Source organism: Chaetodon auriga, chromosome 14 (genome assembly GCF_051107435.1).
Source record: "Chaetodon auriga isolate fChaAug3 chromosome 14, fChaAug3.hap1, whole genome shotgun sequence".
In the NCBI taxonomy this organism is placed as follows: domain Eukaryota; kingdom Metazoa; phylum Chordata; class Actinopteri; order Chaetodontiformes; family Chaetodontidae; genus Chaetodon; species Chaetodon auriga.
In genome coordinates, this window is record NC_135087.1 from 20,481,521 (window position 1) to 20,690,441 (window position 208,921).

Below are 208,921 nucleotides of genomic sequence, written 5' to 3' on the forward strand. Positions count from 1 at the left end.
GGAATGATGACAATCTGGCAAATACTGAGGGAAAAACACAGGCTTAAATACACAGCAGAGCCAACTCTAACAAGGAACAGGTGACAACAATCAGACAATCACACAGGCACTGAAACACAGGAAGTAAAGCAGAAGATGGCACATCAGGTAAAGGTGTTAGGTAAAGTTAGAGAGAGCTCTCTTTATAAGGACTGTGGGCAATTAGTGTCTATTTGTCTGAGGCCTGGCAGGTGTGTGATCTGCATTGTGTGGGCTTCTTTTGGGAAAGATTGGTTGCATTGTTTTATCTGAAATGTAAGTATGTTCTGTAGCTCCATGCTGAAGAGGTAGGTAGACAAATCTGCCTGTTGTTTAACTGTAGCTATATCAGAAGACATATGTTACATTTCCCCTCAAAACAAAATTTAATGGCGGTCGCTGGTAGGGGAAGCTAACAACAAACAAACTGCACTCAACACAAAATGGGTCCCTTGGGGTCTAAAAGGTGATGGGGAATAACTTATCCACAAACACCCACTAATTCTATCAAAATGATAGAACAAAAGAAATGAGCCCAAGAACAAAAAATTGGGAGTCACTAAAAAGGAGGGAGCGAAGTTCTAGAAAAGAAAGAACCCTACAGTTTAAGAACATTCACACACTCATTCACAATGCCACACACACAAAACCAGGAAGAGCCAACTGAAGGTGTTAACCCTCCGGTGTCACACAGCCAACTAAAGCAGAGCCACAAGCCTCCTTTTATAGAGCAGCCTGGCTAACTAGTTCCAGCTGCGCTAATGAGTGCAGGTGCCGTCAATAGGTGCCCATCATTGAAGGGGTGGAGCTTACTGCCTACCTTCCACCGTAACACACATCCCTGTACCGGCTCACATTAGACATGTCTAGTCTCCAGTCTTAAAATGTAGCTGTTGGCTGTATCGTTGTGCTTGTTGTAGCACCGTTTGATTTTCATTGTGGCCTGCAACTGTAAATCTGGTGATTTACACCTGCAGACTACTGAAAACCACCTCACCTCTGGATTTGTGACAGGTTTATTTGCAACCTGAAGTGCCAATCCCTGCACTTACTAACCATATGCTAAAGTGCTAGCATGCATATGAACTAAGCTATGTGAGCTTAGAGAGAGCCAGAAAGGATTTTACTGCCAATCCGCTTGTCCCATTTATTTGCAGTTATAAATCTGCAGATGACCTATAGATTTAGCATTAGTACACGGTTTATTTTCATAATTTAGATAATGCTAATCTCATGTGATTATTTGCTGTAGGCCTGCACTGAGGCGTTACCATGTTTTCAGAAAAATACACACCATTCAATAGCCTCACAGTATGCTTTTTCCCAGGCCCTCGCCATTTCAGCTACTTCTAACAAATATTTTCTATATCAGCAGATTAAAAGAAAAGTCATGAAAAGTTAAGTCTGCCTCCAAGGCAGACAGTGATGCAAAAACTTGACTTCAGCACAGAATTTCACTGTGAAATTCTACGAATGAAACCAGGGAGGTAGGGGCTGTGGGTTGTTGTCTTTTGTTCAAATGATAGCTTGAAATACCAAAGACAGATTTGGAGCCGGTGTGTGTTGTGTCTTTGTTATTGATGGATGCCAGTGAAGGAAGCTGAAGCTACAGCAGACTGACTTTCATGCCAAGTTTTGCTGCTCCTGCACCTCCGTGTATCACAGCTCCCTCACTGAAGTCGGAGCAAAAAGGAACAGGATGGAAGCATGAGCTCCTGGGACAGACTCTTGAGAACAGTGTGGACTTGGTGAAAATGCTGTAGCACGTAGGACTGGTGCTTTAAATGCATGTCACACTCCTAAAAAAAAAAAAAAATGACATGGAGGGGGGTTCAGGCCAGGTGAGTGGCTTCAGCAGAACACGCACCTCTGTGAGCAGTTTAGTAAAGCAAATTTCAGTGCAGCTTGCTAGTTGCTAAATGATGCAGCAACACAGCTTTAGGGAGGAGAAATAAGTCTGCTGAATGCATTTTAATCCTGTTGCCCTTATTCAGCATCTTTTCTACATTTGTAAAACAGAATCAAGCCTGCAGCTTGATGATGGCTCGAGGATGGCCCTCTCTCCCTCTGAAACACACCATTGCAGTTCAGATGTCAGGAATCAGCTTGATGCCATTTGGAAACTAATGATACTGTTTACCTTGAAGATAAGGGAAAGATAAAGATGCTGCCGGCACAGTATATAGCACGTTCGTCAGGGTGCTCACTTTTAAAGTAAAGTGACGAAATTGAACTGAACTCAACTGTGAAAGCAGACTGAGAATGAAAGCTGCCTTTTCTGGGAGGTATAAATATGCAGATTAGTGCCACTGGAGATTGTAATTCACATGCATACATTTATATCAAAGATTCAATCCAAACATTCTGGAGAGTGCACTGGCACTCTAACCAGGTTTAACCACTACAGCGGACAGCTATTCAATAGCCTTTTTCTTGTTCATGCATGGGTTTAGATGATACATTTGCACAGCAGCCACCACAGCGTCATCATCCCATCCTGACCAGTCATTGTAAGCAGAGTTGCCAAGCTTGTTCAAAATATGCAACTTTGGGGTTGTTATCTTTCCTGAAGTCGCTTGAAAAAATCATGGGTTGCAGTTTTTAGGACTTGTTTTTTTTTGTTTTTTTTTTTAAATATGGCTACTTATTAGGAAAATCTGACGAATGTGATCCAGTGCAGCCTAGCCGATCTGGTTTTCGGAGTTGTGCTGCTCGCACCAGTTTGTTGCAACAAGCCAGCGTCCTCTTGATTTCCACAAGCAATACTGCCAACAAAGTGGTCCAAGTGTGCAAAAAATACAGGAAAGATTGGTGGAAAAAAACGACTCATTTCACTGTATTTCATCACTGTGTGAGAACCAGTTCTGGATGCTATCACAGTTTAGGCCCTGTTCTGCTCTATTGGATTCCACTCACAGAAATCCCAGCCAAAACTGGTCACCAAGATAGAGTTGCATTTGCCAAACTTTTAGCATTAAAGTAACATTTTTCCTTATCACACTTACATACTGTTAGGACCAAATATTTCTGCACAGCAGTACAAGAGCAATCGTTTCTTTATTTGCATGTCTTCTGCATGGATCATCAGATGATGATGATGCTGAATTCTTGCCAGGGACATGCAGCTTTCAGCCACAACCTTTTACCACCATTTCACTTATGTAGCAATCAACTGCATGTTTCAGACCCCTTTAAAGGCTTCTCATTTTTAAACGACTCATCTTGAAACTTTAAAAAAAATCAGACATGGCATTTTCAGCTAAAATCTGCTGGCAACAGTTGTCATTTCCAACAAAATCCAACTGTCCAACAGTTTCCGACAGTCCTCTGCTTGAAATGAGAAGCCTGCTTTTGTCTTTGTCTGAAATGATTCAAGAATTAAATGAAAGAATTTTGAGTGGCAACTTGCTCTTGTTATCACTGTAAACTGTGTGAGAACGGAAACCTTGACAGTGTAGAGTAACTAAGAGCAGCAAAGCTTAGCAAACAGTTGAAGTTATAATATTTTAGGGACTTTATTGGAAATGGCTTGAATCACCTCACCTTGCTTGCCTTGTTTTCCCACCAGCTTTCTCATATTTTCATTGCTCCTGCCTCTGCAGTTTGCTCAGGTAACTCTCCCCTGGGTATTTAATGTGATACAGTCCTCTCTTCTCGTCCACCTTATGTGTGTGTTTTTCTGTCTCCTCCATCCACCATCCAGCGCATGATTCGGCACAGGGACCAGCATTTATTTTGGCTCCCAGTTCTTTTCTTCCCCACTTGTGCATCCAAAGCACATTCCTTTCTCTTAAAGAGAGCAAGCAGAGGAGGAAGTGAAGGGGAGCGATGGTGCCCTGTAGGAGGGAGGAAGGTTGGCTGATGATCCATCCCAGCTACACAGTTGGTTGTCAGTGTATAAATGGCCTCAGCCTCACAGCCATTCAATCTAAACTACAGCAAGCAGGCAGGAGCTCAGTCCAATTCTAAATGCCATGCGGTTGCACACGTCTGGACAGATGTGACAGATGACGACACAAAGCGTGACGCACGTTTCCCACCACCTCCACTGGCTGATATTGAACCTATATTACATTCCCTATTCTCTGGTCAGACATGAATATTGTTTTGATCATCCAGCATTACCCATAATGCAGCAGGTAACTACCTACTGCTTTGTAAAAATGTCCTCTTGGCGTCCTTTGAAGGCCCTGTTTTTTGTTTGTTTTTTTCACATTCACATAATGTGGGACATCACTTGACTCGGATAACCATCAATAAATCAAGGCTCGTGCAGCTGATGTTTTGTTTCCTTTTGAAGGAAAATGCAGAGACGCCAACATAAAAGTGTCCCATTTGCATCCATGTCTCCCACTGCAGCGGGATTTCTGACGTTCAGCTACATTGGCAGCCAGCACCAGTGACATCGCCACTGTGCATGCTTCATCTATTGATGTTGAATCCTGATAGGCTTAGTGCTTGTCTATGGATAAGCAGGTTTGAAAGACAGTTTGGTGACAGAAGAGAAACCATGGGGGGAGGCTATTAGAGAAGAATGAAATGAGAGAGAAAACAAAAGAGGGGACAGTAATAAAGTGGGGGTGCGTGGGGTTCATTGTAACCGCAGAAATTGTCTTAAAAAATGGATGCACATGACAGCTAGAGAGTGCATCTACCTGTACGTGAGTGATATCTCTGAAGTGCAAAGTGTCATATATAAAACATACTTTTGCATCAATCTCTGCTGATGTTTCCTCTACTTTTCTCCCCATTATGGACTTTTTTGACAGCCAGAAAGGAAGCATACAGTATAGATGCCATCAGGTCACGACACCCACTCTGGAGTACCCGCAGTGACTAGTGTCATGTCTGTCACTTCCCAAGTCTTGCCAGATCAGACTCTCCTGCATCGGCGGCATGCAGTAGGGGGGGTTGCCATAGCAACAGCTCATCCACCCCCCACCCCCCCACCCCCAGTCTGTGCAATCTGATCTTGTTTATCAAGTTCTTCCTCTCGTCAGAGCAGCTGCATGGAAACAGCTCTTGATGTCTTGCGGACAAAGAAATTGATCACAAAAGGAATAAAAATGTGGCTTCTTAAGGCTCCCTGATAAAGTCCAGCTGTAGTGTTAATCAGCCATTCATTCTGTCCACTCAGGCTGTGGGGCCCCATGCCTTCTTTGGGGCCACACAGACATTCTCATGCAATTCTTAGTGGTTAAAGTAGATAAGTGCTTTTTTCTGTCTTTTAGTGCAGACAGGGTAATTATTTTGCTAAGCACCATTAACCCACCTGGCTGTAGCCACCTCATCTCCCTTTACCTCAGGCCACGCACTCTGAACACTCTGAACACTGTGTCCACACTTCTAAGATCAATTATAATAATATAATAAGTGCAATTACAGGATTCATGTCATGTCAGGCACCTTTAAGTAATGTATGAAAAGCTTTAATACATATGATCACATGCATTTGGATATTCGAATATTACACCCACGTGTGGTCATTCCAAGGTCGTGTGCATTTCTATGCTGCGCTGCAACAGCCTCCACTTTTCTAGGAAGGCATTACACAAGATTTAGGAAGTCGGCTGCAGGGATTTGCTGCCGTTCAGTCACAAGTGAGGTCAAGCACTGATGTTGGATGATCAGACAGCGTCCCATTCACCCCGAAGGTGTTTGATGGGGTTGAGATGGGCCTCTGTGCAGGCTGGGAAACTAGGAAAAACCTAAAGGAGAACAGAGGAGGAGCTTCCCCAAACTTAAAGTTTGAAGCACGTTATTATCTTAAAAAGTGGGTCCGAATCTTTTTTTGTCCAATGCACCCCTACAGCACTACAGTCATCAACTTCATAGATGGAGTTATTCAGTTGTGTTCCACTGCAGAGAAAGCATAGCTGCTGTGGTGGATCCATAGCTTCACATGTGAATCCGCACAAAATGTGTCAGATTCTTTATTTTAGGTTTGGTCAAGTTTGCATTTGTTTATTGTTTATTTATTTTTAGCTTTCTCTTTTTATTTCATTCTGCTTGCTTGTTAGATTGTGATAGTACTCTAAATTGAAATGCAGTTAAAACTGAGACATGCGTTCTACAGTCAGCCTATTGTACATGAGCACCCCGCTCCTACAAATCATGCTCATATATATGTAACCAAGTGGCAGTGTTCTGATGAAAACATGGTGCAAACTGGATTAGGTTTTCTATTAACATGATGAGGACATGTTGTTCATTGAAATATCTGGCAAAAGAAGGTGGCATATGGCATATTTAATTTGTTTCTGCCAAAATATCTAATCTTGCAATATACAGTAATATCTGCTCAAAGCAACTATTAAACTGCAGTATTAAACTTTTTCATGGTTATGTTTAGGCACTGATGGCAAGATCATGGTCATGATCAACATTTACGCTTAGCATTCATTTGTTGCAGCACTTTGCGTCCAGCACTTTGTCCGCCTGTCCGCCTCCCACCACCTCCCTACGACTCCCGGTGCAGCCGGCCGTGCTTCATTCCCTCAAGTTTACCCGTGAACATAATCTTGTCAACAAAACATAATTGGAAAAACGGTTTAATAATATATGAACATGATTTCTAGGACACAGGGTTGAGCTGGTAGGTTACTGGGTTATTGTGACAATAATACCACAAATAATGGTATGCTAAAGATCAGCTTCACAAGAAGCTAAATACATGTTTTTGGTTACATGCATGACATTCTGACTTGGTGTAAGTTTATACGAAAGTCATGTTTTCTATTTGTTGGCTCAGTGACCTCACAGACTTTCCCCTGTGAATGCTGTCCATGTTCTAAAATATCATTGATGGTGCTGCATTAAGATTTATCTTCATTGGAAATAAGAGACAAAGTCTGACCCTCAATAAAAGGATGTGGACAGGGGTGACTTTTGACCCTTGACTCTCACCCAGTGCATGCTGGGATAGGCTGAGCCCCTCATAACACTGCATGGGAAAAGCTCCAGAAAATAAAGGGATGGATGGCGTCATGTGATCCAGAATCAGTTCTATCTCAACATCTTTGCTGAAACGGATCTATTTTAATAAGTCACCCATTCACCCTTAGCATCCATCTAAATGCATTGAAGCTTGTTTATCCTTCTTTTGAAGAAAAAAGCCTTTCAATCCGTCAGTAATTGCCATGTCATTGATTCACATGACTGGTGTAAAAAACCTCTATTTTACTCTTTGGATATTTTAATAGGCCTTTATGGCATTCATTGCAGCACTGTCACCAGGTCTCTCATTTGAGTGTTCACCTGAACACAAACAAAAATTAGTTTGTGCAAATCCTGGGACTCTTCCCATGTAGAAGGACTGAATTTCATTATGAGAAAGATAGCATTTTAATAGAAAATCATAATACAAGTGTCGAGGGCATAGGGAGTTAGCCGAGGTTAATTTCATTCTCTCCTCCCTCTCTGGCAGCAAACCGCTATCTCCGCTGGCACATTTAAAAGGAGGAGTAATTGAATCATTTGTGTAGCAAAGGCATTTGAAGGCCACAAATTTTAAAACCAAAGAGCATAAAGTAGGAACTTCTCAGTAGCACGGGGTTTCAATAAGCTGCATTTTAAGGGGACGACAGAAGTTAATTGAGCTCAAGAAAATCTGATTAGGCTTTTGTAGAAATTAAATGCAGGGTTGCATGCAGCAAACAACACGTCTATGTAATCAACTTAGCCATGACAAGGTAGCTGTAGATCGCAGAATCATAGTATTGTGGAGCTCATTCGTCTAGACTGGACCTGACTACATTACTGTGATTACACAAAGAATATTCAGGGGTTAAGCAGATGCTCAGACAGTGAAACAGCACATCTAAGATAGCCTCAGATAATAAAAAGTCTCTCTGCCCAAACTACAGGTTCAAAGAGGCTCATTCTAACCTTGCTGCTGGTTATCATTTTCGACACTCTCAACTCGATATGCTTTTTTTAAATCTGCCATGTGTTTCTTCTGCAATCACATTTAAGGTGGCCCACTTAAAACAAAAGACTAGAAACTGCTCTTGAAGTGGTTTCAAATGTGCACTTTTATTTATTTATTTATTTATTTTCAGCAGGGTTCAAAGAGTACTTTGATATTCCTTGGAAAATACACTCATTCACCATTGGATGAGAAGATCAGCAGCTCTCTGATGGTAAATATGAAGGGGCAGCCAGAAGCTAAGCTTAGCGCGCCTGGAAACAGGGCGAAACAGCTCGGCTGGCTCTGTCAGAACAAACGCCTACCAGTGCATCTAAAGCTCAATTAATACTTTAATACTGTATATTGTGGTTGTTTAAACTCCACAAAAAGTGAAATACATAGAACTTTATCGGAATTTGCCCAGCACCATTCATATGCAACACAAATACATAAGAATGGGATCGATCTTCTCTTGTAACTCTTTGCAAGAAATCCAATAAGTGTATTTCCCAAAATGTCTAACTACTTCTTAAACTACGTACATCAGCCAGAGCACATTGCCCCAGTGGGAAATATGTTCTTTCAGAGGAGTTTCTCAGAATGCCAAAGAGCTGCTGCAGTGTGCTTCCTGAAAGCACTTGTCATAGCCAATGAAGTTTGTCACAACTCCAGCAATATGAGGCAACAGTGGAACTGCTGAAGTGTGATTCATCTGTGAAAGGAGAGAAGAGACAACAAGGTTAACCAGAACTACAGACCTTTCGTTGCACATTATTTCTGTCAAGAAACAGTGCACGACAAATCAGCGAGATCAGAGAAAAGACTCGAGTTCAGGAAGTGAAAACAAAGAGGGCACCGCATGCAGTAATGATGTGAAATAAAGAGCTCAGCTTCAACTTAACAACAAAATACAACAGACGCCTATGAAGTGTTACCACATACAGAACTTCATTACACCTGACAAACTGAAGTGAAACAACGCCAAGGTCTCAGCATGAGCTTGCTTAATTCCTCCATTTGTGTGTTGATTCCTCGGTTCGTGTGCGTGACAATAATTAACAGGGAAAGAAAACATCTCGAAAAGCAGGAAGAGAAGTGCAGAGGGGAAAAAAAAAAAAAACACATGTTCCGCAGAGTCTGTGAAGTTGGACTGGAATTTATGGCTTTGAATATGAAAAGTAATTTGATGACTAAGTTTGAGTGGGAGATGAATAATAAGTAGATGGAGCATGAGGAGGGAGAGTGTCACTTCGCAGTGTACTGTTAACTCGGCATATTAACCATACTGCATTTTCAAAAGACAGTATATGCAGAATGTGGATTGTGGTGGCTTTTTGCCCTTTTGATTGGAAATAAACCTGATTGCTTACTCTGAACAGCACTCTCAGGGGATTTTACAGAAAGATGAGGTCACCGTTTCATCCATATCGTCTCAGCCAAGTAAACAAACCCCCTGTCTGCCAGGTATTCCTCTGCACATCTAAATTCAGCAGTTTTGGAGGGAGTACCAACAAATAACCATCATGATTGAATGGTGTCACAGATCTCAAAAAAAAGTCAGCGCTTCCCTTCCGTGCTTCAGAATCGTCCTGTCAGCCGTTGCTGTTTGTATGCAGTTTTGCATGACCTCGAAAGTGCTGACAGTTTTGGAGAATGTGCCAACAAATAGCAGGCGGGGATGGGATGGTGTCATATACCCGGTATCAACAAGCTGACACTGAGGACTCATCAAAGTGTCACAGCTTCACACTTGTGGTGTGACAAGCCGATGTGGGCTCATGTCAGTGTGTCAGACTTAACACAGCCAAGAATGTGCCACGAGGCAGAAGGTGGAATGACCAAAAGATCCTGTTTTTCGAGGACAATTCCTGGACAAATGTGGATTTAGGATACGGTGGTCCATAAGAAAGACCCTACTGCAGCATTCCAGCATGTCAGACTGACACTTGTGTTAGCAAAGACAAATGCTATTTTACTGCACATGTTTGCATATGTCTTGTGCAGTTGCTAATTTCATAAAACTGGGAGGCACCTCTCCCAAGGAAGGGAGGGGGGGAGTAGCAGGGAGGGGCACAAGAAGGACAGACGTGAGGCATACTGAGTGAGGTGAAAGGGACGGGTGCATGCAGGTGTTCTGATTTGGCCCACTTATCAACACAGTCAGCAGTTGCAGCAGCAGCAGCAGTGCGTGTGACAGACAGCTCATGGAGGCAATTTAGGTACTTTAAAACCATTAGCGCCCAATTGCTGCAATCTGCGTCAAAAATTGTATTCCTTCTCAGAGTCATAACACAGTCAAAGTCAAGTCACTTTGAGAAACACGGTCTGGAGGATCTGAAAAAAAGAACAAAAACTATTTTGCCGCTTTTGTATGAAGATGAATGCAAAAGCACACAGTGGCCTTTTTAGCCCCGTTAGCCGTTCAAAGGCAGTTTCAGGCACATTTAAACATGAGCCAGTTTAATGAATGTGAACATGAAGAGCTCGTATTGTACAGAAGGTTCTGCAAGGAGGGATTGAAGGACATTTTATAATACCAATACCATCATCATCAAGTGCTCTGAGTGCCGGATGTAAATATGTTACCAGCAGCCACATCAACTGTGGCGGAATGGAATGAGAAAATGGTTTTGCTATTTTTGTTTTCACTGCCAGCTATGTGCAGGCACAAACCCCCTAATTGGTTGTCCTGGTGCTGCAAAGGCAGATGTGAGAAAGCACCTAGCTCAACAACTGGCTGCCACGACTGACAAGCAATTAAGCCTTGAAAACTCATTTTTAGGGGCACTGTTCAGTTAGAATGAAATGCACATTAAGATCAAAACCATTCCAGGGGGTGCATTCCTGAAAAGGGACAGGTCTGCAGAAATGTCTTTTATCTTGATGAGGCACATATCCAACACATGCTCATTTGTTTGGTATGACATAACAGGTTTGGTTTCATGGATACATGCAAATCATAGCATTCAGGGACATGTGGAAGCATGTTGTGGGAACAGTAAGCTAATTATTGGCATGTGTTGAGGAAATGTATACCTATGGTAGCGTCTCACTACTCTGCAGCATTCTGATGCCAGAAAACTATTGTTCACTCTGAAGGCTTGGGAGTGTCCAGGTCTCTGTCTGTGGTAACTGGGAGAATGCTAAATCCTTTATTTGAGGAGGCTGCCATCAAGCTCAAGTTTGTGTGTGGCACAATACTGCCCTCCAATGGAAAGTCGATGAACTGCCACTAAATTGTGCCACAAAAATGTGTCATTTCAGAAGACCAGTATTGTTTCCAGTAAACAGATTGGTGTAGAGTGGCTCCATTGTCAGAGTTCTTTATGCTATAAAGATGAAAGCTTTAAGCAAACTGCGGAGGGCTACATGCAAATGAATTATTTTGCTGTGGATGGTCCACACAGACTGTTTCTGCCTCATCAGTGAGCTGGACCAATAAAATGCTTTGGGGTATACATGGCTGAGGTTGAGGGTCACATTCTGCAAATCTCTGGCACTTCAGGGCCAGTCTGAAAAGTTTAGCTTGGGGCAAAGAAGGCTCATGGATAGACCGGTCTGCATATCAAAATACTTAGAGTTGCTTTCAGTGAGGTTTTGCAGGATCTTAGAAAAAAAAAAAATGCTCACATATAGTTAAGTAAGTCAAATGCTCACATATAGTAAATACAGTACTTTTGCTCTGCTTTGCTTTCAGTTCATCAAGTACCGACCATGAATTCATTGTTGTACTACACAGTGATGGAAGAAGTGCTCAGATCTGCACACTTAAGTAAAAGTACCATGATTGTGATTCAGCTTTTTTTTTTTTTTTTTTTTTTTTTTCAGATAAAGTGAAGCTAAAGCTAGCTATGTACATTAGCCCTATCCCCTACAGAATATTTGTTGCTCAGAATAAACAGTCTGCAGAAGCAGTTCTTACTTGCTTCTAACAGTCTGTTACATTTCCCCTCAAAACAAAACTTAATGGCAGTCGCTGGTAGGGGAAACTAACAAAAAACAACCTGCACTCAACACAAAATGGGTCCCTTGGGGTCTAAAAGGTGATGGGAAATAACTTATCCACAAACACCCACTAATTCTATCAAAATGATAGAAGAACAAAAGAAATGAGCCCAAAAACAAAAAATTGGGAGTCACTAAAAAGGAGGGAGTGAAGTTCTGGAAAAGAAAGAACACTACAGTTTAAGAACATTCACACACTCATTCACAACACTACACACAAAACCCGGAAGAGCCAACTGAAGGTGTTAACCCTCCGGTGTCACACAGCCAAATAAAGCAGAGCCACAAGCCTCCTTTTAGAGAGCAGCCCGGCTGATTAGTTCCAGCTGCGCTAATGAGTGCAGGTGCCATCAATAGGTGCCCATCATTGAAGGGGTGGAGCTTACTGCCTACCTTCCACCGTAATAAGTCATCACCATAACATTACTCAATTCAAGAGATAACAATAACAGAAAAATCCTAACCCATGGCTTTGTGAGACTCCTCCAGAAAGACTTTTCATTTCGGCTGATAGTCTTCAGGTTGTGGTACCAGTTAATGGCACAGCCAAATTTCCGTGTCACTTGGAGCTGTGATTATTGTCTTTGTGTTGTTGTTTTATAGACGCACAACTTTAATTACTTTTCTCTCCCTCGTTTTGCTCTTCTTAGCCCAAAAATGTATCACTGCAACCAGTGTGCCTATGAGAGTAAACATGATTTGGTTTTACTCATTATGAAACTTCACAGTAATGCACCAAACAGCCGTTTTACCTGTGGTGAACCTGATTGTTCTTTTCAAGCTAGTTCAGCTTTAATCAGGTGTGCTGGAGCAAGCACTGGAATTCATTCAATCCTAACTTTGTGCTAGAGGTAGCATTCTGGTGCATCATTATTTTGTTAAGTTTGCCATCATGAGTAACAGATAAGGTTCTATGTTGACCTGCTGGGGACATGCTGGGGGCGATGATGATAATGGAAAATAATTAACAGCCCAACTTTTCATGTTTTGCAGTTTTTCAAATCGGAAGTTCAAATAGTTTCTCGTCTCGTCTCCAGCCTGATGGACTGTGCTCTTTCCTGTAGAGCAGCTGTGAGTGCAGTTTCAGTTTCTCCTCATGTGTCATTGGATTCAAACCAGCCAGTGGCACTGAGACAGCAAATCTGGTCAGCCAAAGAAGTGGGAAGGGGCATGAGAAGAGGAACAGCACAGTAAATCCTCACATCTCTACTCGGGCTCATAATGGACTTTGAATGGCTTTGAGAGTAAGTCACATTCACTATGGGAATGGAAATTGTTCCTTTGTTTATACCATTTGCTTGTATTTTAAGATTTAGGAACACCCTGGAAAAGGCCATCTTTTAAACAGTTATTGGAATCAGTGAAGTCTAGTTGAGGATGTTTTTTTGGACTGATGAGTCAAAAAATGTGGAAAGAAAATGCATTTTATTGGGTGAATCTGTGGCCCAGCTTGCTATAAATTCCTCACACAGATCTCTATCTGAGACTTGGATTTTAGGAGTTGCTGAACATAATGCAGCGACGATGAACTTTGGATTAATAGCAAGCCTGGTCTCATTGAAAATACTCTCAATATGCATAGGCTGCAAAAGCTGCTAATGTAAACTCTAAAAACATTCTACAACATATTGTATTGAGATGTATTAACAGCTGTAATTTGAATAGAATGCAAGATAATGGAAACTAGATTACAATGAACTGTTGTTTTACTGTAAAATTCATAAAAACAATGAATTGCTGTAATTAGCAGTAGCTGCAACTGTCAAATGGAAGAGAGTAAAAAATTACCTCTGAAATGAAGTAGAATTATAGAGTACCATAAAATACAAATCCTCAAATACAGTACTTGAGTGCAGTACCTGAGAAATATTCTTATCATTTCCACCAGTGTTGCACATTTCCTGCACCCGTGACGCGACACAGAGCCTCGTTTTCAGTCAGCTGCAGTACGTTCTGTTGTTGACTCACTCTTGAACGCTTCTAGGTTTAATTTGTAACTCCTAATTATACTCGTGGCTGTTCTCCAAACAAAAAATTAACAGGACGATGGATGGATTCCAGGTTAATGAGGCTGCATTAATTCTTGCTTCGTTTCGCATTTTTTAGTCAAATCACCCAAGAGAAAATATCCATTGATAGATTCAGACTGAGACTGTGACGCCGTGCAATCAGTTCTGTCATCTCTGGGGTTCAGTCACGTGGCCGTAACAGTGGAGTGTACAGAATGGGACCCTTCGTACCTGTCACATCCCATATGTCTGGCAATTCATCTTTGCGTTGATACTATCATCTCGTCTCATAATTCATTATTTGTCTCCACTGCAGATTTACAGTATCTCCTGCGTGATCAGAACAAATAGAATTTGGAGAAGTCCTGTGATGACACCGCTCTCGACGGAGAGTCTCCTTTCCACTTTACACGTGATTTGTTCCAAAACAGACAAACGAGCGCCCCGGAGGACCATCCGAGCTCATTGTGTCAAAATGAAACGTATTCTTCATTCTGCTCGCAAACTCAAAACTCATCCGGAGAGATTAAATTCCATGCTAAATTAACGACTTTGGATGCAAGAAGGTAATTAATCATTTGCCGGGTCCCTTTCTCTGCCTCTCAGTGCGCTCTGGCCTTCTCAGAGACCCCTGCTCAAAAACATCTTGACATTTTTGTAATTACACCTTTTCTCCCCACTGCACAGCAACTCAGCAGCTGTTGACAAACTGAGGGGTCACATTGCCCCAGCACAAATATAATAAGGCTGCGTTCATTAATCCGACCGGTCACAGTAGTGACCATTAAAAACGCTTTTCAGGCTCGACAGTTTACAACTTCTAGTCATAATACATGGTCAACTTAAAGCGATTTGAGCATACATGACCAGAGCTGCTGACCACAGAAGGTAAGATGTTTTATAGTCCAGCTGTGAAAGGGTCAGCTATTATTATCATGAATAATAAATGTCCCTTGTGGCATGGAAAGAGTTTGTCAGCAGTGGTGTTACTCGGGTACAGTAATAAAATGCAATTTTGAGGTACTTGCACTTTGAGTTTTTCCATATTATGCAACTTTATGCTTCTGCAGAGTCCAGAGCAACATAGTGCTTTTTATTTGATAGCTTTGATCACCAGATGAGAAAATAATCTCAGTCGAACACTTGAAATCTTTTGGTTTTAAGGTTAAGTGTGAGTATTTTTGTTTCCTCAAAGGCGCAGTATTGTGCATCCACCGCTGCCATCTGACAGAGGACTTAGTTTTATGCGGTGAGTTCAGACTCGATTAGATCCAGGTGACATTTCCTCCTGTTACAAGCATCGACAAGGGCAGCCTTTCCAGTCAGAAGTCAGGAATACTGATTTTGTTTTTCAGCTGCTCCAACTCTGGGTCACACAGCATGCTCTCACTTATTTCGAGGTGTGGCACAAAAACCAGAAGTCTACAATCAATGCAGATAACTGGATATCAATACATATCAGCACGATGACCTGCCTCACGGTGAAAATGAAAGAGGCCTACACAAAAGCAAATCACATGTATTGGAACAGGCCTGCTCATTCGGCATGCAAAATTATGCGCACCATAATTAATTTTCCATTAAGGTTGGATTGATGTCGTCTTCATGATGAAGACAACCAAGCCATAATTGCCTCTGGTGTTGCATTCACAGCTTTGCCTCATTACTGAAACAGATGCTAATTTAGCAGAGCTGCTTCAGGTTGACAGGTGTGTGTGAAGTGCACGTGTGCATGTGTGTGTGTGTGTGTGTGTCTCCATGAGGATTGTGCTGCTGTATTGGCCTACATGTTAAGTGTACTGCAGAAGGGAAACGAGGAGTTGAAAATACATCATAATAAGCAACGGCATGTTCATGAAGAGGAAAAAAATCCTTTTTGGTGGAGCATCTTTTAATTGTAACGAATGGCACAGGCAGTAATTGGTACGTGAGGAGAAAGAGACTTAATAGCTTCGGAAAACAAACCATTCTGGTGAATTATTAAGCTCTTCAGCTAAATTATTTGCTTTTGGTCTAGTTAGTTTCTCCTGTTCTTCAGTTCATTAGGGCAATTAGAACTTTCTATATTTCCTGAGAAACAAAGAAAACTAACAAAACAACAAAACTGCTACTTCAAAAGCTGTTTTATGTCTTACAATACAACCCATTAATATCCATTTAATGGCAATATCTTCAGCTAAAGTGAGAGAAGCTATGCCCATACAAACAAAATACTACAAAATATATTTTTTTCCTCATCGGTTCAGTTCATTCCTGTCATTAATGCCTCAGTCAGTCTGTGCAGCGGCCACGATCTCAACAGCTGGTCTGGTTCAGTTCAGAGTGCTCTAATACGGCCTCACATCTTCTTCGCCCGTTTCTTCGGTCTTTGGTTAAAGACAGGCGAGGTTCCCATCAAGGAGTCGGGTGAATGCGATGCGTAGCTGCCATCGGACACCCCGCCTCCAGGCGAGGGCGCCATGGCTCCTCCTGACTCGCTCATGGTGGACATGGGCCCCCCCTCCTCGAACACATCTCCACCCAGGACACTGTGGTGATGGTGGTGGTGGTGGTGGTGATGGCCAGCACCCTGGCCCTCCTCGCCATCCTGCGGCTCCATTTTTACCTGCGGCCACAGTGGCGAGTTGTTGGCCCCGCCCGCGCCTTATAAGATAGGAGAGCAAGTTCAGTTAAGAGGATTTTCATTAAAACAGGGAGCTAAATTTAAAGAAAGCAGCTTCTCCCAGTGTGACAGGAGCCTGTATGAATGGTGCTACAACACTACAAGCAGCACTGCTGTCAGTGCACACGAAGTTTTGCTTAAAATACACTTCATTCCTGTCTGCAGAAATCAATGCAGAGCACACATTTGAACAGGAAAGCTCGTCTCACCTGAGGTGTGAGGAGAATGGTCACCATCCAGGCCTGAAGCCAGCCTCTCGCCGTGGGCCCCGAGGACCCCCATGGGCAGAGCTTGATCCCCAGACGCCAGGTCGGCCTCAGGCTCCTCGCTAACAGGGAAGGAGATGTCACTCATGGGCTCCTCCTTGATCCTCGGGGGTTTGGAGTCCTCCAGAGCCTTCTCTGGGTTCACCAGTCGCTCGTATTCCTCCGACAGATCCTTACTCACCTGGAAGAGGAGAATCATTTATTGGTCCCTTTTTACTGTTGAAGGCTCAGACTGAACATGAAAGAGCTGAGCTGGGTGATTCAGAATTTCAATTGATGATCATGTTATTATATAATATACATAATATGAAATACCCATGATCCAACACATTGAGAAAACAACGGTCTGTGACTTGCCAGGCACAAACACAAGGACCAGCTCATCACTTCTATATCTTCAGAAGTCATGTTGGCACTGACGACAGTGAATCTCTCAGTTTGGATTCTGTCTCACTTCCAAGCAGCTTGCACACAAGTTGCCATACGGTCCATTGTTCTCATTTGTACACAGTTCTTTATGCTTTCTGAGATGATTCAGCGTTGTTGTAGTGAAGCCATGACAGCTTCCACTGAAAAAATATTTTACAAATGTTTTCTCAGCAATGTGCCAAATGGAACCAAATGAAAAAAAAATCTTGGATGGTTCACAGTAAATAGAGTGAAGTAGCACAACCCTATGAACAGTTATGACCCACTTTGACCTCACCTGCAGCATGTAGCTGTGATAGTCTTTGATTCGCACTTGCCAGAAGCGCTGCAGGGCCAGCACGCTGCCGATGCCCACCTCATGGAAAACTTGTTCCACCACGTCTGGGAAGGGACTGGCTCCGAGCCGAGCCTCCCGGTCCACCGCCACCCGCAGCAGGCGGGTGACCCGCAAGTAATGCTCATGAACCAGGTCCGTCAGGGTCTCTAGCACGCTCTCCTGAGCCGATTCAAAGCCAGCATGGGCCAAGACAGTGGCCACTGACTGATAGAGGAGCTGCCTGCAGGAGGGCCAACTCAGTTCAGTGACAGGCTCACCTTTACCCCTTATGATGGCAGAACAAGAGGAGATGAAAGGAGATTAATGATGATTGGTTGCTACATAGATTATATCTGTGCTGGATAATATGTAAAAAACATAACTACAACATCTAAAGTCTGAGTGGCTGATAAGCCTCTAATTTAGATGCTTTACTGGATACGGAAAGTATTTAATCACAAGGAAATCAATGCAGCATCTTGGCTCAGCTCCAAAGTCAGATAAACTTACTTATAGAAGTCACTTTCAGGGTCACTGTGGCGGAGCTGGAAGGGCTGCCGTGGGGCTTTGCTGTCGACAGGTAGCAGGTCATCTGGCATGACAGGTGGGGTGGGAGGACGCAAGGGCAGGTTGGTATCAGCCTCCTCCAGCCTGCTGCAACCCTCAGAGGATGCTGAGCTGGGACCCTGAGCCTGGGCTTGGGCCGCTGCCAAGAGACCACGGAGGCGGCGGACGTGCTGACACAGCTGCACTGTGTGGATGGTGAGGCTGCAGGGCTCTGAAGGGATGTCCAGCATTGTGGTGGGCCGCGGACGATGAGCTGAGGGCTGGTGCAGGGGAGGGTCCTGCATCTCCACTGAGCGAAACTCACGCTGGAGCAAGTCAAAGGAGCTGCGACTGGGAGGAGCCCCTGCAGGTCCAGGGATCTCGCCCCAGTAACGCATCATGATGGGTGATCAAGGACACAAGCTGGATTCAAACTCCCACTGAGTCTGAAAATTGGAAGTTGAACTGACCGTCACAATCACGGATGACGTGAGTACAAACAATATCTGATTTTTAAAAGACATTCAGAATTGCCTTGACTCCTTGATTTTTAGACAACACCTTCAATTAACTTCAGTTTACAACTCTCTTTGGCTTTTCAACTGTTTTTTAAAGCCGAAGCTTAAAAGGTGACCTAAACCTTGTGTGCTGAAGCACGCCAAATGTTAATCAAAAGCTGCTGAATTGATTACTAACTGCATGGTGGCAAACGTGCACAACTCAGACAATGCTTTAAGAGGCGTTACAACCAACAGTATCTTTTAAAGAAAATATTGTCAATTATAATTGCATTGCACTGCATTTATAGATATATACCACACTTACCTGTGTTTGTGGAACTTCATATGACTGTAAATAACAAGTAATACCGTTTTCATGGTTAAAAACAATATTAGAAACGCAAATAGGTGTAGTTGATGTTTGCCGAATTGAGAGATAAATTGTTTCGATTCACGTAATCTCCGACGTCAAGGTTTAACAGGTATGTCTGTTTGCCGAATAGCGAGACAACACAGAATGACAGATGTCTGACTGGAGTTTGGTACTGCAGCAGCATACAAACGAACGAATAAGCAAACTCTCATTCGTGAAGGTACAACGACGACGCTATTGGTAAGCTAGCTAAGTGCGTAGCATGCACGTTTCACTAGAAAAGTTATTTATAACTTAAAAATTCAACTGTGACTCACCTTACACTGATGGATGAAACATAAGTTAATAAATGGAACCAACAGCCCCTCTACCCTTGGAGGAAGTTGCCCAGGAACTAAGCTTTCTCGTCCTTGTTGCAAAAAAGTCGGGGTGAACAGCTAAACAAGAGAGTTCCGCAACAAACCATCTTATTTCGACCGGGATAAAATTATGAATTCTGTTAACATGCAGTGTAGTCGTGTTTCAAATACTTTTTCGAAGGCTTTTTTTCTGGGTCATATTCTTTATTAGCTGTTTTTCTGAGTTTTATAGAGGCTGAGAAAACCCGGGCTAAATTCACAGTTACACCAAATAAACATGGCCGCCTCCCCGCCGTCAGACGTGCGTGCGAAAAATACGGATGAAGAAATGAGTTCTGCAACAGAAACAGACGGGTGCCCAGCGACTGAGAATGGAGGGGAACCTGAAAACAAAAACGTAGACAAAACTGAACCAGAAACGGAAGACATTTTCAAGAAACCGGTTCTTTTCGCAGCACCTTCCCTCCCCAGCAAACGCAGCAGTGTGGCTGCTCCGTCCAAACCAGCAGCAGGCGAAACAAAAACTCTGACAGAAAATGACAAAGCCGAAGTTGTGGCTGCTACAAAAGAAGATTCTTCGGGTCCTGTAAATGAAAACACGGAAATGGGCCAAGAAAATGACAAAAAATACGCTAAAGAGAAGAATGTAGCTCCTGTCAGAACCAAGCCAGAAGCTAAACCCAGGGTCCATACTGCTAAAGGGCCTCCGCCCGGTAAATTCCCCCCTATCCCATATACAGAGCCCCACTGGGGGGGCAAGTCTCCAGATGTTCCCTATGCTTTGGAAATCCTTAAAAACGGCTCCATAGTGGACACGGTACCCCTCACACAGAGAAGTTACTTCGTGGTTGGACGCTTACCTGTATGTGACGTCTCTTTGGAACATCCCTCCATCTCCAGGTATCACGCAGTGATTCAGTACCGCAGCCAGGCTGGAGAGGGAGAGTCTGTCGGAGAGGAGGCCGGCTTTTACATCCACGACCTGGGCAGCACACACGGCACTGTGGTGAACAAGAACAAGATTCCCCCGAAGACCTACATCAGACTACGCGTGGGGCATGTCTTAAAGTTTGGTGGGAGCACGAGGCTTTTTATCCTTCAGGTAAATGATGTGACCCCTTTTATACCAGCAGAAAATATACTGACACGAATGTATATATAACAGGACAGCTGTCATCAGAGTGGGGATGGGTCATTCTGCGCTTTACTGCAGTCAAGCACCAGTATCAACTAGGTTTTTAGATGTTTTTTTAAGCCTCAGCTCCATATAATAACATCCACTAAATATATGTCTGTGTCTATAGTTTGTGTTTAAATTTTACTACTTACGCAAACAGAAAACTATGCAAGAACTAAATAAATATGCAAAAAAAGGTGTGAATATCCTCTGGTTCACCCAGACCATTCTCATCGTTTCTGATCAGACATGACATTAATCCTCAGCTTCATTTTGCAATCCTCCCACTCTGACATAGATTTTGTCAGAGTACAGGAAGCTCATAGTCAAGTCAGGTGGCGGCATACTGTGTATTTTACAGCCATCGTCTCTGCATCCGAGTCAGAAGTGGTGATAAAAGTAATTTATCAAAGAGCAAAAGTTCCAGCTCCTTGAATATGACGGTTTGCTTTTTTCATTGAATTTTAAATCGAATATCATTGACATTTGGGACTTGTGATTGTACAAGACAAGGAATTTGAAGACATCACCTCAGCCTCTGGGAAATCGTGATTGGCATTTTTCACTATTTTCTGATGTTTTACTGCCCAGACGCACAACATTGTGCTAAAACTGTTAATGAAATCTGATGAAAATCACAGTTTATTATAATCAGTAGAAAACAGCCCATCTGACTGCACTATTGGATTGCTCATTTTGAAGACCTGGTGTTGGAGAATACTACTACATGAGTTAAAAACGCTGTATAAAGCCCTTTGTGGCTCCAGAGGTTGAGATATATTGTGGGTAATGTAGGCAGCAGGTTTGGACAAGGAAGTAGAATGCATGAAATGATTTTATCCGTTCTGCTATCAATCATGAGACCGACAGTTTTTGGAATATGACAATGAATAAGTGGAGTACTGCTCCAAAAACAAACAGTTAGTGGATGTTTAGGTCTAAAGTGTCCAGTGTTTATCACCTTTCCACCTTCCCTCCTTCCACAGGGTCCAGAGTTTGATGAAGAAGCAGAGTCAGACCTGACGGTGACTGAGCTGAGGGAGCGGGCCCGAAAACAGAAGGCAGAGCTGGAGAGGAGGATGATGGGAGAGGGTTCCGATGATGAGGACGAGAAGGAGGAAGGCCAAGAAGGCGACAGCAACAAGGGCCTCAGCAAGCTGTCAAATGAAGACTCGGGGTGTTCGTGGGGAATGGGTGAGCTGCCGGTCGTGGGATTATGCCACAGCACGTTCGCTGTCGTCTGTGCTGACATATTGCTGCGTTGTCATCCTGTGTTGGTGTCAAGTAACTAAAGAAGCACGTTAATCCTTTTGTTCTCTTCTTTCCTTGCATTCCATCTGTCTCCATAAATCCACCCTGCAGCCGAGGAGGCTGTCCAAGAGGAAGACGAGAACGAGGAAAACCCCTTTTCGACGGAGTTCCACGAGGACCAGGAAGCTGCCTACCTGAAAGACCCAAAGAAGGCTTTGCAGGGCTTCTACGACAGGGAAGGTAAGAAGACGCATACTTAAAACACAGATGTCCTCTGTTTGTGCGGTTCTTGTGTTCCTGACTTTGTTCTTTATTTTAGGAGAGGAGCTGGAGTTTGAGTATGAAGACAAAAGCCACGGCAGCTGGCTCTGCAGAATAAAGTAAGAGAAACAAAACCCCTGATTTGTGATGGTGAAGTCTACATAGTGTCTCCCCTCGTCTTATGAGTCACACAGTTCATGTTGACGCTCCTGCCAGGCTTCCTGTGGACGATGCCCTGGGCCGGCAGCTGGTTGCTGAGGTGACCCACACAGGGAAGAAGAAAGAAGCAGCCATCCAGTGCTGCCTGGAGGCTTGTCGAATGCTGGAAGCCAGAGGGCTGCTGCGGCAGGAAGCAGGTGTGAGCTCAGCTCCGGTGGGACTGTCTGCGAGTAGAATCATGAGCCTCCATCTGGAGAGCTCGTCGTTACGAGGATTGCGATAATAGATTTTCTTGTTTTACGGCCCATTTCTAGTGTCCCGTAAGCGCAAGAAGAAGAACTGGGAGGATGAGGACTACTACGACAGCGATGACGACACCTTCCTGGATCGAACCGGCACGGTGGAGAAGAAGAGGCAGGAGAGAATGAAGAAGGCGGGAAAGATTGAGGAGCGGCCTGAGACCTATGAATCACTGGTAAAAACCTGCTACTGTTTACACAGACTGTGAACGATCACTCTGTTCTGATTCACTAGATCTTTAAGTTTTTGAGGGGACAAAGGTCAAATGCTACCTTATAATACAGATTTAGATATGCACTGAAAATGATACAGGAATCAGTTTCACTTGGCTCTGGAAAAAACTTTTCCTTTAAGGTGTATTTACGTAAACCGCACTATAATGTCAAGCACGCTGTATGTTTCTGTGGTAGCATTCATGTGTTTGATTTTCATGTAGGTGGCCAAACTGTCAGAGGTGGAGAAGGAGCTGGCAGAGACTCAGAAGAAGCTCAGTGCTGATAGAGGAGGTGAGTCACGATGGCCTGGGCGTTCACTGTTCTGTGGACAGATGCCACGCTCCCCATGCATGCATGTTCTCCTCGTGTTATTCTCTGCCTCATCCCTCCTCTCAGGCTCCTCCAGCTCCTCCGCTGAGGACCCGCTGGACGCCTTCATGACGGCAGTGCGAAGCGAGGCAGCGATGGACGCAGTGGCGCGCAGGAAACTCCACGTGCACGTAGCCGACTTACGCAAAGAGGCTCAGAGGCTTCGCAGGCTGGTGGAACTCACGCGGCCCGCCCAGATGCCTTCACTGCTGCCGAGGTTAGACACGGCACTGCATTCAGGGTGTCACACTGGTTGAACAGATACCCGACATCCTGAAGTTCCAGCACATTCTCCAGATAGTCTAAACTAAGGACAAGCACAGGAATGTGTTCGGCAGCTTCGTTTAAACATTCGCTGGAGTTATCTGTTGGGACATTTTTGAATATATTAGCCTGCATTTAAACACTTACAAGATATTTTGATGTCTGTCGGTGTGATAGTGACTCAGAGCCGGAGAAGCCTAAGAAGAGGTTACCGCTGTTTGGAGCCATGAAGGGAGGAAGCAGATTCAAGCTGAAGACTGGCACCATTGGGGTAGGTGATGCTTTCAGAACTCAAATAATGGTCCTCTTTCATTCCTCTCCTGCCTTCCTTTCTACTGCTGATGTCGTCTTCTCCTTGGCAGAGGTTGCCTCCTAAGCGGCCCAACTTGCCCGCAGAGCTCTTCAACATGAAAGCGCTTTCACCTGCTGTAGAAGAGGAGGAAGAGGAGGAAGAAGAGGAGGAGGAGAAGGAGAAGAAGGAGGAGGAGGATAATGATGCTGAAGAGTGTGCGACTGTGACGGAGACTAATGCTGACGCTGAAGAGCTCAGTGCGTCTGCGTCTCAAGAGAGCACTTCCTCAGGACGACGAAGGCGGCAACCAGCGCAGTCCCAAGAGCCAAAAGGTGAAAAGGCGGGGGCCGCTGAGGAAGCGGAGGAAGGTTTTTCAAGGAGACAGTCAGGAAAAAAACATATGAATGTCTTATGCCACTGGGTGGCAGTAGATCTGTAGTATATACAAAAAGCATACCGTTGTCTATGGAACGTCCACATGTAGGTATGGAAAGAAAACAATCATAATCACATTGATCTGATAAATTCTGTTACTTGAAATGTGTTTCTTATTGATAAAGTCAGTGAACATCTATCCCTGGGACTCACATCTGCAGTGCAAACATGTTGGACTGAATCAGAAATGGAATCTTGTTTTGCTTTTAACTTGTTGATCAGTGTATATCTTTTTTGTTTGTGTGACTTCATATAGAGCCAAGCCTCGAGCAGAGGAGAGGCGAGCAGCCTGCTGAAGCAGTGGATCAGCCTCCTCAGCGCAGCAGCAGCAAGGCTGTACGCCCATCCAGTCCAGGTGGGTCCTGGTTTCACTGTTTCCATATTAGCCTGTGCTCTCTCATTGGTTATTGTGTGTCAGTTGTGCTCCATCTCTGATGTACTGTGCTGCACCTGGACTCCACAGAGTCCAAAGCTGAAGGCAGCAGAGAGGCAGCAGCAGAGCTCGGCCCCAGAAAGAATGTAAAGAAGAAAGCGATGGGCCCCAGCAAGGTAGGTCCCCCACCACCACCACCCTCACACACAGAGAGAACAAATCTTTAATTCCATCATACAGACAGACAAGTGTGGCTACACTGAATTACCTCGTGGTTTGTCTCCACAGCCTCCTGTGCAGCTGTCAGGACAGTATCCAGAGGACGACCCTGATTATTGTGTCTGGATGCCTCCAGCAGGTAAACTCCCTGACCCGTCTGACGACTGGCACCGCACTCCACAATGCATTGATCCTATCTTTAGGTCACAGTCAGTCTCACCCAGCAAGTAGTGTAACCTTAACCTTAAGGAAGTAAAGCGACATTTCCATTGTTCACTCAGGAATGCAGATCAGAGTCACCCACAATGAGAAGATAAGCTTGAATAAAAATCAGATTTCAAACAACTTCCACACTGAGCTTGGATTCAGAGTCAGAACTCATTGCATTACATCATTTCAGGATTGTTATTGGTTCAAGTCAGCAGTTACAGAGCTGAACTTTACTCTTTCAGCTGAGTGAATTTGTTCTTGTGGGACATTTCAAGCATTTTATTTCTCTTCTTCACTCACAGGTCAGACTGGAGATGGCCGCACAAGCCTTAACGACAAGTACGGCTACTGAGTTCTTGTGTCTCCACTCCAGCAGCTTTTATACTGCAGATAATACCTTCAGCACAAAGCCTCCAAGCCTCCTTAGCCCTGACCATTAACCCCCTCCGCCAGTCCCAGTTCCCTGTGTGAGGTCCAGCATGGAGGAGCCTGTAGCAGACCAAGGCAAAGATAATACTGCTGCACCTTTGATTTATCTTTCAGGGATCTTTGCGTTCTCAGACGGCCGTAAACAAAAAGCACAGCATTCCAGTTAAACTGGCATGCTCGGGAAGGTGCCCCCCTCAGAGCAGACACTGGGCAGTCAGCCTGCTGGCACTTTTCACCCAGGACAATAATAGAGATGGGTAGCACTTGAATTTTGTCCTTTCATTTGAATTCTATATCATCTAAGCAGGAAAAAAAAGAAAGGGAGCAGAGCGGGAGCGGCAACTGATCTGAATTCAGTTTTCTGCTCTTTGGCTGCTCCTCTTGCAGTTATATCCACCTGACATCCAATCTGTATCCCTTCCCTATTTGGCTTCGGTTGATCGCTGGCATAACCTTTTTTTTTTTTTTCTAAAGGAGAGTGTGTAGCAAGGAGGGAGAAAGAGGGAGAGCATTGAAGCAGCTTTTCTGACCATCTGGACACTTGGATGGCTTACTGGATGAAACGCAAGCTGATAATGACTCAAGCTAAGTGGTGTGTCTGTGTCTACGCTGACACACACACACACACACACAGCCCAACCTTCTCAAAGTTCTCTTTTTAACAAGATTGTCTTCATGAGCGAGTCCGCCATTGGTGTGTGTTTGCCTCGAGCAGGATTCCTCGCTCTGTGAAATCCCACTCAGTGCTGTTCTGCTGGTTTACTGCCATGCTTTCCACCCTCTTTCCTGTTGTCTTCTCTCAAAACACAAAGTAAAGAAGAAGAAACGTAAACTGTATTTTGTTATATAAATGTGTAATAAAGTTGTCTGTACATAACGTGGGAGTCGTCGCACACTTTGCATTCACCCTCTCGCTGTGTTTTCGCTCTCCCCTGAAATGTTCCACCTGTCCGTCCTCTCTGGCGCGCACTTGTGGGCCTCCTTCACACACAGCCCCGTCCTGACGTCAGAGTTTCTTTCCCTCTCTTTCATGCTTTCTCACAAACACAAAAGGGTTTCTCAGGGTATGATCTGGCACAAAGAGGCTTGTGGTCTTGGCTGTAGATCTTTGCTGTGATGTTCTGTGCTGTGACCTACTAATCAGTGATAGAAAGCATTCTTCCCTGCCCCGAACACATGAGAGGAGTCCTCTGTCCTTCCACCTGGCACATCCTTCTCATACATACTGAACATGAGGGTCCAATTATGAAACACAAGCCTGTGCACTTTGTCACTCAGATGAAGTGCAGGGGTTCTATTGATTAGCGCAGCTTCAAAGATGCGGCATGGGAAGAGGGATTTTCAGACACAGTCGGTAAAAACAGAGCTTCAAGGAGAGGAAAATGCTTTAAAGTATGTGAAGTATCTTGTGACATACAGATGTGTGAAAACTGAAAGGACAACCCAACAGAAACTGTCTTATAAGTGCAACCATGAGTCACAATACATATGTTTAGATACTGACCCAAATAAAAATCAGCTCCTAAACAAGAGGCCACAGGGCATTTATTGATTCATTTTGTGCAACAGTGGACGAAAACATGTCACAATGTTACATTCACTTCGGCAAAATCTTAGTTACAGTGGTGACGTGTTTAATCGATTGATCGGCTCCATTTGGGAGCCGAGGACTACCTCAAGTTTCATTCGATACAACAGGAATGTGATTTCAAGGCATTAAGAGATCTTTAGAAAACACTGGGACGTCTCAGATATACCAGTGGTCCTCTTCTACCTAGAAAGTAATGAGGTACAATATTGGGAAAGAAAATGGCACACTACAAGTAGGCTATGCGGAACATAGCACCAATTACACTTGCCAAATGTGCAGCGAACTATTCTCACACTTCCTTATGTCCACACACCTCTCTTTCTGCAACAAAGCGGAATTCATGCAAGGAAAGAGGATACAAGTACTTAACTTTGACCTGGACTAAAAGTGACAAATTCATTAAGAAACGTACATCATCAAAAGGTCGACTACTCCACTACACACATGCCGTACATGTTTGCTGTAGCTCGCCATGACCTGCATATTCAATGACACATCCAAAGAAGTAGTTTTTCAGACGGACGAATGTGACCACTGTCTATGTTCATCTTAACAATAACAAGACATCAGATGACTCACCTCGCCATGTGTAGTATATAAAGTTACCAAGAACCTTACACGATGCCCAGTAATGACATCAAAGGAAGAAACATTGGAACCATTCGATTGTCTTACATGCATTATTTCCCTTGAATATTGATCCCAACCAGAACTAAATCCTGGCTTTAAAATGGTTGGCCTTGTCCCTTTGAACCACCTCTGGTCCACGGTCCATGTTTGTTTCTTGATCAGTCCTCCTCCAATCACAGGAGCTTTTCAGAGACAGCTATACATAAGCGAAACCTGAAGAATCCTTAGAAGTGTTGTGTTGAGGCCATTTGAGTCTCCAAAGTGTTCCTGTTGATTTCATGTGGAGTACAATGATCAAAGTGACAGCGTTACAAGGTGGAATTACCTGAGTGTGCAATTGTTCGACCATCAAACAAAACGTCTTTCTGGCGGTCAGTTTCAGAACAGTCACTCTGTGGTCTCGGTGCAGGAGCCACAAAAAAAAAAAGAAAAAAAAAAGAAGCAGCCGCCTGGGAATGAAGAGAGGGGGGAGAGGATTATCTGGCGGTGGGTGAATTTTCTTATGAGCAGGGAGGATCCTCGGACGGGGTCAGGGGGCAGGAGGGGGGCACTGTGCTCAAGGAGCGGAAGGCGAAGATGGAGGGATCGTAGGTGTACCTGGGCGGAGGACGATTGCCAGTCAGATTCTGAGGGGACAAAGAGACAGGTGGTCATGGTAAAGGTTACCTGCTGTCCATGAGTTATGTTGTGTGTATGTATGTGTTCAGCTACATTACGTCAGTCCACACTAACAGTGGCTGTAGTTTAGCTTTGTGCAGCATAAATGTATGGCTGGGAGAAAAGTGACTGAAAGCCTCGTTAGAACATTTTCACACTGATTCACACCGCAGGCTGGGTGACATAAATGCTTTTCCACTCACAGAGACCCCCCCCTTCCCCGAGCAGAACCTCGCTTGTTGTGGCTCTACAAACCCTCTGGTCTAAAATTAGCCCTGGTCATTTTCCTCCCTACAGGAAACGACAGGAAATGACTTTGTTGGATTTGGCAGTGAGGCAGCACTTTCTCCAGAGCCTGCTGAGGGGGAGTGAAGTTTGTGAGAAGGTGGACTGAGAAACATTAGGACCCTGAGACAGATTCGCTGTAATGAGGAGCTGATCCCATGGAAAAACCTGAGTGTGTGTTTATATGGAGAGCTTTACAGTATATTCTCAATGTCAACCATCACCAAACACCTCTCAGAGACCTGAGGTAGATGCATCCCTGGAACTATCTGAGTCCACTGAGATGCTGAGAAAGTGCCCACTGCTACTGTAAAAGCACCCAGTGACATCAGTGCATATGAAATCAGGCCCCATTAACGGTGCATGTGAGGATACAGTTGTTGCTATGACTTCAGCCAACATCTTAAGGGATTCAGTACTGACAAATGAGCCACAGTAACAAGGCAACAATTCCCAGTACCACTCAGAGCTGTTTTATCTACCAATGTTTATACAAACGGGCAAAAAGTGAGAGGTGGAAAAACAGTTCGCAGACCAAGAACAAGTTACAGTAAACTTGACAGATGTTCAGTGTTAAGATCTTCTCCATATGGCAGCTGCAAGTCAGGCCGACTGTGGGGGAGAATCATACATCAGGACGGCTCCACACAGTTGTACTGTGGTCACATCTGCAGTATGACGGACATTTAGGGCCCAGTGGGGTCAAACAAAGGACAAGTCCCAAAAGTATGAGGCTCTCTGTTTGTGCAGACATGAAAAGCAGCGGATGGAAAGCTGAGTTAAAACACCGGTAATGTGTCACATGTCCTGGAGCTGCACTAGTTTGACCAAAGTGTCTGTCCTGTTGATCATTCATTTCGGCACCCGTCTGCACATTTGAAACCTTTCAGCACGGTGTTCCCAGCCCTCTGTTTAAAGAAGAGGAAATTATGTGGATGGAGTACTGCATGGACCACATTCTGCACTGAACCAGGGGCCCAGAGGGGTCACAGGGGCCCTGAAGTAAAGCCTCCCTATGAGGTGACTGTATAAACATGTCTCGTTAATAAAAACCTAAGGGGTATGCAGCATATTTTCCCTCAATTTAGTTTTCCCCTCCGCTCTCCATATCTGCACCACTCCCCTCTCTTCAATCAATCTTCATCTTCCTCTCCGCCCGTTCTTTACAGTGGCTGAAACCAGACGCCATCACTCTTGCCTGCTGCAGCCTGGGAAGCTCTCATCACCCCACACTCCTATTCACCTCCAACCCCTAGAGGGGAAGGCCTCAGCAGCAGTGGCCAAAGCTGTGTTTTCCTACTGCTTCCACATGACCCCACCCCCATTAAAACACACACACACACACCACCGCCATCGACCTCCTCAACTTCTGTAACAACTCCCATGTTTGAATCCAGTCTCAAAGCCGGGGCCCCATCCAGATCCAGTGTCTCTTCTGGATCCTGGCCAGGAAGCCAAGGGTTGACAGACAAAAAGCTGGAAAGAGGGATGTGGAGAGAGAGGTAGCAGCAAAAAAAGAGAGAGAGAGATGGGATGGATCATGGGATGGATCATGCTATGTAGCGGCACAAAGGGTAGATAGAGTCAACACAAGCCTCCAAATGGCTCATCAATCCAAAGACTCACTGTGTACTCACTTCAAGAAGAATCTATGAACTGGAACATACCCAGTGCCCACAGACGTCACTGACAGGGACAACAACACTACCAACTACGCCAGCGAGAACGGTGGATAATGAGCAATATCTCTATGTATCAGTGGAGCTAAACAGATAGCAGCCGGCCAGGCTATAAATGGAAAGTGACTTCATCCCTGGAAATACACCACAAGGGAACCGCACAACACTCCACCTCCTCTTCCTCCTCCTCAGCTCCATCGCTCATCGCCACTCACTTGTTCTTCCTAAGCCACTCTCAAAGATCATCCTCTGTTATTTATTTATTTTTTAAGATTTGCACTGATGATACATACCTATATGGAGGATTGGAGCGACCTAGATGCTGTTACAGTTGGTATAAGTGTGTGCGTGTACATAAACAAGTGTGTGACAAGGTTCCATTGACACTATCCCACACAACGTGATAATAACGTCACTTTTCTCACCACACTGTGCATCCTTCTGGAGTACCCTGCTCCTTGCCAAGATGCTCAGGCTTGTTCCAGTCCGCTGCCCAACATGCTTCCCTTACTCACTACAAACAAAATCAACCCATACACAGTTGCAGTGCTGAGTTGGTGGATGATTATTGGAGGCTGTACTTGGAAAACCACTTTATATGAAGATCAGTGGGGACAATCTTGGGAAAATGCCTTTGTCCTAACTTATGAGCTATTTAATGGAGGAAATGTGCACATCTAAGACCATTAATGGGTCAAGTGGAAAGCTCAACTATTACAGGTTGTTAAGTGAGATCAAACAAACGTGAAAAAGAAATGAGCACATTTTTCTTTGCGTTTCTTTGCCCTAATCACTGCATTAAACTGTGTTGAGCTTGGTGCTGTTTGAAAAGGAATCTGACAGTGCGATCAGATTTTCAGACGTCTCATGGCTCCGTTGCTAGCAGGGCATGGGAACAAACGCTGTTGCCAGATGCTGTCCCAGTATGCAGTTGGATGGACATCAAGGTGCAGGCGACAAGACAGGCCGGGCTGTTCACGGGGGCCGGGCAACCTTGCAACCTTATCACGGCTGTAATGGACACCCTGATCTGGACTGTCTATTATGGATCTACTTTAAAGGAAAGGCTGTGGCTGGAAATGTATATGAGTGTGTATTCAGGTCAATAGCACCTGTATGAACAACTTACCTTTATGACAACCATAAATGACAGGGTTTTTAACAGACCATAAAGGGGTTTTGTTTATTTACTGTGGGAAACTAAGTTGAGTAAAAATGAACTCACCCGGATCTTTATAGTCCGCGCTTTCCCTCCACAGTTCTTTTTCAGCAGCATTTTCTGTGGAGAACAAGAATTCACAATGACAGCTATGCAAGAAAAAAACGTCTGCAGCAGCTTTTATGTACGTCCACGACAATCCAAAAACTGTGCAGAGGCTGTCTGCTTGTGCAATCTGGACATGTTGTTTCCCACGATTCCATGAGCTGCATCCAAAAAAGCAACCACTGTCTGGATAAAGTCATGCTTCGTTTATGTGCATGTGAATGTTGATTCTGATTGAGCATTAGAACAGCAATCGTTATATTAAAACAGCAAGGTCTGACGTGACAAGAAGTGTGAATCAGCAGTCAATTAACAGTGAATCAGGAAGATCAAGGAAGTGAGGCAAATCCAGCTGTCTCACTAAACTAAACAGTCAGTCAATGAAGCTTATGCAATATCCTGTCTCCCACTCCCCTCCATGTCCACCCAGCTCAACTATTCTCAAAAAAACAGTGGGGGTGGAGGGACCACACAATCATCGAATTGTCTCGAGTCGGGGAGGTAGCTTCTAAGGGGGAAGGGAGCACAGGAAAGAATGGAAACACAAGACTCCTGCTGCTGTGATGTGGGAGAGAGCTGGTGTGCACTTGCCCTCATGCTCACCTCCTGCCAGCCCTTATCTTTTGTTATCAATGACACTGCAGTCCATGTGGGTGCATGCAGCTTGAACAAGAACTGCAAATTTTAGTCAGCTTCTCAAAAAAAGTTAACAAAGAGAAAATATTTTGAGTGCAGAGACGTGTGATGAAGTGACTCAGTTTCGTTCAATGATCAGAATTTGATCACTTTTAAAAGGACCATAAACTTGCACTTCCATAAACTACATGTTTTAGCCAATCTACTACAGACCTTCAATGAGCCTGCATGATATAAAAACTATGAAGATGCAGAATTTTGTCCTTCTGTCTTTTCACCCCAGACATCCATCCATGTGGCTGCAACAGAATCATTCTATCCACCACCAATAGCCCACACCCACCTGCTCTTAGACTACACACACGTCCAACAGGTCATGACTTGCCACCTAGCGAACTGCTTTGTCTGATTGCTGTTGTCAGGGTTGATTTTAAATATTCTGTCTGTGTGTGTGATGGTTGAACATGTATCATTTATTCTGTTTTTTGAAAGACTTCTGTAAAGAAGAAAAATGTCACGTTTAACCACTATTCATGTCTATTATATATCATGATATATTATTATATAATACATACATTACTGATTAACTGCATTGTCATTTTGAAAAAATGAAGTGCCAACAATAAAACTGAGCAGTGTGACAGATGACTTATCTCAAGAGAGTTTTAAATCTCAGCTAGTTAATTTTCAAACTACAATGACATGAACAGAAACCAGTGGCTGTTTAGTAGGTGGGAAACTTTTAAGAACAAAGTCATCCCTAGAAGGTGGCTAGAAGTGAACTTGCAAATTAGCTACAGCATTTAAAATACTGCTACGGTACTTTGAGCAACCAGTGTGAATTTTTCATTATATTTAGTGGAGGTAGGTCGTTTGTGTGCAGTGGTCTGACATACTTCTCAAATGACCAGCATCTGCCACTCAAACTGTTCTTTCATGATAATCACTGGGCACTGCTCCGTCTGACCAAGAGGACATGGACAAGCCAGTGATCTTTCAACCCTGCCTTTAAGAAAATGATGAGATAAATAAACGTATGATGAAGGCATGCTGGTTACAATGAGGAACAGTAGCCTTGTTTGTTCACTGGCCCTAGATAGTCCTGGATCAGCAGTGTCCAAAGAGGAGTTTGGGAACAACAACTGGACTTTGACATTGTTTCAACATTTTCCCAACAAAATAGGGAATAGTTTAACCTGAAAAGTATTTCTCTCTCCTTCTCATATGAGCTTCTAACAGGAAATAATTCAACTAATGGCAGTCTGTGGTCTAAAACAATTTGTATAGGAGCATGGCATGGAAAACATTTGACAATCCATCCTGGGTAGCAGTTATGAACTGCTTGTCCACCTTCCACACGAGTAACACAGAATCCAATTGGTTTTGACATCTTTATACTTACATGTTATTATATATGTGAAAGACATGACGTGAGGAGGGTGTAGGGGTGGAGGCAGACGATGTGAATGGAAATTGTCCATCTAAAGGGTTAATGGGAGACTGGCGCTGCGTCTGCTGGCTACCTCTGTAGGCCCCCTATTGTATTTCCTGCAGCACCTCCCATTCCACTTGACTGAGTGTGCACACTCTCTCACACATACAAACACACTCACACTGTGGCAACGCACACACACACACACTGGTACAGCAACAAACTCACAGACAGGAAGATGTACACATGCAGACACAAAAAGACAGGCAGGATGATAGACGCGTACCCCAGCACCCCAATCCATCCCCCCACCCCCCACCCCCTCCCCTCACACACACACATATGCACATGCATGCACGCACGAGCACACACACGCACACAAACACATTCACTCTTCCTCTTTTTTTTTTGTCTTCACCCCTCTCATTGCTGCCCGCTGTCTCTCATCATCTGTTCTTTCCCTCTAAAAACCCCATGGACATATGGACCCCTGAAACCTGCAGTTTCTCTCCCTGCAAACACACACACACACACACACACACACACACACACACACACACACACTCTCTTTCCCATCCATGGTGTGGGCCAACAAGTCTATTGGATTTTAATGATTAGTGGACCAGCTTCTCCATGACTCATTAGTGGCTGTCGTTTTTCTGTTGTTTATTTAATCCTCTCCTTCTGCCTCCACCCCTCCATCATTTCCCCTCGCTTGCCAGCCTTTGTGAGAATCGAGGGCGGACATCTGCCGTCCGTGCCTCCCTCTCCTTCATCCCTCTCCAGCCAGACCACCGTGGTGGCGAGCGTCCGGCTATGGAAAGGGAAGACTTTGTTTGCTTGTGTGAGCGTGCACATTTGTGTGGCCATGTGTGTGTAGAGTGGCCTGTTAGACTGCAGGGACGTTATTGTATTTTTGGACCAAATCCTCAGCCCGACATAACAGAGTTGTTCGGGGGTGGGGGGTGGGGGGGGGCTGGGGGGTGTAAGGCTCATCTGCTGTTTGGTACTTTTAATTTATTTCAGTGGAATACCAGAATTGCTACAATGGCAAGCTAAATATGAAATCAAAGCAAATAGTTGTATTGATATTGCTAAGAAATATACCTCAACAAATAGTGAAATAGGTTTTAGATAAAAAAAAGGGAACCTGTGAGTGCTGTCACGTATCAATCAAGTAATAATTAATTAAATAAATAAGCAGTTGCATCATCCAACAGTAAATAATTATGGTGATAATAATTCATTGGTTACTTATTGCCCTGATAACTTATCTGCATGGTCATTTTGCAGTGGTGGAAGGGAACTATGCATTTACTAAAGTACTGTACCAAAGTACAGTTTTGAGGTACTTGTACTTGAATATTTCACTTTTATGCAATGTTATACTTCTACTCAATTACAAATGAGAAATACTTGACTTCTCCATGTAGGATTGGTACTTGTAACAGAGTATTTTTACAGTGTGGTACTACAACATTTACTTTATCAAAGCACCTGAATATTTCCTCCTCCTGTCATGTTGTTAATATGTTACTAATGTTATGTAATAATATGTTAACAATAAAAAAGGCTAAATGTCTTAAGCCAAACTAGCAGTTGCTACACACTGCAGTGTTCATTACACCTCTTGTCTGAAGTGTTGGATGGAACGAACGAAATTTTGCTATTTCTAGACCCTTCGCAGTAGTGGGGACCATAATAGCTTTAATGCACTAAGCAAAGGTCGTGGAAATCTGACAGTTACTCTATTAAATATCTTGCAAAGCTGACACTTCAGCCAGATGTTGGTGCTAGTAAAAAACATGAGGTGTTAAAACTCTAGCTTGGACTACTAACCTGTTGCATTTTCTCTAGGTCCAGACTGGGCCTCCCCGGCTCCCCACCGAAACTGTGCCGATACTTTCTGTAAGGTGCTGACTGGTCAAAGTGGGTCAGAATGATGGGCCGTGCCACTGGCTGCACCACCTGTAGCTGAAAGCGCATGGGGGGTGGCTTGAGGCTACGTGGTGGACTGGAGCTGAAGAGTACAGGGCTGGGGGAGGCAGTCAAGCAAGCGCCCGGTTCAACCAGTGGCCTGGCAGAGGCAGCCGGTGACCCGCAGCCACAGAGGTCCCGCACCTCCTCATCACTGGAGGCGCTGCTGTGGTGATCACTGTGGCGCTGGGGAAGCGCAGACACCCACTTCCTGTTGTCGCCGCAGCTGATGCGTTCGAGTTCTTCCTCTGAAGAGTGGCGATCCAGATTGGCATCTAAAAGGAGGCGGAGGCGTCGTAACCGGGCTGGAGAAAGCGGACCCTGGTTGTGCTGCTGGCTGGTGGCCAAGGGGGTGAGGGCACAATTTCTCCGTCTCTCTGGAGGAGTTGATGAACAAGAAATCAATTCAAAGGAGATGGTGTAGGCACAGTTGTAAAAGAGTGCAAATACTCCTGTTTACAAGCATATTATCTGTTGACTTGGAACATCTAATTACGATGTTTGAGGATCAATAAGTGATGGGAACGATCATCATCTATTTGCAAGAAAAACTATTTGATTTGCAGAGGGCACTTACCTCTGTCAATCTGTGCAAGCTCCTGGTTCTCCCCCTCTGAGTCATCGCTCTCCCCTCCCTCTCCATTGCCATGGTAAGAAATCTGGAAAAGGGATTGAATTCATACTGTAAGTCAAATAGACCATGTGGTAACACCTCAAACAATCAACACTCACACTGATCAAAGTTTGTATAGAACATTCCAAAAATATCAGTGTTTCTTTTTTTGAAGTCAAAATTTGCCCAAGGATCAATCATCATCATTATTATTATTATTTCAATTTTCAGTAGCAATTACAAGCAAAGTCCAAATAATCCAAAAGCAAATCCTTATAACAATTTATGTGATTTAATCCAGAACAGGGTGAACCAATTCCTAATCGGGAGCCCAGCATTATTTTGCAATTTCCTTAGATGGTCACAAAAACAGAACACTAACCAACAACACAGACATCACCTCGAACAGGCTTCTAATGGAAACATTTGTCTAAAACTAATTGTGGTGTGGTGATTTTGACGAACAGACAGCAGCAGCAGTTGAGTCACAGCTGTGTCTAAGTTCAGGCTACTTTCTTCTCCCACAGCCTGAGCCAGTCTGTCTCTTTAAAATCAATCCCTCGTCTACGCCAGTAGCAACAATACAGATACCCTGCAGACTGCAACGCTAAGAGTTAAGTAATGCGCTTCACACTCAGTAATTACCACTCTGAGGCCTCGCTGAGCAGCTGCCATCTGTGCTTGTGCAAGAGTGTGTGTATGCTTACAACATACATCCACACAAATATACACAGTGTCCTCCCTTCCACTCTCTAATACACACACACGCACACGTACACATGCACACACGCATGCTCACACACACACACTCACACCTCCTCTTCTTTCTGAAGCTCTTCAAAAAGAGGGAAAAGGGAGAAAGGAGCCAGGGCCTCTGAGCCCAATAAGGGCCAACGGTATTCAATTCATGTTAAGTGTGAATTCCAAAGTATAATTTCACACACTGTTCACTGTGTATTTTGGTGAAATACAAATCAAAAGACTGTATCACATAACTGCATCTCGCTTTTTTTTTTACATTTCCTGTCACAACAACTTCCACTGTAGCTCAGATACTGTTTGTAGTTTCCAAAAAATGACCTCACAATTACCAGAGATTTTCAAAGGATCCTTTGTAAGTAGTCTAAGTAGATATTCAATATAGTATGTAGATTGTAAGATTTTTGACTACAAAAAAATGGAATACTTTGGCATGAGCTCTCACATCAGAACAGATATACCACAAGAAGCTAAACAAAACATTGGAAATTGCTTTCCCATACGGTTTTGTGGCCCAGTGTAGTACTAAATACTACATTTCAAGGTATTAAATAGCACAGTAAAGGAAATCTGTGTAGCCTAATTCTTCAGGGTAAGATCACAGTACTGACACTGTTGTTGAAGACACACTGGGATAAGGCCTGAGTGCAGCCTTGTTGCTTTTCAGTACTGTGGGACACAAAGGCCCAGAGCCAGTATACAAGACAAAAAAAAAAAACCCTTGGCTCTCGAGGAGTCTCAAGTTAAACAGCATAACTTCATGAACTCCATAGGAAAATGACTCTGAGGAATAACTGTGGGAAGGAAATGTATTTTGGCAAGTGGCTGGCTCAGGGCTTCAGCTACACTGTACACTCCAGTGAATTATTGTTGGGTAGCATCCACGAAACAGCTGAAATCCTATTAAAAGTTACTGCTGCAGGACAGTAAGAATGAAGTGATGCTGGTGGTTCATAAACTTACTGTCTTCATTGTACTCACAAGAGACATGACTTTAGTCTGAGACATTTAAAACTGTATTCACGCTCAGTGAGATCATCAGGATGATTAATCATTTTCCAGAGATATTTTACCCTTTAACGCTACAGTCAGCAGCTTCAACTTATGTGCTTTCTTCACCTCAAAGTCTGAAGTTTCTCCACAGAGCAATCATTGTCTGTGCAACAGGAGGCAAACATAAACTGACAGCAAGGAATCGGCCTTTCCTTCCCCTTAGGAAATCGCCTCTGAGGTTGTTGTTGATGATCAACAGAATTGAACAATGTCTTGAACCATGACACACAACTTCTGTGTGTTTTGCTGGCTGACATAACAGCCTCCCACTTTCACCGGCTTCCTTAATTTACCGGCACACTGTTATCACTGTAACACTAACACTCGCAAACTATCTTAGAAATAACTATGCAAAGCAGGTATATTTCAACAGACCGTAACTAATTCAACCATGCAAATCTCACCTGAGAGTGTGCATGTGCAAGTATTTGAATAAGTTTCATTCCCAGTTCTGTTTTAGACCCTCAGCCAAGCATGGAGGTTATCAAGACAGTGGAAACTTGTTATCTGATATCGGAATGAAAGGAACTGTTCTTACAAATGCTGTGTGTATTTCATGCGTTGTGACTGTGTGTGAGACAGAGCAAGAAAAGTTTGCATGTGATTTAGAGCTACATCTGATATAGTCATTGCTTCAGCACAGCTAGCTACAACACATACCACACTCTGCCTAACTGATGTTCAGTTTATGGTTAGACAGGATTAAAAGGGTTTCCCAAAAGAAAAGCACGAGCAGGGTTTCGCCATCATACTCTACTAAAGCACCATCAGTCCAGCTCCAAAATATAGTAAAAGGCCATTTTTGTGCAATTTCACCTCATAATACACAAAAAATACTTCATTGAAAAGTAAATCAAATCAGCCAGCAGCTACACTGATGCACATGTAGTCTGCATTTTATCATCACAAGTTAAACAAGAGTTTAGCAGCTGGATGTAGAAGTGTTTGATGTATTTGATGACATTGTATTATACAGTTTTACAGGACAAGCATTTCCTCTTGTCACTTCCAGTTGTTCATTCTTTTTTTTTTCTCCTGTATAATACTCTGGCTAAGCCTGGATTGCAGTTTGCACCACTCCAACCTGGACAGGCTGCCTTGTACTATAATCCTTGCAGCTAAGCATCGATACTGCCTTTCCAGAAGTTCTTCCAGAACATTCACTGCTGTAAACTGGCACCTCACAACACAAACCGCATTTCTGCAAATGCACAACCCAATGCAACAGACCCATGTGAACTGAAGCACGTACAAGCAACATATTTAAGCGACAACATAAGGAACGACATGCAAAGGAGGAATCCCATAATCTATACAACAAACACATCCACACAAGACATGTTCAATCAGGACCACCCACAGTCACACCCTTCCCCACACGTTTATTAGTCATTAGCATTGCATTCACAGTGAAAACAAACCGTGGTGAAGGAGACGTGTTAAGCTGAAAACAAGTGTGAAAATGACATTTAAAAGGCTAAATGGCCTTCTAGTGCTGCTACAACATTAGTGTACAACGAGTATCTCCAGTATAGCTTTGAAAAATACTAACTTCTGCAACTGCATCCTTCAAATATTATCATCAAATCAATCACTGATGGTGTTCTTCATCGTCTCATCCAACCACTAAATTTGGCTCCACAGCTATTTTGCATGACAAATATTCAAATTATGTTTGAGGTGAGGATTTGGACTGCTACCAGCCAAGAGAGCAACATGGGCATGCAGTACACCTGAGAAAAACTGCACCACACTGACTAAGAGGCTCTTTCCAGCTTTTTCCTCACAATTGTGATTTGTCCAGAGTTGTCCAACTGTCCTAGTTTTGCAGTACTGAACAAGTCCATTTAGAGGTCAGAGATGTGACCCAAGAACTGAACAGTATGTTTATGTAAAATAATGCAATTATGGTTCAATCTGTAACACATTCGCACATTTCTCCACGTATTTCAGAATATCAACTATGATATGATTTGCTGTGAGCAACTTTCTAGAGACAATTCTCTGGAAAACGTGTAAAAAGTGACAGGCAGACAAAATGACAAGGCAGTTCTCATGATTTGGCAGGTTTATATGAATTGGCAGATTTTCTCCAATGTGCAACAAGACTGCAAAGATGCAGAAATTTTCTTTACTGAGAAAAATGTACAGCCTTATAATTTACAGACTGCAAAGTCAGACTTTGCTTAACATTTTTAATCCATGTTTCAGTCATATTATAATTATTTCAGTAATTGCAGACCTCTTGCAGAGAGCTGAGACAGATAAGCAAGGTGAAAGTGAGAGTGCATGAACGAAGCACAGAAAAGTTCTTTTGTGCATGCACGCAAAGACAGACAAAGAGTTGTGTGTTTGTGTGTCAAGAACAGTAGAATGAAATCCTTGTCAGGCCCTTGCATCACTGAGCAGCTTGCTAATCTGGATCAATGGCAATGTCACAGCGTACACACACCACCCAGTTCACACACATATCAGCTTTGCTCTGTCCCTCCACATTGACATGGACACTGTCACACTCCATCCCCCCTCTCATGAAAACACACAAGACAGGGTCAGAGATGGTTTGTCTCTTTCCTTCACCAGTGGATCTTTCGCATAGTGCATATTAAGCAGTCTTGACTAGTGTAAGATCCTGGGATAGGTACCGAAACAGGGCCTTAGAGACATTAGCCTCTTTTCAACTATCCTGAAATGGCTATTCAGCCCTCGATCCAGTGAGCACTGCTGCAGACTTCAAACTCAAATATTATCTGAGTAACTTGTGAAAAAGATAAGATAAGCCTTTATTGATCGCCAGACGGGAAATTCATGTGACAGTATAGAAAATAGCTCTGGTGCAACAAACCCTTCTGCTTGTGCTTTATTGAAATAATGAATGTCAGTATTTAGCCATAATGACAACATGAACACCTGGGCACCAATGGCAGACTATTTCCTGTGGGTAGACACTTAGAATAGTATGCAAACCACCCTTGATGTGCTGACATTCACAAGAACAGAACACCTGCAAATACATACATATGAAAAACAACACCTATATTACTTACTAATTTGAGCCTTTTGATCAGATAACACTGGCAGTTAATTTCAATGGGATACAGCAACGATTCAACACATGAAGATGTGTTTACTCATCATGAGGACAAGGCTTATTACTCAGCCTGTAAAAACAGTTGCAAAATGTTTTTTGTGGATTCGAAAATAACCCTGATGATGTCATATATGACAAAAGGCCTGCATTACAAGCTGGAGGTGTGAAGTTTGAAAGACATGGGCATACATGATGTGGGCAGGGTCTAACAAAACTCTATTGAGTTAATGGATTATGGGAAATGTGGGATCCAGCATGGTTGGTGCTGCACCCGTATTGGAGACTTACAGTCTGATCAACTCAGTGTGTGCTGCATCAGTCTGAACCATTCCTGTTTTAGGGCGTCTCTCACAAGATCCCCAACTTTATGGAAGTGCACTGCTGAATCCCCAGTGTACCCCTTCAAAGAAGGGTTGGGCAATCTTTTCCATTACCATATATTCAACTGTGGATACTCAAGATTGCTGGTCAGTGATCTGATTGGCAGAGGCAGCAAGAGTAGGAGGGAGTGGGGAAAGTTGCATCCCAGCACACAGCATGGACGACATAGGGTCAAGAAATGTGACAGCCTCCACACTATAAACCAGTACAAAAATGACAATTACCAACATAAACCACCACGGTCCAAACAGGAATCCGGAGAACATGTCCGACTCAGTGTAATGGGCTCATTCTAAGTCAACGAAAACACATCGATTCCTACTTTCAGGTGGTTAAACACAAATCAAAACATACATACGACTATTATATTCCATTTCCCCCATATTCTGCCCAGAGATCCCCCGCAATCTTTAAGTCCTTCAAGTAATTGCGGTGATTTGGGAATGCCACGACGGAGCAAAGAATTAGATGTGGGAAGAAACATGAGCAGTCAGGCGGCTGTAAACAAACCCACAGCTTAGCCAAATGTATTTGGCAGAAAGAACAAAGGCGTGTGTCATGAGTTTATATTTTGATTTAAAAATCAGTGTTGTTTCCAACGGGAATTCCTTCTTAACAGTCTGAGTATCGTGTTCAGAAATACAAGGCTTCGCTTGGAGAAATCTCGAGTGTCAGGCTAGGACATAAGCAACAGGTCTAGTCACTACTCGCAACTGGCTTTTCCCATCACACGAACCAGCGGAGAGAACCCCACCACCGAGCAGAGCGGCAAACACAAACAAAAGTAACAGGGACGGCACACTTTCCTCTGTATCCCCAGCCAGGCCTTTGAACAGGGGGCACAAAATGGCTGCCAGGCGACTATACAGTTGGGTGACGCACAATATTGTTGTGGATGGAGTGAGTTAGTGACCCATGCAGGATACAATTCACCCCTCTACTCACCAAAAGGAGGCATTATGCAAACTGAGCAGGCAGCAACAATTGAGGAGCACTTACATGGACTCTGTTGTGGAAAATTGGAAAAGGGTAAAGATGTAGATGTCGGGACAATAATAGCTCGCCACAGTAAGGTTTTCACTGATGTGGGTTTTTTCCTAGTCTAATCTACTCATGCAGCTATTTCCACCTATTTCCTACAGATTTATTCTCTGCGGATGCCAAACCTGGACATGCTTCACAGGCCTGAATGTGACTCTCAAACAGATCACCCTCTCTGTCACACAATAACTCTGGACAATCAGTGTGGACACACTACTCTCTTGATTCACCTTCTCATATGACAAACGGCTGAACTACAAGTTCATGAGTCACTGAGTGTCCATCTGTGAGTGGGAGAGTTTGTTGACATGCCACATGTTTGCTGATGTGTTTGTGTAGCAGTGTGGATCTCCAGTTTCTTCTTGTAAACATCTGGCTCCTTCCTGTAAGCCAGGAAGAGTAAATTCCTTCTAACATGGTAATGAATGGGCTGAGGTGCTTAGAAAGCAGAAAATACGTCCAAACAACACAGACACACACACAGGCTGGTAACTTCCACTGAGAAGCTGCGCAGTATGTTGTGCCATGGTGTGTAACTGCGTGTATGAGTGTGTGTGAAAGAGAAAGAGAAAGAGGGAGAGTGTTAATGAAGTCACTATAACCCAAATCAGGCAGGGCTCCAGGCTGTGAGTCCTCAGTGTTTAAGCTGCGCAGTTAACTGGCCTCCAAGAGAACAAGTCATGAGACAAAAGTAAAGCCACGCTGTTCGCACACATTTCTTCTTCTGCGCTAAATATTTTAGTGCATTACAACTACAACCTGTCTTTAAAGAGTGCATGATATATTGTAGTATCCTTATAGGAAGTAACACAAACTTACCTTCAGGTGGAAAGGATGTATCTCATTGAGTGAATGTCTCCTTAGCTTCTTCGTCAGCGTCTTTAGCATTTTTTTTTTCTGCGTAGCTTATGGCTTATCCCCTACAATTACGTTTTCTATGACTGTGTCTTATGTGACGTTCACGGCAACTTCATTAGCTAACATGAGCGACTTCACACAGAGGAAGGCACACTGGACTGCGAACAGCCGACCACTAGAAATAAAAAAAACAACAACAACAACAGCGTGAGCAGCCGTAGTGTTACTCTCGAGCTTCAAGTTAGCTGCTGGTGTCAAAGGACGGACACACCGAAACTGGTGAAACTGCGTAGATGTGGCTTGTTGTCAGAGGCTGTACGCAGCAAACTTGTTATTTTCGACTTCATTAGAGTCTCCGTTGTTGTGGAAAAGTCTGTTTCTTTTCGTCGGGCGGCTCTGAAAGACTGCTCACTCGCCGCGGCCCCGGCTCACTTCCACAGCTTCATTCAAAAATGTTCGGAAAATTAAAAACAATATCAACTTGTTCGCACTCAGACACGCACACACGCACACTCACACACATACACACAACCAAATGCACGCCAGCTCCACGAACACACAGAGGGCTCCTCCGGCTTGAGCGTACTGCCCGCTGATTGGCCGTGCTGATGAGTGATGTCATATTTTTCTCGCGTGGAGGAGGGAGTTAAAGCCACATTATCTTGTCTGTTTACTTCCTCTTTTCATATCAGGATAATAATTTATGTGCGCTAAAAATAAATAAATGTCAATTTTCTAATAAGGTAATAAAATCCTTACTTATGCTGCAGTTAATGTAGGTCTAATTAACGACAGAAATGACGGCTGTGTGTCACTCAGGTGCATTGCCTTACTGAAACACCTTACTTGCACAGTGAAATGGAACAGAGCCATTGTTAATTAACTGATAAGTTATATTTGTGCTTTTCCTTCTATTGCAGGTCAGAATGTGTGCCATGTGAAAAGACATAGTCTATTAGTACCATATTAGTCTTTAGAAGTAAATACATATCAGGCCATTCTTATGACAAGGTGACACTAGCTCCATGTTATTCAATCTATGTACATTCTCTTGGGATAAAAGCATCAGTGGTGGGAAAGTCTTCAGATTCACATGATTTTACATGAACATGTAAAAGTATGTAAATGCTATTAATGAAATGTACTAAAAGTATAAAAGTAAAAAGTACTTAATGAAGGAAAATGGCCTGTAGTGCTATGCTATCTTACATCTATCATCATAGCTATATTTTGTACATAAATCCTAATTTCTTAAGTAACATCACTGTCGCTGTCAACTAAATAATATGAAGTCAAAACTGTAATATTCCCCATTAACTGTCGTAGAAATATCAAGTCACATGGATACAGTACATGTACCTTATATTTGCACTTAAATACATGATCTTCGTTACTTTCCACTGCTGAAATTTACCACTTATTAAGGAGCATTCAGGTGGTCAAGTATGAGACGCTGTTGTTAGCAATGGAGATTTAAACGAAGTATTCATAATAAAAACAAGCTTTCACATCTTTCACATTTTGTGATGATCTTGCGACATAAACTGAACATTGATTTTCCAAAATAACCTACCTGATTTGCCTGTCAGAGGGACATTTCTTGTGTTCATTTGCACCATTTACTTGCAGATATTTTCATCAAAGGCACATTTTCCTTTTCTGTAACACCAAGCGAGTTCTTGTTCTCCTACAAAAGACAACATAAATTTTAGCTATGTGCTTGTTTTGGGTAAAATTTGACTTTATTAACCAGTGTTATGTAGGATATTACAATTATACAGCTGACCAAAGGGACCTTATTTTTAACTGAAGTATGTAAACACAGTGAATGCCTGAAACAGCTGCAGGTGCTGCAGTTTCAAGGCCAGTCTTTCCACATCTGAATTAGAACTAACATTTACATTTGTGATGCTTTCCATCATGTGTCCTTCTTTTGACGGTGGTTAACCTTTGTTTTATTCCAGTGGCCAACAACAAGCAGACCTTCTCATGAAACTAGAGAGACAGACGGAGAGAGACAGAGGGAGCTGTGAAGAAAGACAGTATGTCAGGTATAATTGGCGTAAGTGGGGCATCCTGTTACAGTGATGTCATTCTGTGCAAACACTGTCTACTCTAAGATGTTGTTGTATGTGTCCATACGTTGCATGCATGTCCTGCACTGCAGCTGCATTTGCTCTTGAGATTTAGAAAGAGAAATATGCTCCAAAAACTAAATTCGGCATTACATTAAACTCATAAACAACACCCCACGACAAAATAAACAAGTCTTAACATTAATCATGTGACATAATCCAGATATGTGGAACTTTACAGATGACAGTATTCATCATTTATTTCTTGAATGACTCTCTGCAGATGCATCTTTTCTCTGCCTGTTCATCTGTGGTGGCTATCACTGCTCATGCAACCATACCGAGCACTTATCGTACACCTGCTGTTGTAAATGTAAAATCAATGCATTAGATTCATTATAGCAACTTTAGTTTTGGCCAGTTTTTTATTCCAGTGCTCATCTCAAACAGCCTGCTATGCCTTTAAAGGTTTCTGGCTCACTCGTTTTGTGTGTGTGTGTGTGTGTGTGTGAGAGAGAGAGAGAGAGAGAGAGGCTTTCTCACTTAACACCTCCGGTCAATGACCTGGTAAACTTTCCAAGGAACCTGTGGCTTGGCTCCAGCTCCAGCTCAATGCAAATCCAATTTGCTGCTGAATATAGCCAGGAAGCCAACAATACCCAAGGCTTGTGTAGCCTGCATTACACAGTGTTACACAGTGTTTATTTATTAAATATAAACTTTACAAAATCACAACAAAAGTAATACTACATCATAGTCATGATGATGTGTAGTCCTTGTCAAGCCATTAAGAGGACTGCTGGACCTCTTTTGTGGTTTCTTGCCTTGACATTTTTGGCCACATGAGGGCAGCACTTGTCCTCTTTAAGAGGCGAGGAATAAATGGATTACATGAAGATCCTAGATTGGAGGCAGAGTCACAAATCCTTTGAACAGTGCTGCATGTGTGCGGTGGAGGTGGGTGGTCCAGTTGAAGTGACTGTGACTAACATGACCTCTGACCTTTAAATGAGGGTCATCCTCAAGTAAGCACTGTGAAGCTTTATGGTTTATTCTTTAGAAGATTATTTAAAGAATCTGAAAGGAGAAAATAATATAAATCCCACATGAAAGGCAGATAATGTGTTTTTCTACTAATATTCTGCCCTTTTCTGCCAAATTCCTCTTTAGCTCACCTTCACCCAAAGTGCAACAGTTTAATCAGTTTATGTCAGGGCCACATTAGCCCACATAGGGCGAATATGAGCCGTGAGCCCTCCATGGCAGCCCCAAACACTGGCCAGTGTTCCTCCTCATGAATAACCAGCCTCTGGTTTGCTCATCATCAGTTTTATGGTTATTTAACTAAACCCTCATTTATTTAGAAATATACAGCATGTGAGAATAATATCACCTGACACACTTAAAGTAGCAAAGCTGGAGTTCGACATAGAGCCTCATGTTTAGCCAGGGGTCACCTTAAGACCCTTTACATTCCAGTTTATATTGTGCTTTAATGCTTCCTCCATCCAACACATCACTGCAAATAGCAATGACGTATTGGAGGAGCTGGACTTTGTTCGTAATCATAATCATAAGTGTAACTGGTTCACTTTATCCAGTGATTGTTCTGTTCTTTCCAGTGGATGTTGCATCATGTGTCCTGTGTCTGCTACAGCACACAGAGCCACAGCGGAAGCAGCAGTCTTGTTTGCTCTCTGCTGGCGGCTCACTGATACTGCACAGATGACTGGAGTGTAGGTTGAGCAGGTTCTACGTGTTTCAGAGGTGTTTGTAGAGAGCAGGGTTGTAAAAGGTCCTTGTTTATTCTTCTGTGACACTTTAAGGCAAAAGTACAGATGTTACAATAAGGGTTCATCGCAAAGTTCATCACTGACTCATCAGAGGTTTTGGTCATTTATTCACGTGGTTTGAGTGGACACTGTACCATGATTCAGAGGGGAAAGATCCACATTCACACATCAGACAGAAGAGAAGAGAACAGATCCTGGGTGATCCGCTCTGACCAGAGGCACGACCAGCGTCCACCTAAAGGTGATGCTGTGACACAAGTTTTCAGCCACTAATACCCAGGATACCCTGGTGACCAAATATGGCACAATCTTAAATCCAGGAAACAGCGTTTGATTCCTCTGCCTTGATGGTTGCACAATCGGAAGAATGTGGGGGCCAGAGGTGATGCGAGCACGCACCAGTGATGTCAACATTTTCCCTCTCCCTCATCAGTTGTTTAACATTGCTGAAATAGCTGATGACAAATCAGCCGGCTGACCTCTGAGCGTCATCATGTCTGTTTTTAGCAGTGTATCCTGCAAACCTCGGCCCACTTGGCCTTGGAAGTCCTTGTCTTTCTCTTTCCTGCTGCCCGCATCGCCCACACTCTCCCCTGGATAGCGGCGTACGGCCACAGCCTCTCCTCTCGCCTCCACTCCCCTCCACTCTTCCCTCACCCACTGACCCACTGGCGGAAAGCGTGGGGACCATCTGTGCTGGAGAGGTTACTTTTAGTCTCCCAAGCTGCTATTTTCTGTTCTCCCTTTCTCTTTTTTTTTTTAAACACAAAGCACAAAGCATGGGCTGGCTTACGCAATACTTGTCTCACTCTCTGGTTCTCTCTCCCATTGCTTCACAGGTCTTGTTTACACAACAGTGTACTTGGCCCGTGGCAACACACCCTTACAGGAAGAATGCCTGTCGAATTTAGACATGAGGTGATTTTTTTTTTCTCAGCTAAATGAAGGAATAAGTGGTTTAAAATTGCACTTTCTCCCCTGAGGATCCAAATGTGTTCGGCCTCAAACAACACTCCAAAAACTAGTGAACGTCATGATATTCAGACTTCAGATGGAAGTCAAATATTAATGACATCATTTAGTCTGAGTCTTTATGATTGTCACTAAACCTATTTTAGTTAGGCTCAGGGTTGAGTTCGTGTTAAGCTTAGTTCAAATTAGCTGACTTCCACTTTCCAGATAGTTTTTTGACAGAAGGACCTTGATCAATTAATTGCCAAAGACTCAAATTTGGAGAATATTGCTTGGTTTGACAGGACATATTTTCCAAACAAAACTACTGTAAGAGCTATGAAAGAGCTTTAAACTAAACAGAGTTTAAAAATGTAGGTCATACAAACACCCTAAACATATTTGAAAAGGACTCTGGGGTTGTAGTTGACCCAAATGCTAACATTAGCATTCCAACATGCTCACAATGACAATGCTAACATCCACATCTTTAGCTGGACACTATGGATATTTGTAGCAGCTTTCTTAGAAATCCATCCAACAATTCTGGAGACTTAAAACACAAAAATGTCAACCTAGTATCAATACGGAAAATCACCAAAACCGAAGGGATTCATCTTCTGGGGACCATAAATGCTTGTACCAAATTTTAGACCAGTCCATCTCATATTCCTGGATCCCCAGAGACCAGCTTTCCATGAGACACACCGCTGGCATGGCCAAAGGCCTGTAACAATACTGATTATACCTGCATTTAACTTATATTTGGATAGTTTAGTGCAGGATTTTCCATCAAATATACATGATACAGCATACTACAGACTGTGTGACACACAGTGCAACTGAACAGTCAGCACTTGCACACAAATGGCCTGAGGAAGTGAAAGATAGAGCCACAGTGACATTTCAAACAAGAAATGCATAGCTAAAAGGTTAACCTACTCTGTATGTATGTATGTGAAGTGCTGTACTCTAAAGCGAGGCCTTTTAATGGGTTGCTTCATAGTGTGTAGCACATAGGCAGAACAATGTCTTTTTCCCTTTGCATGGACTCTTCATTTTGAAACTAATTGAGAAATTTTAAAGGAATGTTCCAACATTCATTCCAATTAGAGTTTGCAGTGAAATGTTTAAACTGTATCTACCTCATTACAAAATCATGTAATTATTAGAAATATAATTATCCCTTTACACTATAACACAATGGGTTGCAGGAATAACAAACAAGTATGAAGGTGTCATATGATTGAAGATATGAAATAAGGATTTTGGACACTGAATGACTGGAGACTTTTGATGACTACAGCGGAAAAAGGAGAAATGATCTAAGAGGCAGGTTAAACAGCTGATGCTGACACTGTTGCTAAAGATAACGTCTTTGACCACAAACTGGTCTTGTGCCCTACTCCATGTTATCTTTAACACATGACGTCACTGAGGAACAAAGGTTTAATACAGCAAAGCTAAAGGCGTCTGAACAATACAGTTTTGATTTACAGTCCTTTATGTTTTAACTCAAGAAATGAATGTCCACTCCAGCAGTGGGAACTCACACATAAATAATAAGGATATACATGTGCAACCTTTTCCATGAGATGTTAGCCACAGCACGGTGGCCTTTAAAGGCACATTTTCCTCTGCAGCTGTTCCTCTGTGGTTCTATTTGAGTGTTATTCCAGTCACGGTCATTCTTGTGGAACAAAATGTGGTGAAACTCTGAGTGGAAAATACAGCATCTCTCTCAGGGACCTTGATGTATGTCCTGCTGACAGATTACAAAAAAATTCAGATTCCACTGTCATTTCAGAGGCCAATATTGTACCTTTTACTCCGCTGCATTTAACTGACAGCTGGGTGTGAAGTTATATAAATCAGTTCCCTCTTAACGGCTACAATAGCTTTTATACTCTATAGGTCCACAATAATTGCATAATTACCTTAACTTTTAGTACTGTAAGTACATTTTGCTGATCATACTTGAGTACGAAATTAAATTAAGTACATTTTTGAATGCAGGACTTTTTACTTATGTAGAGTACATTTATAGGGTGCTACTGCGACTTTCACTTGAGAATACTTTTTTCATCACTACTGACAGTCTTAGTATATATTCTGTTTCTGCTTGTTCCAGCTCATTGACGCTTCATGCTGTGATATATTGAAACCCAAGACTGCTGCACCGTTCCATCCAACGGAAAAATCCTTTTCTTATCCCCTTAAATTCAACCATATTCAGAAATATGTGTTATCTTTGGAAACTTTGGGATGTCAGAACATCAGGAAATGTTCTGTGGGTTTGTACAAAGTTTGGCCGCACTGTGTGAGATTGTAATGATTGGACAACTAGTAGGTCACTGCAGACCTCTTAGTCCCCCATGAGCCTTAAGCTCCTCAGGCAAAGGTCTTTATTTTCAGAGTCCCAGCTTACAAAGAGGGAGCAGAGCTTCTGCAGTTAGGATATAAGGCCAGTGGAGTCAGTACCAGCAATTGCATTTTTAAGCCCACGTGATTTTACTTAAATGTAAAAAGAAAAATCTTAAATTACTGGAATTTATTTTCCTCATTTAATGTCCTTTTCCCTTTAATGTCTTTTGCCACCTTTCCATTTCGTTGTTGCTGCCTTGCGTGAAGCACGTTGTGGCCTTGGTTTTGAAAGCTGCTCTGAAAGCAAACATTATTACTTTCAGAAAAATAATTTCTCGCCTTTTTTAGCTGAACAGTGCAGTTATCCATCACTAAACTGGAGAGAACAACAGAGGGCAGCAGAGTGCTTTGGTGAAGGCAGAGCGTTCCACATCCTGACCAGACGACTGCCTCTCCATAACACAGCACAGAGAGCTGATTTAATGAGAGCAGTAGGAAACACAGCATGCTTCAGCGGCCCTCGTCACTGCCTTGGTATGGAAGCACTACGTTTAGATGAAGGATGAAGCCTGACCGGCCATGGCCAAGATTAACAGAGGCAGGGGGCCTCGGGGTGCTACTTCCTCTCTTCCCTCTCTTGGCAGTGGCATAATTGCTGAGGTTGCCTAGCGACCGGAAGCATGGAAACAGAAGGTGTCACTTGTTACCTCAGAGCTGGATTTAGCCAAATTGTAAAATAGCCACTGATGGATCATTAGGGGATCAGAAAATAGACAGAGGTCACTGCGAGGGCTTTTGGACTATGACTGTATGTTATTGGACTGGAGATGTTTGAATTAGTGGCTGCAGATTGGAGAATAATCTGACTAAAACAGACATGTAAAATGATCTGATTTTATAGCAATATTTCACATAATGAGAGGAATAAGAGATATTTTATGGTACCTTGCAACAAAATGACAAAGCTGTGTGTAGGCTAAAAGGATTTTGGGTTATGACATATTGGAAATGGTATCCTGCTTACATTTATGTGTCTTCACCTGGCTTTCATGACTAATTTCTCACCCTGTGCACTGTTTGGGAACAATCCGCCTGCGTGTGGCGCTACATGACCAAGTGACCTCTGTCCCAAGACACTTTCTGAAGTTACAAAATCAAAGGACAAAGATGTTTTATGAGTAGTGTTTTGCATCATTTTAGCTCTTCACCAGACTTTTTGTATTCCTCCCTGCTGGGATCAGCTGCAGGTCACTGCAGAGGTGGGAGCGGGGTGCTATAGTTACAGTATGTAGGAGGACTTCTATCAGTGTTGATGTAATTTGTAGCACTTGATCTCAATAAAGGCCAATTCATTACTGAGTTTAAGTAATTTCTCTCAGTGAAAAGCTCTGATAAACCTACTGTACATCAGCTGCCCAGCACCTGACACCTAGCTAAGCTCTAGATAACTGAAACAGAGAGAGGGCAGCAACTGGAATCTAAATGAATATTAATGTTGTCTGTGACTGCTTTATGTCTAAATCACAATTAACAATGTGTTTGCTAGTGTGTCAGCTGTGTTAACTTCATAAAGTGATATGTCAGTGTTGTGTTCACAGCTTTTTGAATTGAATTAAGGTTTAATTACATGAAGGGATTTTGTTTAAGTGAACTGTACTGTCTTCTTTGAGAGCAGCTGATTTGTTCCATGTTTCCACTGCATGGTACAGCTCATCTAAAGATGTGGATAATGCCAAGTACCTGGTAGTTTTTTTTGGTATCACCTCAGTCGAGGTTTCGAATGAGCTGAGCCAATACTAAAAGGTGGAGTGAAAACAGTGCAGGCCACTGATTGGTCAGAGGAAAACTGTCACTTGTGCGACACAGAGCAACCTGAGTCGTCTCGTCATCTGTGCTCTGATGTTGGATTTCCCAAAATCTCCTGTTTCTTTTTTTTTTCTCAGCAGTCCTTTGTCTCACTGCTTTCAGCCTTTACTGAAACTAAATTAGTCTCCTGGCTGTGACAAACATGCATCCATTCGATATTGTGCATATCAATATCCTTGTTTCTGCGTTTGTGTTGGTCATGGCAGTTTCACGCAGCGTCAGAGCCTCTATCCCATGAGGGATGAGACAGTAGGACAGTTACAGTAAGAGAATGACAATATTAAGACAGATAAGTACAGAGTATAATGGAAATATCAAGTGTAGGGCCAAATCTAAAACTGTCTAAATAACTGGATGAGAGGGAAGACTCGAAGGTTTTAATTCAACTAATCAAGTAAATGTCTCAATTACACTGTTTTGACCACTACAACATCAGCATTATGTTATGATGTAACTGTGACTGATCCTATAGACCGGGCGCCCCAACCAGTGGCCCCAATTTGATTCCTGATCAGCTGATTTGAAAAGCATGTGTTCCAAGAATAATTTCCCGACAAGACGCCATTCAAGGCCTGTCATCCTAATTCCTGAGATTTGTCTTTTCACCCAGTCGTTTCCTCGTTTGTCTACGTCTTCCGCCTGCTTCCGCTCCTCTATGCTTATCTCCCCATTATTAGCGTCTCATCCCCCTCATCTCCTACTTCCCACCCTTTATTTTTTCCCTCTGCTTTTTCTCATTCAGCCATGTCTCCCTCCCTCCAATAAACCCATCCTACAATCTGTACTGTCACTCACTCTCTCCTTTCCTGTTCCCCATTCATCCCCATTATTTACTTCCCCGTATCAATCACAGTCTCCTTCTTTCAGGCTTCTACCCACTGTTGTTCATATGTCTCCCCCCCTCTCCCCTCCCTCTCCTCTACCATATACCTCCATCTCTGCCTCCATCTCTGGTGCGCACACAGCGGATGGCGGCGGCCCACTCAGTCCTCTCAGGGAGCAGAAGGTTTGTCCACTCCCACTCAGGCTTTGCGTCATGGAACACAGAGAAATAGAGACAGAGGAGAGAGAACAGATGGGAGGAGGACACACTGGCTGCCTGTTTTATAACATTACTCCTAACAACGCTGTGGTCATCAGTATGACTATGTAAAGTAGCAGCCTATTGTGGATTCATCAAGCTGGCCTATATATAGGCCTGAGCTGAATATAGAGGAGCAGGAAGTGACACTTTTGGTGTGAAAAGGAAATTGTGTCCCCCACTTTGGGAAAGGTTAAAAGGTTTATACAGTATTCTGAAAAGCTACACTCAAGGTGATGCGGTGCTTTAATTAGAATTCTAACCTTTTCGGAGAAAACATTTGAGCTTATTTCACACACGAGCAACAGTCAGGAAGTTTTTAATTTTATTATGTACTGACTGGATCCAACTTTTCAGGCCATAAACTCACCCTCACGGACCTGTTGCCTACGTGGAAATCCAATCTGAGGGCCTCGCTATCACAAGATTGGTGTAACCATAGCGACCTGATCCACATCAGTGCATGACATCATATCTGACACAATCATTGCCATTTATGCAAGTGGAAAGACAATTCAGACCATCCTGCTATTATTGTTTTTGCCTCCACCAGCTCCTACCTATGACTTTAAACAAGCATTGCATAAGATTCTGGTTGCAAGTGATGATACCAACAAAAAAAAAAAAAACGTTTTATAAATGGCACAGAAAATACTGGTAACACAGCATGTTCAAATGCAAATGCTGTTTAGTGGATTTACACAAGAACAAAACAAAAATTAGATTTGTACCGTCATGTAAACAAGAGATTAGATTTTATCATTGCAAGCAGAACATGAACAGTCAAATCTGGGTCACGCTGTAAGCAAAAATCCACCCTGGGAGACAATTCCCAGTGATCTTGGACAGCTGGATTAAGATATACAGACAACAAGTTGCCTCAAAAGCTCCAGAGAGAGCGGAGACCGGTATGTGATGTGATCAAGCAGCATTTTCCGGAACAGCCTCAGTGATAATGAATTAGAGACAGAATGTGAGGACATGCTGACAGTACCCAGGGTGGTTTTATGGGTAAGCAAGAATGTCTTTTGGTTCAGTGCTGCAGTGCAAGCACAGATGTGGGTGTGAAAGCATAATGAAACAGTCTAAAAGTCCATAAAATCAACCAACTACAAGTTGTGAGGAGGGTCGCTCCGTGGTGTAGATGATTTTAGGATAATGAGAGCTGCTTGATTCATTAATTAAGATCTTGAAGATTAAATTTGTTTCTGCCCTCCAACAAAAATAAAACTGGACTTTCTGGAACAGAAGATAAAAAACAATCAGTACATGGAGGTATATAATCTTGAAAATGAACAACACCAGCTCGTACAAAAAGTTTTTGCCTCATTTGGGGTCAGAATTTTAAGAAATACACTTTTCTGCTTTTTTGCCAAGAGTTCAATGAGGGTTTATATTTACAGTGCATGAGAGTGGCATCAATCTTTTCATCCAACTCTTGGCAAGACAGCAAATAAGCCTATTTCCCAAAATGTCCAAAAACTCCTTCAAGGCAATCATTTGATTGGCGCGCTAGTCAAAAGTACAATATCATGGAAACTATGGGCCAGGTTGCCATGACATAGAAAATATTTTGGAGGTTGAATTCAGACTATTTTGGTGATCCCATGAAAATCCCTCTTTGGTGCCAAGATTACGGTATCTCAAAAACCCCTGGCTACTATAAATGATGAACTGTAGATTAGATCATGATCATTCGTGGTTCAAAGCAAATCCATGGGACCACCCTGCAGCCTGAGCAGAGGAGCAGATTTCCGCAGACAGATCACCAGTTCTTCCCCCGTGATTTTATCTTTTAGCCACATCAAGTTAATGTGACTTTATCTGTCTGGAGGCTTGTGAGTCACAGCGAGGCTGTCCTGAACTAAAAGCTTTAATCAATAGCAACATTCTGCACAAAGATGTGTCACCACAGGTGTCCAGGGTGCTGATCCTGGCATTACCAGGGACGTAGAAGCTGTCTGGGTAAAACATTACACATCTGCTGACAGGCAAGATTCCTGCTCCTAACAAATAATGGGATATGAATTCACCGATTGCAGTTATTAAGATATATTTCATTTTAAGGCGCCGTGGCAGTAAACTCTACTGTCTTTTCTTCATCGTGCCATTTCTGATATTGTCTTTTCATCATCCAAGTTTTCTCTTGAGCAACAATTAAAAGGCAGAGCTTTCAGCTCATTGTTGTTTTGCAGCGCAGTGGTTTTGTGCTATTCACCTGAAGGAGTTTTGCACGTGCTCAAACAAATCCTCTCCTCTGGTAATGTCATGCATGGCTTGCAAACAGACAGCAAGCTCCCTCTGATCAAACTGCGCAGTGATCCCGTGCACAATAATGGCTAGCTGGCTGGTATTTGTCAGTTAACTTTTTCTGATGCAGCTCAGCAGCAGCAACAAGGCTCTCCTTCACAAATTCTCCTTCTGTATGAGGTTTTTGCTTCTTAGCTATTAGCTCGCTCACCGTCACACTTGCCTGCATAACATGGTCTCTGTCAGAATGTGGTCTTGTGAAAGCTGCTTGTTGGGCTCCCAAACTCTGCTGAAGAGTGTTAACTTTTATCCAGGTGTTCCTCCAGTTTAGGATGTTTTGAGCTGTAATGATGCTTGAGATTTGCTTTCTTCATTAGAGTCTACCAACAAATCATTGATTGTCCATTTCTCCTGGAAAACACAACATTCTACATCTGTTCTTCCCTTCTTGACAGTCGTCATGATGTATGTCACCAATGACATGTAACCGCTCTGTGCATTCATCCTGACCTTCACCCGCACAGGCATACAGCCAGAAGGGACCTTCTGGAAGGATATGTTAGTCTTGTATTTTATGTTATTCTCTTCTATCGCAGAAAAAAAAATGCTGTATACAGATTTTTTGGGTGTTTCTGAGTTGCTTTTTTTTGTACTTTTGAGTTGCTTCATGGGCCGGATCAGACTGTCTCACTGGCAGCATTTAGCCTGGAGACCGTACAACCCCCAACTCCTGCTCTATCTCTAAACACTAGAGGAAGAAAAAACTAATTTCATCCGACAAACAGCATACTCAGAATGCAGATGTTGATATTGAGCTTTCATTTTTTTTTTGCCTACCTCAGATGTCTACCTTCTGTGCATCCATTGTATATACACTAATGATAAAGTCTGAACACCACTGCAACTATATGACGAATGATTATTCCTGTGATGTTGAACTGTTGGCAGGGTATTCTTATCCATCTTTAAAGGTCATCCATTCCCTGCACCACATAGTCTGAGAAGAGATAAACCACAGATCATTTGCTGTGAATGGTGAAGATTCGGACGTGGTGAGGTGAAGAGATAAAAACACTCTATGAAATCACCTTTGTTATGTATTCCTTCCTTTTATATAATAGCTAATAGGGCATAGTGCTGACGCAAGCTGGGGAGTTGTGAACCAGTGTGTGGTGTTTGGTGCCTCTGACTCTGTGTGTGTGTGTGTGTGTGTGTGTGTGAGTCATCGTGTCAGCTACTGCGATCGGGTTGGTAGGTCAAAAGAACAGCAAACCGTTGTTGTGACAGCTAATAATATGTGAGCTGAGGCTTGTTTGAAGGAGGTGGTCCGTGTGTTCGTGCGTGTATGTGCAGGTGTGCTGTAGAGCTGCGCACATGCTGCCTGAAATATTCATGATAATCAGATTGTGGATTCAGTCAATATCAGGAAACAGCAGCAAGTGCTTTGGTTGTCAAAATCATTAAATCATTAAACTTCATTTAATTTGGAAACTATATCATTGAGCATGTCAGATGTAAATTTAAAGTGAACAGTGTTTAGATTTTGCCATTTTCTTCTTGTAGTTACAGTAAGTATTGATTATCTTAAAGCCGCACTACTCAGTAGTTTTGTATTAACAATGGATGAAATGACTATGTGCAATGTGAACTATGGAGGTTTCTACAATCTGTCAGCTCATTGTTTTGGTTTTACGGTGCACAGCATTACTGTTTCAGTTCACTCTGACCACTGTCATCAACCTTGCTTCCAGCTCCAGTACTCAGGAGTTGGTGGAGACCAAGACAGAGCTAGAAGAGAAGCTATAGTGCCCATTAGCCAAGTCATCATGACTCTGAATGGATGCTAACGTTGCTCTAAATGTTAAGGCCATAAAATATAATGGATTAATTAGATATTGTCTTTTTTTTTTTGTCTCATCATAGACAAGAAGTTGTAGCCAACACTATTTCAACTTGTCATTTACCAATCGTAGGTTGTTTTCTTCTGCTTCATTTGATTATTGAGAGAGATGGAGAGATAAACAAATTGATTGTTTTCATTGGTTTTTTCTTCAGGCAAACGGTAAATAGGGCAGTATGACAGTCTGTCAAAGTATAGAAATGTATGACTGACCAAGTAAATATACGAGTGAGCAGGGGAGACAGACTGAGTAAGTGAGTATGTGGATAAGTGAGTAAGTGTTTGAGGCAGTGAGTAAGCAAGTGAGTGGCTGGCTGAACAAGCAAAACTGTGAGGGTTAAACTGGGAGTGCAGAACTTTTACATATAAATGAAGATCTGTTATTTCAAGCCCTTGCCAAACAAGCTCACACAATACTGATTACTGCCAGGTGAATTGCTCTGGATGTCGCAGCACATTGGAGTTTTTCATTCCGGCGCTGATGCACCAGATTGGTTTGCCAGAACTGAAGCAGGGAACGACCACAGTGATGGATTAGGTGTCACTGTCTGATCTGAGTAGCAGGGTGAGGATAACCCATCGGCCAGGTGTTAAAACCACATGTGCTCCACAGATCAGGTGGTGACTGTGGGCTATAGCAACTAGGAGCCTATGGCGTCATAAGCACGTCGGCAGTTTAATAACTCTCACTGCCAAAAGGGGAGACAAACATTCTGCACTGCGGGTTTGAAATGGAAACGTAATAAGGCCAAAACTACTGAGAACAGACAATACTGATTCGACATTTAAAGAATAAGGATGACAGTGTCAACAAATCCCTTGAAAGGTCCCAAACCAACCTCTTTTTCTGTCAGCTCTTTCCCTACTCTGTCTGCAGCTCTCAGCCACAAGCCCAATGGTCCTGCTAAAGACTTAAATCTTCTCAAAGGTGTAAATACTGCATTTGTAAAGCCATGGATTAATACTTACAGTACTTAATGTGCTGGTGGGCATTTACAGCTCCAGGTCAGTGTATGTGGGACTGATACTTGGCAATGTTATTTGATTAACAAGTGACATGTCCTATCACTGCATGCGCCTATTTTTTTATTTTTTTTTTTACATTTAAAGGCAAAATGTAGAAACATGTGAAGTAAGCGTGGCTTATTTTGGCATTTGGCTTACAGGATGATCTTTCAAACATCTATAAACTGCCAAATCCCCAAAAGTCACAAGACACTGAACCATATCTGTTCACTGACTGTACGCTGAGCTCAAATGTCTAAAATAGAAATCAGTGCCTAAGTGATGCAGAAGCTGAGAAATAATAAATCATAAATCAAAAGAAAGAGCATGTGAGATGGAGTGAAGAGTATAAGTGCGATAAAGTGGGAGAAGGAAAGAGTAGCTAACGTCCGCAGTGGCTGTGGTGAGTGCTGAGTGGGTGGGGTGGTGGAGGAGGAGGAGGAAGAGTAGAGCTGATGCTGGAGCTAGTGGTCTCAGCCTCATTCTCAGAATTATCCCTTAGTGACGCAATCTCCTCCACTCACATCCTGACAGCTGCTCCCTGCCTGGTTACAGCGCTCCTCGGCCTGTCCAATAACATTCATGCTCATTTCCGCTTTAGTGCACGGCTTTCCCCTTCTGGGTTTACTGCTACAGCTCCATTTAAGCTCATTAGTACATGTTCATTTACTACTTTTTGTTTTCATCTAATCTATGCACTGTTGGGACAGCGTCACATACACACTGGATCTGCTTTTTTTCCCTTTTTTTTCCTGGATGATGAAAAGAAGCTCTGAAGGAAAATAAGCCATTATTCTTCCTCCACCAGTCTCAGGCATTGTTCTTCCTGTGTGACGACATACAGACCAAAATACACTGAATACTTGAGAGATAGTTGAAGGGTCCTCAGTGATTTCACAGACATGCCACCCTCTGTTTTATAATGGTTTCAGTGAAATTGGGTCTTGAAATCATAATAAACTTTAATAAGAGACTTCATTTGTATAGCACCGTTCATACAAGAAATGCAGCTCAAAGTGCTTTCTAACAAAGAAATCGCATGCACCAAGTGCTTCACATAAAAAAACAGATAGAAAATTAATGTAAAATAAGATGGAGAATAAACCCACTTGATGATAATAATAGTAAAAAATAAGGTTAAAAGTAGAGTACATAGAATGCATAAAATCAAGTAAACTACAGCAATATAAAAGAGGTACTGCAGTGTGTAAGCGTGAGGACAAACAAAAAAGTGTAAGACTTGTATCAGGAAGTCATGGCTAGTTAAAGGCTGAAGTGAAGAGATCAGTTTTTAGCTTTCTTTTAAAAATATTCAGTGAGCTGCTTTCCTGATATCTGTCGTGTGTTCCAGAGCTCTGGGGCATAATGGACAAAGGCCGCATCCCTGATTTTCTTTCTAAGAAAACTCCAATAAACCAGCAGCAGATGATTGCAGTGTTCTTGAAGGCAAATATTGAACAAGGGATTGAGCAATCTATCTTGGTCGTAGTCCATTAAGGTCTTTGTATACAAGGAGGAGGACCTTAAAATCAATTCTGAATGTTACAGGAAGCCAGTGAAGAGCAGCAAAAACTGGATTAATTTGCTCTCTCCTCTTGGTTCTGGTTAATAGCAGAGTTGCAGAGTTTTTTGAGTCAGCTTGAAATAAAGGCATGAAGTTTTTCAGCATCTTCTTGATTTAGAAATGAGCGTACTTTAGCCATGTTTTTATGGTGAAAAAATGAAGTTTTCATCTAGAATAAGGCTAAAAGCTCAGATTTAATCCAGGGAGTTCATTTCCCCAGATTACTAAACAGCATTTCTCCTTTAGTTTTAGGCCCATCTAACAGAATTTCTGTTTTGTCCTCATTTAACTTCAATAAATTATTGCTCATCCATTTATTTAATAACAAAAGACAGTTAGTAATGGAGTCTATAGCTACAGCATCCTTTGGTTCAGCACAGATGTACAGTTGTGTGTCATCTGCATAACTATGAAAACATACATTGTGCTCTTTAATGATGTCCCCCAGTGGCAGCATGTGTAGAGAGAAGAGTAATGGACCGAGACAGCTTCCTTGTGCAACCGTAAAACAGATGTCATGTTTTGACATCTGTTCACGATCTCCAAGACTGATGTAAAAGGGGGAAAACCTTTGATGTATGTTTCAAACCAGTTTAACACACAGTCAGAAAGACCAACCAGCTGTTCAAGATGATTGATTTAGATACCATGGTCAGTCATATCAAACCCTGCACTTAGGTCCAAGAGGACAAGAACTGTGACCTTACTTTCATCAGGATTTAGTCTGAGGTCGCTGATTATTTTGGTCAAAGCCTGACTGAAATTCCTCCAGAATGCTATTTTCTGTAAGAAATTAGTTAATTTTGGTAATTTTGGTTGGACATCGGCCTGTAGTTGTGAGTGCATTACTATCTAGGTTGGGCTATTCTAGTAATGGTTTTGCAACAGCTGTGTTGATTTGAAGGCATATGGGAAGATGCCTTTTATAATCTTCAGGACATGACTTGAAACACTGTCAAACACCAGCTTTCATAATACTGTAGGTTCAGGGTCAACACAGGAGGTGGACGAGTTAATGTAATGCAGGTGAGTTTTCCCTTTTTTTTTTTTTGTTTGTTTGTTTGTTGAGGTCATCTGTGTACACATCAGCAAAATGATAATACTGATCAACCGAGGGTTACATTCTGTGATTGCACACATTTTCTGAAAGCAGATTCATATTGTATAATTTTTAGACAAGACTATGAGTCTACATTCATGCTAGAGTACTTCAGGATGTTAACGTGATCATAAATGCATTGCCAACACAATGACATGCTGATGTTTAGCAGGTAGATGGAGTCACCATCTTACTGTCACACTCATCAGCTCCTTATCTGCTGCCACTCTCACTCTCACCTGTCCAGCCAGTGCTCTTTTACCAATCAGTCATGTCCACAGGCTCATTCACCTGTCACACACCTGGGACTCATCTCCAATCAAGTGCAGTACTTAGGCAGCTCTCACTCACCCTCTCATTGCCAGATTGTTCTTTGCCCTTGTGCAAGACTCTCCAGCATTACTTTTGTGGATTGCTCCCCCGTTTTTGACCTCGTCTGTTCTCAGCACCCTTGGTAACCACCCACACCTTCTGTCTCTGACCACGTCTCTAGCCTTCCCCCTGTCGAACCCAAGAACTGCTAATTGTTTGGTTCACCAAACATCTCCTGAGTCTGTTGTTCACTCCTCACTGAGCGCCCAGTGTGCTACGGTACAGCCACCCAGAGAATCCCGGATTCAGTTTGCGCTGCTCTTGGGTTCTAAACTGGGGTGCTACACAGCATGCTAACATTTTCTTATTAGAAAAGTAGTAGAAAAGGCTTTGGAGACAACATTTACACCATCATGACATACCCTTTTTTGTTACTAATATAGCATTAAAGTGTATGACTGCCTACACTGTACACAGAGAGGTAAAACGTCACAAGACTGAAACCAGTGGTCAGTAACGTAACTCTTGTCTATTTTCTGACCATGCCTGTTTGTGATTCTCTGCCACTGTACAAAAAGCTATTAAGTTACTACTTTATGACGAGTTCAGGGGACTTCCTTGGTGATATTATTGGGATCTAACCCATTCATCTGCCTGAGAAAAAAGACTTTCACTAAGGTTTTGGGACATTCCAGAGAATCTTTTTCCTTACAACTCATTCATGAAATATGAGTTGCTTCCCTGAGACCAGAGACATGCTGACCAGCAACAAGGAGAAACATTGTGACAGGGCAGCTTTAATTATTTTGTTTACCCATTGGAGTAAATCTAAATGAAGTGAGTGCATGAAAAACAAAGATAGCTTCAGCACATGGAGAAAGACATGTGCATCGTTTTACAAGAAAACAAGGGTTGTGGAATGACTTAGGTTGGAATTGACAAAGCCCGCTTTGAGGCAGTCTGTTAGATATCAAAAGGAAAATTATTACATGACCACATCCACTGCAACTGAATTTGACAGTCCCATTTTGGTCAGAAATTCTTAACAGATGCTTGTTTGCTCTCACAGCAGCCACTGTGTTTTACTGCACAATACCAAGAAACACGAACAGGAAGAAATCAGTCCCCCTTTACCCAGTGGACACAGATTAGGATGGTTTCACACCATGTGCAAAAAATAAATAACAGACTATTCAACAGCTGAGTATGATGTCCTCTTGAGTGATTTTTTTTCAATATTTCTTTGCAAAAACAGCAAACTTCTTAGTCAGACCTGAGAATATCTGAATTTCCTGTACAAAAAGTGATGAATGTGTTCTGTTGAGACTGGCTTGTTTGGCGCAGCAGGTGAAGAACACCTATGGCTTACCTGGTTCCTGATCACCTGTCTTCACCCAACATGCTATTGCATATTAAAATTACTGGTTAAAACCGTCCCAGTGTTTTTATTAGAAGATGGGAAAAACAGATGACATCCAGAACCACTGCTCACAAACATCTCATCATTATCCATCATATTTTGTTTAAGCCCATACTCTACAGTCTGATTATGCTGTGTGTTCAACTCTGTCCATATGCATTGTATAGTGTCTGATATTTGTCTCCTTCTGGTTTGGCCCCTAAATCATTAATTCATTTTGTTTTGCTCTATTGTTGTATTTTTGTCTTAACTTGTTGACAGCTATCTAGCAAAAGCTGTCTTGTGACAGTATCATATTCTTAATAATGTATGGACAATATACAATATTCCTCCAATAATTTTGGAATTATAATATGAGTTGGTCACTGTATCACTCGTCTTAAAAGTTTAAGATTTAACGTTACAGGTTTGGATGACACAGCTCAGCTGAACTATCCCTTTAAGGAGACCCGGAAGTGCTTGTGAAACCGGACGTACAGACTTCTCAATGTGACTTACCTTAGCTAACGTTGTTATGTTTTAATACTGTCTTTGGGCTGTGGTTTGAAGTCTACAAAATGTTTCTTACCACCGCCAACTGTGAGTATTTTAATCACTGTATGTAGTTCTTTAAAGAGTGGTGTACATGCGTAGGGCTGTGTCAAACGTTCGTTAGCTTTAATTTAGCACGGTTAGCTGCTAACGTCCCGGCGTCAGTCCACGCTATCTAACACGACATTGACATTCTGCTTCTACTTATTGTTTTTTGTATTTTTTTTTAAACTATAAACAGTTTTCATAGTTTCAACTTAAATTTTTGTGAATTCCACATGTTGTCACGTTTAGCGTTTATTGATGTGTATTTAGCGGCTAACTTTAGCTCATAGCCAAAGTTAAACTATTAGCCTGTTTACTTTCTTAGTAAATACATTCATCTGCCATTTGGCTATTTTGAGAAGTAGTAATCGTGTTAATCTGCCTGATTCTAATACACATCCTCCGCTGTTTTTCATTTCTCAGTGGCCAAGGCAAAATCAAAGTAAGTAGACGCCAGTGGAATGATTCAAATGAAAGCTGTAGCTCTGTCATAACAGTACAAGTAGCGTCCAGGTGGACATGCGGTCACTGATGTTGTCTTCCATCAGGGCCGTCCTGGTGCAGATGTTGAGCGCTGCAGGGACAGGCTACTTCTTCGTCACGAAGAGGAGCCGTCTGAAAGACAAAATGGTGCTGCGCAAACATGATCCGTTTGGTAAGCTATGAGCAGCCATTCATGCACTATGAAGCATCAATCTGTACTGGGATAGAAAACCAAGGTCAAGTCCATGTTTACGGTCACTGTATGAGGCTTTCAAAGATGTATGTCTGTACCTGTATTGTAGCAGGAGGCTGTTTAAGTCCAGATCATTTAAAATGCCTCAATCATTTGGACAAAAACCTGCATGTTTAGCGACCCTGAAGGCAGGATTGTTTCTGGTTTTAAACTGGAACCCAGTGGATAATCTGAATGGTAGAATTAGGACAGAGCATTGGAAATGACTGCATCCAGACGAGTACGCCCAAACTGCTGCATGTCTGTTCACTGGTTATACGTTGTAGTGTAGCTTTTGGGCAGGAAACCACTGAAGTAGATGTCATCATCTTTGTGATGATGAAGAACTTTAAATTCATCACACATTTCAGAAGTTGCTCCCATGGACCATGAATCCGGTAAAACCGGGTTATCGTAGTATTTTAATATGTATATTACAGTACAGAAGTGTCTACATGTGTATTTATTCAAATTGTTCAAATATCATGGTGCAGTTTAATGTTAAGATAGTTTCTAACAACATCTTCTCAGAAATGCTTATTTGGGGCTTTGTGTGCATAAATATATTATATATTAATCCCAGTGCTTAATATACTACCTGCCAGGTGATGAACACTGGGAGTTACTTGTTAGAAGTAAATGACTATCTCACAAAAAGGGACCATTCACTGACTAAATCTTATCAGCTGCAAGCTCCCATAATACTACCCATTCTCCATTCTTTTCATTGTTTATATGTGAAAGTTTTTTGTCTATTACATTTTATCTATACATTCTGTCTTTGCAGTGAACAAGCACGTCTTATTCTTCGAGAAGAAGAAGATCAAATCGGTGTAACAGCGCACCAAAACATATGGACAACATAAACCTACGAGGTTCAAACAGACTGTCTGTATTGGCGTGGATCATACGAGGTGTTCCCACAGTCCGTGTTTGTTTGGCTGGTGGACTCGTTTTCCAGGATTTCTTCTTGAATCCGTCTAAAGGTTTCTACTCTGTCCACTGCATCAGCTCAGCGTGACGCCGACCCAGCCTCAACAAAGTCTTGTTTAACACCATTTCATACAAACTTCTACTCATGTATAAAAATGATGTTATTTATTTGGGCCGCAGTAGCTGATCTAAAGCTGTTAAATCAAAGAATGACACATTGAGGTGGTATTTAACAGTTCTAGTATCAATGATGATGATTCAGTGATTCAAGTGTTGTACAACTTTGTATTTAAACCCGGCACCTGTAATTAAAGTGTTTGTGAAATATGATCTATTCGGGGTTATTAAATCAATTAAGTAAATTATCTACCATACAAGCCAAATGCTAGATGCTTTTCAAACAGTTTGTACCTCCCGAGTGGCTGAGGCTCAGGAGGGAGAGCAGATCCTCCACTGATCAGAAGGTGGGAGCTCATCTGCGGCTCCTCCAGTCTGCTCACGGAAGTGTCCTTGGGCAGGATACTGAACACTGAATTTGTGTGTGTGTGTGTGTGTGAGTGAGTGAGTGAGTGAGAGAATGGGTGAATGTGAGCGCTTTATTAACGCAGTCCAGTTACCATTTAAAACCATTGAGATTAAAAAAAGTTGAAAAATGAATATTGGTCTTGTCAGTTGACTTGTCATCACATTGGCTCTTCACATAACTCTTCATCAACTCTTCAATATTATTCATATCATATAACCATTAGTCAAAGTAGTGTCAGTTACATCATTACCAATCATCGGTAGTTTCATAACATTGTTCATTCTCAGATTTCTCAAAAGCAACTCATTTCATAAGACCCCTGTCAGACGTGGTGCGTCTGAACATTCCTCGTGCTGGTTTGCTGCTCTCAGAACAGTTCAGCTGGCAGGTCCTTTCTGAAGGGGTAAGACGTCTGTGTGCCGACCGCCTGCACGCTCACTCCTGCCACCTGATTGGCTCTGTGGACCATCTCCTCCAGAGGCATTGTGGGATAATGAGCCATGTAAAATGCCAGCGCGCCAATAAAGCTGTCTCCAGCACCCTGGGAAGAAACAATATTACAGCGGTGCGTTATTAAATTTCACCTGTGGTTCAACAGTGCCCCACTCAACAGAATGAGAAGGTCGAGCATGTGAGGAGCAGAGAGACAAACAATGAATCCATGGAAAAACTCTATGACTTATTCGCTTTACTGTTTAAACATTTTCACACTACATTTTGAAGAGTAATAGAAAGAAGGGCTGGTTAATTCAGCCAGCTGTAAACAGTAGGGGGTGCTATGGCATTTGTCAGCTGTTTTTCCAAGTCTTGTGTTGCACCCTGACGTCTTAACTACTTTGAAAGAAGTTACTGAAAATGTGACCTTGTGTGAAAGTGTCTCAGTCAGCGCTTTCAGACAAACATCTGTATTATGGCCTTAAATCCTACTCATGCTGACCTCCTCCTCCGAATGCCAGCATGATGATAAATTAGATGTAATAAGCTCATGAAACGCCTTAAATACAGAATGATCACTCCATGGCATCCTTTAATATTTAGAGAAGCCAAGTCTTATTCACTGACCTTCAAGGAGAGACAACATGTGCATAATTAAGTGCATCATTATCTGTTCAAGAGACTGATGGATTTGAAAAATGACATTATCCTGCATAACCCCCCCAAACTGTTGATAATGGACAAATGAACTGTTATTTCTATTTGATACTTCTGAAACAACTTTCTAATCAAAAAGCTGGAAAACAAACAAACAAACAAAAAAAAAACCCCACTGAGTTTACTAATTGCTTTTCAAAGTCAGCTGAACAGCACATGCCTGCTGTAATCACTCATCAGCGGCTTCACCGTAACTGCCAGCAGCTCTGGATTTGGTTATCTTTGAACAGAAAAATCACCCATTTTCTCGCCTCATCTATTGATAGAGATGGAATGTGCTGTCTACGCCCTGGAGGGGGTTGGTTGGAACGGGATGCCGGGGGAGGTGTGGGGGGGGGGGGGGAGGGGGGGGCTCACTGATGGGAAAAGGCACAATGGTATGTGGCGACACGCTCATGTTTAACCACAAATGGCCCCCTGACGCTGGTTCTCACAAGCCCGCTCCATTACTCATCACTGTGGCTCTCAATAGAGTTCATTGCACTCTCTCTTCTGAGCACCTCTGTAAACCCCCTCCCCTCCCAACACCAGCCACCCTCCAACCTCAAAGTCAGCCTTTTGTCAGGGGGAAGGCTGTCGGTGGTGCTGGGATGATTCAGTGACATGGGGCAAAAAACAAAAACCCTAACCCTGATCCCAACCGGGCAGCGGGCCGTGACCTGTGATGGACAGGGCGCTCGGAACAGAGAGGGCCAAACAGGGTCTGCGGCAGGCGGGGCAGCTGGAGGGCACAGCCCAGACAACATGGATTTTGTCACAAGCACCTAAAGCCTTCTTTGATGAACCAGATAATAAATACGAGCAAAAAAAAAAAGAAAAAAAGTGATCTGATTTGACATTTGAAAGGTCACTATTGCACCCCACCCCCACCGCGGTGCATGCCACTGGTGTGACTCCTGGAGAGATGCTGGAAAGAGTGAGATCAGAGCTCAGACATTTCACAGGCCTGGTGGATTTCCATGTTTAAAGCCATGGTGTGTTTATGTCTCCTGTCTGGTAGCTGGGCTGGGCTACAATACAGCCAGCGTTTGGAATTAAGGCTTTGGTGAAGCAGTCCCACTGGTTTGGCTCTGGCCCATCTCCCAGTTCACACATCTCAGTTGAAACAATGACAGCATGCTCGAGTCGGGGTTGATGCTTGGGAGCAGTGGAGCACAGAACAGTGAGGGGGTCAGTTTCAACTCCATTAGGTCATGGAAAATAAAACATTACGGCCTTTACAGCCGTGAGGATACATCATTGTTTTTGAACATGCCTCTTCATTTTTCACCAGTCAACTAATCTATGATTAAATCTCTGCCAGGACAACCACCTTAGTCAAGTCAGACGAACACAGGGTGAGGCCGAAACACGTTTCTGAAAGCTAACACTGGTATTAAAGGCTAAACTTGTGATGACAGTTAAAATCTGACTAATAGCATCGTGAAAATACAATGAAATATTAATTATTATTTGTTCAGGGTGGGGAAAAAACCCATAGATGATATTTGCATTTCGACAATATTTTAATTATATACAAATGAAATGAGAGTGAGGAGGTATTTAAATGAGCTGACTTGAGTCTGGAGGAGGTCAGTGTCTGTACTACACAAGAGAGAGAGGGAGAAACTAAACACTTAATGCTGAAATAAGTGAATTTGTAGCACTGAGACATTTTATTTTGGAAAACACTGTTTTGGACTGGATGTGTCTGAATTCCCTCAATTGGCCATTTGTTGGATCCAATAATTCAAGTCAAGAGAAAAAAGCGAAGCACTTAAACTGGACTGTGAACAAACACTGAAAATGTGAGCGACCCAGGATAATTGATTTAACCTGAATGGAACTGATCAGACTGTTTACTGTTACTACTAAGTCACACTTGTAATTTTTATCTGGATTTACGGCCTGAAAAAAAGGTTTTGATGTTGTACAAAGTAAAATTCTCTGTTTAATTTTAAAGAGGGGAATTCAATGAACATAAATTCAGATGGTTTTCAAACTAAAATGCTGTAAATTCAGTAATATTTCAAGTTCAACATCAAGTATTCAATAGTTAAATATAAATTCTACATAATTAGGAATTAGTTATATCTAATTAAATAACATTAATAAAATTCTAATTATCATGACCTGTCTTTCCTTCTGTACTGTAATGCAGTATATTTCTGTCCTGCTGAATATGTATTTATGTTTTTATTCCGTCTTCATTTCCTTGTAAAACACGCTGTGAAAAGAGGCAACAATGTGCAGCTGTGTGAGGAGCAGCATGTGCACGTGCTTTGTTTTAGTGGACCGTATTAAACCTGCAATGCCTGATTTCTTTTCAATACTGACATATGATCATCTTCAAAGTTCATGTGGTGTACTTTTTAGCAAGGTTGCCTATATATGCATCCAGAAGATACCAAACAACATCAGCGACATCACCTCTCGTGAACTCTGTTTTGGTCTCCACTAACTCCTGAAGGACATTTCTGGCTTTTTAGCCAATAGTCGCTAACTGAGTTGTCAGCAGCTTTTCCCCTGAAAACAGCTGCCTGCTGCATCTGGAAACCAAAGTTATGAGAGCAGTGAGACTGAACCTAAACAGTTAACCAAAACAACAAGTTAAAAGATGCTAAAACGTGTTTCAATCTGAACTTGAGGAGCCACCATCCAACCTTTCTACTGCCTGATTAACAACGTCTCCTTCCCTGAGACTGGCATGCGTCGCTACCGGATCCAGTGAATGAGACTCAACGAGGCTGACAAGCGCTACCCCCTTCAGCCCCGCCACCGCTGCCCTCGACACAATTTGGTGAAGGTTAGATCTGGAGGCCTGTCAATCAAGTGACACAAGTGCTTGCCGCGGATGAGCCTTGATGCTCTTACTAGTCGTCTCCGTCCGCTGTGTCTTGATCTCCGAGCCGTTTCTCTGCCTGTTCCCCTCTGGTGCTCAGACTGAAGTTTGGAATTAGGATGGCAGGTGTGTCTGCGAGAAGCTTACCAAATGAACAAAGTATGGTTTCGGATGTCCTCTTCAGTCTGGTGTGTTTTGTGTGACGCTGCAATAAAAGCTTGCGATCAGAGAGCCGGTGGACATTTTTGCTTTGTGTGAACGCTACATGATACAAGCACTTCCAAACATCTCCCTGAGAACTTCGGTTCAGTTTAATTCATTCTATCAAAAGCATTTTCCTTTCATTTAGGACAGATTAAAATATTATTACATTAGAGTGAGTCATCTCCAGTCGATTTAACACAACAGTGACAAACCTATAGCCATTGAAAGCTTTCCATTTGCTGTTACCAACACTTTTGTACCTGATAGGCTTTCGCTGACAAACTGCAGGGAAGTGACCTTTTTTTAATGCCTCTGACAACAGCATGAGTGGTGTGTTTGGAATAAATAGAAGAAACACTGAATAGTTAACACAAGCAGCAATAGCTGCCATGGCTGTACAGACAAACAAAGGAGCGCATACAGAAACTCAGAAGTCCATCAACAGAAAATCCAAGGACAAAGACAACAGTAGTGCCCACACGCTTTGATTGACAAGTGATCTTTGTAAAGTACAGTGCAGAGACACCGCAGCAATGAAAACGAAGCACCAAACACATACAAAAAACCCCATAGAACACGCGGATCCATAAAGGGCTCCACACTGCACATCTTTCATGTTCAGAGTCTGCAGCGCACACTGAACCATTTGAGCCTCCAGAACCTGTGACTGTGTTTCTCACCCCGAGGCCTCCTGTGATCTTGACTCCCACCCTGATATGACAGATGGAGCTATGTGCCGTTAACTCCTGAAGCCTCCAGCCTTTGTCAATGAAAGGCACCCCGGGGAGAGCAAAGACCAACTGAGGGGCAGCGATGACTCACAGTGGCTTCCACGTCCGGAAGCTTCCAGTAAGACTCGCAAACAGCCGCGGACTACTCGTCTGAAGCATAGAGGGAGGAAGATGCAGACATCAAAAAGCACATTTAATTGGACCAATTAGAGCTCTCGCATCTTTGATCCATCCGCACTGCTTTGTCTTAATCCTCTTTCACTCTTTTGTGCATAATGCTGAGCGGCATGACTGCACCGGCAGAGGACTGGCCCAACATCTGGGTTACTGAACAGCTGCTGCTGTGGCATGTGCAGTCCATTAGAAGGTGGTGATGTGGCAGTTTTCTCATTGTGTCATGCTGACCCGCAGTCTGCAGGGTTGAGGGAAAGCACCGCTCAGGAGGTATTCCCTTACCTTCTGCTTCCAGGAAGGAATCGTGCAGTTGGTCCTTACGTGTCTCCACTCACAGGAGAAGACTGGGAGTAATTTGATTGTCCAGACCCACCGTTCAGCTGTAATGTCTGGTTTAGACAGCGCTGTCTACCTTTCGCCCTACACAGTGGACCTCCCGCAGCAGTGGAAACCAAGGCCACCCAAGTCCTGCTGAGGCTGGAAGGCACTGTGTGTTTGTGTGTGTGTGCACTATAGACTCATCTAACTGTCCACACACAACAGTCAAGGCTCTGATCTCAGCAAGGGAAGCCTGTACTCAATTTAAGACAAAAGAGAGGCGACTGGATGAAGCAGGAGGGATGGGGGAGACCCAGAGATGAGTGGATTTGCTTTGTCATCCAGACTCCCGACCCTGACTCAGCCCATAATTGCTTGTGCCGTGAAAATGTGTTATTCAGACAGCTGCAGGAGGAGCAGATGATGAAACAGTTATAGCTAGGAGAAAGCGAAGCGATTTAGCAGCCATATCATTAACGGAGCCAGATCAATCAAAGAGAAACACTCCTGGGACAAGTCGGAACAAAGTGACGAAACGCAAAATGAAAACAATGAAAGGTGATTTTGTGTTTGCTCTTATTAGCAGTGGGTTGAGGGCCCCCGTGGCGCCCAACTGAACAGTAGCCTAGCTAAAATAGTGAGAAACCGCAAGTGACTCACTGTGTTGATACTGAAGAATCGCAGCCTAGAATACGGCCTCGATTCACAGTCCGATACCAGCAAAACTGAAGCGTCACAGCAAGAAAAATCCTGGTGCCGACAAGTTGAGAGCACAATCTCTCAAAAGCATTTCTGTCACTACTGCTACGGAGAAAGCACATACACACACACACACACACACACACACGCACGCACATGCACATGCGCAATCAAAGCTGTAATAACACAAGAAGTAATCATAACTAAAGAGGCCTGTGTTACCAGAACAGGCTCAGAGAAGTGAATAATGATCTTGATAACAACCTGTTGTTTTTCCTCTCTCCAGTAAAAAAAAAAAAGCCTTACTGGAAGAGGGATTATGATGTCCAAAAGAGTTTAACACTCCAGAATTTATGGGCCCATCAAAGAACAGGGGGGGAGGTGAGGGGGGGGCAGCAGGGTGAGAGAGAGAGTGTGTGTGTCTGTGTGTGTGTGTGTGTGTGGGGGGGGGGGCATGCAGGCCCGACCACAGCTTTCTGCTGACTGATGCAGGCCCAAGAGGTGAGTCATGGGGGGGGGGGGGGGGTAAGTTCTCCTGGGGGCTACTGGGAAACGAGGAGAAGACTGATGCTGGTGAATAAGGTAAGTTATTTGTGTCTGCTTGGAAATGTGGGGTCATGGAGGAGGTCATACAGCGTTTAAGGAAGCCAGACCTTTGTTCTTGAAAGGCCAAAGCGACCGGGAACAGCTCCTTTGGAGGGTCTTTTCCCTCAATTTCACACTATCTCATGTGGGTTTCCTGTAAAATGCGTACTTACGGTGATCAGCATTTGGAAATTATAGCACAGTAAAAGTACCTCAGGGAACTATGCAGTAGAAGAATCCATTACACAAACAATTAAAAGGCTTTAATAAAACCTCGTGTGCACAAAGAGGTGAGTAACACCTCTGTGCAATGACGTATTTGCTCGGCAGAGCACATGCCCCACGAACAGCTCACAGACAGGAAGCGCAAACATCTAGCTGAGGCTCCTGTGACGTCAGCAAGCCACGACCGGTGTGAAATGAGTCAAGCGACGCTGGTCTCTTCAAAAAGATTAGAATCAGGGAGAGGAAACACTGGTCACCACATCCCCAAAGATCTTAAACCGTTCCACTTGAGCAACAGACAGATCTGAAGCCCCACAAGAGCTCAGAGTGCCAGGAGTTCACTCAACGGTGATGAATGGGCAGACCAAGAGTTACGTAGGACAATGCTTTGTTATGGAACAGAGGATTTCCTGTCAAAGAATCTGTTCCTCTGTTATTGCTGTGAAGGACGCGTTTAAAAGAAATACCTCCAAGTTTCTCTACTGTGGAATTTTCCCGATACTAATCTTGTGCACAGCTTCAAAACCCCCCCCCCCAAAATTATTGATTTACTATTATAAAAGTCAGAAAAAACAGCAAATGCTCAAAATTGAGGAGCTAAATTTTAATGGTAGATTTGCTTGAAAAATGACTTTAACAATGAATAGATGATCAAAACAGCTGCTGATTCATTTTCTGTCGATCGACTGATCAACTCTTTGTTTCAGCTTGATACCAAAGTACTGGACAACTTTTAAAAAAAATGACCTTATGATGGCCCTAGATGAAAAGTTAATGGATTACCAAAGCAACTGCAATTTATCAAGAAAAATTAAAAATTCACAATTCACTAAAAAAGACATGATAAACTCATGGTTGGCGCTTGAGGAAAAAGTCATTGGATCATCAAAGTCAGTAGGATTTATCCTCTGGGAAACATGAATTTTCTGTTGCTGTTCAGATATTACAGTCTGGACTGACCAATCAGCATCGCTGTCTCTAGAGCTGTTGCTTGTAGCATGGCTAACCGTGCTAAACATTCTCTGGTTCGAGCCAAGTTCACGGTGGATTGAGTATGTTTGGGCTTTGGGACGTTGGGGGGACCTTGGGCTGTGGGGGACTGTGATGGGTTTTTTCCACTATCTTTTCATGTTTCATGGCCCAAAATGATAAAATGAACAACTAAAAAAAAACAATGACCAGATTACACAATCACACATACAATACACACATGCACACGCTTACCGTAGTGTCCGTGGCTGTGACCGCAGTGGTTGGAACGTGTTTTGAGATGGACTCCTGTGCCTTGAGCACCACACAGCCTTGGGGTCCCAGAGTAATGATGACTGACCCGCAGCCTCGCTTCTGCAGCTCCTGAGCAGCCCGACGTGCCTCCTCCACATTAGTTACTGAGGAAGCGGTGAGCAGCTCGGCCTGTGCGGAGACACGGCAGAGGAGCGGAGCTATGACACCGCAGACACACAGCGCTGTGCAATCCCAGAACACACTCCTCACTTAAGCATTCAGCTCATTTAGCACAAGATGATGATGATGATGATGATGATGATGATGATGATGATGATGATGACGGGACACTGCTTCTTCTCGACCAGTCTTTTTTTTTTTTTTTTTTTTCTTTTCTAGGTCAGTTAATTGGAGGTTAGGAATTAAAATTAAAGATAGGGCAAAACCAGCACCAGTGTGGGATACAGGGAGGATAAATAAAGAACTGCATTATGGAAAATCCCCAAGAGGAAAACCCAGTATCAAGGACCGCATAGAACATGCAAGGTATGACCACTTTCTGCCTTTAAGATAAATCTAAAAGGTTTCTCTGTCTACTGAACACACTCAAGTTCATCACAACAACTTATTATGGCCCTAATTAGTAGTGTTTTACAAGACTTTTACTTACTTGCTATAGTTTACTGTTTTGTATTAACAATTTGGGGATGACTCAGCTCTTAATTAAACACTGACCGTGGTCAGACAGACTCATAAAACACATTCAGTCTGTTAAGGATTTGCTAGATCCGTCAGCAGTCTGCGGGCCAAGCGTTTTCAAAGAGTAGATCCTCTTGAGTGCGCTGCTTCATCTGGCTCCAAAATGACTAAACAGTGACAAAGCAAGACTCTGCAGCTGATGCTTGAGGAACTTCAAGGAAAGTCAGAACCGCAGCAGTGCTCTCCAGAGTAAGTGGCACCTTTGATACGGATGAGCCACAGCGTTGTTCTCCGGCGTTTAAAGGCAACTGCACGGCAAGATCATCTGAGGCATAGCTGAGGCTTGAGAGAGCATGCTGAGGAATTCATGAGACATCGAGTTTATGGGACACCAGCCCTTCAAAGATTAAATGCTATCACACACCGTGTTGGTAATTCGAGTTGTTTTCATTTGAAATATTTTGACCGGCTAAAATTGCTTGCTCAGACCTTCTTGGCATGCAATCTATCCTCAGCCTTAAAAAAAAGGGCTTTGGCTCAGTTTTCCAGAGCTTAAATTAATTAAAATCACTAAATTTAAACAATTCTGTCCTTACATACATGGTGCACATGCCCATAATACACAATACAGACACCTCCTTTTAGCACAAGTTTCCGTGCTGATCACTATGAAACGTGTCTGCAAGCATCTGTCTTTATTTTCCCTTGTGAGCAGCATGACAACATACATAACTGCCGATGACTTTACTGCCACCGCCATGCATTTCAAATTGTGAGGAAAAAAGATTGCTTTCCTTTTGATGACTGTCAAAATGCCACCATGTGCTGTCGGTTACAATACTATAAACTGTAATTTAACGTTATTTTTCTTTTCAGCATCACTGTAAGCAAACTTACATTTAAGTTGCTGTTAATAAGTTACAGTTTGACATCATTATGTGCTAATGAATGTTATTTGAAATGAATCTCAGTGCTAACCGCACACTGTGTTGCGATGCACTGCTAAACTCCCCGTCAGGTATTGCCCAGATTGATTCAGGTGGGTTTTTTTTTTTTTTTTGGTGGGTTATGTGAGACTTGGAGTGCAAAAATAGCAGCATATCTTTTTGCAGAGTGAATTAATGTGCTGATCGTTTGCTTTTTCTCCCTCGCTCTCTCTCCCCTCTCAGCCCTTACACACCTCCACACACAGACTGATAGACGCGGACCTACACATGCACTCAGTATATGGTAGAACATCTATTTATACTCCTGGTAATGTACTAAATTTTGTTTTGCGTTTGCTTTTTTTGGTCTCCAATGGTTCATTGCAAACTTGCATGGGCGTTGACTTTACACCCATGTTTTCTTGTTAGTCACTTGCTGTCTCTGTGTAGCATAACAAATACTTTATCACTGGACTGCAATAATAATAATAAAAAAAAATCACACTTGCAAAGAAGCAAGAAATTGCTGGTTTAAATCGAATTAGAAATGAAGCATAAGTTATAACTTATTAGTTATGGCTCAACTTTTATCCTATTTTAACCAAGAGAAAACAATCTGTTCATACCTTTAAAGGATCACTTTTTTGTTCACAAAACCACGTGGAAAAATCCAAGTGTTAGAAAAACAAATCGTGTTCCTCGTGAACTCAATGAAGTGTCTTATGGTGGACTTCCCCTTTAATTTGCTGCAGCAATTAGAGGTCTGTAATCACGTTGCTCTAAAAGCAGTAGCAGTATGGAAGACATACGCACATTAAAGAACATTCCCAGCGACTTTGTGCTGCTCTCATGCTTCTATGTGCGAGATCCCTTTCGGATCTGCAGATGATAGAAACGTGAATCCGTTTTGGCACGTGAGGTCCTCAGGTGGACATCAAAGATAATTCCCCTCACTGTAAAGCACTTCAGCGTAGTATGTGGGCTGAGGATCAAAGAGGGCCTGCACTTTGTCTTCCTTAAGCCCCCCACCCCCCCCACCCCCCAGCCGGAGCATGGTACAGTGAGACCACACACAAACACACACACACAGGACAGCATGTGTGCCAGCCATAACCCCACACAGGAGGGTCAAGGCGCGGCTCATGCTCGCGCTGAATGGTGGTCCGCGGATCCGATCCCCTCTGCTTTTGTGATCTGTCAAAGTGAACAATGACCTTGGACAGTTCAAAAATAAACCGCAGCGTGTATCTGTGCTTTCAGAGCCCGCAGCCACCCCGGTGCTGTCGGATGCCAAGAGAGAAAAAGAGCTGTTTTGTTAGTCATCAGCTTCACACCAGGGCAGGGAATCAATCTACCTCCCTCTGTGTACAAGAATATGAGAAAGCTGAATTATGTCTCTCTTGCTGTCTGTGTGTATATGTGTGTATGTGATAAGCATACACACACACACACAGAAATCTTTCCATCACTTTTGGGGACTTTCCATAGACTTACATTCATTTCCTGGACATGTACCCTCACCCTCACCCCTTAACCTCATCTTAACCTTCCTTAAACCAAGTCTCCACCCTTGACTTTAATGATTTACGTCCCCATAAAGAGGACGAGTCCCCAGTATGTGACTATGAAAACAGATTTATGTCCCCACAACACATCCACAAACACACACACACACGCACAGTGCGCACCTACTTTTTCAAAGCAAACGCAGTATAAAGCTGTTGACATGGTGGGTGTATTTGCAAGAATGTATATGTTTAGGCATATCGCCAAAGGGCGGAAATAATGTGCTGTCATTACAGTCATTTTGTGTGTTTACGTTTTTGATGGGGAGTGTTTCACTTCTGCTTTACAGAGTTTAGATTTGCAATTCAAGTGTTTGGTTTTTATTTTCTCACCTCAGTATCTCTTCTTACTGACGGGATGTTTAACCCTTGTTCCTGTAAATGAGTAACTTTCTCTTATATTGGTTCATTTAGAGGATCGGTATGTCTCGACAAAATCGTTTTTTACACTGCTGTACTTTCTTTGCATACATTTATCGATTCTGCTGTAAATGATGTCTTTATGACCCCAGTCCCAAACAAGTTGGGACACTATGTAAAACCTAAATAGGAACAGAATGCAATCATCAAACTCAGCTGTTATTACTCAAGTAGTTAAAACATTAAATATACTGTCTTTGCATATGTTGTCAAAAAGATATCACACTCTGTTTTATTTGTGTTTCACACAGCGTCCCAACTTTTTGGGAGTCGGGGTCGTCTTAGCATCGCGTCATAAAGCACTGAAGGAGGAGAGTGTGCAGGGTCATTTTTCTCATGTTTTGTCATGACCTGCAGTTCAAAAATGCGTAACCCTTAAATGACAGGACACGCTTCTGTATAAACAATGTAGAATTAAACATGAGTAGATTTAAAAAGAAAATTTCAAATATGATTATATATACAGCAAGTAAAAGAAAAACCAATATCAAACACAGCTCCTCACTTATAAGAACAAGATTTAGACCAACTGTGAGCAGTTTTGAGGCAAAACTGAAGAATTACATTCATTTTAAATCTAAACTATGAATAAAGCAAAGTTCAGACTCTTCCTCTTAAAATCTAATAACATTCAGCGATTTCAGCTTACTGCAATGACTGTGAATAAGCTTTATGTTTTTTGGGATGGATCCAACTCTTCCTCTCGTATATTGAGTATTTTGCCTTTGGGCTGCATTACTGACAGATTCCCCTTTGTTTCCAATTGCTCTTTTAAAAGTCTGTTTACATAAAGCTACTCAAGTACAGCAGCAATAGTTACTGTAAGCAGCAATTTACGGAGTTTAAGAACTTTAAATAATAGAATGACAAATGCTTCTGTAAACTGTTTCACATTCCTAAATTTGCCATGTCAACACGTTGTTCCCTTTTCCTTTTGCATTAAATCTCAAAATGCTTGTTGACTCAGTGCCTTTTTACTTTGAATATAATCAGCTTATTCTAGGTCACCACGAACATATCCCACCCAGAGACATGTTAGTGTTATTTCCACCCCTGCATACTGCATAATATATAACATGACTGTACCTTCATGACCTGACAAAAAAAAAAAAGAAAAAAAGAGAAGACATGTTGCGCTTTCGTCAACTCTCCCTTTCATGTCCCCACACCTGGCTTCAGCTTCTCTCCGCCCTGCATCACCACATCAAATAGAGGCTCCCAGGCAAACTCGCATTCACTTTATCCCCAAGGGGGCGGCTGACTCAGCCAAAGTGCACATCTGCTTTGTTGTTTTTACTACGATTCCCATCTATCCCCGGCCCCCGTCGCTCATCTGTCATCACCTGACAGTCAAAACATGAGGTGCCATGACACGAGTTTTTACCGTAAAAAGGTGGTGAGATACTTGCTTCCCTCTTCATGCCAGAGGGTTTACATGTATCGCTGAAGGCTACAGTGAGGTTATTGATGCGCTGGCGGGGGTCATGACCCAGGAGGTACGGTTGAATCACTTTGAAAAGGTATGTGTATGTGTGGGTGCTCATAACATCTCAAACCTCTGATCTCTCCCGTTCACAGAGAAGCTGAGAATAAATATTTCTACCTGTACGTGACTCTGCTGCACAACGAGTCTCCCGGTGTTGACTGGACACATTTAAACTGCAGCTTGAACTGATTCGAACAATCATGATTTGTTTGCCGATTCAGCTAGAAGAAGTTGGTGCGGCCAGTCTAAAACCAGAAACATATGAGGTGTAAGGAATGGATCAAACAGCGTGTTTGTGTGCTCCATCGTAAGCTGCAAATATTAGCATGCCTGGCTAACTAGCTTCCTATCTACAGCAGGAGCCATGCGTTACTTTCAAGGCGTGGGAGCTCATCATTAACTAACTGCATTAGTTTGTGGGGTTACAGATGATACATACATGTATATACAGCCATCAAATATATCTTTAAAACCCCAATTAAAAAGTCAGCTGGAGACAAAACTTTGAAGCTATCATTTGCTTAATTAGCTATATTGCTAATGCTGACAAAATCCACTAGCAGCACTTCATTTCAGACAGCAGTCGCTGCCTAAAAACACTATGCCTGCCCTTGTGTACCACTGTATGAAATTGAAAAATTACCAAGAATTTGAATGCTAAATCTGCCCCCAACCTCACAAAGTGCATATGTGCTGTGTGAGAGCAGAAAGCTGGTCAACCCACAATGTTGCTGTGCAGGACTGGTTTCGTTCTGCTTCATTGTTATTGTGAGTATATGAATGTGTGAGAAAACCACAGTTATTGTGTGAGGAAGCAATCAATGCTGCTGTGATAAATACTTTTTTGGAAACTGAGGACATTTAGGCCAGTCCTCTTGTTTGGACAGACCTTCAAAGGGCTGTTTGAGGGCTCAGACTTGGTTTTAAGTGTTAGGTTAGGGTTAGATTTGGGTTTAGGTTTAGGATAGGGTTAGGCATTTAGTTGTGGTAGTTAAGGTAAGGGTAAGGGACTAGGGATTATCAATTGAAGGATTGAGGTACAAATGTGTATGTGTGTGTGTGTGTGTGTGTGTGTGTGTGTGATCAATCACCTCAGACTCATTACAGCAAAACACATCAGAGGCTCTGTAGAAACCTGTATCCAAGTCAGGAATGGCCGGTGCTGGGTTGAATATTGTCTTTACTGTAACAAGAAACCAGGCAGCGATCCATTTTATTGACCACAGTGAATAACATAATTTACAGGTCGCTCAAGATAACATGCAATCATTGACAAGGTTTCAAAAAAAAGAAATCATTGTTCTCAATAATACGCCCAGCTACGGCTGTCAGCCTGTCTTTAAAAGAATACATTTTTTTGACAATGTCCCTCAGTGACACATTTTACAATTGTGTAATGTTTCTTTTCCATTTGCTAAGCTTCACTGTCAAGGTCTGGCATTACCTTAATTAAACTTTCAATGGGAACAAAGGCTAGCGGGCTACCACTGGGGATTGCTCTCGCAGGCAAAGCTCAAGTGGATAAGCTTCTATAAAAAGACACATTTTAAACGATTAAATTAGCATTCCCCGAGAAAAGAACACTGGAGAGAGAGAGAGAGAGAGAGTGAGAGGGAGAGAAGAGCTGGTGGAAACAGCCTCACATCCTGTAGCTGTTTGCGGCGCGCTGTAACCTCTGCAGATTCAGGATTGTGAGTGTGGAAAAGATTCAACATGAGGTATATAACCCTATACAGGCTATGTGTGTCAGTGTGTGGGTGAGATGAGTTGTGACCCTTTCTGTGTATGTTGAGGAGCACAAGAGAGGGAGAGCGCGAGAGAGAGCAAGAGTGTTTGTCAGAAGTAATCCTCTGTACGTGTTGCACATCACTGTCTTATGCATATTCATGAGCAGAGAGCATTAATGCATCTAATACCATGATTTCTGTGTATGTGTGAGGATAAGCCCAGCTTGACGAAGCGATTAATTCTGATATCTCTGTGTATGAAATAAAGCCTCATGCGAGTGTGCGCGCCTGTGTGTTTGTGAGGGAAATATATGTTCAGCGTTGGTGACATCAAAGTCTGTTGCGCAAAAGTGTGTGCCTAGTTGCTGTGTGTGTGTGTGTGTGTGTGTGCGCTCGTGTTTGCGTGGGCACATAAGAGAGCAGCTGCGTGGGTTTGTGCAGGGCTTTGGCCACCTGGCGCTTTGAGGTGGATGCTGGGCTGCTCGCGAGTAAAAGTGGAAATCATGTCTCTCTCTTTCAACACGCACACACACACACTCACGCTGTATGGAGACCCGCATGAGCCACAGCCATGTCATAAAAAAGTGACACTGGCCTCTCTCTCTCTGTCTGTCAGCCCAACTGCACCTCAGCCGCCATCCCTGAGATGTCTGAAATCAGCCCTGTGTTCCTCATCTCCTCCTTCACACCGGTTTAAACTCTTGCACGTCTTATCTTTACCACTTAAAGGACGATGAAACAACAAAGTGAGACGCTTGTTCCTGCACTGCTCATTAGCAACACAACAATACTTCATGCCAGCTTAAAGGTTTCACTGGCACTGAGACTGCAAACACTCACACCTGTATGAGCTGCTGACCGACCCCCCCCGCCGGCTCCTACTAGAGAAGGAAATCTTTAAAAATGGGTCATAAATACAAAAACTTTATGTTCAGTATGCAAGCAATGTATAACTCGGTCACAGAGATGCTCAGAATCAAAACTGGTTTAAACATTTACAGCTTCGTAGTGACTGGGAAGACTCATTTACTCTGACACAGAGGTGGTGAATTGTGCACTGAGGGAAACCTCTCGGATTTTCAAATTTGATGCTTTTATATATCTGTGTCTACATGAGGAAACAGATTATTACCCCTTTTTAGAAACATGGCCAGACTGCATTTTACTGCCTGCAATGATCTGTATGGCTATTATTTCACTCCCTTGATTACACTCATATTTTGATATTGGTGCTCTATAGCTTGTTTTCTTCCTCCATTTTTACGATCTCACTTTATTTGAGAGTAATCATTTCGATTTTAGAGCAAAAACAGAGTGTGCTCTTTATTCCGTGAAATGTGCCGTGCATCTGACACCAAATCATCTCAAGAAAGGCTGACCTGAAGGACAGACACACTGAAGGACGGAGGAGGGTTGCTTTTTGATCGGACTTTAATATGACTGCTTCCTGTCACATCTGTGAGAGAGAGAGCTGCTGTTCTCCAGGAATAAAAGGTACAAGGGAGAGGAGAGGGATGGATAAACTGCTTGGCTTATGTAGCTAGAATTCATTTGAAAGTTGGGTTTCAACAAGCTTAGTTTAGACCCCTTTTCTCCTTGTCTGTCACCTCTTCATTCCCAGTATAATCAATGCATTTCGCTCCCAATCCCCTTCACAAACACTCAGGAGTCAGGGCTTTTTCTGCCTCTACCTCGTCGCATTTTCCCAATGTTCTTCAGATGCTCACATGCATGTTAAACATGTGATGCAAATTAGGTACAACAATGGGACGCATGTTTACTCGGTGCTGATTACGTAAGCTTGATTACGCTGTTAATTGGAGTAATTGTCATAAAACATGTGGAGTGCTTCAGTGGTATTAACAGACACCCATCACTGAGTTTAACAACATGCCGCATGCCATGTAAACGGGATAAATAGAAAAAGTATCACAGAGGCATGTATTCACGCTGTACTATTATTATGTGTAGCCTTGGACAGAACTGGTAGGAAGGGCTATGTTGTCTTCCACTATCTGCCTCCTCATTCGCTATCTGTGGCATGACCGCGGTGTTTGCGTCAAGCGTGTCGCTTCTGTGCTAATGTCAAATGCATAGACCCGGTTCTCATGCAGTATACATGCAATAAGACTGCGGAGGATGGAAGGTTATCAATATGCACACAAGAGCAGCTTGTGTGAAATCCCTAATGCAATCATGCATGAAGGAATCTGCCTCTCTGATGCAAGGAGCCGCTAGTGTGGACGTAACATTAACCGGTGTGTCGGTCTCAGGTTGCTTTGTTTTGCTCTCCAGGTGTTACTGAAACCGCACAAATACACTCCAGCGCACACACAAATGCACACACGCTCACAGCTGCTGGGACAGATGTGGTAAGACTGGGATGTGTGCATACTGAGTCACGTCTGGCAGGAGAGTGTGTGTGCGTGTGTGTCATGACTCTGGGTTTTTTTTTTTTTTTTTTCTTGCACAGAGGTTCAAAGTCTGGTTGCACATGTGCTGGATGAGCAGCCAGAATATTTGAGAAAGCACAAAAATACAGCAGTTTGTTGCTGTGGTCGATTTAGGAGGAAAGGTGGATGGAAAACAAGGGCAGAGGGAAAACAGCAGAAGACAGAGAGCACGCACACACACTCTTACATGCACGCACACGCACACACACACACGCGCACACACAAACACACTCACACTCACACTCACACACATACACACACACACACAAAAGAAATGAGTCATCAGTGAGTATGTGAAAGGGCTTTAAGAGGCTCTAATTGCATCTGATGAGAAATATAAAAGCGGCTTCTTGCTCAGACAAGGAAGAGGGGGAGGAAGACGGGTGAAGACGGAAGAAGAAAGAAAGAGTGAAACTACACAACTCCTACCATTTCCTCACTTCGTATAATTAATTTAATTCCATTAACTTCTCAATATTAAATGGTAGATGGCAATGAATTACGTACATACATATGTTTTCCTCTCCAATAATTACACGCAAGGAGAAATAACTCTTTGATAGGTTATCTTGACAAGTGTTTCTGAGAGCTGGCATCTACAGTACGTGTGGCTTGATGGTGACATTTGCGTAATTTGAGCGGCGCTTCACCCCCGCGTCATTAAATCCTCACCACCAAACCCATTAACACCCATTCTCTCTAGAGAACTTCATTTACGCAATGCTCTGGTGCGGCGGCGGCGAGGTGGCATCCTTGCCAAGCGTCTTTGCTCGCATTGCCTCTCTCCTGGCGCCGCATGCCGAGCCTAATCCCGTGGTGCGGTCGACACGGTGAGGAGGGGGGCTTGGGGAAAGAGGGTGGCGCTCGGCTAGGCCATCTGGGTATCCCATCTGCAACATGGTTACGGCTGCGACTCTTTCATTCTGGCAGCCGGCGACAAGCGATTACCGACGACAGGCCCTGATGACAGGGGCGAGAGGCTCCCCAGACGTCTCGAATGACGCGAAGGCCTGCTAATAATAGGACGGCGTTAAAGATGATGCGCTCAGTAACCTGGTTATCACCAAAAAGGTGGAGGGAGGAAGGGATGGCGGGAGGGCAGTGATGTAAAATTGATAACGCAGGACTACAAGCATCCCGTTGGCTTTTAGTAATGTGTGTGAAGACATGAGCGGGGACACAGCAAACACTTGTGAAAATATTACATTTGTCCACTTCTAACACTTTACTTGATAAAGTGATATGAGTCAGTGGGAAGCCTCTCTCTAAAGAGTGGAGGGACGTGTCAGTGTGGAATACAAACAGAACAGTCACGTGACATTCATTTAGATATGTCTCCTCATCCTCCTGTTTTTCTAGCCTAAAAAATGGCACTGTCAAGAAGACAAGACCAATGACCTTGAGGGATGTTCAGGTTTCATAAACCCACACTTATAGTGAGGATATCCTTCAAATGTGCTAGTTTCAACTACGTCTGCAGGCAAAAAGTGTTCTGCAGACAGAGGGAAAACCTGTTGTCAAAGGCAGTGTTGCAAGTCAGTTATACTGCATTATCTACAGCTAACATTAGCCACCAAAAGCTAATAATCATAACCAGACCACTTAAGGATGTAGCAGCAAAACCTCTGAGTGTACTGAATTGAGCAAGGATGTGTTTTTTGTGTAAGACGCTTTTGCTGCCTGGAACCGTGTCTACAGTGGGATATTTTTTGACAATGAACTTTCCAGTTTGCTTCTTCACCCAAAATGTAGACTTTGATGTTTTTGGATTCACAGCAGCTAAAATAGATCACAATAGCTTGGCAATATTCACATGAATTCCAGTTCTCCTAAGATCCACTGCTTCCATCTAAATCCTCTTGCTCTCCGCTGATAAGCTTGTGAGTTGTTGCATGTATTGGCTTACACCCGTCAGAGCGCCAGCCTTACACTCTAGCACTGGTCAGAACCGCATTATCTAAACCTGTTGATTGGCTAGCCTGGCAAACTTCCGTCTTCCCATTTGTTGTCTGAATTCTAACAGTGCTTAGCTCAGGCAGAGCAGCTCACCTTGCCAAAGAGAAGCGGGTTCAACAACCAGGGTCGTACATGAGGATTAAGAGAGAAGCAGTTTGTATAGTCATAGTTTGGCAAAAATCTGAGGGTTTGCAACATACTGAGGACACAGATGGCCAGCAGACAAGTGGATTATGTTGCAGAAGTGGTTTGAGAAGTTTCTGTGGACATTTTGATACTTTTTTGGCCACATATTCTTCTCACGTCACTACTGGGATCCACTGAATGGACCATGGATCCACACTGACCACAGCCCTCGTTCTCACAACAACTTTTGCTGAAGACAACATGGGAAAGGTTGACGTATGGCTTAAAGGTAGAATGTGATCCAAATGAAAAAAATATATGATAATCTGCAAACAATCCCAAGTTGTTTGACAGATCTGTCAAAAGGCAAACTGACATGAAACATGTTATGTTGTTGAAGGTTTGGTTAACAAATGAGGAAGAGGCAGTCACTGAAAATACCCCTAACGGCCTTTTATCTAAGAGTTTAACTCTTCTACTATATATGTGAATAAATACCTGTCACTTCTATGGTCAAACAAAGGACTGACTGAACCTTGAAAGACCAAAGCAACCACAGCTGGTGACAATAAACACAGTTAACAGAACACAAATGTAACCAGCTCTTTTATATTATGTAAGAATGGTACTGGAAAATGTCTTTTCTCCTCCACTTTAAGAATGGATCATTTTCTCTCTGACTGGAGAAGAACCTGCACATGTGCCACAGACACACCATCACATACAGTTCGCTGACACTCACTGACCTTTATTCTCCTGAGCCATGCGAAGTGCCTGCAAGGATGTCTGCGGGCTGATCTCCAGCTGGCACACCAGCACTTTTGCTTGACTGATGGCTGGAAGAGCTTTTTGCAGCTCCTCACCACCCAGCAGCATGTTGGCACCAGCCACGATCACAATGGCATTCTCACCTGCCAGCAGACACCAAAAGAGACGTGTGAACAGCCACTGTATGACGGCCTCGAGAATCCACGGGAACCCTCTAGTCCATAAATAGGGCTAAACTGGTGATGTGTGATGTGAGAAACTGTGGTGACTTACTGTACATTTTATTTTTACACTATGTTAGAAGGGTAATATATCAACGTCATTGGGCAAGACAATGGAAAATATGAAACAGAAGTTTTCATCAAAAGTTTAGTGCAAACTGTAACCGAATTTCGAGAAGAAATGCACAAGCAATGAATGCAATGTTTCATCCACTAGTGTTATGTAAATATTAGAAGCTGGACACATCAAGAATTTCCCAGTTGGGCGCCATTAAACCATTGCAGTAGAAGATGGAGACAAAGTACTTACATGTTCTGATTTATTTGTTAAGTCTCTACAGCACTTTGACGCATTTTACATTTATCTTTACGTCAAGTTTTCCATCTTGTGTGTAAACTATTAAGCAATATTTTTACATTTCCTCTCTTTGGTTTGTTTTTCTTCGTGAAAAGCACTAAACACATTTGAATTAATCTACCTTTTCATACTAATGCAAAATGTTATGTGCATGTTGTTTTATGGGTAATTATTTCTTAATTGCAATCTTTCATTAACCACTTTCTTCTTTGAATTTAAACAAATGTATTAAATGTGCTTTCCTGGCTGTGTTAAAAGCTGGAAAAGGGTTGCATATCGAAGAAGGAATCCACATATCATGGGAGTCTGACATCACCTGACTGCATGTGCTACATGACAGAAATTGCTCTCCATGAGGAAAGTCTTGGATTATACAAGATTGGAACCAATGGATACTCATCATTGTTTGGTGCACTTAAGTTTTTGTATATGTGAGTGTGTGTGTGTGTGTGTGTATATCCGGTGATTACAGCCACTTGTGCTGTGAGTCAATGGCAGTACTGAATGCATGGGTGTACAATGCGTGTGTGTGTTATAAGGAAGAGTGTGCCGACAACACAGGTGCATTCAGTTGTGTGTGCGGCAAGATCATTTCTAGAACTCATAGAGCTTCTGGGATCTTGGTGGCATAAGCATTTACCTGCATCATTGACAATGATGGAGGCAGCTCCTGTGGCAGCAACAGAGGTCTGCTCTACGAAGTCTGAGACAGAGAGAAAAGATGACAGGTGCAAAACAGAGTTTGAAAAGCATCCATTCTGTGTCTGTCCTGCAAAAACAAATGTGCTGCTTTGCTTTCTTGACAGCATAGCCCAAAAATTTAGACCAACTTTCAAGCACCTTTGAAAAACTGTCATAATAACCACTAGGAATTGTTTGACATGCATTTGGCTTGGGTTATTGCTTTTTGGCTATGAAGAGACAGGCCACAAACACCTTGAGTGTGATACAGAATGTGCACTGAGCAAAACCTTTGAAAAACAACTTCATTCTTAAGAAATCCAACTGGTTTAACAATCATCGCTCATAACAAAAGAGAAGACGTATATCCAAAAGCCTTGAGTAACTAAAAAGACAAAATACACACACACACACAAAAATGTTCTGAATGTGAACTTTTTGCCATGCAACATGGAAATGGCAACCAATTTGGCATATCATGCAAAACCCACTCTATCTTACCTGTGTGTACACCATTGTCCTTGAAATTCTGGATGTAATTGTCTCCAAAGAAGTCTTTACCAACCTAAAAAAGATTGAAGGCAAAACGATAACAACAAAGAGAGTCAAGCAGGGTCAGACTTGGTTAGCGGCAACTTTTGAAAAGTGGTATACTCAAACCTCAGTTGGGTTGGATTTTCGTGTGCCCTGCCAGCATACTGGCATGGTGCCGCCGCCGAAAATGTGCAAAAACGAACACACAAAGTCAACAAACGCACACACGTGCAAACACACGACCAGCTGCGCCAAGCCTTCAAGACACGATAACCCCACCTTCACGCCTCTTCATGCCCACCTCGCTTTCGTTTTCTTTCCCTCTTCCCCTGATCCGCACAGGGATGTCCACATCTGTAGCTACTTTGGGTTGTGGAAGGGGTCCCCACCTTGCCCCGAGGCACCTACTTCGAACCCACGCTTTCCAAAAAACGTGCCAAAACGCGGGCACTTCTAGCTGGCTGTGATAGTGGGTTGGGCTGGTATTGGCTGCTTGGCCCCATTCTCTTTGAAGAGCGGCCTTCCGTCTTGGATGTTTTTGACAAGCCCGGGTGTCTATTTTTGGGTTCTCCCCATGCCCGGAGAGCTCCTCCCGCACTGGGTTGTTATCGATTGGGCCTCTTTGTTCTGACAGAGGTGGGGCTTCAGTGCTTTAGTGCTCAGGTTGAAAGGCCACACTGAGCTTACTGATTGGAGACTCGGGGTTGCATGGTATGGGAATAGGCTTGTTTGAAGGCGTGCAAGCGTGGGTGGGCGTATGCATGCGGCACGGTATTGATCAAGACAAAATGAGGCATGGAGAGTTGATGTGGTAAAATGACTGAAGTGTGAACGAAGCTATAAGGTTTTTGGGAGCTGTTAACTAGTTGTTTGGACTACGATAGCTCATGGCTGATGATTTGTACTTGAGTAAGACGGTGATGAGCCAAACACTGGACAAGCAAAAGAACTTTTTACCGACATGCACACATTCATGCTAGGATCCAAATGAAAACACACTGTGACACAATCTCTACAGCACAGCAGCGGTGTACGCCTGCAAACAAAGTTTCACACCTTGCTGACCATGGCAGTTCTGGCGCCCAGTCTTGCAGCCTGTATGCACTGGTTAGCTCCTTTCCCTCCAAAGCCAATGAAGAACTTGTGACCATGGATGGTTTCCCCAGCTTTGGGCAACCTTGGTGCCTGGCTGAGGGGAAAAAAAAAGATAATGAGCAAAATTTTAAGGAGTACACATTCATATTCAAAAGAACCGTGCTGGATTTGGGAGACGAAAAACCAAGATTCCCCTCCTTAAAGGAATGCTTTGCCTGGATTATGAATTTGTGTTCTCTTTTTTTTTTTTGTCTCTTCATACTGCAGATTAAAGTTTGAAAATTTTCCATCACACTCTGAAAATGTCTCATTTGGCACTGTGTACTACACTGAAACCTAGAAGTAAAGGGAGATGTCAAAATGTGAAGATAACCCTTCAGGGCCAAATCTGTCCATGGTTAAGATATTTATTTTATCATTCTATCACCACGTGCAAAAACACACAAACAAGAGGTTTCTGAGTCTGCTAAGGATTATATCATTTGGTCTTGTGAAGGTCTCTCACACAAAAGGCCAACAACAAACTTGCCAGAATGAATGGGTGCATAGGAAACTTTTTTCTTTCAGTCTTTTTCCCCATTTTCTCTTTTCCATGTAACAGCAATAATAAAAACACACACAGAACATGGAGTTTACAGTTGCTTCATCACTCTAAAACGCACTCCAGATATTTAACCTAGACATTCAGTCGGATGTGCCCACGCAAGTCTCTCCAAATCTGCAAATGATGCAAGCAGCAAAACCCATAGATGTCTCAACTTGACATTGGCCGCACCAGTAATGCCTGACTCATCAGGGTTGGGTAAAGTTCCACCCCTCCCCTCAAGGTTAACATGCCACAGGTGGGTGCCCTCAGGAGAAGCTGTCTGTTGGTTGGTTCGTCCAATCACAGTGCCGGAACGGGTGGTGAGTAACATGGGGGAGAGACAACAGACAGCTTCATACTGTACATCAGGACACTGTGGTCTGGCTGTGGGCCAGTGCTGGCCAGTGCCAAAGAGTTTGCGGATGGTGAAATGTTGTCATAAACTTGTTTTTCATGCATGCTGTTGTTGCTCTTTTTTTACACTGTGTGTGTGTGTGAGTGTGTGTGTGTGTGCGCGTGTGTGTGTGTTTGTGGCAGGTGTGCTATTACAGTAAGTTCACTCAATCCCAGGATTTCCAGTAAGTGGGACGCTGGTGGCAAACACTGGAGGTTGTCATAAATGCTGCTGTTTTTGCACCGGCGTGTGAAAACACTGAAATTCCCAAAGCTATAACAGGATGTAGGGTCAGTGAGGCTGAAATGCGGTGAGAAGCAAACGGAACAAAGTACGAACACATGTAAATACACACGCACACACACCTCCCCCCGACACACATTACCTATTCTGCTTGGTACAGCTGTCTTAGTAAATATTTCCCACCTGGGTCACTGCTGTGTGAAAAGAAGTAGAGCTCGTACACTGACTCCAGTCTACACATTTATTTAATATTAATAGTGTCTATTTTGTTCTTTTCTGTAAGAACAATAACATAATAATCTTAATGCGTAGAGCACTTTTCAAAATCCACATCACAAAGTGCTTCACAAAGGCATAAAAACCTCATGTTTTACAAGCCTGCTTCCAAAAGAGTCGGGTTACTGTGTAAACAAAATAAAAACAGAATGCAATCATCTGCAAATGAAATGTGTTTACTGACAATGGTTTTATGAAGCGTTCCCGAGCCCATGAGGAAAATCTTTTATATAATCAAGTGTTTCGCAAAGTGAGCCGTTGGAGGTTACCCCTTTCATACGCAATCGTGATGCCATCACCTGTTACCAACGAACAGGTAAATGAAAAGTTTGGCGGCTGAGTTCTGTACAGTCTGGAGCAGATTAATGGATTTTAAAGAAAAGGTTTTTCTTTTTTTTCTTTTTTGAAAATTTTGAAGATTTCTATGATAAAAACATGATTGCACAATCTTTGAGGTGTGTTGCCCAAAAGTTAATTTACTGGCAAACCACATGCCAGGATTCTTCGCAACAGGCTTCATATGTCCTGTAGCATGCAGATGACATAATTTGATTTGCCATGTGATGGGATCAATGACTGTTTGTTTGAGTTCAGCCGAAGAAAATGTTTTGACATCCAATTTTCAATCACAAAGGCAGACATTAACCGCACTGAACTCAGCAATCCTGGTTTCTGGTGTATCGTCAGCATAAAAATGAGGAAGCATGTATAAAGAAAACAAAAATGGTCCCAAAACTAGCCTCTGTGGCACACCATACTTAACAGAAGACAATTAAGAGACGTATGATATTCACTACTTCCATATACAGTATATATCAAAAAGCTGATAGACCAGAGCAGGTGGGCTAAAAACCTGTTAAAACCCTGAGGGCAAAAAAGGACAACAATAATACACGTATCTGAAAACAGAATATCAAATATCAGAAAATAGAGCAAAAATATTACAAAAACACTTCCCTCACAAGCTGTCTACTATGATAGACTAGACTACACCCGCAGTAGCTAGTTAGCTTAGCATAGCATAAAGACTGGAGCCAGGGTGAAACAGCTAGCCTGGCTCCAGCATGCAGCAACACCAGCATGTTACAAGCTCACTGCTAACATGTTTGTTTAATCTGTCACTGTGGGGTTGTCAGGCTCACGGTCAAACATCCAGGAAGACCAGAAACCAGAAAATAACCACCTATAGAACGACAACACTTCATTAAAACACCTAGGTTTTTGTACAGATTAAAAAATTAGATTTATCACATTAGTTAGTGCCTTTTAGAGGTGCCTATAGGCAGACTTTGTCAGCTAGGCTAGCTCTTTCCTTGTGTCTTTGTGTTAAGTTAAGGTAATTGGCTGCTGCTAGTGGTTCCTAATTGAGTGTATGGATATGAGAAAGCTATTGATCTTCTCATCAAGGTCCTACCTTTATGTTCTGAACCATTTGTTTAGTTGGTGTTAGGTCTCCCTGAAATGGACCATCACTGGGCCATTACAGACGCATCTATGTCTTCTGTCTTACAAGTAGGGACTCCTAGTGGCTCAGAGGTTAAATATGCCAGTGTGGCTTGGAAGGGAAGAGGACACTTTGGGAATACGCTTATTCACTTTCCAGCCTCAAGTTAGATGAAAATATGTCTAACTGAAAGGCTTTTTGTCAAGTGCGGAGACTGTGTAAGAATCACTGATCTGTGTCTTCATACACCTGTCACTAATCAATGTTCTGGCTTCCTATTTCATAAAAATGCCCAGGCAACTGATTTCTCATGTCTCATATTTGATCTTAACATTTAAGTGTTCATGGCATTTATTGAGATGTTCCTAAAATTGTGATAAATAATTGCTACAACCTTTGTAGCACTGTCAACATAACATTTGGCCAGCAGCCACCTGAAGACAGATAACTGACAGGTAATATAAACAGATTTCCAAATTCTTAAATAAACCCACCCACGCCTCCTCATGCCCGGAGAGACACTTGGCTATTGTTGTCTGTGGTGAGTGCACCAAACAAACAGGGCACTTATGTGCTAAAGTGCAACCTCAGTGCGTTTTCTCCCATGGAACTAAAAAGGCCAAAAGCAGGTGTTCAGTGACGTGAAGTGTTTGCTTTGAGGCTGGCTCTCATTTCCCTCTCCTCCGTCTCTATTAAAGTCATTCCTCAGCTGTTGGTGAGCAACAGGGGGAAGTAGACTTGGACAAAAACAAATTGAAATGCTGTTTTCCAAAGTTTGAACTAGAGCTTGTCTTTCCAGTTCCACACACAACCTCCTAAGAGAACTTATGCAAAATAAGACACAGAGGGAGCTCAAGCCTCAAGCTTTCACTTCTACAAATCAAAATTTTACAGACCGACTGAACGTGGGTATGAAGAAGTATGGGTACTAAACGGTTGTACTAAACACAGAGGCCATTTTAACTACAGCGTGATAACCTTCGCGCATATTGTGCCTCAGACAAGACGATTTCCAGCCCATGCATCACTGACGAGACATTATTGTTCTTATAATATCATGTTTTATCATTTTTCCTTGTCCACGAAGGTCCCTTTAGCTGAGGCTCCAGTAAATCAGGACAAGGTGAAGGGACTTAACAAAGACCAGACTGAGCAAAGACAGCATCCCTCACATGGACACTGTGAGCTGCTTTTCTAACAAGAGGTGCAGTGTCGGAGTAGAGTGTGGGCGTTTATTTTTGTGTGGTCAGACCATTTGTTGGAGCCACGTGCATGTTGCTATTATTCACTCAGTGGTCAGAAACGGCCTATATCAGTGGATATAATAAGCCACTTATCACCCTATTCAGTGTCTGAATTGGTCGGCGCTTATAGAAACAGCACAGCTTTGCTTCATGTTTTTTTTACCTTCACATAAAAGGTTGCTAAACAGATCTGTGACACGGCCAATGGTATAGAAACACGTAAAACAATGGTGAATAATCTAAAAGTAATGAGTTGTGAAGAAATTCAGAAGAAAACACAGCACATCAATGAAGTGAAAATGAGAACCAGAGAGGTTGGAGAGACTGTTTGCTCCACAAAATATTGTCATTTTGTTGGTTCTTTTCTCTAATCTTTGCTGCCGAACAGCTTTACCTTTTCAGGCCTCTAAAGATATCCAATTGAAACAACCTAAGTAGGGAAAATCGTCAGAAATGCTCAAACATCATGGACATGCAGTGTGTGATGTGATGAGAGAATTTCAGATAGCCATTCCTTCATTAAAACCGGTCATAGGGCAAACAGGTCGCTGTATTAACACATTGTGTCAAAGCTATAAAATCTCAGGAGAGTATCAAGTGTCCAGAGCCCATGGTGATGTGTTCAAGTGTCTTTGCTTTGTCTGCTCACAGTCCAGAATTCAAAGATGGAGAGTTCACTATCAGGCAAGAGTAAGAAAACCAAAAAATATTGACATCTGAGAAGCTGGAACCAGTAAATGTTTGCATTTTCTTGCTTAAAAAATGCTTAAACTTTGATTGGGGTCAAAATTGTTGCAGATTCATTCAGATTTATTCACTGAGTGTTTAATAGCACACTTACAGCTGGGGCTGAAATTTCTGGGCTTGAGATTCACCCTCATAAAAACATTAGATAAAGGTCTGTTTACCGTGCTTTGATAGAAAGAATCCTGTGGTACATCTCGGTCCCGCTCTGTAATTTGGGACACACGGGTTTCAGTGAGCAGACGGAAAGAGTCTCCTCTCAGTGAGCTGTGGCAGTAGGGGGCACTGTATGGCTTTGACAACGGGTTAAAAGCCTGACAGGCTCGGCTCCTCCTCTTTGTGCACTGCATATATAGACAATTAAACATAACCTTCTCCTAAGAGGAGCATAGTATGCTCTACAGCCCAACTGATACATTTAGAACAGAACAGATCTGTGTATGGCAGTACAGAAGCGGAGAGAGTCAAGCTTGAGTGTATATGAGTGCGTGTGTGTGTGTGTGTGTGTGTGTGTGTGGCTCCGCTGTCTGTCAGTTAATTGTACTGCCACCCAAACACTGGCTGTTCAAGACAACTGGATTTCTAACTTCAAAGCCATGCATATCACTTTGAAGGGTTGCGAATGTATTCCAACTACCCTCCCCTATCCACATTCTGACCTCCATCCAAAAAGCCCCAACCCCACACACACACACACACACTCTCGCCAAAAACAGGCCATTTCCCGTTAGCTTATTAGGGTTTTAATTGACAACTCCTGCCCTTCAAAGTACAAAGTCACTGGTTGAATTGCTAATGAGCAACAAAATAAATACTTGCCCAAAAAAAAAAAACCCCCAGTAGGAGAAGGCATATGTTTTTGATAAGTGGAGACTTGTGGGTGACAACTCAAATGTGACAACTTGAACTGGAGTGTGCACTGAATGCCATGAAACTTTTCTCCCACTAGCACAGATTGTGGCTGTTTATTCAGCTCTCCATTCGCTGGCAGCCAGGTGACAGTTATTCTTCCCAGGGTTTCACATAAAAATATAATACAAGCTGTACGACAAGACTGCTGCACAAGCTCACACAACATGCTTCTTCGCGCTGACAGGAAGTCACTTAGTTGGCTGGAAACCATGAAGACATTTTACTGCGTTCGCTTTATGCATCTTTTGAGATTGTGTCATTCCTCACAAAGGTTATGGTAAATGAGGGTGACAAATTGTTTTCAACTAACCCATTGTGCTGGAGTTGATGACTAACGATTTGTGGGAATGGATCCTACTTGGCTCAACAAATCTCACCACGTATGAGGATGATGCAACACTGACATTTTAGCAAGCAGTAATTATACCAGATCATCTGCACACTTGGAGTCTTTGAAACCTGAGTTGGATTTAGCATGGCATGGTCACACCTGCATCGTCTGTCAACCTGCTGGAGCGGTGAATCAATGATATCTAAGAACAGCAGCTGAAGAACGATCTGTTCTTCCGGCAGGAAATGTTAGAAACCTTGATGGTAGAAAGATGGACAGATGTCTCTCTATTTAACCGGAAGTCTGCTCACTGTTGTTGCCTAATGGCCTGAAAGCTGCTGGACCAAACACTCTTAGACCAGGGATGTTCTCTACAACATTTTGGGCTTTTAGCACAAGCACTGAAAAGGCAGAGGCATTATCTAAGTTTAGACCACTTCCCCTATTCTTGTGTAGACAGGACTGTGCAGTCCATTTCAAGTCATGATGGAAAACACCCATCAGCCCTTATGCCATATTTTCCACAAGCTCGCATGTCAAAATAAAATCCCTGAAGGAAAACGGTGGTTGTGGCGGTTAATAATAATAAAGGGAAACATGTTTTAAACAGAGACAATTGACCGTTTCCTCAGCTACACCCCATAAGTTATTGTCAATATGCCTGACGAGCTTTCCACTCTAATGCAAGACATAATGCAGTTTACAATGATGACGGTGGCAGATTCTGAGGAATTTCTGAAACAATGGGTCCTTAATTTCTGACAGAGGTACACCCAAGTAGGATTATCATTTCTAGCCACACCTGACAATTTTGCCATGCATAAGTAAGTACGTAACACTCAGCTACTGTAAGTAATACGTGAGCTGGACATGCTAATGACTACAGCTTATGCTAGAGCAGATGAATACATTGTTCCATTCCAAGTAAAAATAACCTTGTGTAAAACAGACATATTGTATTTTTTTAAAGCCTTAAATAATTTGGAGACCCTTTGGGGGTCTTGAAACCCAGGTTGGAGAACCACTGGGTAAAAAGGTCCAGAGAAGTAGGTGGCGTCTCTGGATTTTGTTGATAAATCTTTTTTGCTTTGCGGGATAGAATCTTAACCTGATGCAGTGACGAACAGTTTTCTGAAGTGTTACTGAGCCCATGTAGTGATCATGTCAGTTTGGAATGCAGTGCTGCTGCTGATCGAAGGTCACAGGCGATCAATGCTGGTTTTCAGCCTTGTCCCTTAAGTGCAGAGATCCCTAAATTCCTTGTAACTTTGCATTGAGAAACGTTGTTCTTAAACTGTTGGACTATTTGCCAATGTAGCCTGAGCCTTTCCGGGATGTCCCTTTCAGACCCAATCATGATACCACCACCTGTTACCAATGAACCTGTTTACCTGTGGAATGTTCCAAACAGGTGTTTTTGGAGCATTCCACAACTTTCCCAGTCTTTAATTGTTTCTGTCCCAACTTGTTTGAAACATGTTGCTGCATTAAATCCAAAAGAAGCATATATTTAGAAAAATCACTGAAGCTGATGAGGTCAAACATTAAATATATTGATTTTGTACAGTTTTCAATTGAGTCTGTGTCAGTATATATAAAAAATTGTCTTAGAAACAGCATCTAAATGGATTCTGACCCACAGATTTAGAAACTCTACATTTTTTAAAATACATGCCCTAAAATGGTCATGAATATTTCCCAATGTGCTGCTTCCTGCTGGGCCCACCTGAGGAAGCAGAGGAGTTTCCTGTGCCCAGATTTAGCAAGAGACTTTGCACTCGGCCTTCTCAGAACATGTAAGGTTGATAGATGGTCATTTCAGGAAGCACGCGGAGAGTGCTGACACAACCATTTCGCAGACAAACTTAAGCAAGTGCAAAATTTACTCACCTCACTAGGTCAGTCATGCAGGAGCCAACCACCATCACATCAAAACCCTCTTCAGCCATGATCTGATTGAGACATACATTTGTGTTATTTTTAAAGCAACAACACTCGTTTGTGGACATGAAATGTCTTTGCGATTATTCATTTAAATTACATTTTAATGACTGGGGAGATTTCTGGATTTCTTTACAACCGTCCAGCCGCTCCAGTAAAACCTATTCATGAACGAGGACAAAACAGGAAGCCTAGCGGGCTCCTTGGGGGCATATCAGGCAACATATGTAAACTAGTTCCCTGACAGCCTCCAAACAAAAAATCACTAGATATTATTTATCTCCCCACATTAGCATGAGCTTGACTGAAACAAGGAGAGAATGCAAAAATAGAGCATTCATCGCTGGCTGAGTTGGACAGGTTCCAATCTTATTGCGGGTGGAGTAGGGGGGTGGAGGTATTTCAATACAACACCACGTGAATGCACCACAGCCCAGTAAAAGTCTATAATTAATTCAATCCTCGGCTTGTATCAGAGCTAATGCTAGTGTGTTAATCTCTTCAAATCTCTGCCTAGGCAGAGGAAGACTTGGAAAGCCTGGCCACTGGCTGCAGGATGGCTCAGTTCTCTCTCCCCCATCTCACAGTATATTGTCTTTCCTCAGCAGGCATGAAAAGCTAGCCTAGAACCGTCCACCTCTCTCCGCTGCAGGAAAATCTTAGATCTGCATTGTCCGACCACTTGAAACAGCAAGACAGCCTCTTAAACTTCTCCCTCTCTGGATAAATTTGAGGGTGAATTATCACATAATAGCTGACCAACCTGAAGAAGTGTTTGCAGACACATCTCAACAGAAAAGGTGTTCAACCATTACTCATAATGTAGCTTAACAAAAGGTTCCACTAAAGCCCAAGAAAAACAATATGTGCATAATGAGTGAATGACGAGGTGATTTAGAGATGATTAGAGTTGACACGCACGTTTTTGGGACTTTGAACAAAGCACACTCTCAACAGACAGCAGCCGTATGTTTAAACAATTTGGTCTAAATGCAAACACACAGTGGGTTTAACAATTTAGACTGAGCCATAAGCAAAGTCCAAAAGAAAACGTTGTTGGATCCATTTAAAAAAAAAAGACTTGTAAGATTACATATTCTGCCTATGTGTGGTTAGGTACTCAAGACTTAACAGGATAATGATTGTTATTACAATGATACAACCATTTATGTTTAAAAATGCATTTCAGGAGCTTTATAAGACTATAATCACCAAAATACTTCTTTTATTCTCACCCCTTGCCTTTTTTTTTTTTACCAGTAATTCAAGACTACTCGGAAGATTAGCTCAATGGTGAACTAATAAGACAACGCCTCATGTCACGGAATGAATCACACCAGTGATAGTTAGACGATAACCAACTAAACATGTTTTACTGTTGCTGTTTCAAGGTTCACGGTTTTTCATTTGACACAATAGAGTGACTTAACAAGTAAATACATTTGTTTTCTAATGAGTATTAATTGTTCTTAGTTATTGTGAATTACACTCTTAAGGTGGAATTTCCCAGTTGTGAATCAGAACTACTGCTCTCTTGTAGAAATTCCACTGGACTGGCTGCATATACTGATATAATTGCCACACCTCTGTCCCCATTCCTCATTTCAATTTCCCAAGTTAGATTTGATCTATTTGTACAAGACAAACACATTTCAGGTGTCATTTCCCATCACACCTTGCCTGTTTTTCTGGCTGTGAGGTGCTTTTTTCGATTGGCTATGATCAATCCAGGAGAATAAAGGCCAAACAGCCACCCAAACAGCTCAAATCAGCCATATGTTTTGTCATTTTGAAGGAGGGTTAAAGGAAAAAGTTATTGAGTTCAGCAGAGTTTACATATGTTGGACTTTTATGAATATAAGAGTATGTCGTTGTATATATGTATATTGGTATAACTATATACCTACATAAGTAATTGAAGTACATAAGATAGTACTTCCTCATTTATGTACTTAAGTGGGTCGTTAAGTAATGTTACCACCCAACGTATAATAAATAAAACAAATATTCAGTATGTATAATGATGAGTGTTAAATTGCTGATGTATTTATCTATATGACATATTCCAGTGTTACGTTAATAGCTGGTCTTACTACTGCATAAAGGAATGGAGTGTAAATTTAAGCGTGACATCATGAGATATTGGTTTACTGGACATTATGTTCTATATATGAATGATTATTGTACAAACACTTAATGTAACTAATGTTACAGCTGTCAAATAAACGTCACAATGTAACAAAATGGAAATATTAAGCTAACTTTAAAGCAGTTGCTTGTGTAGTCAAACATGCCAACTCAATGTCAAAACTCAAACCCAAAAGAAATATGAGCCAGCTTAAGTGGGCGAACACTGAAGTCCAAAAAGTGTGTTCAAACAAAATGTTGATGAGAAGTGCAACACAATAATTACCTTGCAATCAAGTATGCTGAGTGTACAACTTGTCACTACCCGATCAGTACCGGAAATCCGGTTTGTTCTACGCATGCGCAAAAATGCGGCCCTCCAACGTTATTGGTTGAGGAACGGTTATAACTTCTAGGTTGACCAAGGTCTGTCTGCAGCTTCGCAAACTACACAACACACCCGCTTTACTGAATTACACACCTACTTCACTACAAGGCACACCCCTTGAGATCTTTTCCTAAATCTAACCAAGCAGATTTAGTGTCGGAACCTAACCGTTTCGCACGGCGTAATGTGTAGTAGGCGTGTCCCGTAGCTACGGTGAGTCTGCAAACAGATCATGCGCAGCACCGATAGCAATTGCCAGAACCACTGTTGTCATTAAATCAGTACATACGCACTCAATGTCGCTTCAAATCGTCTAAGATTAGTCATGTCAAACAAAACATGTCTGATGCGTAATATATCACTGAGAAGTATGGCTCTCGGAGTGAAAACATTCGTTGTCTCAACAGGCATTGTTACAGACAGCTAAGTGCCGGGCTAGTTACAGGACCCAAACAACATGTACCGGAAATTTTGAGAGAAAGAAGTAAACATTGGCTTTAATGCTTAAATTATCGGACTTTCAGCTCTTTCAGGTACTCTTACTCACACCGCAAGTTGTATTTAAATCGACAATAATGAACAGCTTATTTTCGTGTCAGCTAATCATTCGAAATGTAAAAATTTGACGCTCCATTCTGTGGTAAGCTAACAATGGCTAACGGTACCAAGTTTACGCGTATTTACAGCAAGTTACATCCTGACACAAATTAGGCCGTACAAACTTACTCCCTCCAAACCACTGAATGTAACAGTTGATACTAACCAAAGTGTAGGACATCGGCTTAGTAGGGCAATGTGTTTCCCATGCATTGTGGCCAGTCTACATTCGCAGATTGCAATGAGAGACGGGGGACAAGCAGTGTTACAGATGCATTATGTCCCCATGACACCTGTTGGCCTTGCATGGTTTTATCATCATGTAACTTCCAGGAATAATGAGGTGTATAAAATATACTTTATCATGCTACCTATTCTTCTCATTGAAACGTGTTTCTCCGAAAGCCTTGTGCCACAAAGCTAAAATCTTATCTTAAGAAACTGATTCTAACGTGGATACCAAAAATTCCACGACACCAGGAAGTGACAGCTAAAAATGATCGTGCCACCTACGTAATGTTAGTTCCTTTGAAACTTCAGTGCAAGTCCACGTTTTTCTTTCTGCAAACTACAGTTTTGATAAATTGCGTGAAAGCGTTTCCTTAAAGTGTCGCCGTGTCTCCATAGAGTGCTTAAAATGAACAAGATGTCCCCTGAGGTCGCATTGCACCGGATCTCACCTGAGTTGCGGCCCTTGCTGTGCAGCGTTGTGCGGAACGGCCGTGTGGGATTGGACTCCACTAACTGTCTCCGTGTCACAGACCTCAAAACTGGGTGAGGAGTGGACAGGACCACAAGTTGTTTATGGATGGACACACTGTCCATTCAGTCTCTCTTGCGCTGCCGTGATGCTGCATTCAAATGATATCAAGATTTCTGGAATGTAGGGCAAACAGAGCTATATATTCACATACATGCATACATTCATATCTACACGTTCATCATGAGTCATAATTAGAATGGGACCAGTCAGAACTATAGTAGAGTTGTGAAGTGGGATTAGTGGCTGGTTGAAGGTATTTTCTGCCATTGCAAGTTAGCATTTGAGAATTTCCGTGACTGAAAACCTTACTGATCCTCAATGTATCAGCATGGATGATAGTTTCGGTTAATGACATGGCCTTTGGTCATAGACTCCAATTGTGTTTTTGTTGTTTTCCCGTTTGTTATGGTTGCAGCAAATTCAAAACGCTTAATCACTGCCAATACTATGGCATCGTTGCTGAATTCATGTAAGAATATACGAAAGTGAAATATTTAAACAGCCAAATGTGTTATTAGACTTATCCAAAGTCATTTTAGTTCAAGCTTGACGCCAGCAATGCAACAGAATTTCAAGAAAGGTGATCAGAGATATTTTCTAATGTATATTTCTCCAACGTCATAGATATTGTCATTTGATCCATCACACACACACACACACACACACACAGCACAGTGGGAGACGAGTAACGAGTTGAAGGAGATTAACACTAGTCTGTTGTCAAACTGATTTCCCTGTTTGTCCTCATTAAACCATGTAAAGTTGATTGAATTATGTACAGATTACAGATTATTTCTGATGCTCACTGTTTGATGTGCTCAGGCTCACAGATGTCTTCTTGTCTGTTGTTCAGATGTACATCTCTGACCCCTGGTCCCTGCTGTGATCGCTTCAAGCTTCACATCCCCTATGCTGGAGAAACCCTGAAATGTAAGTAAATGAGTCCTTCTCAAATGAATCACACCAGTCTGAAAGCAGCCTCTGATATTTATCGAGTCTTGCGTTGATGATTTGTTGTTATTGTTGGCTTTTGAGAAAAATGTGGGTGAGAAACTATTGGCAAGCATCGCTTTGCCTTAATAAGTCCCAAAGTAGTAGTAGTCATGGATCTAGAACTCGAGGTCAGCGAAGGCTCTTCACAGTCTTAAAATCAGACTTGGCTGTTAGTCTGCATGTATCAATATATTCTTAAATTAATCAACACCAAGCACAAATTAAGGAGCAGTGAGAAGTGAAGCCAGGCTGATTGAGCAATTTAATCAATTTTGATTCCATTTTTTTTTTTTCATCCTTTTGTTTTGTTCTATGTCCTCTGACAGCGTTTGACTTTGCAGGTTACCCACTGTGCTCGGGTTAATTGATTCATTGTCTGGAGCAATGGGTCCGCACGTCGAAAAAAGACATGCATCAGTGCTGAATTAAGTTTATTTTTCGGTCCACTCTTGATTAGAGATCCACTTATGTCTCACAGTAGGCTGATTTTGTAAATGACAGGTGGTTTCAGGTCAACGGCAAGTCACCAACTCCAGTGGAAATGTGAAATCAACATGTTATTTAACACACATGTTCAGCGCACCTTTTTAGAAATGGAACCAGATCTCTGCAAATAGCCTAAATGAAATATTCTGACAAGGACTTCAGCTGACTACAAAGAGGGCTGTCAGTGAAAATACCATATAAATGTTACCATAGGAATGTTTTGTCATTGCAGTTACTAAGCGAGCAGTAAGACCAAAAGCACCCACAGGAAAGTACAAAAACAAGATGAATATTTTTCGTACTATGGTCATGCGCAATCATTGAAACAATACCAGTAAACATGTTGCAGTTGGAGCCACTGAACCTTTCCTGGAAGGGTCTCTCACTTCTGATTCAAGTCCCCACATCAGAGGCTCTCCCTGATGAGCGGGCCTCCTAAAACGTCCAGTGGGTAACATCACTAAATGTTGTTAAGTGGTTGGAATCGTGGTTTAGAATGATTTCAGCTAAGTGTTACTGGAATGATGGCGATAGGCCTGTGTGTGCACGCACGTCCTGAAAAGATACCATCAGTTGCTATTTCTCAATTCAGGTTTTTGTGGCTGATGAGTTGCAGACTCAAAAAGTCCTTTGAGCTGATGTTTACTCGTTTCAGAGGGTTTACAAAAGAAGAAAGTAGCCTGTCAATGTGCAGGCCTAAATAATAATAAGTATTTGCAGCCTGAAGTTTGGGATCGATATGACATGCTGAATTTATTTGTATGGAGTTTTGTTCAGCTGTCATTGGGGTTTGGTGCCATGCGGCCCTGCTTGGGGGAAGAAACCACCTATGACTAGTTTGAGGAAGTCGGATTTGCTCATTTTGCAAAATTAGCTAAAACTCTGTCTAGGCAGAAATGGTTGTGACCTTTGTTAGGATGTAGCTAGACTCGAGGAATGTTTAGATGTGAGGTTTAAGAGTCTGCAACACGGTTGGGGAGTTACATGGCAACATGTGAAAGGGGTCGAGACTATCTGGACGATGGGCTGGAGGAGATTTCAGTCCTGTAGTTTCAGCCGGGAGACGTGTGCAAGCTCTCTTAGCTTTTTTAAGGCTAATTATTGAAGTAAACTCACAAAATGTAAATATTCTTAGAACAAATTCCTTATGAAACCAAAAAAACAACCACACACCTTCTCAATTTGTCTTTCCAAATTTCAGCAATCACCAGCTCTGCTTTGGTTGAAACAGATTTTTAAACACCCCCCTCCAATGAAAGTTTTTATCCTTATTTACGTCGCCGTATTATTTCCTACAAGATGTATCACGAGTGCAACAAGCAGCCAATGCCATGGCTGTGTGCTTCCTCCCTGAACTTCTGTGGACCAATGACAGTCCAGAAGCATGGATCCAGACAGCCAGGTCTCTACTCAAAGCAGCTTGTCAGAGAGCTGAGCTGCTCGCTTAGATGATGGCTTCATCCATTACGAGAAATCAGACAGAACACATGAATTTCAGCTTGAAAGCATGAAGGTCATCCTCATGAGCTGCTACCGTTAGCAAGATGAGCTTGGGTTATTCAAGTGCATATGTGTGGCATGTGGGAGAGGTTTTCCTTCGGGGCTCTCTGCCAGAAAGGTTTGTTTGTGTGTTTGACGAGCAGAGGCGAAGGTGAGCCAGTTTGCGCCGTGCAAACTTAATGAAGGCAAAGGTGTTACATGTAAGCCATTTTAAGGCATTTGTTCATGGAAAAGAACTTCTATATATGTTGTTTTGATGAACAGGGGAAAATTTCTAGGGGTTTAATCAATGGCAGGAGAGGAACTTTAATTCACGGAGTCAGAAAATATTCTGGCTCTACACGCTGTTTTTCCCCGCTGCCTCTCCCTGACGTTGCTGTCCTCTTTGTGCTTCTAGGTTAGCTCACCGAACCAGAGTCTGCCGCTCGTCAAACCCTAATGACCGCCAATCCTTATTCATGTCGGGTGGTTTGATTCAGAGAGCGGTGTAATATACCCTATCTTTACCCCTAAGTTGATCAAAAACCACTGTGTGGGCTATATCTGTCATAGTTAAGGGAGAAGTCTTTAATTCATGGAGACATGAGAGCTGCACCCCACCACCCCCCACCCCCCGAAAAAAAACAAGCCACTGGCACGCGACATCTATGCAGCTGTTGTACTAGTTGCTGCACCTTCCTGTGCTTTAGCCTGAGGAAGAAGGTTTGTTTAATCAAGGATGCAGGGCCGCAGGTTGGTGTCTGCCAGTCTATGGACCTGCCTACTGATAGCGTGCAAAAGCGCGGCACACTCTGTTCAGAGCGAAGCACTATTAATGCCCCCTCCACTTCACCGCTGTGGCTGGTGCTGCGAAACAACAATTTGTGGCTTTTGTTGTTGCACATGTCACGCCCTTGCGACCTCAATAAAATGTCCGGCTGACAGAGGTAAGACTTTGAGAGGGTACGTTAGGCTTCGACTGCACTTTTGAGGGAGGCTCTTTCATCGCTGTCTCAGGCTGTAGGAACAAAGCAGTATATGAAAGCCTATGTTGTAACTTGTAAACACTTCCAATACCTCAATTTCCCTCTGGGATCATGCCAGTGCAGCTCTGACAGACTTCCAGCGGTTTGTACAGATTCACAGCACATCCTCTCTTCTCCTTGTTTGACTCTTCTCCAATGGAAAAGTACTTCCATATGTGTAAGTTTGTCTCTTCGTGCTGGAACTGGAATGACAAAAAAAAAAAAAAAAAAAAAAAAGCAGAACAGACTTGCAGCACACAAATAGAATTGTGTAACATAATATCGGAACATTGTGAACCAGCCCGAGCAATGTGTTATGTGTTCATGTTATGATGTCCTCAGAGAGGGCCGTTCCCATCTGTACTTTTATTTTGTGTCTTGTCTAAATGCGTTTTTCAATCAAAGATTCAGATTCTGAATAAATAAACTTCATTTTAGCATTGCTGTATGTGTGCTATATTAAAAAGACCTATGCAATTATCTTTACAAGAGAGACCTGTTTGGCAGGATTTGAGTGGCTTCGGTGGTAAATGTCAAGTTTGCTCATTACCGTAGGTACTTAAATTTAAAAAAAAAAAAAAACAACCCAGAGCTCAACAGCTGCATATCATGCGGTTGTTAAGGCAGCCGCTGAAAAAAAAAAAAAAAAAAACAGCTGCCTTAACAAGCCTTTGCATGTCAGATTCCGATTCAAGACTGACTTGGTTAAGATGATGTCAAATTGTTCCCACTGCAATTTCCCTTGTTTCAGCCATGTTCAAAAAAAAATGACTGTCCATGTCTGAGACTGCAGCACTAGAATAAAGTGGACTGCCACGCTGATATTAAAAAAGTGACATTTTAGGGTTCGGCTGTACATAAAAGCTGCTTGTTTGCAGAGTGCAAATACACGAAAATGAGCTCTTATGAGATGAAAGTTAGGTTGATCCCTCGATGCGTTGTGGTCATTCTATAGAGCACAATGAAACACAAGCAAGCCACCTTTCTGAGTTCACACTGTCCACATTTGTGTGCGACTTCATCAATCAGGTCATCAGGTTTCCCTCTCTTCTCCCAGGGGACATCATATTCAATGCACGGTATCCAGAGCTGCCACCAGATTTCATTTTTGGAGAAGATGCTGAGTTTCTCCCCGAACCATCAGAACTACCAGTGAGTATCTAAACTTACTCCTCATTCATTTGAAGGGTTTAAAATGCTAATTTATTCCAAGCAAAATGTGTTTTTTTTTTGCATTTCCCATATTGCACAGTTCTCCTATGTGCCCGTCCTAAATGTCAGACAGATACGTCAAAGTGCAGATCACAGCTTCACCGGTCCCGGTAGCCAGAGGGTGTTGTAGCAGCGCCACATATACCCTTTGCAAAACAAACAAACGCTGCAGCCACCGTGGGTGTGTGGTTTCAGATAGCTGCAAATGTTGCAATCACTGGCAGCACTTCATTATGCCATAAACTCTGTTTTGACTTCCTGGTTATCTGCAAATCTGATCATCTCTCTGAAGCCATGATTCAGAAGCAGGCTAACCTCAACAGGTTAAAGGAGCTGTTGTAGTTTGTGTAGAACATGTATGTTAACCTAGCTTGTGATAAAGGCAGTGTAGAGCAGCCAGGACTCAGATGATAGGCATTAACAACAGTTGATTTATGAGATTATGAGGTTCATGCTGACACTACACTTCTAGGAAATTTACCTGGAGGGAAATATTATAGCATTTATTCCATCTTAGTTTGCATAATTCTAACTTTTGAACATTAACAGTTTGTTTCCAACGTTGAAGTATATTTAAACTTTGACCAGAAAACGGTGAGATGAAAGTACCTAGACTTTGTCATTTATTGTCTGTCTAGTATGAGAACTGGTTTTCAAGGGCTGGTTGCATCAGCACTGTCTAGTTTCAAATGGGGTGTGGTTTTAATGTTTGTATATTAATACAAGCTGCTGCACCACAAAAAGTGGTTACAACATGACCATAAGTTCCAGATAATCTGTGTGGATGTTTTAACCACACCTAAGTTTCAGTCCTAAACAATGATTTGAACGGTATAATCCTCCAATTCTTTTTCAGAGGTACAAAGGAATACTCAGTAAATACTTCCTGGTAATTTTCCAAAGAGGATAGTTTACAGAAGTATCCTGAAATGTATTTTACAATTTCGTTTAACAGTGGATTTGAACTAGTTTTGAATTTTGAGTGTGGAAACAGGACAACAGCTAACGTCAACATTCAAGGAAGGAAGAACATAGATGATTTGCTAATTGTTTTTGACATGTACTCGATTGAAAGCAGCGTAAAGACAGTTTACTTCACGTTGGACCTCATCAGCTTGACTGATATTTGTAGATATCTGCTTATTCTGAATTTGATGCACATTTCAAACAAGTTGAGACAGAAACAAGTGAAGACTGGGAAAGTTGTGGAATGTTCCAAAAACACCTGTTTGGAACATTCCACAGGTAAACAGGTTCATTGGTAACAGGTGATAGTGTCATGATTGGGTATGAAAGGGGCATCCTGGAAAGGCTCAGTCGTTCACAAGCAAGGAAGGAGCGAGGTTTACCGCTTTGTGAACACATGATTGTATAAAGGATATTACCACTAACTGTCATCAGTAAACATAGTTCATTTGCAAATGATTGCATTCTGGTTTTATTATGTTTTACACAGCTTCCCAACTTTTTTGGGACTTAAATTTCCAGCAACGTATGAAACCTCTCATCTGTTCTTGTATGGCCTGGCCTTCTTTGTCAGTCACTCATGTTCCTCTAAAGGCAAAATTTCAATATTGGGACAGTTGGGACAATTCCACAAAACCCCAGATTATGCTCAGCACCAACGTTTTTAAAATTCACTCCTTTGGCAGTGTCTGCACATGGCTTCTACTCTGTGGTTATGGTCAGGCAAAGATGCTGGTTATGGGAAGTAAATCTGGTTTGGATATGGTTAGGCTTAGACGGCTAAACCACTTTAGCGTTAATAAAAAGGCAAACGTTAATTCTAAGTCTGTGACAGACTTGAGCTCCTTTCTCCTGCATGAAAGTTGGATGTGGAACAAGCAGATGCACAACCCTGACCTCCACACCCTTCACCACATATAGGGCGTCCCACTTCTGGGTTGCCATTGAACATAAATCATGAGGTGCCGAATTGTCCCATATGGATGGAGTTCTTGGGGATACTGGACTGGACCCTTTGTGTTCTGCCAGTAGCCAAACATTCAGTTTTGTTCTGACAAATGTTTTCTAAGCCATGAGTTCTAAACCAGTCAAATTACCTTGTACCTTGTTGACTGGAAATGAATATCTATTGGCTCTCATGGACTCAGAACAGTGTTGACGGGGGAGATTATCAGGCCTAGATAGAGATCAGCACTCTATTGAGTACTTTCTTGTTGTTGTTAAGCTACCACCATGCAGTTATCCAGTGCTATTTTTGAATCAGCCTAGCACAGAGAAGCTAAATTCCCCTGCTTGTGTCAGAGTCTGGGAGTAGAGAGGGGAGTATTGCTCACCGTCTCGCAAATCCAGCTGTGCACATAAGGGGAAGTACCTCTGCTGAGCCAGTGCTTGGCAGCGCAGCGCTTGTTTATTTTTCTCACTTATGTTCTTGCTGTGTTTTGCTGTCCATGCTTTCATAATCCTCCTTCGTCTGTCTGCCTGAGATCCTCCTCTCCTACTCACTCCTTTTCCTGTACATTTTCAGTAAGTACAGCCCCCTCTCACTCTTTAAAACGCTGAATTCCCAGCAATTCCTTAAATTTCCCCCCACGTCCCTTGGGAAATTTTTACCATCGGCTGACCACTGGCTGTGTGAACTGAGAAAGAATCCTCTTAAAACAAATGGACCAGGTGTCTGCAGAGTATGTTTTGGTGACTTGTGAAAGAAACATCTGACCTTTTTACTGAAACCAAATCATAAGAGGCTGCTGATTAATGCCAAGTAAAAATATTAGTGTGCTACTGATGAGTAAATTACTCTCAATAGATCAAATCTGAGGAGTGTGGATGACTTTTGGCACTCACAGGCAATATGTTTCTAGCCTTTGTTATCCACTGGGGGTAAACATTAGGCTAATTTTAGGTCCTCTGTCAGTGGCTGGTTGAATTCTTGATGTCTCAGCAACACATTGCGCTTGTTTACAGCCAGCCAAGGGTATCATTAGCTTCTCTGTTTAGCCTTGTGTTTTTCCCTGCTGTCAACAGGCCCTGCGAAGGTTAGTTATCCATGTTTCTGTTTCAACAGAGAAATGCATTGCCGTTGCAAAATAAAAGGCAAAAAAACTGGACTGAAACAAGCACAATACCTCCAAGGTCAACCTTGTATGGTACAGTGGCCATGTTGGAAATGTTATTCTCATTTTTAGACTCATTTTTAGACTTTCACTGAAGCAGGGAGCATTTGATGTAACAAATTCAAGCACAATACTACTTGAATGTCTAAAAGAATATGTCTCACAACAGTTCTCGTATCATTTTGGAGCACTTGCTGGATGTACTGTTTTCACTGTTCTGTTTTTTGCCCCCTGAGATCCTCCCAAAAATCCTGCCTCAGAGACTGCTGAATTGCCTGCATGCCACCTTCAGAAGGTCTAGCCACTAAAACATGAAATACTGCAGCAACAATAATGAAGAAGTCCTCAATCCTTAGTGATTATTAAGAAAAGTCCTTTCAACATTCAAACCACAATGCAGGAGGGATGAAAGAGACTTAAATACTCCAGCTGGATGATGAGAGGCCACATGTCCCACAAATAAACCTTTTATAGCAGAGCAGTTCCATGAGGCATGGAATATGAGCAAAGTCTGCCACAAATTTATTGAGGTTCACTGTTGCATTGTTGCTAGGGTGCAAGGGTTCATTGTGAAGGCCGTATGTAGGCTAAATGACATCCAGACTGTGTGTAATTGGCCACCAGGGCAGTGCCCTACCTCAGAGTGCTTTGATACACATACTGTAAGGCTTGTTTTTAACTGGTCACTAATGTTAAGTCTAGCACTAGCTTCATGACTCTAATTCTATTAGGGCTGTGGAAAGTCATCTGCCGTGCTCATGGGTTTATTTTAGGCAGAGAAGGAGCCATTGTTCCTTTTAACATGGAAATACATCTTAAATTGACCAGTGATTGCCCCCTTAACTTTAATCATCCTTGGCCACTCTGAAACAGTTATAGCCATATAACCTAAAGATTTAATTGATTCCAGTTGGTAGTTAGAAAGCGGCTTATAAGAGATTACTTAATTGTGGTATGAGCATGTAGAGACTGTAGTTAAAGTTTTTAAATAGTTTAGAACATGCAATGTTGGTTTTACCATGGGAACTGAATTAATATAAACCCAAATGAACGCGGTGGCTGGCTGGCCTCGTCTGGCACTATGGTTGTGTCTAAACAGGACATGTATGTGTACCACTCAGTTGCCAGTTTATTGGGTACGCGCAGCTAAAACTGAAGCAGCCTTCTATAAAGCGTTATCCGAACTCATCTGAAGGCAAAAGTGTTTCTGCCTGTTTCAACTGGCCACGCTTGAAAGTGCTCTTTTTTGGACAGACTCTCTAAAGGTATTCATGGCATTACACTCGTTTGAACACATAAGAAACAAGTAGTGTGAACAAAGGTTTCAGAGTTCAGATCCTGCATACATTGTCACCTCTGTAAACCGGACCATTAGCCGAATCTCATTAGCCTTCCCTCCATGCAAAAAAAAAAAAAAGGACCGCGATGCTGTGGCTCTGACAAAAGAGAGATTGAGATGTTGGTCAAGGCTGGAGGGGAGGAGCATGAGCCCGGCAGAGAGGAGTTTGGAAAGACGTACATTGATCAGACTTAGTGACAGGAATTCAGCAGAGTTGATCTCCTCACGAGTTGCTGGGAAAAGTGACCCAAGAGGAGGAAATGACAAAGACAAGGAGAGATGGGAGGTGGAGACTAGTACTACTTACAATCCTTTGCGTAGAAGATGTTACTGTTGCATAACACGGTTCTTTTTGTCTTCCTTAATTCATTAACTGATAACTGACTACAGGACAGAATTGAAACTTCACGTTTTATACAAATATTTGCACAATATATCCAAGTGGTATGTTTTTTTTTTTGTGATTGTGATCCACTGTTGTGTCATCATAAATTGTCTGCCATCCGTTCTCTTCCATCATTTCCTGTAGACACTTACCGTGCACACCCACTTATGTCCAGTGAGTTAAAGGTTTTGCAGTGATGCATCGAGTTCCAGTTCAACCACGCTGAAGTTTGGCAAACATTTGAGCTACACTGTTCCATTCTCAGCTGCCCTGTTGTGTGTTAATGCATTTAAAGTGAAAGTGTCACTGAACAGACTCTCACATGTGAAGAAAATGAACCACAGACCCTTTAACAGTATGTCATTGCTGGTGATACTTCATTGCTCCAGACTTGCTTGCGTAAATACAGTCAACATCAGCCAAAGAACAAGAAATACACTCTTTATCTTCTCCCGTGAGATAGGAGTAAGTATGCAGCACATAAGAACAGTTATCTCTAATTGCACCTCTCTTTTTACTCACCTAATACTACTATTTGTCTGCCCCTCTGTCCCCCTCTGTGTGTGTGTAATGTATGATTTGTCTGGTCTAGACTTGTCCAGTGATGCGTTCAGGCACTAAATATTTGGGAGTTCCCCAGTGTTTTGAATCTTTCTCAGTCTGTGTGCCTAAGTGCTAGGACCTGGAGCTAGCCTTGATAGCCTCTTTAGATACAAATCGACATGTTGCCACTTAAATTTCCTGCAGTGCTTTGCTGTGTGATAAAGGCAGGCTCCGTCTAGCCGCACTGGAAATTCCGTTGGACTGTCTGGATTTGCTGTTGGGCTCTGTTCCCTCAGCTGAGCAGCCATTAATTAGCATGATTTTTTTTTTCTTATTGGGGTCAATCAGCTGATTTTGAAGTTTGATTTTGACCTCCCCAGCCCTTTTAATTCAGTGCAAGGTTTTGTCTTTAGAGAAAAGGGCATGACTGAATTCTGTCAGTCATGGAGGATCTGTGATGCAGCACTTCAAGCTTAAATGTGTGTCATTCTGTACTTTTCGAGTTGTCAACAAATAGCAATGAATTGATCCCTCTAACCAGTATGAAAACCACTAAAAACACATCAATGAGCCACTGGGTGACATGTTCCTTCACGAACAAAGTCAGTCTAGATTGCTTTTTGCAACCACAATTGTGTATTAAGACACCGCTGAGAACAGTCCCCAACAAATGCTCCGTTTAGCCCTGTTTGAATACCTTTTGTTAAAAGCTGCGGTGCCTAGCTGTTCGAGGGAATGATTGAGCCTTAAATATGAATCTATACTGTATTTGTGGTCTGTTTTGAAATACTTACACACTAGCCGTAGTAGCCAGTAATTTGTACTGCTCCCTCAGACGATATATTGTTGTGTATATTTGCAGCATGATTTTTTTTATTTTCCCACATTCTAGAAAATGAAGGCTCCTCAGAGAAGTTATGGTGCCATACAATGAGACATTGTTCGTAATTTAGTTAATCAGAACAACTCCACAAAGAAAATGGAGTGGAAAGCCAGTTTAAGCACTCTCTAGTCAAGGAAAAGGAAACATTCCCAACTTCACGTTACCCCCTGGTAATCCTGAATGCCACGCATTGGCGAGCGCTTCCTATCTGCCTCTCCAGCTCGTCCCTTGTCGCTGTTCTAACAATGGACCTCAGATGGCCCGTAAAGCAAGATTATGTCAACCTGGGCATAGTGTACCAACTGTTGCTCCTGCTTCCTTCCCGCTTCTGGGAATAATGCGTTCCAGCTTTTATTAGAGTTTATTATTAGCAGGGCTCACTGACAGGTCTGGGAATGCTTTTAGTAGGCGGGCTATTGTTTGTGACCAGAGATGGCTGTTGGAAAGGGGATTGGCAATTCTTAAACACCAGCTGTTTAAGTGCCAAGACTAAGGTGGGACGATAGTATCAGCCCTCGCAGTGGATTGATACTGGGCGAAAGCAGTAACTGAACCACATTAAAAGTAGTAAGAAAAGTGCTATTTCTGTCAACAAGTTGTAGTGTGTTGGACACAAACCACATAGATCACAGTGAAAAAACACTGGGCTGAGAATGCCAAGTGTCTTAAACACATGACAAGAGCAATTTAGCATGATCTTAGACTTGGCACTCTCCGGGGGCGAAACAGGGTGTGAGCCCACACTTGAATTAGAGACTAACAGAGATTAATTTAATACTTGGGAGTTTTTTAATGCCTCACACTTTCAAGTCTACAGCGATTTATTGGATCAGGTTGCCAGCATCTATAAAAATCACATTTAAGACGTGAAAACAAATATCTTCTCTTGGCCTATATAATTATCTTGCATTTTCAGATGCCAGTCCTTCTCTCATTGGCCTAAGATAAATATTGGATCAAAGATGGTACAGACGGATGGCACAGGAAGACATAATTCTGTCAACTTGGGTCTATTCAGTGTGAAGATGCCCAATTTAGGTGTACATTTTGTTCTTAAAGGAAAACACTGTTTCTGGTGAGTTCTTCCCTTATCCTCGACGTCAGTGTCGGAGTAACGTATTTCAAAGTAGCACATGACTGTAACTACATGACATGTGTCTATAACGCAGTAATGTAATGCTGAACTACTGTTCCTACGTTCAGACTCGCCCTCATGTAGTCTAACCGCTGCTTGCGTGATCACGTCAAATAAACTGGACTTCTCTGCTCTGAAGCCATGCGTTTGGCCCATTAAATACACTTCACATGCTAAAAAAATGCGTGTTTTCCTTTCCGCCTGTCATCATCTTCTGATGGTGTTAGGAAGACGAGTCTCCTCTGTGATTTTAGTCAATGAAATATTATTTGGAGGCAGTTAATATTTGTGCGCAGTGATGTGTTTGGAAGGTCTGGTGTAGTTTTGAGGAACTCACTGCCACCATAGACTGGTTTGGACTGGTTTTCACCAACCTTTCACTTTATTAAAGAGCGTAAACAAAGGTCTTTGTTATGTCCTTCTCATTAGGGATTTGTGCTGATATGCGGGCATGTGTAAGGTTAACCTTATTTTATTAACTGGCAATTACGTGACAATGCATCTCAGGCGATGTTTCGAGTACCCTTGTGCAAAAGTAATGCGATAAGCAACACTGATTTAATTTCTACAGTAAGTATCAAGAATCGTGCCTCTGTGTCATGTTGAAACGTCTTTTAGTTTGATGCAATGAGTCGCAAATTTAAGCAAAGTAGTTTTCTCTATATTGAACTACTTCTCCATGGATGGTTGTTTCGTGGCTCTAGAGATGGCAGTCAGTCTGTCAGTCGGTCGGACCCCGAATCATCAGCACATGGATTTTGTTTCTCTTTTTCCTGAACGTGGTGCACCAAAAATTCAAGAGCTATAAGCAGGTTTTTTAAATATTGTGTAGTCTGATCCCGGCATTATTCTCATTCAGCACTGACTGTAGATTTCTAATTAAGGTTCACTGTAATGCACAAGGTCTAGCTGGCTCATCTTAACCTTACTTTGCACCATCTGAAAGCTGTTGAAAATTTTTCCTTGGCCGTGACATTTGCATTCATTTTACCATGCATGTTATTTTCTCAACTACTTTCCTTCATTTTCTCTGTTTTACTGACAGAACAAACTATTTTCTTCATTCTTTCCTTCAAACTCAAAACCACGCACTGCCTGTATATTTCTCCAGTATGAAAAGGTGTAATTTTAGGAATTTAAGGCATAATGTTCTATATTATTTACTGTATGTCTATCAACTCTGCTATTTGGACTGTTTTTAACGTTGGCTTGGACACACTGAAACATGAATACCAGAATGCTAAATTAAATTCTAATGCTAATCCAATATATTTTTAATGTGCAACATTTAACATTGATATTGAATCAAACGCTAATATCTTAAGGTAATACGATTAGAAATGGCTTCCCCGACAGATATGTGCTCTTTTCAAAAAAGGAAGGTATCAGTGGTTTATTTATTAGAGGTGACAGGTTTTACCATAAGCCAAGTTGAGGCTTAATCATTTGACACAGGTTTAGCCAGTGTGTTGTGACAAAAATAATTGGATTATAAGGTCCAGATTGAACTGGGGAGTATTGTTAAGAGCTGTGGTATCGACCCCCTGCAGATAATGCCCGAGAAAGATGTTTCTTCCATACAGAAGGATCTGGAGGGCATGTAGATGGATTTTTTTTTTTTCTGTTCATTTCATCAAATGTTAAATCTCAGTTCTCAAATAGCCCAGATTGCGACTATTGCGTCTTTTGTTGTTTATTTTTTTTTTTGTTGTTCATATATCAAATCTGTACATTTTCCGCAGGGCTTATCCTATTCATGAAAAACACACATAGATTTGTTTTGGCACACACAGCCTTCAGCAGAGCGTATAAAATCAATTCAGTGAAGAGTCTGTACAGACACACATGTCTACGCACGCACACACATACACACACACACACACTGCAACACATGTACATTGGTTTTTGGCTCAGTGCTTTTCACTGTCTCTCCCTCTATGTTCGACCGATGCTTTGCTGCAGCGTTCAAGCAGCACCTTGTTACTCAGAACATCGAGTACGATACGAGATGAGCCAGTGCACTGTCCTCTTATTGGCCATAGCTGAGATTTAGCCTCAGCAGCAGCACGGCTGTGAGGACGGCAGTGTTTATTTGGTTTGGTCTGTCGGTTGGATCGGTCCACCACGTTGGTCCAGACTGAAATATAACAACTTATTGGATTTTTTTTTTTTCATCTAGCGCCATCATCAGATCAAAATGTTTATTTGGTTTTGGTTTTGGTTTTCTGACCAGATACCCACACAACTATTTTTTCCCATCAGCCTCAGCTGTATGCTTGTGTGTTTAGTGCTAATGAGTTTGCATGCTTACATGCTAAACTAAGATTATGACTGTCTTCCAGCAACGCCCTGCTTCACCTGAGAGCAGTTCAGTTTTGAAGTTCAGTTTTGTTTGCAGTCACTGTTATCTACCAATGAAACTGAAACTGACTCTCAGGCCTGCTTTCACTGGCCTTGGCCTACTTGCCCGGGCTCTCCAGCCTTTTTTTTTTTCCCTTCCCTTCCCCCCTCTCCTCCTCTCCCACCTCTGATCTCTCCTCCCTGCCTCTTCTGCTCCTCAGTGGAGTTTCACTGATATTCTGTGTCACAGTCCTGACACAGCACTTCCTCAGTCTCTCCTCAGTTTCAGCTCGCTCCTGCCCTGGAGCGCTGACTGCCTCTTTTGGACAATGCCCATCCTTGTTTGTATCGCCCCCTCGTTTTGGGAATCCCGGCATTGCTGGTAACCGCTGGTGGATCAGGAACGATGAGGTCACTGTCTCTGTTTAGCCTGGCCTCGCCATTGCCTCCACATTGCTCTAAAACAATGGAAGCTTTCTCCGTCGGGCTGACATGGACTGCCAGACAGACAGGCAGGCAGGCAGACAGACAAAAAGACAGACAGTCAGGGAGACAAGCTAATCCAAGTCAAAGACATCCTGCTTTTGACACCTTAATGTAATGGGTATTTAATGGTTACAGTATTTCCAGCACGTATTAATCCTCCCTCCCACTCAGTACGCACCAAAATGCCTCTCTGTTCCAGTGTGCTCATCATATAGGTTGACCTGCATTTCGCTGGCTCGAGTGCTGCAGCACAGCAGGGAAAAGCAGCGATGAACTGCAGTCACACATGTGCCGTGACATTGCAGTTATGTCACCAGGTTGCCTCCTGTCTTTTGTCTACTCACAGTTTGAGCCTGCCAGCAGAATTTCACTTTCAGAATGAGTTTAAGGAAAGGAATCACTTTCGTTTTCAGCAATCAAAGGGCTGCAGAACGACCTGCGTTGTGCCCCCCAGACGACTGGAAGCCACTTACTACCATTTATATCTCTGCTGCCATCATCACCTCCATCCACATCCTGTCAATGTGGAAAGATAGAGATTGGGCCATTTTCTTGAGGCAGCATAAATCTGTTTAAATTAAAAGGCACAGTCATTTCAAAGTCCAAGCAGCACACGGAACTCATTAAGCCACTCAGCTTTTTTTTTCTTGTTGTTGATGTTTGTTTGTTTTGTTTTTTTTTGCCTTGGACTTTGTTTGCGTGCTGTTCTTCTCCATTATAAAGCTCTCACCCATTTGTCTTTATTAGACCTGACATGTTTCCTGCAATTTATTTCTGCACAGCATTGTTTGCATTAATTATAAGCATTTTATTTGCCGCGCATCAATGGACAGGTTCCCCTTAAGATAGGAAAGTTCAGCCTGGTGGAGGGTCACATGTGGTCAGTTCTGCTCACTCATATGTGACAGGTGGTTGTATGTGATTGTAGTTTTGCCCTATGAATGGTGGGAGGGACAGTCTGCGTGCACCATTTAGACATCGCAAGAGGAGCTAATGATTGCATTCTGATAAAATCGTCTAAATAAATTGTGATGTATATCATCATGCTATAAACTGCACCCTTAACACTCTTTAGCTCTCAATGAGTGTGGCAATAAAGAAACATTGCAGATGAAAGAGGTCTGCCTCAGTACTTTTCCATATCAATCTAAATCACTCTGTGCAACAGGACATCCTTCAGCACAACCCTTTCCTTCTGATCTGGTAATGGGAAGTACCCTTTGTTAGGATTAGGCTATTACAGTGACATTTTCTTTCTTCCAGGCTCAATTTTGTTACCTCTGCTATGTTCCTCTCAACCACCCCTGCGGCTGCAATAGCACATTTTCTACCACTAAAAGAAAAAGATGAGAATGAATAAACATTCTCATCTTTTCCCAATGTTGCCTCAAGTGTCATTCAGAATCTTGAAGGTTGTTGAAATTGATCAGCTCTCTGTAGGTTTTCATCTCACCACGTGTATGCCAGTTAATTCAGAGCAGATGTTTGAGTGGCGTCTATCTTTCCAGAATACTGGAAAGAAATGAGCCCACGGTCAAGACAATCGGCAGCATAAAGAAATCTGCCCCTTTGCTCCAGTGTCTTCTCAGGATGTTGCCATTACGGCGTTTGAAATCTTCAGTTTTGCTCAAAGCGTAGCACCCTGCTTGTTTTTAATGCCATATTGAAATCTCTTATTGTGCCTGAATTCAGTTTAGAGGATTTCCTGTAAAATCTACCCCACCAGAAAATGGAGTAGATGCCAAATAAGGCTGCTAATCCTCTCAGTTCATTTGCTTTCTGTAATTATAATAATGGTGTTTTACAGTTTTACATGCTAACATGTTGTTAACATGGAACAAAAAAAAAACAAAAAAAGAATGGTATGTCTTATGTTTGTCCTTATGCGTCTTCCCTGGTGTCTACCTCAGCACTTGGTCCAGTGGGATGCCGGCAACCCAGAATGTTTGCTCCAGCTGGTGAAGGAGCTTATCCAGCAGTACCACCACTACCAGTGCCAGCGTCTGCGAGAAAGCTCCAGGCTGCTCTTCGAGTACGATAGCCTGCTGGAGGATCCCAACTATGGCCGCAACATGGAGATTTATGCCGGGCGCAAGAACAGCTGGGTAGGCAACTGTTTTAATGACTTTGTTGTTTGCGATGGCCTACACTTTACAAAGCCAAAAGTCATGGGATGTATTAGAAAATGCCTCAAAGAAACATTCTTCACGTGTTATTCCTGTAGCTTGGCCAGTCTTGAGCTGAGAACGCCAATAGTCATGATTATTAAACATCGAAATAAGGTGGAATGAACATGGTTTGACTTATATTAGGGCTGTCAAAATTGGCCAAAAATGACATTTGCTTATTCCTTCTGAAAAACACACATAGGTTCAAATCATTCAAATATCTATGTTTGCACATTATTCCCATAAGAGGGCAAACCAATACAATGAGAGACGTACTACATGTATAGATATATTTATTTCAACATAAACATGTCATTTAAGAGGTCTCCATATGTACACTTCACAAGAAAAACAAGTAAACTAATGTCCGATACAGTGTTGTTGAATTATTCGCTCGTATTAGCTCGACCTGCATTACATTTTCAGTCAAGGAAAGTGACGTTGTGTGTGGACTTTCCAGTTGGTGCAGGTCCACATGTTGTGGAGGACTTTAATGTCCCGAAAAAACTCCCGAAATTCCAGTCAGATGTTTCTGTGAATATAGATCCTATTTTCCTGTTTTTGAGGACACCAGTTTTTGAAACTGGTCCAGTATTGAGCAAGAGTGCAGCAGTCTGCAGCCACAAAACGAGCTGCAGTGTAATCCCTCCAGGCTTTCGCACACTGTCAAAGTATGTCCAGTAAGTGTTTGTTTTTGCCAATGATACGCTCAGATTGCTACAGTAAGCGTTCGACAATATTATGGAAAAGACTCTTGAGAGACAGACCTTTCACTGAAGGGTAAGATCCGTTTTGTTTATCCAGAAACAGCCTCTATATCATTCTCACCAAACTCCATTTACAGAAACAGTCATTTTAGCGTTGTAAAACACATTTCATTCAAACTCGACAGAAACGAAATAAAGTTCACCAAAACCTTCTTGGTTCATCTTTCACTGTTCCAACAATCACCTCTAACTTTGGCTTGGTCAAAATGAACTTTTAATTCAGTGAATCAGGAGAGGAGCGAGTGAGAGAGCGGACATCAGAGAAGCAGCGAAAAAACAAAAAAAAGCGTGTCACATCGAACTAATCATTTTCACCAGGCTTCATGACCGGAAAGAGTTCAATATGTTGGATGTCAACAACAACAACAGCAAAAAAAATCAATTGAAAAAATTCAATTTATTGAATCAAATTCTTACACATAATTGCACACAGTTTTATATGCAGGCCTCAGAGGAAATCTCCATTGGAAACAGCTTGTAATGAAACTTTCAGTGCAACTGGACAAAAGAACTTGTGTCAGACATTTTAGAATCGTGTGTTTTTGATTTTAAACTTTTTTTCTTTTTTACCGTTCACAGTATGCCGCCCCATGGTACATGATGTCCAGAGCATTGTGCCATCATGTTGGCATCTGTGTGTCTGCATGCCTGTGAATAGACACTCATAAGCAGTACAAAATCCAAAATTTATGATTACACTGTGTTTTTTTGAGTTACTGCCTGCATCTGCACATTATTAAAGGCAGCAGAACTTTAAATCAAAGTACAGAGTTTGGACTGTTTGAGGTGTATTTGAACAGAGATCTGTCTCCATAAAATGTGTTTTACTAATGAACTGTGAACCTAATGAAAGCGATAATTAAACTAATGGCCTGACTAGCATAACCTTTTTTACTCAGTGTATCACAGTGGGACATTGAGCATATCAGGTAAGGCATCTTAATGAATTGGGAGCTCTGAAACAGCAGGCCCACAGTGTCTCATAGTTAAGTGATGGGCGCTCCGATAGTCGGTTAGTTAAGGCACATGTTATTACAACACAAGAGGATTTTTTTTTTTTTTTTATGCTGCAAGGGAGAGTGAAACCATAAAATATAAATACATAAAACATGACCACAATAAAAACACAGTGAGTCAGCTGAAGAAAGTGTTCATACTATACACAACACAATAAAAGGTCCATGTGATGAAAGCAAGACAGAGAGCAGCAGTAGGAACAGAGATAAGATGAAGTGCTCAGCTGAGAGGGGGACCAAGAGGCAGTTATGCTCTATTAGAGGACAAAGTAAAACTTGAACCTGTTGCACCTAATTTTTAGAGACCTGTGTCTCTGAGCAAAGGGTATGATGTCCAGAGGATTTGTTCTGACATGGCTAAGTTGATCAGTGAGAAGGTGGGGACTGATTCTACAGTGGCCTCTGCAGAAAATACCGCGTTTGTTGCCTTTTTTCTTGCATATTGCCTCAGTGTTTACATCAGAGCTCTTACCTTGGTACTTATACTGACAATAAGTACAAGTGTCTGTGTAAGTGTCAAGGTACTTACAGCTCTCTGCAGTCTCCGCTGTTCTTTAGGCCTGAGGAGGTGGAAGTGATTTGTCTGTCTGTCCATAACCATAGCTTTGGTTTTAGAAGACCCAGAGAGTGAACATCACAGCAGTCTGTTGAAAATAATTCTATCTGCAGACTGCACTGACAGGCACCATGTTCGTGTGATCTGTATGTTTCACACTTACCTGTGTTTCTTGTTCTTCAGACAGGAGAGTTCTCAGCCCGGTTCCTTCTCAAACTCCCTGTGGACTTCAGCAACATCCCCGTCTACCTCCTTAAGGTAATTACCAACCAAACCCCACACACGTTTTTGCTCATAATAAAGCTACGCTCCCTCTTCACATGACGCGCACACGTACAAAATGCCGACCCGCAGACGGCTCGTTCGCCTCAAAGTACACTTTGTCGTGCTGTGCGATATTATAAGTCTTCAGTCATTGACATGTATGTGTGTCCATATGTTTCCATATGTGTAATGATAAAAGCATGGGTTGATCTGCAATGCAACTTTGTGTGTGTATGCGTGCGCATGTACACAGACTCCAGTCTTGGGGGCTGTGAGTTGACTAATCAGCAAGCCGTCACTCTCGATCTGCTCTGAGCTGCGTGGTGTCTGGAGGCAGCTTAGCCCGAACACTCTCTCTCCCTCTCTCTCCCTCTCTCTCCCTCTCTCTCCCTCTCTCTCCCTCTCTCATCAGCGATTGCCTTTACCCCTCTCTCACTCTCTCCTTTATCTCTAGTCCTCTTTTCGCTTTCTGTCGCTCCCCCCCCCATCTTGGACTGCCTGCGTGCTGGAGGCCCTGGCTCTCTGCCCTTTTCCAGCCTGGCCTCTGTTTGTGAAGGGAAATGATAGTAAACATAAGGGAAACAGCAACCACCATCAGCCTCACATCAGCCAGAGACACGGGGACCCATGTCTCTGAGACCTGAGACTCGTCTGTCTCTGCAGGCCTGGAGTGGACTCACCGAAGTCCTGTTTCGCGGCTGCATTGCTGGTCATGGTAGATTTTTTTTTTTTTTTTTTGCTTTTATTGTGTCTTGAAGCAGGAAAGTTTCTTGACTCAGCCCTGAGGGGAGCTCTATTGATGACTTTTTTTTTTTTTTTTTTTTTCAAGCAACCATGCTGTCACTTTCTGGAGGTTTCTGTGCAAAGGCTTTGAAAAGCAAGGCAGACACACTGGCACCTTTAACCAGTGGGTGGTGGGAGCAGTGCAGCCATTGACACAATACTGTCGAAGGAGAACTCTGTGATATTCACTGATTTTATTAGAGACGAAATCTTGGATATGGATGTACGTTCCTGTCACCATAATCATATCATGTTCTCTGCTTTACATGCGCACACAGACGCACAAACACACACACACACACAAACAACACACTTTCACAGTCTTATGCTGTATTTGGCAGCTAGGGTATACATAGTATCACCATGGGAGCACTAGAAGACTAAGGAAGAGTATCGACTGGCAGAGAGGAAAGTAATGAACATCAGCCCACACCTTGTCCACCTACGCATTACAGAGGAACAGGATTATGAAGCATATAGGCTGGACTCTAAGAACACAAATGTACTGTACGCCAAACCGATGACCTGAATTTTCAGTTTGACAGTTGTCGTGCAATTAGTTCTGTCACTGTGAATGCCGTCTGGATTTTGGTGCATTGCACATTCCTGCTCTGCAAGTAATTCCATACGATTGTGGAGCAGTCGGAGTGCAATTAATTCCCCTTTGCAGTGACTGAGCACACAGATATGCCCTATATATTCACTGTAAAGCATTGCAACCAGAAGTTTGTTACGTTGAAAATCCGACACAGAGGGCCAGATTCAAAGTGGACTTTGGGGCTGTTTTCCAGCCACGAACAGGAGTCACAGCTTGTGTCATTTGTGCAAGAGTGTGCGTGTTAATGATTATGTATAGGATACATATTAACATCATTTTATGAGTAATAGCTTTTGGTTAGTGAGCTCATAGACATCCCAGCACTCCTCTGTGCTTGCTGAGCTCTCCTCTACTCGCAGAACGTGTCAGGAGGGCAGCAGCAGGTTCAGTCCAGGACCTGACTGTGTAATGAACTCCTGCCTTAGTAAATCAGGCGTTGAGCATGTGCAGATTGTGGCCGCAAACTCGCTGAAAACTGCTGCACACATTTCCATATTTGCCATTTACTTAGTAAATCTGGCGGTTTTGAATTGATTAGCAGATTCGCTGTGTTTTTTTGGCATCTGCTGCGCAAGAGAACACCAACACAGACAGACAGCAGCATCGCTCTGCTTCATGGGGGTCTGGGATATGTTTGACCACATATCTTTTGCAGTGTACGCGAAAATGTGTCCTGATGCGTCTCAGCCAAGGACGTCATGGGAACATCTGAACGGTCTGAAGCGGTCAGCTGGACGCCTTGGAGACGCATGACAGACACAGGTGTGAATGGTGGTGTGTCTCGACTGTCCGCTTGTGTTCCAATCACTGAAATGCATTTTAAAAGGAAGTGTAAGCAGGATCGACACAGCACGGGCGTTCGAAAGGGCGAAAGGCGCACATCCACGGTAGATTGTGTCTCATAGTATTAGAAACCTCTGATAAGCTTTCAGAGTTGTGGATCCGTTACTTAAACTGAAATTCCGTGATCCTATTTCACCACCTTGCCGGTACCTGAAACAGCACGCCCCCACCAATGCAACGCAGCCCCCCGCGTTATTTTAACACAGGGCTGTTTTCGGTCTGAACGCCCACCGAGCCTTCAAAATGACTTCCAACCTCGTCAATAGCGGGTCCTTTCTTTACGAAAAGCACTTCAAAAATCAAAAAAAAAGTTGATGCTTTTCAGGCGGAATATAAGCCATCAGCCAGGTACTGTAGGTAGAGGTCAGACTGTTGACCCTGATTTGAATCAACCTCCTCATCAAATCCATGGATGTCCTTGCTTGAGGAGGGAGGGTTTGGCACTGAAGCGGAAATCTGTTCAGACATAGGCTACTCTGCACTGCTCGTGAATGCCGAGATGTTGCTGGTGGGCGCAGAGCTGTGGAGGACGACTGTTACCTGGAGCGAAGCATCTGCGTGGTCTGAGCTCACCACAGTGGACATGTTTACCTTCCTGCATGGACTGCCCAGCCTCGGGGAGGGGGAGGAATACAATTTTTATTTCTTTATTTATTTCTTTGTTTTAAAGGGGGCAGCCCGTCATAGTCAAAATGAAAGAGTTGGAAGGACACCGAGCGGAGATGAAGGCAAGATAGTGAAATGCACACAGATGGATGTTGGCAGTTTTCTTCCCCTTTAAAGGGCGCGTGGTCCTCTTGGGCACCGTTTTAGTGTCTCATCCTTTGATCTCTGGGTTGTCGACCGTTTGAAGTAGCTTTTACTCATACCCTCTCATTTAGCATTGGCCTCTGACCTCCCACTGCATAGCGTGTTTGGTCAGGTCTTAAGATGTGATCGGTGGTTGCAGTACAATGTGTCTCATTTGTTAAGGTCTGATTAACATATTCATTCTGGAAGGCTATGAGAGACAAAGGAAACATTTGATATTTGGGTGCAAAGCTTGCTGCCGAGTGATTCTACCCTGCACTTCTCATATTGCTTCATGCTTCGTATTGATTCTCTTTTTTCTAATTACGGCTGTACCATTTTTTTTTAGAATATGTCCCTTTTGCGTCTCAGTCGAGGCTGTCTGTCCGTCGCTCTGTGGAGTCTGTCTGTGTGCAGCGGCGGCTTGCCTCTAAGTGTCCACACTGATCTGCATGGAGTGACACCACATTCGTGACTGAGCCCTCTGCTTTCGCTTCACTTGAGCTTTGTTTCCCCCACAAGCACTGACCCATGTCACCAGCTCCAAAGCGACTGCGGCGTGTGCACGCGTCCGTCTGTGTGTGCGTGCGTGCGTGTGTGCGTGCATGCGTGTGTGTGGGCTTGGCAGCCAGCTGTCATTGATCCAATAGGATGTTTCAGGTGACCCAAGTCTTGTGAACTAACTGATATCTGTTATGTTCTGTCACTCTGTGTATGTGATAAGAATATAAAACTGTTTCCGTTGAGGTGCCCAAGTAGTAGATTCAGAGCTGAAGAATTGAATTCTATCAACAGCAATCAGAACATCTATTTCACTGAATAAATTACTCAAGAGACAAAAATCTTCAGTCAAGTGGATGTCAAACCTTGTAACCTCATGTGAAATGTCTGTTCAAGCACTTGTTTGTTAATGAGTTAGATGGAAAGATTAATTAAAGGTATTAAAGGTAAGGCTACAGCCAGCAGCCGGTTAGCTTAGCGTAAAGACTGCTTTCCATACGACTGTCATTTTTGCACTTCAGTTTTGGTTCAGATTAAAGCTAAGACATGTAAGGTGTTAAAGAATGAGCTTTAGAGGTGCTGGTAGGCAGAGTGGGTTACTTTTGGACAGAGCCAGGCTTGCTTTTTCCTCTTTTTTTCAGTCGCTAAGCTAAGCTAACCGACCGCTGGCTGCAGCTTTAACTTTAACATGTGAGCGTGGCATCGATCCCCTCATCTAACTCTCTTCAAGAAGCCCATAAGTGTACTTTCCAAAATGCCGAACTATTGCTTTAAGGACAGATTTAAATTTTTTACATTTTTGAGCCTTTTTTTATCCCAAGCTTCTCTAATGCCCGGCAACCGGCATCCCACTCCCCGAGGTCAATTTTGCTTCCTGCAGAACTGACCTGAGGGAGGGCTGCACTGAGCCCTGGGCATTCCTGTATCCTTGTTGTGTCTGTGAAAGCTGTGCATGCTTCAACAAGAGCACTTACATCTAATTATTTTTACTCTAATTATTTTTGGTCCTGCATCCTCGCCCCCTCCCCCCCTTATACACACACACACACACACACACACACACACACACACACACACTTTAACCTTCTGAGCTCCACAGGCAGCAACTGACAGGGGAGGGTCAGGGTGAAGCAGAGCCCTGGGCTCGCGTTCTGTCTTTTCATTTGTGGTGCCAGCGTCACTGACTCGATTATTTCTGTACTTCCTTTTCATTTCCTGTCTTGTTTTTTTTTTTTATTCTTTCATCCAAATATCAACTCTTGAATTAGCCTTGAGCTAATGTTGCTTTCCCAAACAGGTTTTTTTTTTTTGTTTGGAAAAGTGAGAAATGTAAAACAAAAACTGAATGCAGAAGCGGCACTTAAATTGAAAATGAATATCTAATATTCACGTACTGTCACTTCTATTTTAAGTTGTCTTTGCATGTTACGGTCTTGATTATAACAGTGTTTAAGTGGAGGCCATCTGGGTCCTGACGTTTCTCATTTTAATAATATTTCCTGCTCTGACTATTTAAAGAGCTGGAAATCAGCTTCAGTAAACACTTCACGGAGGGGGACAAAACATGAAAATTTCCTCCTAACGATGCTCTTAAAACATGCTCCTGCCGCTCCTCAGAAACAGGAGGGTCAGAGTGAGGACAGATTGGGGTTTGCTCCAGAATGCAGTCTCACTGTGGGTGCACAGGACACGCTCACATTAGTTGGCACAAACCAATAATACACCTGCGTACTTAGTGACTTACGGTAACTTTAAGTCACGTCTGACAGCCTTTTGATAACAGACTGGTAAAGAGGCTGCACACAGCTCTGCACTGTAGCTGCTTTAGGAATAGTTAAGTGCTCAACCCCAACAGCTCTTGGGTTGTTTACGTAGAAAAACGGCTCAAATGCATGTCCAGCAATACTGTGTTGAACATGTAATTTGAATGATTAGCCTCTTCTCGAAGCAGCGGCCTCTTTACACAGTGATTTTTCTCTGCATGACTCCAGCTATGGCACCGCCACTAAAAAAAGAAAGCATATTCCCATAACCTATGGCCTGTTAAAGAGTTTTCTGACCATTTTAGTGTTAAATGGGTTATGAAGGGATCAAACCGGAAGCATCACTTATAGCATGAGGTCAGCATTTGATCACTTAAGGGGCTGATTAAGTAGGTGTTGTTTACACACATCAATTGATTTCAACAGCCCACTCTTCACCTCTATGTGTTTGCTGATGCTGTGTGTCTCAAAGTGAGGTTTTAAAATAGATGCAGAATTTTAGTCCATCACGGCCACGTAATGAACATCATTAACAGCAATTGATGGAGCCATTATTTCACCAGTAATCTGCAGAGTTTGCTGTTGAACAGTGATGCTGTTTGTCACCCAGTTTAATTGAATTTCCAGCAGACCTGACTGACGATACGCCTTTGTCATTGCACCGCTGTGGAAAACGGCTTATTATTCCTTTAAGATTTATGATTCTCATACCGTTGTGCTCAAATTTGAATTTATGCAGTGGAAACGGTTCATTTATTGTAGTAGTTGTGTTACAGAGTGCGCATTGCCTTCAGTCGCACGCAGTAATGCTTTGTTCGAAAACTCAAGAAGTAATTTCGCTTGATTATTGCAGCATAAACACAGTGTACATGTACGGGCATCACCGGTGCACTCAGCTGATTAATGCATTTCTGTGCAGGAGGACATTTAGGCGTCACATATTAAGGTACCAGGCACTCCAAAACCCCAGGAACAGTGTCGGTGTGGGTGATGATTATGGGGTGGTGACCACAGGCAGAATTGCAGGTCACATGACTATTGGGTACGCACAGAAACTGCTCTTTGCATTTTCTCAGTCTTAGCCATTAGGTCAAATAGAGTTATCTCAGTGTATTATTTTGTGCCGTCACATTCTTTAGTTTTTGCCAACCAGCGTTCCAAAACTCCAAAACATTTAGTGTACAATAATATGAAACAGAGAACAACAGCAAGTCCTTGAACTTGAGAAGCTGGAGCCAGAGAATGTTTTGAATTTCCTCCTCACAAATGATCTTAAATGATCAATCTTTTATCCGCTTTTTTGCTGGTTTAATTTTTTTGTTGTTGATCATGAAATTGATGAATCGAACTCAGGTATGAACCCATCTTGGAACGCAGTATCCAGTACTCTTAATACATCCATGGATGGACATTAATTTTCTGGTTATTTGTACAATTTAGGTATTAACTGATTTGGTTTAAGGGTAAATTGTCATTTGTCGCAGTATTCCACTGTTTTCATGTTTATTCTTTCACAACAAATATCATTGCTTTCAGTCAAATCCTTAGCAAAGACAGCAAATTCCCTCGATCTGTGATGCGTTGGCCCGATGCAGGACTTTCAGCCATGATGCTTCACGTTCTGACTGGTGACCCTCCAGGCGACCCTCCTCTGCACTAACCTGAAGTTTCTAGAACTTGTTTAAAGCCGTCGAGTAAAACTCAACCTCAGAATTACCAGAACTCCAACATGACATCTACAGATTGCACCCGTATCACATTAAACCATGGGAAAGAGCGGAAAATCCTTCAGAGCAGCATTTATAGTGCAGTGATTTCCAGTCTTATCAATGTGAGCACCTGAGTACTCCTTTAAAAACACTTTAACTCAACACCTCCTCCTTACAAAGCCCAGATTAAGGGAGCTGGAGAATGACACAAAGCCACTTAATGTGACGGCCTACACCACTGAATCACCACTGGTGATGGACCACATTTTGGGTATTCCGGGCCGGCAGTCATGCTTGTTTGTGTGTTTGTCCCTTTTCTGTGAGGACACGGTGGCCACCGTAGCTTTCCAAGACATAAGCCAGAAAACCTCCTCGGTTTGCAGCAGCTGCGGTTCCCTTACCTTTCCGGTTGCCACATAATTGTTGCTCCTTTCTCAACCGCTCATGAGGCTTTCGTTGCTGCGGTTTTCTGTCCAGCTTACGTCCCCCTCTGCGTGGCAGTTGGGCTTTTGGAGAAGTGGTGGTTGAAGATAGCCTGCTGCGTCACATGATGAGTCTTTCACAACTCCCTGCACAGACCTGGAAAATAACACAGTGGCCACTGCATGCACACGTACACATACATGAATGAAGACACAACAACAACATCCATTAGGGCTGTGATTAAAATGTCCCTCAATCAGCCATTAGCGCTGCCTCTGCTGTCCATTGTGTTATTTGCTGTGTCACGGCCGCAGCAGGGAATTCGGCGACACCTTTGTGTGCTGTGCACTTTGACTGCATTATTCCACCGCCAGTTTGACCTGCTGATTGTGGCTTTTACCACATGGCTCCACATCAGGTCAAAAGAGTTGGTGTCACTCAGTGGAGTGAATTGAATAGAATGAGCTATTACTGGATTATGCAGTGTGAAACAGACTGATGTGTGACCAGTGGTGGTGATCATATGACAAAAGGAAAAACAAAAACATTACCTAATGGCTACCTTCCACCCATTAGCATTTTGTATTTCTATTCTCAGCCTTGTGTGCTGCTTTGAGAGAAAGCTCGGGCCTGTGCGTGACTGTTGAGCATTTGGTGCCAAAGCAAGTGGTTGTAATTTGTGGCCTTGCTGTGCCCTTGCACGGTAAACACTGACTAAGAGCTCAGGAATCTTAAGAGCTATAAAATAATTGCAGGTTACTCCCATAATGCCCAGAGTGTTCTGCTCCATGCCTCAGCTCTGCCTCTTCTGTCTCATCCCTTTATTTTTCTGCACAGCCTTTACTGCTGCTGTGCAGAAACATGGTGCTTCTTCTTCTGCTGCATCTGTTCTGTTTGGTAGTATTTACCTGATGACACCAAGAAAATGATTGAGTCCCTGATGTTTCATTACGGTTTACCGAATGTTTACCCCTCTGCTGAAGGTGTTTATGATGCGTTTTTGAATTGCATTCAAGAGTTAAACTCATCATATTGTTAAGTAACTGGGGATTATAGAGATGGATGGAGCAATTTTTCATTTTGATATGAAAATCTGTCCACATAAATCCTTTTTCAGATGAATATGATACAGTAAAAACATTGCTTGAAAGATTTTAAATGAGCGGTTACTGTCCTCTTACTCGTGCTTGTGGTGGGGCTCGAAGCCAAGGCCGCTTTCGCCAGACACAGTACGGTATCTGCACTGTCACGGGACTCTCTTTGACGAGAGCAGACTGTGTATTTTGATTTCTCACTTGAAATCTACATTTATTGCTTCCACTATTAAGAATGCAAAGCCGATCTTCAGCTGCGTTTTGAATGAATTCAGGGGAAACCAAAGCATATCAAGATGCATTCATTTTGTGTTCCTCGTGCTTTTTGAAAGTTGTGTTGCTGAGTGATGGAGTATCTGTATAGCGCTCAGACATGGCATTTAGTAGGAAAGCAAGTTGCCCAAAAGACATCGTCAAGTAATTGCCAGTTTGGGCTTCACTAATGCAGTGTACCAGTGAAATCTGAAAAGGCCAGCCACTGCTTCCACGCAGATAAACAATTATGTGGCTTTTAAATGGTGGATGTATTATAGCTTTGTATGCTCTTGAAGATGAATTTAAATGTCAGGCGTAACAGCTCAAAACAGAAATAAGAAGTGAGATAGTATAAAGTGGTAGAATATGAATTTTTATTCTCCAGATAGTTTATCTTTTGTGTATATATATATATATATATATATATAAATTTTTTTTTACAACAACTGTTATGACTGATCAGGCCTTTAGTTGATTTTTTTCCAATCGTTCCAATCATCAAATGATACCAAATATGGGTAATATCTGCTCCTTGATGACTTTGAGTCCAAACCGATGGCAGGAAATGCACAACCCTCTCCTGAGTTTGCTGACACAGTAAACTGAAACTCCTCTGTTGCAAGAGGTTTAGATGCAGTTGCAAAAGAGAAGGATACAGTGGGTCAGTGGGTTGTGGGTTATTATCTAACGTGAGTGTTACATCAGTCGTTGCGTTGACGGCAGGATGAGAAGACCAGGGACCACTCTGATTTAGATGAGTAAAAAGAAATGTATAGACACTATCAAATCCTCGTTATTACTGTTATTGGCTGTTTGTTGGAGTCACAAAGATCAAATTGTCTAATTCGCTCTCTATTAGGAAGTTTTTGCTATTAGTGTTGGGGTCTGCCATTCCCTCACAGGACTCATGTTAGCTTCACACACATCATGGAGTCACGGGAAGCGATGCGTGCGTGTGATCTTTGCCGACTTGTTCTGTTCTATAAAACTTCACCTCTATTGAAGGTGTGTTAGCCACGATAAGAAACCTTGGACGCTGAGCCTGAATGTACCTGCGGTTTATCGATTGAAGTCTGTAATTGTTCGTGATTGAGCCTCCTCGTTGGAGGTCCGGAGATCTGTATCTGATTCGTCTTGTTCGCACACTCTGTTGATTTGAGAACCCTGCTGTGATTACTGCCAGGTGGTTTAACATCTGCTACTCCGCAGCTTTAAGCCCTCCGTGTGACACAATGAGAAAGCTGAAGGGAAACTGGATGAAGCTGATCGTGTTAATGGGAACCTGCTTTCATCTCATTGGTTTCAGACGGTCACGAAGAAAGCGCAGTCAAAGAGCACCTGTGGACTCGCGTGTAAAGTTGATAGGCTGTGTTTATACTGTATATGGAGTGTTTTGGGGGGCAAGCATCACAGACGTACACAGTATAATGTTTTTAATCATTAGCGCATGCGTCTCATCCCTGCGGCCTTCCTGAAAAGCACCTGTTCCAGACAAAGCATTTGATTCAGATTGCCGCTGCATCAGCAAACATGTCTGAAAAAGCAGGTAATGTGATTGAAGGAAGTGCCGTCCCAGTTCACATGCAGTACTTTTTAACACTTGCAAGTGCTTGCAGTGCCTCTGAGGGGGTCAGTGTGGTGGGTGGACATTGGGACTGGACCAAAGAAAACATCATGAAAGCCGGGTGTAGCTCTCTGGAAGCTCCAGTTCTCTGGAAATGTCTGAGTTCTATTTAAAGCTGGTTTCTAGTGAAGTTCAGATGAAACTCCTAATAGGGAGTGTTTTCTCATAATAGCATGCAGTAATGCATACTGCACTAATTAATCACACTGATCTACAGTAAATGGCACTGTGTACAGAAGTCATGAAGAGCGTGAGGTCATTGTAAATGACTGCACACTGTGACTCCAGCACATGGCCAGGAATAGATATGACTGGGCACGTAGACAGCTGAATATACTGTAACGTTCATCTAAATCCTAAAAGTAGAAAGCCCATGGAAACCAGAAAGTACTTTATCCATGTTCTTGTAAATATCAATTTGTGGTTCGCGATGCCCACACCCTGAAACACCCGGAGAGCCAAATGTAAATATTTGAGCTTGATCTTTCAGTTATGACATAACCATTACTGTTAAACTGCAGTAGCACCCTGCTGCTGGCTCAACGTGTTTTTAGTTTCTGAGAAGGCTGTTTTTTTTTCATGGTGTCATTTGATGTATTGAACCAGAGATATCTGAGAGCTATTTTACATTTGCACCCCCTTCATAGGTTCGTAGGTTAAGTTTGTAAAACATGAATACTCTGAGCATGTGCTTTGTTGCACCTGCTAGGGTGGGGCACCTTAGAAAATCACACATATATAGGTGTGCCAGGGCCCTGCTATTGTGCATGCTTGGTTAAAGGTAACCTGTGGAGGCTTCTGACCACCACTGGTAGTTGTGTTATGGAGTAATGTTTTTATCAGTGGGTCTTTGTTTGAGACACATTGCCCTGCTGAGCCGGAGAACCACGATTTCAGACATAAACATTTCCACACCCGCCATTTTAAAGATCATTTTATTCAGTATTTTTTGCCTTTATTAGACAGACAGCGAAGAGGCAGACAAGAAATAGGGCACAGAGTTTTAGACGTAGTGCATATGGCTAAAATCCGGGGTCTTTGAGGCCTCTCTCACTCTCACACTTGACTGCAGGTCAATGATACTGCCTTGTTTTTATTTCTTCACTCATGAACATATTTCATGTAGCACAATAACTCGCTCCTCTCTTCTGTATTTCATGATTTTGCACTGACTAGTTGTCAGAAATGTATGTGTTGCACTACTGCAATGTCCATAAAGACTGGTGCCAGTCATTAGCCTTGCAAAGTGTTGAGATCACTAGTCTAAGCTAGCGAGTCTAGCTAGCTTGACCTGTATTACTGTGAACTCACAGTTAGCATACAGTTAACTGCAGGAGTTGATGTTCAGTATTCACACACATAGAGTATGCCGACCTCATTTTACAGTCCTTAAATGCTTTTAGGTAATGCTGACTATGTAGCAAGGGAATGCTGTACAGTGTAACTCTACAACCTCTGGGCCTATTTACGATGAGTAGCTGAAAACACCTGTGCAAACGTGCAGACCCTCCGAATTGATTTTTTCTTCAGGTAAATCTGAACGTTTCGGAAGTTTTCACTGTTTGCATTCAGGACATGTAATGAAGCCACAAGTGTAAAGGTGACAAGGTCAAAGAAGGTTCGGTTATTTGTTTGCTTTGCACGTCCTCACTTCCTTCGGTGCACTTCCATCCAGTGACCCATCACTGGCGGCAACAACCCTGGTGTTGCATTGACAGATGGGTTGTCAGAAAGGTCGTGCCCCGAGGTGAGGGAGTCAGGCACTCTCCATCATTCCTTGTTGTGACACATGACTGGTGGCACCAGAGCCTCGCCGCATGATGAGGTGGTTAGCATCAACAGAAAACGTGAGCTCCTTGACCTTTTATTTCTTTTACTGTCTCTCTGCTTTGTGACTCGTTATCTTCTCGCCTGCTTTTTCTTCTCTCCCCTCTGTGTTTTTCCATTTCCCTGTTTTAATTTTCCTGTCATGCAGCGCTGCCATTCTAAGCTAATAACCATCAGAGGTGAGAATTCATCAGACACCTTGCTGCGCTCACATCCCATTGATGATGACACACATTTGGCCTATTAAGTCTTTCTGTATCATATCATAACTAGGTGTGGGACCGTTTGCGGTGACTAATGCCGCTGACGCTGGTGAATTGATAATTGTTTGCACATGATAAACAACATATTCCTCACTGTAACTGAGTCATCTCTTGCTTCATGATGTCATGGCAGACATGCAATCAGGGAACATATTTACTCAGTATGTCTCATCTCAGCGATGATGACACTTGGGCCCGTTTGTTTTGATTTGATTATCTTTTTTAATGTGTTTTTGTTGTCTGTTGCTTTTTTCCTGTTTGTTTTCTCAGTGTTGTCTGCACATATGCTGGAAACATACAGTGCAGTACGTATATCCAGTGAGTAGAGCATTTTCTGATGTGCTTCCATTTCTGCCTGCCTGTCGAAACAAACTTGCCCCCCCTTCGACTGATGGTCTTTACATCCCCGTGAGTCTGTATAAATAAAGCAGGAAATGATGAAAGGTCACGTGTCTTCCAGAAGACTTCCTCCACCTCCCTTTGTAGTGTGGAAGTAAATGGGAAAGAGATTATTTAAGGAGATGAAGGAGAGCACCTCAGCGTCCTCTGTGGAGCAGGGGAATTACAGAGAAATCACAGCCTTAGGAGGGGTGGTTAGAGAGCACAGAGCTCAAATCCACTCCCTAATGCTCCAGTGACCCCAATATGACTCCCTGATACCAAAGGTCATGCCCGCCTCCTGTCTCCCTGGGCGAATCTGTGATCCACAATCACTCCCCCCAGCCCTCCCCCCCATAACCACCCACACTGCGTCTCCAACCGAAGATTCCCACCCACCTGCTTGTACCCCCAGCTGAGCATCAGAGGTTTCCAGCTTTACAGTCTCAGGAGAACACCCCCCTCCCCCCCCTCATCTTCTTCCTCCGTCCCCCCACACTTCTCCACGCCTCCATGGAATTACTTCTATCTGGCCTACTTTCCGCCCTCGCTTTATATCAAGTTGTGCACCATCTATATGTTGCTTTTCTGCAACACCTCCAAATGTTCTTCCTCCTAATCCTTTGTTTTTGTCACCTCAGCCCTGATGTTATTCTGCCTTCATTTAACTCTCAATTCCTCATCGTTCTGTGCACCTAATTCTGCCATCTCTAGGCTTTTTATCAACACATTGGTGGCTTCAGGGTGAAATTGTGTCCCTATATGTTGCCTGTCTGTGCTCATTTGTGAGACTTGGCGTTTACTTACCCTTGGCTTACCAATGACTTCAAGAAGCCCTGCATTATAGAAGAATTAGACTTGTTCTTCTGTCCGAGTGTTCCTTCTTCTTTTTCATTTCTCCAAAGCAATGTCCAAAAGCTTAAATGAAGGCGTGATAGCTGAAGTGAACCAGATTAATTATGCTCCCAAAAAGATGGAATTATTTTCAACATTCTGTAGCAATCTCTTAGTTAAGTTAGTTTGCCCCCCTTTTCTTGTGCGTACTGTGCTTTAAATGTAGAAAGGAGAATTTTTACAGTACTGTGTTTCTTTAAAAACACACCCGTGGCCCTAAATTTTTGTGTGCACCCCAAAAGTAATTGTACTGTAAGCATAGAGCCCTGCATCCGTTATTTTCAAACTAATGTATCTTTCAGTATTATGCTGTATAATAACTGATATGCAAGACATGCTACAAGATCGACACTGTATGTGGGATTTTTTGTCCCTTATAGCTTCTACATGTATCACAGATTACAGTTGTGCAGCTGCACCTCTGAATAGTTTCAAATATAACAGATTTAAGGCTGATTTTAAATTCCTACTTGCAAATGATTGTAGAATAGTACATTCAAATGCATTTTTAAGATGAACAAACAATAGTTCTGATATAGCATGCACCAACAGGCAGAGTGTGTGCATGTCGAAATGCATTTCAGATATTCAGTCGTAGCCCTGTTTATTGGGGTTTGTCTTCAGTGCCAAGACAAATCCTCATGAAAAATGTCATTTTTGTCACGAGCCAAATGATTTGTAATTTCAGCAAATGCCTTTATTTCACGGTTATTTAGGCCTAACGTCCCATTCGGTCCCGAATAGGGGTAAGGGGCTGCAGTGGTTCAAATGACCGGAATAGTCTCATTAACGGTGCAGTAGGACAAAAACACCCTGCAACACTGTCACTGAAGCAATATTAATGCAATTACAATTATCACCCCCAGAAAATGCCACAATAACCAAAGCAGTGTGTTAAGCCGTCTGCTCAAAGTCCAGCCTTCTCAGCTGAAAGTTTGCAGTGAGTGCTAGCTTCATTTTTATAACAAGTCTTCAAAGTCAATGAAAATACGGAGGAAAAAGACTTTGAGACTGAAGATGTAATGATGTTACACATGACGCTCTCACCACAAGGTGTCGAAGTCAGAGAGCACTTGACTTACAGGTCACTCTATAGTGTGTCATCTGTACATCAGGACACACTGCATGCATTCATTCCTTCCTTGAAACACACAGGCATGCAGCTCTCCGCATGCAAACACACATGCTTGAGTCACTCTTGTGGCTTCGAGCCCGAGCGTCATGCTCAGTACAGCGAAGGCCAGATCATTGCAGCGACATGCTATCAGTGACACACTATCAGTGGCACTTGGCCACAGTCACACATATGACTCGTGTTTCAGTGAAATGATCAGCTTGTTTAAGTGTCTCACTGGCACATCTTTTGGTCATCTGCCAGTTATTGTCGCAAAGAATGTAAAGATTTTGCCTCGTGGCCCAGCTCCCAAAACACTTAAATGAAAAAACTTGAGCAGTTGGCATAATTGCAGCAGGATGTCTCTGTAAATTTTAGCATCCTTTCCCATTCGATGCATTTTCTGCCTCATCTCAGGTGGCTTGTATCGACCGTACGATTGTCCCAGCTGGATGCGCTAACATATATTTTACCCATGGTTGTGACTCAGTAATAGGTGTCTCATTCAATCTCATTTCCAAGCAGTGGATACCAAGAGTGTGCGTTGTCAGGGTGGAGACTGGTTAAGTCTTTTGCAACACACACACGCACACTGCGCTTGTGACTTTTTTTTTTTCAGTTGTTACGGCTTTTTTTATTTCCATTAGGCTGGATTAGAGTGGCTTATTGAAAGGCCATGGTGACGATCACACCAAACTGAAACTGCCCTTAAAATGCCTCTTATATACCATTGCTTTTGCTAACTAAATTATTGCTCATTTGGAGGAACCTCAACATTATTTTTTATAAGATTTTAAAGGCCTGCTCCATGTCCATGCATGTCACTGTATATACTTTATATCATAACTGTTTTTAAATGAAGACTGTTAATGGGAAACACTCATCATTCCATTGCACGAAGCCTAAAACTGAATTAAGAAAATTACATTATACATTTCAGTTGTACAAAATGTAGCTTTATTCATGAACCAATTAATTTAGGAACATTCTGGCAACTAATTCTGGAGATTACCATTCGTTGCCACACCTATCCTCCAAAAAGACCTGTATGCTCCACGGAGAGAGGCACACACAAGCATACTGTGTTCTTATTCTTCAGTTTGCAAACACACCCCATGCACTAAGCTTTTGTGACTGTGGCAACGGGGCAGTGTTAGGTGTGTTTGGGTCCTGTTCCGCCAACATGGTTCCAGGTGGAGCATGTATGCTCTGTAATCTCTTGCCCATTGTGTTCATGTCAAAATTAAGCGCTGGCACGGGGTACAACTATGTGGTGACACAGAGTTACCTGGTTAATCATCTACCGTTCCTGTCTTAGATCAGCCCAAGTTGCAGCATGAGTTGAGAGTTTGTTGGAAAGGAGAGTTCGAGAAAGAGAGGGACAGACATGGGATAGGGCAGATATTTCAGAAGAGGGCGTTAGGTCCTTTTGGATATGCGTGCCAGTTGGGTTGTGGTGACTTGTGCTTGCGCTTGCAATGCTCTGTATTTTGAGGTGAGGGAGTGGGATCATCATGGCCCCTGGAGTACACCACATCTCTGCTCATCCCCTCCCCACAAGCAGCAGCAGCAGCAGCACCACATCATTAGGAACAATATCCTCAACTCTCTTTCTCAATCAGAACATTTCATGTCATGCAATGAGACATTTTGGCAGCTGCCACCTTGACCCTGTGCTTCTCGCCCGCAGGGTGTGATGGCGCAAGTCTCCGTCAACCTATGAAAAGGCTGACACAAACACACAGCGCAGTATGTCAGGCATTAATTCACTATATTCTGTTGGTCTCAAAGTAGCTTTTAACACTTTATCGTGGTTTAAGGCTCTTTGTTTCTGCTCTGTTCAAGGCTCTTGACTTTAAGCATAGAAGATACATTTTTGTGTTGCTATTCTCTGCACTTCTTATTTGAGGACATTGGAGAAGTGCTGGAGAGTCACAGCAATTTTCAGAAAAATGAATGGAATAAAACTTGAAGAAGAAAGAAGAAAGAGCCCCTGCAGTCTAAACTATGGAGATGTATTTGCTTACTCTTTACCCTGCCATTTTCTTTCATCTTTGAATTCTTTGTAAAGACATGTATGAAAGGGCATAATATTAAGCTTTTTCAGGCAGAATCGCTTTCACTCACCATGTCTGTTTTGTTTTTTTTTTTAAATTTTATCTGCTCCTTAACTGTCTGTATAACCTTCTCCACATCCAGCTATTTTACCAACCATAACAACAGACATACAAAGGATTTCATGAATACCCAATTAAATACGAAGCATCAAGTCCTGAACCTAAAACCAGGAAAGCACTCAAACAGGACACAAGACATGCAATGTGACACTGAGATCAGTGTAAACTCTTGACTCTTACCAGTTTTTAGCAGAGAACCAAACAAACACAAAACAGTGATTAACACCAGCTATATTTGGTCTATAGTGTTCTTCTGGCGGCACAGGTTGACTTCTTGCACCTTCACAGAATGTTTAGTACACCCCTGGCTTTTTGGAAAATACTGCAACGGAAAGTACGTTGAGCATAAATGCTCGTAGCTCATACACCTGCTCAAGCAAAAACAAAACTTAAAACCTCTTGGGGTCATAATTCCATACTTCGCTTTAAAAGCCTCCTAAGTATGTAATTCAGGACTGTTAGCACCTTTTCATTTTGAAAGAGCAATGGCCAGCAGGGAAACGGCAACACTTGAACAAGTCAACAGCCAATGGTGTAATGTCATCACTCACTCACTCATTCTGTAACTCAGTGACAGATGTTCATGTTTATTGGGCTGCCAACAAAATGAAAAAACTGCAGTTGTAACACATTGCCAGAAAGTGGCGAAAGTGTCAGAACTGCAGGAGCGCTTACTTTCTTTGCCAGTAGATGGCGCATATTCTAGCAGTTCTAAAATGGTGCTGTTGGTTTTTAGTGGAGAGGTGGCACAAGTTTGATTGATACTGCGGATGTGACATTTGTGACATTGACAATTGGAGGATATTGGCTGGGCAGTATCTTCGGTGTTTTGTTGCTATGTGTCCTTTTCCTTTAGTACCATGCTGTCTTTTGCCAATCCTAATCATCCTAGGTGAAATATGTAACTTCGTTGTTCGACTGCATCTTCCTTCATTGGTAAAAGTTGATCAAGCTAATTATTTCATATGCACTGTGAATTCTCACACAACGATATCCACCAAAGCTCGATAGCTTGTTAGAGGAGACTGCAGCCTTAAGCTTCTGATGGTGCTTTCACACCTGTCGTTCAGTTCGTTTGGTCTTGACCAAGAGAAGAAGTGATACAGCGTTGCCTTTTAGGCGTGGTCAGGTACATGTTCACACCAACAAATGAAAGAGCTGTAAACTAAGCTGGAAAGTTTTGCCATCTCTCTCTGGCTGTTTGGTTCACATCAGGGTACAACTGACAAGCAAATGCACCAGGGCTTAAAGCACCCCAAGGTAGCCTTGATCACCAAGTGAAGGAACATAGTTCCTACCTGAATTGCAGCCGCTGCCTTGTACTTATTGTAGATTTCAGAATGTGAAGCAGCAGTGTGTCCAGCATATGTGCAGGGGCACTCAAAGCTGCTCGCCTAGAAGCTGGACATGTCCTTGCACAACAACCCTGCTGTCAGTCAAGCCGCCCCATTAAGTTGGGCATGACATTTAAAGTTGGGCGAAGAAGGCGGACAAAGTGCCCTTACCTCCTCCGTACTAGCCCTGCAGTAGAGCCCCTGTGTAGAGTTTGCGGATGAGTGTGTTTGTGTGTGTTGTGACTTTGGCCAGACTTAGTCTGGCATAAGGACAGCTGTCACATCTCCAACCTGTCACATGCGACACAGAGGAGATGCCAGAGGCCGGGGCATCAGGAGACACAAGGACGGACACAAGGAAAAGTGTCTGTGCATTTGTGTGTGTTCATGAACCCATGTGTCTAAAAGAGTAAGGAGGATGGAAGACGCGGGGTGGTGGCCACGTGAAAGGGTTTGACTCGGAGGCACCCTCTAACCTTGATGTCCACGCACACACACGCTTGCACACTCTTCACCCGCTTTCTTAAATCCAATCCTTGAGCAGTTGAGTCACATCCCCCAGGGGCATGTAGTAAATACTGCTTCAGCGTCCAACCAACACCCCTGCAGGACGCCCTCCTTGTCTTGCAGTCCTCTGACCCAGGCCATTTCAGTGCTCATTACTTACCAATGAAGAAGGCTCTTCATTAAGGTCCTGCCCATGGCCTGTGGAGCAAAGGCTTTTTTAATGTTCCTTCACTAACAACTCTTTACATAAGCAAGCGGCAGTTGCCCTCAAGTGTTGGTCAAAAGGGCTAAAGATGTGTGTATGTGTGAACAGAAACATTAATGACCATTTGGGGCTTTTATTTCATTACAGAGGGAAGAGCTTTTCTCTTTCGATTTAAGTAATGGTTTCAAGGCATTAAGGTTAAAAGGTCAACTCTTGTTCTCATTAAGCTATCCTTTCACAACTTCCTGAATAGATTTGCAAAGTTTTAGGAGAAGAAAATCATGAGTTTTCAAATGCCTCAAAATGAACCACCACACCGAAAGGACGCCCCCTCAGCACGCTGTGTATTCCTTAACCAAAACCAGCTGTCAAGTAAATCAGTACTGCCCCTCTACACTTTAAATTAAACATCCCAAACATGAAAATTTCTTTCTCCAGAAAATGGCATCATGAATTTGAGCAGTGCATGAGTTCGTGTAATGTAAGTGCAGTTGAGTGTTGTCTCTTTCTCACCCACAGTTTAGGTAGCGTTGACATTTTTTCCCCAAGTTTAAATTTCCAGAATTATAATTCGGTTGGTCACTCTGTGCTTTGGTCCAGGCAGAAGTATCTTAACATGGCTTGACATTCATGATCCATCATGGAAGAATCCTTGGTGATTTCTCTCTATCACCACCATTAGGTTGACATTTGTGGCTTTGGATGAAATGTGTAAACTACTGGATGGAGTGCCATGAAATTTGGTTCACACATTCATGCACCCTCAGGATGAATCCAAAGAACTTTTTTGACTTTTCCACATGAACATCCCAGGTCCAAATTTTGACGTTTTCCTTTCTGATGAAATACATGTAAAAAAAACTTCTCGTCATTCCCATCAGCCTTAACTGTACGGCACTGTGTTAATAATTGATAAATGTTAGCATGCTCACAATAAACTATGATGTACATGGTAAACCTTATAGTAAACATCAGCCTGTAGAAGCCTGACTGATCATCATACCATCACCTGTTACCAATGAACCTGTTTACCTGTGGAATGTTCCAAACAGATGTTTTTGGAGCATTCCACATCTTTCTCAGTCTTTAGTTGTTTCTGTCCCAACTTGTCTGAAATGTGTTGCTGCATCAAATTCAGAATAAGCAGATATTTACAGAAATCACTGAAAATGATGAGATAAAACATTAGATATAGAGAGTGTATGTCAAGAAGAATTAGCATGTGATCACATTCTGTTTTATTTCTGCTTTACACAGCATCCCAACCTTTTTGGAATGAGAGTTGGATAGTTTCACATAGTTTAGTCTTAACTAAATGTGACCAAAAAAACTATTTTTATCTACATAGCTTCAGCTTCCTTGCACAGCACATTAATTTAGAATGGCAATAGCTAAAAGTTAAAGGGTCTGCCTTTAGTTTTTGTTTGTTTGTTTCACTGATGCAATATGACTTGTGACAGCTCCTCGCTGTCTTCTGGGACGAATAGAGTCTGAATCATTCCACAAAAAGGCTCTCCCTTCAACAGTGCCCTTGGTCTGACCGAATTGAGGGATGGTCCGCTGCAGCTCGCACAGAGCTGCCCCATGTTCTTTGTTTGGCCCTCTCACCTTCCTGTTGGATCTCATCTGTCTGTTTACTCTGTCCAAGTCCAAATGAAGCATCCATTAAATCACCTTTAAAGATGAGAACGGGACTTGACAGCTACAAACTGGAGCAAAACAATCTTTTCCCAAGCCCCATGCCCGCCCCGGCCCCACATCTCCATGCCTGTTCCTATCTGTCCCATATCTTCAGCGGCAGAAGCCGCGAGCGCTGCTGTGAGACAGAGAGCAGTTCTTGTTTACTGATGCACACTGTATTGATGTGAGCTGATTCCATCCGGCAACACTTTTGGATGCCACACACCCCGCTGTCTTTCACCGCCTCCCTTCGACTCCTTATGTCCTAACCCTCTAATGCGTCTGCCACAAGGCAGACTGTATGATATAGTCGGCAGGGCTGCAGTCGTTGTTGTGACTGTTTCTATATGTATGTGCTCGATATCAATATACTGTACTTTCAAGAGCTGCTCATTAATGACCCTTAATCTTCACATTCCATGTTACATAAATAAGTTGAAACCCTTGAGAGCTGCTTCCTGTGCCCCTGACTGGCACTTGTCAGACACCTGGGGCTGCAGCGAACTCAAGTTTAGAGTGATTTTATTGTTTTTGATGAATTCATTATTTCGTTCTTTCATAATCATTAGATTACATGCAGAAAAATTAATTCCACTCCACTTGGAGAGAAAATGTTCAGTGAAGGAATTTCTTCTTCCTCCCACTCAGCCGTGTTTTTCTCAAGCCAATGGTCAGTTCGGTTTTGTGATCAGCAGACCAAAACATGTGTAATTAGTTAATAAGCCTGACCACGTTGGAGGCGGCCTTGCTGCAAACTGGTTGCGCTGTGCCTCTGTCTATCATGTATGGTGGTTAGATTTCCTCTCACCACAGAGGGCAGCGATTATAACAAATGGATGAGTTCAAGCCATCTGTAAAACATTTGATTAATGCCGCCGAGCCTCTGTCGGGAGAGAGAGCCCAGAATGGTACTTGATGTGGAATTGCACTAATGACAGTGCCTGAGAAGTAGCCATGCTCTAGGAAAAACATCACAGAATGAGAAATTAGAGCCTTGAAGAGACAGACGAGGTTTGTAGCGAGCAGCTCCGGGTGGCCTCTGCATCCATCTCACACATGATTTGATTGGTGCTTCCAGTCATCAGCTCAGCCTCATAGTGCAGCTGTTGAAGCTAATGTGGCATGAAACAAAACAGATGTTTCTTCTGGTGTCTTTCCTCTTCTCCCCTCCATCTCCTTCAATATTTTGGGACTTGTGTACTCGTTGTGCTCACACAGAAGTATGTGATCTGAAAAGTTCGCCAATGTGGATGGCGTCTTTTAATGGATAAGTTGACTACCTGGAAACTTGAAAGTGTAAAAAAGTGCTTGTCAGATGGCAGAACAGCATCTGAACCATGCTCCCCCCACACCCATCATGGAAATGGAGGGGCTGCATGCAATAATTTTAGTACCTTTCAAAAGTTGACAGTTCACACAGTCACTAGCCAGATGTGAGAAGATGAAAAAGTAAGCAGCATTTAAACTTCTCTTGCTGTCCAGAAGTGTGCGCCATTTGAACCATTAATTCCACCTGACGCTTCTCTATGGTTGCAGGCTTTTTTTGCCCCCCAGTGTAACTTTTTTGGAATTTTCAATTTGTGTGGATTGGCCTTTTGAACAAGTTGACATCCTACGAACTAGTAGATTTCATGCAGACATCAGCCTTAACTTTAACCAGCCCAAACATGGAAGCTCAGGCTGCTGCTGCTGCTGCTGCTGCTGCTGCTATTGCTATGTGAATGAGTCACAGCATCCCAGTGGTGTTTTGCCTATGGATCGGACTTTCACAGACTTTGTCTTTCTCAGGATACGGCGCTGGACCCTGGAGAGGACGTGGCCCTTCTCTCAGTGAGCTTTGAGGATGCTGAAGCTACCCAAGTCTTCCCTAAACTCTACCTTTCCCCCAGCATTGAACAGTAAGCATTCCGCATTTCTGAATATTTTCTGTCAGTGAATTCACTACATGAAATGTCAGGACTGCAAATTTCATCTGGGACCCAAAGAACCTCAGAGTTCAGCAGTGATTCATGTTATGGATCCATGCTTTGTTTTACCATTTCCACCTAAATGACCTTCATTTTGTGATGACACTGAAAGAACTTGTTTACTGTGCCACCAGAAAAAGTCAGAGACTAGAGTCTTGCTTCTTTAGTATAAACGCTGTCTGAACCTTCCAGGGTTAATTTGCGTAAACACAGACACATTCCTGCAGTATTAAGGGAGAATGAAAAGATCTGAAGGTTTGTTCTAGGGATTCACTTGGAAATACAACATACCTTTAGACTCACAGGGAGGGGCAGGGAAGGTCAGCCAAAGGTGATGCGGACCCACTCGCTCCACTCCTGATTTCGAGGATGCGAGATGTAGTTGACGGATTATCTTCAGCGTGTTGTGAATCTAGCGACATATTATGTCATTGCGAATAATCCCACATCCCAGTGTCTGGACTCATCAGTCGGTTCCTCAAAAACAAGGGAAGAACAAAAAATGAGATGGATGACACACAGCGTCTGAGCTAGGGATGACTGGATGTCTACAGACATCTGGGGTGTTAACAGTACAGAGACTGTGTGTGTGTGTGTATGTGTGTGTGTGTGTGTGTGTGTGTGTGTGTGTGTGTGTGTGTGTGTGTGTGCGTGCGCGTGCGCGTACACGGGATGTGTGGAATGTTTTCTGTGAGTCTGTGGGCACTGTGTGAGTGGGTACTTCAGCTGTGTGCGTATTCTCTTTGTTCAAATCCATTTTTTGTCTTGCCAGATTTAGTGTGTGTGTGTGTGTGTGTGTGTGTGTGTGTGTGTGTGTGCTTGTGTGCATTTGTCAGTTTACATTTGGGTGTGTGTATGTGTGTGCGCAGATGGGTGTGTGTTTGGATGCATGCATGCTCGTGGGTTTTTATAACCCAAATGTGTGTGTCTGTTTTCATGTGTTTGTGTGCATGCACCAGTACTTGAATAGGCTTTGCTCTTAACACAAAGTCTTTGTAGGTGTGGATGTAGATAAGAGTGTGTGTTTGTGAGTGGGTGTGGATGTGTGTGTGTGTGTGTGTGTGTGTGTGTGTGTGTGTGTGTGTGTGTGCGTGTGTGCTTGTACACCTATCTTTGTGAGAACGTGAGGAGTGAGGACATTTTTGGAAAGTGAGGACATTTGGGGTGGGTCTCACGTTCTGACAGACCTTCAAAGGGCTGTGTGAGGCTTCAGACTTGGTTTTAAGGGTCAGGTTAGATTTAGGTTTAGGTCAGGGTTAGATTTAGGTCAGGGTTAGGGTCAGGTTTGGGTTTAGGCTTTTAGTTGTGATCGTTAAGGTTAGGGTAAGGGACCTGGGAATACATTATCTCAGTGAGTGGCCTCACAAGGATAGAAGTTCAAACATGTAGTGTTTGTGTGTTGTAGAGTCATATTACTGATGTTGTGGGGACATAAATCTGTTTACACACTCACACTGTGGGTGACTCGCCTTCTTTTTGGGAACAAAACCAAAGTCTGCATAACATAAATCATTACATTTTAGGGTGAGGACTTTGGTTAAGGTCAGGTTTAGGCTAAGTCTCCAGGAAAGGAATGTAAGTATATGTAATGTCCTCTGAAGGGATGGAAACACAGCTGTGTGTGTGTGTGTGTGTGTGTGTGTGTGTCTGTGTGTCTGTGTGAGAGCCAGGTATGGGCCCACTCTGACCTCAGGGCCCCACGGTCTGGGCTTTCGTGCTCGGAATAATCTCAGGCTGATGTTTATTTACAAGCACACGCCCCGTCGCACCAGGTTAAGAGACCTCTGCTCCCCAACACCACCACCACTCTTCCTCGCTCCCTCTCTTTTCCTCTCCCTCTCTCCCATCCTCCTGTCTCAACATGTTCCTTTTTCATCCTCATCTCCCATGCTTCTCTGTGGCTGCTTTTTTTTTTTTTTTTTTGTCCTTGTCTCCAGTTGTTTTTAATTTTTACAACAATCAAATCCTTCCGTCTTCTGTCCCCCGCCTTTATCATTCCGTCTTTGTGCATTATCTGTCTCTAATTGTGTGTGTGTGGATCCACTTATCTCTCACTCACCAGCACGGTCGCCAAAGCGGATAAATGCGCAGACACAGACGCTCCGTCTCTCCAATATGTAAAAATGAATTGCGACAGGACCTTACACCACACAAAACAAAGGTCACCTACCTCCTGCTTGTCCTACATAATGCTCATGTTTTCCGTGCTGTGCATGTGTAAGAGCGTATCTAAGCAATAATATGAGGCAGACTGCTCTGTCTCCTTTACAGGACAGAATCCTGCTGACCTTCATGTAGCACAACCTCCAAGATGTTTCATTTATCTTTTACTGTCGGATTAAACTCTGAATGTAACGATAGAACATTTAAGTTTTCATTTATCGCTCTGTGGCTTACATGTACGGAGCATCCTTGGTCATGTTTTAACAAGGAATGTGCTGTTTTGATAGACACCTTTCTGCGCAGCTTGGATGAACCGGCTTTCACCGAGAGCGTTGGAATGATGTTAGAAGTGCAGAGTACCTCAGGGTTTAGATATGCATGTTCATTACATATGCCTGCCTGTTTTATGATGGAGCTGTGTGTGTGTGTGTGTTTGTGAGGGAGACTGACCTTACCACGGTTCCAGACCAGACTGAAGCTGTTGCAGTGGTGTTAGAGGCTCTCCTTCTCTGCCAGTTGCATGAGGAGAACAGACAGAAGGAGGCTAAAGGCAGCAGAGTGGAGAGCAGAAAGTGGGGAAGCTACGGCACAGGGGATGGAGAGGGGTGGTTGCTGGCGGAGCGGTGGGGTGTTAGATAAAGGAGGAGAGGCTATAAAACAAATCCTCCTCATCTAAACCCTCTAAGAAACATCTCAAAACGCAGAGGCTTAACAGTGCCACACTGAGCCAAGCTCTCATTTACCACCCTCTTCTGCTGCTTAATGTTGCCGCTTTGTCTTGAGATATTTGCACATATGCATATCAAGGCCGTGTATGAATATGCTCCGCTACATGCTTTTGTGCACCTTTTTGTGAGCTGTGTGGGAGTGTGTTAATTCATGACCCAGGGCAAAAATGTATGTCTTCTGCACTGTTGTTTGAAGACAAACGATTGCATGTGTGTGTGAGTTCATGCATGAGTGCATTTGTATTGTATTCATTGTGGATGCTACTTAATTTAGCATGCAGATGTGTGCGAGCCTTTCGCTGTACGTGTGTTCATGCAGATCTGTTACCCCGTTAGTTTTCCTCCATGTCCTCACTGACCCTTGTTAGTCTTTGGTCTTGTGTAGCTGCCCATTGTCTCTGCATTGGCTCCAGTGAAGAGGAAGACTCATTTGTTGCAGCGCTCCCGCACATTTCTCTGTTTTTCTAGCAAGCATTTGATAGACAGCGACATTCAGGAGCTTCTGCATTAACCCGAGCGAGCACAAATGTTCACAATATCATGTAATGCCAAAATAAAATTCACATCAAAACAGCTTTGGAAATTGTTTAAATCAGTTCTAATTTTATGAAATAGTGAGTGTAGCAGCTGTGGACAGCTACAGAAATTGGCTCAGCTTTGGTTTTGGCACCGCTGGTTTTCAGTGTTGGTACAGGCTGTCATATCAAATACATCTATTCAGTGTCAAAATGTTCTTTATGTCTGCAATCTTTCTGTCATTCCAGCTTTTAATCAATCATCCTATCTTTTTTGGTTTCTTTTTTCTCTCCTCTATGCATTCATCCTCCATCTGTCCACACATCTATTCTTCCTTTTGTCACTCCTTTATCCTCTATGCTGCTGCCGGGTCTATGTACACATTGAATTCACTTTTCCCAGTTTTTAAACCAGCTCTGCTTCCCTTCCTTCCTTGAAGTTGGAATCCTTAAGATTTCTGCACTGTCAAAATGCAGGTTGCCCATACTTAATACTAGGTTTGACCCAGTATATAAAACATGACAGTAGAAATACCAATACCATTCCCACCACAGGAGCTATCACTCAGTGTCTCTATATATTCGGGGAAGGCTATGTAGCCAATCAGGGCTGCCTTGCAAGGTAACAAGATTTGAGCAACAGGACTGCTCTCCACATTCTTACGCGACGTGAGAGCAAAAGCTGACGGTGGTAATTCACCTCTGAGCTGGTTTGCCAGCCTCAGCAGAAGAAGAGAGTTACAAGAAGACATGGAGGACAAGAGTCAAATTGTAATTATGGAGCAGGATTGGTTTGGAACTTCCAAATAAAAGGAGACAATAATCAAATGTGATGAAGTACAGTATGGTTATTATAAACCATTTCCTAAATCACTCTATCATGGTATGTATCATTATTGTAATATGAAATTACAAATGCCATGATGGAGGATTTTGGTCATATCACCCTCCCCTGCTTAATACTGTGCCTGAATGCATGTACACACAGACTGAAGCTGCTGATGGCAGACCACGCCACTACCAATGAAACCACTGTGCTGAGAGATAATTACTGAATGTAAATATGTTTATTGGCTATTGCTGAAAAAATGTCAAAAGTAGTATCAAGAAATGGGATTTAACTCCCTGAAAATATTAAAACTTTAAACTGAACTTTAACCCTTTAACCCTTTAACCCTTTAACAGTTTTGGAAATTGTTTAGATCAGTCTAATTTTATGAAATATGATTATAGAGCAGCAATGATCAATCAATTAGTTGTCAGCTATTCAATTAATTGACATCTATTTTCAAAATCGCTTAATCAGTGAGGCATTTTTTAAGAGAATAAATTAAAGTTCTCTGATTCCAGCATCTTAAATCTTTATTCCGAAATATCTTGTGCTTTGGGAAACACTGATTGGCATTTTTTCACAGTTTTCGAAAATTTCATAGACCAAACAACAAATGCATTCATCGAGACGATAACCAGCAGATGAATCGAGAATGAAAATAATGTTTAGGTGCAGCCGTGGAGTGAGCGTAGCATCGGTTCAGCTTTGGCGCTGCTGGATCTCGCTGTTGGCAGGGGCTGCCATATCAACCACATGTACTCACATCTACATCTTTCCTCTCTGTCATTTTATCAACCATCTGATCATCTTGTTTGTTTATCCATTCATCCTCCCTCGCTCCCCTATCCTTCACTGCTATCTCGTCTGTCTCACTTTTTCCAAATGGACTTTTTCCAGTTTTTAACTCGTGTCCTCGGTCGTATCTCTCCAAACACCACCCCCCCCTCCCCTTCCCTCCTGTTTTTCACATGTCTGCCGCCTGTCTCTTTTCTCTCCATCTTTCTCCGTTTTTCTATCACTCTCTCTCCTCTGCTGATCCCTCTGGCTGATCCTCAAAGGGAACCGAGAGAGTGAGTGGGACTTAAAAGAGAGAGAAGAGCTGTGCTCTACCCAGCAAGGTCGTCCCTCGCTCGACTGAAACGCAGCGAGGAGAAAAAAAACAACACACGGGAGAGGAGAGCTTTTCCCTCTCTCTCCTTTTCTCTTTCCTCCACCTCTCTACTCTTCTCTTTCATCACTCCTGAGTTGTTTGATATCTCACTTTTACTCTCCTTCAGCAGGGGCTTGGATCTAAGAGCTCTGAACGCAAACTCGTAAGCCCCCTGAGCTACAGTGTTATACCTCTATTTCTATTCCCTCTTCCTCTCTCTTTCTTACTCTCTCTGTTACTTTTTCTTCCCCTGTCTTCAAACAGACGCTCACTGTAATGTTTTCTGCCTTACAGAGCGGCGAGGGGAAAAAAAAAGATGTTGAAATACCCTGACAGACACCCACATTTTTACCAATAATGTACAGTGTACCTAGACTGTTGCATCGGCTCATCTCTTTGATGGGACTGTACAACCGTATTTGTTTCTTTTTCCGGAGAAATTATTGACTGTGAGAAGACAAATCACTATAATTCTGCAGGCTTTCAGATTCACCTGCTTAAGAATCAGTGTTCATTTGTTATATAATGCTTTATGGGCCGTCTAGAGGAAAATATATTGTGAACGGCGTGGTGTTCATTTTCCCTCCCTACACATTTAAACTAGCTGTTGAGACTTAAATAGATGTAGACATCCAGAGAATATAAAAATGCTCGCTTTGGAGGCATCTTTGGGTAGAACCTGTTGTCAAGTCAAATTATTTCTTTGCCAACTGGTGTTGCAGTGGAGGCTGTGCTACGATCAGAACAAAAAATGGAGGATTCTCGTATCCCCAGAAAAACAGAATAGTTATGAGACAGGGCAGTCGTAGGGTCACTAGTGTCAAGACAGTTGAGAGTGTGCTGCCTTGGAATGACATACCAAAGAGTCCAATTAAAGATGTGAATAGCTATCGGATTTTCAGAACGATCTTCAAAAGAAGATCACGCGCGTCGGTCCCTGTGGAATTTCTTCACATTTATTTCACTGGAGGCACACAGTAAAACCAGCTTCTCCCCAGCTAACATAGATAGCATCCGTCTGTGGCTTCAGGTAGCTAGCTGTGCTCCCATCAATGGATTTGTATGCACATTTCGTACTATCGTATTAGAAAAGGTTCATGGAAATGGCAACGTTAGAAAACTATGCACTCAGTTTGAGCCAGTTTTTATGCTTGTTTGAGGTGGATTTTGAATTTTTCAGAAAAAGTGAACGCACTTAATGGCAGATGGAAACACCTTTTCTGATCAAGTTCTGACGTGGCCAACATGTAACTCACATAGCTGATCAGCTGTTTCTGCTGTCAGAACACTCCTGAAGACCTCACTCCATGTTTCTCTCGTAGATGGCCAAGGCAACTGTTTTAATTTCTTCTTCTTTGAGGTTTATTAGCGATTGGGAAACAACTGGTTTTGTTTCGGGTTTGCAACCGTGTAACATTCACATAACAATTAGATTGAAGCGTGGCTACTGTCTTTACTTTGTTTTTTTTAGCATTTTTACCAAGCTGTATGTACTGTAACACTACATGAAAGCAGTGTTCTCCAGGTGACATGATCATTGGTGGCTGTCTCCAAACCTGTAGTAACTATTTCTTTTGGCAAACTGGGTGCAGCACAAACAAGGTGTGAACACAACAGTGACATATTATCACATTTTAGGTTGATATGGCTCGCAAATAAGCTAACATTTGTTTACTAGGGATGTAACTATATCGAATCTCACAATATCGTGATAGAAGTCTGGTTCCATGCCATCGTGGCACTTTGATGCTAGTTACCGTGATGTGACATGGTTGTTTACTACCTGTCCTTTAACAACAGAGGGCACAATCATAGTAGTCAAGAAGACAAAATTTTGGACTAACATGCCAATACCAAAAAAAAAAAAAGACTGAAGATGCTCCATCAACTTTTAGAGCTGATATGTGACAACATTTTAGTTCTCTCATTTCAAGAACTGACGATGGCGAAAAGGAAGCTGAGAAACGCAAAACAACTCGCAAATACTGCCTGATGATGGTCACTACACTACACTACAGGAAAAAAATCAAACACTGAGAAGCCATTTGGCCCTTTGCCACCCAGAAAAGCTCAAATCACAACAACAACAAAGCTTCAGTGAGGCCAAAGGAGCCTGACAGAAGCATTTGGAGGCCAGCTTCCCCATAACAGTCTGAGAGCTGAAGAGATAACATGATGTTCGGTGAATACAGTATATAGCCAAAGACTTAAGGTCATTTTCTGTGGTTGACAACAATGGATTTCAGAGGTTAGTAAACACGCTGGAGTCCAAATATACAATTCCACCAAGGCCACACTTTAGTCCCACAGCGATAGAAGCTCTGCACCAAGACACAAAAGGTAAAGTGACACAGAGCACAAAGCTCATAGAAGCAGAGTGCGTCTCAGTAACCACAGATGGGTGGAGTTCACGAGCTAGTCAGAGCTACATGACAGTCACAGCTCATTTTATGACCAGCAAATGGGAAATTAAAGTTCTGTCGTACAGACGCGGCCTCTTTTCTAATCACACACTGGACTCGACATAGCTGAGGAGCTCGACACGGAGAATGAGAACAGTCGTCACGGTATTGCTGTCGTTACAGACAATGAACAAAATATGGATGTAGCAATGAGAGAGGCTGGACTGTAAGTGTTACGCTCATGCTTAGGTCCTGGTTTTATTTTCTGAAAGTTAAAAACAAATTTTACATGATTAAAAAATGCTGTATAAACTCATTTATAAATAAAGGGCGTTTTTTCGTTTTTTTTGTTTTGTTTTGGTTTTTTTTTACATATATTGTAATTGATATTGTATTGTGGCCGGAATATCAAGGTATTATCACACCATGAGTTTTTGACATTGTCATCCCTATTATTGACACATCCAGCAGATACTGACCAACTTCAGCATTCATTTACAGTCACGTCTGCATCCACCTGATGAATTTAAGTCCGATATTCACTCTACTTTGTGCTCTGTTTTGGTTTCCACTAACTCCTTTGCTGCTAGATACTCCACCGTGTTCACCACAGTGCACCAGAAAAAACCAAAACAATGAGCTGAAAGACACTAAAGCACTTCGTAGAGCAGAGTTAGACACGAACCTTTCTCTTAAACATTTTAAGCAAGATTAGTGTATTGGGTTTTTGTTTTTTTTGTGCTATTTTAGAGTGAGCAAAGTAAAGGAGTATTATTTCAAACTTTGGGCACCACAAGAGATTTTAATTGTCATAACTTCTACCGGAGTCTGACCTTCATTAGCTTGATAGTGCCATGGCTTGTTCGCAATCACAGTTAGAAATAAATACGACCTGCTGTCGGAGACGTTTGTCATTTTAGCTGGTGAAAGTAACGCACTGGCACAAAACGAGAAGCTGTGACCTGATGTTCTGTGGACTGTTCTTTACTCACGAGAAGGAGAAAGAGGACACAATGTATTCGCTGTCCAGTGGATTTTGCCAACCCTGGTGTCAGAGCACAGTCAACCACTGGTGCAATCAAATCATTTTTCACATTCACACGCTCTTACTTTCACTCTCACACGCTGTGAAATGTTGCGCCGTAGAAGCCAGCTGTCATTAAGGAGAGCAGCACTGCAACATGAGCGGGCTGAGGTTGAAGGATCGGATTTGGATCGGCTCGAATTTAGACAACACAGATCCACCAGAGTACGCCTGGATCAGCCCGATACCAATCCAGTTTTTTTTTTTTTTTTGTTAATGCTGCAGTTGCTATAAAATGTATGTCTTACTGAGTTCATATCCATAATAGTGAACTGTTTGAGTGAGTAATGATTTCACTGCATCAGTTTCAGATAACTTCAGTGTTTAATTTGGCTCTGTAACCATCATCGACGACCACACATCTTTCTTTCTTTTTCTTTTTTTTTAACATGATTGCTTTTGTGTCTCCTCCGACCATTTTGTTAGCAGACTCATCACTCTTCATTCTCACTGTTACTTCTCGTTTACCTGATTGTGCTGTGCCCATGAGATGAGTTGGATACATCTCTCCTTCCCCCAGAAAACCTGCTGCATTGCATAAAAGAATCGAGTGGGCACCGTCTCTGCCCCCAAACCAGATTTAGGAGCCCAGAAAAATCAACACAGAGAGACAGTTTTAGGCTGCAGTGCACTTATGTTTGTGTATCTGCATTTGCCTTTAGGTGCCTGTGTGTGTGTGTGTGTGTGTGTGTGTGTGTTTGTGTGTGTGCGTGCGTGCTTTCCTGCCTGCCTGCCTGCCTGCCTGCCTGCCTGCCGATGTGTGTGTGTGCATGTGCCTGTGTGGGTGTACAGTTTGTGTGTGTCCCTTCTCCAGGGTCTGTAGAGGTGTTTTATAGCCTTTGAAAATCTTTGCATTTCGATCAGATATTTTTCAAGGTTTTGTGAGCGTCTTGTCACAGTCAGAAATTGTCAGTCTGATAAAATAAATTCACCACTAACCCAGCAATCCCACTCAACAGTCTGAGATGTCAGTGCCGACACTTCTCTCACTCCCAGCAGCTCAAAGTACTCTGCCACTTTTTCCTCCTCCTTGTCTCCTTGAACACTTCTGCTTTACGCCTTTTCCTGTACGTCTGTGTGAAGTGCGTTTTGTGATGCAGCTTCACTATTGTAAGTAGGTTCTCCTCAATATGTAGGCCATCTAAAATCCCCTGTGCTTAGTCTACACTATGTGTTTATGCCATCTTCAAAATATAAAAAAGAAAATGATAAAAAAAAAAAAAAAAAATCTTCTCTAGGGCTGAACAGCTTTGTTCATTAAAAAGAGACCAAACAGGCAAATAATATGATTTTAAGTGAAGTTTACAAATGGACCGGGCAGTTCAAAAATAAATGTGTCATGCATAGATGTCTAAATGCAGACATACATATTAATAATAATAAATCCTGTTTGTGGAGCATTACCTACAACCATGAGGTCACACTGAATAAACACAAAGGGAAATTAAGAAAAAAATGTTAATGTTTTGTTAAAAGTGGGCAAGGTCACAGACGGTAAACATATCCATATCTGTTCAGTGCAGCACTCACAGACACATTTAATAGAAGAGCTCTTAAAGCAGTACACAACCGCAATATAATCAGAGGCATTAGTCAAACAGAGCACCGTGCACCCTCTGAAAACTCTCAGAATCATAGTCAAATCATACCTTTTCTCAATAACAAAGAAATATTCATGACTGAATAAGCAACAATCAAAACCAATAATAATAAAAAAAAAAAAACTCAGCATAATGGCCCACCAGCGTAAACAAACAGCCCCACAAGTGCCATCAGGTTCTGATTCAGAAGTTTAGCCCCACCCCCTTGAAAACCAGTGAGAAGTAACACAAACACAACAAAAAGTATGAAACCTCTAATGTGAAATCACCAAAACTGTAAAACTGGGCTTTATGTAAGACCCCAGTTTCAAAATACATCACATAGGTACAGATTTTTTAAAGGGTCAGTAATCCAGTGATGTACAATAGTCACAACATACAGACGTGGAGCTCACATGGCCATTAGCACCCACCCCGCCGCCAGTTGACGGCATGATAGTTAGCAATAAGAAGCTGTTTCCCTGTTCTCCAGCCTTATCAAATGCTAGTGAGTGTGTAATGGCTGCAGCCTGAAGCTCTTATTAATCTGGTTTTATCCAAGTGGATGATGAATAGTGAATCTGAGTAAAATTCAGCACTGTTATGCCAGGATAGTCACCTCATAACAGAAAGGTTACTGACTCCTATCGCCATAGGCCAAAGGCGCCTTGTCCAGTCACAGAGGAAGAATAGGATGTTATTTAGTCCAAACAGTCAACAAGCAGAGTCATATGTGGGCCTCCGAGGAACCTCCAGGCTTTAGGAAATGAAGAAGGCAATCAAAATGGAAATGTTGCTGCTTTGAAACTCCATTTGAATCTCCAAACGGTTCTTCTTGGCCTTATCTTTCACTTTGGTAATGAATCATATCTGCCCTCTTTCCAATTGAGCCTTTATCTGCTCTCACGCTGTCACTGCGCTGTCACACACACCCTCTCTCACACATACACAGAGCGACACACAAATAAACAAACTGAGCTTCGTCACCATCCACCTGAGTCACACAGGATAATCTCTGGTTGATGAAGTCACAGACAGCCCTGTCACTGTACAGCCTGAGTGTGTGTGTGTTTGTGTGTGTTTACATGGATGCACGTAGCCGTCTACTGTAAATGCGTTGCACGGCAGAGATGCCGTTACTTCTGAATCTGATAACTGCTGCAGTCTTTGTACTGCGAAGACTTGTGTCACTGATCCATGGTCTTGTGAATTTACTCTACTGCACCTCCGATAATTGTCCTCATACTGCTCTCTTTTTGGATCTAAATGAATTGTTAAACTGCTTGTGTGCGCGTGTGTGTGTTTACATACGTGCACGCATGTATCACTCTACTGTAAATATGTCATACAGTAGGTTGCATTGCTCAGAGGGCTTGTGTTAGGCAGCATGTCTGCATGATGACTCCAGTATGTGTGGGTAGTGTTGAGAGCGGTGTCACCAGTGGAGACAGAAGCAGAGACTCTTCAGGGTGCCACTTGGAAAGTAAAACACCATTATGTCTAGATTCTGAGCTCACCCACAGGAAACTCCATGTAAAGCCATTCGAAGCTCAAGCCTAATAATGATGTATTAATAAAGATGACATTCCATTCGAGGAACATTTTACCTATTGTTTTCCAACTGGAGATGCACCAGTACTGACATCAGTGTGATACTGACTCAAATTACTGGAATGGGTATTACTGACAGTGGCCAAACTGGTATTGGATACCATTGTTTTAATAAGTGACAATTCAGTACATTTATATCTACATGTTTACAGGATGTTTTTTTTTACATGTTTTGCAAGGTTACATAAGCAATGTTTAAGACAGACTTTTTAGATACTAGATAAACACTGGCATTGGATCAATACCCAGTATGAGCCAATACCCAAAGCCCAGGTATCAGTATCAGGACTGAAAAGTCAGATAGGTGCATCCCTATTTCCAACCCTGTCTCATGTACATTATGTTTATGTACAGCTAATTTGCATGCATAATTACACTGTGGTGGCAGCATAATTGCTGGCTGGATTATTCATTGAGCGAATGAAACACCATATTTAAGTACTGCAGTGGAGTTGCAGGAAGGTCGTTGGGGTGGATGGCGGCCATAAAAGGTGTAGGACTGTGACACCAGAATCTAGGGTTCCTGCCAAGACTCCTGTCTGTGTTCAGGCAAGAAAAGCACTTTGGTCTTCAGGTTAGGAAACGATCGTTCAGTTGAAAGTTAATAAAAAAATCCTCTGTCTGACTGCTTTGAGAGCTTTCAAGTGTGGCACCAGTGTGTATTCACGCACCGCACAATGGCGTAATGACCCTTCCTACTCGTTGCCTTGCCTGTGACGTCTTTATAGATTGTCATAACGGCACAGATATGCGGTGCAGCACAGCTTTGCGTATGTTAACTTGCTGCCTCATTAAATTGCCCCCCTCAGCTTGACCTTGAGATGACGTGTTGGTTGTCAAATGTTTGATACTCTGTTTTGGCAACTACGTTCCACAGTAAAACATGGCTCATGTTCAGGAAATATACTGTGCAGTCAGCATTTTTCAGCATTGGGTCTGTTCAGGGTGGAGGCTGAAAACTTTACTTTCAGTCATGTTTAGGAACGGTGACTCGCAACCATTGGGTGGGATCCGCTCAGAGTGGGTCAGCTTTATAAAAAGGAAACTACTTCATAGTTAGGAGTAGAGTTAGGAGAAGCACGACATCATGCAACCATATCACACAAGTAGCCTGTCGATGCCAGCCTTGTCTGTTGACGGTTCCATCTTTCCAGAGTCTTTGCTGCCTTTATGCAGTGAAATACTGGCCTGGTTGAAGTGGCCCAAATTTGTAACTGCCATTGCAATGATTTAATATTATTAACACCCTAATTGCACTCTCTTGCTGTAGTGTTTCTTTAAGCTCCAATTGTAGCCTGCTTTAAGTACTCTAGATTTCACTTTGTGAAGTAAAAGCACAGTTTCCTCACTGTTATAAGGTCCAGGGTTTGAGTCTACTGACAGGCAGAATGAATTGATGGAAATAAACTGAATGGGTGGTGGTCTATGTGGGGACCGTGACCTCATCCTAAGACTAGACCAGGTGGGAACCACTGTTGTAGAACTCCTCAAATAGTCAGGGTTCGGCTGTAGGTGACCTTTCATCTGATACTAACACAGGAGGCTGGTGTGTAATCAGCCTCCATTCAATCAAGTGTTCCAGAGGCAAAAACCAATGAAATCCAAAATGCATCCCATTTGTTTGCACGCCTGCCATTGACACAAATGAGTGATGAACACGCCACCATCTATTTTGTGCCTCTGTCCGCATTTCCATCTGAATGATATGGAGCTATTCTTAGATCTGTGGGAGGATAGATGGGCATCATTTAGATTTTCACTTTCAAAGGCTTTTCTCCTCATTGCTGGAAGTCATTTTCAGTCGACCATTTGTTGGTGCACAGCAAAATGCGCAGGCTAATGCTAATTATGTGCACAAAGCCTACTGTAAATGGTGGCGTCGGAGTAGTGGAGAAAAGGATTTTGACAGCGAAAATGGCTTCATGACCGTTTGCGTGTTCTCTGTGGATAAGACTATGTTAATGTTCATTTGAGCATCAGCTGGCTGAACGACCAAGAGAAAGACTGACTCAGTCCAGTGATCACGAGCAAAACCTGAGCATATGTCAAGCTTTGTGAATGGGTGTGATTCTTATCTTAAGCTAATTTTATGTGTGTGTCAGATGAGCAGCCGATGAGAAACCAGCCGTTTTCGACACAGCACTCCTTCACTAGTTATTCCACTTATCTTAAGCCAAGCCCGTATGTATAGCCAAGACTATGAGTGCAATCACTGCTGACCTTTGCATCACCCCTGTTAAGACATCATTTTCCCATCAACATCTGTGGGTTTAGGTTATGACAGTAAAGGGGTGCGCACTGTGCTGTGCTCCACCTTCCTCCTCACTACTCCCACAACCTTCCTTTGGAATTTTCAACATGGTGCAATTCTCAGAACTTCTGTGTTATGTGGAAAATATGTTCACACACACACACACACACACCACGAGGAAGAGATGCTATTTCTTTGTGGCTGCGGATGGATGATGCAGCGCATCAGACTTGACACTTGGACTCGAGTCAGACTCGTCTGCGATCAGACTCAGAATGCCTGAAGACTTGACTTGACTTGAGACTTAAAGCCAAGCTGAGGAGCCTTGACTTGGTGACCCATAAATATTGAAAAATGTTCTGCTGACTATAGTTGTGTCTTTTGGAGCTCCGCCAAACTGTCGAGAGTAGTTAATAATATAACCAGGATGCACGTCTCCATAACCTAATACACATCATAAATTGCAGCTGCAGGCACCAGAATAAAACCAGATTGAGATGAGAGAAATTAGCCTTGACTGAACAATCACAGTTTGATACGTTGTTGGGACAGCAGGGGAAAACAAGGACATGTAGAAAATGACATTTTTGTCATTTATTTAAAGAAATTGAAATATTCAGCAGTGGCTCATTAGCCATGATTCTAACAGATTAACAGTCAAAGCACTCAAACATTGGCATATTGTCAACAAGAAAAAAAAAAACACAATGTCAACACGCATGAAGGCACATTGTAGCGGGGCTCAAGCACTCTGACCACATGCTTAAGTCCTGTATTCAGTCTGTCTTCATGGAAGGAACCTCCAGCTCTGGTCTCTCATTTGTCTTTACGCTACATGAGCTTGATTAATCTGGCAAACCAGATTACGGTGACAAGCATACTACATCTGATAGACAGCTGGTCCACTGCTAAATCTATGGGGAAGGTTGCACTCCAGAATGTCTTTTCTGAGCAAGCAGCCAAACCGAACCGAACATCCAGTACAGAACGGTTCAAATGATCACATTCATTTGTTTATTTGTATGTTGACTAGTTGTTAGTTGTGTGGTAGTAGTCATTGTGTGTGTGTGTGTGCATGCGTGCGTGCGTGCGTGTGTGCGTGCGTGCGTGCGTGCGTGCGTGTAGTTAGTAGGAATAAAACTATTATTTGAGTTTGTGTATGAAGTATTACTGTCACTGCACATGAGTCAGGAACTCCGTGACTACCTTCAGACTGAGACTGAATTGATTAATTGGCTATTGATTTGTTAGAATATATTTGATATAAATACTGTTTCTGATAGCTGGAATTGAGCATACATCTGCTCCTTCCTCTTACAAAAATTAGGCAAAATGAAAAAATAAGCCAAATAATAAAAAACAAATAAGTTATTCAAACTTCAAACTTTATTTATTTATATGGCACCTCTCATACTTGAAAAGCAACACAAAGTGCGTCACAGAGGCTAAAAACAACAAAGAAGAAAACCCAGCCCTCCCGCCCCCATAACTACGCACAGACACGCACGCATGCACACACACACCCGCACCCACACCCATACGGACAAGATAAGGAATAAGCCACCTCTGGGGGCCATCCACACTGAGAGGGCCCCCAGCTCATGACCGGGGAGCGCCGCCCGAGACCACCCCGACCCAGGCAGACAGGAGGCCCCGCACCAAGGTGCAGAGGCCTCCAGCCATCCAGGCCAGAGCCGTCGCCTCAGCAGCGCCCCCATCAGTAGACCAGGAGCAGCTCCCAGTGTGGGGGGGCCCCCATGAGGAAACACTTGACCTAAAAACCAAGGGACTAAGACATAAACATAAAATAAAATAAAATGAGTAAATGAAATAAATAGCAATTAAACATGTCGTTAAAACATGCAACTAAAATAAGATACGAATAAATATAAATATGATAAGAAGCCTGATTAAAGGATTAGATAAATCAAACAAATCAATTGAAAGCCTGATTGTTAGAAGTTACTGGACATTGAATGTTGCCTCCACCTGAACATTTGTGATGATACACAGAAAAGTATGAGCGTGAACCTGTGGTGATGGATGTCAGTTTCCCTCTTTCTTACATTGAAGGCAACGCGTCCCTTGGTCCCCTGTGGCAATTACGCACATGGGATGTCAACATACGTGATCTTTGACATTTGACATAATGTTACATGATGTGGGCTATTTACATGCATCATGCATGCTTAACCTGGTAAACAGCAGTCATCCACTTCGGCTTTGCTTTTAATGTGACTTAACGGCATTTCTAAATGCCCTTTGACTGTCCTGCTATAATGAAGAATGAAATAGAAATAGAAAGCTGCAGAGGAAATCCTCCTATGTGTCTTAAAATGAGCATTAACAACCAATAAGCGGTTCCTTAAGACCTTTAACCCATCCTCAGGGTATTCCCTCTGTTTTTGCCCCAGATCAGGAAAAATGAGGGAGTGACTACTTCAGTTGGTTAGTCACTGGGGAGCTGCAGCAGCAGATTTCCTGATTAAACAAGCATGCACTAATCACTAATGGAGCTGTGCTGCAGGATTGAATCAGGAGGACGTCAAAAGAATAAATGAACGAGTGAAGGAGAATGAGGAGGATCCCACAGGCATGAGGCGCTCCTTTATGTCTAATTCCACAACTTCAGCAGCCAGCTAATGTGCTCCGTGGTGGTTTTGTTTTTGTTCAGTAGTTTAAATACATTTCCATAAAGGCAGGTGGTGACACCTCGCCCTGAATTTTCATGGCGGCAGAGAGAACATGGTGGAAACTTTATGCTTTGTGTAATCTAAATATGTGTGTTTACGGGCTAACTGTTGTCTTTTTTCATTCAATCAGTGCTCTGGGAGGCTCCTCAGCACTTCATATCCCAGCATTCCCCAGTGGAGGATGCCTAATTGACTATGTCCCACAAGTGTGCCAGTTGCTCACCAACAAGGTAAACGTGTTTGATATAACTCATGTCACTTTCACAGTGTGCTTCACGTGTATGCAGATGTCTTCATCAGAGGCGTCTCTGTTCGTGTCAGGGTCTGCACTACACTACATTATACACTTCATTTTTTCTGCACAGGTCTTTATTTGCAAATGGCGTAGAAGTGACAGATACAATTAATTAACACGTTTTTCATACATTTAAATCCCACCTGTCCCCCCATCACCCCTCCCAATGGCAGCGTTCTTCTGAAAAGCCCCCCTGTGTGTGTGTGTGTGTGTATTGTTGCGTGGTTGTAAGCTTTGGTGCAGCAAAGCATGTGTCCACTGAGGAATGGCTTTCGTCAAGCAGTGTGTTTGTGCGTGTGTTAATGTGTGTATGCGCACTCATGCACGTGTGTCTGGCATCTGCCGACGTGGGCGTACTGGCCAACCTCCATAGGCTGTCTGTGCGCTCCTTGGCCTCTGCAGGTTGACAGGTAGATATGCTGTGTAGACATGATGTAATGCTGTTTCCCTCAGGGGAAAATGCCCCCCCCCCCAACACACACACACACACACACACACACACACATAATGCACACAGATACTCTCTATCTCTTCTTATTCGGACTTGTGTCCCCGCCTGACCTCCATGTCTCTGGGTGTTTAAGTCCAGCAGCAGTGACAGAACCTCTCCCTCCAGCTCCCTGAAAGAGTCGCAGAGGCCACAGGCTTGTTTAAAAGCAGAATCAACAGTAAGGCATATTAGACAAGGAAGGAGGAGCATTAACAACAACAGCAAATCTAAATTTCTAAGTGTACGGTGCGAGACACGTGCTCCCTGGAACACACGTCGCTTCCATCGATTTCACTCAGGGCCATTTCTTTCTTAGAGTATGCAAAGTGTAACCAGCACTAAGCTCTGAATGCTGGCCAACTGCTGTTGTTCAATTCAAAAGTATTCTAAAATTCACAATAAATAAACTAAAATGCGGCTTCAGGGATTATTCTTTTTGTGCCAGAGATGTCTTGTGACTTAATGCTGTAACAAACATCTTGTTCCCCTGACAGCAGTGTAAAGAGCACTGCAGCCAACACAACAGAGCCGCGAACTGTACAGAACAGCATTGGTTTGTTAGCCTAAGTATCACGGCACGCTGCTGCAGCCTCATTTGAAATTCAAATGATCCTTTGAATGCGGGGGGAAAAAAATGACAGTCTGTAGTGACCTGTCCAAATTAGAAGGGTATAATCGCAGCGGGCCTTGTATTCCAGCGGGGGACATTCGTAGAATGTCTGAGGATCTATTTCATGCCCCTCCGCATGCAAGCTGTGAAGGGATTACCATGACACAAAACCATCTGAAAGTGAGAAGTAATGTGTGGAAGCATTTTGTATTCAGCACTGTAGATGGGAAAAAAAAAAAAAAAACAGGAGTACAGACAAGGCTGTTTGCAGCCTTTTCAGGAGGAATTCTATTACAGTGTGTTACAGCCACAGCAAATCTGGAGTCACCTGTTTTTAGCCTGATAACTCGACTGAACTGACACTTGGTTTCACTTCAAACGGCTGAACAAATCGCAGATGAGGGCAGGCGGTGATTCAGAGGCTGGGATCATGCTAACCTGTTAGCGCTTCGCTCGTGTGAGGCACTGCAAATGAGCAAAAGAACATCAATTCTGCAGCTTAGTTTCTGATTAGGCCACATGGGTCGTAACGTAACGAACAGTGACGGCCTTAATGAAAGCTGGGCTATTAAAGCAACGCCACAGAGAAGAATGCACAGAGAGTTCTGACGGCTAGTTATCAGCAAAAGCAGTTTTGCTGCTTCTACAGATCTTCAAGACAGTAATATTGAGAGATGTAGAGTGAACTCTAAACGTTACAACTATTACCATTATAATGGACTTTTACAGGCCCGTGTATTGGGAGCGTAGTCTCAAAGTGGACTCATCAGAGGGGAAAGACAGAAGCTGAGAGCGTAAGCAGAGACACAAAGCAACATTTGACGTCTGTATATCTGTTATTGTTCGTGAGATTTATCGAGTGAGGCCAAAGGTGGGAAAGAAAGAAAGAAAGAAAGACACCATTCTACCATCCCAGACAAAGATTCTCATTATCTTTGCGAGGACAGGCCGTGCCGTCATTTTGTTCTTTTAACACCATCAATTATTTCCTCCCACTTATTCCAGATGCTGTGATTGTATTGCCACAACTATACTGCCACATACCTCAGCTGTGACTGTGACGATGATTGTGCTGGGTGATGGCAGCACCTGGCGTCTGCATCATTAAAACAGTTGCTCATGAAAATCAGCATGAGAAGCTAAGGGGCCGTGCGGGGCTCTCAGTCATCTCCAATGTCCATACAGGATGGGATCAACTCACACAACAGGGGGGATAAGTTGCTTTCAGTGAATTGAACTGAAACCATCCGACCGTTTTCTTTTTTGACATGATGCTGTGAGAAATTCATTTTAATTGATGGCTGGTATATGCAGTATGTGTTCTCACTGCTGGCATCCTCATTGCATTTTCACACATACTATGCAAATTAGAGGAGAAGCGTGGTCAGCAAAATCAGCCATGGTAATCATCTGGTCAACACATCACTGTACAACAGTCACTCCGTTAAGACTGGAGGAGGAAAATGTGATCGCTAAGTGACCAGGCCACAAACACTGTGGTGGCATCTCACTCCTAAACCAGCACAATAATTAGCCAGACACTTTATTTAAAGTGTAAAGTCACAAGTGTCTCTGTGCACTTTACAAGTACACAAAACAAAATAGAAAGAAGCCAGTTCTCAGGATGGTTCAGGTGTTGCATTCAGGGTTAAATTACTCTGGTGTCAGCAGGTGAAAATAGGTATTTCAGTCATTTGTTCTCAGGTGTGAGGTCAGGTGTCTCTCTGGTCAGTTGTGGTAAATGTATGTAAAGGATTTTACTTCCTTTGGTAACAAGTATTTTCACAAGATTTTGTAGAAGTTGTTTCATGTTGGAGTTATAATCAAATTGCTGTTTGAAATAAAGATTAGAGTCAGAAACAGTTCAACTTTTCAACAGAGTTTAGTTCAGGTACAGCAGACAAACAACCTGCGAATCACTAAAGGATACTTTACGCAGGATGATTTCTTCCTGAAACTCCACTCTTACAATATCACGTCAAAGATTTCTATTAAATGATGGATTTCATCTGATCACAGTGCAAGGAATCGTTGATTGCAAGTTTGCTCATTTCTAATCAGAAACTAGCAAGTAATGCTCGCCTGGGGTTTGCATCCAGATTGTGGAGGTCGTGCAAAAAATGTGACTGTCACAGTTTTTTCCAGCATGACACTAGTTTTTTAAGACCGAACAACTTCCACATTCACATACCTGCCAGTCGAAGGGGGCCATTTCTGATCGTTATTAACACAAGCTGCTTTCACTATCGGTGTTCAACTCTGCCATCGAAGTCACGGCGGCAGCACTCGAGAGCACAGCACCTGCAGCATCAGGCAGGATCCACCTATGCAGTGACTTCACTGTGCAGGAACAAAAGAGCAGTGACTCGTAGGAGCTGATTTCCTAGAAGCTGAGTAGACGGCAAACTTATGATCTCACCTGCGGACCAAGCTTTCTTACAAATATGAAGGTGTTTATGAGACATTCGCACTGCAGCTGAGCTCAATTAGCAGTGCATCATGGGTGCTTACTCCTTTCATTAACATGTAGTGACATGTCATAATGAAGACATGTCTTTAGAAATGGCAGGCAGGCAGCAAGGTCTGAGGTCTGTGTTTCCTTTTCATTCAAGTGATTTTCTTTTAGTCATTATTCTTTCTTTCCAGTCTGATTTTTCCACAGGATTTGAATTTTTGATCTCACTAAAAGACATCGATTTTTTATTTTTTTTTTTTTTTTTAATGAATTTGCAGTCAGATATCAGATCAGTCACTCTTTATAATATGAAAGCTGGGGGTGGTGTGAATGCGTATGTGACAGAGAGGGAAGAAATTGCTTAATCACGCAGCAGGAAGCACTTCCGGCCTTATTGCATCACGCTCCCCACAGACACATGCACAAACACCAATAAATGGATGCGCGGGCGAGCAACTCATGGGTGCAGGCAGGTTTGAATACCTGCAGAGCAACATCACCTGTCTTGCATCACTCCAACATCCAGACAGCCAATAAAAAGACTTGGTTGCATGTCAGAGTGACAGTGGGGGCAGGAAATCCTTTCACAGCATGGGTGGGGAAAGTTCAGTGATCCACAGTTCCCTTAAAAGAGGCACAAACACACACACACACACACACACACATACATGCAGTGTAACTAGATAAACAGCTTATTGAGTATGTGGCCTTGCAGCTTTTGAGAAAGCTAAATTGCCACCTCCACCGTCCCATGTAAACATAATTGAACAGGAGGCTGAGTCACTGTGTGTGTCTGTGTTTAAGAGCTCTCGCAGAAATGAGACCCATCACACACACGACTGCACGTATCAGATTACAACTTTCCTCTTTCACAAAATGCCGTCATTCATACATGGTGGATGAGTAATCCCAGCCATGCATTAGACAATACGGTCTCTAGCTTTATTCGTGGCATACCCTGTCTTCAATGCAACCTCGCAATTTTACTGTGTTTCGATTAAGGGCTGGGACAAATAATCAGTAAGTGCAGTACAGACTGATTATGCATGTCTGATGCACCAATATCACATGACACTGTCACATTATTCTTGCATTGCTGGAGCACCTTATGATAATAATATTAAAAAATAAAACGGATTTGTGCAGCGCTTTTAAACACAGAGTTATAAAGTGCTTTAAAATGGGATTAAAACATATCAGGACTGAGGCAAATCCATGATAATGCAGATAAATACTAATAATAAAACAGATAAGAGCTGCTAGAATTAATGAAAGGCTTTTTTGAAAAGATAGTGATGTCACTGATTCTGCAAGCCTCAGGTCCTCAGGTAGGAGTTCCAGAGCTGAGGAGCCTCGATGGCAAAAGCCCGAATCTTGAAATCAATTCGAAAACCAGTGAAGAGAGGCTAAAACAGGCCTCATCCAGTATGAAAAGTGGAGCAGCTACGTTTTGCATTACAAACCTAGCTACCTGACAGTAATACATGAGTGTAAATAAACGTCAACAATGCTCACCCTGAACACGTCTCTGTTCAGTGTCCCTGTACCTTTAGCCTGCTGGTGCTCAACTATGTTAAACTTCTTAGCTTAAAGAAGGTATTTGTTTCTCTGACATTACAATTACTGCATGATTGATCGCTGTCATCTTGTGAGTTGAGTCACAGGTCCTGTCGCATCTCTTCTTTTGCTCACTTCATCTATTAGATAACAATCTGACTAATTGCCTCACGTTATAGTCTAGAGAACTGTCATCATTTGTTATGATGAAATAATTCTAGCTTTGTACAATGCTAGAGTTAATTCCCTGAATGTCCCTGATGTTGATGTGAGGTGATCAGATAAACCATTTCTTTGGAGAGGAGTCACCACTCCGATGGTCCAATCCCGGCCGTGCAGTGTTGTGACAGAGCGATGTTTCTTTTTCCTCACAAACAGTCTGCATGAACACAGACACCAGCTTGCAGAAAGCACATTACCCAAACAACAGCCGAAAGTTTCCTAAAGCTATTACTGAATGAACATTCATCAGCTGGTACAGTATAATCTGCCACTGATGATGTTTCCCGTTTTAACTGTTGAGAGTGAAGGTCAGTGCTGGCTAAAAATAAGTATTACCTGAACACTTTGTACCTTTGCTGTGATGAATGTGGAGAGGAATTTAAAAAAAAAAAAAAAAAGGTTTGTGAAGATATCTGTTTGCCTCTGAACTTCCAGGGAACCAGATCCAAAGCGCAAACGCTATCAGAACCCAGCTGTCTGTCTACCATAGCTGAAAAATATTCCCACTGCTATGAAGAAAATGATTTCACATTGTTGCATTTTGCTCATGTTCCTTTGATTAAATAGTGTGGATGTCTGATTTTAAGACTGAGAGACTTCTGCTGCAGGATTGTTTTGTGTTCTATAATCTGAGGCGCACTGATATTTAACCATCCTGCTGAGGCTTAGTCTTGCTGGGTGAACGCAGCAGGTCACCTTCATGGCTGGCTGGCTGACTGCAGGCTTTCTCACCTGCCCAGGATGCTCAACAGTCAAGCAAGCCCTGAGCTTCTCCTCTTTGGACTTAAAGATAATGGTTACTCACACCTGTCACCACGTGCTAAAGACATGCTAGATGCTACACATTAGAAAGTTCAGTAAAGTGGAGTAATAATTTTGTTGTGAAACTTAAACATCTATACTCCAACTCACTTAGTGTGAAGACACTACAAAGATGTAAGAAACCCCACCGAAACACAAGCGGTACAACATTTTTCCCCTTTTCTAATATGATGCACAGTGTTGCTGAACATGCACGTAGCTTCTGAGATGAACGAAAGACTGATGTTTTATCCATATCTTAATAAAAAGGCGTCATGTGGAGGCTCCATGGAAAAATGTTGACTGAAATGGATAAATTATATTAAAGATAACAGTGCTCTGAGCAGACAGTCAGAGCTTTTAACACCAGCTATTTGGCTGTCAAGTGGTAAGCTAAAGACTTTACACTTCAGTGACATTTAGATTCGCCTCTACAAAGATTGCATGTAATACTCCTTCTGCACTCTGAGCTGTCTGGTTTTAAAGGGAAAGCAACCATTAAAAAGTTCACCTCTGTTAATCTGTCTACAGGCCAAGGCAGTGTTTACATTCTGGGAGGGTTCACTCAGAAAACCTCTCTGCTAACATGTCGCTGGCATTTCCTCCCAGACTGTACACAGACTGGGAGTCAGCTCTGCCTGAAAGGACCTCATCCTGCAGCCGTGTGGACAGGGCTGTTGCAGAGGGAGATTCAAAGGGGGAATGCAATTGATGAGGCTGAAAACAAACGCAAAAAAAAACAAACTGAATTTGCAATAAATGATTCAGTCACATGTCTGGTGAGATTTCATCAGACAGCCGCCGTCACCTCTCACAGCCACTTAGAAGCTGTAACCTGTTTGCTTATATGCTGCAATACCTCATGTGTCCTGTAGGCTAAACAGTAAACACCGGCCTTTGGCACAGCCGGAGCAGCCTGTTTGGACAACCTTAAGCCACTGCTTTGCTTTACGTCATGCAAACTTTTCCCCCTGCTCCTCTGCATTCCACTAACAAGTGTGTTTGAACAGATATGTGTGTCTTGCATCTTGCCGGTCCGTTTTGTATACTACACCTTTCACTGTGTTCTCTCTAGGTGCAGTACGTTATCCAAGGCTATCACAAGAGGAGAGAGTACATCGCTGCCTTCCTCAGCCACTTTGGAACGTGAGTCAGCTCGAGAGGAGGATCACGTCCTTCACTGGAGCGATCGCAGCATGTGTTCGGTGGTCATTCATTGGTCACTCTCCTTGTGTTTTCACAGGGAGGTCTTGTAGTTGTAAAAGAAGACCGAGTGAGGCTTGAATATGTGTGTGTTGCAGGGGCATGGTGGAGTATGATGCAGAGGGGTTCACAAAGCTCACTCTTCTGCTCATGTGGAAGGACTTTTGCTTCCTGGTACATGGTAGGAAAGTCACAGAACACACAATCATACTGAGGTCTGCTTGTTGCGGTCACCTTATGATCCTCTGTCACCAATACATTCCCCTCTCTCTGCTCCTTGCAGTGGATCTCCCGCTGTACTTTCCCAGAGACCAGCCCACCCTCACCTTCCAGTCCGTGTACCACTTCACCAACAGCGGTCAGCTCTACTCTCAGGTGCAGAAGTCGTATCCCTACAGCCCTCGCTGGGACGGCAATGAGATGGCAAAGAGGGCTAAGTGAGTCAATCCTGCCTCATTAGATTCGATTTCTAGAGATTTTTAAACCTTAAAAGCCATTTAAAGCATGGACATAAAAAGACTTAGACAGTTGAAACAGTTTCTGATATGTCATACATATTGTCTGGACTGCACTATAGTATTGTGGATATTCACAGGTTTCATTCCACCCTCAGTAAACATAAACTGGTGTGACCCTATGAATCTATAGGTGGCGGCTACAGTGTGAAAACTGTTTGCTTTTTGCATGGCGAAGGTTAATAACTTCTGTAAATATTTGAAAGACCTGAGCGACCACAGACGGTGCAGAAGGCAACACATCATCTGTTTTGCTCAGAGATTGTCTGTAATTCTTTCTTTTCTTGTTTATCATTAGCAAACTATTCATTTACAGCAATAAGAAACATTGTGTCATTTCATATTTAGCATGCTTCTGCCTCCATAGAGGTAAATAGATATTATATAAGGCTGAAAGGCCTTCCAGGATAGTTGTTTCCCCCCTGCATCCAGCCTTGACGCTAAGCTAAGCTAAGCTAAGCTAACCAGGCAGCATATTGAACTCAACAGCTCAGCATCAGTCTTCTCAGCTGCCTCTCTGCAAGAAGGATCACAAGCATATTTCCAACAGTGTTGAAATATTGACTTTAAGTCTAACCTGGCTCAAGCACACATACACACACACAAACCTGAACACGCCGCCTGACTCTCTTTTAGCCTGTTTGGTTTGTAGTTACATCTCTCGTGCTTTCCCTGCGTTAACACATGGAGAGCAGATATGTTGTGAACGGCTGTAACTGTAACAAGTGAAGACATTCTGCCTTTCATCTGTACTTTGGTACATGCTGGGGACTGACCCAGTGAATTTGTTAGATGCTTTGAAGCAGTTGAAACATAATTATTGTCATATTTTGATGGTTTATTTTCTGTCCTCTCTCTCTCTCCCTCCCCCTCCTCCCTCTTTTCTCTCTGTCTCTCACCCAGGGCGTACTTCAAGAGCTTTATCCCTCAGTTCCAAGAGGGAGCCTTTGCCAACGGGAAACTCTAGTACCCTCTAGCTTAATGACATGCCTGGAGAGTTGCCTGTGGGAGTGTGTCTGTGAATGTGTGAGTGTGTGTTTGTGCATGCCACCTGTATATGAGTATGCACGGGCTTACGTTTCTGAAATGTACTGTACTGAAACAGCACCGTGAGAATGGCAGTGTGCTTATTGAACAGAGACTCTGTAAATTCCACAGTTTGACCTTGAAATGGTTGCCTCTCAGTACATTCACTTTTTATCTTAGTTTAAGTGAGAAGCCGCTTTGGTGTAGACGTTTAGAAGAAGTGATCCAGGCACTGCGCTGTGCCACAGTTACAGCACACACAGGAATGATGCTGTAGATTCAAGCAGCTGATGTAGTGATTAAGTTCCTCCACCTTTATGTGAAAATAGACCCGTGAACATTGTGCTCATGTCACAGAGTTTTGCGGGAGCGGGACGAAATGATGATAGTTTCGCTCTTGTTGCCAGCTCCCAGTAAAGGGCCTTTACTTTGAAGAGAAACTCCAAACTTTGACAGGAACTTGATGTGACAACCTGTGCAATTTGACTGTCTGACCTGACAAAAATGGCTTATTGTTCGAAATGCACTGTGCCAATGATGCCTGGCTTCCAGCAGTCAGACCACAGAGGATTGGGCTCGCTGCACTCCGTCCAGAGCTGCCGTGCTATGAACAGATATATGTAAACCATATGTAAACTATTAACCACATGTAAATCACAAAGAGCTGTAGTGACCATGCAAAACACCTTTGTTCACTGTTCCTTTGTCTTTGTCACTCACGGCTGTCAAGTTTGGCCCCAGCATTGATGTTAAACTGGTCTTCTACTTTTTGCCTTTTAACTGTATGTTCCATTTGACCGTTTAAAGCCCTATGAAGTCTTTTTTTGACATGCTGACAGCACTGTAAGCTAGAATATGTTTTGTCAAGATTTCTACCCAGTAAAGAAGACTGTTCCCCTCACAGTGGATCATTGTTTTGTTTTATTTGTTGGAAACTATCATTAATATCTATGGGTGGATGGGAGAGATCCATTATATTTGTGTTTAATTACTCTGAATTAAGGCCTTTGGAGGATGTGAGGCCTGCACATTTGTATGTAACAGTGTGCTATTAAGTGCCAAATAGAGTATATTGGAGATTTCAGTAAAATCTGAGTTTTCCCAGTCCTAATTAACTAAATTAAACTGGAAACTTTTACTATAATGCCAGCCTGTGGGGCAATTCAGTGCTGCATGAATTCATGCTAACATGCCCACAGTTGTCATATAACATGCTGTTTAGCAGGTAATCTACCATGTTCACCATCTTATTTTAGAATGTTAGCATGTTAACATTTGCTAATTGGTTATCACTGAACACAAAGTACAGCTGAGGCTGATGAATGTCCTTAGTTTTACAGATGTTTGGATAAGCCAAAGTGCTGCATTAATGTGGGAGTCACCAGTTATTTATCCTGGGGGGAACATCAGTGTCAAAGCTAACAGCTAACGCTAATAATGTTTGGCATTAAAGACACTTCTTCTAGAAGTCAGTGGATCACCAAAGTCATTCTGATCATTTGTTAATTCATCTAGTAGATGTTAAAATATTTCAGGCAAGCACGCAAAATTTTATTTGCATCATACATTTCATTCCAGGTGGAGGCGCAGTGTGCTGCACATGGGAGCTGCAGCCACAAAAGACTTTGTGGATAGTAAAACATTAGACATGTAAACACAATGAAAACAAACATATACAAGAAAGTACTACGAATGAGTTAAGACCTGGGCCAGCAGTAAACCAGTAAAAATAATAAGGTGAATTAAAACCATTCAAAGAAGTGGAAATAAAATGACCATTAGACGAGCCTATCAGCTGAAAGGGAATGTTTTAAGTTTCAAAAGATGGCAGCGTTGAAGCTCACCTGACATGACTGGGTAGCATGTTTTAGCAGCTTGGGGCTTTAAAGCTAAAGGCAGCTTCAGCAGTTTTAATGGAGACCCAGGGAATAAAAAGACAGTCTGTTCCAGATGACCTGAGGGGTCTCGCTGGTTCAGAGCTCACAAGCATGGCAGAGAGACATTGGGATGCATGGTCATGGAGGGCCTTAAAAATGAACATTAAACTTTAAAATTAATTCCAAATGTCAGTGAATTTGTGAAAAGTTTGACCTGCTCATGGTGCTAGAGGAAGTCAGGGATCACCAGATTGAATAGGGTTCATCCTCTGGGGCCACTGAATTCATGTGCTAAATAAAATGGCGTCCATCAGAGTTTTACTGGCCAACCAACACTGCCGTCCCAAGAGCTGGAAATACATGAACTGCATTTTTAAAGGGAACAAATTTCTTTATTATATTTGTGCTGTCTTACTCATAAAGTTAAAATCACTCAGTCACCTCCAAATGTGTACCGGTGTACTTTTATTTGTACTCCTGTGATGCATTTAGAAACCCTAGAGATGCTGGTTTTTTTTTTGTTTTTTACAGGCCCCACTGTGTTTGTGTAACAAGGAGCCACACAACACACAGAGGGTGTGTGTGTGTATGTGTGTGTGTGTGTGTGTGTGTGTGTGTGTGCATGTGCACACATGCTCATGCATCTACATGCACATGCATGTGCTTGACCGAGGCAGAGTGTGCGCTTGCTTGTTTTCATCATTAAATATGGGGGTCATAGTTAGGGGTCCTTCCTGGCCTAAGGCACAGCCCTTTGCTATATTTATTGTTGGTAATGCAGCAACTGTCAAGTCTAATTGAGAACTATAGGGTGAATGTATCTGGGGCATTTAATAGCATCAAGGCTCTTAATAAAATAATTAAAAAGCAAGATTCTTTTTGTCTTTTTCACTGCCCCGCTCCATGTTTCTTGCTCTAACCTTTCCCGACCTGCTTTCAAAACATCTCTGCTGTCAGCCGCGGGACGAGCTGCTCTCATTTTGGAGATCTGGGGAGGGGGGTTGAGAGGGAGGGAGTTCAAAGGAGGAGGGGTAGCAGGCTGATGGGTAGCATCTTTAACAAGCAGGAGCAAAGAATAGTTTTAACTTGACAGTCAACTCAAGACATCGAAGCTTTGCATATAAACAGTAGCAATTGATTTTCAATGGTGGTGAATTTGAGTGGACGTGGACCTTTGTGTGAACCGAAGCGTGAATTGACGGTCTACATTAGCTGAAGTAACAAAAAAAGTCATTTAATGATTGGATTTAAAAGGCGTATCTTAAAGTGTTCTAACTTTGATTGTCAGTCTGGACAAAAAAAAAAAAAAAGTATTCATTCCTGAAGTTGTCTCCAGTCCTCGACGTTGACCCAAGTTGACATAAGCCCTTTAAGTAACTTGTAAACAATTCCTTCCAAAGTGGCTAATCTGTGTCACTGTTGCAATGCATAAGTCACATTCAGTTAGCCTCCTCCCTCAAAAGTGTCTGCGCCTAAACATGGCTCACCTTAACACACTTTTAAGCAACTTAACATGGATTTATCCAGTGTAATGATCCTGTGAAGGTGCTGCTCAAGGTACCTTTTGAAGATGTGTTTCTCAGCCCCCTGAATCACAGTGCAGAGGTCTGCCAACCCTCCGAGCTAATACTCCAAATCCACTAATCCAGCCGTCTTTAAGAGATCTCAACGGCAGTCGGATGGAATAATTAAAGGCTGGAATAATTAGCTTGGAATCTGTGGACGGGGGGGGGGGGTGATTAAATTGATGAGTGTTTTTTTGTGGCCTGGCTGGGTTCACGCTTTGCTGGACTGGGACTCGCCGTGAGGAACGAGCGACGGTCGTTTTCCCTCGGAGGACAAATGGGCAATTGAGTGGTGTTTTAGCTTCGTTTTAAGCATTGTTTTAACTGCGCTGGATGTGCCTGAGGTGAGAAGAATCTCGTCTCCGCCCGAGCCTTGCTGGTGGCAGGACAGCTAACCTGACCCGAGCTAACCAAGTATAATGGAAACTAACAGCCCTGGTGCTAACGGAGGCCTTGCTGCTTCAGAGGCAGGTGTCCATAGCTAAAAGGAAGCTGGAAAGAAAAAAAGAATATTAGCATTAGATTAACATTAACTGCTCTGGTGACAACCCTATAAGCAGCCAGCTCGGAGGCACCAAGGAGCTGCCAGCCCGGGGAACTGACAAGTGTGTGAAACAGGATCACTTAAAGCTCAGCAAAGAGCACCTTCCTGGGCAATAACCCAGAGTTAGCTCTTGCCATCACTCACCCCACTTCACCTCAGAAGTCGGGCTAGTCGGCGAAAACTTTTGAAGAGCAGAGAACACGTTGAAGACCGGAGCGAGGCTCAGACAGAGGGAGTATATATATATATATGGAAAGACGGACACAGAAGAAGAGGGAATGTGTAAAAGGAGATTGAAAATCCTGAATCATCATCTTGCGAACAGAGACGTTAAACAGCTGGGGCAGCAGCAAGGATGAGGTAATCAGAAGGAAACAAGGTGCATCCAAAAGGCCTGAATATGTCAGGGAGCGGTAAAGGCGGACAGGCGCCTTATTCCAGATTGTTTGCTTCCCTCCCCAGTCATTATGTCCGAATCAGCCGATCTGTCAGCCTCGCCTGATTCTCTCTTTTTTTTTTTCATCTTTATTTTTTGAACAGCAGCCTTTTGACTTCCCATATTCCCCCAGAAAAGGAGAAAAGACAACCAGTTAGCCAAGTGAAAGGGGGGGGGGGGGTGTAAGCACAAACTCTTGAGACTGTGGGGTACTTTGTGTTTTGTCTGTAAGTACAAATTCAGAGTGACATATGGGGAGTCCCCCCCCACCCACCCACCCACCCCCTCCACCCCTTCCCCCGCCTCGTCTTGGAGGGAGAGGGTGGAAGAGGAGTGCGCGTGAGGAGGGGTGGATTTCAGAGGCTATGCAGCATTTGCGATGCAGCGTAGGGTTGTTGATGCGAGCCATGTTGAGGATGATGGAGCTGAGAGGCTTAACTAATTTTGGAAAGAGAGAGCAGGAGGAGGAGAGCGGAGGGGGGATTTGGGGCCTTTTGTTACAGCCTGTTTGATCTGGGAATTTGAAAAAAAAAAAAATGGCCCAGAGATGTCGTGAAAATGAGAGAATTACTGCTCGGGTCCCTCACTCTTCTTTTTTATCAAACTCGAGTAGCACAGGAATTCTAATGCACTCCCAAGTCAAAGCGGCAGATATTTTTCTCCCCCCCTCTTGCTTACAGATAATAACTGGATCTAGTTAAACCCTGATTGTTAATTGCTAATTACTCCTCGTACACGAGAAGCCAGGAGAGCGTGGCTAAGCTGATCAAATGAGCCCTCGCTCTGGAGCTTTTAGGTTTTCCCGTTTTGTCTCGTCTCCGTGTTGTTGGGGCGTTCTGGATGGGCTTGTTTTCGATGGCTTTTGACAAGATAAAGACAGATTTTTGTCAAAGGGGGGGGAAAGAGCAGAGGGAGGGGCCCCCTCCTCATTTTCCCTTGGGTGTGATCATAGACGTTTGATTTAAAGCTTTCATGGGTTAGCCAAAGCACATCCCGCAGGTGTTTTTTCTCTGGAATACAGCTCTGGGTTCCTGCGTTAAGCAAGCGGTTTGGCCTCGGCTCAATGTGCTCGACTGTCATGAAAAAGACGAGACTCAATTTAGTGAAAAATACTCAAAGAGGCGCCCTGTGTTTCTGTGGCAGAAAAGGGATTTCGGGGCTTTAATGGAGGTTTTAAAGGTAATGTTTGGCAACAATCGCTCAATTACAAAGCGTTATCTCAGAATCACTTTATGATCAGATGGCTTTATGAAATTCAGGGAAGCAGCAGTCACATCAGTCATGCTGGGGGGATTATTTCAGGGTGTTTACTGACTTTAATTTACTCCTCTTGTTGTGTGTGTGTTCCTTTACTCCTCAGCGGCTTTTGTCTTGCCTCTCGCCCCCAGATTCCTCCCGCTCTCCTTCCCTCCACCAGCTACCTGAGGAGCTGTCAGTCTGGATTGCAGCGCTGTCGGTTCAGCCTGTCAGGCTGAGGGACGCGTTCTGATCAGCCGTGGACACTGATAGACCTGTCAGGTGAGATGACAGCCACAAGTGAAGACACGCACAGACAGGTACATGTAATGTGACAAGACACCTTCATCCCTCCACCCCCACCCCTTCCTGCTTTCTTTCACCCCCCCCTCCCCTCTTCTGAAAAATAAATATCCATGTGTTGGAAGTTGGAAGAGTGCATGAGGGATGAGCATGTTTCCTGACGAGTTGAGGGAAACTTTTCTTTTGAGCCTGAGCCGATGTGATGCAGCCACGTGATGAAGTACGGCTCGGGCATCAGTTTGGTATCATGTCAACTTGCAGTTTGAATGTTATTTCTGCACACGCTCTGCATGAACTTTAAGGTAACAGTTTTCCATCCACCTGCTTCCACAAGGCAAATAGAAATATGAGATGTCATGTTTTTTAAATTTGCATGACTGGCAAAAAGCAGCAAAAAGTAAGAAATTTGCCTTTCAGGTTATGACCTCATTGACCGTGTTCACCTGGTCAGGTGCATCAAGTCTTCTTAAGCATTTACTAAGTGGAGATTTTAAGACATCACTATAATGAAACAGTGCCTTACATGGGGATTAGTTGTCATTAAACATTCACACACACTGACTGCCAGGTGAAACTAATAACTGTCCATAACTAACTGACAGAGCTAATCTTAGCTTATGATCCTTTTCTACTGAAGAGAAAATGAAGCAGCATGTAATATGATGGACATGTTTGACTGGACACCTCATTATGCCAGTAATGTTGCTATAAATGACTAAATAATGCCGACCAGGTTAGCATGATGAGTTATTTCCCACTCGGTCAAAATGAATGAATGAATGAATAACTAACTGTGAACACGTTTTTCTCTGGCATATTCAGATATAAATAAAACAAAGTAATACTAACATTTACAAGTTAGGCTGTTTAAACAGTTACACATAGATGTTACAGCTCATTGACTTCCTGTTTACAGTCATGATTGCTTTTGATTGGACAGCACTACAGGCCTTTCTTAACGTAGCATTTACACATTACTTAAGTCATTACTAGGTGAGACATTTTTTAACTTTTAATGTCATAACTCGATTTATTAAATCCCTACTTTGAAACTACATATTAGCTATTAAGACTTGAGAAGGGTTTACATTCAAAGTTATATAAAAATACAAAGAGCAGCGGGTCCTGAGAAGTGGGCAAAGGGGCAACAGCATCACAAAAACCCACATTCAGTCCATTTCAACTGGTTTTAGTCATTTAATTACCCGCAAATCTGTTTGGGGCTTAAAAGCTCAATCTCATCTAAGGTGGGTTCTGCATTATTAGCTTATCATGTGGTCCTCCTGTGTCAAAATGAAGTTTTAGACAGCATATAATGTGCTTACATGATGCATATTGGCAAATTGCATTGCATCAAATTACTGAATGCTAATCGACACACGGGGACCAGGTCATATTATTCCAGCATAAGAGTACTGCTGTGTGCATTTTACTTTGGAAATGAGTATACACACAATGTACAGAGGGTGGTGAGTGGAGGAGGGGTGCCTAACAGCAACTTTTTGCCGGGACAAAAGCCGAACGGCCAACTTGAAGATGTGTCATTTTGTTCAAATTTTGCAGTCCCACACAAATGGACTTGAAATGAGTGAGAGAATAGCAGATACTTTGTCAGATCAGTGACACGTGGGTTTACTGCTGTGATTACATATTAAGTTATCCAAAAGCCTACATTTAACCAACAATCTGAAATAAAGCACAGTGTCAGTGGTGTGGTGGTAGCCTTGTATTATAATGTTGCACAAGCCTCGAGATTTTTTGTAAAAAAAAAAAAAAAAAAGGCGTTTATCAGTACCTTTGCCCTTCCCTCCATGCAGCAGCCACACTGCTTCAGTGTATCCACACATCAGTCTCAGGTCTCACCCACTTCAAAACCTCTGTGCAACTGCAAACTGTTGACTTCTATCTGCTTCTTTGGCCCAGTGGGTCATGTCCTGAAGGACTGTGGGGAAAAATACAAAAGGAGGCACAAACACTGGGGTTGTTGTAGCATATGAGATAAGAGCAAAGGGTGAGTGAGGGTGGGAGGAGGAGGGGGGCTGATGGTGGTGGTGGGTGGGGGTGGGAGGGTGGGGGATGGCTCATGCCAAGTGACACAAACCCCCCTTGGCAGCCTAATTAAATTTTCCACATTTCCACACTCACATTAAGCCTCCATTGAGCCGGAAGGAATGGACGCACCAGAGGAGTCGACCCCAGGAAGAAGATCAACCACCACCCCCACCTCACCCCCCACCCACCTTCCTCCCTCCCTATTCCTCCCTGCAATCGCACGTTTTTGTTTGATCAATAGCCGTTTTACCACAGACTCTGAACTGATACTTTCATTTATTGTCATGTGTCATTGTGCCATTTTGCTGGTCAAGAAAATATTACGGCTTAACGACAGGTACGTTACTCTGTGTCTTGATTGACAGGTGTCTCCACGTATCTCAGTCAGTAGTGATTGCTGCTTACTCGTCCACCTTCAGCTTTTGTCGCTCCAAACCACTGACAACATGGCAGCAAGCGTCAAAGCTAACCGAACATTTATTTTTTGATAGAAAAATGTTGTTGCTTCAGCTTGTTATGTTTGAGAAGCCTGAGAAAAAGAAATGAATAATGTTCAAGACCACATAAAAGTCCAAACCCACACTTCACTCAGCACCAATCTCAGGTCGATACCGTCTAAAAGTGTACATAGCCTCATGTTACACAGTATTTTTCTTTCAGTTTTCATCAAAGGAAGAACAACGGTACATTTATTTTGAAAGTGTCCAACATTAGATTTATTTTCGTCCAACATATTTCATCTGCTTTCCAATGTGTGTAAACCACAGAGGTGTGGCTATTTTTAGATGCTCTTACGACGCTGTATCATCTTCTTCTCAGCTTGGATGACGTAAACAACATTAAACAAAAATACTGATTCTCAGAAACCGAGAACAACAGTCACACCTTGTCTCCGAAGAGGCTTACAAGAATCGACTTCTGTCTTGCTTTTGGAAAAAGTTTGTTGTAAGAACTTACTTCTCTATAGGACACGCCACAACGACCTGCTGCCAACTGGCTGGTCCTCCTGTAATGTCAATCCCGCTGGAAGCAACATCCTGGTATTTTAAAGCGGATTTCGTAGGGTTTTTTTTCCCCCCACAGGCAGAGCTGTTTTCCCCTCTATTGCATTTTATCAGTTCAGTGTGAAATTTGACTTTTGTGTGGAAATGGCAGAAGGTGAAAGTGTTTTTTTCTTGTCAGACAGAAACATGTTAACACCATCATATACAGTAGACCTGTATGTCTGGGCCAGCTACAGGTAGGTACTGGTATTCTCTTTATTCCTGTATGCCCATGTCCATTAGAGACCACAGTGTGTTTCATCGTGGTTAAAATGCCACCCAGAACGACGAGGCCCGTCTGAATGAGGCATCAGGCCTGCTTTCTGTTCAGCAGTGTTGCAAAGATGACCTTTAGTCCGTCATTATGAACAGAGTTAATGTCCATTAAGCCTTCCTCCTCTAAATTTTGTTGGGTTTTGCATTTGTATTGAACACATTTCTGTGACAGTTGATTTGGTTTTTATTTCATTTTTAAAAAGCAGGCAAAAAAGATGCAAGCAGCTGAGTTTCAATGGATCTACTTGATGACAGAGAATAAAGCCGCTGCTGAAAATGGTTCAAATTTGTATTTAATGTTGCCATATTTCTATCTGTCTGCTTACCTCAAATTATAATTAAGGTACCACTAATATGACAAATAGTAAGACATCCCAGAGGCAGCAGTGGGGCCAATCTGAAAGCTCATCAGTTACAACACTGATATTCTCCCATCTGATCACACAAAAGATTTTCCGCCGAGGACCCGGATAAATGGAGCTAAAACAATGTGGATTACTCTGTGGTGAAGATAAGCCTCAGAGTGGCATGTGAGGGACTGAGCGAGCTATTGGCACACATAAAGCTGAGCACAAAGAATTCTGTATGTTAACACCAAGAAATACAAGATCGCATTTAAAGACAAGCCAACAGTGCTAATCTTCCCAAAGCTTTGACAGGACGTGGAGCGAAGTTCTCCAATGCTTGATTTAAGAGACTCAGTAGCAATAAAGACAGAACTCTGCCTTTATGGAGATCGTCAGTATGATTCAACCTCCAGTGCAGAGAAGCTTTGAGAGCTGTTGTTCTAAACACTTCTGCCACTTCCTGGTGCACGTGAAATGTTGCATTTCCACACTTCCAGAAGAACTGAGTAGTAGGTTCGTACCACCCCCACTTTTAGTTTGGGTGATTTCTGTGAAGTGTAGTGAAGAAAACAACGGCAAGAAAGCACCAAAGATGCTCCAAAACAACAACATCAAAAGAAAAAAAAAACCTCACATATTCCAGCTTCTTCTTTAGGCTTCAGATCGGTTTGGTTAAGACGAGAGACACAGAAAGGAGGACGAGTTTTCAGCTGAGGTCAAACAACAGCAGGACAACCGAGTTCCTCAACCAAAACCCATTAACATTCCAAGCTGCACAGCCCTCAGCCTGCTCTCAGACCAGCATACTCATAAATTACACTGACAACCTTGTTGACGGAGTGAGATAAACTTGCCCATTGTGTGTGCACTGTGGCTGCACTGAGACGCGTCACGCAGAAACGCTATTTGATTTGACTGTTTCAGGCCAACGACGAGGAAAACAACACGCAGAAGGACCAAAACAAAATGATACACAGATATAAAGCCCATTTTTGTCAGGCAGCCAACATTTTCCTTTCCTTGGTTTCTAGTACCGGCTGAGGAGATGGGGACTTTTGTTTTCTTCCACTGAAAACAAGCAGTCCTGTAAAAGTGGAAGGAACAGCGGGGTCCTGTTTATTTGCGAGCTGCAGGTGGCTGCGTTGACCGCTCGCCGCCTGCTCAGAAGTCCCCCGACCACTCGCTCTTTTCTTCGCTCAGACCCTGTTATTTGTTCACTTCTTCCACCACATGCTCCAGCGTTTCCCCTTCTCTCTCTGCTGTTTTTGCCCGAGCAGCGTTCCATTCTTTGTCTCAAGGTACAGCGTGTCTGTGACGCACTTCCTTCCATTGTATCAGGAACTGATACCTTGTGAAATTACTGTCAAGAGTGTGTTCGGGTGTGTTGATTGGAAGGTCCTGTGCTCAGTACAGGTAAATATGTGTGTCTCCACTTGGCTCCTTGCCTGTGATCATTTGATTGCACAGAGCTGCCTGGTAAGCACCTTGCTTTACTGCAATCTCTTGTGTCAAATGTGTTTTAGATCTGCCAGCTATTGGACGAGCAGAATGGCATAAAAACAAGTTGTAGTTGAAGTTGAGTCAGATGAGGTCACTTGGTTTATTTCCCTGCTGCAGCAGCAAACAAGCCAGGAAACATTTGGTTGCTACGTGATGGCATTTAATAAGATGCTCCCACCCCCTAATTCCCACCTCACGGCAATTTCAGCGCTGCTCTTCTTTCAGTTTGAGGTCCTGCAAACTGCTCTAGTGAAGGATTTGTTTGTCTCATCTCCAAGTTCTAATGGTTAAAATGCATTTGTTTACTGCAAAAAGAGATTCAGAGCCACATCCAGCAGTGTTGATGTGTAGGCAGGTTTCAGGTTACTGCACTTTAACCACATATCAGCCCTGCAGGAAAGTAAGCAGTTCTCCCAGTTGCCACCTTTTCTTTTTACTACATGGACTGATATTTACCAGCTGCAGCTGTGTGGCTGGTATTGTTTTCACCTTGTGAGTCTCGGTGTGTCATCATGGCAAAATGTGGTCCTGAAGACACCCACTGTATCGGGAACTATCACAGAGGTGGTTTTGAATACTCCGCCAGGGTTTGTATACCCGACTGTCTGTGGACAGATGTGATTTTGTCAATGTGACAGCTACAAAAATGTGCCAGATACAGTCAAGAAATTGTCCAGGTGAGTAGCTGAGATCAAAATTTGAATTTAAGGATGGGTGTGGTCCGGGCAAGGGTGCTGGAAGTAGGGGGGAAGGAAGCAGGGCCCACATTCATTTTAAGTTATGGATCAGTGTATCCCAGTTTTAATAAAACTACAGACCATCATGCAATGATGATCACATCAGCCACCATGCCAAATCAGTGCGTATGATGTTCAGAAACACATGTGAGAACTGAGTCTGGTGAAACAGGTTAACTGTGCCAGATTTATTTAATATGCCTCACCATCCTATGCAGACAGGACACTTTACAGGTTTGTAGTTGGGATCAAAAATGAAGGCTGACTACAGAGTACTAATGGATAGTGACGTTAACATGTTGGCAGGTGTTATCCCTTCACAAGATGGTCTCTAGTTACATAAGTGGAACCTCTTAATATAATTCATATTCAGGAAGATGCCATATTTCACATCAAGCTTAATAATCACCATAAGACAACTTAGACTTTGTTCAGATTGGATAGTTTGGGAGCTGTATACAGGCCTGCTGTATATATCTAGAAAATCCATCAATCTCCTGTGTTTATAGGAGTGGATCAGTGTTTTGGGAAATATCCTTATTTGCTTTCTTGAGTTAGACGAGAAGATCGACACTGCTCTTATATCTGTCTGTGTGTCTGTACTAATCTGTACTGAGACCAAAGTGTAAAAACAACCAGTTATGGTTTTGTGGGTAAGCTAAGCAGTGAGGTGAAGTGTGAGAGACAGATTGAAAAAGGAATGGACAAAATTGAAGAGACAGAGGCTGAGATGTCCAGACTTGTTGTCTTAGGTCAAACTCCAAAATCACTGGATCCTACAATTCCATTTTTTGCATTTTTCATTACACCATCCTGGCATGGGAAGAGTGTATAACGTGTCTCTTTAATTACTGTCACTTCTGTTAACATCATACAGAACTGTGAGCATGTCATCAGTCCACTGACATTTCTAATGTTCATCCATTCCACTTAAAACTGTCCCTGAATATTTGCAGGCTTGTTAATTCATTGTTTTGCGTATGGGATCTAGAATTCAAGCTGAAACCGCACCAAAGGAGGCTGAAATAACATAAATGATCTGCCTCATGTTCACATGCAATCCACAACAAGAAAATGCACGATAGGAAGATGCTGTCGAGCAGCTGCATACCTGGATGTGATTGGCCTTATTGGAGGATATGCAGCCAATGAATTCATATTCTTCTCTCCACAATCCCACACTCCAGAGGTCAAGAATGATCAAATTATCCCTCTGCGCTGTTGTGTTTGACTGCTTTACATGAGTCACCAAGGCAACCAGTAAATGAAATCACTGAAGGATGGTTACTTTAATTCACAGGAGCTGTCTGCCAGTCTGGCATCCAGCCTCTTTTTAAAGCCGTGTTCTAGCACAGTGGGCATCCTGATGAAACTGCTTATTAGATTTTTATTTAAAAAAAAGTCCAACATGCACAAGACATTGTGACAACAGAGCACATGTTTGCTACTGCATTGTCACAGCAGCCCAAGTCATACGGGGTAGATTCAATAGGTTTTATGTCATTGTCAGCAGTGTGGGAAAAGGAGATGGGCAAGTGCTGCACACTTGCAGGCCTACCCAGCTTCCTGTATCATGTAGCGAACTTAGCAGACATGCATTGCCGCTTGTTTGCTGCATTGCATCATAAAACAATGCATTAGCTGTGCACAACAATAAATCCACTGTCAGTCACCCTGATTGCTCTTTAACCCACTCTCTATGCTGCGAGTCAGCACTTTGGTGCCTGCGTGTGTCCAGAACCTGAGCTGTGAGATTAGCCACGCTGATCATGTTGAGCTATTATCCTGGTTAAGGTATTACAACAAGACCAGTGAGTGACGCTACACAGGAGAGAAAAAAAAAAAAAAAGGAAGGCAAGGGCAAAAAACAAAAAAACAAACACAAAAACACAAAGAAAATTTTTATTTCGAACTTGCTGACTTGAGGGAAAGATTCAGTTCAGATAAAACGGCCTCCTCCACTGTTCTGCTGAGCTGTTTTCCTTAATTATGTAGCAATAAAGCAATTCACTTTCGAGTAGTTTTACAGTTCATTTTATTCTGTTTCATCTTTCACAAAAACTGAAGTTCAGAAATTCAAAAGTTGGGAAGTTCAAAAAACACAGCATGCAACTTAATGATACCTAAATTTAATCCAAAGGCGCTAATGATAATAAATGACACTGCGTGATGTGAGAGGTGTTTGAAGCTCAAATTTACACACAAAATCATCTTCTAACAAAAAAATGTCAATGATGATAATGGAAGAGCCAGAAATGGGGATGTGTTCTGTTTCTGTACAAATGTGAAAGAAGCAATACCTCAATATAAAAAGGCCTGCGTGCAAAATGTACAACCAGGATTCAAAAGAAGTTGGGACGCTGTGTAAAACATAGATGAAACAGAATGTGAAAGACGATGTATTTAATGTTGAACCTCATCATTTTCATTGATTTTTGTAAATATCTGCTTATTCTGAATTTGATGGAGCAACATGTTTCAAACACATTTGGACAGGAGCAACTAAAGACTAAAGTTGTGGAATGCTCCAAAAACACCTGTTTGGAACAGGTTGATTGGTAACAGGTGATAGTATCATGATCGGGTATGAAAGGGGCATCCTGGAAAGGCTCAGTCGTCGGGAATGGAGCGAGGTTCACCACTTTGTAAACACAGGATTGGATAAAGGATATTAATACATTACAGTTTGCTGAGTCAGCGCCTCTCTCTCCTCTGCCTTTCCTGTCTGATTTGAGCTGTCATTATCAAATAAAGCAGAAATGTCAAAAAATAATAATAATAGTGATAACAATAATAATAATAATGTAGTGGAGTAAAACATGATATTTATCATACAAATGCAGTGGAGTAAAAGCATAATGTAGAATAAAATCAAAATGTGCAAGTCAAGTACAAGTACCTCAAAATAGTACAAAAGGCAGAATTAGGACATGCAAGGTGTGAGGTTTCAAAATCAAAAACTAACATACCACCCACGACATACTGAAATCAGTATGTGCCGCATCCTGTCGACTAAATGAATGATTTAGTGAGCCATTACAAAATAACTCTTAAGATCAACGATGGATCAGACAATGTTAGCAGCTACTGTCGGTCTAACAAGTGAGAGAGCTGAGCAGGGGGCTGCGGGATGAGGTGCTGTGTTAGCGTTTATCTCTGGTTATGTACGTAATCTTCTAAAGTTTACCTGAAGCAGTGATTAACGGTAATAATAACAGGAAATAAAGAGAATATATATGACGCAGGAGATAGAAATGTTGCTGCAGTGCTCTGCCGTGTTGGCTGCAGGGGTCTGTGTGACAGAGGGGTAAGAGGGGGTCTGTGAGCGTCACCGGCTGGCTGGCTAGCTGCTGTGCTAATTTAGTGATGAAACAGCAATAGCAAAATTAAAAACAACCAAAGAAATGACTACAGTGTTTTGCTAGATCTGCCTTGCAGTCTGCTATTGGACAGTCTGAAGAGATGCAATGCATTTTGGGGGAGTTTGTGTGTGTCCTGTGAGCTCATGCTGTATACTCAATTAGGTCTGTCTGCAGACACGCAGCAGCTACATGACACGCCTGCTGCATGGTACATTCTAGAAAGGGTCAGGTTTAGCTACTAAAACTACATTGTTAGGCTTAGGAAAAGATGTCAGTGTGTGTATTGTGTAGTCAGCGACACTGCAGATACACCCTCCTTAAAATTCTTGCTTATCTAGCATACATCTGGAAATTTCCCACATACATAATCCACATAGTATGCAGCTGAAACACACTACATACTAAACTTGATGCCATTGGCCTGTTTAGTGTGAATAATGCTGAACAGCTGAGAGGGGTCCAGATGCAGTCCCTACTCCACACACATCCCTGAAACCTTCTCCCAACCAAAAGCAGTCTTAGTGTCTAAATCTGAACATTTCAAGGGTGTATATAATGTAACAGGCGTGTCTTGTAGCTGCTGTGTGTCTACAGATAGACATTCTTGAAATAGTTAGCATGAGATTGTGAACACAGCCCAAGAGAAAGCTAGAGGAGGAAACAACTTTGAATGTTGTGTTTGCAAACTGCAATCAGCAAACCCTACTCATCCTGCCTGTCAGTAAATGTAGGCGACGTTGCCGCTCTCCACCGCTGGTAGTAGCCTGAGGAAAATGTGTGATGTGTTGGCTTGTATGTAAATTATATGTGTGAAATAGATTACACACCACAGAGCATGTGAACTGTTAAAAAAAATAACATGTTCATAGTCAAACTCCTGTCTCTTTGAGCTCCTGCTGCCCCACAGCTAAGGCAAAAACATGGTATGACTGAAAGAGATGGAGATTAAACTTGCAGCATCTTTTTAGTCGTTCTAAAAACACTCAAGTCTCTAATGAAACGTGTTTCACATTTTGTATGACATATAAATATTTAATTCAATATTTTTAGGTGAAAAACACATTCTGTGCATACATTGGTGTTAAACCAGAATAACAAAATGTTCTCCTCCTTGTTCCAAAGCTGCTGCATGCGGCTCTGCAGCATTTGACCTAATGTCGTCAACGGGAGATGACAATCTCACATTCGGATTTAGCAGGCGGGTACTTGAACGCAGCATTAGGGCCACCAACCCTTTTGCGTCACGAGCACGTCGGCCACGGCCAGGTAAGCCTCTTGCTTGTAGTCTGTCAGCGGCCATAATTCCTGCGCGTACGGCAGGCTGGATGAGATGTTCTATACGCAGATGATTCCTTATGATGTGTGATGGCGCGACACCGACGCATCAGTGGCGCACGACCTGCGGATCAGCCGGCCTCAGTGCGCACACTGAACCCTGAGCCCGAAGCCTCTGTCACCTGACTGACACTGCTGAGGCACTCAACTTTTTAATACGTCCCTGAATCTGACATTTACCTTCAACATCCGTGAAACTAATGGCAAAACTGGAGCAGTAACCTCTGACTGACAGGCATCACATAACGCTGTTTGTTGTGTATTCCAGTTTTTGCGTGATATCTCATTATGCCTTTTAAATAGCAAAATTGGACTCATACAGGAACAGAACCTGTCACAGTGCCATACCTTGCTTTACTCAAATTGCCGCCGATGGGTGCATCTCAAATTAGCCTATATTACAGCATTAATTATAGGAGTATGGCAGATTAGATTTCCCCAAGCAATTTAGCAGAAACGGTGTCGCTTAGCAACACCGTTACCGCTCAAAAGCTGTGTCGCTGGCAGACGATAAACATTAATCATTAATTAATATCATTCAAATACAGATTTGCTGAACATCTGCGTGCTTTCTGTCGCCATTTCCCATCAGCAGAAGCTTTAGAGAAACCTCTCCACGCAGGGAGTCACAGATCGCTGCACAGGTCAAAAGGTAATGCAGCGAAAATGACACCCAGTGACTTTGGAAAGGGTGACATATTGGCGGGCTACAGTAACTGCACTATAATTGACGTGTTCGCTTTATGAGCAAGCACATAGTGTCAGTCCCTCCGCGGCGAATGGTCACCTCAGAAAACCCCCTGCAGATTATTTCCCCTCGACGCAACTTCCCCGACTGAACACTGCAGCTGAAACTTTTTGATGGGAGCGTCTCTTTCTGGCAAAGACACGCGCGGCAAACAGCTTTAAGAGAGCTCAGCATATCCAGTTGTGGTGATACAGATTAAAATAGGACCCATGGCAGATTGGATTATACTTAATACGCCATTTCATATCGTGTAACGTGTCACATTCTGGGCGCTGTGCCATTGTTTATGAGGTGCGTCCGAATTACAATTAGCCCACATTTCACTGAGATTCCTTTGAAGCCGCCGTGCTGCTCTGTTGTGCAGACCTCACCAGCGGGCCACATTCATTTGACCAAATGATCGTGCTGCGTTTTGTGTCATCCTTTTGCGTTCCGTGCCACCTCTCCAAATTACGCACAAAGCCGTTTCCGCCAAATAACACAAAGGCTCAACTGTGCAGAAACGTCGCATGTCCAATCACTTTGAGTAGTCTTTATTAACACGAGCGGCCGCTAACAGAAGCAGGTGGATGCTGGGCTCGCGTGTCTTCAGGCTGGAGAAATAACGGGCACGGTACACGCGCGTGGCCTCCCTCTGCCGTCAATAGATTTTAAGCGTTCTAGGTTGAGCACGGATGCTGACATGGAACTGATGAACAGTGGCACAGGAAACTTCCAGGAGATGATTTTAATATTCTAAACTCGCTCCCACTGCGTGCGCGCACGTGTGCTGCGCGACTTGAAACCAGCGCGCGCCTTTCTGCTGTCTGTCCAGACGTTTAAAGCTTTAATGTCTTCGTTTTCCTGCACTGATGAACAACCGGACCGGGACCACGCGCTGAGAGCTCCGTGTCCGGAGTGCAGTGAGCGAGGGGAGGGAATCCCTCCAGTGTCTGACGCTTCCTTTACCAAGGAAACCCACACGCGCTCTCTGACGCAACTGCCCATTTTAGGAAACATGCGTCAATGGACCAAAGCAAGTCAGACAAATAGTGAACTCCATAGCAGGCACTGACGTCCGTATGAAAAAATGAATCTGTCCAAACATATTTTAGCTACTTTTACGGAATCCCTGCTTTTCTATTATATCTCCAGTGTCCGCTGGGCGAAGCATGGCCACGGCGGATCTTTCTGTTTCACTCCCTTATCCAGAAGCGACCCCTCCCTGGATGAAGTCGCAACGCCCTGGCGTGACGTAGGCTGTTTCGTTGGTGTTGAAAAGCCGTTGCAGTTCTTCATAGTGCCATTGAAGTGAGTCATCTCTAGGAAGTGTGGTAAAAAGGAAAAGAAAAAAAGTTCGAACTGTTCCGTGAACAGCAGAGAGCTCAGATAGAGTGTGTAGTGGGCAAGGCGACGGAAAATATTGAGAAGATCATCCAGGCAGTAGGTTTTAAAGCGAATGTTAACCTGCGTGAGTCACTCTCTAACTACAGGTTCATTGTCTCAACTGGACTTGACTGCTGAAGGTGTGCTGCTGACTTTAGGTTAAGTTTGCGCACCTGAGAGGATCTGTGATAGTGTAGTACAGGTCTACCTGCGGCTAAAAGGCATTAAAGGCACAATCAGAAATAGCCTTTGCAAGCAGGGTTAACACACAAGAAAATATTTATTCTAACTGCTAATATCTGTGGGATGTTTTAGGTCAGTTTAGAGGAGGATAATTGCACTTTGTCTTTGCCAACTCTTCTCTGGATATCCCAAATTAACGACGTCTCGAGTCAGAGGATTTTCTTGTTGGTGCCTTTTCACTGCGAGGATTTAAAAAAAACAGGGGGGGTTCAGAACTCAGACCGTCAACAGAAATCTTCCTCTTTCCTGGATCATGTACCAGGACTACTCCGGGAACTACGACACCTCGTCCCGTGGCAGCAGCACCTCTCCGGCCCAGCCAGAGTCCTTCACAAGCGGCAGCAGCACGATCGGAAGTCCGATCTCTACCTCAAGCTACCAGGTAAAACAAGGAAGCACCAGTCGACGTTATCTATGAATAATGCACTCATTTAACCTGTCATGGATTCGATTTCAAGTGTGCACAACCTTTGAAAATTATTGGTTGTTTGTACGACATGTTTTTTTTTTATTTTGATTTTTTTTTAATCACGTTACGGGGTCCTCCCATGGACAGGAATTTAGGAATTCTCCAAGTGGCTTGGGGAAATAAAAACGATGAACCCAATGACACAAATCGCATCGGTGAGTCAGCAGATGCAAGATGCGATCTATGCTCAACTATTCTTGACACTACACATTTGAATTCTGTCGTAAGATATCTGAACACAATCATCACAATCACAAACATCAAATTACGCACCATCTGGTGCGCATGCAGTACACGACGAAGGCTGCGTGCTGATTCCGATCACAGAGACAAATACAAACATTATTCTTCACTTGGTCCTTATGGTGAAGGAAAACTTGTAAACGGAGGCTACACTGACAGATGGAAGGTGATCTGTGCGCTCTTTGCCGCGGTGGAAATGGGACGCTTTGAAATGGATTCGAGCTGGGATCTCCACATGCCAGCTTCAGATCCACTGTCTCTGTCTACCCCTCTCGTGTTTCCTATCTGTGCGTAAAATAGAATCTTTTGGGGTCTCTGCGCTGTATCACCCCAGTGAAGACGCATTTTACGAGCATGCATTATATGGACAATAAATCCTTCAGAACACATACATAACACACCCTGAACTATTGACACACTTTGCCGCTAGTCTGGCAATAAACGGAGTTGAGAGAAAACGTATAGTGAATGTAACAGACATGCACCGCTTAATAGAGGCATTAACACAAGACTCAGGAGGTGTCTAATTTCTCCTGGCCAACGCTGAAGGCGGGTTGGAGTGTACCAGAGACATGTGCTGTTGCAGAATGTAATATCAGTCCAGTTAAAGTTGGGATTTATGTCAAATATTTGTCTTATTGAACTGTCACAAATGACTATGATGGATCAGATTGTGGTCTGATTTTGTCGCGCTGCACATGACACATTTCCTCCAGCGGGAAGCGCGCACAGACCGGGAACGCAGGGCAATCAAACGTTTCCTTACCGAGAAGAGACTGCTTCAAAACAGCAGTCCCTGCAACCTAACTCCTAGGTTTCATCACAGGTTAAGCTTTCATCGATTCTCAGTGGGTTATACCCTTCATGTACTGTAGGCGGGCCAGCGTTACGCTACGAGGACGCCATGTCCATATATTCACAAATAATAGGATATAAATCCGGGAAGAGACATGTTGTTTACCCGCGCCCAAGTCTTGCGTATAGTGCACTTCTGTGGAAAAGCGTCGTCAGGCTCACGCAACATTACGGTAAACGACTTTTGGCCAGCATCTATCATTGCTTTGGTTCCCTGTAATCACACACTGGCTGCCTGTTTCCCATTACAGCGGGCTGGAACACGACCTCTTTGTAAGGTTTATTGAGACATACCAAAACAAGGCACGCCAATAGAATTTTTCATCAGACCAGAAGTTCTGTCAGTTAAACCGGAGCTTCTTTATGGCGCTGCTCAGTGATTAGTGCTTCACACTCCATTGCACATAACACACATTCGTTTTTTTTTTTTTTTTAAATGGGAATTTTAATTACATTGAAGCCAAGCTCGTCAAATATAATTCTGGCTAACTGTCTGGCTTGTTACAGCTGGCTGCTTCCCCCTTTACTGGAACTGCCCGCGTTTCACATGTGCTTAACAAATCCCATACACAATGACTCACCAGATAAACAAAGTTCCAATTGACTGCCGGGATATCCGACGGAAAGTCGGGAATAACGGGGATATGGGGACGTGCGTAAATTACGCACGCAGGCAGCAGCGCGTCGGTTTGTGGACTCCAGAGACATGAAGCGATACTGGTCTGACGTCGGTGCTCATACAGGAGATCGTTATGACAGATTTACACAAACATGTTGATTGTAGATATGAAGCGCTATACATTTAAAATTAGCTCCAAATCCATAATGAATTGGGGTTAGTTAGCCAGAGGTTGAGGGGCTTGAAGTCACAGTCTTGTTTTCAGACCAGTCATATAGTAGACTATCTTGCATCACAGCATGGCTTTAGACATACCCACAACTGCAGGCAAACACTTCATTTTAGCTTATATAATTAGATTAGATTATATAACAGTTTTGTCAAAGTAACACTTGATTGCAGCAGTCAGATTTTTAAATTGTTGATGTCGCTTATCAGGTTTTGGATTTCAGAAAAACCCATAAGAGCTATTCTTCTGGACAGCGTAAAAAGATCTATGTCACCATATGACCCTTTCTATTATGTATATACCCTCTGAAAAGAGCAACTAATGTGTGTATTTACCCTCCTGCCAGTCCAGACATGCGTAACACTTCCCCAGCGCTGTGTTTTGTCTCATGGTTATTGTAGTAAAGTGAGATGCACTGGACACCTTGGGCTTTCCCACATGATTCACAGCATGTGTCACTGTTCCACTCCAGGGGTTACATACACAGTGTTTTGCCTATGTGGATTGAATCATTACTATAAGCTTGAAATGTGGAAAATGTGTGAATTTGATAATGGTGGGTGGTGGTGTGTGTTTCTGCAATTGTGCTGTCAGCAAAATGAGGCAGGGCTCATAGATATTCTCTAAGATGCTTATGGGATTGAGTTGCATGCATTGACCCACACCGGCATGTAGCCTTGCTCCTCTACAAGCGGATGCCACCCCACTTGTCTGGAAAACGTCCTCAGATGTGATCATGCATCCCCTCTGATCATATCTCTCTCATTCCTTCTCTTTCCAGAAGTACAGGGTCGACATGCCCGGCTCTAACAGTGCCTTCATACCCACCATCAATGCAATCACGACCAGCCAAGACCTGCAGTGGATGGTACAGCCCACCGTCATCACCTCCATGTCCAACCCTTACTCCCGCTCCCACCCCTACGGTCATCACCTGACCAACGGGCCGGGGCTGTTGGGGCACAACACTCTGGCTCGGCCCGGGGTCATCCGCTCCATCGGGGACGCCAGGGGCCGGCGTAAGAGGGACGAACAGGTGAGGGGCCTGGGAGGATGATGTGGGTGTTAAAGGGCTGCAAAAAATGCCTCTGAAGGATTTTTCTCGTCTATAGATAGAAATGTATTTCTTTACATAAGGCTGCATTTTGCTTCAGAGGGTATCTTACAAAGAAATTTGAAGTGTGTTCGTCGTGAAAATAAAGCAAAACACTTTATTTTTTTCATCGGAAAGCATTAGATAAAGAAAGAGAGAACTATTTGTTCAATGGCAGAGAAGAAAATCATTAAGTTCATTCTATTATGCCAAAAAAATCAATGACTTTGTATCATTGCTCTTCCCCTCAAAGCCAGCCAGTAGTATCCAGCTCTTGTTTATACTCTTGCTCTTTGCTTCATATCGATTGTGTGTGTCTGTCAAACAGCTTATTTTACCTGACATGTTCCGTCTTTGCCTGCCCTTAGCTCACCCCAGAAGAAGAGGAGAAAAGGAGGGTGAGGCGTGAGAGGAATAAGTTAGCCGCCGCCAAATGCCGCAACCGCAGGCGAGAGCTCACCGAGATGCTGCAAGGGGTAAGTAGAAAGCTGAAAACTGGAGCCATCAGATCAGATCAGAATCTGTTTGGGGGTTCTGTTCCTTCATATAAAGGGACCACAAATCAGTGTAAGTGCTGGAACATCGTGTTCCTCTTATGTGGCAAACACATCCAGCCAATAAACACCAATGCTTCCTGATTTTGGGGCAAAATGTGCCGTGCTTTATAGTTGATGTGGAGAACGAAAACGGCAAAGAGCAACAAAAGAAATAATTTGGAGTGAATGCTGAAAGGGGAGAAAAATAAGTCACACTTGTTCAGACGTCTGGCAGGAGTCCAGATTTTTGATGAGTGATTGAACTCCACACCTAAATTTACAACCTCGCATTACTGGTTTGAGTCTCGCTGTGTCTCTGAGTGCAAGGTCTGACTGAAGAGATGACAGGCGATGAAAAGCTTTTTGTCTCAGGCAGCTGTAGACAGAGGTAGGGCTGTCTCGCGGCCCTGCCTGGCAGACAGTAACGGCAACTTAATGGACTAATTAGCTGAATTACAGTGAGGTTGAGCTTTTCAGGCCTTAAAAAACCCCAGGAATGGAATTTGCTGTAGGCAGCTGTCTCTATGAATGCAGGACATTTTGTAAAAGGGGCCAATTGCTTGTCTTACAATCCCACATAGAGCCATGCTGCGTACACGCATATATAGACACACACACACACACACACACACACACCACAGCCATTGCTTCCATGGGAGGAAAAAAAAACCCGAAATGCCTTCTTGTCTTCACACGTCTGTTTTGAAATTCCAAATAAGGAAGTGTCGCTTTTCAGTGAAAAGAAGGAGCAATATTTCTACAATGTCTCCCCTTTGATCGACTAATATCTTTCATTTAAGTGCCTCACTGGGCGCCACCCGCACCAGCCACCCGCCTCCTGGTGTACAACTTCCTCATACCTTTGCCCATGAGTCAAAGTTCTCAGACAGCATGTCAGCTTATCTTTATCTGCGTGATGTCTAGAGCCGATGAACAGCTTTTATGGATCCGTCTTCATCTTTTATGACACATTAATGACACACTGTTCATGCAGATCGCATATCTCAGAGACACAAACAATGCAAGGTCCCTGTGTGAAACTCAATTTCAAGCTGAGGGCTTCGAGATTACACGTTGTACGTCTAAATGGCAGATTCTTGATTTAATGTGTCGACTGTGCTACTTTCTGTGTTTGGGAAAGTCTAGCAAGCAAACAGTGCCCTCTTTTGGCGCTTTAGGGGAACACTTGCACAATCTGTCTTCCTCATGTTTGAAGAAACTTGAAATTCAGGTATTATCAAGTGTACAAAGCTTTGGCCAGGCTGACGAAAATTTTTGCAGCCATGTTCTCAATTTCTTGACATTTTGTTGCTTAATATATATATATTTTTATGGCCTCAAACCACGCAGATGGCTGACCATGAACTGCAAAGTTCCTCTGCTGTTTCTGTCAAATTAAAGACAAAATGCCCCAAAACTTAATGTCTCGTACTCAAGCTCAAGTGCTCAACCTCACTTTCCTGTTTCTCTTCACAGGAGACTGAGAAACTGGAGGAGGAGAAAGCAGACCTGCAGAAGGAGATCGAGAGCCTGCAGAAGGAGAAAGACAAGCTGGAGTTCATGCTGGTCGCCCACAATCCTGTGTGCAAGCTCCCCATGGAGGAGCGCCACCAGCAATCAGGGCACCAGCAGCACCAGCAGCACCAGCAGCAGTGCACCCCGCTGCCCCTGACCATGCGCCCTAACATGGGAACCCGGCCCCAAATGAACCAAGTGGTCGTGAAACAAGAGCCGCAGGACGATGAGGAGGTGCTGGGCAAGACCCAGCGCTCTGTCATCAAGCCCATCTGCCTGGGTGGCAGCGGTGTCAGCGGCGGGATGTATTGCACAGATGGAGACAGCCTGAACACGCCGGTGGTGGCAGCGTCCACCCCTGCCGCCACACCCAACGCCCCGAGTCTCATATTCACCTACCCGAGCATGCTGGAGCCCGAAAGCCCCTCACCCTCCTCCGAGTCCTGCTCCAAGGCCCACCGGCGCAGCAGCAGCAGCGGCGACCAATCCTCAGACTCCCTCAACTCGCCCACCCTCCTGGCCCTCTGAGCGAGGGCTCTGCTCGGCGCAGCTGAGAAACAAACACTGTGGCTGAAGGCAAGCATGAGGATCAACTGCGCGCCCCCCCCCCTCCAGTGTCTTTGAAAAGACCAAGAGCACACTCAACAGTCCAGACCAAGCTGACCATGTGAGCCGTTTCCCCCTCTGCAGGGAGACCCACAAGGGCTACGCCATGTGTTTCTTCTCGTTCTGCTTCAGTGTAATTTTCTTTTTTTTTTTTTTTTTTTTGTAAAAGTGTGTGCACCAATCCTAAGAAGTGTCATCCCTTCGCCATTTCAACTCCAGAGTGTCAACTTGTTTACTGAGCAGACAATACTGAAGAAAAACATGCCTGAATCTGGCAATCGTGAGTTGATGTGACTAAAAACCAGAGAGCGCGTTCTTAATATATTTTTTTGAAAATGTTTAAAAAGCCATGAGGCCGACACTTGCACTCCGCCAAGACGAATCAATAAATCACTAAACGAGGTCAGCATTCTACTGGAATTTCTGAGAAGAGAAAGAGACAATGAGCAAAGACTTCCTCTCATCGTTTTTTCCATTTAGATTTGTCCTTTCGTAACTTGGACCTTGATTCAGGAATCGCTACTTAGAGTGTACACACATTTCTAATGCTATTTCCATCTCTTTAATTGTATTTATGGCCTGTGCTGATTAAATTTTACAAAGTGTTTTGTTGAGACATTGTCTTCTCCTTAATCTGCCTGTAGAAAAGCAAAATGGTCACCCACACGGTGGCCAAAGCACTCCTCAGTGTTGCAAAGGATACAAGCCAACTTTCAATCAATGACTAGTTCCTCAATACTCTATACCCTCTATTTTGCCATAGTGGCTTGACTTTACAGTAGTATTGGTGTGCTTTTCCTCAGTGATTCTGTACCTGAACTTTACAACATGTTTATGACAAAGTGTATGTGATTTACATTGATGTCAGGGATATCTCTCATGTGTAGTAGAACCCCATCGTGAAGAGCGTTGCAGGACTGCAGGCTGTTGTATGGTCTAGCCAAAGTGTTGCAGAGGTGGTACTATATGCGAAGGGGCGATAAACGTCTTTGCTTCACCGTGTCCCATCGAGAAAGGTTTGTCTTTTCGCTCAGACATTTCAAAGACGACACAGAAGTTTGAACAAACCCCTCCTCCACTGGATTCCGTACTTCTCTCTTTGTTTCTTACATTCTCTAAATAAAGGTCTAGCCTTTTTTCAACACTGCCTCTCAGGGCAGGTCAGGTTTCAAAAAAGCCAAAAAGGTTTGTATGACACATGTAATCCTGTAATTCGTTCATCTTTGTCTAAAAGGAGGGATTTTGCTCAAATTTGAAAAAGCCACTGTGGTCTAGACTGTCGCCAGCTGCCAATGATGTCAACCCTGTTTATACTGTGTTTGTAAATCTGTCACTTTTAGTAAAGAAATGATGTTTAAATTGAACTCACATGTGCTGATTTATGGGTGTATGAACATATGCCAACGCAGAGGTACTCAGTAAAAAGTTAGTGGAAGTCTTGTTGGCTTGAAACGAGGGCCAGACAGTTCACTTTTTGACAATAAGGAAGGGATAAGAAGACTCTCTCTACAGCTGGCCTGGGATGAAAGAGGGGACACCTTGAGAAGATGTAATATTTCTGAAGTTCTATGAAGCACTTCTTTTTCATTATTTTTACATGTGTGTATCTTAAAGGGATGAGGGTTTCCAATACTGTGCACTGAGAAGGACACGACAGTGATATTTGGGACTTTTTTGGTTTACTTCAAACATTCCTAATGAATATAATATCAGGGGTCAAAGGGGTGGGGTGGGGTGGGGGGGGGGGTGTCATCTTTGCTCGAAGCCTTTTTGTTATCAGAGGGATAAAAATTGTGGTTGGAAGACTTTTGTTGCGCTGGATGCAGAAAACGGACTTTTGCAATTCAATACAAGCTGCTGCTACTTTGGAAAGAACACGTCGGCTATTTATTATTTATGATGTTGGGTTTAACATCACTGGCTATGATATCATGTGGATGCAACAGGAAATATTTTATCCTGTGTGACAGCATAAAGAGGTGAAATGATAACCAAAAACACAACTGTGGGCGAGTCTGATATGTCTATGTTGAAATATTCTGGAGCCCCTTGACACACATAGGAAAGCCATTGACTGTAGATCTTCTGCTGTACATGTCATCTACTGTCTGTCGCCTGTTTTCAACTACTATTACTTCTTTTCCAAATGCTTTAACTGTTTAAAATGATTCAAAATTAATAAAAAAAAAAAAAAAAAAACAGCAATATGTATAGCAGTGTTTGTTAATTTAAATGAATAATAATAATAATAAAAAAAATCATTTTCAACCTGAAATTGTCCTTTTTCCTTCATGGGGATGCACACTTCCAAAATAAGGAAGGCGACGTGGCACTGTTTTGACTTGGTTTGTGGAACAGACAGATTGATAGAAAGTGGCCAGAAGCTGACAAGAAGGCCGGATGAACAACAAGTAGATGGAAAGAAAAAAAAAGAAAAAGAAAAAGAAAAAAGAATGCTGCCAAAAAAGAAAAAATAACCTAAAAACACAATTATTTCAAAATTCATTCAAGAGCCTAATTGCTTATTTGAATCCTCTTGGAGCAATGAGACAGAAGAAGAAGATCATATTCGCAACAATCTAAATAATACTGACATTATTTGTATCGCACACTGAGAGGTTCAGTATGGACTTCATGTTTAAAATAACTTCTAGAGAAACCTAATTATTGTTACGAGTACAGAAAGGTGAAATAGACAGCCTAGAACATATTTGAATAAGTTAGTCTTACCCTCTACATGTCCTGTACTGGCAAAATCTAATGTCAAATATAAATCACTTCTCCAGAATATGCTATGAGAAGGCGGCCTGGTGTGCTACAAGGCATTCTTTTTTTAGTGTTATACTGATATTAAACCATTAGAGGACAGTAGACTTTAATCTGTACCTTTGTAGAATGGGTCATGAAGGGAGGTTTTAGACTTTATTAGTTTCACTTAATAAACTGGCCACTGGGTGTATATTCAGTGTTTAAAATTACAGTCACATTATGTTGGTATTCAGTCCAGCTAAAGGCAGTATTTACACCATTCCTATATGCAATGGTTAATTAGAATAATAGTTGATAATTAAATGACATTTCCAGACTTCATTCACACATAGTTTATATATAATTCTCCAGACTCATGTCCCCTCTTCGCCATTATCAATAGACAGAACTGCACCAATAAAAGTTCTATCAGCTGCAATAAAGCCACACAACTGGAAAATGTGTCTTTTATCTAGAGCCAAGTGACTGCCAGTGAATTCTAATCACTTGTTCCTGTGCTGTCACTGTCAATGTTTTGCCCATCCCCATGTTGGAGTCGGAATGGACCGAATATCAGACGTATTTTAATATTAAATTTATATTTTGTTTTACTTTGAAAGTGGACACTGGAAATGTCTGGGCTTATTATTGTGTCAGCCTTGCATCGTGAAGTGAATGGTTGAGATGAGAGCGCTTACATTCATAAGTATTTACTGCCCTCAAGTGGTCATACAAGAGAATTACAATACTGGGTTTAGGTGGAATGGTAAAGGTATTCATGGTGGAACTTGTTCAGCAGTGTCAGTTTATTTCTGAAAGGTGTCATCAGACAACTTCTGCCTTTCATCTGGTTATGATCATTACTTAAACGGCTCACTTTGCAGGAAGCTGGAATCAGCTAGGAACATGAAACTTGGGCCAAATAAAGCAGGCACTTCCCAAGAAATATGAGCCCCATTGACCAGATGGTGGCGCTGTAGCCTAATTAAGACTCAAGAATTCAATTCTGGAAAGGCCACGTCCAACACACCATGAGTCTGGCTTGAATTGAGCTCAATGTGCTCAACAAAAAAACCTCTTGGACCACAAAAATCTGGCATGATGATTTTTTTTAGAAAAATCTTGGATTTTTTTTTTTTTTTTTTGGATTTGCACTGTATCGACACCAAAATTGGTATACAACATTGTGGGACTGAGATACACAATTCTATTAAAAATGAGCGATATTGGTCAAAAAACATGGCCATCAACAAAAAGATTTCCCAAGGGACAGGGCTTAGCAGGGAAAGGCCAGAATTTCATCAGCCACGGCCCAAAAGTCTCTGCATCGCTAAAGAAATCTACAACAGCCATAAGTCACGTGTGGTAGGACTTGAAGAGAGGCTGTGTCCCTGCAGGCCCTGCTGGAGAGCTGGAGCGGTCCCCTCTTATTAGCCTATGACTAATCAAAACTCTGGTTTTGTCTCATTTTCGGGACAAACAGGACAGGATTCAGGATTCTGGGACAACTGCTCGTAATTCAGGACTGTCCCAGATTTTGAAAACTACTCGTCACCTTCATTCCTTCGTCCTCCAGGTCATAACCTTCATAAATGAAGACACATTCCCCTTCACGCTACAATATTTAAACCCTGTACATGTGTTATTAAAGCAGTTGTCAGATATCATAGAAATAGCTGCAGTGCAGCTGATTCCATTTATTATTCCACTTATATTTTATGCAGCTCATACATTACTCCTTTTCTTTGTTATTGTCTTTTCTTTTTTTAAAATTCTGATAGTTGCCCAAGACCAGTTCCTTGTACACCTGTATGTGGCAATTAAAGTGATTCTGCTTCTGACTTCTTAAATGTGTCTCAATATTTTCTGATGTGCAACCAGTAAATTCAGCTGTTGAGTCTGTTTTCTTATATCTATTATATCTTGCTTATTTATTATCTTTTGCTTTTTTTTATTGATTCTTCCTGCTGTTGTGCAATCCCCTCTGCTGCTGTAACACTGCAAATTAGCCCATAGTGAGCTCAATAAAGGATCTCTTATCTTATATTTATGATACACACATACACACAGTCTGACTCCCTTGACCTGCAGTAAACAGGAGCTTCTTAAAGATAGTCAGCACTGACTCCTCTTTCTGAAGCACTGTTCCCAAATGCATTACTCCTCTCAGCTGACGATGATGATATAGGCAATGATTTTATTGAATTTTCTGAGTGGGCCAGTCAGAGATCTGTTTCAGTATTTCAGTCATTTTCAAGAATCCAGCGTGAATTAAAAGATCAATGTGAAATCGCTTTCAATCAAATGATATTCTAAGTGGTTGTTTTAAGATTTGTGCAATAATAAAAAAAAAAGCTATTGTAATGATGTTTCAAATGAAATACTATAAATGGACAGTTTACAGCATTTAAGGCAAAACATAGTCATCTATTTTATCAAAGATACTTAAGTTGGAGACAACTTAAAATGGATTTTGTTATCTATCCATCTATCCACCAGGAAGAGAAAAAGATACTGGTCTGTTGCTCAGCTTCCCATTTAAGTGATGAAAGGTTGGCTGTGGTCAGTGCTGACTCCTCACAGCTTTATCAGCACTGAACCAAAGCCACGATGTTGCCCTATAGCCCTCACCAACTTTATCTTTGTCAGCATAATGTCAATATCCTCTAAAAAAAACGCCTGGAAACAACATTTCCTTTCCACAAAAGAGTCTGATGTTATATTCCCACATGACGCTGGTGCTCTTTTCTCACATATTAATACAATACTATATATCATCAATCACAGAACTGTAGGTAGCTTCTCTCTGAGGTTGGACAATAAGTTTTGAACACTGCTGCTGAAATGTGCTGCGAAATGTACAAACTAACCTGCAGTGTGCATAATGAAGCTGGCCTTCTGTTTCTCTTTCACACTCCTCAGCCTTTCTCGCTCCTGTCAAGCTGTTTTGAGTGCTTCAACATCGATTGTGTCGCTCAAAAGCCAAACACACATCATGCAACCAGCCGCTGTGGACGGCTTTCTGTGCTTCATCTTCACAGAAATGATCTCAGTCGAGCCAAATCACTAACATCTTCTTCATTCTAAATCTGGACCCAGCCTGAGACACCACCGGGTGGTTGTGCTCACTTGCCCACATCCTGCAGCGTAGTGGCACTTTTAATCATTTTAATATGTCAGAAGAATGTAACATGATTGTGTTTGTGGACCTGTGCCCTTCAGACATGAATAGCTGTAATCCTAGCATGGGCACTTTCTTTGAAACCAAACACCGAGTTTCTGGGATCTTTCGGCCTGCTCGCGCTGAGTCAGGTGTTTGGCACGGAGACATGGGGAAATGTAATCTTTTCAAATGAATTTGCTGGGTTTGCAAAGGCAGCTGCGACAGAATAAACTGTACGTTGGTTTAGTTTGTAAGTTGTCCAGTTATCAGTCATACAATGAGGACGGATTCTATGTCACACACACACACACACACATACATGCATTTACAGCTAAAAAAAACATGCAAAACAACATGCTACACACTCTTCTGGTGCATATTGCGTGTACAGTTCATGAACACACGCAGTCATCTGGACGAACAGATTTCTCAGCTGTCTCCCTTTTCCTGTCGCTATCATGTGTGCTTGGATTAAATTGATTTCTGCCCTGAGATCTGATTACAGCTCAGAGTGAATTAAAGACATACAAGCGTACTTGTGACCTTTAATTTGTCTTTGGTCCTTCTCTTTTTCAGGTGATACTTTCCCTCCACCGTGAAAGTCGCATTTCAAGAACATGCGTTTAATTGGAACGCATGTTCACTGTGAGTGCACGTGCTGAGTAAGCAGAGCAGCTGATCACTACCGCCAAGGGTAATTAAAGGGAAATTGATTTCCATCTTGTGAAGTCACTCAGAAAATGACAGCAACACACTAAAAGGCAACAAGGCATAATTAACATTAAACATGGAGAAAGTGAGACATGGCTCAGGTTGTGTTCAGTGGCCATTAAATTATAGTGAAGAGTTTTTGTTATTCTGGTTCTGGGGCAAGAAACTATGACGTGCTAAAGATGAGGCTGCAGAAATTATTTTTAGATGCCATCTGATAGCCTACTTTTAGAAAAGAAAACACTCAGAAGTGGTTTCAGTTATGTATTTGATCGATTAAAAAATACTTTCAGAAGAAAATTCAACAATTAATCACACATATCTGAATGGAATAAGAGCGTTAAATGCTGCTGTGTTACCAAGTAGGAAAGCAGTCAAATAATAATAGAAATAATAATCATAATAAATAAAGTGTGATGTGTCAGTGGTATGTTTTTGAGTAGTTGTAAGTGATGTCAACTACATTGTAAAAGATGTTTGAGTCACTTGGGATGTAATCATTTGGCCAGTAAGAAGCAAGCACAGTGCCAGAGCTGCCAGATGGAACACCAAAATGGAATGCAGCCATTGATTAAAGTAATTCATTACACCTGTGCTTCTCCTGTGATGACATGTCAACATGTCTGTGGTGAAAATAGTGACGGGGTTGAACAGGAAAATCAGACACTGTAAACCTGAAACCAGTGTTCTGTTGAATCCTTTGGGGAAATGAGAAAAGTGTGCAGCATTATTGACTACGGCTGGTGTGTTCCTCATCTGTGTTGGGTGGACCTTAAAGGCTAGGTTCACATTTTTTAAGTCTGTTTTAAAGCAATACTAACATGCCTCAATGTGTTTTCAAATCGTTAATGATGATTTCAGTGTAGGTGATGTGGACAAAATCCACAGTCCTGATTCTGTGCAAAACTGGACTGAGGAGGTCAGCGAGGAAGTTCATATCAGGTTTGAACAGTTTCCTTACGGAGCTGCAGTGAATGGCAAAACGCACGGAGAGATTTTTGGCCACTTGGCGGCTGTAAAGACATCACTTTCTAAAGTTTATATTCTCAATGTTAAAGCAAATAGTTGCAAATATATGTATCACAGCAACATTAGGATTGATTAAGAACCATGTGTGTCCAGCTTTAAGGTAAATTTGTAGTTCAGTCATTTTAGGTGCCAGTTAAACCTCTGCATGCAGTTTAAGTGAAGCCAGAACACTGAAGAAAAACAGCCCCATATTTTCAATTACGATCCATTGAGAAATGCAGCAAATGCTTATTTTCCACCTCCAGACTCTTTAGTTACATGTGTCCAAATATCTGTAAATCGTAGTATGTGGTGAGAAAATGCGGAGTGGGCCTTTAACAAACATATGAAACAGTATGAACAGAGCAGTGTCGTGAATAAGAGAATGACTGAGGGAATAGAGGGAATGATTAAAATCCTGCATTTATTATTTTTAGAATGTGGGGTCAATTACATCGTAGAGTATTAAACAATAAATAAACAGTCTGAACAGCAGCTCAGTTCAACAAATGTTGAACTGTTCTCTTCTACGGCTCTTTTGTTGGGTCACATGGGGGTCACTGGAAGGTTTTGGATTGCATACCTGTGCTATTAGTGATTATAGCCGGCAAACAGCACTATCTGTATATTGCTGCGTACAAACCGCCTGGCTGTCCTTCAGGTGACCACAGATATTGCTGACAGTGACTTTCACTTATAAAGACTAAAGCAATGAAGTAAATCAGAGTGCACTGCTGTGTGACTTTGATCGTAAAGGTAGGAGGAGGGACCCGGGCACAGAAGGCGACCAAAACCCCGGGTGCTGATGGAGACGTTTAAGGGCTGAAGCCACAAGCTGCTTAGCAATGACACCTGCAGAATGACAGCTGCTGGTGAGAAGAATCTGATTAAAGATCACCACCTCACCACAGGCAGTATGGTAGAGGCCATTAAAATCAACCGGACTGAGAGAGACGTTTCTGTTGCCTATAGCATTGGCATTCTTTGGAGGGCACCTCGGATATTTGGCAGGTTTTCAATGATTGACACGTTCTTATCTGTGGAAGAGATAACAGACAAAAGATACACAGATAGTGTTGATGGAGGCAACTGCAGCAGGGAGAGCATTAAACCATGATTAAATGTTTGTGTACGCATTCAATAGATCCAAAATGAATGTGAAATATAAGCCTTGAACAGCTGCATGGAGGAAACACAAACCCTGTTATTGATAATAAGACAAACTCAGATGGACACAGACACGTCTAACTTTACTGTTCCGTTTATTCTCCATTCCCGGATACTCATTGTGGGATGGATTGTGAATTCAGCACATTGTGAGGATCTTTATTGACTTTAACTATTGTTGACATGAGGACAAGACGCATGGATGAACAGTAGATGAGGACTGCAACAGCACAGCAGGACTGGAGACAAGATGGGACAAAGGACATTAACTACAGGACGCTGTGTCATATCTTCTCAGTGGGCACAAATTTGGAGTTTTAAATCCTTGCTGTAAATGCAAGCATGAATGTCAGTTACACTTGAGTTGACATGTTCTTACTATAAGTGAAGTAGTTAAAGGAACAGTTCCATATTTTGGCAAATTATTAGCTTTTTGCTAAAGTTACATGAGAAGACTGATACTATTTCCATTTCTGTACACAACTATGCAGCTGGAGCCAGCAGCCGGTTAGCTTAGCTTAGCATAAAGAGTGGGGACAAGGGAAAACAGCTAACCAGACTCTGTCCATGACAACAAAATCCAGTCACCAACATCAGAACAACAATGTGTTTGTTTTATGTGGAGTTATGTGCCAGCGAGCTACCAAGACCTTGCAATGGTTGACTGGCAATTGGTTCAGGGCAGGAAACAGTCTGCACTGGTGGTTTTGTTACCTTTGGGCAGAGCGAAGTTAGCAGTTTTCCCCGTCGCCAGTCTTTGTTAAGCTTTAGACTCATAAGTTTGAAGAACCTGCTGCTGACATATTTAACATACAGACACGAGAGCGGCAGTGATCTTTTGATATTAACTCAAAAGATTCTTCTGTTTGCACTGGACATTTTTACTTTTAACTTTTAATTCTTTGCTTGCTGTGCTTTTGGATTATTTACTGCATGCCCTTTACCTTAAATTTGTGGAATATCCTGGAATTTGTGAATTTCCCTTGGGGATGAATAAAGTATCTATCTATCTATCTATCCATCTATCTTAACTCCTTGCATGAAAGCAAATGAGCAAATTTCCCAAAATGCTGAACTAATCCTTGAAGCCATGAACATAGCTGTCACAAGAAAAAAAAAGACTTGACGGTTAATTACAGTAAACTGTGCAGCTTTTTCCCTGTCACAGCTTCTTTTGAGTTCTTGTGAGTTTTGATATTGCATTATGGTAGTCATTAGAAAACTGCTGTACTTGCTGGAGTAGTAGTAGTCTAGCAAAACCACACCTATCTCCACACTGTGTTTTAGTGCCCTGTCAGTGCTGGACAAAGGTCTGGCTCTGGTCTGTACTTTCTTAAATCAATCACAATTGTCTTGGGCTGTGTTAAGCCCAGTATGCAACTACGGTGCCCTTGCGAAATAGCAGCATGCAGGAAGGGGAGGAGAGCGCTGACTGAAATAGTTGGCCAATAGCGGGCTTATGCCAACACCCTACTTCCTGTGAGTCAGGCTAGATGGAGAGGGTTCTGTTATTGCTTTGTCTCTGATCTATGTGACTTTGCCTCTGATAGAACTTGGAGAATTTATTGAAGATGTTAGTAATGGGCAGAGCCACAATCAGCAGCCCACAGATGATGCACAGGGTTCCTATCAGCTTCCCAGCAAGCGTAACGGGAAAGGTGTCCCCGTAGCCCACCGTAGTCATGCTAATGGTGGCCCACCACCAGCCTATGGGGACAGTCTGCAGCTCTGACTCTTGAGATTCTTTCTCAACAAAATAAATAAGAACAGAAAACAAGGAAATGCCCACGGACAAGAAAAGCACCAGCTGCCCCACTTCATGGGAGCTGTGTTGCAGTGTGGCGCCAAGAGAGCGAAGACCGGCTGAGTGGCGAGCCAGCTTCAATATGCGAAAGACTCGCATCAACCTCAAGATCTGCACCACTTTGCCAACATTCTCCAGCTCTGTGCTCTCACCCTCATCCATTTTATCACAGGCTATCGTTATGTAAAAGGGCATAATTGACATTAAGTCAATGATATTGAGAGGACTGCACAAGAACTTCTTGGCTGACGGTGCAGCAACCAAACGAAGAATAAACTCTACAGAGAAGTACAGGACACAGAAGCTCTCAAAGAAATTCAGCACTGGGTTTTCAATCTCCTTCTCATTGAGACCCACTGGGTGGAAGTCCGGCATGCTGTTGATGCACATGGCAACAATAGAGATAATGACTACACTCAGGGATGCTACAGCCATCACTTTGGCTGAAGTGGAGTAACCCGGGTTCTCAAATCGAAGCCAAAGATTCCTGCGGACATGTGAACACCACAAACCTTCAAACATTTCTATGTCCTCCAAACTTGACAGCTCCTCACTAAAGGAGTCCATGCTGTGGAGCTGCAGTTCATCACTCCTCTGATCCCAGCACTTATCCTCAGCGAGTTCCATCAGCTCATGGAATTTGTTGCTGCAGCAAAAGTCCAGGTGGCGCTCCTTGATGCCCCAATACTCAATCTCTTGACAAAAGGAGACGACACATAACCCGTCCATCAGGTGGATTTTGCCTGTGAGGTAGAAGTTGAGAACGTAGCAGAAAAAGAGCGGATTGCGGTCAAAATAGTACTCCATGTCTGAAGGACTGAAGTCATCGCAGAGCTCCAGGATTGCTTCTGTGGAGCTACAGCACAGGAGGCGACCCAGGCGTGTCTGTGGGAATCGTTTCAGAACGTCGTGCTCCATTCGTTGCTTGAAGCCGCCAACGTTGACATTAATAAAGCAATCATCGGGGCTGTGGTGGTGAAAGATCTGTCCATACACCATGATGGAGCAGCTGCTGGACGCTATTCAGCGATCTTTGGGGAAAATCTCAGAGGCTTCGTGGCCTGCACACAAAGGCACTGACATTAATACACTTCACACTTTCTTGGATGTCATTGGATCACACTGAAATGCATTACATCAGAGCCGTCGAGTATCATGTTACATCTGGGTTTCTGTGACACCCTGTAATGGACAAACGACGGCATCACTTGTGGTGCAGTTTCTATCCATTTTGACCTACAGATAACATGATTCAAGCAGGCGTTGAAAATATATGGCTGCATTTCCATTTGTGTCACAAGTTGTTATACACCATGACAGTAATCCACAGATGCATACAATGAACTTTTTTTAGTCAGATGTGTACAACTGCAACAGAAATTAGCCTGAGCCTCACACAAGAAAACCTGGCTCATTAAATTCAATGTATTGACTATCAGTGGCTCAGAGGGTGAAATGATGAAACGATGATACAGATGCATGTGATAATGTCTTTGTAATAGACTTCTATGATACCTATGGAGAATATTTCACATGCAAACACTGACTTTGTATTCTTCAAGTCATCAACAGCTGCTGTCAGCTCTGCTCGCAGCCCTGAAACGAGCAGCGCTGTCTTACTTGTCTTGTGTTACGCACAGAAATATAGCGTTACAAATTGCAGTGAAATGGCAAACCAGGGTCAGATTTGACACGCGCAGCAATAAAAGTTGTCAGTGTTTCAGGCTGTAAACAAGAACCGATGTCGAGACACATAAAACAGAAACCCAAAGTGACATAAAACACACTTTGCGCGACAATCACAAGGACATTGCACCAAATTATCCTAAAGTCATGCACAAAGTATTACTTTGCCAAATAATGTCAGCGGCTGCAGCAAAAGAGCAGCGTTTTCTGCTCTCCACAGTCAGAGACCTGTAGAAACGAGGACAGCAGCGTACCTGGCCATGTGTTGTTCCGGCCTCGCAGCAGCAGCTGCCTCTCTGCGCTCCGTCCGGAGGCTCAGCGCGCGGAGCAGCGGTCAGCTGTCTGTGAGTCCAGCTCAGGGCGGAACGCAGCTTCCGACAGGACAACTGATCACACGGCGGGCACATCACTCTCCACTGACAAGCTGTTTGACACAATTCGTTTAAACTTCCATGTGTAATGTGCTACCACTGTCCACGACGCGCCAGTTCATTGAAGGTGTACCAACTGGATCTCTGTAAATATTTTATGCGTCTTCAGGCTGAGTTCTCACATTATCCCTTAAGGAGAGGCTGCGCTCTGTTCCTTATTTGTTTGCGTCTTATTGTGGAGATTGGGTGACATTTGTGTTTACTGTGCGGATTTTTATGTCACAAAAAACTGCAAAAACAGAAAACACCAGAGGGGAATATGGCATACAAAGTACCAAACAAAGAACTGGTTACGAATAAAATAGCAACCTTTGCGTAAATGAAAAGATGATTTTGCACATGTAGTTCTGATGCTGGCTGCAAGTGTCCAAGAAAGCTGGTGATGAATTACTCTTACAATGTGGCTAAAGGTGGCTGCATCAAACTGTGAACACTTAAACATGCCACATGAGTGCCTGCCACATCTTGAGATGACACTAAATCAAGAGTATTAGCCTTCATGGACCCAGTGATGGTTAAGGCTGAGTTAAAAGACTCAGTAATGGTTAGAAGTAGCTGATGGAGTATAATTCAGATAATTCATTCAAGTGTAGAATGTAAGTAAGTGCCTCACATGAATTAAAGAGCCCAGTGTGATACTGTGGTCTTGAAAACCCTGCTGATAAAACAGTAACTTCTTATCTGTCATCTAATAAAATCAGCATGGCCCAGCAAGAATTAAGTAATCATTCTTCAATGTTAGTAATAATTCAGTCAAATGAACCTGCAGTGGTCCACCAAAAGCCCTTAACATCTGAAATGTGACCTCTCACTTACATGCATATGAAGTTACAGAAAATATATGATAATCAATCAAATGAGACAAATTGAAAAATGACTGTTTATGATGCTGGAGCCTCCCGCTGATCCCATTAACTGACAGTAGATGGCAGGAGAAGATTGTCTCAGAGGCAAGTCAGCCTGGATCACTGACAGTCAGAGCAGCTTCAGCACAGACTACTGTGGTGGAGCCATGAGGCTGGGGCTTCATGTTGTTTCATTATTGTTGTTTTAATTATTTACCATGTGATCAATGTTGATGTCAAGGCTACAGACATGCACTCTGGTAAATATCATCCCATCATGTACCAAGAATTAAAA

The 208,921-nt window shown here is 42.8% G+C and overlaps 8 protein-coding genes across 14 annotated transcripts; 4 read left to right on the forward strand and 4 right to left on the reverse strand.

Annotated features, from left to right (window-relative positions):
• Nucleotides 1–15,813: 15,813 nt before the first annotated feature.
• supt7l (SPT7 like, STAGA complex subunit gamma) lies at nt 15,814–19,434 on the reverse strand. 2 transcript variants are annotated; one of them, XM_076747898.1, is made up of 5 exons: nt 19,351–19,434; nt 18,125–18,606; nt 17,576–17,900; nt 16,813–17,050; nt 15,814–16,584 (listed from the first exon to the last, which is right to left on the reverse strand). In XM_076747898.1, the coding sequence occupies exons 2-5, from the start codon at nt 18,559–18,561 to the stop codon at nt 16,280–16,282; spliced, it is 1,305 nt and encodes a 434-aa protein (XP_076604013.1). In that variant the 5' UTR covers nt 18,562–18,606; nt 19,351–19,434; the 3' UTR covers nt 15,814–16,279. The 2 variants fall into 2 exon arrangements, with proteins under 2 accessions (XP_076604013.1, XP_076604012.1); XM_076747897.1 differs by having other exon boundaries at nt 16,813–17,045; nt 17,571–17,900.
• Nucleotides 19,435–19,667: 233 nt separating this feature from the next.
• Nucleotides 19,668–26,230, forward strand: slc4a1ap (solute carrier family 4 member 1 adaptor protein). Its single transcript, XM_076747896.1, has 14 exons — nt 19,668–20,494; nt 21,556–21,763; nt 21,932–22,060; nt 22,140–22,200; nt 22,298–22,437; nt 22,555–22,715; nt 22,977–23,046; nt 23,152–23,341; nt 23,566–23,659; nt 23,751–24,012; nt 24,372–24,470; nt 24,579–24,664; nt 24,777–24,846; nt 25,220–26,230. The coding sequence occupies exons 1-14, from the start codon at nt 19,670–19,672 to the stop codon at nt 25,267–25,269; spliced, it is 2,445 nt and encodes an 814-aa protein (XP_076604011.1). The 5' UTR covers nt 19,668–19,669; the 3' UTR covers nt 25,270–26,230.
• A 639-nt stretch (nt 26,231–26,869) lies between these two features.
• LOC143331222 (uncharacterized) lies at nt 26,870–43,830 on the reverse strand. The gene is made up of 6 exons (XM_076747899.1): nt 43,565–43,830; nt 43,255–43,468; nt 36,075–36,156; nt 35,360–35,874; nt 31,414–31,467; nt 26,870–28,193 (listed from the first exon to the last, which is right to left on the reverse strand). Exons 2-6 carry the CDS (start codon nt 43,321–43,323, stop codon nt 28,068–28,070), a joined length of 846 nt encoding a protein of 281 aa, XP_076604014.1. The 5' UTR covers nt 43,324–43,468; nt 43,565–43,830; the 3' UTR covers nt 26,870–28,067.
• Nucleotides 43,831–63,420: 19,590 nt separating this feature from the next.
• On the forward strand, nt 63,421–65,854 carry mrpl33 (mitochondrial ribosomal protein L33). The gene is made up of 4 exons (XM_076749322.1): nt 63,421–63,552; nt 63,973–63,991; nt 64,098–64,204; nt 65,052–65,854. The coding sequence occupies exons 1-4, from the start codon at nt 63,531–63,533 to the stop codon at nt 65,099–65,101; spliced, it is 198 nt and encodes a 65-aa protein (XP_076605437.1). The 5' UTR covers nt 63,421–63,530; the 3' UTR covers nt 65,102–65,854.
• Nucleotides 65,601–100,488, reverse strand: rbks (ribokinase). 5 transcript variants are annotated; one of them, XM_076749321.1, is made up of 9 exons: nt 100,470–100,488; nt 96,936–96,997; nt 88,833–88,965; nt 87,744–87,807; nt 87,202–87,264; nt 85,961–86,125; nt 80,044–80,135; nt 73,857–74,045; nt 65,601–66,264 (listed from the first exon to the last, which is right to left on the reverse strand). In XM_076749321.1, exons 2-9 carry the CDS (start codon nt 96,992–96,994, stop codon nt 66,091–66,093), a joined length of 939 nt encoding a protein of 312 aa, XP_076605436.1. In that variant the 5' UTR covers nt 96,995–96,997; nt 100,470–100,488; the 3' UTR covers nt 65,601–66,090. The 5 variants fall into 5 exon arrangements, with proteins under 5 accessions (XP_076605436.1, XP_076605434.1, XP_076605433.1 ...); XM_076749319.1 differs by lacking the exon at nt 100,470–100,488 and adding an exon at nt 100,265–100,333; XM_076749318.1 differs by lacking the exon at nt 100,470–100,488 and adding an exon at nt 99,400–99,663 and having other exon boundaries at nt 88,842–88,965.
• Nucleotides 99,919–170,830, forward strand: babam2 (BRISC and BRCA1 A complex member 2). Of its 2 annotated transcripts, none has more exons than XM_076749315.1 (12): nt 99,919–100,034; nt 100,726–100,872; nt 101,715–101,791; nt 105,902–105,996; nt 118,158–118,352; nt 120,938–121,012; nt 143,568–143,677; nt 160,886–160,985; nt 168,261–168,331; nt 168,487–168,569; nt 168,672–168,825; nt 169,807–170,830. In XM_076749315.1, exons 2-12 carry the CDS (start codon nt 100,736–100,738, stop codon nt 169,868–169,870), a joined length of 1,161 nt encoding a protein of 386 aa, XP_076605430.1. In that variant the 5' UTR covers nt 99,919–100,034; nt 100,726–100,735; the 3' UTR covers nt 169,871–170,830. The 2 variants fall into 2 exon arrangements, with proteins under 2 accessions (XP_076605430.1, XP_076605429.1); XM_076749314.1 differs by lacking the exon at nt 99,919–100,034 and adding an exon at nt 100,385–100,441.
• Nucleotides 170,831–188,574: 17,744 nt separating this feature from the next.
• Nucleotides 188,575–196,427, forward strand: fosl2 (FOS like 2, AP-1 transcription factor subunit). Its single transcript, XM_076748668.1, has 4 exons — nt 188,575–189,280; nt 192,095–192,349; nt 192,775–192,882; nt 194,419–196,427. The coding sequence occupies exons 1-4, from the start codon at nt 189,152–189,154 to the stop codon at nt 194,983–194,985; spliced, it is 1,059 nt and encodes a 352-aa protein (XP_076604783.1). The 5' UTR covers nt 188,575–189,151; the 3' UTR covers nt 194,986–196,427.
• An 8,912-nt stretch (nt 196,428–205,339) lies between these two features.
• On the reverse strand, nt 205,340–206,663 carry kcns3a (potassium voltage-gated channel, delayed-rectifier, subfamily S, member 3a). Its single transcript, XM_076749246.1, has one exon. It carries the CDS (start codon nt 206,661–206,663, stop codon nt 205,350–205,352), a length of 1,314 nt encoding a protein of 437 aa, XP_076605361.1. The 3' UTR covers nt 205,340–205,349.
• Between the last annotated feature and the right edge of the window lie 2,258 nt (nt 206,664–208,921).

Bases quoted from the DNA above. Each gene is read 5' to 3' on its own strand.
- supt7l (XM_076747898.1), bottom strand. From the start codon at position 18,561: ATGATGCGTTACTGGGGCGAGATCCCTGGACCTGCAGGGGCTCCTCCC. The intron at 17,901-18,124 runs GTAAGTTTATCT...TGCCATCATAAG, and splicing joins CCTGAAAGTGACTTCTATAA to GGGTAAAGGTGAGCCTGTCA. The intron at 17,051-17,575 runs GTGAGGTCAAAG...CTCCTCTTCCAG, and splicing joins ATCACAGCTACATGCTGCAG to GTGAGTAAGGATCTGTCGGA.
- slc4a1ap (XM_076747896.1), top strand. From the start codon at position 19,670: ATGGCCGCCTCCCCGCCGTCAGACGTGCGTGCGAAAAATACGGATGAA. The intron at 21,764-21,931 runs GTGAGCTGCCGG...TCCACCCTGCAG, and splicing joins GGGGTGTTCGTGGGGAATGG to CCGAGGAGGCTGTCCAAGAG. The intron at 23,342-23,565 runs GTTAGACACGGC...TCGGTGTGATAG, and splicing joins ATGCCTTCACTGCTGCCGAG to TGACTCAGAGCCGGAGAAGC.
- LOC143331222 (XM_076747899.1), bottom strand. From the start codon at position 43,323: ATGCTAAAGACGCTGACGAAGAAGCTAAGGAGACATTCACTCAATGAG. The intron at 36,157-43,254 runs GTAAGTTTGTGT...TCCCTTTTCCAG, and splicing joins TACATCCTTTCCACCTGAAG to ATTTCTTACCATGGCAATGG. The intron at 28,194-31,413 runs GTGAGTTCATTT...TTGTCCCCTCAG, and splicing joins CGCGGACTATAAAGATCCGG to AATCTGACTGGCAATCGTCC.
- mrpl33 (XM_076749322.1), top strand. From the start codon at position 63,531: ATGTTTCTTACCACCGCCAACT. The intron at 64,205-65,051 runs GTAAGCTATGAG...CTGTCTTTGCAG, and splicing joins GCGCAAACATGATCCGTTTG to TGAACAAGCACGTCTTATTC.
- rbks (XM_076749317.1), bottom strand. From the start codon at position 99,474: ATGCGTAGAACAAACCGGATTTCCGGTACTGATCGGGTAGTGACAAGT. The intron at 87,808-88,832 runs GTGTGAAACTTT...AATCTTTTTTAG, and splicing joins GAACTGCCATGGTCAGCAAG to GTTGGTAAAGACTTCTTTGG. The intron at 87,265-87,743 runs GTAAGATAGAGT...TCTCTGTCTCAG, and splicing joins GGACAATGGTGTACACACAG to ACTTCGTAGAGCAGACCTCT.
- babam2 (XM_076749314.1), top strand. The intron at 105,997-118,157 runs GTGAGTATCTAA...TGTCTACCTCAG, and splicing joins CCGAACCATCAGAACTACCA to CACTTGGTCCAGTGGGATGC. The intron at 160,986-168,260 runs GTAAACGTGTTT...TGTTCTCTCTAG, and splicing joins GCCAGTTGCTCACCAACAAG to GTGCAGTACGTTATCCAAGG.
- fosl2 (XM_076748668.1), top strand. From the start codon at position 189,152: ATGTACCAGGACTACTCCGGGAACTACGACACCTCGTCCCGTGGCAGC. The intron at 192,350-192,774 runs GTGAGGGGCCTG...GCCTGCCCTTAG, and splicing joins GGCGTAAGAGGGACGAACAG to CTCACCCCAGAAGAAGAGGA. The intron at 192,883-194,418 runs GTAAGTAGAAAG...TTCTCTTCACAG, and splicing joins TCACCGAGATGCTGCAAGGG to GAGACTGAGAAACTGGAGGA.
- kcns3a (XM_076749246.1), bottom strand. From the start codon at position 206,663: ATGGTGTATGGACAGATCTTTCACCACCACAGCCCCGATGATTGCTTT.